This window comes from Chiroxiphia lanceolata, chromosome 2 (assembly GCF_009829145.1).
Source record: "Chiroxiphia lanceolata isolate bChiLan1 chromosome 2, bChiLan1.pri, whole genome shotgun sequence".
NCBI lineage: Eukaryota > Metazoa > Chordata > Aves > Passeriformes > Pipridae > Chiroxiphia > Chiroxiphia lanceolata.
In genome coordinates this window covers 50789291-51077648 of record NC_045638.1, presented here as the reverse complement: position 1 = coordinate 51077648, position 288358 = coordinate 50789291, and the positions used below count along the sequence as shown (strand labels likewise).

At 37.8% G+C, this 288358-nt stretch overlaps 6 protein-coding genes across 21 annotated transcripts; 2 read left to right on the top strand and 4 right to left on the bottom strand.

Moving 5' to 3' along the window:
- Nucleotides 1–1622: 1622 nt before the first annotated feature.
- On the bottom strand, nt 1623–6333 carry KCTD12 (potassium channel tetramerization domain containing 12). The gene has a single exon (XM_032680587.1). The coding sequence runs from the start codon at nt 6066–6068 to the stop codon at nt 5070–5072; it is 999 nt and encodes a 332-aa protein (XP_032536478.1). The 5' UTR covers nt 6069–6333; the 3' UTR covers nt 1623–5069.
- A 24746-nt stretch (nt 6334–31079) lies between these two features.
- On the top strand, nt 31080–38363 carry ACOD1 (aconitate decarboxylase 1). The gene is made up of 5 exons (XM_032679512.1): nt 31080–31130; nt 32513–32674; nt 33780–33869; nt 35831–36036; nt 36980–38363. Exons 1-5 carry the CDS (start codon nt 31119–31121, stop codon nt 37929–37931), a joined length of 1422 nt encoding a protein of 473 aa, XP_032535403.1. The 5' UTR covers nt 31080–31118; the 3' UTR covers nt 37932–38363.
- Nucleotides 38364–39537: 1174 nt separating this feature from the next.
- Nucleotides 39538–45446, bottom strand: LOC116781991 (glutamine amidotransferase-like class 1 domain-containing protein 3A, mitochondrial). The gene is made up of 4 exons (XM_032677926.1): nt 45240–45446; nt 42714–42885; nt 40851–41055; nt 39538–39831 (listed from the first exon to the last, which is right to left on the bottom strand). The coding sequence occupies exons 1-4, from the start codon at nt 45345–45347 to the stop codon at nt 39639–39641; spliced, it is 678 nt and encodes a 225-aa protein (XP_032533817.1). The 5' UTR covers nt 45348–45446; the 3' UTR covers nt 39538–39638.
- Nucleotides 45447–51434: 5988 nt separating this feature from the next.
- Nucleotides 51435–62431, top strand: CLN5 (CLN5 intracellular trafficking protein). 2 transcript variants are annotated; one of them, XM_032677923.1, is made up of 4 exons: nt 51435–51605; nt 53442–53607; nt 55197–55422; nt 57965–62431. In XM_032677923.1, the coding sequence occupies exons 1-4, from the start codon at nt 51475–51477 to the stop codon at nt 58474–58476; spliced, it is 1035 nt and encodes a 344-aa protein (XP_032533814.1). In that variant the 5' UTR covers nt 51435–51474; the 3' UTR covers nt 58477–62431. The 2 variants fall into 2 exon arrangements, with proteins under 2 accessions (XP_032533814.1, XP_032533815.1); XM_032677924.1 differs by lacking the exon at nt 51435–51605 and adding an exon at nt 51712–51868 and having other exon boundaries at nt 57965–59650.
- Nucleotides 62432–63018: 587 nt separating this feature from the next.
- On the bottom strand, nt 63019–78192 carry FBXL3 (F-box and leucine rich repeat protein 3). Of its 3 annotated transcripts, none has more exons than XM_032677920.1 (5): nt 77958–78191; nt 73031–73394; nt 70822–70944; nt 67498–67669; nt 63019–65400 (listed from the first exon to the last, which is right to left on the bottom strand). In XM_032677920.1, exons 2-5 carry the CDS (start codon nt 73391–73393, stop codon nt 64757–64759), a joined length of 1302 nt encoding a protein of 433 aa, XP_032533811.1. In that variant the 5' UTR covers nt 73394; nt 77958–78191; the 3' UTR covers nt 63019–64756. The 3 variants fall into 3 exon arrangements, with proteins under 3 accessions (XP_032533811.1, XP_032533812.1, XP_032533813.1); XM_032677921.1 differs by lacking the exon at nt 77958–78191 and adding an exon at nt 77249–77531; XM_032677922.1 differs by lacking the exon at nt 70822–70944 and having other exon boundaries at nt 77958–78192.
- Nucleotides 78193–85219: 7027 nt separating this feature from the next.
- Nucleotides 85220–265302, bottom strand: MYCBP2 (MYC binding protein 2). Of its 13 annotated transcripts, none has more exons than XM_032677725.1 (85): nt 264577–265302; nt 240090–240165; nt 233948–234163; nt 227578–227731; nt 225514–225710; nt 225052–225294; nt 224709–224780; nt 223418–223514; nt 219037–219110; nt 217792–217930; nt 217046–217122; nt 216203–216407; nt 215104–215268; nt 214248–214406; nt 213118–213322; nt 212283–212428; nt 211445–211546; nt 202250–202357; nt 195369–195488; nt 194559–194640; nt 188624–188741; nt 186480–186684; nt 185993–186146; nt 183475–183647; nt 182184–182309; nt 181960–182087; nt 180228–180319; nt 179060–179194; nt 178894–178977; nt 177502–177598; nt 175646–175838; nt 174755–175029; nt 173579–173800; nt 171753–171944; nt 170723–170929; nt 169871–170002; nt 169151–169329; nt 166158–166300; nt 165283–165383; nt 164153–164371; nt 162683–162908; nt 162252–162370; nt 160600–160687; nt 157579–157631; nt 156265–156437; nt 155896–156040; nt 154097–154309; nt 151652–151707; nt 151121–151236; nt 148877–148974; nt 145069–145185; nt 144156–144296; nt 138421–138495; nt 136070–136294; nt 135029–135161; nt 131526–131651; nt 128023–128184; nt 117259–118902; nt 115722–115891; nt 114685–114929; nt 113839–114006; nt 111985–112142; nt 111374–111573; nt 110942–111091; nt 109333–109493; nt 108579–108735; nt 107719–107943; nt 107021–107086; nt 105957–106196; nt 105729–105818; nt 104690–104770; nt 103173–103439; nt 100842–101125; nt 100481–100577; nt 98505–98624; nt 96662–96763; nt 95208–95336; nt 92592–92724; nt 92259–92362; nt 90976–91164; nt 90377–90484; nt 89526–89735; nt 87396–87503; nt 87025–87190; nt 85220–86042 (listed from the first exon to the last, which is right to left on the bottom strand). In XM_032677725.1, exons 1-85 carry the CDS (start codon nt 264855–264857, stop codon nt 85927–85929), a joined length of 14247 nt encoding a protein of 4748 aa, XP_032533616.1. In that variant the 5' UTR covers nt 264858–265302; the 3' UTR covers nt 85220–85926. The 13 variants fall into 13 exon arrangements, with proteins under 13 accessions (XP_032533616.1, XP_032533636.1, XP_032533623.1 ...); XM_032677745.1 differs by having other exon boundaries at nt 105720–105818; nt 136178–136294; XM_032677732.1 differs by having other exon boundaries at nt 105720–105818; nt 136070–136237.
- Between the last annotated feature and the right edge of the window lie 23056 nt (nt 265303–288358).

Below are 288358 nucleotides of genomic sequence, written 5' to 3'. Positions count from 1 at the left end.
TGGTATTACTACTTCAGCAGTCATACGTAAAAGTTTTGTTTGGCAGCAGGGGAAAAACACATGCAGCTCACTTTAATGAAAAACAAAATTAGCATTCAGTTTCATAAAACTAAATGTTAGTACTTTCTAAATAAATAACACACTAGCACTAATATTTCAGTAAAACTATACTGAAGATTTCCTACAATTAAAAAAAAAACCAAAACAACCCTGAGGCAAATCTAGTCTTCAGAAAATATTTTCCTACACATTTTGATCCATTTCTGCCAGCCAAAAGTGCAGAAATCCCAAAAGCTCCATATTCATAACAAAAAGCTTATCCAGCAAAGTTACCAACAGGTTTAAGATAAGCAGTCAAGCAGGGCTGGTATAACAAGGCTCAAAGCTGCTCTAGCTACACTTGGAAATGCTGCAGAAATTTGGAGTCTGTAAGTCTTTTTAAGACATTCTAGTGCACCCATTTCCTTGACTTGAGTGGCCACTGTCACAAAAGTGTGTGACTGCTTGCCTCCTCAGTCTACAGGGATTTAGTACAATTGGACTATATAGACAGTGCCAGGCATTAATTACAGTATTCTGTTAGCCTTGTTTCCTAAGGAAATACGGCTTATACACTCGCACTGTCCATTTGAGTGGACATCTGGCCCCCTTAACAACCTCTGACTTGATGGGTAACTTCAAATACAATCAAAAGAACCGAAAAACCTCACAGCTGTTACATTCTTACAAATTGATAAATACTGCTGGCTGGGTAAAGGAAAGAAAGGAAAAAACCTGTAGTTCACTGAAGGAGGGAACTAAAATTCAGCCATAACCTTCAGCCTAACAGAAGGTGGCTCTGTCAAGGAGTGCACCATCTTTTTCCATGTAAAAGTGCAATAAAATGGGTGGGGGTGAGCAGAGTAGTTGAAGCGGTAGTACAAAGAAAATGAGACCTAAGTCTTCAGAAAGGCAGACTCAAAGTATTGTTCCTCATGGAACAATCACCCTTCTTGTATTATTGCATGATAACAAAGCTCTCAAATATCATAAAAGAGTTAACTAAACTTCCTTCAGCTGGTTCCTCTGCATTATAACCATGCTAGCCAAGAAAAAACAGGCACTTCACACATGTGCATTATACTAACAATTCACTACTAATTTTCTATGAATCTGACCACAGGTTTGTAATAGTTTGCTAGAGATCACAGGGTAGCTAATGAGAATTTCTAGATGCATTTATCTCAAATCATGTATTATCTTAGCTATTGATGCTTCTTTCATTAAATGACCACTATATTCCATGTTATTATTCTCTGACTTCATTAAAAAAATCAACATTTTACTTCAGCATGACTCGGTGCCACTCAAATTACGCTGCTTAATCACTATGTCTTCCTGAGGACTGACTGACCAGTACCACAAGAATTTTCTGTGATGCTTAAAAGGAAATTGTGCAGTCTGAGCATTATACATTTCTGTTTTTCTTCCCCCAGTGTTACTAGAGATCCCTATTCACATAATTTTCTTTGCTTTGTGTTTCTGTGTTACGTATCAGTTTGGAGTCTTTGCTGAAGTTATGAATATGATACAGTGGAACAACATCTTTACCGAGAATAAAAAGGACAGCATAAACCACACAACTGAGTTAATATTTAAAGAACAAAATTTAATTTGGTATGTAACTTTTTCCTCGGAGGATCTTTATTTTCAATGCTATACATGGGAAAATAAGAATGAATAAGTGGCTCATTATCTACATGTATAAAAATATAGACATCCTAATCAAGCATAGGCAAAGTCACCCTTCATGATATGCATCACTGAAAAGACCTATGCCTTAACTTCTAATTAAAAGAAAGACTGCCTTTGTAGGGGGCTTAACAGCACTTATAAATGCTACTGCATTCCTCCATAAGTACGTGAACTGCGAACAACCGCTTCAAAATATATATGGGACTCCAGTATTGTGCCTTTAGATTTTTGTCCTTTTTCATGCCAACAAGTTAGCAGAGTCACTGTGTTTATCCGTTCTTTGAGCTTTCAATACAAGAGACCAGCAAAACTCAGTGACTTTGCCTTGGGCATTTTTCCTCTTAAAAAATTTACAGAGATTACTAAGTAATGTTTCAGAAAAATATCATTTTCTGTGGCAAACCACCAAATGACTATCACATTTATGGCACCATCATTTTTAGTCTACTGATGATACTGATAATGAGTCACAGTAAACAAAGGGCCCCATTTTTTAACACTAATAACACTTAAAGTTTTTAGCACAAACACAAAGATTAAAAAAAATCATCTGTTTATGTTACATCCATTTTTACTTAAAATATGAGAATTTTTGGGTCATCTGCCAGCAAATGGATAGGCAATTATAAATCAAAATACAGGCAATCTTTGTTTTAGAGATGCATTCAGCCACCTGGAAGTTTAGTTACAATTCACATTCAAGCAAGTATGTCATCAATTTCAATTCTACAAGCTGATGATACTCATATTCAGTTTTTCCATAGAAACAGGTATAAGAAACCAGTAAAACATTACCATATTATGTACATAACATAATGTGTAAATGCTAAGCTAGATATATTATGAAATCCTGTAGCGCTAAAATGATTAAAAAACTAAATGATTCATGTAAAATGTTTATATACTGTATATATATGTACATTAAATCACAAGCTATTCATAGCTTCTATGATGGATTTAGTAAGATACCAGATTCTTAAAAAAAGAAAGATATCTAGAGCGAATTTGAACACTTTACTGAAAACTGATTTTATACAAAATCTTAAAAAATGTACTTCAGAGTTACTTAACAGAAACTAGAAAAAGACAGTCGTTATTCTTGAGAATGGCACTGTAAAGACCTAGTAGTTGTGATCAATGTCCTTTCACTTGTGGTATGAGTAAGTTAAGCACAAAGAAATCATCTCAGAGTAAGGCATAGGACAAATAGGCTTCACTCCCATCTTCTGGTGTATTGGCCTCTCACTGTATCTTATTGCTCATCTAATTTGGCAGGTATACATTTCTTTGCTTTTAAAAATACTCCATAATACAACTATCTACAATTGGACAGTACCCAGTGCTTTCATATGCGCATCTTCAATTTAATCATATCAATAAACAACCTTGCTAATATTAAAAAAAAAAGCCATGGTGATGAAAATTTTTTTCAGTTTTATGCAGTTGTGCACACGCTTAATGAAAGACCAAGGGGTGAACGCAGAGACTGTGCACTGAAACTTGATAGAAATGTAGCTATCTCTTTTCAAAGGAATTAAGGTTTTAAAAAAAAAAAACCTACCATGAAATTCTTTGGTTAGAATATAAATGCTAGCAGTATTTCTAAATTTGGAGTTAGAACAATTTATTATTCAAGAGTTTTAAAAACACAACTTCAAGCCTTTAACATGTACCACTAAATTCTTCGACACTTCACATATATTTAGGCTATTTTTTCGTGATGGTCTGAACAGACAATACAAATTCTTAAATCAAGTTTAGGTTTTTAAAGGAAAGTGCTTTTGTACTCCAGATTTCAAGAATTTATTAAAAAGAGCTGGTCCATCTTCCGTACCGTAAAACCTGCTGCTCAGATGATCTGTTGCAAAGCAGACTATGACTGCTTCCTCCGGGAGAGACTGTTAGACAGCAGTAACAAAATATAGCTCAAAAGGGTAATTTCCCCTGAAGAAAGTTGGCATCATTCTTGTTTTTCTAAGGACAGGGTTCAATCCTGTCCTAAGAAGCACTAAGTTTCTCTAGGAAGAAGAACATAGCAGTGTCAGTGGTAGTACTGCCATGAAACTAAGAAACTGGTACTTCAAGAAGTGATGTTGTCATCAATTCTGTTGGCTTGAGAGTTTTACAGCACTAACATGACAAAAAATAATAAGCAGGGTGCTCTTGATTACATTTATAATGTACATCTGCACTAATTCAAGGTATGAGATTTCAGCTTCCCAGGAAGCAGGCCCTACTTTTACTCTGGCAAGCCTGGCTTCATCTCACTCCCATCATTTTGAGGATGTTTAAGGAAATATGCATTGAGACTTCTATGCATATTATAGACAGCAACTGCAAAAGAATTATAAGGATTTCAGACCACCCATGAAAGTTACAATTCACAAGCACTATAATTTTGCAAAGTGTCGTTGTTTTACCTCTCAGTGGAATAAACACGTCTCTGAGGACACTTTATAGTTCAAACGGTTGGTTATCCAGCAAACTTGTCCTTTCACATCAGCCTTACATGCTTGCTGCACAGGCCCTGGTCCAGTTTAACAGCTTGGAGAGAAGAGTTCAGAGATACAGGGGGAGCAGAGAGGGGAGATGGAAGCAATCAGTTGTGAAGGGCATGCCTCCTCCAGAATTACTCATCTCTACAGATAAAGTATGAGCCAGTGCAAACCCCTCAGAGTCAGGCATCACTTCTATGTGACAGTCCTTCACAGACATGACTTTGTTGGGGGGGGGGGTTAAAATGGACCATTTTGGGTCTGCCCAACAAGGGTCTTGGGATAAGAAGAGATAGCCATTTGTCATGCCATCTCCAACAGAAGTTGCTTTTGAGCAATTCAGATCAGTTTCTCAGCCCCTAAGTGGATGGTTTTTAAAACAGCCCACCCTGCCAGAGCTATACCTCAGCTCTGTGCATGGTGAGGGGCAGGGACTGGGCACACCTGCACGCATTCGTGAGACGGGTACTTGTCTACTCCCAGTATCTCTCTCCTTCCTCGCTACCAACACGGGTACTGGGAGATGTGGGAGGGAGGATGATGGTGGGAGCCAGGCTATGGTGACTGATTAGGGACGTGGTGGCCAAGCAGGGACATTGCAGCCGAGGCACAATACAGTGACCTCCCGCCCCTAGGGCCGTCAGGAGGTGCTGCAAGAGGGGTGAGGGCTGCGCTGGGGCTGACCCGCCTTGCGCGTGAAGGCAGACACCGGGGTGAGGAAAGCACAGGGGGACACGGGCCCCCTCCACATCCTCCTCCTTCAGGCATGGGAGGGGACCTTGGGTGCGAGGGTGTGCAGGGGCCGCTGCCTTGTCCCCCCGCCACGGGCTGGGCGGATGCTCAGTCCCGGCAGAAGACATACTCGGTGTAGCTGGTCCAGATCTTGTCATCGGCAGGACCACCCTGCTCGGGGGCGAAGGCGCAGGTGCCAGTGGAGGAGCAGGCGGCCATGCGGAAGCCGGCCTCGGAGAGTCGGTCGAAGGCTTGCTCGAGGAAGTTGAACTTGAGGTAGTAGCGGGCGGTGTAGCGCTCGGGAGGGCGGTCAGGGTCGCGGCTCTCGTTCAGCGTCTCCCCGAAGACCTCCTTGGCCAGGGCCGTCTTGCCGCAGACAGTAATGCGGGCCACCCGCCGGAACTTGGCGTCGGCCTGTGCCTCCCGCCCGATGGTGTAGGAGCCCCGGTAGCCGATGGTGATGTAGCCCGAGCGCCGCCCGCCCGCCCCGTCCAGCGACTGCGAGGGCGTGAGCAGCGGCCCGCCCGAGGGGCTGCGGCTGGCGGTAGGCGACGGAGCGGACGCCACGGCCCCGCCGCTTCCTTCCAGCGGCTCGGCCTCCAGGTAGCCGAGGAGCGGCGGCGGCGGCTCTTCGGCGCAGATGGAGCCGTCGCGGTGCAGGGCGGCGGGGCGGGCGGCGACGGCCCGAGTCTGCGCCAGGCGGCGAGCCAGGTCGGGCAGCTGGAAGTACTCGGCCTCCCGCTGGAGGCGGCTGCGCTCAGGGAAGTGCTCGGGCAGCACCAGCTGCAGGTCCCGCAGGTAGTCCAGGATGTAGCGGAAGAGGAAGCCGTCGCGGTCGAGGAAGAAGCGGCCCTTGCTGTCCCGGGGCAGCTCGCTGGGCTGCTGCTGCGAGAACATGCGCCAGAGCAGCGAGTCGCGCACCGAGACCACGGTGCACCGCCGCGTCACGTACACCTGCCCGCCCACGTTCAGCTCCACGATCTCCGGGAAGGACGACCAGCCGCCCGTGGCCGCTGCCACCGCCCCACTCCCCGGCGCCCCGCTCCCCGCAGCCGGCGAAACGCCGCCGCCGTTGGGCAGCCCGCGGGCGCTGTCCGCCAGGGCCATACCGGAGGGAGCCCGCCGCCGGCGGGGAGCCCACGCCCTTCCTCCTCCTGCTCTTCCTCCGGCCGCCTGGGCTACGGCAGGGCCGTCGCCCTCGAGGGAGCGCGCAGCCCTCCGCTGCTGCCCGCTGGAGCCTCCCGCCCCGTCTGCCGCCGGAGCCGCTCGGCCGCTGCGTTCCCCGCTGCCGGACGAGCTCCTCCGTCGGGCTGCGAACTGAGAGCCCCGGCGGCGGCGGAGCCGTGTTTATGTATCGCGGCCGCACCTCGCGGGAGGCGTGGGAGGCTGGCGGGAGGCAGAGCCGAGCGCACGGGGAGGGGAAGGGGACGGCCCTGCATTGACGCAGGGTCCCCCTTCATCGTCCTCCGCCCCCCCCATCCCCCCCCCCCCGTCCTCGCCGCACACACCACTGCCCCGGGGCTCTTTCCTCGGTTGCGGGGGGACCTTTTCCGCGCACGGTGCGCGGCCGCCGGGCTTCCCTGGCCGTGGAGGAGCACCGCGGTGCACGGCCAGCGGAGATAAAACCTTGGGTGGGCCGCCTCCCTCCCTGCCTCCCCTAACCCCTCCGAGCTCGCTCCCCGGCTTCTCCGAGGCGTCTTGTCTTTTCGCAGGCAAGAAAACCCCTCTGTTCGCCCCGGGTAGCTGGAGCGGGGAAGCGGCGGGACTGCTGCCCCGCTGAAGGAGCTGTGCTGTGCCCCTGCTAATCTTTCTAAGGCTTGTCCAAACCCTCGCCAAGTGAGACCCCCGACGAGGTAACCATGTACCCTCTGTCCTGTCGGCTTTGCAGGGGAAAACGCGAGCGTGCGTTGCTGTCCGCACTCGCCTCACCCGGGTCCCCGGCCCGTTTCTGGCTTGCAGGACACCAGCATCACTACGCAGATTTTTAATGCCCATAAGGACTCCGTGAAAACCTCCCGCCGATCCGTATTCTCGGAGGGAGACTCGGCGGGTCGCACCGTCGGATGGCAGCAAGAGCGCCGTTCTAGGGGTGCCCCACCGCCGGGAACCGGCTCCCGCCGGCCAGAGGAATCCGTGGCGCGGGGCACCCCGGAGTGGATGGGGTCCCCTGCAGCTGCCTGACAAGCAGCACTTCACCATGAGAGCCAGGCTCCTCGTGTCTGTGTAGATATGTGTATAATTGGGTGCCCTTACAGCTCAGATTTAATTTCGATTAATTAGATCTGCGTGAAGCATAAGCACCTATTTAACATGCGTTGGTAGAAAGCATTTCAATTATGTTTCAGGCTTTTGCCTGAATTTAATACATTTCTGTATCTCTTTGCAAGCAGTAGTAAAGAGCTGCTGCCTTGATGTATGCAGTTGCACTCCCCTGGGAGTTCCAGTGTGCTTTCTTCCTGGAGAGAACAGCTGAAAGGACAGGTCTGAGAAGTATGAAGACAATGGTCAATGCTTTCCTTTTGTGGGGGTGAACGAAACTCTCTATGGGTTACAGTCGTCCATGAAGTAGAAATCACAAGATGCAGAGGGAGGGGGTAGAAGTCCTTCAAAACTTGAGAAATCGGAAAGGAAGGAAAGGCAAGTTAGTTCTCAAGAAGCAAGCTAAGTTTGCCCAAGACAAGAAGAAGAGGAAGAAAAGGAATTGAGAAATATAAGTTTTGAAAAGGGAGTAGATAAAAAAGAAGAACGATGTGTTGAGGGAGAACTGACGGGGATATTGTGGTCTAAGGATGGAGACGGGTGGTCTTGGAATACTGGACGCTGAGAAGTTACAGGAGTTTCGTCTCAACAAGAAAGAATATGGTAACGGATGTATGGAACATTATGTTTTCCATGTGGGAAAGCCAGCTGCCATTACTTTGAACACCAAGATTTTCATTTGTGGGAGCAAAATGGCAAAGTAGGTTAATCTGATGTTTTGCTGACATTTTGTTACAGGAGCTTGTTTCTCTCTCATTTTTTCTTTCTTTTTTTTTTTTTTTTGAGAGGAGTAGGAGAGAGGTTAAAACAGTTCTGAAAGATCAGGGAAAAATAAAATGAGCCTCAAGGAAGTTGTTTTGCTACCTATTTAAACATCTGAGTTTATTGATGTAGGGAAAAAAAATTAAAATAGCGTGACTGATCTGCTGGCACACAGGGAATCTTTGTTTTCTTCCCGTATACTATTTTAGGGTCAATTCACCAGACTAAAAGCACATGAAATTTGCACATGGTGGTTTGCTGGTGACAGTTTTATGGAGTTACTTTTAATTCTTGGTCTCTTAATGTGGCATCTCCCTCCACATCACCCTGCTCCTGGCCATACTTAGCAAGAAACCACCTCAAGAGCCTCCCACAGATTAGTATTTTAAACTGCGCTTCCCTAGTGTGGGCTCTCTATCGAGAGCACTGTGATTAAACCGTGCACCCAGAAGATGAGATCATATAATGTGCAGGCGCTTATTCACTGCAGAATTTGCAGTGGAAGATTTTGTACCTAGCAGCAGGTGAGTCTTAACAAATGGTCCATATAAAAAAATGGGATGTTTAATTAATCTGTTAATTACATTTAATTTTTCTGGCATTCGGTGAGTGCTAAAGTAGGTTAACCAAAAAAAAAAAAAGCGCCAACATATTTATTAGACTTCAACTTTCTGTTTGCCTTGAGCTTTGTTAGATTTGAGACAAGACTTCGTAAGACCTGAGCTTAGTGGGTCTTCCAGCTCATGTTTTCAGAAGCTTCAGAGACGAGTAAGTTACACTCCTCCTTCAGACACTGGTTCTCCAGAGCTTTACCTCCACTGCCTATTATCTAGTGGCAGGCCAGGTGAGAAGGACCCACCGCGCCCCTGTGCAGCACTATATGACGTCCAAAGCCATGCACATTATAGGGGTGGGGGGAGACACAGCTGTCACAAGCACTTTGTTTGGCCCAGTGTCCCGAATCTTTCTTTAGGGGTGCAACAGTCCATCCCACTGCACTGTTCTCTGTGTCAATATGTAGCTGACTCTGGACTCCCCTTCAAAAAGGGATCAAGGAGCCTTGTCATAAGAAGATACTGTTCACAGAGCCTGTTCAACACTCCTGGACAGAGACCCAGCTTGCAGTGGTTGTCTCTGAGATGTCATTTCTTAGGCTTAAAAACATACCCAGCACTGAAATATCTGTTTTGGAGCCATGTCTCTTCAGAGGAATTATATTCCATGGGCATCTCACTGCTGTTTTATGCTTTGTCTGGCTGCAAGGCTTTGGTTATTGTAACTTCTTTCATCAACAGATTTTTTCCTCTTTTCATAAAATGTTCATCTAGTTTCTTCTCCATTTCCTACCACTTTTCATTTGACTATGTTAGCCTCGGGAGAATTGGACTTCATCTGTGGATATTACAATGGGTAAATATATCAACAATTTTTTACTTATGTGTCAGTCACTGAGTTGCATAACACAGTCATAATCTCAGTGGTTTCTTCTTACTTTGTGTGGGAGACAGTGAAATATTAGTACATGTAACATTGACGACTGCCACAGAATGCCTCCAGAGGCATACGCCCCCTGTAAAGGGCATTAAATACTAAATATGGTCTATTGGACAGGCAAGGCTTTATGACAATGTGTAGTTGAATTTCTTTGTGCAGTACTGTGACATTTCTGAGCAATAGCTCCTTCAGATAAGACAGTCACATTTCAATGTTTGTTAGCTGCCTACCAGAACTAGCTATGGGCATGCTGTCTTAATCTTTTGGGATTCAACAGCTTTTCTTTTAATATCTTGAGAAGTTTGGACTGGTTTTGGGGGGTATTGGTTTGGTTTGGGGGGGGTGGTTTGATTGGTTGGTTGGGGGTTTTTGTTTGTTTGTTGGGGGGGACGGGGAGGCTTTTCTTTTGTTGTTTCAGTGTTTACAAAGATGTTTCCTTCATGATGGGCCCCTATTTTGCATTTTGGGAAGTGCACCCACGGGTGGTCCAAGTTTATTCAGGGAGGACAGTTTCCTTCACAAACCATAGAGGAAGGGTACCACCTAGTGGGAGTAAATCCACGTTGCAATTAAGAAATGCAAAGGGCTCCTAAGTATTGGCGGAACGACCCAAGATACATGATAAAGAGAAAACTATACTTTTTTGGTTAAAAAAAAAAAAAAAGGTAGATTTAAACTATTATACTAGTATATTCAACTTCTTGAGAAACTTCACAGAGCAAGAACACATTTTACCCCGTTCTGAACTAAAGTGTTGGGGTTTTATTTCTTCTTGCCGTCTGCATTGTGTGAAATGGTATAATATCGCTTAGAAAATGCCTGGTTATGTATGACTGAGTTATCTGAATTGTAATATTGAATGCAGTGAAATATTTAGCCTTCTGCATAAAATCATCAAAAGTTGTTAGTGATCTAAACTGAACTAGAGGTTCAAATATGCTAATTTAAACTTCACAATTTTGCTTAGAGGATGCAGGAAAAAGAGTCTGGTAGTCCCACAGCACAGTTTATTGCCTAAGAGTTGGGAATCCTTCACATTTTTGGGACTTATGTTCTCTCCAAAATGTGTGAAGTTCCACAGGTTTGACTTTGACGGTCAATGGGTGGCTATTACGTGAAACCTTTCCCATTTTTGAGTCATTGTTCAGAGTGAAATTTATCAGCCTCACTGTTATACTCAAGTCATAGCAAGGAATATTTCCAAAAAATTGAATTGTGCATTATTCAACCCAAAGACAGAAGAACTCAACTACTTCAAAAGGGTGTACTCTCCTTCTGCAAACTCAGTATTGCTGTATATAGCTGGACAACACAAATGCACACACTTGTAGATTTCCATATTTCATGTGAGTTGTAATGAATGTTACCTGTGAAGTTGTATCTGATAATATCTGCTCATAGAGCTTGTTTTGTCTGTGTGTTTGCCTATACAGTTGAATATGTTTGGCTGGAACTGCATGTTCTAGGAAATCCAGCTGCTATGAAAATCCACATGCTCAAGCCTGAAAGATACAGCCTGTATTATTCTGATTTTTCAGTAAGGAACCTCAGAAGGTCATCAAGTGCTCAAGCACTTTCCTCCTGCCAGGGGGCTACAGACATTGTTTTGGATAATTTTGTGAGGGCAATGCTCTGCAGAGTCTGGAGGAGTGGGAGGGAGGAAGTAAGGGAGGGAAGGAAAGACAGCCATTAGCTGTGTATTCTATGTCCTTGGCCGATACAGAGCTACAGAATGTGACTAAGAAGCATAATCAAGTGAGCAATTAGTGAAGCTCGGAGCTGTGTTAATTTCCTTCAAGGACCTTTGCAAAAATTGGAAGACAAAAGGTACCCTCTCAATGTCATGGAGACACGCAGGTAGTTTCTGCCTCAATAAAGAGGAGCACTGAAGGGGGCACCTTCTACACACATCCCAAATTCATGGGTCACTGAATTTGGAGGAGACAAGAAAAGAGGCTATGCACCTTATGTCAGATGGAGAAATAAGTCCCAGCTTCTTCTTTTCAGGTGATATCTAGGAAAATGTGGTGCACGATCTACTGTGTTTTGGTTAATTATCAGGAAGTTACAGCTCTGTCCAATACCAAAGAAGCAGAGGACAGATATGTCATTTTATGCATGTAGTGGTGTGGTATTTTACATGCATGATGTGTGAAGTTTTTCTCCTCCTCAATTACTCATAACCCCTATGGAGCAGCTTTAAATCAGAGTTATTTTTTGTGAACCTGGGCTCTCTGAAATTAATCTTCCATATCTCTGTGAAACATTTCATTCACGTCTTCAAATCTTCCCTCAGTGATTTTCCTATCTGTGAATAAATAGCATTCTGACCTAGCTTCTACCACAGCAACGACTAGAAAGGCAATCAGACCTCTGCAAATGTGAGTGGAAACTACACTGATTTTTACATTAACCATTAGCATGGGTCAACAGCCTTAAGCTGTCTCCTGGAATTGACAGTAGGAGGATTCAGCAAAGGAGCTCTTCTAATAGGGAAAATGTAACTCATTATCTAGCTAATTAGGATATAAAAACCAACCTCTACTCCCACTTCTTACCAGCCTGCCTTCCTGTAGGGTCAGTCAGGCTTCAGGATAGGTTTTAGTGAGATAAAAGCACATTTTTGGGTGCCTTTTGGATACATTCAAAAGATGAGAGCACAGGTCTGCAGAGGAGCAACTTAAGGGTTGTCCCTAAGTCTGTTCTTCAATCGCAAGGGTGACATCATTCATTGGGAGGAATTCTATCCAGGAGAAAATGCTTTTTTCATAAAATTTTCAAAATTTACAGGTCTTACTTATACTCTTCTTTTACAAAAATGTGTTTAACAAAGGAATTCAAAATTATTGAAATAATTATTATTTAACAGAGTGATTCTTCAAAGGTAAAGTAGTTAATAATGACATTAGTGATTGTGTCCTTCAAATGTATGTATTCACTTTAGTTGTGATTATTGGAGGTATACTGTTTACTAATCTAGCATGTTTCAAAATCATAACTGTGGTCAGTGAACAGTAATTAATGCATTTACTTTTGCTTTCTGTCACTATGTAACAATGCAAGCTGTGCTTAGCCAATGTTAACTCTTTAAGATAGATGAAAATAAACAAATGACGTGCAATTATTCATTTCAACAGACTCAGAAACTGAACGTACTGCCTTGTTCTCTTTGCATCTTTTTCTATTGAAAACTATTTAAAATTTCTCTTTAATGAAAGAATTTTCTTTTTAATAAAAGAAATATCACAATCCTTACCAGGGTGCTTGCAGCATCTGCAAGAGTATTAAGAGAGTACAGATAAGCTGGCAACTGATTTTTTTACTACCTTAGTCACCTTGCTTGACTGCCTAAGAAAACCATGTTTGCACTAGTTTGTTTTTTTTTCTCTACCGAGACCTAAGTTTGTATCCTCAATGGCAGAACTGATCTTGTCGGTGTCAAATCCTACTTGTTTCACACCTCATGTAAACTAACAAGTGGTATTACACTATCAAGGAATGAATGATGTCACAAGGCTTGTTTAGTGTTTCATAGGCCCCTGCTTGCTCATGTCCCCTCGGAGTATCAGTCCTGGAGGATGCTTAGAGTACAGTAGAGGTGGTTCCAGCCTTCTAGTGTGTTCCGCAGTTAAGTATCTGTCCACCAGCCTTCATCATCTCTGGACATGGACTGAAACGAAATTAAAAAGTCTCATTAGAGACTGGCTGTTCACCTTAACACCTAGAAGATTAAAACCAATATCTCTACACAGAGAAAGAGAACCCTTATCATTAGGTTACTCAAACGTATTACTCCTTCTTTGGCCTCAGAGCACAGACTGTCCTACATGGTAAGTGCAGCTCAGCAAGCTCTGAGCTGCTCCAGATACCCTGGAAAATATCCATTCTGTCAAGACCTTGCCAAAGTACATGTTGCCAATGGCTATAACTAGAGTTCATGCCAGTGGGGACATCTGTGAGTGAAGGCTGTAATTAGGCTGTAATCTTAGCTTCTGCGGGCAGTGTATCTCAGCAGTTCGACCTGTGCCAAAAGAGATGCTGGACCTCCTATTCACTGATACCCTTCCTGAACTGCTACGTAAACTAATGTGTCATGGAGAATACATTTCAGTTACTTGGCAGGGGAAGTGATTTGCTGCTAAACTGGCAAAAACATCTGCGTAAGGAGTGAGATAGCAGACAGCCCTCTGCTAGGGCCAAAGTTGAGTTTGCCAGAACATTTTCTTCAGCCCTTATATTCACAGTGTTTCCAGAACTACTTCCACCCGTTACGCACTGCATAGCCCAACCTGATTTTCAGTTCAGACTGAGCCAAGCTTGAAGAAACTTGGAATCAACTTAATCAGGCATAGCAGATGTTTCCCAGCTTGCTGATGTGTTGTGCTAATGAGATGTTATTGCCCAAAGTAATGCAAAGCAGCTATTTCTTACCTGTAAAGAGAAACAGAGTTGCCACAGTTCATTTGGTGGTGAGTTTGGCTGGAAAGGATACTAAGCAAGTTTGCAGATGATACAAAACTTGAAGGAGCTGTTGACTTCCTGGAAGACAGAGAGACCTCAACAAATTAGAGAACTGGACAATCACCAACCATGTGAAGTTCAACAAGGGTAAGTGCTGGAGAGGGAATGGCCTGAAGTTGTAGCAGGGGAGTTTTAGGTTGGATGTTAGAAAGAGGTTCTTCACCCAGAGGGTGGTTGGCAGTGGAACAGGCTCCCCAGGGAAGTGGTCACAGCACCAAGCCTGACAGAGTTCAAGAAACATTTGAACAATACTCTCAGGCACATGATGTGACTCTGGGGAATGGTCCTGTGTAGGGCCAGGAGTTGCGCTCGATGATCCTTGTGGGTCCTTTCCAACTCAGCATATTCTGTGATTCTGTGAGAAGCCTGTCTTCCTGCTTAGAAAAGTTGACTGCATGTATTTTGCTCTTGGCCTCTTGGAGAGGCCCAAATAGGATTCAATTAATGTGTCTATAAAATTCTGAACGTGCTTTCCTGTTCCAAGTGTTTACATAGAGGGATTACTACTCTGCTTTGTAGGGATTTCCTATAAGATATCATCTGTCTACAATAGCTAGGAGTTTCAGTCATGTATGTAAATACAAATAATTATCACTAAAAGTGAATGTATCAGCAGAATAAATGTTTGAGAGACTTTGGAATATTTAAGAGATATATGGAATGAAGAGTGTTAGTGTTTAGATTTAATGAAATTTTAATGAAAAATTATTAATTGCTTATGAACTAAGCACAGGAATTATCTTTCCTGTGTCAGCAACAAGACAACAGAAGAAGTATATGCCATAAAGTTTTGCTAGTTTGGAAAGAGTTTTGCCCATGCAAAGGAAATTGTTTATTCTTTTCACCTTTTAATTTTTCATGTGTATTGTGTATGTACAGTTCTTGCCAAAGTGCCCTTCTCAGAAAATGGAAAGCTTTCTTCATTATCATTTGTATTTTTTAACTGAATGCCATGAATCTAGATTGTATCAGAACTGAGTCGCTTAAATAAAATCCTTTCAAATAAAACAAGCAGAAAAAAAATCTATTCAACTCAAGGAGGTTAAATCACATAGAAATAGGTTGAGATTATAGGATGGATCTTAGTGAAGGGGAAGCTTATCTGAGAAGCAGGAGATAAGCATAAAGCCTGCAGTCATACTGACAAAAAAAGGCTTCTGGAATAAGAAAAGATTTCTTTGTAAGTCAAGACATTGTCTGTGACTGACAATCTGAAAGAGGAAAAAAATTAAAGCTGCCAAGTATAAGGATTTTTAAGAGGGAAGAGGAGAAAGGAAGAAATGAAATACATAGTTAAGGAAAAGCAAAATAAGTACAGAATTATTATTTCTGTATTTTAGCACCCCTCAAGTCCATCTTTTCAGTGTTTTAGAGGAGTGTAATAGCTACATAGCCATGTACTTAATACTGTGTATAATACCTATATATATATATAGGTATAATAATAACAATAAATGTGGTTATTCAAACCTGTTTGATAGTGGAGTGACTTAAAAATACTCATCGGTAACCTACCCAGGTGACCTTTCTTAATCTCTCAGCCTCTGTCCCCAAGTCAAGGCTGATGTGGCTCTCCCTTTGATTTCTAGTGGACAAAGATGATGTTTGGATCACCACCAGCTGGCAACAGGAGGACATGTACTAGTAGGGGATGTTCTGATTACTTTCCCCAAGAAAAATCTACCTTCTTCTTCTTACTGTCCTGTTCTTTTTTTCCATCATCCAGGGTGAATATATTCAACACACCTCTTTGGGGTTTTTCACTTTGTAGTAGAAAGGGAATGTCTGTGTGAAGCCAGAGAAGGTACTTATGTACAACCCTAAGAGTTGGCATCTCTGCAGGTACAAGAGGCCAGATTATCAACAGTGCCAAATTAACTACAAGTCATGGATCCAGAGCAGGGGTCAAGAGTAAGATGGACTGGAGGAGCAGATGAATTGAATTGTAGCTATATGACGAAAAATGTTTGTAACTATGTTTGTATTAGTAATCATATTACCCACAGGAGCTATTCAGAAGTGAGCTGGGTACATTCCAGCAATATGTATTTGATATACAGCTTGGGAAACATCAAGATAATCTCATCTATACGTATTATAGTGACTGACATGCTGTAAACTGACTGTGTAACAATTGCCCAAGTAGTTTTCCCCTGCTTCATGTAATTTATTCTTCTGCATAAACTTTTTTTAGGTTTTTGAGGAAAAATGGTTTTGCTGATATTGTGCTTCCCCCGTGAAGAATAAAATTTTGTTTCCAAATCTCAGCTGGGTATTGTCAGTAAGCTTATTGAGCATTTAAACCTTACAGATCACACCATCTTAAGCTAGCACCTAGTTTGTTCTGTTCACTGGTCCTGCATCTTATTTTGAGTATTCTTGTAGGATTTAAACAATTCCTCTGCTATATAGTGTTCAGCTTACTCAGAGCACAAATAAGAACAATTATGACACTATAAAGATTCTTGGTTGAAGACACAAAGCTGATTAGCCATCTTAGCCACACAACTTCCACTTACATCAATTGGAGCTGTTTGGCTAAATCTTGGACTAAGTGATCATTGTAGGTCCCATCCAACTGAAATATTCTATTTTCCTCATCTTTGAGTGTCTCAAACCTTGTTATTATGCAAATCACAAATCCACCCACACTTCTTCTGGCAAATTGCTGCACAGGAAAGCATAACTAATTTAATTCATTAATCCCTGCCCCTGAAGCACAAACATCTATCACCTGAGTTAGTTAGACAGTAGATAGTTTTGTGCTATTTCAAGCTGCTGTATCAGTGAGAAACAATATATTGGTAAATGCACGGGAAGCCTGAATGTGTTTTGTCTGCTAACACTGTGTGAATAAGCAAATGTGCACAACTTTAGTCCATATAACTTTTTTCTTCTACTTTCCATTCTTGCTAAGTTTGAACTTCATAGTGGCTTACTACTCCCAGTTGTATTCAGATGATTTCTTGATTTCTTTATTATTGTAGTTAGTAGTAGTATTTTCTGTGTCATGTGTTTTAACTAGTCTGGGAGTATCATGTTCAATGTTTGTGTTAAGATTCATAGTAATTTTCCTTAGAAAGGACTGAATATGTCCACAGTGCTTTGGCTGGGTAAACCTCCTAGCCTGATGCATCCAAATGAGGACCCAGTTAAATATGCCTCAGCTAGGAATGCCAGGCACCTGGCTGTCCAGGAGGTAATGCTGTGTTACTCCTTTTCTTACAGCTGAGAATCATATCTGGCTAGGGAAATATTCTATTGCTCCACTCTTTTTCAAGCTGCAGGTGCTAGAAGCTAACCTGCTTGAATTTGCACTGCAGGAGGAAAGAAATACATTGGAATGCATTTGTTTCAGTCAGCTCTTTTTTGACATCCCAAAGAGTTTCCTGGCATAAATAAAAATTTATAAAGGCAGCAGTACAGTTGGGTTCAGGTTGAGGGCTTTGAATGATTTATGAGCAAGGACTCTAATAGGGAAGAAGAATGGGCTTACAAAACAGTGTTAATACACCTTAGGTAGTGAAGCAGTAGACAGCTTGACTTGATTAGCAAGGATGATCCTGATTCAAAGCATCCCAAAACAAAATATAAGCAGGTGTTAATGCCATACTGTGTGTCAAGTGCTGTTTTTAACATTAAAAGCAGTTGGCTTTAGAATCTAGCACAAAGAAGTGATGATGTTCCAAAAGCCAGGAAGCAAATCTTTCCCAGTGAAATCCACATGCAAATGTAAATATAGACGTTGAAATTTTGGCCTCTCTCAACTTGGTGGCAAAATTCCCTGCAGTTTTTCCCATGTAAGACTCAGGCTAATAATTTCAGCTGTATAGGACAAGTGATGCAGAAAAAGTGTAAATACATGTATTCTAACTTTTAGATCATGCATTTCATTTGAATATAGTTTTCTTGCATATTATTCTTTCCATTATCACTCTTGTCTGTTGTCCATAATGCCTTTCTTTAAGGACAGTATTATTAATATAAAGCTTTAGCCTAGTAAGAGGCTAATTACCTGTGATTTCAGTAAGTAAACTTTTTACACTGAACTATTATTAATTTATTATTTTTTTAAATATTTACTTTTACAGTAATTGTATTTTTACAGTACATACTAGCTTTTACCACCCAGACTTCAAGAGTTGGACTCAATGATCCTTGAGGGTCCCTTCCCATTCATTCTATTCTGTGATTCTAAAAGAAAGCTTTGATGCCCTTTGGTGAAGCATGAGAGCCATGTTGGGAGCAGCAGGTGGCAGTGCTGTCTCTGCTCTCTGTTTTTAAAGCACTGCAGTACCACAGCTGGAAGAAGCCATTTAATGAAGAATGTTTAATAATTCAGGTTCCTGCAAACAGAGGCACTCCTGCTTACGGGTAGTAGGCCAACTAGCCTCATCAGGGTGGTGTGAACTTGCCCTCCAGACTCTTTTTCCATGTGAAATTCCTCCAAGTCATATCTATACCATTTGCTCCAGTGCATGTAGCAAGAAGTATAGTATAGGTATATAGCAAGCAGTACAAGTGACTTTTCACTGCTTTTAACTCAAATTTATTTACGTGAAAGTGATTGAAGGGTATATCTTTACTGATTTTGTTGGCATATTCACTGGCAGGAACAATTGCCACCTAGTCCTTCTAAAGGTTCTCTGCAGTAAATAGAGTAGCAGTGTCAAAGACTGGAGCAAACACTACTATTGCAGTAAGGCTTCAGCACATAACTAGAAGTCCATCAGGAAGCCAGTAGATGGGACACCAGGCCATGCCCACGTCTGCAAACTATGCTTGCAGTCCATGAATCTGAGGTCATGTGAGACTGGCTGGCTTGTGCCAATGTGCTAGAGGCTCAGGAGTAGGCTATCTTGCCGACAGAGCCAACTGAAGTGGTCCAAGACCCAAAACACGTGATTAAAGTTTAAGCAATGTAGATAACCAGGGGTCCAAAACCAGTGCTCACTAAGTTATGCTCTGCTGTTTATCAGTACAGGTATGCCAAATAGGACATCTGCTGCCTGCAAGGAGTTGGAGCAGGACTGGAGGAGGAGCAGAGACATAGGGACAGACGCTGCCTTAGCTTATTTGAGAGTGATGGGGAAAGGAATGATGTGTTGCAAACACGTGATGAGAGTAAGGCACAAGACTTTCGTGATGAGTGCGATTAAGTGCCATTATCCTTTCTTTTATTTAATCATCTTTTCTTCCCCCCCTATTTTGAACAACCAAGACAAAAGCAGAACCAATAAAAACAAGAAATGTCATCTGTGAGGTCTCTGTTATCCCAAGAGGACTCACGTAAAGGATGAATTAGGCCTCTGGAGTTCACAGGAAATAGGATGAAAGGCACAACTATAAACTGAGAAAATAAGTGAAGTAAAGTATTTTTCTTTGAAAGAATGAGATGTGAATCGCTGAGGTCAACATATATTTGATGTACTGTCACCAAAATAAAGAAAATCCTTGGCCTTTTAATATTACACTGGAAGTTCCCCTCTGAGATTAATTCTAAAATTTATTCCTGTTAGTAAGGATGTCTTATGAAATACTTTTTTCAGAAGGGATTTGGAGAAGAAGTGGTGTTTTGGTGAATCAGCTGAGGAAGTCATTCCTTCGTGAGGACACATGGAAGTGGGAGAAGAAAATGAGCAGAAGATGTTGACCCAGGGGTCACTGCCAGGACTGAGAAAGGGGAGGTTATTTGTGCATCATCCTGCTTTGGACTCAGATGGGCTGCATCTGGTAATAGGATAAACTGACAGTATCAGCACAGATCAGCATTAAGTGAGGGAAATTAAATTAAGTGAACACGCACACACAGAGGCCTGGAGAAATTGCAGAACCATCTCCAGATTTTTTTTTTTAGTATTTTCAGAGAATGAGAGAATACTTAAGGTTGGAAAAGACCTCTAAGATCATTCAGTCCAATTGTTAACAAGATTTTATTCTTTCCTATTCCGTGTGTTAATTATTACTACCCTTATTATATTCCTTACTTGCAACCATTACACTGCTGAATCAGGATCACAATGGCTTTAAAAATGTGTGACTAACAAAAGAATTTCAGAAAAAAAATACATAAAGCTCAGCGGTGAGAAACACGGGAGAGTCCCATCTCAAGTAGAGGAACTGTTTATTTTGTGATGTGCCTGCAAACTGCAGCATTCTCACAGGCAAATGGAAAGAAGAAGCTAATGTTAAAGGGCAGACTGAGGAACAAGTTAAAAAATTAACTATGGTACATGTCACAAGAGGTTGTCAGTGCAGCCTTCTGACTAGTTAGCTTACAGAGGCAGCGAGGTCTTTTGATGCTTCCTCTCCCTCTTTAATCAGTCCCTTTAGAACAAGTAGGTCTTAGCTTCAAAGGCAGCAGGGCTTGTCAAAGAAGAAAGCTGCCCACTCCTCAAACCGTGGATGGCAGCTTTATGTCCCACAGTGGTGGTTCCCTTGGGAGACTGCACAGCATTGGCAGGGTGGGCATGATTACACAGCACCTCCTGTGCTCAGATGTCTTTGAAGGGCTTATGGGCTCTCATATTAATATCGATCCTCTCCATTTAACAGAATTTCCAAAGATGGGAAAAAATACTCTCTAAAGCATACTTGTTAGCTTGATCCCTCACCTGTAGATGAATCCACAGGCTTGCTGCATTTGAACTAGTTTTGTCTAGTTCTTTAGATAATAACGTTATCTTAATTAAAGTGATTGACATATTTTCTTAATAAATGCCTGTAATTTTTATTTTTCTATTCTACCTACAAGACTTTTCCCAGAACTTACCTGCAGTAAAGTGAGTAGAGAGTTTTGTATAGGAAAGCTAAGAAAGCTGCAATGTTTAGTTTGTCCACAAAATGCTTTGTTAGAGAACATCATTAATAATGACATTTGTTGACGGGGGAGACCGAAGGTTAGGTGAATTTCAGTATGTTCCAAATCGAATTTATTCATTCTGCAGCCTGTCATTTCTGGAAAAGTTCCCCTCCCCCCAAAAAAAAAAATCTTTAAAGCAGCACATCTTCTTTCTTCATTTTAACTCCAATTTTCCAGTTTCACATGACTGCACTTTAAATGTGAACATCACTTATATTTCAACAAAAATTTGTTGTTTGTTATACTTTTCTTCTGATATATTACAGAAATTCTATATCTCAGTGTACACACTTCCCAGTTGGTGACTCTACTGGATTTCCATCGTGCTTCAGCAACTACTTGCAAGTGCTGCAATCCCATTTACTGAACTATAAGCCTGTGAATCACCTCTGATGTATGACTTATAGGCTTATTTTCACAGTGTATTTAGAGACCAGCTATGCCAACCTAAGAAGTTTTCCAGAATGCAAATGAGTGGTGTGTCTGATAACACGTCCACGTGTTCACAGATGCTTCTCTGGTCTTCAACAAAATATGTGTCAAACAGCAGTATTAGAATCTGACACTATTCTTGTTAAAGCCATATTTCCATGCAGTATTGAGTTCAGTTAGAGCTAACTCAGGCAGGATAGGTGAACCTGGTAAATCATGAAGTCAGAAAAAAGGAGGGATGGAATTAATCCCAAGAGACCATCTTCCAATCCACATCTGCACTGAGACAGGATAAGAAATCTTGGACTAATCCTGGCAGACATCAGTGTAATACACTGGTAATGATTACAGTGAAGGAAATTCCACAATATGCTTATGTACAATATTTTAATATTTTAGTACCCTTCCTGTTACAAAGAATTTTTATCACATAAACCAAGAATTTTGGATAAATACTTACCAGATTCCCTTTTTGTTTTCTTTCTAAACAGATACAGCAAAGTTGCTCAACACCCTCTACTTCAAAAATATATAGATTTTATATCTGTATCATGTATGGAAATACACTTCCACATTAAAACTAAGCCAATCTGAAGGTCAGCTGCTGCCAAAATGAACCACCCTATAGTTTTCCATATTTTTTCCCATCCCTTATGAGATTGTGATGAACCTGATCAGAGGATAAAGTGAGAAGCATTCAAATAAATAATAAAATTAGTTTTCTGCTGATTTAGTTCATTGGACCAAGCCCTAGGGAGAGCATCAGACAAGCACCAGTGGTTGGACTGGCTTAGCTGTGATGCGAAGTGGAGTAACTTCTCTTTTCTAGGCTAAATAAACCTCCTTTCACCTCTTACCCTGGCCATACTTTCTAAGCTTGTTATTGTTCTTAGGATCCCCTGAATCCTCTCCAGTTTTTCTGTATCTTTTTCATACGTGTTATATTTAATGTGTTTCTGTATCCAAAGAATGTTAAAATGTATGATTCAGTTATGAGTGAACATTCCAACAGAAGAGTTGGAAAGATTAGTTGTTGCTCATATGCTCTTCTGCCTGTTTTTCCATGCCTAATTTGTGTGTGCCATTTCTGTGACTTTGCCTACCTATGTAATAATTATGCTTACAAGGTGGATGGACAAACACGAGTGTGTCACCCTGTACTGAGCTTTTTCAGTTTAAGGAAGGTCATCCCAAGCTGCACCCTTCCCTGCATGGTCACTGCTCATGTGGCCATCTCATCATGTTTAATTTTAACTTAAGACATCATCTAAGAACCTCAGACAAGAGTTTCTTTAGGTGGAGAAGATAACTTCCCTTAAGTTTCCTTCAGTTTTTCCGTGTGCATACACTGACCTACATTGAGAGTAGGCACATGACAGATTCTCAGTCAGTCTTTCATGTAATTGGAATTCTTTGGGGGTTAATGGCTTCATGCAATTATAATTTCATGGCACTCTAAAGGAATAAGATGTTAAGATTTGCTGTATTCTGTCTTTTATATATTTATAAATAATTTATATTTCCCAGTATGGATTAATTCCTGATTTATATTCATATATTTCTCTCCACACATGATCCAGAGTCTTGAAGCATTTGTTTTTTGCTTTTAAAGCCGTCACTACCTGAAGTCAACTGAAAATTTAAGTTTTTACTATAGTAGTTTCTCACTCTTATCATTGTAAAAACGTGGAAAATGGGAAGCCCAAGGATACAGAAACAGCAAAGCTAAAGCAATAAAAGTCCCAAATATATGCAGTCTTTTAAATCCCATCAATTGTTAACAAGTGTGAGGTTGGAGTCTGTGCTAGAGTGTCTGCTGTGGATGAAACCCATGCTGTAGAGAAGAGTGCACTAATGATGGCTCTATCATTGACTTGTCTCCCACCACAGACTGCAGTAACCTGTGTATTGCTCTGTGTAAACAGATCCTATCTGAGACAGCTTGTTCAAAAATATTCAGAAATGCCTGATCTGAAAGTAAGGATTGCTGGGCTTTCTGTTTCTTCCTGTGAAAGCTCTCATGTGGGTCTCAGAGTACAGGAACAAGAGAAGCCTATGGGCAGGCTCTGGATACTCAGAGACGATGTGGATGATGGGGACCTTTGGGCCAGGTTTCTCCACTACAGGCTTCTTTGTGGTGTAATGACATGGAGGAAGGAACCCCACCTGCCTTTGTATGCTGCCTACCCTCTCGTGAGAACCTAATGAGCTTTTGAAGCCCATCTTTCCATGTCTTTACAGGAATTTCTCAGGGACTGACCGCACTTTGACTCAGACCAGAAGCAGATTCTCCAATTCAGCTTCCTCCCTCAATATTGCACTTTTTTTCTCAAATGTGCATGCAGCTCCAGGTCCTCTGCCAGAAACACCCACCCTAATGGAGATTATTCAGGCTGATGACTAGTGGGAGAGGAGAAAGAGGAGGGCTCACTGCTTTCCAAGTGCCACTCCAACATCCAATACTAATGCCAGCCCCATCATGTTCTCATTCCAGGAAGCGCCACACACTGTGTGACCAAAGATCACCAGTTTCCAGCATCAGTGTGGCATCCGTGCTTAGGAAATAAACTGGAGTGGACTTTTTTTATAAAGTTCTGGAAAGTTGGCACCCTGCACTCTTTTCAGGCGAGATGTTTTCCTAGCTGACCTGTGAGAACACAAGAAGAAGGAAGGGTGGCCATAGACCTACCAATATTAGTCACTTGGAGTCAGTGAGCAAGCTCACCCCACGTCTGACTCTATCTGGAAGCAGCATCACATTAAATCATACTGCATTCCATACAATAGCTACAAATAGATACTTTCCTCCCTTCTTTAGCCATGGTTTCTTTCCCACCTTTCCCATGAACACATGGAGAGTATGCAGAAGTTTGACCACAAGCCCTTTCTTCTTCTTCTATGCCCTTGAATATTTCCCCTTTGCTGACATACAGTCTCAGGGAAGGCTCTACAGCACATGTCCTCCTGGGACACAGGAACGAAAGCTCAGTTTGGATGCATGATGCAAAATTGCAAATTTTGGAGCAGCTGCCTTAACAGGTGCCAATGATGGCTAGCAAAGGTATGTGTACCTATAGGAAAAGACTGGGGGTACCGTCAATGTGTGAGAACAGTCTGATCCTAGGAAGGAATTATGTACTTGGGATTGTTGGTTTAATTTAGGGTTTTTCTTCTCAGCCACGTCTTAAGAGCAGCCATCAACCTGCTCCAGATGTGCCACACATCTGGACACAGCACCCATGGGTATTTTGAGTTGCTCTCTGCTGTGCAGAGGAGCAGGAAGAAGCAAGCCAAAAGCTGCCAGACAGCTCTGTACACATTGCCTGCGCTCCAGTGTACCAGCTCCTTCTAAAACACTGAACAGCTGGAGCAGCTGCCTTTCATTTCGTGGAGGTAAGTTAGGGAGAGGGACCTCTCCTGTCCCAGCCTGCTGCTGCTGAGGGAGGCATGGAAGTTAGCACTAATTCTCCCTTCCCAGACAGAAGGGACTTCTTAGCTTCTCAGCAACACAGGAAAGTTCAGTGTTGCTGGAAAGCATGTTTCTGGGACCTGGGAAAAGGAGACCTGGGAGGAATCAGGGGACCTTAGAAGATGGGAATATATAAGGACTTTGAGTCTCTTTCTTCCCTTTCTTCTTTTCCTTTCTTTCTCTTCTGTCCTTTCCCTGTCCCACAAAAATGTGCTTTTCCAGCATCCTTGTGAGACGTCATGTTTTATTTTCATAGTCATATATCTTCTCTTTTCTCTCCTCCTTCACTGTTGCCATATACCTTCACTAATTGATTTTGACTGGAGATGTTTCCCAAATTTGCATGGAGTAGAAAAGCATGGGGAAATATGCCTGGCCCTTGTTATCACAGGAAGGAATGGGGAAAAGCAGGTCTGGCCTGGTCTGGGAAGTGTGGGGGGTGTGTCCTGTTGCCAAGGGTAGTAAGGCGAGATAGCAGGAAGCTGTGGGGAAAATCTACTTCTCAGCATCAGCCACCCTGTTCCTCCTTAGGAGCCCTTCCTCTGGGAGCAGCAGCTGCAGGGGAATGCAGAAGCACAAAGCAGAGATGGGTGGATCAATCTAAAAACCACACAGCTTTATTTTTTCTTTCATAGGCAGCACAGGCAGCAAACAGCCTCCTAAAAGTTGCCGCCCAAGGCAAGTGCCCATCTTTTCTTACGCAGTGAAACAACATTGCATTGGCCCTACTCTGTGGATCGCTGGTTGCGTGATAACTTACACCCCACTGCAATTGTGCTGGCATTTTAGGATGTGCCATAACATTTCAGTATTCTTTCATGTGAGATTCATTTAATCAGTTGGGGGAAAAAAAAATGTACCTCCTCTGTCTTTGGACTCCCCCACTCCCGCTTGAGTTAAACAAGATACCAGACCCAATCAAGGAAAGAATGAAGGAAAATAAATCCCTAAAGAAAACACAGGCTTCAAAACAAACTTCAAAACTGCCCAATTTGATAAAAAATGGAAATAGCCAGATGGCAGAAGTGGAAAAATTCTTCTAATTGTGGAAAGGAGAAATAAGAATGGTTTATTTCCTTGTTATGTAAACCCCAAAGTCATAGTGCTGGCATTGTACCATGCAAATCAGTTACCAAAGTCAGGAAGATCAGCTGCGTGAGTTGGTAGTACCACTAACACCATCTATTCTCACTGAATATAACCTTTTTAAAAAAATAATCTAAGACTCAAACATCATATTATTTTACTTACAGCTAACTCTGTTGTTCCTGCAACATCCAAGGCCACACAAGGAGGGACATCTTCCAACTACTGCAGGGAGAGAAAAGATAAAATACTGTCTACTACATCTGGAAGTAGGTTTCATTTTTAGGTGAATTGTTTTAAAGCCTGCCAATACTGAAGAGTCGACATGGGTGATCATTACTATCATTTTGTGAAAGTAGTTATTTTTCTTGATTTGTAATTCTTCCTGCATCTGGTTGAATCTTCTATGCTGAAGATGAGTAATCATAGGGAAAAATAGTGTCATTATGAATTCTAAACCACAAAATTCTTCAAATGCTACTTATGTAAAAAGGACCAATTTAAATCAAATCATTAGCTTCTGCTTAGATGTTCAATTAGAAGTGTAATAATATAAATGTTTTATGTATTCACAGCTCTTGTCTTCAAATTTAACCTTTCTTCCATTTCTGCTGTTATTTCTCCCTTTCATAAATGTTGGTGTAATTAAGCCCATTTTCTCTTTAGAGGTGAATATACAATCACAGTTAAAAATTCCTCGGTATGTTTTAAAGCCTGAAACTTGTAATACTCAATCTCACAGCTAATAGCTACCATGACATGTTTTATAATTGCTCTGTAAATCAGAGACTGCTGCATTTAAAGTGTAATTTTAGGCTGTTTTGCAATATTCCTTGGCACTTTTGAAATATATAAGGATGGAAAATGCATGATCTAGCTAGGTACAACCACAGATGAAGGAAAATAGTCTTCTCCAGTTACTGGAGTGCTCCAAAAGAGATGCTCAAGAGCAGCAACATGTGTGTCCCTGATGGGATACCTAGGCTGCCTCAGTGACCTCAATGAGGCTCATTGTCTTGAGCATGTGTTGCTATCCAGCAGTCAAGAGGAGGGGGAAAAATCAACCCATGGCACAAGCTTGCAGAATAAGCAATCCATTACTCTGTGGCTTTTGTAAAGGGATTTATTGTTGAAATCATTCCAGGGTGATTATGGCTGGGAGGGACTAAGCCCTGAGCAGGTGAGCAAACGTCTGCAGTGAAAGCGGGAGGAATGATCCTCACACAGCGTCTCCCAGTACCTTTCTCAAGTCTTCTGCAGTTGCTGACAGGTAAATGATGGAAACCAACAAAATTAGGTGATTTTTTTTCCTCCCAACACCTTCTTTTCTTTCAAGAATGTTGCTTTATTATTCATTCTGGTTTTACTGTATATGCTTTAGGTGTTACTTGAGCCCTTCCTGTGCATACAAAAGTTTGTAATGGAGTCTTTGAAAATTTCCTAGGGGTTCCAAATCCTGGAGTAATAGTTTAGATGCAGAGAGGCTCTTTTATCCCTTAGTTAATGGTTAAGCTTGTTGTCTACTATATCTTAGTACCATATCTCCACACTGGACCACCTCTGCAGCCTTGCTGGGACTGAATATGGCCTGATATCTGGGCTTGCTCTGAAATGATCAGGAGGATGATTTTTCTGGGTACCTTTCCTTGTACAATGCAGCAGACCAGCACAGTGACTAATGCCTCATTTGCACCACTGGAGTTCTACTGGTAATTAATTAAAATTTCCACATCCCTCACATGTGCTCTCACTAATTTCTTTTCCACTAATCAAAGTCTGAATTTATGCTAGTCAAGTTTTATCATCTCCCCAAATAGCACAAGTCTTATGATGACATCTGGCTACATTTTGGCCATATAATATAGACATCGTGGCTGCTCCTTGATTAAGAGAGCAATGTGTGCTACAGGCTGCCACAAGCTGCCAAAAACATCACCAAGGAGAAGTTATGGCAAAGTCTATGCACATAAAGAAAATCTGTGTGATCTCCCACACCCACTGCTATTATTCATACTGGAAGTCATGCCAAATAGGAACCTTACAGCCACCTGCTACTAGTCCAGGTAACCTTATTTCTTCAGAAAATAGAGTAGGAAGCTACAGCAAGATGAAGAAAATCTTTGGGAACATGTCTGTGAGGCATCCTAGGGAGCAGTGGTGGTACCCCGCGGTGTAGAGATGGTTTATAGGTTACTGAGGCTGTCTGTGTCACCTTCCTCTACATCTCCTCCTCCTGAACTGTGAACCTGAGGCAGCCTAGTATGGTGTAGCCCCTTCCACTGCCAGTATCTGAGTGCTGACACCAGAAAAACAGGTAAAGGCTATAATGTTGGTGAGAGCTAAAATTTGCACTGGATCAACAGGAATTTCATGGATCTGTGGTGTCTTCCTACTTTGTTATAGATCAGGCCTCTTCACACTACTCCATAAATTATGTTGAAACTGCAATAATCATTCAGCAACATGACCTTTGATTTCAAACATGCTTTTGCTACTAGTGGAGCAGCTTGAACCATGTTCATAGTATGTTTCTATGGAAATGATTAATCTTTCTTGAATGCAATCCTACGGGAATATCCCAGTTATACCTGGTATCTTTATCTTACAGATCATTTAAGCAAACAGGTATCTACATTATAAGTTTAAATGAACACTGAGGTCTTGCCTTTTGGAATAGCACTGCTAATTTAGTAAAGCAAGAAGGACAGTGTAATGTTGACCTGATGCATTGACTTGTAGCAACCTTTACCAGAATATGGCTGGGCACTTTCAAGATTTGCTGTGGGGAAATTGAAAAAAGGAAACAAGAGTGATGTTAACTTCTCAGAGATTGCACTGCCATTGTCACTAGTTGTGCAAGTAGGTGAATAAGAGAACTTCTATAGGCTAGAAATTTCTAGAATGATACATTTCATAGTGCAATCATTGATTATTACATTTGCTGTGTGTTATTGCTGTCTGGTTCAATAACTGTTGTTGGGATGAATGTGGGAAGGTAGGCTTGAGGAAAAAGAGGCATAGGAGACTATAACAATAGTGGTCCAGAATTACAGTATCCCAAGATTTATGGCTGTAGGGCTGATAACAGGTTTTTGATCAAAGCACCTATTAGAGACCATTTGCTAAGATTCTCACATTTTTACGGTACTTAAAATATCCCAATAGAGGGAAAAGGAGCAGGTCCTGCACTTAAAAGTTGTTTCCAGATCCCCAGCAACATCAGAATCTCTGTAAACAGAACATATTGGCACCTGCCTCCTGTTTTCTCATCTTAGCACAAGCCATGAACAAAGTTACTTAAAACTGGCAGAGAGAAAAGGAAGCCTGGACTCTGTATTTTGTCTTAATTTTTGTATGTCTTTAGAACAAAAGGAGCATAAGGCTAGGGCCAAAATTGCTTTCGATTGCAAACATACGGCTTGCAGGTGTGGGCAAAGTTTAGCCTAAAATAACTAGAGGAAAAAGAAGGAAAAAAGCAGTTTGAAAATGTGATGTCAGCAGGTGAAAATAGACTCTGTGGGGCACTGGTTTTCTGAAGTCTTGTTCTGTAATCAACACAGCTCATTACTGTAGATGCACACGATGTTGCAAATGGCATTTGGATGAACATATTTTGTCTTTCCACCATGCTCACTAGTTATCAAATTGTCTGCCCAAATTGCTGGACCATGCGTATTGTGTCAAAGAAGAGGAAAGCAGCAGGTTCCCTTTGTCAGGGTGGACAACCTGTACCAAAATCTCAGTCACTGATTTTCAACCTTCTTCTGTTTAGACCCCTAGGAATTCTCCTGTGGAGGTACAGGACTTTGTATAGATGCTTCTTCCCCCTGCAGTGATAATCGTATTGCTTTCTTTCCCCCCAAAGTCTACAGTGCACACCTGACTCCAAAATCTGCAGACAACAGTTTGGAAATTGGTCTCCCAAGGAATTATGCACATTTACAGTTTCACTTCATTCTTTTTTTAACCAAAAGTCACTTCTTCTAATATCTCAGTTCAGTCCTTAAATAGCATTATTATTGTAATGCATGGACAATCCATTCTGCAATCAACAAGGAGGAAGTGACTGCATATCTGAGATCAGCACAGATCACACATCACACTGCAAGGCATATCACAAGTTCTGACTCCCATCTGAATTCACTTTGGCATCTCATCATGGGATTAAAGGCAGCTGGATCTCTGTCTCACTTGAGGAAGAAACAGGCTGGACCAGCTCAGAAGGGAGTCTGCTCAGCATCCATGCTGATGTCATGGAGGAACTCTGTTTCCAGGGAGAGGTGAGGGGAGGGGACACAGCCTGAACAAGGACTTTGCAGTAGAGGTTAGAACCACTCAAATCAATGCTTAACTTCACATGTAGACCCATGCTGTTCTCTACCTGGAAGAACTCAGGAGTTATGTAAGTCTTCACAAAATTATTTGAAGCTATTCTGAGTAAAGGGCCGAGGTTCATAGCGTAAGTTTTAGGCAGCACTTAAGCACGGGAGTGCAAGGTTGCAAACCCAAGAACACTTGATACTTTGTTGCATAATCCAGGTTGTTCCCACACTTCAGACAGACATTACTTAGTTACTTCAGAATTATTCTGTGGCCCCTAGTTATACTCCTCTGGGGGTCTGCTCCATTCCTGATGGGATGGGCAGAGATTTCTCACAACCTATCGCTAACACATTCATGCTGTTAAAACACTACTTAAGTGCCAAGAGCTGCCTTAATCCAAATTATGGTCTGAAATTCTTAAGGCATACATTTCCCACGTCTGAATTGTATGTATTGTAGAGACATATAGCAAAAGAAGAAAAAAATGAAACAAACTAACAACAGGGGTTTTTTAAGCTAAAATAGCCTCTGCCATCCTGTAGTCTAGTATTGGGATAATTGCTTTCCCAACCAGTAGAGTTATCCATGGATTATTGTGGTTCCACACACCTCTCCATGCTACCAAACATAAGACACTTGAATTAATATATTAGTTTCTACCTGGTAATGAAGTATTGCATATATCAATTACACAACATGAGAACATGACTGGCTAAGTCCTATCTCTCAAGTTTATGGTACAATTAGTCAGAGGAAAGTTGAAAGTGAAGAAAAAAAAAATTCCAGGCAGAGGAGGAAATGGACAAGACAAGTTGAGCAAGAAAAAAGGCCTAATATTTCTTTCCCCACCCCAGACAGACACATATAAATAATGAGAAAGTGAGTTCCCCTGCTCACTGATCACAATTTATTTACTGGGTCTCTCTGGGACTTGCACCATCCCTACAAGATGTGGGCAAAGGTACTGTCTTATTTCTTTGCACTGTAAGATGCACTTCTCTGTTTAAGCTTTTGTATCCTCACTCTATGTATTTCAGTAGGTGTATATCACAGTACGGGATATGTGGTTCACATGCTTTAAACTACTTGTAACTGCTTCCTCAAGATAATCTTAATGCTTTAGTACAAGGCTGAGTGAGAACTTGCCTGTATTAACGGGTACAATTCTGGTCACCATTGCTAGAAAATTCCAATGTGAACAACGCAATGAAAACATATGAGCATAGTAGGGTTGAATTTGTATTATAAAGGAGAGAACAGCTGTTAGGTTGTTTAACTTAGCAAAATGAAGGTCAAAAGGAAATACCATAACTCTTTGTGGATATGTGCAGGGGAGTAAAGAAAGGGGAAGGATGAGGGGAAATGGACGGGGACAATTTCCAAAGAGAGAGAAGATATATATTCAGTAATGCCAGTATAAAAAAGAAATTGTGTGTATAGACTGGTTGTAAATAACGTATACCTCTACAGGGGGACATTTCTAATAGTCCAAGAAGGGAAGTTCTAGATTACTTTCTAACGTAGATACTAACAACAGCTCACAGCTCCAGCCAAGAAACAGGTTGAATTTGCCTAATAGGTCAATGCTCAATAGGAGAGGGAAATAAATATATATAATTCCCAGATCAGCATGATCCAGGAACAAGGAGCCACTGCTCTTCAAAGAGGCAAGATCTTGCCTTGGAGAAAAGCTTGGACTCCAGCTGAGAGTGAATTCAATGCGAGCTGGAAGCTATGAGCAACATGTGCAAGGTAGGGCTGCCAAGTCCTGCCTCCCACTGAGCTCCAAGCTCAGCAAGATTTGGGATAGTAATGCTGCTAGTCAGGGAGATGAAATCTTGCCTTCTTATGTGGTAGTGGTTGCACTGGCTTGAAATGCCGTTTTCCCACTGATTTCAGTAGCAATAAGAAGAGGCTATGGAAAGACAGATGTTTTTTACTTCTATTTGTTTTATGTGTGTGTGCATGAATAGTCGTTAGAGATAGAGATAGACAGAAAGAGATAATCTTGCAAAGTTATAGCACCTGCAGTACATACTCTCAAGGATTCAAGTCAGTGAGAAAGCAGACAAAATACAGAACAGAAAGGGATGATGATGATGAAAGGATAAACAAAGTATAAATAACACAGTGGCATTTCTGGGAATAAAAAGAGGAAGAATTCAAACCTTAGTTATGCTGGTGCAATGCATGTAAGCAGAAGCAGGGCAACAAAAATGGCCAGCATACTAAGCAGTAGCCCAAAACTGAAAGCAAAAAAAGAGGAAAGAAAAAAAAGTAAAGTTTACTTTAAATATAGATAAATATCTACTTCTTCTTTTTCTTTATTTTTTCCCTTCCTAGACAATTACGGCAAATTTTGCCAATGTGATTCATGGTTTGAATGCAAATCATTTGACAGACCAAGTAATTGAGAGAAGCAAGCGAATGATTTTGGATACTCTTGGAGTGGGGCTTCTGGGTACCAGCACTGAGGTCTGCCACAAAGTGACACAGTACAGTAAGGTAAAGTATCTGGCATTTGTAGCACACTCTAAGGTTTAGTTTAAGAAAAACAAGGGAAAATTTGGGCTATAAAAGGGAAACTTTGCCGTGGCAAAATTCTTCTGTGGATGGAAAGAGAGAGACGGTGTTCTTTCCACTGGAGACAGGGAAACTTCAGTGCTCAAGTTACTTTTCACTCTGGATGGGCAACAGTTTGTGTATCAGTCTGTATCCTAAGATCCCCCTCTGCAAACACAGTGAATTAAGAATCCCTTCCTTTCTTTCACCTATGAGATTTTATTAAAAACATCTGCAAATAAACACTACTTATCACCAGCCTTTCAAATTAAGGGGCAGTTAAAGGGATGGAGAATTAGTAGTGGGTTACTTACAGCCCATAAAACATAATTGTTGTCTAAGGTGTATTAGCCATGTTTCTCCTCTAGTCTTGCTCTCCTTAAACTAGAGGATTACCTGACCCTGAGGAAAAACCCTTCCAACACAGGAGTGCATCAATGAGGAGGAATTTAACCCACTATTTTATTGCTCAGACCTGCCTAGTTGGCCTCATGCTCCAGAGCTCTGTGTGCCGATAGGTCTCTTCCCACAGAGAGAACACTCCTTTCCAAAACATGGTAGTTTATGTCCTTTGATTCATTTTGCAGCACCAGGAGGCCATCTATTGTTTACTCAGGGTCTCACTAAAACATAGAAAACCAAAACCTTTAACTGGACATCTTGCCCGACAAGATGATGACAGTCCTGTCATTTAGGTTGGACTCGATGATCTCAGAGGTCTTTTCCAACCTAATTGATTCTGTGATTCTGAGGGAACTGTTGATGGGTGGTGAGAAGAGATATGAATGGCCAGAGGTTTTGTGAAGGTACTGAGTGGCCAAGTGGATGGTGTTAGTCTGCCCCCTGATCTCTGTTTGAGTGGAATAGGACACAAGACAACAGGAAACTGAGTTTATTGTCATACCTTCTGAAAGAACATAATTTTTCACATAAAAAGGAGCAGTTAGGTCCCAAGAGGGTATGGTCTGATCTCTGTTATATCAGAGATACAGCACACATTTGTCCTTAGGTTCAGGACTTTGAATTAATTGATGTCAATTTGTTTCAGATCTACAGCTCAGATTTATCCAGTACCATCTGGGGCCGCTTGGATTTCCGACTGCCTCCTCTGTATGCAGCTTTTGTGAATGGAGTGGCTGTAAGGGATGCTCTTTTATTTGCTCTTAAATCACACTAATTGATGCCATTCTTGCTCTAGAGAGAACAGAATGTTCTAAAAAGCTTATTCTGAAGCCTGCTACAAAACTTTCCTAGACAGTTCTCCTAATGTGCTTCAACTTCCTTCCAATGAGACTGAGCTTAAGCTGTAATATATATCTGATCCAACTCAACAGCATACCGTACCTTTAATGTGGGACCTGGGACTGCTTTCAAAGGTCAGAACTCTACAGCTTGTTACAGCCTTGCTATAGGTGCTTAGAAAGAGACACTCTAGATGTCGCTGATTTCACTGGGATCCAAATTTCATGCCAACTGGCAAAGCGTATCTACAGAAAAACACAGACAGATGCACATGTAGATACACACACATATACCATCACAAGGCAATTTAATCTTCAGTTACCCATTTTGCAAAAGCCAATTATATATTTTGGACACATACTTTGTCATTAAAGCAATAACTGACTCCCCAGACATTTGTCTAAATTCAGATTGAGGCTGAAACCATTTGAAATTGAAAGATGCATAAGAGGTGAGGTAGACAAATTTGGCAATTATGCAAAACTAGAGAAGGTGACCAACCAAGGAAATGGTACTATTAAGCCTATTTAAATTAGTGTGACAACAAAATCAGAGGTCCAATTTAAAAGCTCATTTCCAATGTAGAGAAAATTATGTTGGAAATGAGATCTGGTACCTCTCAGCTCATAGCAGCCCTTGTGATATTCAAATCTGGCCGTTAGCAGGTATATGATCATTTCAGTTTACATCTCGGTCACAGGTCAATTATAAGCACTTACTGAAGACGTCAGAAACACAGCTTACTGGATATTGGACACAACTTTCTTTATCCTGCACTGCAGGGCATCTTCCCAGATGGCATCAAAGTTTTTTGAGGCAGACTGGGTTTTCTTCTATCTGTTCAGAAACACAGTCCTCATAAGTGCATATTTCCAGTATTACAGGGCAAAACCTGAGCACTGGGGAGCCTGAGCACTTTCCCAGTTTGCTCTGAAGTAACACATAGGTGAATAGATGCGAAGGTCAATTTTTCAAGTATTATTGTGTTATTAGAAATGCTGTCCCTGAGGATCCTCTCAGGTCCTCGAGGATCCTCAAATCTTTGTGGGGGAGGAAGCATGCCTGATAAGCATACACTGACTGCACTGTATTGCTGCCTGGAGCTGTCTGCTACCAGAACAGAAGCCATATGCCATGCTGGGAATGCCCAACATCTTCATGAGCAGCTGGGCTCTGGGCAGAGTTAAGAGAAGCACCACTTTGGATACTTTCTCAGGCTAAGTAGCTCATCCCAGTATTAAGACTGTAGCTTTCTCCTACTCCTAGCAATTCAAGGGAGTCTGGTTCCTTATGTGACAAGTCTTGTTTTGATGTGGTGAAAATTCAGGCTAAAGCCTCCTGCACATTTGCAGGCTTGGAGATAGTTGCACTGGAGAAATAGTTCTGATAATAAAACTTCCGTTGAGCAGTATGGATTTGACTGCTATAGCTGTATGGTGTGAGTCCTAAAGGCAGCATCAGAATGGAACACTGGGGAAGTAACTTCATTTGTTTATATTTCATTACGTTTTGGGTGAAGTGCAAATTCACCATACACATAGTGGACCTAGAACAGCTACTTTAATTATACAGGTCTAATAAAAGCAGCAAAAACCAATTGCAGGAAAAAAGAATCACTGTCATACTGGTTTTAGGCTGGTGCAACTTGAATTAGAATTATACTCTTTGCAGACAAGATTTTTATTGCATTATCACTTCTCAGGAAGCCATATTTGGAGTAAAGGTCTAAAAGACTTTTGAAGGTTTGCTTTCTAAGGAAAATCGTGTTCTTTTTTATACCAATTACAGTAGTTTCATTTGACTGAGTCAAGTTAGACTTTATTCCTAATGACAAAACAATGCTTCTCTTTCCATTAGGTGCACTCAATGGATTTTGATGACACCTGGCATCCAGCCACACACCCATCCGGGGCTGTGCTCCCCGCTGTGATTGCACTCTCAGAGGCCTTTCCACAGAAGAAAAAAATCTCAGGTCTTGATCTGCTCTTAGCTTTCAATGTGGGAATTGAAGTGCAAGGTCGGCTGCTGCGCTTCTCCAGTGAAGCCAGGAATATTCCAAAAAGGTACATAGAAGTGTTTCAAGTAGAAAGTTGAGCGGAAGTTTTATTTCTCAATGTTAATATACTTAATTACATGTCAGTTAAAATGCAGATGGCACAGTTATTCATATATTCTATGCTGTTTGTCTGGAAATTTAGGAAGGGGTCATCTTAAATGTAAATACACTTACTTGACTCCTTATGGTTTAGTTAATTTCTCTTTGAAAGCATTGACCAATTCACAAGAAGGAGGTGATGATCTTCCTACTCATAAAAAAGAGCAGCAAAAGTGCAACATTTAACATTAGAAATCTCAGGAGTTCATGAATACATACAATCATACCTCACTTTCAAACAGCAGCTTGCTCTCAGCAGAAAGGAGTCACCAGTGTTGGGCTCAGAGCAGAGCCCAAGAATATGGGGTAAAAGCCCTGAAGTGTGGGATGGCCTAGTTGTCTTCTTGCTATTTTCTGGGTGTTCTTTCTATCAATTTTGCAAAACTAGTTCAGAATAACAAAACTTACCTCCCCCGATATGTGTAATTTAGAGATTACTATAAATTATTATAGATTTATAATAATACATGAATTTAAATTATTATAATAAATATTATATTAAATACAAATTTATATGTGAGTTTAAATTTATTTAGAATAATTTATACATGACTATAAACTGTGATGCTTTTGCCATTATTCTGTTCAGTATGCTTTGAACCATGAACAGTTCTAACATTTCAATTGTTTTCTGGGAAGGACCTATTACAAGTGGTACTATTCCAGTTTAACTTATTCCTGAAGGAAAGTGACGACTTTCCACACATGAATTAGGTCCACACATGAATTCTGAATGTATGTTTCGTTATGGTCCAATCTTTCTTCCACGGCCATGAATAGAAAGCTTGTGTATACAGTGAATTCGGGTTAATTTTTGAAATACAGCCATGAAGATATTTTTGTTTTTGCAGGTTTCACCCACCGACTGTGGTTGGTACAATGGGGAGTGCAGCAGCTTGTGCTAAACTGCTAGCTCTTGACCAGCTGGGATGTAAAAATACCTTGGCCATCGCTGCCTCCTATGCAGGTGCCCCACTGGCTAATGCAGCAACCCAAACAAAGCCCCTTCACGTTGGCAATGCTGCCAAGCATGGACTGGAAGCAGCTTGCTTAGCTTCACAGGGCCTTCAAGGAAACAAACAGATCTTGGACATGAAGTCAGGGATAGGTGCCTTTTATACAGATTATAACCCACAGACTTTGCCAACCTTGCAGTCCTATCCCTGGCTGTTGGACCAGCAAGATGTGGCCATCAAACGCTTTCCTGCTCATCTTGGAACACACTGGGTGGCTGATGCAGCATCTTCTGTTAGGCGGAAGCTTGTGGAGAGCAGTGGCAACTTGCTCCCTCTTGATAAAATTGAGAAAGTAATTCTCAAAGTCCCCGAGGTCAAATATGTGAACAGACCCAGCCCAGCCTCAGAACATGAAGCACGACACTCCTTCCAGTTTGTTGCATGCTCTGCTTTGCTGGAGGGCAGCGTGTCAGTCCAGTCCTTCACCAATGAGAATATTCACCAGCCAGCCCTGCAGGAGCTCCTCCGCAAAACAGAGCTGGAGCACCCTCCTGATAACACACCCAGCTTTGAGAGTCTTTACTGCGAAGTGAGTGTCACGCTTCGGGATGGCAACATGATCAGTGACCGCTGCGATACGTTCTACGGACACTGGAGGAAACCTCTGAAAAAGCAGGACTTGGAGAAAAAGTTTCAATCCAATGCCCTCAGCGTCCTGCCCGCAGAAGCCACAGAAGGCATTATAGAGACTGTGTACAACCTGGAAAAAGTAGAGGACTGTTCTGTGTTAGGTACCTTTCTATCAGGACAGTCAGCTAGAGAGCTTTCACAGAAGCTGCGCTTTTGAATGTTACAGCTGACAGCTAGATGCTGTTCACAAAGCAAACAAAATTCAGGGCAAACTCTTGTTTAGGGACTCAAGCACTTTTAAATAAGAGTCCTCTAACACAAGAACCTTGTTCAGTCCAGTATCATAGCTTTTCACTAAGTAAATAATTTACTGCGTATGTGCAGAGCTCAGTCAGGCTGAACAGAAGATCCTCTGCTGGCACAGCTGACTTCAGCTATCTTTGTTCCTCTAGAGGCAGAGCACTCACTGCTTGTGCACGACACAAAAATTTCCCTGCTCTTCTGCCAAAAATCTGTGTTCTGCTTCTCCTAAATAACTCCATACAGGAAATCCAAATTCTGGAGGAGTATGGAAATGCTGTGTCTGTGAAAATCATCACTGTCAGAAGGACAGGGAATAATAAAGCCTTTATATATATAATTTATTTCTGTAGATTTATCTCTACAGCCTCCTTGAAGAGGCCACCTGTTACAGCTGAGCTTTGACATTTGTGCTAAAATAAGCACAGCACAAGAGTAGTAGCACTTGATACTTTGCAACACGTCGGGCTCTGCTGTAATGATTGGCCTTGAACTGATGGGCTAAAGGCCAGTGCTCGTCCTGATCACACCAGCTGCTGAGCTACAGGGACAACTCAACACTCCTCGTCATAAAAGCGTTATTTCCCAGTTCCATCTTTTGGCTGCTCTGTGGTACAGATCTGTTCCTGTTTTATTCCCACTCCAGTTACAAGGCACTTGCCCAACATGACACGATTAGCACATGATGACAGTTTAGATTCCTTCAGGCATGGCAAAGCTGAGGCTGCAGTACACTTGGTATGAGTGACAGAGACCTGTGAGCTTCAGAACACTTTTTTTGTGAGGGAATTAAGTGTCCACAGCAAAAATCAATACACCTTGATAATGAATTCTGGGAATTTTTTGTTCCTTCAGGAGTATAAAGCCTTGACAGGTTGTGCCTCTAAGAGAAGCTGACAACCTTTGTTCACGTTTGTAAGATCAAAGCATGTGTTCTAACATATATAAAATCTTCCTCAGGGTACTAAACTATGTATGCAAAAAAATCATGAAATAAAGCTAATTCATTTTACTAATTAAATCTCAAATGGCTCCATTTATTAGAGCAAAACTTGTCTATTTTCCACATACAATGCTTTCATTTGTGCTGGATCTTGGTTTATAAAGTTGATTTACCTAGGGGCTCTGCAAAAATTTCAGAAGTCCATTTCTTATACTTGCTTAGACTTATAGGGAAGAAAAATACCCAAATAACCACATGCTTTCCCCCTTCTGATTATAAAGTAGACTTGATTTACTCATCTATACTGCAAGTAAACAGACTCATTTGCAGCTATTTCACCTGTAATTACAGCTGGGTAATGGCAAATGTGAACTACTAACGATCATTAGTGATGTGATAAAAACCCACTGCACTATCTTTTCAAGACTGAACACATTTGGATTTATGAGAAAAAAATCACCTTCAACACATGGCTTCTACTTTAGAAGAGAAATAGATAAACTTAGAAATAACCATTTGATGTATTAAAGAGTAAAAAAAAAATAAAAATAAACAACCACACCAAACAAACCAAGAATTGTGAAGTTCAGCAGTTACACTGTTTTATTAATACAATCAAAAGAAGCTAAATGCTTATGCTTAGCTACACTGATTTCCTTGCAGAAGTCTGTATGCTTCCAGTCAGGCAAGTTTCAGGACTTCTTGTACCATTGTTCCAATTCCATCAAAGATTTCATGCAGAGGAGCCTTGCACATGAAAGCACAGGTAGTAACTATTTTATTGGCTTTATCCACATGAGATTCATTTACATTTTTGCAAATGTGCTTACATCCAAGCTCTGCTATAGCAGAGGCCGTTTCAGCATCAGGAAATCTGTAAATAAAAAGACTTCAATTAACATAAAGAGATGATACAACCATAAAGTTCTGCCAATGTAACTATAATGAGAGAACTACAATAATATCTAAGTGACTTTTTATGTGATGATGACATGGGAGTTAAAGGGGCTGCTACTGTCAGGTTCTCCCACCCCTTCTGGATGCACCAAGTGATCTGATACCTTTGAAAACAAGGTCTGAAATGCAGAGCCATGGTATGTCAGAAGGTACAGTTCTGTTTTTAACCATCTTTCAGTAAGTTTATAAAATCATACCAAGTGCAACCATAACCGATCCTCAAAGGTTTGAGAGAAGCCAGGTGAACCTGCAGACATATTACATCTTTTCCAACACCTCCATGCAAAGTTATCCTCTGGGATTATGCAGAGGAATTTTGATTTTTTGTTTTCTGAGGATAAGGGAGGAACAGATACAACCACTCACTGCTGCTGCTGGCAAACTTAGTGCAGAAGTTTTATCAGGAGTTGACAGTCCTTTAAGCAGCACTGACTTCTGCCAGGCCCTGTTCTCATCTGCCTCCCCTAAACTGGCCCCAAACCACTATGACCGGAAAAACTTTTATTAAAAATCCATGAGCAGACAAAAGCCCACAGAAGCAATTTAAACAGCCACTCAAATTACCACAGGGTACTAAGTTTCTGAACGCCAGCTGGCCAAACGCCTGTCCTTCATTTGCACATTTGCAAGATAAATCACAGCCTTCAAAGGCATCGGGTAAGCAAATTCTGTATTTCGCCTAAGATGAGCTAAAATCTATCCCTCAATTGCCATGAATGGAACGAGAGAAAATAACTTGATATCCCTGGTCACCTGCATGTTTGCACAGCTATGATCCTGTAAAAGCCACTTGTTCTCTCACTTTTAAGACTGGCAGATGCTACACCCAGTGACTCATTAGCCATCACACTGCACAATAAATAAAGAGACTTTTGCACAGAAGACTGCCAATATCCTAATTCCCATGTAAATCATCTCCACCCATTTCCTTCTTACCTTCCATCTACATTTTTATCTTGGCCGACCGTAACCTCACAACCAGGAAAGACTTTAGCTGCCAGAACTGGAGATATACAGCACAAACCAATGGGTTTTTTAGCACTGTGGAAAGCTTGGAGTGTGGAGTTCACGTGCTCGTTGACAGTACAGTTCTTGCCATCTACAGCCCAGGAACACAGGTTCTTTGCTACACCAAAACCACCTAAAAAAAAGCCAGACAAAAAGCTCCAAAGTAAGGCACTGCTAAAAGCCATTAAATTCAATACCAGACAGAAGCTCTTTTTTATAACATAATATTTTACAACATAACCTAGGACTGTTAAGTTACTGTGCCGAAAGCCTAACAATGTAACTGTAACCTGTAAATGATGGGTTTACAATGTTAAAAGTTTAATGGCACACTTTTTTATACCATGTAGGTTACATATATATATGCTGGAAAGCTTAATCTTGTTTCAATAATTGGGAAACAGACAAACAGGAAACGGTCCCATTCATCTGCTAGTCACTAGAACAGCTGCACCATCTGTTATGCACCCCTCAATAAGAGAGGGATCAGAAGAAAGACCAATACTAGTTAAAAGCAGAAGTGTGCAATTCAGAGGAGTAATGCAAACAGTGATTTGACCCTATACAGTAATCAACACTCAAGTTTTAGTTTGATACTTAAGCAATTATAGGAGAGCATTTCTCCTTCCCTAGAATTATTTTTAGACTTAAAACCAAAGAGATTAACACTATAAAAATGAAGAAGATTTTACATAAAGAGGAAATTATAACATGATATTCTGAGACAAAAAACTCATGAATGATGCCAACATTTCTTATTAAAAATAGTGCTGTTTTGTCTTTCTAGAAACTAGTTATAACAAACCTTTACTTGCACTTAATCTTCATTTAATTGTACAAACAGATTGTATTTTATATCCCCTTTGTTTGCTAGATTTATAACCATCAGAATAATCCAAGTAAGGTTATTAGTAAGTTTTTACACTTGATTCTTTATGGAATGTTCATGACATCAACTTTTCTACAATAAACATACAGAGATTTTCACAAGTATTTTAATGGACAACATAAAGAAGCTTTGCATTTTTAATATTTTTTTCCTTTCCCAGTTTGCTCACTTTCAAGTGTGATCTGAAATCTCTGAGGTAAGATTTTAATTTTCAAGCTTAATAGAGTTTATATCCCTCTAACAGTTATTACAGCAACCCCCAGAGCCTGGGTTATAAGAGCATGAAATTAACGTGGAAAACATCTGTGAGCCTCTCCTCCTGCCCTGATCAGCCCTGGTATCAGACACACAGTTTTAGTGGTGGCAGAATGTTTCTCTGCGTTATACACGCGCTCCCTCTGCTGGCCTTACTTTAACATTTAGGGCCAATCACAAAGGTAGTATTTAACAGTACTATGAATATTCTCAAAAGTGATCTTCAGCAACTCATAATTTCCTCATGACACTCTGGTTTCTTCATTTCTAAAAGTGATTACAATTACCTCTGTCTGGAAGGCAATTTTGTGGTCTCTAAAAAATTATCCATAGACATGCTTAGTATAACTTGATCAGCTGCAGAGAAGATACATGATTAAAACAGAATCTACTCACATCTGAGAGGGAATATAATTTATCTGGCGACCTGCTATTCTGGCAACCATTTCAGAGGCCTTAAAATTAAGGCACTGCCACATAACACCAAGTTCTGACCCTATTTTTGTACTCTGGTCAGTGCTCCTGTTGGCAAGCAGGTAACTGAAGTTTTCACAATCTTTAGAAAGAAGGAATGGTGTGATGCTTCACTAACTTGTAAGTTAGTGAACTTAATGACTTAATAATTAATAAATATATTGAGTACCTACCAGGGAAGATGACCGCATCAAATTCAGCAGCTTTCAGTTCAGCCAAATCCTGAATGTTTCCTCTTGCCAACCTGGCACTTTCAACTAACACATTTCTCTTCTCTTCTGTTGGACTTCCTTTTAGGTGATTGACTACATCTCTTTGCTCAGTATTGGGGGCAAATATCTTCACCTAGTAAAGAGATAAAACAATTTCGTGAATGTAAACAGAACCCATACATATTGGTCACAATAAAGATCATTTAATGAAAACAGTTTCTGCCCCTGAAGTCTGTTATCCAAGTGAAGTGGATTCCATGGCATGGATCTATCACGCATTAAGTATCTAAAGTGACATATGATATATTAGGACGTGTAAACACAGCCATTCTCCTCATCCTATTCCTGCAGCATTTTGACAGGAGTGCATTCTTACACCAACATTAAGCTTACTGATTTTGCCATAGCCTGCCTCTCCTCTGCAGATAACCCCAAGGACAAACAGAACACTACAATTTATACCAGCAGCCTGACTGGACACACAGCTGACTCTGAAGAAAGGCTGCTCTTAACTGTTATGGGATGAGAGTGCTACAAAAGTTTGACATAAAAAAGTTAAAGATGCAAACTTTACAAGCATTTGTAGTGCAGACATTAGAGTTATCAGCTGCCCTAAAACACTGGTAGCAGAAAAGAAAAACAAAACATGGAAGAACCTATTTTGATTAGACACAAAAAGGGAATGCTGCATCAAAATATAAAGCTCCGTGAAAGGTGTAGGGCAGGGGCTGTCTTCTCTTGTCTGTTTTGAAGCTTCCTTTGCAGACTGCTCAGAGATGACAAACTTGTGCTAAATATGAGTGTGCTGTTGTTAACATCAGACACCTGAGTGCAGCTACATGCAGACAAACAGTGACTACCTTCTGCCATCTGAAGCCACAGACGGGACCAAAGCACACCATGTTGTGGCCCAGGCTTCTCTGACAACTCCCAGTTTACCAAAAAGAGCCCAGAAACAGTGAGAAGAAAACAAGCAAGTGAATCCCAGCGAGCGCTGCAAAAGCAACTGGAATGAAGATCAAAGACTTTAACCCATCCTCAGCTCCCTGCAGTCAGAGGAGCAGGGACAGACCTCCAGCCACTCCTCCCGCCCAGGTTCAGAGAATCACAGAATTGTTAGGGTTGGAAGGGACCTCTGGAGATCATCCAGTACAACCCCCCTGCCAAGGCAGGGTCACTTGAAGCAGGTTACATAGGAACATGTGGGTTTTGAATGTCTCCAGAAAGAGAGACTTCACGACTTCCCAGGGCACCCTATTCCATGCTCTGTCATCCTCAACATAAAGAAGTTCCTCCTCCTAAGGTGGAACTTCTTGTGTTTTAGTTTTTGACCACTGCTCCTTGTCCTGTAGCTGGGCACCACCGAAAAGAGTCTGGTACTATTGCCACAAAATTGGATTTGTTATCTGGCGTGTAACAAGCTCAAGAGAAGCACCGATTATTTGTTTCAGAGCTATGCAAGCCTGGGTGCTTGGTGGTATTCCACAAATCAAGCACACCCACTGGACTTTTCAGATTGTTATTTATGCATAGAAATTCAGAGTTAGTAACTTTCCAAGTACAGCCCCTCTATAATGATTGGTTAGTAATTGCCATACAAGTTACATAACCCCAGCTAACTTCTACATGTGCTATGGGGAAGGGTCTTCACCCGGGCAGGGATCTTTTTGACCTGTAGGCATTAATTTTTAGCATTATAATGAACGTAGTAAAGCTATAGGATACATGGACCTTGAGTATTTTGCCAAGTAAGTAATCTATACACAGACATACATCAAGGTCTTGATTTAATACATCCTTAAGACTTGTTAGTTCCAGGATGCCCTTGAGTAAGGGATGCTAACTGCTATCTGTCCTACTGATATACAATACCACCTTGATCCTTAAAGCTTGTTAGTTCCCGGATGTCCTTGACCAAGGGATTCCGGCTGCTGCCTATTTCACTGATTAGGTCTCCTTTCTTGCTAACTAGGCATGAACGTATACAAAGATCTTACATCAAGGAACATTCTGACTTAAGATAATCATGACATAGTCCACATTTTGCAACAGCACCATCCTCTTGGTACCCAGCTTTCAGATATTTATATGCACACATGAGATCCCCCTCTTGGTCTTGGTCAGCCGCCTGCGTGTGACCTCAGCTCCTGTCAGTGGGACAGGCACGTCTTTGGGCGGGAGGACGAAAAAAAAAGGCGAGGAGACAACAAAAGGAGGGAGGTTATGGCTGAGCAGGAGCGGTAGTGTGCAGTGGTGGCGTAAAGACCATCGCAAACCGGGAGGGGCTCAGATCCCACAAACAGCGAGAGCCACCGGGCGTGGGGGTACGGCCAAGGCGGGGGGCTCTCGGCTGCTGAGGGAAGCAAAGACACGAGTCAAACACGCACCCGGGAGGAGCCCGGCACACCGGGCCGTGCACATTCACACACACATTCTCACACACACCCCCTCCGCCACGCACATACTCGCGGCCCGCCCCCCTCCTACCTCGGCGCCGGCTCGGCTCAGGTGCACCAGCGCCGCCGACGCCTCGTGGATCTCACTGCCATCGAAGACGCCGCAGCCGGCGAGCACCAGAGCCACCCGCTTGCCCATGGCAGCCGCCCCCCCACTGCCCAGGCCCGGGAAGGGGCTGCTCCAGGCCGCGACTCCAGGCCCGCCGGCTCCGTCCCTCCTCCTCCTGCCGCGCCTGCGCTGCTGGGCTCCGCCGCGGCCTCCGTGTTCCGCGGCCACACGGGCGAACGGGGTGGGAAATGAATGAGGAAACCTGGAAAACAAGTGAGATGTGCCTTTAAACAAAACAGGTTCAGGCGTATGTTCGTCCTCATCTCTCTCCTGGCCTGCTCCCCGCAGCGGGGCAGTGCCGTGAAGGTGCTGCAGTGACCCTTACAGTGCTGTAAGACATCTGCATTCCTGTCGCTAGTCCCAAAGTTGCTCTGCTTCCAGCGGGACCTCGCAGAGGCTCACAGGTGTACGTGTGAGGTGTTTCTGTTTGTTTGTTCGTTTTTCATTATTTTGTTTTGTTTCGTTTTGTTTTACGCATAGGGCTATAATGGAGTAGTGAAAATTGGCTTCCAAATTGCTTTGGAAGCCAAAAAAAGTGGAGTTTGGGTAGAGGCCAGCAGTACTGCTGGGTCCTGATGCTGTTTGTTTCAGTGATACTCTTAGGTTATCAGACCCACGTACTTTTTGGCACCCTTAACCTCATACTGTCTTCTAAGGAGCTGCTCCATTTTAGAGCAGCTTTCTTCTTTCACCCACTCTCAGCTTAGTTGCTAAGGCATTGCTCAAGGCAACCAAAGGGAATGCATCCCTAGTCTCCTTGTTAGGACTGTGCACACAAATGCCACACCAGAGATGAGCTGTATTGACTTTTAGCAAGATCTCCCAGCTCTTGGTCCTTCATTTTTCATGAGCTATCTCTATTATAGTAGGAAGAAGCTTGGGCTTCATAATGAAAACTTACACTTTTACTGGACCAGAAGGCTGAAATGCTGGATCTTGTAGAAAAAATGGGAGTGTCTTCCAAAAACTTGGAGTATGGGTTTTTTGCAGAGGACACAAGAGTGCATAGGCTTGGAAGAAAAAAAATTACATATGAAGGCAAAGTCTTTTTCTGTAGCAAAACAAATTCAGTTGAATAGTGATTGGCTGGAAGTCTGTGTGGGATGATAGATAGGGAGATTCTGGAACAGGAAAGGGCCAAGATAGGGAAATTCCCTGCTGAAGGGCAGACCCCTGGGCAGTGTTTGCTCCAAATGAATGTAGGGCTTCAGTTCAGTGTCCACCACAGCCCACACTCTGCCTCTTAGGATTGAGCAGGACTGCAGTGACTCCACTGAGCGTCTCCAGACTTGCAATCCCCCTAGAGTCTTCTTTATGCTTGAGAGCTAGGAGGAAGCTGCTGCCTGGAAGGAGTTTAAACTCATTGCATGTTTGGAGATATGAGTGTAGTTCCAAACTCTGCTATGTGTTAGGGCCAGGATTAATGTTAGAGCTAGGAAACTGAGCACCTTCAGAACTGGAATACTCTGCTTCTTTCTGTCCTGACTTACTGGCTAGTCTTTCTGGATGGACCTTGGACCTGAATTGTCAGTAACCTCACCTCCATTCTTGTTTCTGGCCCTGTCTCTTAGATGGACCTCAGATTCACATTATAGGTGGCCCTTTTTCCTGGATGGGTCCTAGACTTGTTTGGGATGTGATATTCCCATCCTACTTCACGTCCTCCATGTCATGTCTCTGTGCCAGCTCCATAACTGCCCTGGCTCTGTTCTGTGATCTAACTCCAACTTGCTCTGCCATGTCCCTGCCCTAACTTCATGACCTTGTCGTGGCCCTCTGTGTGTCTGTCTTAGGTCCATGTTTTCATCCCAGCTCATGACATGTCCTTGCCCTGGCTTTGCATCATCCTGAAGTAGCCCTGTGATGACTGTTCTCTGGCCTGGGCCAACAAAAGCAAGTAGCAACAAGAGCATTTCACAAGGAGTGCACCTCTGAAGCTGTGCAGGAAGACCAGCCCTGGCTAACCTCAGCTGTGGCCCCAACCTGTGGGCTCTATGTGAACTTAGGCCTGGACATCCAGACATCACCTGGGCTATGCTGTAGCTGTGCATGTCCAGTACCGTCTTCTGTTGTCCTGACATATGGGCTGGTCTTCCTGCACAGCCAGTGAACCGATGCTATGGGTAGCCTCATCTTCAGTCCTGTCTCCTTGGATACAAGTAGTGTAATCTTGGGCTTGGCTCTACCCTGCTGTGTTCAGGACTGTTGCTGGATCCAGCCACTACAACATGGGTGTTCCCATTCAGAAACTGAATAGCAGTGGGGTTCCATGAAGAGTCCAATCACTAGAAAAGTCCTTACTGATGAGGCAGATCCAAGGTGACAGATGCATGGGTTGGGTCTGCATCAGTGGAGTACACAGCTGGGCACAGGCATGGCTGCAGTATAGCTCAGGTGGGAGGCAAGAGCCTTGGCTTAAAAGCAGCTCCCCAGGAAATGAGCAGGGAGCCCTGCTGAGGTGTCTCAGCAGAGCAGAAGCGGTTTCTGACTTTCCTCACAACAGTTTTTATCAGACCTTGAGCAGCCAGCAACACACCCTGAAGGGGAGAGAGCAGGTACTGTCCCCTTCAGGCTTCAAGGGCTTTATTACGGCTTCGTCCTGGATCCTGACCCTTTTCTTACTGCTCAGGTTTTGAGAAAGATGTTTTCTCTAGTGGAAATCCTGCTCTAATATGCATTAGTTGCCTAAGAACAGATTTTCCTGTTAGCTTAAATTTGACTTGGAAAGCTCTTTGTATTTCACTCACTGCATCCAGTTGACTCAACAGTTCACTTATCCCTACCTTGCAGCAGATTCCAATGAGTTCCTCTCAGCTTAAAACTCATGATGAACTTCATCTGCATCCTTACCTGAACCCTCATCCTATCTCTAAGGCTTCAGCAGAGCACCCCTAGAAATGCAGCTTGGAAAGAAATAATTTCCCTCACATGTCCCCTAAGATGGCAGACAAAGCAGGGGCTGCTCCACAATCCCAAATGCTCACTGAATTCCACATCTGTCCTGAGCACAGCCCTCATCCTAACTGTCAGGATCTTGGAGGACCTGAAGGGAACCCTTAGCACTACCTTATACAGTCACAATGCCCAGCCATTCTTCCTTCCTGCAGGAAATGACATAGCTTTCTCCTGCCCCAGCTGACACTTCAGGTGGCATCCAAAGCTACACAGCAGAGAGCAGGTCCATAGTAGCCCTGTTTCTGGCTCCTTTTCTCAAGATTCCTTTCATACCCCTCAAAGGCAGAGTGTGGACCTCAGATTGATGAACTCCTGTCTTTCAGAGTAGCTTCAGTATGACTTCAGGTAATGTTTTTATTTCTCAGTATGCATCCAGCTGACTCAATAGCTAACATATGCCAGTGGGAGTATAAAAAACCCTCTGTAAGCAGTACGGCTGCCAGATGTGTAGTTTTGTCTGCTGTGATCCATATATATAACCATGACTTTCCTACTGAATGGCATATTGCCAGTGCATAGTCTGGCAGATGTGTAGCTGTGGTGTAAGCACCATCCAGAGTGGCCCATTTTTGTGAGAGGCTGTTACTTCAGGTTCAACAACCTCTTTGCTGTGACTGTTACAGTGTGATGACTGTTCAAAACTAAACTATCTGTTCAAACCCACAACTTTTGGCTGCAGCAGCTGGGTTTGTTTTCCCCTCTCTCTCAGTCCCATCCATGCTGTTGCTGCCGAGAGCAGAGGCAGAGAAGTACCAGTTTATAATGGGAAATCACTGAGAATCTTCATTGTTTCAGGAAAATGCTCAGTTTTCACTAATCAAAAAAAAAAAGAAATCTGGGAAATGAGAAAAATTTAGGAATCTTGTCAACTCCAGAAGATTAGACTGTAGGCAGTCTCAATCTTTCCTCAAAGCCTGCTGTTGGACAAAGATGCAGATCAGCTGTGTGGGTTTATAATGGGGACTTTGACTTGTTTCTTCATAATAAACAAGACAGCTGCTGACTCAAATTGCTGATGTGAGCTTTTTAGCTCAAGCATATTTATTCATAAATGTATTAGTCATTTATTTTCTATGTTAATACAGTTTATGACATAAATTAGGTTGTATGAGAAGAAAAAAAATGAATACCTTGCTGCGAAAGTTTCCTGCGGGATGAAATGAAGTGAGATACAAAAATGCAATTAAAATAAAAAAAGAAAAAAAAAAACAAGAGCTTTGCCATCTTAGTCAGTCAACCTAACACCTTCAGCATGCACATCAGCAGAGACTTAATAGTCTACACTGCAAATTTACGTTGAACCAGAACTAAAAACCTGTTCATACTGCATTTCTAGTTTGGCTAATGAGCAGTTACGGCAAATTCATTATGTTGTTACACTTCCTTACCTCCCAGTTTCATAGAAGGGATAAATTATCCTTCCTTTATTTCATAAAGCACTTCCAGAGTTATGCATAAAAATCTCTAAACCCAGGAATTACGGCTATATTCCAAACAAACACATATCTTTTGAGCAGATGAAAGAGCTGGCATCTTGTACTACACTCAAGCTAGGAAGAACACATGATTACTAGCATACTTTATTTTCTAAAGAACAAAACCAGAGCTTTACCTTAAAGCAGACACAATTAACATGCATGAGATAAAAATGAAATATGGAAATACAGGTATGTATAGGTTATGTATACGTGCATTAAATTAACATATGGTTCTGAATGGCATGGATTTTAAAGACAGGCAATATAGAATCAGGCAGCAATTAAGTGAGACACAGAAACATTTCTGAAATTAAAGGCTTTAAAGTTTTCTGAACACCTTTAATAGCCCCAGCATTACTGAAACTGATATTCAACAGCCTATCCTGCATTTTTATGTAGGATGCAGAGTTTTTCACCTCTGTCTTTGTTTAAAGATATAGCCTAACATAGTGAACATAGAGGACTGATTGTTCTTTAGTTTTGTTCAGTGAGCAGGGATATTCCTCTGGCTCCTTACAGTCAACAGTCCACAGCACAGTTATTATTTACCCAGTGAATAGTGTATACCAGTGCTTTCACTTTGCTGACTACCAAACTTTAACCTCCTGGACCCTGATGCCAGTATAGTCAGTTTTGAACTCCACAGAGCTGGAAAAAGCTGTGTTTTCTGCAGGGATGCTGCCGGCAAACTTGTCCTCACAGTTTTTCTTAGTTCGTTTTAAAGAGAGTTCTCACCATTTTCATGAAAAGGAGAGAATTAATTGCTGCATGATCCCCATAACATAAGTTGTTACAACCTGAATAAATGTTCTGAAATGGGTGATATGTATATGAACATAGCTCGAAGCCCTGAAAGGCTTCAGACAAGACTTCTTGGTAGCCTGAAGAGGCTCCGGGTCACAGGGTTTATCACAGCAAAAGCCTCTCTGCCTTTTGGTGAGGCCTCACCTCATTGTTCAGGGACCAGACCCAGAGACCACCCCTCTCCATGGGTTCTGAGTGTGAGGATGGGTACTTGATGTCTTTTACAGAATCACAGAATCAACGGGGTTGGAAAAGATCTGAGAGATCATTGAGTCCAACCTGTGGCTGAACAGCACCATGTAAACTAGACCATGGCACTCAGTGCTATGGCCAGTCTTTCCTTAAACACCTCCAGGGACAGTGACTCCTCCACCTCCCTGGGCAGTCCATTCCAATGTCTAATCACCCTTTCTGTGAAGAAATTCTTTCCAGTGTCCAACCTAAACCTCCCCTGGTACAGCTTGTGTCCTGTTGTCCTGTCACTACTTCCCTGGGAGAAGAGGCCGACCCCTGCCTGGCTACAACCCTCTTTTCTTCAGGCTAAATACCCCCAGCTCCCTCAGCCGCTTCTCCTCAGATTTGTGCTCCAGACTCTTCACCAGCTTCAAAGTGTCTCCAAAGCAGTGCGTGGAACTACAGACAACAAATCCTCCGGCTAAATAAAAAGAACCCGTAGCTGCCCGCGTCTCCTGAAAACTGCAGTCGCAGTTCAGCCGGGTGGCGTTTTTAAAGGACGATCCGGCACCCGGCTGGTCTCTCGGGGAACACCACCCGGGTTGGTTCAGCACCCTGCCGGTAGGCCCTGCCCTCGGCGGGCACCTCCGGCTTCCCCGGGCCGGGGGCGGGCGCGGGGGCGGCCCCTCCCCGCCCGGCCTCCCGCCGCGCGTTGGCTTCCCCGCAGCTCCGGGCCCGGCTCCGCCATGGGTGCTGCGCGCTGCTCCCGGCTCCTGCCGCTCCTGCTGCCGCTCCTGCTGCCGCTCTTGGCGGCGTGGGGGCCCCGTGTGTCGGGGGGGCTCCGCGCCCCGCGGCGGCGCTGGCCGGTGCCCTACAGGTGAGTGACACGGGCAGGGCCCGCCAGCGCTGCGTTTGTTCTGCTGTTTATTAGGCTAAAAAGGCCGTGAAATCATCCCCTTTGTAATCACGGGGAGTTGGTCATTTGTACGATATTTGGTGTGTTTAGGTCGCTAAGTCTCGTGCCAGGCCGAAGGCGGCGCTTGCTGCCTCTGCCTCGAGAGGGATTGCTGCCCCGGGAATGACTGCCCGGCCTTTAAACGCCTTTAATTCCCGCAGAAAAGTTGCGATGAGGAAGTTAGGGTACGGTTTATTTTATTTTTTAAAAAATTAAGTCTGCGTCATACTTGTGCCCGTGGAATGAAATGGTACAAAATCCCGTTCTCTTCTCCAAAGATGCCTGAGCTCCAGGAGAAGTCCTAGTGGTGTTGGGGACAGCAGGAGAGCGCTGTGGCGTTTTACTGGCGAAAATAGCGACAGCTTTGGCTGTGCTGAGGAAATGAGCCCCTTCAGGGGAAGGGCTACGCTTGCTGTGTGTATTTTATGCGGGTTTGCTGTATTAAAGGGAGGTTTTAACTGCTGTCTAATGCACACCTGAAATTTTGAAAGTCTGTTGCGTAATTCCTAGCTGTTAAGTTTGCATCAGGTGATGCCTGAAGGAGCTGATCTTGCAGTCACGAGTTGTTCAGATTTTCAAGTAAGTTCATGAGTTGCAAGGCTGGGTCTTGGGATGGTCAAAATTGGAGTACAAGCCTGTTGGTGTGAAGTGCTCAGAAATGTGGGATTTTAATGTTTCTTTACATACTCATTAACTTGTCACATGCAAGGTGCAGTGACGGGAAGTGGAAAATTTATGGTGCAGTCTAGAAACAGGACTTAAATGTTTGGTTGGCATAAGTCTTTGTTTTCCTTGTGTTCTTTTTCCAGCCATACTCTTTAGGATTTTTTTTCTTGTCCCACCCCCCTCCCTCCCCCAGACAAAACAAAGGCAGACATGCTGAAGTTCCGAGCAAGCTTGGAGAAGAAGTCCAAAGGGAAAAGCAGCACTGTCTCAGTGCTGCTGACCTTCTTATGGTTCAGGAAGTCCTGTGTCCTTGAGTCATCTCATGGCTGGGGAATTTATGCCATTTGGTAACCCTAGGCAACTGAGTATGTTAGACTCTCAGGCAAACTTTACAAGATCTGGACAAGCTGTGTATGCCTTTTAAGTGAAATACAGTGAGTGACTCTGAAGGAAATTGGAAAAGGAAGACTTGTGAGAAAGGTTCCTTGATGTTTGTGTAGAGTATGATAAGTAAGCAGATTCAGTCTTTGGGTTTTGAGGTTTAATGGGAATGAAATGGAAACAGTGATCCTAGCTAGGCTCTTAGACCTCTTTATCTAAATTAGCATAGAGCAATGAAATTTTTTTTCTGAAATTGGCAATATTCTAGAGTAAAAATAACTTAATCTGAGGACCTTTTACAATAAAAGAGGAAGAACAAACTGGTCAATCCCTGTATAGACAAACTGTTAGGAGAATGTTTTTGAAACAGATTTCAAACTATCCTTTATCCAGCATCTATGTCTGTCTGATTTTGTGAGTATGTCACGCTTTGTAATCTGTATCATTTGCACTCCTTCATTAATCAGTACTGTGAACAACACGACTTGCATTCTTGAGCCTTAAATCTGAGGTCCTGTTTCTGCAGGTGTGCACCTCAGCAGCCTTTCAGACTTGTGTACTCCAACCGTTGCAGTGCCTGGATCTCAGAATCAGTCTTTGGGGGTGGCTGAACACTTAAGCTCTCCCACTTGGGCCCTTAGGAAGGCATGAGAGTTCCTCCAGCTGCGAAGCTGTGTTTATCATTCTGTGTGCTTCTCCTTTTCAACACAGGCGCTTTGATTACCGTCCAAAAACTGATCCTTACTGCCAAGCTCGTTACACCTTCTGTCCCACTGGCTCTGCCATTCCAGTTATGAAAGAAGAGGATGTCATTGAAGTGTATCGATTACAGGCTCCAGTATGGGAATTCAAATATGGAGACCTACTAGGACACTTGGTAAGGTGATATTTTTAACAAAGTTATAGTGGCAATTTCAGCTGAATTCAACAGCAGTTGTCAAGAATGGGAGCTGTAAGGTTGGGATATGCTTGTATAGAAGAGTGTTAGAGCACACAAGCTAGGCTAGCTGTAGGAAGGATACTCAAAGAGCACTAAGTTTCAAATAAAACTTAAAGAATTTAGTTCAGCTAAAGAAAAGAGCACAAACAGCACTGTTGGTGAGTTTGAATGTGTTCCCCCATATAGCTGCATATTGAGAGTGTTTTGTATACCCACACCATTATGTTTTGGGTATCTTATCTTTTCTTCTGTGCTAGCACTGGATCAAGAAAATACTTTTATTTATCTTCTTATATCGGATGAAGTAGTTCCTTAGTGCATTAACTTTTTTATTGTTAAAAACTTGTATTTGCTTGAACGTTGATACCTGTATGTTTTTACTATACAGCTTTTAAAAGAAATATTAACCTCATTCCTTTTATGGCTTTCATTACCAAGATCTGTTTTTGGTAACTTGGTTCTGCTCTTTATTACTCTGATGCCCCTATGAGGTTTGTACCAGGGTGAATTTATGCTGATACTTTTGGTCTGTGTTTGGCCCAGACAACTGTAAAAGTTTTGTTCTTTCCCTGCCAAGTTTTGAGAAAACAAGTACTGATAAAGAGGTACCTTGTCCTTGGAAAGGGAGCTTCTTGTATAAACTGTTTTAATTGGTGTCCTGTGATTGGCTAATTGAAGGAGAAAGTAAAGACTGTAATGATGAAGTAGCACCCCCAGACTCACTTGGAAAACACCCCCCGAGTGCAGTACGCAGGCACAGGGAAAGCCACGCGCATGCAGAAGAGATGCACTTACATAATGAAGGGAGTGGGAGAGCCAGAGAGCCTCTGGCTGGGCGGTGATGACCACTCCTGCCTAGGTTGAGGTCACTCAGTTAATTGTATAAAAGCAGACAGTGCTTTCTTGGAGGGGAGCTAACTTCACACCAAGGACAACGTTGCCTTTGGCGGGGACGCCTGCCAGTTCGTGAACTTACTGACTCTCCAAGGATGCAGCTTCTGCTATGGGTAATTATAGGCATGCTAGGTCAGTGAGATAACTTTATGGGCAACAACTGGGGAGGTCGTGCTGGGGACTCGTTTCTCTCCTCCTTCTTCCCTTTTGGGTTTGTTCGTTTTGTTGGCCACCTCTTGGTAATAAATATCTGTTTTGTTGAGCTTTCAGCGGTGTCGTGGTATTCAAGATTCAGTATGGTTCAAACCCTCCCTAATACAGAGGTTAAGGATTCAAAAGTCGGCTTCAGTTTTGATGATGAGCTCCCACTGAGAATCTGCCACTAAGTTACAGAATTTATGATGGATGGGTAGATAAGCTCTGAGACAGCATGATAAAAGTATGAGTGTGATTCAGTCTAGTGTGTTGTGCATCAGTGCAACTGAATCCAATATGTTACAGGAATTCCTTCCCCTCCTCTCACCCTGTTACAGAACAGCTCCCAACATCTTATCTTCTGTACAGACCAAGCTGAAGTTGTTATAATGTTAAAGTTTTGGGTTTTTAGTTGTTTGACTTTTATCTTTTCACAGAAAATTATGCATGATGCTGTGGGTTTCAGGAGCTCTCTAACGGGCAAAAACTACACAATGGAGTGGTATGAGCTCTTCCAACTTGGGAACTGCACATTTCCACATCTGCGGCCTGGCATAGATGCACCGTTCTGGTGTAACCAGGGAGCTGCCTGCTTTTATGAAGGAATAGATGATGCACACTGGAAGGAAAATGGAACTTTAGTTCTTGTGACTACAATATCAGGTAGATTTTAGATGCTTTGGATAATGTTAATACAAAATACAGAGTCAGCCTTGTCTTTATGTAAAGCAGTATCTTTTAATTTATGTTCTGTAGGTTATTTGCAGTGTTAGTCACTGATGCTAATTTCAAACACTCTCTTTAATGCAGAAAGTGGCATGAGGCTGCTGCCTTTTGAACAACACACTGAAGAGTTGTTAAATGAGAGTCATGTGGTGTTGCTGTACCAAAACACTTGAGTCTCTTGAGTGTAAAAATAGCAAAACAGCTTATACAGAGCCATTATGGACTCTTCACATGGCTTCACCAAAACAAAAGCTTGTACTGTGAAGTGGCAGATGACTGCTGAGATAGAAAAACTTGAAAAAATGTTCATTACTGAGCAAACAAATAAGGCATATTTAGAAACAATCTCAAAGATAAAAAAAATATTAATCTCTATTTCCGTCTCCCCATTATCTGTCATAAAAACTGTGCAAATGTCCCCAGTAATAGGTCTCTGTCATACATTGCAGAACAAACCTACGACTTACACCTGTAAATACACGGATGATCACCAGAGTAGCTTCCTGGTACATACTGAACATTGCAATCCTAAAATGAAATGGTCATTTAAATAAATCTAATTGATTGGTCAAGTAATAGAATGAATGTCTTAGAAAAAAAGTTCATTGAGGACTTGGAGAGTTGCATTTTTTGTGACCAAAACTATTTACTCTCTGAAGTTAATGTAGTGTACAAGGCACAGTGGAGAGTCAGCTTACAGGTAGTGTGATGTGGTGCTTTATGTGTGCCCACTTCCACTTTTAGCAACTTTGCTGGCCTCAGTCTCTAGGTAATCTGTCCAGTCTGTTAAGAAATTCTAGGCAGTTCTTTCAGCAGTGAAGTTTGTGGTTCATGACTGAAGTCTTTGATGCCTGATGCAATTGGATTCTTTTTTATGAATACCAAGTTAAATATTTTCATATGGTTCTAGAACTTTTAATGCTTCCTGCCCGAGTGGATTATTTGATGCCCAAGAAAGGTGAGGTTATGCTGGTTCCTTGTGGAGGCACTGTTACTTCCTTGTTTCTCTCACTTCCCATTTCCAAGAAACTTTTAGGGAAGTAGTATATCAGAGGGCCTTGAATTGTCTAGATTTGACTAGGAATCTGAATGTTACTGTGGAAGAGGGTGAGGGGATGCAAGCACAGAGGAACAGCATCATAAGCTGAACTTGCTTCCTTCAGAGAGCAAGCAAAAAGCATCCCATCTCATGGGATAGAGCTTTAATGTATGAAATGGCTGGATCCTCTTAGACTTTGTGAGATTCTGTAGAGCTGTTGTTCATCATTGTCAGACACCACAGTGAAGCCATCTCATTTCCTTTTAAAGCCCATCAGAAAGGTTAATGTTACGTAGGAGTATGTTTCTTCTGTGGAAATAGGACAGGAATATCCAAAGTCTGATTTTTGATTGTCTAGGTATCTTCTAACATACTGTCAATGCAGCCATGCATTAACCTGTAACACTTCTGGTTAATTTGCGATGTTAAGGCCAGAACTTCATATTACGTCCATCTCGGTCTTGTTAGGAGAGACTAATCCTTTTCAACAACATGCCTTACAGAATATGCAGTAGGAAGCTAATGGGGTAGGAATTAGAGAAGATAAGGGGAAACTTCAAACCCATCTACAGTGTATAAGTACCATTCTTGATACAGATTTAATGACTTGCTGTTCTATTAAACCAAGTCACAGGCAATTAAAAAATAAAGTACCTAATCCTTCCACTAAGCAGAGTGATTGTTACATTTACCATGAAGTCCAAAAGCTCTCAAGTGGGGAGTGAAGAGCAGTTATAATGGGGTAGCCTGGGAGGCGAATGTCCATAGCTTTAGTTACTCAGAGGTAGTAGCTAGCAGCGAGACAAGCTGAGTTAGGGATGTCTTCATCATTCCAGTTGTGAAATCACCATCACCTAAATACTCCAAACCCATATTCGAAATAAAAAAAATAATCTTCAAGGTCTTTAAGTTTACTGGTCCTCACATCCCACTCATCATTTGGCTCAATTCAGCTTTGCTGGCTGGGAGGAGCTGCTAAAACAGCAGGGTGTTTCAGTCTAGGGTTTCTTTTGTGAAGAGACATGAAAATTTCTGCCCTGAATTGCTGAATTTGGTTAAAACTTGAAGTGCAGAAATACCTGTTGCTCTGCTGAGTGCTTTGTCAGCATCTCTTGTATATTTTACTACCTGCCCTGTTTGTCTGCACGGATAAAGGAAAATGAGAAGTGTCATGGTTCTCTGATGTTTGGATGTTCTGCTGTAGTAGGAGGAAAAGGGTCAGAAGAAGGAATTAGTTTTAAATAACTTGCAAGTAAATGTGGTTTATTCAGTGGGGTATCACTTCTCTCTCCAACCCAAGCCTTGTGCCCATGTATGGTTAGATAATGTTGTAGGTAAACTTTTGCAGGGGAGGGAGGTGAACCTTGAAACAGATGGAAAGTATTCTGAGTCATGTGTTTGTTACCTTGTCTCTGTAATACTTATTTTCATCTCTTACAGGAACCATGTTTAATGAAATGGCACAATGGGTAAAATATGACAATGAGACTGGTATTTACTACGAGACCTGGACAGTTCAAGCAAGTCCTGACAAACAATCAACAGTATGGTTTGACTCTTATGAGTGCTCAAAGTTTATACTGAGAACCTACCAAAAGCTGGCTGACTTAGGAGCTGTATTTAAGAAGATACAAACAAACTATACAAGCATAATTTTATTCAGTGGAGAACCTATTTATTTGGGAAATGAAACATCTATTTTTGGACCACTAGGAAACAAGACATTGGCAGCAGCTATAAGAGACTTTTACAGTCCATTTAAACCTCATCAGTCAGTCAGAGAGTTTTTTGTGGATCTTGTAAGAATAATTGATCGTGTCATCTTGAATCATCAGTTTTACCTCTTCTACAACTTGGAATACTGGTTTTTACCTATGAAGTTTCCTTATCTCAAAATAATTTATGAAGAAGTCCCTTTACCTGTCAGAAGCAAAGAGTCCTTCGGTGTATAGCTGCTTACTGAAGAACCAAACTTGCCCTTCTGTCAAATTTGGAGCATTACCGTGATGGTGCTAAAGGGTCATACGTTTCACTGCTAACTGTAAAAGTTGTGTTGGGAAGGCTTTGCCAGACACCATGAAAGAGTATGCATTTTTTTTGTTATTACCTGTATAGCACATGAATGCTTCAGCATCTGTGACTTAGCTTCTGTGTAACCATGGCCACATGCTGAGGCTCCTCTGGCTGAGCTTGGCAGTGCCAGAGGGGGAGTGGGGAGGCAGCAGCCTGCTCTGGTCTCCACATGCATGGCCATGCTGTAGCAGGTACCACCTGACCACCTACAGAGGTGGGACACAGCATTACAAGGACTAAATTGGCTTATCTATGTCTTGGAGCTAAAAAACCTGAGTGTCTTCATGAGTCCAGTTCTTTCAACATGTGCCTTAGTAGTTCTGTAGTTCTTTGGTTTGTAAACTGGGGCCCATAAACTGTTCTCCAGTTTTCAGTGGCGGTGGGGGAAGGGGCAGTGAATCTACTAGAAGATGGCATGGGTGGTACCTTTTAACCACTTTGCTTCATTCACCTATACTGTAAACACAATACAGATGGCTCTTCTTTAGTTTTGTGTGTTCTGTAGCACAGAGGAAAACCGAAGTGCCTCTTTTGATGCCAGCTTTGATGCATAACTGCAGTGTTCTAGCAGTTTCCTGCCTTAAAGTCTACTTGAGGCTTCAGTTAGGTCAGTGTCATAGAACTCATGGGTATATTCCTTTCAAATTTCTTTAAAAAGCATAGAACCCTTAATATGAAAGAAGCAATGACAACTTGTAGGGTGTTAACATTGGAGTTAAAAATCTGTGCTTGTCCCAGAATTGCCCATAAAAGGACACTGCTGCTCTTGCTGGCACTGATGCTTGCAGTAGTGGTGCTGTGCCAGCTGCACAGTCCTTGAGTCCTGTTCCAGGTTCAACCTAGAGCAGCTTAGCAACTAGTTAGTTCCCTTTAAACTCAAGTGACCAAAGCCAAGGAAACACTGGCTTCCTGGAACCCACTGAGGTGCCTGCACACAAAAAAATACACCTGCAGCAGTGTAATCATTTCCAAGTATAAGCAGCTCACTTGTATTTTTTTTTTAAACTAGCTGCAGAATGAATAGCCCTCCTACAGAGGTTATTGCTGTATTAGCCAAGCTAATAGGCTGCTGCAGCCAAAGAGGGGCGTACACAGTGATTTGATTCAAAGCATAAGAATGGCAGAAAATTAACCTTGTATTTAGAAAGTCACTAAAACTGATCAGTTGAATTACATCATCGTGTAAGGGGATGAGCATGAGAGCTCGTGTGAGAGTAATGAGAGGATGAGAGCAGCTCTGTTCATGGAAAAGCTGCTAATTACTTCCACTGGTAGGTGAAACTTCATCTTCTGCCTCAGATTGAAAGACTTTGCTCTATTTAGCCAAAGTCACAAGTCCTCATGGCTGAACTGAGCTTTGGATTCTTTAGATTACTGTCATGGTTTCACCCCAGCCAGCAACCAAGCACCACACAGCACCACCAGGAAGGTAATCCAAGAGGCACTAGGAAAGTTAAAAAGGGTGCAGCAAGCCTGTCTACAGAAGTTAGATTCTTGTTGATGACTCATTTTTATGACTTTGAGACCCTCAATGTTGTTGAACGTACATTTGTCTTCCCTGGGAAAAGCCTCAACTTCAAAAACCAGTGTCTGAAGCTGTGAGGGGGAAATTGAATCACAGAACCAAGCCAGTAAAAGTCCCGAAAGCTTCTTCTCTAGTATTTTCTAAAAAGCTGGAGATCTTTGGGAGCCTGAAGGAGATGCTATGGCAGGGTACATCATGCTCCCTCATAGCAGCCTGACAGTGCTGTTCATTCACTGAGCAGTACTTCTGTGTCTCTACTCAGGACCTAAGGAGCCTACACACCAAAGTAATTCTTTTCCCCTAATAGGTGGAGTATTTTGTGGTGCATACAGGAGCCTTACAGAACTGGAAAGACTGAATTCTCAAATACACAGCTAATGGTAGCTGAATCATCCAGCTTCTAACACTCAAAAAGATGGGGATTTGTGAACCAGTAACAGAGAGCTTAGACAACAGAGCTGACTGGTTGCAGAGGTAAAAACCTCATTCTTAAGGAACTTGATAAAAAATAGTTTGTGTGAAAGATGTAATAATTTTTCATGTCCGTGGTCAAACGTAAATTCATGGTTCTGTCAGTACAGGTGTCTAATATCCTGAGCTTTTTGTACTTCAATATCAGCCCTTCTCACTTTTCCTATTTCATCTGTACAAACTGCCTAATTTAACATGTTTTACTCCTGCCCTACTACTCTGGTAGTAGGTAGTAGTGGTACTTGGAGTTGTTTCAAGAGAAAGTTACATCCTAGCATGTATTAGTTGCAAGTTAGAGGACAGTAAATTTCTGGCAACAAAGATGAAGACGACAGGACAGTTATTTGTCAAGGATACTGCATCCCTTGGTGGTAGAAGCAGCAAGAAGCAGCTGTTTGAGGCGAAATCTGTGTCCATTCAGCAATAGATCACACTGCCAATCACTTGGGGATTCTTCCACACAGCCATGTGTGTATTCCAAGTCTGTTTCACACTTTGAATTCTACCCTCAGTTGTAGGAGTTGCCCTTTATTTAACCTCCTTCTGAGGTCAGTATTTATTCCTGCTGGGCACACAGTTGGAGAGCGAGCGAGCCTCTCAACTGGGGAGGGTTTGTGAAAGTTAATTGTTCAGACTGAATGCACAGCTGGGTGGGAATAAACTCCACCAGCACAAACTGCAGTCCTGGAAGAGGTGCAGTTGTTGAACAACTAACTGCACTGGAATTAGCTGAAGTTGTTGAGTGCAGTGCTCTTTTGTAGGCAGAATCCAGAATCCTTGAGTTAGGCCTTCAGAATTAGATCCAGAATAACACAGAGCTGATGAATAGCCCACTTCTGCAAAGTTTAGACAAGCCCAGAATAGGTCCACAAAGATTACACTTTTGTCACTTAAAAAGCAAGTGTTAGATGTCACAAACAGCTTCTGTGCACCTGATGATCTGTTACTGTTTGTCACTGAAAACCACCTATTGACCTCAGGCATCTGAGATGGACAGCCTCCTCCTGAAAGTCACACAGAGGAGCAGAAATAGTAGGATCACACCTGGCATCTCACTCCCAGCCAGGTGGAACTCACAGCACTTGCCCAACAGTAGGAACTAGGGGACTGTCCTTACTGCCAGGCTCAAGGATAAGCACCTACTTTCTCCAGTGGCTGTGTCGTCGAGTCTTTACTCACGCTTTGAATACAGGACTTGTTCATCACTTTAGACTGTTTCTGCTCCCTGCTGTTATGCAAGCTGCAGTTAAGGGTACAAACACGCAGTAATTCTGCAATACAACAATTTCCAGGTCTGCACACTGGTCTTGTGCAAAAGTGCTTAACTGTTACACCACTGAGCTGTGGGGCTGTAACCCACACTTCATTCCAGGAGAGTTCCCAAGTGAAGCAGATCCTGGCTGGTCATACCTCAAGGTCTGAGTGTGCAGCTCCTGCTCCCCAAAGGGCCGTGCAATGAAAATTGCTGGTACAAATGCTTTCTGCCTTCCCCCTCACAAACCCATTCACAGATGTTCTGGATTAGGAGAGCTGCCGCCTTCAGTATTGTAACTTGTAGGCACTTGTGTTCAGAGGTAAGATTTGTCACTGCACGCATTAACAACTCCTACCCAAGACTGAACAACCAGGCCAACACTGGATTGGATTCTTCTGAAAACAAGAAATAAAAGGTGAAGTCAGGGAAAAATGATGCAGCTGTCACACCCCTGTTCACGTTTCTAGTGAATTTCATGAGTCTGTGGTAGTCATTACTACTTATGCCATGATTTTTATGTATTCATTATTCATTTGTTCCAATGTGTAGAAGGCAAAATAAAATGTAAAAAATTTGCTAAAAAGGAGCATCGTAGCAACTCTCTTGCCTAAGAAGTATTATAGCTGGACTGTTTGAGCTAAGGATGCTGTAATTGGTTTGGTGTATAAAAATTGTTGACCTTCAGCAGAAGAGACAGCTGCTTTCAAGTTATTTTCTTATCCTTGAACATATTGATAACCATTACAATACTGTGTTGCATCCAGGAAGGACTTTTTGAAGTCTGTGCAACAAAACAGAGGCTTCTCAAAACAAGTCAGTTACCTTACTGGTGAAGGAGTTCTGTTACAACCAAACACGTCAGGGTCTGACCACAGGTCCCTCTGTGAGCAGCAGAATGCTGGGTTGCAAATACACGAATTCTAGAAGTTGTATGTGGTATTTAGGTTGTACCTTTCCTTTCAGTTATTGCTGCTACCAACGTGTTGGCAACTTACCTTGCAAGTATCGGGACCTCTGTAGTCAAGGTCCAAAGAGGTTTTGGCTGTGTTACTAGTGGGATTGCCTCACTTTAATGTAGTGAAAACCCCTCCTCTTCCCCAGATTGCAAGTGTTACTCCACCTTATAATACAGGCAGTTCTGAGAGTCAGGTTACAAAAAACATGGAGCTCTTTTACTTTTATGGACTAAATATATTGACACCTTTTATACAAATAAAAGCAAATTATAGTATTACATTAATTTAACAAATTCTAATACAAAACCCGCGTATTTCATAAAATGCAATTTTTAAATCAAAGCTCTACAGAAACATCTAACTCCTCTATAAAGATGTCCAGTCCGCTGAGCATTGTTTGCTCAAAATATAGTTATGAACTTAAATACACTCGTAAGTGTATGACACTGAGCTATACATCTGGATAAACATTACTGAAATCAGAAATGAAGGAAATCTACTTACTACCAGAAGGAGCTGTACAGCTCAAGCGAGAGTTCAGCCCAGCCTGCAGCCCGAGCAGCTCTGCCTTGCTGATGGCTGACCACACCTGCCAGACATGCAGCTGTCACGTCAATGCTTTAGTGTTACCAATCAGGAACGTCAAAGAGAAAATAACATAACTGTTGGCAGCAAGAAATGAAGTCACAAGCCACATCCAGATCACAGGCAATGTCTTGCCTACACCACTTACAGACTAAAAATTTCCTTTAATAAAACTGATTTATCAAATGTTCAAAACAAATTTTTGCCTATCGCTCTACTTCACCAAGTTTACTCCTTTTGGGTTTTTAAATATTATGAACTGACAGAACTAGCTGAATTAAAGGTATACAAAATGATTATCTATCAAACATCCACTTTGTACATAAACATTTCTGAAACAGATTTACAGTATACAGTTAGTTTATACAGCTTAAGCAACTGTTACAATGTCATTTCTCTCAAATTGAAAGCAGCCAAAAGGTCTAAGGTTTTGTGAAAAGGTTCTTGGTCACCATTCAAATTTCACCTTTCTTATCTCACCTTATTCACACCCATGTCATGAGAATAACATTGCTGGGTTCATTTCATAAACTGTACATTATTCCATCTCACTGTATGCTGCCAAGCTGGTTAATGTGCAAGAAAAGCTCATTAACTACAATTTATTTTTAAATACAATGTATCTACATTTTCCCCCAGAATGCTTTCGCTTCCTGAGCTAGACATAAAGTACCTTAAAACAGGTTTAGATGCAGATCTGAGACCCCATAAGCAAACTACATTAAAATGCGTAGAGAGGGGGGAAAAAACCCCACACTGCTTTTGGTAGCTCACACTACTGTTTGAATAAGGTAGCAAACTTACTATTTGAATTGTCTAAACTGTTATTACTGTGTATTTCTCTTGCCTTTTATGATTTTTATGTAACAATGTGTATATTTCACAGGCTACTAAACACTTATAAACTTCATCTTGTCCTCTAGGTGACTGGATTAGAAATGCTACAGTCTGCAACAAAAGCATGCAATTTAGTTGGAGTTTTGGTTTTTTAAGATCAAATCTGGTTGCGTTCAATACTACTATCTAAATCAAAGAAGGACAGCATATTAAAACTGGTATTTTGCAGGTATTTCAATATTTTAGATACCTTTTTTTTTATTTCCAAAAACACTTGAGATCACTTTCAATGAAAACGATCAAATCTAAAACAAACCTCATTTTTGTTTCGATGAAAACAGGCTTTGGAACTGTCAATTCTATTTTTGGATCTGGAGTTCAAAAATAATTTTTAAAAGAAAAATTAATTTTCTAATCAAACAATGAATTAACTTGCAGTAAAATCTATATTATTAAATAAGCTTTTATCGCAGTATGGTAAGCTTGGGTTTAAGGTGCTATTCCATCTGCCCTGGAGTCTCTTAAGGACTTTACCATGTGGGCATCATGTCTGGGAACCACACTCTACCGAGATGCTTTGAAACTTCCCAATGAATCTGCTCTAAGTTGTATTTCTGATCAGGAATCAAAACTTCCTCCATGATAGAAAGCTGAGAGAGACGACCGCCACACATCTTCACAAACTCAACAAAGGCACTGCAAGAGACTTCACATTCTCCTAGGCCAACCGCCGACAGGTACTTGCACCGCTCGGCAATACAGATCAGCTCCTCATCCAGCGGCCGCAATCCATTGGCACACACCACCAGTTCAACCAGCCGAGGACACGTCATTCCAACGCGGCCAAGTACGTCTTTGCTTACTGATCTTCCGAAGTAAAGGTGAGTGACAGGTATTTCGTAACGAAAGAACGGGTCAAACTCTTCCTCGTACAAGAAAAAGTACATTACTAAATTTACTTTAGGAGAATGCTTGATGAAAGCATCCCAGCTGCTCTTCTGAATCGTGTGGAACTGAGTCTGCCCAGGATTTTCACTGACAACGTCAATGCGCAAGTGTTCTAACCTGACGTGCTTTTCAGAAGACAAAGCAAGCAGCAGCTCATCACTCAGCAGGTGGTAGTTCAGGGCCAACTCACGTAAGCCATGGCACTGGTCAGCCACGCAAAGGATACCTGGCAGAACAGAACATTATGAGAGGGGCTGCACAGATAAATGTACTAATAACTGAACAAGAAACGTAGGAGTGCATTTGTTTATGTACGTCAGGAGAGTGCAAAGACCACCTATTTTAACATGCAACCAAGACCTAACATCAAAACAAAATCATACTGGACAATGTGAAAATTAATCTTTTTCACAAGCACGACCTTGTGACCTCTTTGCACCTACACAGTTCAAGACAGACATGCACAATGCGACTACATCACTATTTTGCTCGGGAAACAAAGAAGTTAACAAATATATAAACAGAAGTGACAAATATAAAGATAGCATATTCTGACTGTTCTGCCCTGCTGTAAGACCACATATACTCAACTTCATTTTCGTAAAAAGTCCTTACTCATAGTAAAAGTATTCCCCTAGCCTGTGCTGTAAGAACTGCTGTCTCCTCTGTGGCCAACAAAGCAACTGTGAAAAAAAGTTTTGTCACCTGCAGAAAGCAAACGTAAAATCAATGCTAGATTTTAATTAAATACAGAAGCTGCTGCAGTCAGTATTTGTTCTTTCTAATGAAGTATAAATATTTAAATCTGGAAAAGCTACAGCAAAAAAAGGCGGCAAAACACTAAAAATTGGGAGCAGTAATTTCTAGAACAGCAATTTCCAGACTCTCCCTTTAATGAATTAATATAACCTGCTGCTCACAGAAGACAAAAACATTAACAAAAAGAATTCAGTTCGGTCTAAGGTTTCCACTTATCCTATTTGTACATAGAAGCGATGGTACCATACTGGTAACAGTACTGAAAAAAAATAAAAAGCACTAAAAAAAGCATCCAAGTCCTCTGCATTTCATGTGACCCAGAAACCTGTGAAATGTGGGATACGGCCTTTCCATTAATAGAGGGGCTGAGAACATAGCATTTAACATTCCTCCTGACAGACATATTATGGCTCATATACTTCTCAGACACAAAGATTCTCAAGAAACAATTTTAAGTCAGAAAAACCAATTTAAGCAATCCCCTATCTATGATTACAAAGCTTTGGACAAAATGACATTACAGTTTATGTGCTGGTGAACACTTTGCTGGACCAATCTGCTGCATAACAAACCTGCACTTTCAGGACTTTTTTTATACAAAACCAAACACGAGGTTTTGTCTGAGCGCTACACCTGCAAAAGGTATTAAGTCTGTTTTGTTTGTTATCACTACAGTAACATGCCCTCTTCTATAGTACAGTTTTCCGCACATATTAGGAATCCTGCTGGTGAATTTTACACATAATATACCTAACACTTCCAACTGCAATATATTTGCATGAACAAAGTTATGATAACTACAGTAGTTTCCACTCATCCTCAGAAGAGGAATCAAACTAAGTTGCCAGCATCTCATTTACAATTCCTCTTCCATTTCTCAGTGAAAAACTCTAAGTGTTAAGCCGACAGGCTGTGAATAAATCTTAAACTTGCTGTGCATTGTTGAAGTTCATAGAATTAACATTTGCCGAAGGTTTGTGCAATCTTGACTCATTTCATTCTGCTACAAGCAGACTTCATTCTTGCTGCTGACACAGAGTGTTAATGCTTTGGTAACAGCAGAAGTTCTGCAGAGCTCAGTCTCATCTCCACTGTGTTGATGCTGTCTGCACTTATTCTCCAGCAAGAGATCAAACTGCTTTCCTTCAGAACGACTAAAGCAGCATCTTCATAGTCCATGATATGGCAACACTCAAAACCCACACATAATAAAATGTGGAAAAGGAAGTCGCGTTCCAAAAAGCTTGACTATACTGGAATACTTAGTCATTGCAAAAGTAGTGCACTATTAAGCCAATACATACTCTTTAAGTTCCACATGAGATTAGTTGTTTGCCCACAACAGACATGCACTATTAGCTCAGTAGTCACTCTGCAAGTGGCAGGATAGTTGGCCTGACCTCCACTTGAAAGAACTTTCTTCAGTGACAGGTGCTGTAAATACCACACTCATCCTCCCTCCCCATTAAATTCAGACAGAATTTAATGCCTGCATCATAAAAAAACCCCAAGCAACAACAACAACAAAAAACCAAAACGATCCCACAAAACCACAGCAGCTTACCAGCTGGAGAAACATGAGGACAACTGCTCATTTTCAACAGTTTGAGTGTGTCACTATTATTAGCCACGAGCACTTTGAGAGATGGATCATCTACTGGTGTATCATCAATCTTGAGTGAAGAGAGGGATTTGGAGTTTACAAACACTACTGTCAGTGCAGAAATAAAGTGAGACTAGAAAAAAAAGAAAGTGTAAATGAAACAGGATCTGAAGTAAAAATCTCAGTGGTTTTATACTGTACACTGCAATCTTAGTTTTCTTGTACTTACTGACAGCATTTGCTGAAAAAGCATTCTTTTGTTATTGCATAACTAAAATTAATACTAAATCTGACATTTTTTAGTAGAGGAAGTGTAATAACTTTTTGCTATTAGTCTATGTATGGCGCAAATCAGAATGTCCAACATTAAATGCAAATCCAGAACCTGACCCTGGACAATTCACTGTACAAATTTAAATCTAGAGAAAGACCATGAGCAAAGGGAAAGTCCAGAAGCCCTAGTTTTGAGAATAATTTGCAAGTCACACTCTAAACAGAGCATCTTCTAGAAGAGGAATTCCCACATGGCAAGTTGTACTGCATTGGTGAGATGCAAATCAGGTCAGGAGTGGCAACTCTGTAATGTTGTATTTGAAGCAAACGATACTACTGCCTGCCTACCACCCACCCAGAGGATTTAGGTTTTGAATGGATTTATCTTGGAAAGCTGCTCACTGGAGTGGTCCAAACGGAGCCAAGGAGCAAGTGACCAATTAATTACTGATTAAGCAGCATAGATAATGTAGGTCCAGTGCTCAAAGTTGCTCCTCAGCATTTTTACATAACCACTGAAACCTATTAGTAAAGACAGAGCCCAAGGTACCTTTAACTTGGGAAACATAGACTAAGGAGCAGATACAGCAGTGCTTGTAGAAACCACTTGTGATATGGAGGAAGCAAATAATTAGCTTATCTTCATGATTTCTTACAAGACTGAGTGAACAAAAGACTTAAAAAAAGTATTTTCTCCTTGTCCTATATTAAGTTTCCATAAAATGACCTGCTACTTTGATTTCAATACTGTTTCACTCTGAGCCTCATGCGCAAGTCCTAAATAAAATTATATGAGAGAAGGCCTGGCAACAGTATTCATTCATTCTTACCTGATATGTTTGTGAATTTTGATGAAACTCACACACAATTAGATTTAGAAAAGGAATTAGTATTTTCATGCTAACACAAACTTTCAAAGTCTGTTCATACAAATGGAAACAAGTGCAACTCAGAACCTTTAGGCACTTTAGCTTTAGGGATCGCTCCAATTCTACTGGCAATATGCTGATTACATATGTTACGTACAAAAGAAAAGGTGCTTTAATATAATTTATATTATAAAATACGTTCATGTTTTAATTATTATATTAATATTTAATAATAATTTAATAACATTTCCACTCTGTATTCTGAAAGGATTAGCACTGTGTTTTTATTCTCTATATTTAGAAATTAATTCCCTTCACTAAGAAGGCTGTTAAATAAAAAGGCAAAGAAAGTTAACCACGTTTGTAAAAACAAGTAACTCGAAACTTCTAGTTTGAAGAGCTAACGGAAAACAGGCAATATCCCAACATGTAAAAGCCCATCTTTTCAATACTGCCACATATGTAGCCTGTAATATGACTCTTTAAAAGATTTATGTAGAATGCACTTAGTGAAAAGACTAGCAACACCGTCCTAAAAATGATTTACAAACATTTGCCCGATGTCATGTTGTTACTTGAAAACACAAGAGCACTGATAAGGATAATGCAAAGTAGTTCAGACCTCCTATACAGTGTGATAAAAATAATTTTTAAAAAACACACCATAAAAAAAACCCAAACCACTGTATAATATTACCCATTTCTCAAATCCGTTCATCTTTGTGTTCTTCTCATCTAATGGGCCTGTTACTAAGGGCTTCCCTCAAGAACTCAGCCATGGTCCAATTCAATTCTTTAGTTTCATTAGTGGTCCAGGAAAATTTTAAAATCACTGCCGGTCCCATATGCCAGTGACAGTATTATTTGAGAAGTAAACATCAAAAGGTAAATTATGCCCAGAGCTGATTTTGGTTCATTCTGAATACATTTTTTAAAGACCATGTGTAAACCTATTGGGAACAAAACCAGGAAGCCTGTATTTTAGAAGCCTTGAAGCTAAGACCATAGCATGAATAACTACAAATAATTACTCAGCAAGAAGAATAGGACCATAACATATCCCTCCAAAGACAGCTAAATAAGAGAGCTACAACAACATTCAGATCAAGAAAGAAAACAATAAGCAAGAGCTGAAAGGACAAAGTATTCTCAACTCACTGAGAATGTGGATTGTTTTCACTACATTCAGGTTTTCTTGTCATCACAACTCAAAGCACATCAAAAAAGGAAAAAATCATACCAAAACTAGTTAAATACCTGGAAAGCCTCTTTGAAAAAAATCAAGGATTAAAAATACATATTCAAGAGAACTACATGATGTGGCTGTGACCACTGGTAAGGACAGTAATTGATAATCCTTCTGTAGGTAACCTTGCTTAAGCCCTATAACCTACTTCCTTTCCCTTGGCTGTCTATAGTTCCTCCTTGTCCTTGTGCCATCACCAGCAATGACATCACTAGGATCTAGCTAATAGTCTAGTTATGTCCTGCTCTTCACAACCACTCTCCTGCTCCTTACCAATAGTATACCTCACTAGCAGGAATTCTTTAGGAGCATGCGTAATAGATTTGTTATCTTGTAGATCAGATGCCTTCTATCAAGATCTGATTTTTGGTAAACTTGTAAGGCAAAAATCTGACTGAAAATTTCAGAAATACACTGCACTTCACCTAAGAAGCTGATGCTTGACTGCATGACACGACATACTGAAAATCACGACCACGTTGTTTTCCAAAGAGAGCTCACTGATCATACAAGCCCTGTGGCAAGTCCCCAGGAATAAAACTCTACCCCTCATTTGATTATCACTGTGTCCTAAACATCCCCCACAGCACAATTACACAGACCTGAAGCAGCTAGCCTCTTGACTTGCACCACACTGTTCAGTTCTACATTGGGGTCAAAAGACAGGAGGACTTGAAAGAACAAGGTCAGGCCTAAGATCTCACATGATTCAGAGAATAAGTGGAACTTTAGATATCCTTGCAGTACATCTCAGTTCCTCCCTTTAATAGAGCCCAGTAATAAAGTTTTCTTTACCAAAGATCCATATTCCTATGATAGAACTTTTCATAAAGTTATAGAAGTACTGTATGAAACACTGCAATGCTCTGCAATAGAAAAATATTCATATTAAAATACCTTTGGTAAATCCATGAAGCTTGGCCGGGCAGTTGAAATTAGCCCAAGTGTTTTCAGAGAGCAATTCACAAGCTGGGATAAAATATCACAAGCTGCTTCTGCAGATTCCTTGCTACTGTCCACCTTAAAACAAAATGGGATTGCACGTTCAGAAAGCACTGCATCAAACATATTCTAACTTTTTATTTCATTTTACCTTCTGCAATGTGACGTCAAAAAACCCTCACAAAACACCTCACTGAGAATCAATCAACATCATTCTTTTTTTTTCCAAAAAGTATATACAAAAAATCCAAGATACTTTGCTAAAAATTTACTACTCTGCTAAACACTTTGGTAAAATATAGCATGGTGAGGGGTCAACTACACAGTTTGTTTCAAGATACTCAATCCACATCAAATAATAAGGAATTGGAGGTTCATTTGGGTCCAGAGCCTACTCCAACTCCTCTTTACATTCTTCCTTACTAAAATGCAGCAATTCTGTAAATCCTTTACTGGGTGCAAAAACTGCTTCTTTTTACAGTGACTGAGTTCATAATATTGAGTTGCTGGAGAGTTAGCTGCATTATCATATGAACCTATATGACTGGCCCTTCATCATTAATACCGCAACAGATATGCAATGGATAATCTACCAAAAAAAAAAATCAAACCAAAAACCACAAAACTAAAAAAAAAAAAAAACCACCACAAAAACACAAACCCCAAAACCTTCATTAGTCAGTTTGCTATACAACCCAGTCACTTCTTGTGTCTCCAGTGGATTTCCCCTGACACTCAGACATGCTTTCTGAATAACCCCTTACACACAGTAGGCTTTGCAAACCTATAGAACAGTATAAAGTTTGATCACAGGATCAAATTTAAGCCTACCATAAGCCACACTACCTTGTCAGCAACAGATGTAAATCCAGTGAATGTTCATTTTCTGCTCAAACACACACTGAAAAAACTTCACTGTCAACAATCCAATCCTGCTTGCCTACAAAAGACACCCCTCATGTTTTCAGCCTTTACAGAGTAACAGTCAGTCAGTGTACCTCGTGTATTCTGCAACACCGAAGGACAACTGAAGCAACAATTTCAAGAAATGATGCGAGTATTGCCCTACCAAAGAAGGGCATCTGAAATTCTTCAAAATGACTTAGTGTAAAGAAATGCAGACAGCAGAAAAGACACCGGAAGGTCATTCCACTAGAGCTGTAAGTTTTCTTTATTTGGACACTGATAAAAGCCCGGCAAACCTTGCGATAACAGCTCGCATCTGGTACTGGAATCAAGCAGTAGCAATACATGTGATCAGGCAGAGGTGCCTCAGCTACCCACATGCTGATGATTCCTACATTAGAACTGCCTGATCTCATAAACTAGTATGTTTGTCTTGCTGCAGAGGTCATTTCCTTTCCAAATTTCTCACACAGCTGATGCATACACTGCCATGAGTTTCACAGCATCCTTCCAAAACACAGTGATAGGTAAGCTACCACTAAAGGTTTTCATCTGCTGAAAACAATTCCATATGTTAAGAGAACCAATTCTCACCAAATGGTACTTCTCAGCCAGGCACAATCAGTACACACACCATCCTGTGCAAATTCCATGTACTTTTTCAGTTAACTGAAACACAGTTGTGCTGAGTAGACAATCCCATACAATTTAATATTAAAACTACTAGTTGCTGACTAATAGTACTGAAGTCACTCTGCATATTAGATGTTTTCTTACCATGAATATTAGATCCAACTCCCTACAGGATGTGAAATGGGGAAATGCTCAATTTATGCATCTTGATCAAACTTAATTCTGAGGCAGGAACCCAAACATACAGTTGTATCAGAACCGAAGTATTTCTGTCCACTCACTGAGGCAGAATTTTAAGCAGCTAAGCTGCTACAAGAAAAATGGGAAAAAAAAATAAAAATCAAAAATACCACACCACCAAACAAAGAAATTTCCATCTAACAGAATGAAGGCAGTGAAAAGGTATGTTCAGGATTTATTCCAAGTTTTGGTATTTAGGTGAAATATTTAGGTGAAAATACACCTAAAAGAGACAAATTAATTAGCAGGTAACCTCCATGTCTACATGTCCATTTAGAGAACCCATTTCTTCAGTATACTAAGCTGGAAAACAAGGCCTTTTACTACAATGTCATATTTCTTCTAAAATAAAAATGTTTTTTAAAAAGCCTATAAAATACACTACCTTGAAGCTTACATACTGCAGGTGATTGGAATGCCTTTTTATTATTTGCTTGATTAGTTCAGGATGTGTGGTCCTCAAGTTCGATGTAGCTGGTTGATTCAGTTCAAACTCAAAACACCTCCAGAGATCTGGCATATGAAACACTTGGTTCCAGCTTCGGCAGACCTGGGACGCATGAGCACGATCCAGAAGGGGCAAGTACTGAAACACCTGCAGGATAACGTCTTGAAGCAGGTTCGCCCAGTCAGGACTCTGCACAACGATGGCTTTCTTCTCTGTAACCTTGTGTCTCTTGCTTTCCTTCTCAGTTGTCTCTCCCAATGAACTGTTGTTGGCCTCATTAGTTTTCCTTCCTCGTTTCATTCTACAGAAATAATAAAAAAAGAAATTCTGAGAACAGAGCTGAGAACAATATTAATAGAAAACTATGAAGGTGAAAAAGGATGTTTTTTGCAATGACACTTTTGCAGGGTTTTTTTTCCCTGCCATATAAAAAGGGAAAAAACCCAAGTAACAATGAAACTGAAGTAGTAGTCTAGAAACAATATTATCATCTAAACTGATATGTTTAATATTACTTCTTTAATCATTAACAGTGCCAACCCATTTATAATATTCACTCTCAGTGGTTTATTTTTGTGCTTGAGAACATTTTGAACCTAATTTGTTTTACTGCTTTGTTGATTATCGCTCCACTGTTCTACTAAATCCAAAGATAATACTCTAAACAAATTTTGAACACTGACATTCATATTGCTGCCCCAGTCCTATTCATTAGAAACAACACTTGAAACTGTGGAAGAAAAAAATAGGTAAGGAAGTAAATAAAGAATGTATGCAGGCTTGCAGACACTGCATACTGCAGATGTTGTATCTGACCAAATATTTTTTTTCCCCTCAGACATTTTCTTTTTAAAATGTATTTATTTATTTAAATGACATTAATTCCATAGGCATCTGTTTTAAATCAGTATCCTTGAAAACATATTTCATCAAGAACACTGGTGTGCTTCATTTTTTCAACTAACAAAAAATAAGGATTATGAAAGATTTCCAGTAACAGCCTGGAAGTTTCAACCTACAAAAAAGGTTTACAGAAGGGTCAGAAAACTTTCTGCAAAATTATATCAAATTCAGCAAGCCTGAGGCAAAAGGTTATCTCACTCTCCACAGCATATACTTTTTCAATAATGATGTAACAAACTGAAGTTCTACCATACGTTACATTATTAAAGAGAAACCCCCCTACCACTACACATATCTGAAATAAATCTAGCATTGGGTTTTGTTCAAAATGTGTTCTTTTGTACATGGTATCTTACAACTGAACTTAGCATCTGATTTTTAAAAGCCTCAATAGGATGCACATCATGTCCTGAAGAGCTACGAATAAGACCTCACACTAAACTACAATATGCTCAATTCCAATCTCTAAAAAGATGAGAGAATCCAGGGATGGGATGGGCTTGACATGTATAAGCACCCCTAATCTTCCTGATTTCTATAAGATAAACACAGACTTCACACACAGTAAAATCATTCCGGTTTACATTCAAGTACCACCACATGTATGAGACTTTCATATGCCCAATCCTTCTGGGATCTGGAAAGTTAAGCTTCCCTGCTATGCACTGCTAGTAACTAAAAGTTTGGAGTATTTCTTTAAACTGAGTGCAACTTAAAAATTATACTGTTTATAATCCAATGCACACAGACTATTTTCTCAAAGCCAGCACCTCCTTACCTATCTTTAAAAGACTTTAATCCTAGCTACTCACATGACAGAAGCAAGCTATCACTTAAGGTGTGAAGCCACTGATAAGATGATGCAAGCAAACCTGAGCATGCTGTCACGAAAGACTGATGAACTGTATTTGTCTCAATTTTTTTCCAGTTTCATTTTTTAATCCCAGTAGCAACTAGGGGCAAGCAGAGGATGAAAACAGTAGTGGGCAAAAATGTCTACTTGCTTCCTGAGAACTATTTACTGTTATTCACAGCTCTCTACTGTGAGACTATGCAAAACATGACTCGTGTACCAGAACAAGCTTTCTGCCCAAGAGAGTTCTGCTACTGAGCCAATAACAGAAGAAAAGCAAGAAAACTGAACAGTGACTCAGAACCCTCTGCAATTAACAAAAATACAAAGAAAGTGGATTTTGCAACTGTGAAATCTGAATTAAATTTATAACTAATCAAGAATTAATTAGCAAATCCACTACAAGCCTGTCATGTTTCTGTTTGAGGTAACTACTCACCACAGGACAAGAATAATATTTATAATAAGCCAGTTTACTCACTACAGGACAAGAATAATATTTATAATAAGAAAGTTTGAAATGCAACATTCCTTTAAATTTTAGGCTAAACAGATATTCCAAACAACTAGGTTATAATAAGCATTTACCACAGGCAAGCTATTCCCTTGCCAAATTTAGGACAGTGTGTTTGATGTCTAAGTCTATCCAAAGCCATCTCTCATTAATCTGGAAAAAGCTACACAAGGTACTGCTAAGACTTGGCTCTCCGAGTCTTCCTTACAGAGAGATCCTGTCTCATCTTCTGCTAGTAAGGTAATACATGTGCATAAATTTTCTGGTTAGGTATGCTACTTTTATCACTGCATTAAGATAGGGGGGTTTTTTCTTTACTTTTTCTCTCCCTTTTAGAAAAGACCAGGAGTGAGCTGCCACTGACAAAACTGGAAAAAAGGCCTCTGAGATGTGCTGATAGGAGGGGACCAGGTCATCAACAGACAACTCAATCTGCACCTCTGAGCTAACTGGGATGAGTTCTAAGTAGATAAATATATGCTGGTTACAGATCAAAACCCACTCTTGGAAGTTGTGGGGAACTGTCCCATGTTTTCATCAATAGCGAATTTAAAAAAAAAAAAAAAGATAATAAAGCCATCACTAGAGCTATATTGATGATGAATTTCAGGTCACATTCTTCCAAGAAAATAAGATGTTACATGTTCTAAGTGCCATGGCTTGCAAAGCAGGGGACGGGAAAAAAACAATTCCAGACTTTTTTGTTACTGACGTCTTGGACGCTCTAGTAATTAAAAAGAGAGATAAGTATAACTTTTCAAAAATATTTTCTTGTTGGAACTTTTTCCAAAGAGAAAAAAAATGTCTAAGCTCAAGACTAAAAAATATGATTTTAAGAACTGCATGACTGTTTTGTCATCTAACTTTTGGCCCCTTGTTTCAGAACTTAAAGTATTGGAATAGTTTTTAAAAAATGTAACTGCTTTCAGCCTGTGTAATAATAAAACAAATACAAAATTCAAAGAATGCAGATTTGCCTACAGAAGTCTGCAGAGCCATCCAAGAAGATACTTATTAAAAAAATAAGGTCACTTAAGAAAGTAAACCTTTCTGCATATTTAATATGGAACAGGCTTAGGAATATTGCCTAGGAACAGGCACACGTGGTTCAGATCACCTTTCTTAATGTATCTGATAGTCTAAAAATCAAACTATTTTGAATCCCAGCCCAACTTTTCAACGAAGAACACATGGATGCAAAATTCCATGCTAGCATTGTACCGTATAGGTACAACCTATTTTTCAAAGGATGATTATTTATCACTTCTTACCAACGCCTGAACCATCAATCTTGCTTTTAACTCTCCCTGGCATACTCAGGACACACATATCACTGACCAGTTTTTCCAAGTTGCTGCTATAATCAACTTTGCTTTAGAATCTAAGATCAGCCTGGAGAAGAGGCAGCTCAGGGGAGACCTCATCACTCCCTACAACTACCTGAAAGGAGGTTGTAGCCAGGTGGGGGTTGGTCTCTTCTTCCAGGCAACTGGAATCAGCAAGACAAGAGGGCAAGGTCTTAAGCTGTGCCAGGGGAGGTTCAGGTCGGATATTAGAAAGAATTTCTTTACAGAGAGGGGAATCAGACATTGGAATGGGCTGCCCAGGGAACTGGTGGATTCTCCGTCCCTGGAGATTTTTAAGACAAGACTGGATGTGGCACTTAGTGCCATGGTCTAATAACCACGGCAGTAGTGGATCAAGGGTTGGACTTGATGATCTCAGAGGTCCCTTCCAACCCAGCTGATTCTATGATCTTGACAGAAAAGCCAAGATGGTAACAAGAAACCCCAAACCAACAAAAATACCCAGCTCTACCAGGGCAGAGAGATGGGTGAAATCCTGATGCCTGACTCCTTAAGACTTTCCAAGTGAGTTTCCCCACCTATTTTACCGACTTGTTTCTGAACTCCGCACTCGGGCGCAACCCACACTATCTTGTTTGCAAAAGTCACGTCCAACCCTAATCACACAGTTCAGCCACCGAGGAGGAGGAGCAAAGCACGTGCTCAACATTGTTTTTATTGCCGAGTAAGGTGCAGCCAGAACACAACGGCAGTTCAAAAAAGAAAAAAAAAAGAAAGAAAACAACAAAACCAAACCAAACAAACGACTGTGCAGAGCCGTTTACGCCCTCCTGATAACGCTTCCCCAGGAACCAGCCCAGTGAGCTCACTGCTCTCCCCTCACAGAAAGGCTGTTCTGGGAACAGCAGGGACGCGCTAAAGGGGGGCACGGGCTCTCAGTGGGGGCGGCCCAGACACGAACCCAACCCCGATCGCCGCGAACAACCCGTTCCGCTGCACACAACGGAAGGTTTCACAATTTATCACAGCTACCACAGGAAGGCTGCGAGGCAGCGAACCCCCACAAACACGGCGGACTAGGATTTCAGGCTCTCCCGCTACTCCCGGGGCAGGATCCCCACAGGGTCGGCTCCTTCCGGCCCGGCCCCGGCCCGGGGCGCGGCGCCGCGGGGCTCCCACAGCCCCCGACTTCTGCCGGCCCCGCGGCTCGGGCCCCGCTCCCCAGGTCTGGCACCCTGAGGAAGGTCCCGCTGCGCCGCCGCTGCCGCCCCTTTCCCGTCCCTTCACCTGGCGGCTCCCTGCTGCGCTTCGCATTAACCGGGGCTCGGGCCGCGCTGGCGCCTCCGCTCCGGCCACATCAGCTCTCTCCGCCGAAGTCGACCCCAGCGCCGCCTCCTCAGCCCGGCTGTCCGGTCCGTTCCGTCCCGCCCGCGTCGCTCCTTCCCTGTCTCCCTCTCTGTTTACTTCCCAGCGGCGGAAGCGACGCGTACCAGCCAAAATGGCGGCGGGCGGGCGGTGAGGCGGCGCAGCCCCTCCCCTGCTCTCCCGCCCCGCCGCCGCCGCGGCGCCTCCCGGTGAGGGACAGCGGCGGCTCCTCCTCCAGCCCCCTGCCCTCCTTCCCACCACGGCTGAGCTCCGCCTGCCTCGGGCAGGAAGGGAGGAGGGAAGAATAGAGGGGTACCGCGGGAAATCACAGAATCAGTTGGGTTGGAAAAGACCTCAGAGATCATCGAGTCCAACCTATGACTAAACACTCCCATGTCAGCTAGACCATGGCACTCAGTGACATGTCCAGTCACCTGTAGGGACGGTGACTCCATCACCTTCCTGGGCAGTCCATTACAATATCTAATCACCCCTTCTGGGAAGAAATTCCTTCTCATGTCCAACCTAAACCTCCCCCGGCGCAGCTTGAAGCTACGTTCTCTGGTCCTGTCACTTGTTACTTAGGAGAAGAGGCCGACCCCCACCAGGCTACAACCTCTTTTCAGGTAGTTGAAAGTCACTCCTGAGCCTCTGCTGCTCCAGACTAAAGAACCCCAGTTCCCTCGGCTGCTCCTTGTCAGACTTGGCATTCTCGGCCACCTGGGCACACTGGATAGCACCAGCAATAGAGCCAGGTATTCACTGGTACAGTGAATTATCTCTGTGATTTGAAAGCCCCGTGCCAGGCCAGCCTTAGGAATAGATGTAATGGAGAAAGCAAACCATGAATGCTTCCTGGAGCTGGCAGGCACGGGAAATGATGTGCTTGGGATACTGCCAGGCAGAGAAAACTAAGTGATTTGTGACATTTCCCATGGGCTGCAAATGCCTTGTTATCCTGTGTCCCCACATATGTGATGCACCCCAATACAGGTTGTTTTTCAGCACTGCACATGACCGAACTCTTTACAGTTGTTGAGATTCCCAAAACTTAATTATTCACTTATTGCAAGATACAATAAATTACTGCTTGAATTGTTATGATCTCAATTCCTGTAATTAAGTTTTTTGGAAACAACTGGATGTGATCCAGTGCTCTCCCCAGTCTTAAAATGGCTTTGAAACAGGATAATAGCTCTTCAGTGGTTGCTGAAACATCACCATACCTGAGCTCTTTGAGAAGCAATTTATATAAATAAATATATAAATTGGATACTGAAAGTCTGTTAAAAAATAAGTTTTGTTTTCTTTTCTAGTTCTTTGAAATTATTAGTGGAAAAAAAAGACTTGCATAGAAACAGGAATGTTTTTCAGTGAGAAATGTTCATTTTAATTTTGAGTTTCTATGAGGAAATAAACTCTTTTTCTCCAGTTTAAAATGTCCTGAGCTATTTTACTAAAGCTTGGCCATTATAGTTCTCTGTGTATTTATGAATCTACATGCAGCCTTCAGCTTTTCAGGACATGCAGCAAAAATCTGGAAATAAGAGGTGATCACCTCACCTTGAATGGATTAATGAGCATCTTAGACATGCTTGTAATAGCAAATATGTGACTATGTAACTTGCTCTGATGAAATTCTGGTGTCTGCAGAAAAAAAAAAGGAACATCATGTGACCAAAACAAATATTTTTGGAGTCTGTGTAGAAGTCTTGGGAGATGTAACAGTGGCAACTTCATTATTTTGAGGTAACTTCTACTGCATTATCTGAGTTTCAATGTATTGACTTAGTGGGAGGGACTTCTTACAGTACCTTGCAGTTACAATTTGCTGCCGTATCTTTGGAGTAAACAAAGTTTGGCTCAATGCCTGTGCCCTTATTTGCTTTGTTGTAACTGCTTGTGTATGTTTCAGGCACTGTATGTGTGTGCAGGAGAAGTGTAGAAAGAACATGACACTATTTGGGGACATAGCAACCAAAATCAGCTACAAAGGCATCTGCAGCTCTGTCCTTGGGTCTGAATCAGGCCCTGGACATGGCGCAAAGCACTGCCAAAAATGTCTGTGGCATCTGTTGGCAAAGCACAAGAACTGTGGAGTTAGTTTACCAGAACTGAATGCCAGAAAACCTATGGGCAGGTGGTGGTGTGGACACCCTCTCCTGGCACCCGATGAGCCCCCTCGGCTGGCTCTGCCTTAGCTGGTAGGCAAAGCCCTGCTGTTTGTAGAGCTTTTGGACTCTGGTAGCTGGTGCTAAGATAGGTGGCAGCAGGTTAAGAAGGGTCCAAGTAGCAAAGGTCCAAAGACAAGAGAAGTCTAGACTGTTCTGTGAAAGAGCTGTGTTGTTGCCAGCTGTGGCCAGGCACCTTGAAGCTTTAGTCAGCAACTTGAACACCTTTAACAAGTTATGTCTTCATTCAGGAGTTTCTCTGCCTTATTAATCACTTAAGTAAGAGTAGATGAGGTTTTGGGAGAGGAGTATTTTAAATGATAAAGGTGAAATTATTTTTATTTGTGTACACACTCAGTAGTGCCAGAAAAAGTCCAGGGCCTGTGCTGAGCCCTGGTATGCAGAAATGAGACTACTGAGGAAACCGCCTTGTAATTTTTTACTTTTACAAAACAGAAGGAGAAGCTCTATAAAGTTTCAGTCTTTCTGGTGGGAGAGTCACTCACTTATGGCAGAGATTTGAAGCAGCCCTTACTACCATAATGTGAAGATCAGGAACAGCCACAGACACTCTTCCATAAAGCCAAGAGAATGATAGCCAGTGACAGCCCAGTGCCTAATGGGAGATCTCACCAAATCAAGCTGAGGTTGTACTGGTACACCTCTTCCCATTTCAGCTGATAGATTACCTACTTGATGAAGCCTGCAAAAACGTTGCAAATGCCAGGGCTTGATTGTAAATGCCGCAGCTTTCAGCACTGAAAAGTCTCATCTGTGCTGATTTTCTGGCCCTATTCAAGTAGCTCTGAAGCAGGCCTGCAGCAAGCAGCGGTGCTCCATCCCAATAAGCCTGGCTGGCATTTGGCTAGGATAAAAATACAGAGGGGAAAATCACAGAAGCAGCTGGAAAAGAGTTAAGTAACAATAAAATAGACCAGATCCAGCTATGATGAAAGTATGTCAGGCTTGCAGGGCATGAGTAGCCTACTCTGATTTAATGAAAATACAAGCTGTGAAAAATATGGGGATACTAGTGTGATATTAGGCTGAAGGACCTGGTCTAGAATGCCTGTGACAATCTTAATCCTAAAAAGATTGTGCAGAAAAAAGCAAAGGAAAACAGAACTTTTTCTTTAACAATGCCAAAAGAAGCAATTGTTTTTCAGCAATAGATATAATTTGGGAAACTTCCTGGTTTTATTATCTTAAGATGTCTATACAGGAAGATTTTCTAGTGGGAGGAAGTTCTTACGCTGTTAGATTGTAGTATTATGGACTAATAAAATATTATCTATCACAAGCAAGACCTTATAGAAAAGGAGCTGTAACTTCCCTCCCCCCCCCCAAAATGTAGCCAGAAGTGAAATGGTCCTTAAACCAGAGGGCCTCAATTTAGGGCCTCATGGCCTTAAAAAATAAAAAGATAAATAAAAAATAATAAAAAGATAAAAGTAAGGATGAGCAACAGCAGGATACAGTGTTGACTGCCACAGGCTGATTACTTGATGTTGTTGCTCATGCTTCTGTAAAAGCTGGAGAAAATTGTTTTAAAAGTTTCCTCCAAACTCAGTGTCTAAATATTATTTCTGTCTATAGAGGCTACAGTAATTCTTCCCAGATGAATGGCTCCCATGGTTGCTTCATCAGTTAAAGCTATCATACTACTTTGTTATATTTGGTTAGGTAACACAGAAAAAATTGCCCTTTGCTGGAACTTCTGATATGGGAGTATCCTGGCATGGCTTTGGCTTGGAGTGCCACACAAACAGGTAGAGTGTGCTGAGCCATGCAAGCAGCAACATAGACACCACCTGATCTTTTCCATGGTATGGACCATGGATCACCAGCTGAGAGGAGAATAATACTGCTGGAAAGGGGCAGCACCAGTTCACTGAGAGGTTGACCCAACAACATCCTGGTAGAAGAGTTTTTTGGTTTACAATTTTCTCTGTGTTCTGTGGTTCTTCCTGCAAATCAGTTTGGCTGTCTCTGCCAGTGGCTGAGGAGTTAACATGGGTAGCAAGCCAGCAGTGGCAAAAATTCCCCAAGAGACTTGTTGCTAAGAGGGGGCTGGCATTTGTATTAGGACTGGCCTTGATACCAGGGCACAGTATAGAAAAACCCAAAGGCATAGAAGTAGAGACAGCAATCTTACGAGTAACAATGTCTTGAACTGGGATGTTGCTGCTCAAATCCTGTTTGTATTGGAGAAAATGGGGACAGAGGTGGATGCAAGTACAATGTGTCATCTTTCATACGTTACGTCTATTAGAGCAAAACCAATGAGGAGTAAACTGCATTTACACTGTAGCTCAGATTATTCCATTGCTATTACTGCTCCTTGACAGAGTCTACTGATACAACCTGCCCCCAAGCAAATGCCTTTAAGTAGTTGTTGTTCAAGTCCACCGGCCAAGTTCCTAAGCGTCGTTGTTAGGAATTGGCATTAGTATGGTGAATTACTGCTAGTGCATCAAACCCCATCATATCAAACCACCTGAATCTCTGCTTTAATTGACATAACAGTGCTGCCCATGTGGCCACAGTGGAGTATGCAGTCTTTGTGTGCCAGCATGCTTAATGACATCCTTCCTTCTTCTCATGGCTCCTCAGGAGGAGTGCATGGCAGAGGCAAGACACAGGACTGTGGCTGACTGGAGTGGGAATGTTTTCCAGGGCAGCTGACTGAGTAGAAAAGTTAAATTGCAACAGTGGATGTAGACAAAGCCGCATTCAGGAAAGGAATATTAGCGAGTGGACAGGGAAGTGGAATACTAGACTAGCTGAGACCTAACATGGGCTAAGGATGCTTGAATCACCTGGGATGAAAAAAGGAGTGAGAGTGTAGAAGCAATGCTATGGATGGTGATAGCAAACAGCACTGCACGTGCTGCTCAGTGGCTGACCCAAAGCAATGCTTCAAATACTGTGTCCACAGTTTCAAGGGGCCAAATACCCTACTAGGTACAACGCAGAAAGAAACAGTTACATCCAAAGGGATTGTATTTCAAGGAGCAGCAGACAGCCTACACGAAACCTTGCAGTAAGAGCACAGAGCACCTCCTCAATCCCAACAGACTGCAGAGGTGAACATTACCTGAGAAAACACCCCAGCCAGCTGGCAGATCATCTTTGGGTGATTATCAATGACTTGTGATGCCCCGTTGCACCTGACTGCTTTGTAATCAGTTCGTTGTTCTGTATTTGGCTGCATCTCTGCAGGTGTATCTGCTGAAGAGCCTGCTACCTGGAATGCTTGGCAGCGCAAGTTCAATACTAGGTCCTCCCAGTGAGAGCAGCGGGTGTGACAGCGCAGTCCCTCCAGGACACCATGGGCTGAGGGACAAAGAATCTGTGGTACAACCACTGTACTCTCAGTCACCTGCAATGTCTGGCATGGGTTAATCAGAGGGCTGTGGCAAAGCCCTGCAAGGTTGGAGTTATATCCCAAATGCTAGGTGGTCCTGAAGCTCCCTCGCTAGCTTCTGTTTAGGTGAAACAGCGACTTAGTATGATGTAATTAACAAAACCTGTTTAACAAGGACCAAGTGTATTTGGCCCTGATGGTGGCATGTTAATTAGCTGTGTCTTATTAACTTTTACTTTTCGCTTTGTGCTCAGTGGGTGGATACACCCATGAAAATTTAAGCTACTTGTAAACTAATGATCCAAGTGGGAGTACTGAGGCCTTACCTTAGCCAGGAGCTGAGTTTGGTGTAAATTAGCTGAGTGTGGGGGGCTGTGGCAAATAGGGTGGTGCAAGCAAGAACTGAGTATTTCCATTGCGTGAGCTATGGATCAACAGCTGACACAAAAGCATGTGAGACTGCTGGAAAGGCATACTGCAATCTTATTGTGGACTGATCTGATTAGTGGCCTGCGCTGGCATGTGGCTGTAATCACCGGCAGAGATTGGTGTGCGGGGAGGTGTGGTGACGTGAATGTCTGAGACGGCGTAGGAGCAGAGTGTCTGGGATTCAACCATTACGTGAGGGAGCTGCGGTCTACCCAGGAGCCTGAGGTTGTGCCACCCTCCTTGGAGTAGTAATTGAGGATGGTCACTTGTGTACAAGACATACACTTCCCTGACACTGCCCATCCCTCACTCCCATCCACTTAATAAACTGAACGCAGCAGTGCCATGTCTTTTCCACTCTGTAATCCTAATTTCCTAAATTAATACTCATATTAATCTAAAATGAAAGAGAAGGCTGAAAAATTAAAAAAAAAATAGAATTAATTTGTAACTATGGTGCTACACTGAGAAATTTTCAAAAAAAGACAGTGGATCAGACACCCAATACAGGGCGATCACTGCCCTGGTCCTGCTGGCCACACTATTTCTGACACAGGCCAGGATGCCAGTGACCTTCTTGGCCACCTGGGCACACTGATGGTTCACATTCAGCCGGCTGTCGACCCAGCACCCCCAGGTCCTTTTCCACTGAGCTATCTGCCCCCAGCCTGTAGCACTGCAGGGGGTTGTTGTGACCCGAGTGCAGGACCTGGCACTTTGTTGAACCTCATACTGCTGGCCTCAGTCCACCAATCCAGCCTGTCCAGATCCCTCTACAGAGCTACTGTGCTACTGTGAATAAGACAAATTGTACTTCAGAGGCTTGTGAACTACTTAGAACTATTTCGAAGTGCAGACATACGTGCTGCTCCATGTGAACTTCCTTTAGCAGGGTGGTTGGACTGGATGATCTCTGGAAGTCCCTTCCAACCCTAACCTTTCTGTAATTACAGATGTCTGAAGTTTTCTGAATGCAGTCTTCTTTTGTGATTTTAAACACTGTTGGTAATTGAAATGGAAATAAAATTCTTCATATGAATGCTAGCACATTTATCCAGCTTTTTTGTTAAAAAACAGAGCAGTGATTTTTATGGCTTAATTACTTCCATAACCACCAGTTTACCCACTAAACTTTCCTACTTTTTAAAAGAGTCTGCTGAAATAATTAAAAGACATCTCCCTCCTTCACCCGTTTCTAAAAAGCATTTCTGAAAATGGAGGCTTACACATTTATTAGACTTTCACTGTATAAAAATGTACAGTGGCTTTATTGACATGTACATTCCATTATGTTTACAGCTGCAAGATATGAGGCACACTCAGTATTGCACTTCATTAAAATTTCAGGCTCAAACATAACCCAGAAGTTTAAATGAAACTGCTGTTGTAATTTAATAATTCTTATACAGGACAAACATTGATACCTTTATATACAGTGTGATACTTGTTACATTTATGCCTTCCTAACACATTTTTTTTTATAACAGTCTAGGAAATAAACCAGAATATTCTTCTTTCCCATTCCCACTTGTGATGCGTTACAATTGTACAAGATTACAAAAAGTCAGTATACAATAATCAGTAATTTTTTCTTTCTCCTGAAAGCCAGCATCATTCATAGTCCACAGACACACAGATCCTTTAATAGCAATTGTTTATTTGTAAATGTCCAATGTTTCCTAGCCGATGACTGTAATGGCCACATGCAAACACCTCACAAATTTTGATGTCTTGGTTCAAAAAATGTCAATATCTCACAGCAAGAATTATGTACATGGTATTTGGCATCCTTCTTGCACTGTAAATTGTTCCTTTTACCTGGGTTATGAAATGGTCCCATCCTCATCCCATCTGGACTTTGTTTTCAGGACACTTGAGGGATGAGGGCACCTGTTTTTGCTCTGGTAGAAAAAAAAATGCTAGTCTAAAAAGTGTGAGCATTTCTGCAAACCCCACAACCCAGAGCAAATTCTTCACCAGTGGGTGGATGGACAACATGAAGTGGACATTCTGTTCCTTCAAGTTGTTTACCTTTGGGACCTATAGTGAATTTCAGGGTGATGGGGGGGAAAAAGAAAAGAAAAAACCCAAAAGATTAATGCTTGCAGACAATATAAACAAACATACATTCCCTCAAAAAAACATAATAACTGAAGGTAACACATCTATAATATGAATTTATAAGGCATCAAAAATTAAGGTTTAAGAAATGGCAGCTAGGAAGGTGCTTGCACACAGTCAGATGCAAGCAAGAAGCCTGAAGGCTTAATAGGCCAAGAAAAGGAAGTCAAATCTGACAAAACATGATCAAAACCTGTTAGCTCCTTAAAACAGTTATTTCAAATGCTGAACTGGTATTTTAAGAGAAAAAAATGATCAAACTGCCATGTAATTTAAAACAATCAAATTGAAAGTAAAGAAGTTTTATCTCATTCATACTGTGAAAGAAATTCACACAATCTAAGAGGAAAATTGGTAAGTACGAATAACAGTTACATTCTGCAGTAAACAAAAATTCAAAGGTTACACTGGGAATCGTAATTTTTTTTGTTAAGATATTTACATGAAATAAGTAAACAAAAAGATCTCTTTTTTTTTTCAACAGCAAGGTGAATTATATGATTTAGTGAAGTCAAATCAGTAGCACATGGATTTGGAAACTAAGGCATTGGGGTAACAGTTTGCACACGACAGCTGCATAGAGATACATTATTTAATAGTTCTACACATCATTCCACATCTGGAGTCTGAATTGGTGTAGGGAAATTGAAATGTCTTTCTGTATCCAAGTATCTAATGTTTAAAGGATCAGTGCAATGACATTGCCAGAAAAACAACAAAAATCAAAAGCGTGTATAGAACAAACCCATTCTACTATCATTCAAGTTACTAAATTTAAAGTTTGTCTGACTGACCCTGTGGTTTTCCTAGAAAAAACAAGCAAGAAAAGATAAGAAAACCAATTAAAACTAGTCACTTATCTCCAATTCAGTGGGGTAAATTTGCTTTGTAAAAATCCTACCTGCAGGACAGTGTGGGAGCTCTTCTTTAGGGATGCTTGTCATTCTTTGGAAATCATCATGGCAAGCATTGCAAAAATGTGTTGTCCCAAAACAGAAAAAAACAGCAACTGAACAGCAGTAGCGGCATTTGTATTCTAAGAAATCTGTACCGTGTTTGGGACACATCTGAGCAAAGGAAAGCAAACACCAATTAATGAAGTACCCATGCTCTAACAATCCCAATAATTCATTTCTACATTCTGTAGTATATAGTGGTATTACACAACGTTGTACAATACATATAATTACAAATGACTGTGAATTATTGTACAACTCGGGTACGCAGAGCTTTAGAGTGAAATAAGAACATGAATACAAGTTATTTACTCACCTGAGCCCTTGAAACATCAGAGCATGCACCACAGATAAGCTCTCTGGGATCATAGTCATCTCCTTGTCCAGCCTCAGCATCACAACGAGCTTCGCCACCAAAATATGCCTTAATTGTAGGTAGAAATGATTGGACATTAAATAAGAGACAACTATTCTTTTAACCAATTCAATGTGAGGGGAAAATGATGAATGACACAGCCATTACAGTAGTCTCCACTATGCTGATCTCTCTCGACTGTCTCTGGATACATGTTTTTGAGGTACTCAAACAATGTTTCAGGATAACAAGACCAAAAACTGTGCATCATACCCCGGTCTATGCAAGTGACTTAAAGGCTTTTGAAACAGTATTTGGATGCTCTATGAACTCTATGTAAAAAAGACAGGAATGAGGCTGAAGGCAGCACAGAACAATCCACCAGGAGGGCTTTTTACTAGCTGAAGGGAATATCAGTTTTTATGCTCATGTGGGATCCCTTATAATTAGAATTTTGGTATTTTCTGCAGATTCTCATCTTATTCTACTGGGACACACTGGGCACAAAAATGCACCAAAGTGAGCCTGAAACTCTGATGAATTTCCTCATATACAAAAGTGTTTTCACATGCAGCAGTGAGATGAGGTGATGAGTAACTTCCTTCGTTACCATCTTATTATCTAACTAAACAATGCACAAAATTCTTATTCTCAGCAATTCTAGCCATTTTGCAGTGTTTTTAAAAGGACGGGGAAAGTGGTCTCAAGGTAACTGTGAGGAAGGAAAAATTTAAGCACCCTACTTTCCCCCAAACTCTGCAGGCTAAAAAAAAAAAAAAAAGAAAGAGTCCTATGGAATACATGTCAGAGAATAAGGTAGTAGAGCTTGGGGTGAATAAGTGCTAGAGGAAGGAAAGAAGCTAGAAATTAGATAGCTGAATGTTGCTATTCAGACATATAAACACAGGTAATAATGAGATAAAAGGGAAAGAAAAAGAAAAAAACACTGAAATATCAAGTATTAAACACTGGAAAGAAAATGTAAGAAAAAACAGGGACAGGGCTAAAAACTGGAGAAAGATGAAAAAAGAAAGTATTTTTGTAAGGGACGAAAAAAAGGCAGTAGGCAAGTTTCTAAAGGATGAGGAATGAAAATGGATGAACTGTGGGAGGCAGGAATAGAAGTGAACTGAGTAACTGTGGAGTAGTGAGCTAGTGATGCATTACAGTCCTTCCCTAGTATATGGAAATTAATCTTTTGTTCTCTTATTTCCAAATTGTTCACTTCCATTTAACAAAAAAATTATTGGGGTTGCCCTTGAAAATTTGATCATGAAATTGCCTTATTCCATTCATTCCTAAGGGAAAAAAGAAAACGATGTGATCAAGCTGGGCACTAAAATCAGCTTCAGATGAAAGAAGCAAAGGGAGGGGGTTAGCATGATTAAGGCTGGAAAAGACCTCAGAGATCATTGAGGCTAACCTTTGACTGAACAGTTCAGTGATTATCCAGAATTTCTACAGCCATTTTCTCTAACCACAGATAAAGAATCTCTTTGCTGATGGGGAAACCCAGGGGCTGTTTGTGTATTTTTGTCTTCTGGTTAAATTTTATATTCTCTTCCTGAAGAGAACTGTACGCATATGACCTAGAGTCCATCAGGCTAGACCACACATTTCCTTTCTACTCCTTTTCCATTCTTCCTACACTTCTGCCCCAAAGTCAGTTCACCGCAGTTACAATGAACTCCCAAACCTGGGTAGAAATAATATTTACGTGGCATCTTAGTGAGGGGCTCTCCATATGGCAGAGTTAGAATGAAATATGTTTATACTATTTCAATGTTGACATAAAGTATGACTTGGAAGTGGGACAAAGGGATGGTTGGAGTTCTAACACAGTATCACCTTGCACATTCTTGTAAGGAGGCTATCGTGCTTTTGGTTTCTGAGCTGCTCTGTATATACATTTTGTACATACAACTGCTCTGTATATACATCTTTACAATGCTCAATGCTTTTTTAATTATTATCCTGTGAACAACTTCTTTTCCTGCCTTTCTACTCCATACAGAATATATTAAATATATGTTCCGTCCTAAGACATTACTTTTAAAACTACAACATACATTTAGTAATTAATCACCATACCTTTTTGCACTTGTAGCAAACATAATAAGCATATCTGTTCATAGCATAGCCAGCTGGGTCATTATAAAATCTAACACCTGGCGTCGTGATGGCCTCGCTCTTGTGCAACCCTTCATACTCCAATCTCATTAGCGCTTTTCTCCTTACATCTTCATAGAGTTCTTTGATTGGATCAAGCAAATCCTTTAATACTGTATGATTGATTTTGTTCTGAAATAAAAGAAATACTGATTAAAGTATCTTGCATCTTTATCACAACAGCTATGATAATTTGTATTATGGTCAGACAGAAATAGTATGATGGATGTCACAAAAACCTAAGAGCTTGGGCAGTGAACATTTCAAAAAATGGCTGATATAGTATATACTCTATTTGCTGCAAAAATAGTAAGTAGGAATGCTCTTTCCATGGCCTGTTTTATAAGAAATCATCAGCCCTTACAACAGACTAACAACCACAGAGGGATGGTCAAGAATACACAAAATGTTTAGCACAGCACAAGAATATGCTGATTGTATGTTTTTTTAAATTTTGGTCCTATTTGACTTACTGCTAAGCAATTAAGAATAATGACTGTCAGTCCTCTATGGCAGCTCTTTATCATTTAATGATCACCAGCTATTGCCACAAATTACCACAATGCAGCATGACAAAAGAAACATAGCATGCAGAATGGCTGACCATTCCCAAACTTCATATTCCTATGGTGCTAAGGTGCTCTCCCCTTCCAGCAGCTATGATGTGATTTTGATTACAGCAATTTAAATTTTGTTGAGTATAAAAGGAATTTCTAGTAATTTAAGCTGAAGTAAGTAGGTGTTTGACCTAGGCAGGCATGCAGCTCATTTACCTTGCAAATAGGACAGGACATAAACCCGAAAGTTATCCTTGGCCCAAGCCATCTGTTTTCTAGTACTCGTTGACAACATTGCAAATGGAAAACATGGCTGCAGTCCAGCTTTAGAAAAGAATACATATAAGTGAACATTGAAGTTACATTGACCACTAAAGTAGAAGTAGTTATTTACTTTTAAGTGGCAACATTCACAAATTCCAGTGTTACTTTATTTAAAATCCTACAAGACCCCTATTTTCTTCTTAACAAGGAGAAAGAATACAAAATGCTCATTAAAACCATAACCACTCCAAAATCACCTGGGGATATATGAAATAAATATGAAGTATATCTACTAATTACCTCAGTTGTTTTTCTCCTTTATGAAATATGTGTTTTAATAAAGTAGACAGAGCAAATTAAATTGATCCAATCTGCTTTCTTGAAATAGAAGTAATGCCAGACAAAAAGAAAGGTTTTTAAGTGACCTAAACATTGTTATGATGTCTCTGTTTAAATTTTTAAGAACATAATTTGAAAGACTTTGATTTTAGCTTCTTCCACACTACACATTACAATTATAACAGTAATCTCTTGAAAAAAATCCCAAAAACCTGGATAGCTGGTGCTGCTGAAAGTGCTTCAGTAAAGCAGATCATGCACATGTCATCAGCATCTTGTTTAAGAGTTGTAGCATTCTTATCACAGCCATGCAAGCATGGCAAACAGTGCTCTTCATTCTTAACGCCTCCACAGGGATGACCGCAGGGGTGTGTCTTGCTGCAGGCGATTTTAGCGTACTCCTATTAAAAGTAAAGAGTTAATCACCTTTTCCCCTTCACTGAGTGTTTTGACAATGTCACTTTTTGAAGGACTGCTGGTCTGTGCAATGAACTGAGATGAAAGAACCATGATTCATGCTGTCTACTGGTACAGCAGGTACTTGGGAAAACCTGCATGTTGTGTACTTGAAATAACAATGGTTACTTATGTTACTTCTGAATAGAAATGGTTTATTGAAACCATAATTTAAAAATTTCAATAGAAAAAGAACTGTTCTTTGATCCTCCATGTGTAGTTTATATATTGAGTGCTTCCTGATTACCCTGCATTAACAGCCTTTAAGATATCTGCAGCTTTTGGTCTTTCAGGAAAGGTATCAAGTAACCCACTCTTAAGAACACATTATAAGCTAATCATTAGTCAACATAAAGCACTTTTACAGGAAATGGAATTTTAACCATCTCTAATTCCTATCCCTGATAAGTAGAAAACTTAAAAAGTTGCCCAGAAGCTAACACCAAATTGAACTGAATTGATGTTACATTAATATAATGTATTCATAGGCTGAAAGAGAAAAAAGGATGGCCAACTTGCTTCATTTAAACAGAAATAAATAGGGTGGGATAAGAAACTGGTTAGGATTTGGCCCTCTGCCAATTTCACCCATACTGTAGGACACAAAACCACTTAGGATACATGGATACAATTGCCAAACCCAGCCAAGTCATGTTCTATGCTCACATAATACACAGGCTGTTAGGCAAACTAGCTTTATCAAGCTTTCCGGTACACCAGACTTTATGTTGACAGTGTGTATTTCACTTTATAATTGCAACACTATTGTGAAAACTTGAGATACTTTTGAAGATAATAATAAAACTACGCAGTAATCTGGTTGACTATTGGTGTTTGTAGTATGTAACTAAAATAAATATTTAAAAACTGTGAAGTACTTGAATGATAATATTAAATATTAAAACCTTTTCATATGAGAGGCCTGATTTAAAAATGGACCACAGGGATGAACAAGGCTTACTTAAAATAAGAAGCATATTTCATCCTGTGGTCTCTTCTATTTATGTAGTTAGTGATGACTGTACTTGTTAATACACACCTGGCAGTCTGCATCAGAACAAACACTTCCCACTGCTGATAATTCTGTTCCACTCCTACATCCACAGAAACGACAGGCTTCAGAACTGCTGGTGGTTGGTTTGCCTAGTTCCACAAGAGTAAACAAAACCAAAAAATGTTCTAATGAAACATAAGGGACTGATACTCTAACAGACATCTAAACAACAATCACAGAAAACAACTAGAAATCCAGCAATTCTTATGCAGCTAAACTATTTTATTTTTATTAACAAACAATTAAAAGCACTGCCCTAAAGGAGGTGAAAATCAAAATAATCAGGATAAAGAGCAAGTAATAACACTTGTGTTTTACCTGTCTGTTCTCTAAACTCCACCATAGCCTTCATAGTTTTAGAATCTGCTAATGCCATCAGCCAGAAAAGTTTGGTCCTACCACATCCCTCATGGAGATCAACTTTGATAGCTTCTTCTTCTTCTTTGAATACCTGTCAGGTTAACCAAACAGATACAAAATAGCATCTCTGTTATTTTTGTCACTGTCTCTTTGGATTTACACCGTATGTTTTATAGATTCTGTGGAGCTTGCCTACTGCAAGCTATTTTTCTTTTATATATTCCATAACTTTTACATATTGCAGCATGGATAAAGGCTCTGTGTTTTCAGAAGTAAAAATAAATAAAATTAACTCTTGATCTAACATGGCTGTGAAACAATAGTGCAGCAATGCTAAAAAGAGAGCTGCACAACATTTTTTTCTAGTTTAATAAGTATGGAGCTTGGCCTTCATAACTCCTATCCAACTCATCCAGTAGACAACAGATAACATCAGAAATATCTTCACATAACCATGCCAGTAGTTTATCAGAGCAACACTGATAATTATGGTCTTAAAAATATGTACTATAGAATAACAATTATACAAGTGTGTAATATTAACATTTTCGATTTTCGCATAAATACACAGTGGATACTTTTTGCTACAATGAGGAAAATATACAATTTTTGCAAAATCAAAAAACTGCATGAGATCTTTAGGGGACTTTATGCAGTCTCTTCTTTTACTCCTTTCCCAAGTTTTGAAGGCAGTTCTGTTTGCATTCATTTTACCTGCAATGCAATGAAAGCTAGAATTTTTCTGGGTATAGATTATACTCTCACTTTAATTCTTATCCAGAAGCAGAAAAAAAATCAGCCCTCTAATTGCTTCACAATGAATATTACATAAGCATGTTGTAGTAACTTACAGGTTGTTCTTTCTGGAAGGGGGAGAAAATACATTAAAGAGGAATGTATGACTGAAATTGGACAAAGAACAGGAAGCAAAGAGAAAACAGGAAAGGGGGAACATGACAGAACTTAAAATTGAAATTGAGAGGCTTAACATGAGAGATGTAAAGGTAAAGGTGGTGAATAAAGAGCAAAAGTTTAAACATGCTTTTAGAAGTAGATAGGAAAATCTGATAAGTAGCTATTTTGGACAGATTAAAGGAGAAATGTGAGGACTTCTATGAGATAAGAACTTACTTTTTATCAACTGTAATCTGAATAGGCTATATAGGAGAAATCAGAAAAATAAATGAGACTAGACTGTGCTGTGCCGTGACAGAAGAGTAGACACAAAAAATGATTTTCCTGGGATGACAAAACAGGAAAATTTCTAAGGGGATTGCAAAGATTTTAGCTAAGAAAGAGAAGATAACGGATGGTCATGGAACTGCCAGGCTGAGACTTCACTGCAATTGCAGAGGCACCAGAAAAAGTGTTCCACTGTAGAATGAAACTCAATACCAGTGGTCTGATGTTTACATCACACATGCTCTAGACTAGCTGATCCCATGCACTGAATGACCATTAGCTGTGTGTCCCTCTATCTTTTGTTCTTAGTTTCACCTGAAAATAATCCAGTTCACGCACTCCAAGGCTGCTCAATGACAGAAATCAAAGCACATTAAAGAGAGATGATCACATCTGCTTTAAAAGCCCATTCCTGATCATAATTAAAAAGTTAATATAGATGCATTCTAGGAGAGGGAGAAGAGGAATGATTTCCATTGAAATAACTTTATTAATGACATTTATTATTTTAATCTTTGTGCAAATGTAAGTAGTCAAGAGGGAAAGGGGAAAAATAAAGGACCACAAAAAACATAAGAGAGAAATAGTGTCAAGAAAGAGGAAATGTTCAATAATTCCAGAAGTAAAAGCATCTTCAACATTAATTTCAATGAGAAAAAGCAAAATTCCATGGAGAATGTTGTTTCAAGTTTAGAGATGAAAAGGATAAAAGAATAACACAAAAGAACACTAATTAACAGAGTATTCAGCGATTTGCAAAAACTCAGATCTAAGTCAAAGTTTCAATCCTAAAAACAAAACCAAAAGAAGCCAGGAAATTTTCAAGCTTATGAATATGACAACATACTTATCTGTGAAAACAGAGTGAAAGCTAGAGGAATATTGTGCAATAAAAGAAGATTGACACAGAAGAACCTGTAGGAATATTTGCTATCAAATGGTCTTCCTGGATATGAAAAAAAGATACATACCTTAGAAATGAAGCAGTTGATAAGCCCTGAGTTCATATGATAGAAGTAAAGGAGATATGATTTAACAGGAATAAAGAACCAATGTATATTTAAGAAGGTCTAGGGAGCTCCTAAATTCTCCTAAAAAAGTGTTCCGACCCAATGTTAAACAAGAGAGAAAAAAGCTGATGTAGCAAAAGAACTAGAATTAGGGACTGCTACAAGATTTTCTAACCTTCTTCCAAGATAAGTGATAAGAAAATGTAACTAAAAACAACAAAAAAGCATTAAATGGAAACTTATCTATCCCATCTCTAAAATAAAACAAAACAAAACACCCTTTTCAGATTTGATACCCGCTACTGCCTTTTGCTTATATATTATTTGGGGAAATGCACACAATATATGCAGTGCATACAACATGATGTTAAGTATACTCTACCTGTCTCTGATGAGTTTTTGTTCGACGATGGAGATGAAGGAATCGGTCACAATCTGTGCACAAATTCCCACAGACATTACATAAAATGATTGCAGCAGTTTCACCATCATCGTGGTTATCACACATTGGCTGAGAGAAAAAAGAAAAAATAGGAAATAATTCCTCTTTATCACTTCCTTTCAGCATCTGTTTTTATTCTCCCCCCAGTCACACACCCCACACTTCCTCTCCAATTTATAAAGGGGGATAAAGAGCTTGTTTTGACTATTAATGCTATTTTTAGAGTCATCAATATTTAAACAATTACTCCTGGACACAAAAAGCCTCAATTTATGGCATCAGTTTTTCTGATATTCTTCATTTCACATTTTGTGTGATGTAGCAAAAATGTGTTTTTTCAACAATGTAGTTGAGACATTGTTTTTAACTAGTGTTGAAACTAGCTGAAGAGATTTCTGTTGAAACTAGAGAAGAGCTTTATGTGGTAACAGTGGGTTACGGGCACGTTAACAGAAAACTTCAGAGATACAAGTACTCAAGCTTAGTCAGCAGGCATGATATTTACCCTTCATTACTTTGATATGGTATGTTTACTCTGTTCAAACATCTAAACAAAGCTGTAGGTCATCTATAACTCAGAGGCAATATGGTTGAAATAACAAGCTTGAAAATCCATCATAAAATTAAGTTGCTCTACTGATACAAGTTTTTTTTAAATTCAACATGGTTGTGTTTTGCAGTTCAAAATATCTGCACAAATAAGAGTTCAATCACTGATTTTGATTATGCATATGTTTAAGAATAAGTTTCCATTGTAATCACAGAACATGTGGTTTCCATGATACTGCTCATGCAACTTGGAACAGAGTTCTTCCAAAGCAGTTCTGGTAGGGAGACACACATTCACCCTCAGCATCTGAATATCATGATGTAAAACAGGATTGGGGAATTTCAGGCTGGGTTCAGCAGCTCTAAGAATTATTTGTTCTAAGTATCCTGGGTTGTTAGTGCACAATCTTTCCTTGCCTCCCATTCAGTTAGAAACAGTTTCTGTTTCTTTGGGGTAATCATTCTCTACTGAGATGGAGAAGTAGTTATTGAGGAACACAAAAGAATTGATTTTATTATGTGAGAGGGATTAAGAAAGAAGGAAAAAGCTCTGATAGAGGGTGTTGTATTAACTGAGTCAATCTACTCAAAAATCCATTCCATAGGTGTTAGGAAGGCCTTGCTTCATCCTGAACTTAACCTTACTGTTTTAAGTTGAAATTTCTGTTTTCTGAGCAGTGCTTGTCTAGAACACAAATACTTCAAATGTGTATGTACAATCTCCCCTGAGAACAAAAGGGACAAATAAGGTTAGGCCAAGTGTACCTTTCCCTACCATTATTTTAAATTCTTTGATAACTGAATAAATAAAAATAAACACAAAACCATATGATTTTCAGTCTCACCATCTGTTTCTGTTGCCCATCCTTTCCCATCCATCTTCCTGAGGATAGTCTGTCAACATGATCCTGATCAAGAACACAGAGGGATGCTAAGGCCAGCCACAGCTATTGAAAGACAAGGTAGAATTAAATGTCTTAGATACATTAAAAACAAAAAAACAAAACTCAAACAAATACTAAATAAATAAACTTTGGCAGATAAGAATGTCGCTGTTACCTGCAAACTCTATTATTGTTAGCTGAAGCCTGCTCATACAACCCAAGTTTTTTATTTTCCATAAGAAGCTGCAGATACAATAAAACTTACTGAACTTTTGGGAACTACCTTGTTTCTTTCAGGTATGTCACTTTATGATTATAAAAAGAGTAGCTACCACACAAGAAAGAAGAAGTAAAGAAAGAACAACAAGAGCACATTACAGAGAAATATGGCAAATGCAGACTTGCATATTGCTCCCAAACATTGCAGGCCTTAGGGAAGACAAAATTCAAGGACACAGACTAATAAAAATGAAAACAAAACCAAAAACAATCCCCACAAAACTTCAGCTTAATATGACTGATTTCCCTATGTTCTCTCCTCACTTCACAGGGCATTTGAAATTACCCAGGGTACCCTACTAAAAGCAGCTCTACGTTAACTATTCAGAGGAAGCTTTTCTCTTTTCTTCTCCTTTGACTAGAGTGAAATCCTGAAGAGATGAGTTACATGAAGATAATTTGTCAGTAAGCCTGAAACCCAAATTGAAACGCACTTGACAGATGCATTTTGGAATAGTTTGGTTAGAACAAAATGGTTTTTGTTGAAAAACTCTACTGGACTCTCCCCCAAAAAACACACCTCCATGACAGAGTACAGTCAGTCAAAAGAGTAGCTGGACTGATGTTCAAGGCTCTTCTAAGACCTGGTTAAACTAATATGGTGACAGCTGAAGCCAGTGGTAGTCCAAGACTGTGTCCTCCAGAAAGCAGGGAATATATGAGTAACAAAAATGACGGAAACTACATGAGTGTCAAATGCCTGTAACCATTGCAAACCTTTTTTTTTTCTACAATTACTATGCCTGAGCAGCTAAAATCTGTACTCTCTAAGATAGTAGGAATGTAATAATTTACAAATATGCTTTTCGTGGTATTTCAAGAAATCTATTAAGGTTGAAGCAGTCCCAGTTTCTATAAAAGATTCATGGAAAAAGTTAAGACCAAAAAAAGAAAAACATACCAAGTTTGTTTGTAAGGCTCAGCAAATAATTTTTTATTTTGAGACTAACACAGGTGAAGCTTAACTTAATTGTCCTAGAGAACATCTGTTACTGTTTTCATAATACCCTTGAGATGCGGCAGCTGAATACCTAGAAGTCAAACCACTTAAAATAGTTGCATGCAGCTTATGCATATTGTGCAATTTTCCACACAGATGATCTCATAAATTTAATAAAAGGGAAGTATCACAAACTTAAAGTAGAATTATTTCAAGAATAAGCCCCCAAATGTATAGGTATCACATTTATTCTTCATTATTTCTGAGATACCCAAGATGCATATTTAATTATAATTCAGTTTTCACTTGTGTATTTCTGCCACAAAGAAGACAATTAAATCTGCTGAGACATAGGGAAAGAAAAACTTTTATTAGGACATACAGTGATTGCTTTAGCATACCTGTCCATTATGAACACAGCTAGATTTGGAGAATATAAACTGTATACTGTATGCATTGTTTCCTGAAGCAACCTTTATAAGGAAGTTTGTTCTACCATAGAGGAAGGCTCCATGTGGGATCCAACAGATGGGTTCCCACTACACATTTACAATGAACTAATGCTGAATTCAGTGAAGTTCTTACTCTGGTTGTTGCAATGCACCTCACTGGTGATCTGTATTCTTCTTCCATTTTGGTCAGAGCTATGATGGTTTCAGCAATAGCATTCTTTGTCACACGTGACCACGCTTCTGACAGATGACCCTGTTAAAGAGGAAACACAATTTATTATAGCTTTTATTAATATAAGAACAACTAAAATTGTAATTAGAGCTGCTAAAAACAACATTAGATTAAGATCTCAAGTTAGAACAGAAAAAGAGACAGTCAGGGATGACTTTGACAAATCAGGTCTTTTCATAGAATATTTCGGTTGGAAGGGACCTTAAAGACCATCTATTTCTAACTTCCCTGCCAGGGGTAAGGTAACAACCTTCCACTAGACCAGGTTGCTCAAAGCCCCACCCAACCTGGCCTTGATTTTTAAATCACAGATCTAGTAAAAATTAGCCCTTAAATACTCAAGTAACTGACTGAGGCAGTCTCTGAGCAGCTACTGGAATAAGTAACTTAGAATAGGTAGAGGGCATATGATTTGAAGAATGCAAGATCATATTCCTAAAGTGTCCCTCACCCCTCCTGGAGAAAGAAAGATGCAGAGCTGGAGCACTGGTAAGTGACTGTGAACACCACACAGATCACAGTGGGTTCCTAGAGAAATCAGGTTCACTTGCCTAGCTCAGCCATCCTGAATACTCTCCACAGTTTCTCTATTTGAAAGAAATAAAGAGGAGTACACAGGAAACATCAGGACTACAAGCACATTTTCCAAACTAACCTTTAACATTCTGAGCTTATGGCACTGATTCATACTCTTAAGTTTCTGATTCAGAGACTGCTATCTCCTTCAATTTTTATTGTAATTTGTAAATTTCTAAACCTCATGCTAAAGGTGACAAATAATTGAGGCTCACTGGACTCTGAAAAGGAAGGTATAATGACTAACTCAGATGTAGGTAATTATACATGGCAAATGTTGAGAAAGTTCTATGAAAAGAATCACATTTCTAACTTTTACGAAGAACGTAGTAAGATTGATGTCACTCTAATGATAATTAGCAGCTCTAAAAAGCTTCAAAGAAGGGTTTTCAAACAGAGACACGCTGTATTTGTAACTCTTATGAATTGTGCAATTCTGAAATCTTGTGGTCAGAATCAACAGCAGCAATTGCAGAGAACTCCAATCCATCTTCATAAACTTTGAGAAGGAACCTCCTTAATCTAAGCTCAGCGAATGGTTTAGAAAACAGGACTCCAAAGCTGAAGATACTGAAACACCTTTCAAAGAGTACTCACAGAAGCAAATCTGGGTCATTTAGAGCATCTTACTAAAGCAGGTACAGAATTAAGGAAAATAAAACACCCTCTCAACTAAATTCCTTTCCCCGTAACATAAACAAAATCTTTTTTTCTTTTACCAGTATTGTTTCTGGGAAATAGCTGATTCAACTTTCATCAATATTGCTGCAAAAAAACTTGTCTGAAGAAGATACAGCTATGGAAAATTTAAGCTCAGATGATTAAAGTAATAAGCAATTATAAATGTAGATTTCAGTCAAAGAAAGAAGTCAGTTTCAACCAGAAAATCCACACATGAAGTCTACATATTGTTACATGAAAACAACACTGTTATCTTACTCCACAGATACTTTTTACTTTTCTATTAGAGTTCTGAGTGCTCAAGATTTTTAAAAATTAGGTTTCTAAGTTAATAATGTAGACAATGGCCCACTGTTGCTTACCTCCTAAATTTCTGGTACAAGTGACTTATTTAAAAGCTTATTTTAAAACTAGATTTCTGTTTAGCAGAATGAGAACTCAACTGGCTACTGCTCCTAGCCTAGACTCTGTCCTCAAAACTATACTTTTCTTTTCTTGAGACCAATTCACATTTAGCAGCTCAACCCAATAATAACTATAACAGAAGGTAATGAAAAGATGTATCTTCATTATCAGAAATATTAGAATATCCTCCACACATTTAAAGGATAGAAACTCACTGCTGCCATGTCTTTGATGAGTTTAATGATGATCTCTGAAATCTGTGTAGGTGTTGAACCCTTCATCCACCAATGACTTTCACCTCGACGAATGTAGCTGCAAAGGACATACAGTAATAGATGAAGTAAACTCAAGTAATTAGTTACTATTTGTCGAAATCCAGGACAAAGAAATAAGTGTACATATTCAGCACATAGTAGGTTGTGGTTTGTTTTTTATAAAATTGAACTCACGACTAACATGACATAGGGCCAAAATGTTATACAGTTTTTCCCATTATAAACAAAGATTATAAAGACAACAACTGACTTCAAAGAAGGTGCCTTTAGCTTGAGAATATATACAGAATTTTAAACAAACCTGGAATTGAAGATCATTGGAAGTGTGACTGTAGTAACTCCTTTGCCTGCAGTAGTGCCAGCTGTCCCTGTGATAGTAGTTCCTTTGGCTTTTAGCTGTACAGTGAGAGCTTTGGCAATGCATCCCAAAAACATGTCCAAGATACCTAGTTTATTCCAATCTCCTTTTTCTGTTGAATGAATGATATCACTTATATCTGCTGGTGGAAGAGACTTCACTCCTATAATACTAGCCAGGCGACTAGGGGTTACCTCAGGCAAAACTCGTCTCAGTAGTGATGTTACCTGGAAAAGAAAGATCAGAACACAACAATTCTTACCAAGACAGCTGGAGTTTTCAAGCAAAATCAAATAAAGTCTTTCTCCTTCACAAGCTATTTCAGTAAGAAGGACTGAATCTAATTTCTGTACTTAATTACTACTGTAAGAAATTCTGCAATGCTTTTACCTTGCAGGAACTTAGAATCCACCTAGAGAAGGAACAGCAGCTTACAACAAGATAGTGCATTACGGTAAATGTGTTTATATAGTTACATTGTATTATGTGCATATAACTATACACATGCTCAGACAGACAACACCCAAATTCAGAAAGAAACAGATATTAAAATTCTGCTTGAGGATACCAAGAGTAGAAATGAACTGCCTAGTTCCACATTACTACACTTACATGCTAAGGACACATGCTAAGGACTCATGCCAGTTCAATAACAGACACTGGTAATTAAAAACCTCTCATCTTACCTACACAGGCTATATGAGCATTATATATACAAAATATGAAATACTCAAAACCCACTGGATACTTAGATCCTGTCCATTTGACAGACATTTTTACCATCCTCTACTTATTCAAGGTCTAATCTTAGCCAGTGCAGCCTTGCTTCATCTGTTACGATGATTTAGCAAAACAGTCATTGGTCATTCCACAATTCTAGCTGTCACTGTACCTTAAGGTCAAACACAATATTAAAACTATTGCCTCCTCAAATCATGCAAATATTTACCAACATTTGGAGCGTATGAAACATATATAAAGTGGGGCAATTATGTAACTCTCTCATACCCTTTTCCCCAATGAAGTGGCATGAGATCTTACCTCACACCTTCACACCTGAAAACTTTACTGCTTTTTGTACAGAGCTCCTATTTGCAATAAATAAACACACCAGCTTTTAAACTTCATACATTTGAAAAATCAAAAATTAACAGCTCTGATATATAAAAGGAGCACCTCTGGTTCTTGCAATTATATACAATAATTGTAGACAAAGTTGTCCTTTATAAATAGATAAATGCGATACATGAACTTTAAGTCTTTTTTTTGGAATATACTACAGAAGACAGGTAAAAATTTAAGTAGTACCACAGTCATAAGACAGTGCAAACTTTAGAATCTGAACTTTCATCTTAAAAAAAAAGAATTCTTAGTCATTGCAGCAGAAAGAAAATTTCTGACAAACCAAACATACATACCTAAACATGGAAGAAACTGTTTTAAACATGATCAACTGGGCTACTGTGAAGTAAGATTCACTGAATACTGTGAAGTTCAGATTGACTGAAGAATCCTTTGCAACAGCACTCCCAAACAAAAGATGCATGCTTATGTAAAGATCCCACCCATTAGGACATACAAAATTACTAACTGCTCTTGTGCATCCTACTCAATTTCAGGAACAACCCCTGCCAAGCAAACCACATGTCCTTTTGATGTATGGTTTGAAAAAGCACTTTACCCTGCCCTATTCAAAATCCTTCAGAATAAGGACAAGAAAGGTGAAGGGCAATATTACTTCAAGACATTTCAGTTTGCTGCGTTAGGTTCATGATGACTTAATTAAGCAATTTTGGGTTCTTACACCTCAGTTCTACCTCCTGGAGACAAAGCATTACAAACTTGCTCAAAAGCGACTTTGTTTTAATTTCATAACTGTAGCCTTCATTGTCTTCAGCACTGTTTGTGCTTCCTACAAATAGTTTCATAGAGTCAAATTGTGGTGGTGCTGGAGTATATATGTATTTATATATCAAACACATAAAACTTTTTAACCCCATTCAAAAACTGGAAAACCAACCTAAAACCTGACACTTAAATTCCAAAAGGAAATTCTGTATTTATTTTTTTTACATATTCAGAAATTTTTACTAGTCCTCTCCTCATTATTGTGGTAACAAAATGAGTTGCGTTATTTTCAGTTATTCCCTATGTGGAATATTTAATAAAAAGAATAAGTTCAAGTACACATTATAATATCGCGCACACAATTTTAGGATTCTAAAGACATTTTTCCAGGAATACCAAGATAAACAAGGAGCAGTTGGCACTCACCTGTCTCTGCACTCTGGGGGAAGCAGTGTGTAGCAATGAGAAGAGATCCTGCAGCAGAGTCAGCTGCTGAGCCAGGTACTGCCGGCCCACGTTGGAGCCGCTCAGTGCCAGAACCATGGAGAGCAGCTCAAAGCAATAGGCGTCAGAAGAGGCATCTTCATCGTTGGGCTGTGAGTTGGCATTCTCCTTGCTGGAGATGGCGTGCTCCCATTCTTCACGGACACGCGTTGCTTCCATTCGGATGGCCTGGACTATATGGGCACACACCTATCCAAACAGAATCCAAAGACATAATAACTCTAAAAACTTTTAGAAAGTGAAAGTGATTGTGTTTGAGGCACCTTCACAACTATAGTTAAAATGGAAAACCTGTGAAATTTTGCCTGTGCTTAAATTACTTTTTAACATAAATTCAAATGAAGAAGAAAATTTGCATTTAAGCATAAAGCAAAGACCAGATAAAATTCTTCAGAATTAAGATTTAGATTTAATACTGAATTCGCTCATTTTCATTCTGGCAAATTTAATTGAAATTATTTTCTTTTTATTTTAGTTCCTGCCTTTTAGTTTATTTTTTACCTAGAATTCAGGCTAAAAAACCCACCAAAAAACCCACATAAAAAATTCCTATAAAATACATTTACTCAATACCCCCAAAAGAAAAGGACTTATTAAAATACTTAAGTCTCTTGATTTGTTTATTACTCAGGAAGCTTAAAAACTGTAGAAATAATGTTTTCATTTTACCACTAGCATGTTAAAAATAATTTTTAAGAGATTTTAAAGTTTGCTCAGTGACAAAAGAGTAGATTCTGCTTAACTTACTAACCTAACAAATTTCAAAATTAATTAATAGCTCTTTTATTATTGTGAAAATCTTTATGGCAATGTTTGTCTTATTATAGGTATAATAAAGATAATATAAAAGATACTTATTTGATATATTTAAAAAAATTAAGTATTCCAAAGAAAATATACTCTAACTACTGCTTTATGTTAGAAAAAAAACCAGACAAGCAAAAAATAAACCCCCAACCCCAAAATTTCACTGATTACAAAAAAGAGCAATTTAAGAATGTATGCACTGGTTATCTTTTTAGGATTAAATTTTATCAAATCTAAGTATTTTCTGATGATAGAGATGGGGAGAAAACATGTATAAACTAAGCATCTAAACTCTTGTCACTGAACCTCACCTTGTGAAGGTCTACTACTATGCTATTATTACTGGCAAATATGAGGAAGTACCATTTACAACTCAATTCTAAAACTTTTGGAATTGAGTCTAATAGGGTAAGAGGTTTTATCCAATTAAAATGAATTTTCTCAGTGTTAATTTCTGCAGATTTTACATATAGAATAAACACACATACTATTTAAAATATAACCCAAAATTTGTTCATAAAGAACAGAAGAATTGGAAGTACCAAATAAATGGTTCTATATTCCCTGAAAATGAGCATATTTATTAAAAGGCACAAATATTTAATCCTCAAATAATTTCAAAATGAACAAACCTGTTTCTGCAAATTTGTCAGCTTGCTCCGGCTGAATATGATCCCTACCATGTGCTCCTTCAGATCTGCATCTGATGTTGCCTTCATAAAAAGCATATTTAATCAGATCAAAAGTTTCAAGAACATTTCATAATTACTGTAGCAATTAACATGGAATGTATCAACAAACTGTGTTTTAAAAGTTTGAGCTTTTTGTTACAGAGAAATAAGATATGTAAGCAAGATCAATTTAACTATGATTAATAAATACCTCTTCAAGAGGAATTTGAGCATGAAATGAAAAAAATAATAAGCAAAACAAGTGGAGTATAATTATCTGAGATTCAACCCCTTCATGTAGGTTAATACAATCAGTGATTAAGTCTTTGTAAAGCACCGCACAGAATATATCTTTCAGTTTGTATGTTTCATAATAAAAGAAACAGGGAACACACAACCAAGTTATCACACAGTTAGTGTGAGAAAAATACACTTTTACAATTGTATAATCCAGTCGTAGAACTTATTGCCACAGGTACTGGGTAGATCAAAATTATCTATCTTCTGAAAAAGGAAATTACTTTCATTAAGGGCAGTCCAATTTTGGCTATTAAACAGGACAGTCCATATACAGTAACCCTTCAGGAACACTTCTTAAACTAATCCTTGCTGGAAGACAGAGAAGTATAGCAGGTGAAAGGATAGTAGTGCGGTTTCCTCATATTTTTTTTCTAAAGATCAACAGAGCCCCTCTTGAGGCACAAGATAATAGGCAAGGACTTTCAGGTTGACCACTACTACAGGTGTTAAGTACTTCTGTAATTGCAGGCAAAATTTGTGCCACCATTATTATGATGTTTGCATTAAATGCATATCCCTCAATTATAATTTATTCATGAAAAGATCCATTATAACTTTTTAAAAATAAGCAATTGTGGCATTTTACTTCTGTTTTGATCTAAAAATTACGCATGAGAAATGGGATAAAGAGTGAAAATCATCCTGGATCATTTTTTCAGCAAAGTATTATTGATAGAACACAAATAAATACATTGTGTACTTTTTCTTCTCCTTCTGGGGAAGACAATAATGCTTTTTCTTCTTGTTCTGGGGTTGGCTCAGCATCTCCGGAGATGAGTTTTCCAAATACCTGGAGGAAAGACAATGACAATTAGCATATCTCAAAGATAAACCGATGCAGCTGTGGCATTTTACATTAAAACATAAAGCATTGAAAATCTACAATATGTAGTAACTTTCACTGTATAATGCATCATTAAAATCCCACCTGGGATGTTATAAGTCGGAATACTCGCAGCGTCTCAGATTCACAGTTTCTTTGTTGAGCGACACTTGCAGAAATCTGGCCTGCTATTTTAATGCTTTCACCATCTTTCCATCCAAGAATTTTCACTTGTCGAACTCTCAGTGTGTTCTCTGGACCCTTCAATTCAATTTTGATGATGTGATTGTCACCTCCAGGAAGTTCACTTGTTACCCAGCCAATATGTCTTGAATCCAAGTCTACCTATTAAAGAGGAATATAAAGATGGGAACTGATGTTATGTCAAACAAAAAGTCACCTACCTTTAAAACAAACCCATCCTGTATCACTGCAACAAATACAATGCTTGCAATGAAATTTTCATCCTGAGCAGTAAGACTTCTAATTATAAAAATATTCAACCTTTTGAATTCAGATTAAAAAAAAAGTCTCAAACTTAAAAAAAATTATATAAAGCTAATTAGAAAGAGTGGCCAACCTATACCTTTTATCCTCAAAACAAGAGTTCACATATTAAAAAAACTCAACTCTTAGAACTAGTATTTGCTCACTACTTTAATTAAGAAAGAAAAAAAAAGCCACCATAATTTAACTGAAAATACAACACACAATTTTCAGTAGTTATTTCATCCCTATTCACACAAACCCTTGCCAGAGAAATTGTACCTCTGTGAAAGTCAATGTCTGCTATCCTTATCAAGACATGCAAGACTTAAGAATTGTAAAAAAGAGAGACGAACTGTAACAAATTAAGCTTGTTTTAAAATACATATTGTTTTAAAAAATGAACATCAATAACGCTATAAGAATCATATATTTCATATATGATGAAATATATGCAATTGTTACTACCGGAAGTCAGAGTAAAAGCTTGATCAATATTCAGTATCCATGACTGAATTCTATCATTATTAAATGCAGTATTTTCCAAGAATTATTTTGATGCCTGATATTTGTAAACTAATTGATCTACCAGAAGAAGTGGAAACTATTTGCTTAGAAAAATCTCTGCTATGTGCAGCCAAAAATGACAGCAGTTTTCCTATGCCAGCTGTTAAAATGTTTACCTGCTTTATTCTGCAGAGATCTTCTACTGCCTTGCCAGTTAGGAAGGTCATTGAAGTCACTTTGTTCTACAACAGACAACCAAAATAAGAATGAAACACTTCAACTGAGGACAGTTCTAATCAATCCTGTATTAAGAGAGTATGTAATAAAAGAGAGAAGTCGTTTCATTCCCCCACCAAAAATTTAAAAGTGATAAAAACCAAGGAGAAAGAATTGCAAAGCAGACCTCTCAAAAAAAAAAAAGAAAACCAAAAAACTACTCTTTATATTAAGAGCTGTAGTTGAAATACAGATATATTTGTAACATTACTGTACAGATCAGTAAAAAAAAATGCAGAAAGTCTAGAAAATAGTTAGGATTTTACAAAAGCTCCTTATTTCAATGCTTATTTCAATGAGCAAGAAAAGTAACTTAAAATTATTAAATGCTTGAATATGCATCTGACACTGAAGACGCCAATTAATTAAGTTTTCCAGTTTCAAGTTCACGCAACTGCAAACTCAGACAGACTGCAAAATCAGACAGATCATAACAGTTACTGCTTTAAAAATTAAAGGATTTAGAAACTACTTTGAAATGTGAGCTTATGAATTAGAATTACCAACTGAACTTGACAAAGATAACAGTGGTTCTTGATTGATGAATACATACAACTTGGACTTCAACAACAGACATTTAATTTAATTTTCCTCTTACCCCAAGATCTCTGGAATTGTCTACATGAACACAAACATAACGTGCATTGATTCCTTTTACGCAGTTAATTGTGATGTTTTTAGTTTTGTTTTTGTCCTCATCTCCTGATTCCCAGAATGTTTCTGTAGACCCATCCGTTAAACTACCAATCATGGCAGGTCGGCTTGATGTTTTAATGTCAACAATGCTGGTTAGGTCTTTTAGACAAACCACTATACACAGTTCCTGTGAAAACACATGAAAATACTTAGAACAGCTGAAAGTAAGGCCAGATACAGGCATTATTTACAATTTTTAAAACCATACAGACATTTCTGTTCTGAGGAATATGCTCTCCAAGAAATTTGTCATTTATTAGTTTAAGTTATTTAGTCCTTTAAATCAAGGGAAATATTAATAGCTAAGAGCTGAATATATTAGCAAATGCCTAAATGTATTAATAGATGGAAGAAAACAATTTAAAGATATTAACCAGATGTATTGATTTGTGCTCCTTGGAATAACAGAAGAAAAAATATATAAGCAAATACGAACTGAAAGTAGACAGCATTTAAAAAATTACCGAAATCAATGACACAAACAGACTACAAGACACTCCCCAAACACTTCACTTATAAATCAGCACTCAAAACCACTGCTCCAAAATTTAGGTTTGAGTGATACACAGGTTAAGGGTCATTATTTCAATCTCTAAAGCTAAACATGAGAACAGAAATATCAGCAACAAGATTCCAAACTGAGATACATTCAAGGAAATATGACATTGCAATAAGCAATTTTTAATTCAAACAGAATCATCACACGAAGTACATGCTCTTCATAAATGATCTCTGCTTCTGAGAGGGAGGTGTAATACTTGCCTGATTCATGACTTCAAAACCAGACTGAACGCTGATACTAAAACTCTCTTCACTATCTCCATCATCAGATTTAGACAAAATATTGTTGATATGATGAAAAACATTGCTCTGGTGCAGGAACTGGTGATCAGATTGTTTGAATTTGAGACTCCAGCACCTGCAAACACATTTAGTGGACTTTAAAATTATGAATATTGTTCAAAGACATAACCTACCAGTGAAACTATTAATTACATTTTTGCTTCTCAAAATATTTTCTATAAACCTTTAACTTCAAATTTTGCAGGACCTTAAGTTTTTCTACGCATCATTTGAGGTAGGCAGGAATAAACTTTTCTTAGAATTTTAATAGTAAATGCAACCATTACTATTCATTTTTTGTCTTTGAGACATGATAGACAGAAAAAATTTCAAACAGTTTAAAGATACTATTCAGGTGGCAGATTTTTGAGCAAAAGGCATTACGCTACCATGCACATACACACAGATACTACCATGTTATTCAGTAATATGTTTTCTTTTTCACAGTGGACACCATACAGAATTCAAGAGCAAATACATTTCTCTACATGTCTTTTATACTATTATTTATATGTATAAACACATACATGTGTCTTCTACGTATACGTTTCCTAATGGTAAGGATAGATACGCTCCTTTTTGCATAAGCTTTCTATCTACCATGCAAAATCTTTTTTTCTATAATGCTACAATATTTCCAGCCTTTTAAGAATTTTCTTGAATTTGTGCTTACCTTAAGGCCATTTGCTGTAATGCACTACCACTGGGAAGAGACATCATAAGATCAGAGATTGTCTGAAGAAGGCGATGAAAAGTGTGCGGTAAGGGGTGAGCTGCTTCGCCGGCAATCACTATATCTGACAGAGGATGCTCACATACTCTTGTGTCTTTTTCCTAAGATGTGAAGTAATTTTTTATGTTATTACCAGACTTTTCAAGAAAAAAAAAGGTGAAGTAAATAAAAACATTTATGCTATTTGGTTTAAGAGTAACTGCAACAATCCTGTAATGAAGATGAACTTAGAGCAGTTCCTGTCAGAGAATTTTTACAATAAGTTATACATGAACCTCAAACAGAGAATTTGGGAAGGATACTGTATGCTACCACTTACTTCTTATGATTTAAAGATGTGAAATATTACACTGTAATAATCTGAGAAACTAGAAAAAAATAACATATTCCAGCTGTTAAAAACAACTTTTTTGAGCAGCAAAACCCAGCCATAACAAACACTTATTCTTTTATATAAAGGTTCTTATTTTGGAGGCTGACCAGCATAAGGACCAGTGGGACCACACTTCCCTCACTCTAGCAGTGCTTTTGGTGTAGCAGTTGAAACTACTACAAGGCAGAAAACTGCTGGAGCGAAACCGAGAAACAACATTCAAAATACAATACACAGAGCTATTGCAAATCAGATATAATGTATACATACAAGAATTTGGCAGACTTGAATATAGGTAAATAGAATTATAAATCTGCATTTTGATAAGCTAACAGAGAAAAGCTGATATCCCACATGAAATTTAGGCCAAGATTATAGTTGTTTTGTAAACAATTATAGCAGTGTACCAGGTTACAATGTTGAAAAGGCTAATTTCAGAACATCTCATTTCAAAACTGGATTAGACTTGAAGTGATAAAGATAACCCTGACTTACTAATAGTACTAGCATGATTTCTTTTGAGCTATTCTTTGAGGACATGGTAATGTTTTAAATCAGAGCTAAGTTTAGAAGAGATTGTATGATACCTTTTGGAAGCGTGGTATGTTAAGACTATACTATTTTACATAACTAACTATAGATTTTCCTTAAATCACTACATTAACTATGTTCAGTGTACATAGAATTATGTATATATATAATTATTTATATATATACACACATGTATAAAGAATTATGCAAATTAACGATACATTTTCATTATTAACTACGGACTTTTCTTAGAGCACTGAAAGACAGAGTAGACCAAACCACAAAGCTTCTCTGAAAAATATTTTCTCTTTTCTTTCCTCTCATTGTGGGGCAAAGGAAAAATAAAATGCAACCTGTACATTTTTTTGTTACTGTATTAACAACATGCTTGTGCTTTTTTTTCTTTTTTATTTCCCATAACAGTAATGCATTAAGACTATGCAATTTTTTTTTTTTATCAGCACAAAAAATCTGATGATTTAGAAGAAAAATTAATTTATCTATGTCTACAAAATGAGTTTAATTACAATTTAAGCTTCTGTTTCACAGAGAGAGGATTAAGGAATTTTTTTTTCCCCACATAAAAATATTTCTAATTTGCCTACAAAATCAACAGATAGGAAAGGAATGCTGAACGTTACTTACTTGTTCTGCATTTTCTTTATTTGACTTATTTTCTTCATCCTCTTCTTCTTCTGGCTCTACAGGTGCAGGAGTCAGGGAAGCCACAAAATGCCATAAAATATCATGAAGAGAAGTAGTTTGAATGACATTACAAAGAAGCCAGTTGAAAGCCTAAAATAAATTACATACAAGGCGTTATCAATTGGTTAAGCAAACCTACTGAAGTAAAACCATTTCTTAAACCATTTCTGTATGAAGGTGCACTGATGCTTTTGGACAGGCAAATAATAATGCAAAAGTCTTCAAGTAAGACACATTGCTCTGTAGCTGTAACAGTTTACTAAAATGACAACTATATTACAGGGGACATAGCATAATCTTAAAAAAAAGTTCCAAGACAGAATTTACAACCATCTTATTTTAATCATACAAGGTCCATTAGTACATTAATACCTCCATGGCAAAGACTCGGCAAGCAGATTTCCGTAAGGCTTGTTTCATTGCTATTTCAAGTCCTTCCAGATCATGATGCTGGATTACAAATGCCAGTACTGGCCACTGGAAATTTCTCTCTCCTTTGGAAAGAGAGCTGTGGGCGGAGATTAACCGAGAAAGTTCAGGAGATGGATGTCTCAGGAGAGAGGACCCCACTTCTATTCAAAAGCATAAAAATATACACACATTAGATTCTTTGCACATTTCAATTTTATAGTCACAGTAAAAAAGAAAAGCAATAAAGCACTTTTAGAATTGATGTGTTTTTTCCATGAGAAAATTGCATTAAAAAAAGCAATGTGGAAAAATGGTGCTTCAAATGAGAAACAAAATACCACCTTCACTTTTAAATCAAGCACAAAAGATTCACCATAAATTTCAAAATCAGTAATTCCTGAGCTGATTTTAGGCTAATGCTGTGCCAACTAACAAAGAGCTAATGTTTATTAATAACTAGAAATAAAAGCCACTACATGTATTTATTTAAAAAATACATTTGTCTACAGTTTCCAAGAAGAACTGCAAATACTTGAATAATTTTTCCCTGCTTCTGATGTCTGTGCTCTTACCTGCATCTCCACTGTTGACTCGTCTCCTAGGGATTGCCTTTACACGTGCTGGCAAAATTGAGTGCTGTTTGTCATATTCTGATGCAACAACTGAATATGATCTTTGAAAGACTGTGCGCTTTGCAAGATCTGTATCTGTTATTGGACTGGTTTCCAAACTACAAAGAAATAAGTGATACACTCATTAACAAATATATAGAGTATCATCTGAATTACACATAAATATTAAATAAAGATACATGCATTTCATAATGACAATGCTATACTGCGTGAAAGTTTGTCTTATGCACCTAATAACTGTTTAAATGCTGAAAAAGAAGGAATATGTATTAGAATTACACATGGTGAAAAAGCATGCAAGTGCTTTATAAACAAATGTAATGATGTACATGGTAGATTCCAAGAATTTAGGTATTTTTTGTTAGAGAGATACAAACACACAGATCATGCCTGAATTGAAGTTTCAGACCCAACTTGTCCTGAGAATGCACATGAAAACATCTATGGAGTGAATTTTTAATATGCAAGCCAACTGAAATTTAGAACTTTATGTGAAGTATATAGTTTCTAACATCACTAGCCTTAAAGTCAATTTTCAATTGCTATGGCTATACCTCTGACATGTTTTACTCCTTACCTTCCATGGACTTCTTACAGTCTGCAGAAGAACTCCCAGCTTATGCTGTCCCTATAGGCCTCAGGAGACCATGGTGTCCACAGTTTTAATAAAGGAATATACCAATACGAAGCACTCTTAAGGAGTTTTGTTAGAAAAGTTCTATTTCTGAAAAGACTACATTGTAGATTGTAGTATTCCAATAAACTGTTTTTGCAGTCAGTATAAAATATAACAGATTGAAATAAAAACAGATTAAAAGCAAGTCTTCTCTTCATTACATCCTCACTATAATATGAGGAATCACTGACATCTGAAAACACTAAGCATCTAAGTTGATTCTAGACTATTAGTAACAGTAAGAGCCTTTTTTAGCCTAGCAAAACAAAAATTTCTGTAACTGCTTGAATTAGACCACAGTAAACTTAATGAGATAAGCAAGTGGCTTAACCTGACAGAAACCATCTAACACTCTTGGTCCTAGATAGCATTAAGTTGTAATTTTTTCAGTAACATTTTAACTTCCACACAGAATGAAGCAGCAACATTTGCTCTGAAAACTGTAAGGTAATGAAATTTCCTTCCATTAAAACTTCCCTTCAAAATGAAATTCTGAATGGAGAACAACAGCCACTTCTTTCAAAAAGTCCATTAATATACACTCAGTCAGTTCTGGTAAAGAATAGATATACAGTGAAAAAAGCTGCTACATTTTCAAGGAGTTTGCAACAGCTTTGGTCCCTGGATTATTGATCTTTAGATCACTTCTAAAGTTTTGGAGATTCTGAAAAAATTATCTCTCTAGGAGACAAGCAAGCTTAGAGTAAAGACTATGGATAAATTCCCCTGAGGTATGTTAAGAGTCCTTGTCAATTGAACAGAATTTTTTCATATTCAGGTTGTAAACCCACGATCTTTCTAGAGAGAAGCAATTGGTTTGCAGTACAGTTAAAAGTTGCAATTGTGATTTGCATATTCCTTGCATATTTGCATAATCAAACATATTCCATTGCTAATGGTTGAAAATATACCTGATAAGTTATGATTCCCTGAAGATATTTTTCTAACTACAGCTTCATATCCTTTTGGCTTTTTTGTTGCCATTTCAGAGACTGATCTGTGCTGATCTGATACTTCAGCTACTTAACTGCAGCAATGTTTTCCTTTTTTTTTTTTTAACTGGTGTTATCCTAATGCTTTAACACTTGTATGTAGTACCTAGAATTACAAGGAAATACCTTGGGGGCATAGATTTCATGTTACTCTCTGGCTCTTCAAAGACATTAGGACTTGCATCAGGAGTAACTGAGATATACGGTGCAGGTACTGAAGTTGAGCGCAAGTATCTCATCTCATCCTGGAAGAGGTTGTCATCCTGGTACCCAACAAAATTTTCATGATGATGCCTAAATCAAATTAGATTTTTAAATTAAGATTAAGGATTACAAGTTCCTGCACAAAAGTCCTTCACCAATACATTTAGTTAGCCAACACTATTCATTTACTCCTTGCGTACTAATGCTTCTAAGCTAGTTGTGACTTAAAAGTGGTACTGGAAAATACAACGGCATTTTCAAGCAAGAGGGAGTGGGGATCACTCTTTACTATCTTTTAGTATTTTTTTTAGGTATTTCCAGAATGTATTTTAGGTCCAAACATCTATTCAACATAAACACGAGACACTACAGTGAAATCTACTTAAAAGTACCAAGAAAGGCCAAGTCGTCTGGTTTCCTTCTTACTATTTTTAACTGTGAAGAGGAAAAAGTAGCACATATGTCTGCTACTAACACACCAAGTTAAACTCTGTGGGAAATTCTAAATTCTTTGGACAGAAACTAAACTTTTGTTAAAAAATATTTAGCATTGAAAAACTACTTAGGGTATATTTGACATTATGAGAAAATACAATTTACGAGATTGAAAAGGATCATGGATTAAGAGACAGAAGAATAAATATCATAAAGAATTAGGAAAATACGTATTGTTCTATATAAGTTTTCATTTAGTTTATAACACATTTTTATTCAACACTATACATAGGTGAGTAATAAAGTCAATACTCATACACTTCCTTTAATCACCTTGCTAAAGTCTGTAGATAGAGACATGGCATTTTAATGGGAAAGTCTTCAGAAATTCCTTCTTTGAGACTGGGAAGTTGAGACTGGAATGCTTTTGCAGGGTGATAGCAGAGGATACTAGGCTCAGCAGCGCTACTCAGCGACAGTAAATAGAGCGCATTTGCTTTAATCACTTGATGAGCTTCCATAGTTGGCAAGGCACGAGGTGTCTTAACTTGCATTGGTTTTCTCCTAGATTGTTTAATCTAGATAAATTTAAAAACCATATAATTAAATTATACTTCACCACAGGAAAATCTGATAACATAGCTTATACTAAATCTGTTTGATTCTTCCTGTTGTAAAATATTTTCTATGACAAAATGCACTTCTTTTATTTTTAAAACTTTGAAAACATTTAATAAAAAGCTGATAGCTTTGACAACTGCCTCAGGATTAATTTTGTCTGCACAAAGTTTCAACAAATTCAGTTAAAAAAATAAAGTTTAATTAGCATTGTTCTGCTTACATTAGAACCTCAACTTATTTGTATACTTTAAACAAGAATTTGAAATTAGTCCTGAAACACCAATATAAGAACATCACCTTTCATTCTATTCCCATTAAAAATTGCTCTAGTGGCATCTTGTATCCAATGTTCTGGATTATTAAGATCATTAAAGAAACTATAAACGCAAAGTTAAAACAGCACTCATTTCAGTAAACAAATATAACAATTCAAAGTTAAATAAACTGACAAATACTTAAAAAAATTAGGTATTACATTCAATGCTGCAGTTATAGTGGGATAAAAAAAAAAATTATAAATTTGAAAACACTATCATCTGAAGAGAAGAAATCTGATTGGAATTTTGGAAGTTGGCAAAATTTCTATCTTATCATCTTAAACCTAACAATAGCATAAGAGGATATTCCAAAACCTTTCAAAGTTATGAAATTCCAAATTTTTTAAACGGGTCCAATCTTATTTTCAAGTTGTGAACACAGCACTATTAAGGAGACAGATATCTAAACATATGAAAACCAGCTGAAAATACCTTCTCTCTTGCTGCTGCTTGCTTTTCACGGAGATATTTTTCTCTGCATCGATCGCAAACCAAATACCAAGTGCTCCCTCCAATACCACCATCGCCACAATTGCCAGCCCATCCTCCACAGAAGTGCCCAATGCTGTTGTAACCTTGGCCACCTGCGTAACGGCCACAACCTATGATGGCGAAAGAGGGAAAAACAAGTTATTTCAAAAGAAGGGTTACTATTATATCTTCTATTACTGTAGAAGAGGGATGAAGAGGAGGTAGGAAGATACCTGTCTTCTCCTGGCCTAATTTTCTACTTTTCCGTATGTCTGAATTGGTTACAAAACAACGTTTCTGTCCATGTTTTCAAGTTTTTATTATGAAATAATAAAGTTTTCAAGTTTTTATTAGGAAATTGTCCAAAGCATCAACAGCTCCCTATTCAAATAGCTGGTGGTAAGGTCAGTCTTATAAGTTAGCCAACAATATCTGTGATTTAATAAACACGAAAACCTTACCTCCTAGCTAACAAAGCTTAAGAGGGAATGGAGTGTATTCCTTTGCTGATTAGCATTTCTCAGAAAGATTCAGGGAACTGATAATTGCTGAATAGAAATTTTGCTTTAACTTTGCATACAGAGTTAAAAAAAAAACATACATACCAGAAAGTATACCAAATATTAAGTCCTTGATACCCAGTACTGACACAGTAGATAAATAAAAGTTTTCTACTATTGAGAGTAAAACAGTAACAGAAAACTTTTGGCAAAGTAGAAACTCCAAATGACCAATCTCATTTTTTATTTTATTTTCAATTTTCCCAGCACAGTTTCAAGTCCTAAAGTGTAAAAAAATGGCATGTTTCTGAAGAGCTGCTGTAAGGTCAGAACATTATTTTGACCGTGGTTCAAACAATGTTATTTGGCGTATTTGAAAGTTTAGATCCAGAACTACTTGAAATCACATACAAAGATGTGTAAATAATCTTTATGTAAGTATAAATTTTAACTTAGTGTATATAATTGTGAGAGTCTGGAAAAAAATTATTACTGGCTCAAAACAACACTCTCTCCCCCACCTCTCTCTGCCCTCTCTCTCTCTCTATCCCCTCCTCTCCCCTCTTCCCCTCTTTCTCCCTTTATTACTACTTCTCCTTATTCACTTTTCTTGTTGGGTAGAAATTTCCTAAGTCAGTCCTTTATGAAATGCTTTATGTTGACTGTATGCTTTACACTTTTTCCAAGTTTCCTTATTTTGCAAAGTTTGCCAGTACAAGTGTGTTATTTTGACCCTTTGAAAATGTTGTAGTATTTTTCTCACGTGAAGCCTTAAGGGATAAAAGAACTGAAGGCCCCCTTAATAAATCCATCAGGTGGGTTTGAGGACTTATACTTTTTTGACGTAAAACCCCTCTAATGAGCTCGTGAGGCGAGCCTGAGGTCTTACACTAATAGACAAGAGAGCCCGACTCATTTTCATAACAGAAACTAATACCAGAACAGGTGTGTGAAATACACTTTCTAGATTGACATGGAAATTAAATATGGAATCTTACCTGGATGAGCTTGTCTCATGTGGTAAGTCACTGGATATGGATGGGATTCTCCACACAACTCACAGATGGTGTCTTTTTCAGGTCCTCCCACTGCAAGCTGGGCCATTTCACCAAAAAGATTTCCCCTTGGCCTAGTTTCAACCTTTTCCTTTTTCTTTTTCTCTTTTTTAGCTTTCTTGTTATCTTTGTCACTTTCCTTCTTCTTTAACACTGCACAAGAACCAGGACTTGGAAAAATCATGTTTTGGGAAGCTGCTTTAATAGTTGCTAAAGAAATATCTTCCCAGAAAGCTACTAAGTGCTGCAGTGTTAATGGAAGAGGAGACTTGGATTTTATTGTGTGATGACTGGATGTTTCAAAGGAGGTAGTTTCAGTTTTTCCATCCTCGCACTTTTCATGCAGAGGTGGTTCTTTTAACATTGAGAGGACTTTGTTCTTATTGATGCTACCCATTTTAGATATATCTGGTCCATGGGGTGAGATGTTGAACATGTTAAGAGCAGATGATATTTCCAATGAATGTCTATTTTTCAACTTCGTTTCTTTTTCCTCTGCAGGCTGTTGAGTAAGACTGCTTCGTATGGGCGCATGCTCTTTGGACAGTTCTGGATTAAACTTCAAAAAAGAGGAGCATGCCATAGCATCATGAACTATTCCTTCATGCCAAAGAAATGCAGCAAATACAGCTCTAGCACATTCTGCAACAGAAGGTGACATTGCTTGCTTGGCAGGCTCTACGGGCTTAGAGCCATCTCCTTTGAAAAGAAAGTTGGATTTTTCCTTTTTGGGTCTTGTGTGTCTACCAGCACATTTACGGCTCACTTTTGGAGATGCTCTCATGTCTTGCTCATCCTTCAGTGGTGCTTTGCCTATGCTGAAATGAACTTTATTAGAACCATCGTCCAGACTTCTGAATTCGGTGTTGTCCTCACAGGTGGTATCTGTAATGCTGTCAGTCTTTAAAGTACTTGAAGTACATACTTCAACTACCTCACTGTGAAGATTTTCTTGTACGACATGAGGGGAAGGAGCTCTATTTTCAGTTTCTGTAACAGGTTTTCCATCTTTTGCAATAATTTTTGGTTTAGGTGAAGTGGACCTCCCCCTTAAGGGTTCTGTTAGCGGCACTTTCTTTTTGCGAAGGGTGTCTGGATCTAATGTGTAGGAATCTGATTTGGAGCGTTCTCGAGGAGGATCAAGCTTTGTTTTTACAGGGGATGAAGGTTTCTGAGGTAGAGTTTTGTCATGGGGTGATGAGGATCGTGGAGAACTAGCACCAGATCTAACAGCTGTAAGCGTCTTTGTCTTTGGAGAAGATGACCGGGTTCCTGGCCCTGGAGATTCGGCTCTCAGTCCAGTCGTTGTTCTTCCATCAGTTTTTAGTGTTTGCAAAGTGTTATGATTTGGCGACAAAGACCTGCTGTGCGAGTCTGACCGCAGCTTTGCAGCATCTGATTTCAGGATAAGACACTCACTGGCAGATAAGCCTTCTGTATTTCTGGGTTTCTTCTGGTCAGCAACAGCTCTATTCATTCGCACATCAAGTTTGGGTGACCTGCAGTCAGCTCTGTGCTTCGATGGCGTGTCTGTCTTTCCAGCTGGAGAAACTGGTCTAGCAGCTCCTGTGAAATTCATTCGGTCACCTGTGCAGTATATTTTATAATTGAAGGGTTATGTTTACAGTGATACCTTTAATAGTAAAAAACAAGGACTAAAGACCTGAACACAAGATAAAGATCAAACACATGCTTCTGTTCACATAAAAACGAAAGGAAACATGACAGGATCTTTTTTCACCCAGAATATTTTCAATACATTTCTTTTCCTAAAGATACATATAAACAAGTGTTAGGAAATATTTACAAAGAAAACACAACTATGGAGCTATCAAAAGCCACAGTTCACTGTTTCCAAAAAACACTAGTAAAGGAAGCACAATTTACACCTTTAGGTAAAATGCCAGGAGTTAACCCAATTTATGACAGTTGCAACAGAAACCAGGGATTATTTATTTATTATCTCCATGTGTGTCAGCCTGACTGCAACAAGAGACTTGCATAAAGACCAAATCTATTACCAGATTTATTTTTTTTAATGCTCAAAAGTCAGGAATTGTAGGAAGTGAACACAGTTATAAGGTAAATTGGGCAAGAGGCTTGCAAACATGCTTAAACTATTAAGACTGATAATCTGAGGCATCCACCTATTCAAGACACAAACTATCCATGTTCTGCTACCAAAACACAACCCATTTAAGAAATCCCAAAACCAACAAACCCACTTTTCTCAACCACTAAGCTAAACCAACAACTCTGCTCAATGACGTCCTCTTATTTTCATGCACTACTATATTGGTCATATGCACATTGACTCTGTACATATATTAATCTGCAGAACTATAAAAACTACAGGTAGTTTAATATAAGTCCATACAAAAATTAATACAAGCAATATTGAAATTACTGGCAAGCAATTCAACAGTTAATATAGCTGTCTCTCCACAAAGCCTTACACTGCAAAGTCTAGAACACAGATTTAAATCTTTCTGATCTGAATGGGTTTTCATTAGTTAATCATGAAAAGATTTCCCTAGTAAACCTCGTAGACACAGTACTTCGGATTATTTTACTTTTCTAGATATTAAAAGGTCATTTCCACTTGTCTGGGTGTATTTTTAGGAAGCAACTATTTGTCAAAAAATAAAGTTTCAATTAATCAGAGAAAGTCTGCTAATTTGGGCTTTGATTTCTAATGGGAACAGGGGATAGGCGGTCATCTTTTGCCTAGTACCTTCAGTATTTACTTAGGAGGTGTTCAGTTTCTTATGCATCCTGGGATTTGAGCCAACTTCATGCAGTTCTAAATCACAAAGACTTACCCCTATGGTAGAAAATATATACTACCTTTCACAATCAAAAAAAAAGTTTTTGAGCAAAATTTAGCAACCCAGATGATTCCTTGGGTTACAAACTGATTCTTACTAATTTGCTATCCCCACATTTAAGTACCTTATAATAAAATGAACAGCAACACAAAAAAGTGAAGGGAATGAATTATGTCACAATATTTAACAAAATTGAAGGTTAGGCCACTCTCCTGCCTTCCCAGGTCATGGTAGGAGTTCATACTTCTCCGGGCACAGAAGACATACTGTGTCTATATTCAAGAATAATATGCCAAATGTAGAATATAATAATATCTCAAATACCATTCTAATCAATTTTGAGAGTCTAATCTGTCTTTTTTCTTGTGAGTTCTATAATTACTTTTGACTTGGGGCAGGGAAGAGGAAGGAAAGAAATAGCATGGTACATTGTGGTTTATAAAATGATTGTTCTTGCTAAAAGAAAAAAAACAAAAAGTTTCTTAAGTATCGGTCCAAGCATTTCACACATGCCAGCTGAGTTCTACACCAGTTTTACTGATGAGCCATTTTGAGATGTTCATTTTGTGATCAATAAATTCCAAAATGCAAATTATAATTATTTTTATACACATTTTTCCCAGAAACAAATAAAAAAATTAATTCAAGGTCTGCCAGATGAGAAAATACTTTAGATAGAACTTTTTACAGAATGCCTCATAGAACAGATTAAAAAAGTGAAAATATGACAATAATCTTTTTAGAGGACATAAAAAACTTCAAACCATTCAGCAACGTATAAAAATAAAGTACACGCACAATTAGTGCATATCAATCAGGAAAACATTCTAGAACAAAACTCCTTATAAAAGGTATAAGCCTAGCAGTAGCTTCCAGTAACAAAAAAAGTCTTGTATTTTAAAAACAAAGGTTTGGTTTTGCACATATACAGGTAAATAATCCTAATTGGCATTCTAGACTATCAGCACGAAAAAGAAAAATGCCCAAATGAAAAATTGCATAATATAGCAAAAAAATCCCAGATTTCCCTCCCCTTTCCTCTTACATACTTTGTTTGCATGTTGTTTGAAAACAGGTGTTATTAAATTAGACTAACATCACTTTCCTGTTTACAAAGCAGAAAGAGGCAGCTAGATGGTGTATCATGGAGTTGTTGCAACTGAGGAAAGCAACTGAATGGTTATATCGAATGAGCTCCCAACAAATACCAGAACTGAACATTTGTTTTCAAAACGTTATTTTATTAAATGAACGAAATGAAAATGAATGGAAGGAGAAAAAAAAAAGAAAACAACATTTTGGATGTAAAAATTTGAATAACCTTGCTATGTTGGTATGCATACCCACCCTTCAGTTTGTGAGAGAGAGATGAAATAGCAGAGGCAGGCCCAGCTACATCACTAGTTTTGTAAATACGCTCACGAGAAGCAAGGCAGCAGGATGGAGTTTCTACAGTGGAAAACAGTTGCACAGAAGCAGCACAGATTCAATGGAAAAGCAGCAAAGATAAAAACAAGCATTTCAAATGATAGGTATCTCCTCTGTTAAGTGTTCTGAATTCATTGTTTAGAGTCCTCCGTCAGCTTTAAATGACAAAGAGTAGTTTGTATTAGAATGCAGTAGATCAGTTCCCCGATCTAAAAATATTGTGACTTCCATATCAGTTTCTAGGATCTAAAAATGTAATTTATGGAGAATAGCCAATGAGATCTATGGCTTATTATAAAACCCAGCAGCGTCTAGTTTGGAACTGAACCCTGGTTTGAACTGAACCCTTTTAATCTGGAAATTCAGAGATGAATTACTTAGAACTTCAATATCTCCTTCTGGATGATAAATTTACACATCCTTTAGTGAAAATTAGAGAACATCTACATATTTCTGTTGGAATGTCTTGCTAATCACTGGAAAGAATGAAGAAAAATACATTAAACCCATCTAAACCATCTGTTTTCAAAACTGACTGCACCTCAATAATGTTCTGAAAAACCTCACTTACGTAATTTGAAGTTTCTCAATACGAGAGACAACTAGCAGTATATGAGTGTCTATCAAATAGTATATACATAAAAAAAAATCTGTATCAACTCTTAAAATAATTTTGCTTTAAGAAAAATTCTGATGTAATTCAAGATAATTTCAGTAGAGTCTACTGACACCAGATCTGTTAGAAGTACAGCTCCAAATGAAACTTGGAATGAGATAATAGGGACTTTTAGTTTCAGTCTATCATTTTACTTTTCTATTTTTTTCTATTTTTAATTCTAATTCTAATGCCTACTCCTTCGTTTAGGAAAAAAAAAGTCAAATTCTTGTTGCAGTAATAATTTTAGAGAGAATGTGTATGTTAAAAAATACCCTGTTTTAGACAGACCCTTTTGTACAAATGGATTAATATAACTATTGAAAATAAGTAATTTAATTCCTAAACTGCTTAAGACTTCTTTTTGTCTGGTACTATATTTACAAATCTTCGTTCGCGAAGCCAAGCCATGACTATATTTACCAACTTGTACACAAAACATACTAACCCCCATATCTTATGCAATAACCTATAGTTCTAGAGCCTCTACAATGAGGTGTTCATATGTTTGAAGTATGAATTTCATTCTTTAAAAAAAGAAACTACTCTCTAATTTCTCAATCCACTTTCATGAATGCACATTTATACTTTATTCTTTCACTCTATGTCTAAGAATACTTACATTTTATAATGTTGTAATCTAGTGCATCTTGAACAATGTACTTCTATTCAATCATTTCAAGGGGACTGTAGGTCGAAGAGAATGACTTTCCCACATGATTTCCTTGCTGCCTTGGCAAACAATCTATATCTATCGAGGGTAACTAGTCAGCCAGAGGGACCAGTATTTTGATCAGAATTCCTTCTTTTTGAATTATCCTCAAAGACTACAAAGACTTGAAATACAAGGCAGGCAAGGTCTGTCTCATGTCATACTCAAATGTGACAGTATATCTTTAGTCACACTTTCCTTCAATGTGGAAACAGCTCCAGGTTGAAAAGCTACACAATATGGAGATATAAGAGGCACTTTAATTCCCATGGTAGGATGCAATCTTGTAACAGCTGTGCCTACTTCCTCTGAGGAAACACTGGTAGACCAAATTTGGAGGCAAGACATACCACTAGCTGGTTCATGTTACTCTTTTTTAAATAAACTCTATAACAAACTGGTAAAACGTCTCTGGAGAATGGAGATAAGTTAAAGATTCTTCTGAAATGCCACTGCTTTTATGTGTAGTGATGAAGGAAAGGCATTGACCTGCCTTTGCTGTGTTGCCTAAGCAACAGCTGCCTCTTCAGAAAGTATGTATTCCTCTTTTGCTCTCTGTTACTGGCACGGAAGCTAAAATACAACTGTGAGCTGAATGCCCTCATCACTGCAGTCAATATATCTTTTTTCACATCTTGAAAATGCCAAATGCAGTTGGACAAGGATTCTTTATTTTAATTATTTTTCCTTAAATAAAAGAATGTATTGAAGTAAAAAAAAAAAATTGGATATTAAATATTAACAATGAAGGAAAGTATTAGATACTATTAAAGCAGGAGAATGAGTGAGTTAATGAAAGCAAAAGCTGAAATGCAGTATCATCAGAAAAACATCAGCAAAGTTCTTTACCCAAAGGTAGGGTTTGGAGCACCAACACTTGAGCCACTTAAGTTTATTAACTGAAAGACTGAAATAAGCATTCCTGGGCTAGAAGGGTAGATAAAAAAATAAGTTAATCATTTTATTATTTGTCACTAAAATTTTTCAAGATGCTATAAACCAAATTTATTTCTGGGGGGGGAAAAATAAAGCTTGACACAATTTGAACTCTTCCACCAACCCTTACCATATCAGTTTTCCCAAGGACAGTTTTGGATTAACCTGGAAAAGTGTATTCTCCAGACATATCTTTGATTATAAAATCTGGAAAGCCTAGAGCATGAAACCATTTAAATTATTAGCTCAAAGTTTCAGGAATGATATTTTGGCAACATGCAGAAAAAAAGGTCAAACCAGTTGTCATTGGTTTAACTGACAGTTAAGTCACTTCAGCACAATATGGAAGAGACCAGCATACTTAGTTGAGAATATTCTCTCCATTTTACTGAAGCACTACCAGGAAAGGTTTTGTGCTCCGTATCCGTGCTGGTCTTTTGCATCCCCTCTACAGTTTAGAAAATGAGGAGAGAATCACTGCAGCCAAAGCCAGTGGTTCTAAATGCTATTTAACTAGCACCTAGATGGGAAAGGAACAAAACCAAAAAGAATGTGGTAGCACAATACTGAAGGGATGTATCAAGGAACTCCTGACATGAATGGTAGGAGCTGATATAGTGGGATGGCTGGATTGCAGCTCTGCAGCATGGATTGGCAAGGAAGTAGCCTGAAAGGACATTGTACTGAACAGCAGCTCAGCACTGCAGCTTCTGGGCAGACTGAGATGAGTTAGGAAGCAGGAGCTCAGCAAGCTGCCAGGGCTGCCATGGCAAGAGGGAGAATGTGACACTTGTCAAGGGGGTCCACAGCTTTTTCAGCCCATAAATCCATTCTTCATTCACAGTATGAACTCAGATGTGAGGAAACATGGCATGAAGGTCTAACAGTGACTGCAAAGCCTCACACTTCCCTTCCCAAGTTCAGAGCTCAAAGCCAATTGTCAAATTTTGATAACTTATGTTGGACAGCATCCAACATCCAAATCCTGATTCCCTGACTTGCGACATCTAAAGAGTTTTATAACCCAGCACATACTGCTGAAGCATGTACTCAGAATTCAATCAGAAATTTGAGTCTTCTGTGCTTTTCACAAAGTTCACAGACAAGTAAATCAAGCAAGCAGCAATAATCTTGCAGCTATGGGAGCTTGCATTCACAAGCAAATCTGTTACTGATGATTTTACAAACTTCTCAGAAGCTAGCATACGCAGGCTGGAGTAATTACAGTCTGTTTTGGTAAAATATTCAAGGAAGAAACATACATAAACTTGTGATCTTAATGGAAAAAAATCCTCGCTAAGGTTCCAAGTCAATACAGCTGTTTTTGTACTCCAGACAGGTTATGCAATCTCTTCTAGCTTTTTTGGACTTTTAGCTGCATACAAGACTGCCAAAGAATTAAAACACATGATAAGTGCACCTTAATTTTGACTGTCCCCGTGAAAAAGGAAACAATCTCTCAGTTTTTTACCTTGTGCAACCATGTGTAAAAATTAACAAAGGAATTAAGCAGGGTAGAACAATCAGCCCTTCACAAAGTTCTAGCAAATAACACAAAACTGAGAAAACAGAGTAACCCCTTCTTTTTATAATATGCCTTCTGTAAACAAATTCTTTGATATAACGCAGATGACTGTTATTAGTTTACTTATTTATGATATGAAAAAAATAGAAACACTTCCTATTTCTTCAAGCATTGTATCTGAGGAAGTGGTTATCCCAAACTATAATATTTCTGCAAAAAAATAACCAGACACTGGAGGATAAAAGGTTGTGACAAGCCTATTCTCTCTTCCTTAAATCAATTGGGAAACCAAATCAGACCCCAAGTGCAGAAACCATTCCTAAAAAAAACCAACTAGCTACAAACACTTCTAAAGGAAAACTGCAGTGACTACTGTCACTGGCACAAAGTATGTTTAATCAGATAAACATTTTTCTTCCTATTGTAAAAATCTAAAAAAAGGAAATAATTCTATATTTTAGATATTCAAAACGAATATTCAGAATGATCCTAACTTTCCTCAGAATCACACTTCTCAATCAAGTTTCTCCCCAGGGGTAGAGATATCTGAGGAAGAACAGAAAATTTAAGTGGTAGACTGAACTATTTAGGTTGACTTTCAGTCAAGACTAGTATTTCGTATATAACCTCTGTAGTCATGGAAATCTAGGCTGGCACAACTTCTTTCACCTATTATACTATCATCAGTCCATTAGATAAAGCAAAAATTCAATTGACTTAATATGGACCCTTGGGATGTGTTATTTAATGGATTTAACTTTTAATTACATGTTTCATAACAGGAGGCTATAAAGCGCTTTGGAAATAATGAAAAAATTGCATACTTAAAATGAGTTTATGTTAGAAATTTATTATAACTGCATCAGACTATTAAAGAAAAAGTATTATGGATATAGTCTTACAGGCCTCCCTGACTATATGCTGAATTTGAATGAACTTGTAAATGGAGGATTAACAGATTTTCAGAAGATTAAGGAAGTTCAAAGAGGAAATTTTGTCCCATACTATTCTTAAATTTTGATGGTGAAAACAAAAATGTTAATATTCTCTCCTTTAAGCATAATTTACATTACCTGCACCAAACCTGAAACTGGATAATAAACTGTTTGAAAGAAAATTCTTGTATCAAATCACAGTAGCACAACAGCATACCAGTTCTGGTATCATCTGGTTGATGAGTTTTGCCCTGCTGGAAGGGCAAATGACCATATCAGTTGAGACCTTATACTAAGGTCTTATACTAAGATCCCAAATCAGACAAACTTGAAAAATTTTTCCACTTTCATTGTTGCTTTATTTGATAGACTACTAGTGCTCCCCCTATCTGACAAAAAAAGGACTTCCTTTTGAATCAGGGATTCTCATTAGAACATGAAACACAGATGTAGCTAACTGAATACAGTTTATCTGAATCTGTTGGGACAGGCAAACCCACTGAGTAAGATCTTGTTGGGCAGTCAATAAAAATGCTGTCAGCTTTTCTCTTCATACAATGTAGGTCTAAATGCTAAAGGACAAATCATCTGAAATTTGAGATAAGGCAATTACGGTTATTTTTAATGCAAAGCTGAATAAGGAACTCTGACTTCACTACTCTGAACAAGACAAGAAAACTGAAAGTGATGGGGAAGAATATACAACTGGCGATCAGTTGTTTTATCTGAGTAGTTTTTGGAATATTCTGCTTTCAGGACATTGGTTTGAGTCCAGAATAACCATGGAAGATCACAGTCAGAATACTTCTGATAAGTCTTTATACAAGTGAATTAGAAATTTTAATCTAGTTCTCACACGAAGCAACTTCACTGTCACTTCAATAAGCTGAGCTGGATAGACCCAGGACTGCACAGACATAGAGAACTGACATAGTGAACTGACTTGACAGAGTCCCACAAGAAAGAACTAAGGCACTTCAGAAGGGCAGTTTATGGGACACAGGAGAAAACTAGTATTCCTGTAACCCATGCTATAACTGTTCAGTATGTAAGAAAGAACTTACTGCAATATCAGCTATCCATCACGAAAGCTGAGCTTTTAGCTTTCATTATTCATGACCAAAAAAGTTTCCTGTCCTCCCATTAGTAATCAGGTTAGTTTCACCTCAAAGTGCAAACTTTCATGCCCATGCTAATCCTATGACCACCTAACAGAAGACTACCAAAACCTTTCTGATGAGCAGTACCAAGTTGTTCCCACTGTCCAGCCACAGGCCTAAAGTTAGGAGCAATGACAAAAATAGGAGTTTAGGAGATAAGTTAACACTTATGAACTTACTGCAGTGCATTTCTGATGTTAAAAGAATTATCATCATCTTGTACTATATAAAATATTTACCTTTATAATAAACCCAAAGTTGCATACAGTATTGAAAATGCACTTTCATGACTTGTCTACAGTGAAAAACACATACAAAAGCAAAATACTGTCAATATAAAAATTCAAGTTGAGCAAGTATACTTCTTTAGGAGCATTACCTCACATGCTTCTGAATCATGGAAAACGTAAAAAAAACAAAACCAGAAAGGTGCACTGAGGGATGATCAGTAGCTGGTAAGCAACTGAGAACAGCAATGTCAAAGCTGCAGAAATGGACTGATGAGGCAGGTAAGGCTGACAAACTTACTCTGAAGCTGTGGCTGAGGCTGCTGGAAGGAAAGGGGCTGTCCGAACACAAATGGACTGTGGACTAGGGAAGAGGGAGGTTTTGCAGCTTGATCAAAGATGGAAGGAGCTGGGAGATTTGGCCGTGACTGAATGGAATTCAGTATGGCACTCAGTTGGTCACCTGTAGTGGGCAAAACAGTCAAAACTACAACCTGTTACCTGTCATTCTCCAGAAAGGCACAGTAAAATGGTGCTCAATTAAAGTTTAAATGATGATAACAGAGAAAGCTCATAAATCTTATTTAGCCACATACTACTCTGGTTGTAACTAAAAATAAAAATCTCACTCTATGCATGGCAATAAAATTACTAAAAAGTACAAGCAGGGTTTTTAGGGATCATGGATATTTTAGTGCAATTATTTAAAACATTTCAAAATAGAGATTTATATTCACCTTGCTAAAAAATGAAGGGCAGCCAAAGAAAAAAACAGGAATCCCTAGCATTTACAGTAACACACACATGCAACAGAACATGCAGAAGGAGATTTGAAAAACTGATGAGAAGGGAAAGCTAACATGTACTTAGGCTTCAGCGAATGTATTTCTGTGCCAAGGTTTTGGTAAATATTTGCTCATTTTTGTAAATATCTTTTAAGTATTCTGCTGTGCTGTTTTTCAAGATCAGATTAAAGATAATTTAAAAAACCCATCAGTATCACTTAGGAACTAGAACTGGTTTTCTGAAGAACTACATACATTTGTTGTGAGACAAAGGCCTTCAGAAAACTAGCATGTTAAAAACAGAGTTTTAATTTTGAATGCCAATTCTCAAAAACCTCTATGTGAGCATTAGAAATACATGATGCCTCAGGAAGAAGGCCACACCATGTCATAACTTGAAGTATACTTAGTAATATGAGGTGGGAGGAACCAAGATTTTGAGAGAATCTCACATTTGAACCATCTTCAGGCAAATCTTAATAATGTCACTTTATTCTGCAAATTCCTAGCATTTTGACAGCATTCAAAAAAACCTAGTAAAAAAATTTAGCAGCTACTATATAATTTACAACTCACTGAATTGAGAACATTTTTGGATGATGTTTCATTTTGTTTTCATGGAGTTAGAGAAAGACCAGTGGGTGTATGAAACCTTGTATTACCTAGGAACTCCTATAAATCAATTTTATTTGGCTATTTTGAAAGCAGCATACCTAAAAAATGTTGGAATCTGTTCTTTAGCGGCAATCATTCCTAACTTAAAAACCTATAAGTGATTGAACAACCTGGTCTAGTGGGAGGGGGGTTGGAACTAGATGATTTCTAAGGTCCCTTCCAACCCCAACCATTGTATGATTTACATGTTTGACAGACCACTATTATTAATACAACACGCTTATTTCCTAAAATGAGTAATTATTTTAAAGGGAAGAACATCTGAGAAGAGGGTGAAAATCATCTGCCCACAATAATCAAATATGGAGGTGGGTAGGGCGATTCAGGAGAAATATTAAAAACTTGCCTGCACTGCAGAGAGAAGGCATAGCTAAATCAAACAATCATTGTGGGAGTCATGTCTTTGGTCTTGCAGGTAATACTATAAACACAGACCTATTATATGGGCACCTCTACATTTGACCAGAAATTTGAAATACTCACGGATGGCAACTGAATTTTCATTGAAACTACGGTATCCCTACAGAAGGTACTTTTAATAAACAAGAAGTGTTTCATTTAGAAATTCTCCTATGAGATCGTGCTTGTGCCTTCCATGTTTTATTTTCCACAAAACTCAAAAGCTTCTTATACCTGAGAATACAAAACCCCTACATATACAGGTGAAGAATTCTATTTCTCTATTATTCTGTCAATTCTATTTTTCTGTTATTATATTATTCTGTCAATATAGTTACCAACAACTTTCTGCTCCTAGGCAATTCAGAAGAAAATACAGTACACAGAATTAATAAAGTCATCTAGCTGATTTGTTCATTCACATGAAGCATCACAGCTTGAGAAAACAATGTGTGTAAAATGGTATGGAATCCAATGCCAGGAGTAGCTTCCAAATGTTCTGTAACTGTATTATCCCAAAGAAACGCCTTTGAAACTGCTTAAGATATAGTAAAGAGAACCACAATATCTTCAAGAAATCAAGATGCCTGTTAATATAGCATATTGATTTCTAAATTTTATCTTTGGACAACACAGAAGGAAAATTTATTTTCCTAATATGCTTCTGTAGAAAAAAGAATAGATAATATTTGCACTATTACACAACTGACATTGAGAGACAGGCTGTAATACTGCCTCACATCTTAAACTCTTCTACTTTTGTGATTCAACCATTAGTTTGAAATAAGTATGGCTGAACTGGGAAAACCAGTTCTGTATAAAAGGTCTTATAAAACAAAAGGAAAACACTTCAACTTTTCAGTCCAAAAAAAGTTTCCTATATGCATGGCCAAGTATGGACTGCTCTCTACACAATAAAGCATTGGGAAATGATACAAAACTATTTCATGCTGTGACACTAACAGACGAGAATATTTAGGAATACTTTCTTTCCTAATCTCCTCTCCTTTAAAATAAGTCCTGAGTTATTTAGGAGACCACTAAGAGCATATGCTGATGTTAAAAAACACGTAGTACACCTTAGGCCCCTATTTGAAGTGTCATGGACAGAGTACTGTGATACAGGAATAGAATGGCAAAGCTCCATGTTTCAGGCATATTTCTCAAGGACATCTGTCTCAACAAAAGTCCCTTCTGTATTATTAAATTTTCTAGACCTAATCAATAAATGAACAAAAGGCATGCAGATTACGTTTACTGTGATGGCTTTCATATATGTACATATATATACATATATGTATATTTTTAGATCTTGCCAACAAAATAAACCATGATTAAAAGAAACAATTATTTTATGCCAGTAAAATTAACAGGGTTTTATTTATTTCCCAGCATTTGTAACTAGTATCTATGTGACAGAAAGATAACCTCAGTTTTACAACTTTTTTTTTTTTTGAGGGTTTTTTTTTTTTGGTTTTCTAATTTTTTTTGAGTTTTACAAGAAATCTCAAATGGTATCTTTTATCTTGTCAACCCATTAAATGCACTTAAAAAGTTGTCAAGATAGATGACAAATGTTTCTGTCCTTTTAAAAACACATGCTTTCTAAAGCAAATAATTTTCTTATTTTGTTTTAAAAGTATGTATTTTTCATTTGAGCATTACAGTTTTGTGCCTACCACTATAAAAAGCCTCAACTATAACTTACAAATCTTAGATGATCCTTTTTATACAGAGTACTTAGATTAAGTGGAATTAAAGCAGATAAAAAAGCAGTTCTAACATTAACTATATGTTTTAAAAAACACCTTGCAATTCATTGTACTACTGTTTTTGTCTTTTGAAGAACATCTGTAGTGCCTAAAAGAGTAGGAAATGAGTAATAAAAAATAAAAGCCAAGTCAAGAAAAACATAATTTTTTAAAGCATGAGTGTAAAAACATACCTTTGTTATTTCCAAGGCCATAATCAAACCCTTGTCCATTACTACAGCTTGTCCCCTTACTGAAAGCTTGTATTGAAAAAGGACTTGGGGGAGGAGTCTGCACATTTTGATCTAGGAGGACTTGCTCTGTAAAAAAAACACACCTCTTCAGAATTAGACCATCTTAGTAACTGATCTACATTGGAAAGATGAGTCACAAAGCAAAAGAGTTATATTTTTTTCCACACATAGCACTCCTCCTCTCTACTCAATTATCTTAAAAAAAAGAAAAGCACATCTCTTCTTTAGATCTCATCCTCTAAAAATATAAAGACAGAGGATTTAATACCATACAGACTGTTCTTATGTTTGACTGAGTTGCTGCCAGCTTTGCCATTATCTGCCACTTAGGAACTAGCTTGACACTTTGTTTTTTCCAGTAACATCACACCATTCAGTGTTTACCTTTTGGACAGCAATTGTTAAATTCATTTGACAAAGCAAACTGAAGAAGGGATAGTTTTCAGTCGCAAACTCTGAGCCAATACATCTTTAATCCTGGGTATGCCCCAATAGTTCACGAGACATAAGACATTTTTTCCTGACATTTATTCATATCTCTAAATGAGTACTACAGTTTTGCTTTCTGTATGACACTAAAGAAACCCCCAACCAAAACCTTTCATAATATTCCTAATAACATCCAGTCAAAATAAACGAGAGAGAATCCTCTTGACTGTTTAGACTTAGGGAGAAATTACTGACTTTATGTGGTCAGAAATATAATTCCAAGTGATAATATATAAGAAAGCATTCAGAAGAAATATCCAAAGTGCAGGTTTAAAAGCTCAAGCTGGCACCTTGAACAACTTTTTTTTTCTTGTAAATATACTAAAATTAATGTGGATTTATTAAAAAAAAAATAAAATCACAAGTCTTCTAAAAGTAATTTTTTAAAAACTGCATTTCAGGTCCAAACTACATTTCACAGTACAAACTTTTACATAACACACGTATTTAAATAAAAAAAAAATAACAGGGAGAAAGTTAGAAATTTAAAGTCAGCTTATAAAAGAAAGGATCTAGAACTTTCTCTGAAGCAACTCTATATCTTGCTGTAGTGTTTTAACTGGATACTTGCCCATGGACATAGGGATTCAGTATGACTTCTGCTTTGTCTCTGACAAAAATTCTACTTCTTTATGAGAGTTAAATTATAATTTTTCAAAATAATGAAAATATGAACATAATCTGAAAGATGGTATTATTTATGGATAAAAATATAGACAGTTGCAAATCTAGCTGGAGCTCCTCCAAATCCTAATTATTTCCCTCTGGCAAAAGCATTGAAACTGATGACAAAGTATTTCTAAATAATTTCATGAGAAATAAAAACAATCAGTTTAAAGTAACCTCCAGATATAGCTTAAGCACATTAGTTTTACCTGGTACTGAGGTGTACTAGGAACATGAAACAGGTTAAAATATCTTAGTAATTGAACTGATAACTGCTTAAACTGCTTTAGCAAGATGTATCTATCTTCACCCTACTTATAAAAACAAACTCATCTAGAAAAGAGTAAAAGATTGACATTATCAGACATAACTGTAAGCACAAAAGCTATGACTTGAAAAAAGACAGGGTTCTAAGCATTACATAAATACTTATATATTTTATGAAAAACTTTTCATTATTTCTCTTCTTTGCAGAATGTTTTATACCTTAAAGTCAAGCCACAATGTCCTACAGAAAATACATATGTATTAGCAAGGAACTATTTGCTTTAATATAGTAATGTGATGATAATTATCAGAGCATCTATGTGTGAAATAAATTTCTGCACCAAATACCCAAACCACAAAAAGGCCAAAGAGTCTGTTATAATGAAAAGTAAAAGGCTGACAATAAGCACATAAAAACACAAGCAGAATATGACTACTGTGAGGTCAAAGCTTTTCATAAAGACATCTTTTGGAAAACAGATACATTAAATCCTATAAGTGGAGTGGGAAGATTATAATTTGAAAATGCCCAGATTTATGCAGAAAACAGAGAAATATAGATTAAAAGAAAGAAAGCTTGAAGAAATTAACTCTTTGAGCAAGTAGAAACAAACCAGCCTCTAGAGAACTCTACCAAAATTACAGTATCTGTGGAAGAACCTTAAATGTTTCTAAGAACACCTGTAACAAAATCATGCTAATGAAGATTTATAGTAATTTTTACTAGACTTTGGGAAGACAAGAGGGACACGCTGAACCAGCTGGGGTGCTGCATCCAGCTTCAGGCTCCCCATCAGAAGACAGACGGAAATGAGTTCAGCAGAGACCACCAAGATATTCAGGGCAGTAGAGCACACAACATCTAAAGACAGGCTGAGATGTGGGTTTGAGAAAAAGAGAGCTAAGGTGAGATCTTATTGCTGCCTTTGACTATCTAATCAAAGAGTTCAGGGAAGATGAAGCCAGACTCATCTCAGAGGTTCACGGTGACAAGACAAGAGACAATGAACAGAAGTTGCAGCATGGGAAACTGTGATTAGGTATTAAGAATATTTTTCACCATGAAGGTGAGCCAGTATTTGTACAAGTGTTCAGAGAGGCTGGAGTTAGCTAGAAGTTGAGTACACAAGGCCCTGAGCAACCTGATCCAGCTGAATCTGCAATGTCAGGATGGTTGGATAGATGATCTTATCCAGAAGTATAAACACTGACAGATCACTCCCTCTTTCATTTTTTTAAGAAATATATGCACTGCCCACAATCTTGCACAGCAGAACTCATGCAGATGGGCTGAGTCTATCTGTTAAGGAAACAACAATTTCAGAATACCTTAAGGTATTCATATGAAGCATTTAGGGTGAATAAAAGATATTTTATAACAGTAATGACAGTCTGTTTGGAGGGAGATCAACAAGAAGGATGACTGAGGAGGAGGAAGGTAATAAAATTTTTTGTTTATTTTTTTTTAATTATTTCTAGGTCTTACCCAATCTGAACGTGAATTACCAGGAGAGAAAATATGCATTTTAAGAGAATGCAATCACACTTTGCTAACTTGAGTAATTAACTAATTTGATGTTAATTTCAAATACAGTTTTAAAAAACATATTAACAGGTTTTTAACAGGATGCCATGTGGCAAAATTAACAAACTTAACAGGATCAGAATTCATTCTGCCCTGCTTTTCAAGAGACACAAAGAAGATCAAAGAAAACTACAAAAAGAACAATTACTTATTTAAAAATTATCCCAATAGCTAAAAAGATAGTTAAACTTATGGCCCGTAACCATAAATGGTACAGAGGAAAACATGGGGAAAATATTTTTAACTGTTCCTTTAAAAAAAAATTTAAAGACTGTTTATAAACAACTTTCAAGTTCAACTCTGTAACATATAACTCAAATGAAAATGCATAAATATGATACCTGTTCAAAACTCAGATCCTACTTTATTTCTCCTATTTAGATTGCTTAATTTTTTCTAAGTTAATTTAAAAAAATAAAACAAAACAACCACTTGCCATCTTCGTGTCGGAGGTACTGGTTTCCACCTCTGTCTCTAGCTAATGACCATGCCTCGCCTTCATCACTTTCACAGAACTCTACCATGCTGTTCTTATCCATTTGCACCCAGGTACCTTCTGAATTAGTCACCTGATGCACACACATAAAAAAAGCAAAATTTATTGACTTTTCAAATAATTCAGTAGCGTGATTCAGTAACTTATTATAGCATCTGAAAAACACACTCATTCCAATAGCTGTATTACAAAGTAAATGTAAAAAAAAAAGTTTCTTAAATTAAGGCCACAGGCTGAGGCAGATTGAAGTACCAAACCTACTTATGGTAAATTTACAGTTAGGAGTTGTTCCAAAAATATTAGACCTGTTTACATTCGGAAGGAGCAAAACACCAACATTGCAATTTTAGAACATCCAAATAAGCCTGAATAAAAACTTGAGGAAATAGTCACCAAAATATACCTTCTAATTGATGGCTGCAACAGTAGAATTATAATACCAAGTCAAATATGAAAAGTTTTTATGAGTATTAATTTTGTTCCTGACATTATATTTAGGAAATAGCATGACACACTTCATCCTTAAGCCCTTCTTAACCATAAAACACCACAGCTGGACAACCGAGAACAGTAACAACAGTTCAGCAACTGAACAAATTAATACAATCAATACAGAGAAACACAGTAATTTGTTAAATGGTTAGGTCCTAGGAAAACTTTTTTTCAATGAAACAAAATTCTTTCAAAGAATATGACAAAAAGGTAGAACAAGAAACATAATTTTGTAAAGGAATACTGTAACAGAAACATATAAGCAAGCATATTTAACTGCAGTACAATTTTAACATTATTCCAATCAATGCAAAAAGGAAAAAGACATAACTGCATTAGTACTTATAATACAAACCAAGTTCAAAGGTCAGTATTTATCATGAGGATTGGAAAAGCAAACCTGTACAGAGGCAGATTCTTTTGTTGTGTTTACTACTGTTACATACTGGTATCTATGAAGACATGAACTGAAGCTACAAGGATCCATACCTCGCCCACTGCCTTGACTTTGTTTCCCAGAACTAACATTCCAATTGGGATACCTCTAAGGTTAGGGCAGCTTCTTATGTTGTGACCTGACGGGCCAGTCTTCACTACCTTGTACATTCCAGGTCCACCTCGAAGGAATGGCATATCTTGTTCCTGCATCACTGCTTCCTGTGGACAGTGCGAATTTAGGTCTTTGAAAAAATCATCAGCATTAGACCTAGATTCCTGAGAAATTTAAAAAAAGGCAAAACAGAACAAAATAAAACCTATTAATCCCACTTTTGAACTATTTAGATAAGAAATATTTCAAGACTAAAAAAGGTAAATTTCAAAGCTAAAAGAGATATTAGTTACATTGCTAATTTTACTGTGCAATGCTAAACAACTAAGTACTAGTAAATTGCACATTAATTGAAAAGTCACTATATTTCTCTTGAAGCAAAAGTGGTATAAATGTAACCATTTACATAAAAGGAATAGTTCATATCCAACCTTGGAGACAATTTTTAAATCTAACTGCTTTCACTAAACCTTATTCCACACTGACATTTATCAGGATACACATTCATTCCTCCTTCTGTATTTGTGAAATTTTGTGAAAGTCTGGGGCCAGGTAAAGGGAATTTGAATATTATCTCTCTCCATATGGAATGCTTGTTTTTTTGATTTCACATTCAGAATATATTGTTAACTTTAAGGCAAAATTATAACAAAGAGTAACTGCAATACCATAGAGTGTAAATGCTCATATAAATATTACTGCATTATTATTATTATTATTATTTTCACTACAACCATAAAAATGTCCTGCAAATTTATTTCATCTCATATTAATTACCGATGAAATATATATCCAAATCTGAAATGAGAACATGCTTTCTGAATTTCTTACCAAGAAAAGGTTGCAGTTACTAAAAGAAGAAAAAAATTAGCATTGATTTTTGAGCCAGCTACAGCTTAACAAAAAGGTTATTGTAAAGAAAAATATGAGGGATGGGAGTAAAGAAAATGCATTTATATCAGAAGAAAGCAAGTGAGAAGCAGAAGGGGGCTCTATTATGCTTACAATGAAAGTCAGAGGTGCTTTCAAAGGAACATCTGAAAGTTAAGAACTATGTAATGTCCTACTGGATAAAGCCAGTGGGTCACCTAATTTAGTATACTGAGTTCAGCAACAGCAACAGGAGACGCTCTTTATAAGCAGCATACAAGTCTTTATTAGTAGTTTGTCCTTTATGTAGCAATGGCATTTAACATCTTTATTATGAATGTTAAGAGGGCATACCCAATTTTCTTTAGTGTTTATTTATGAATCTGATTTCCATAAATTTAATTTCTTCTGAATATGCTGATACTTTCTGCCTCAACAATCTCCTGTAACACCACCGTCCAAGTTCACTTCCTGCTATGTAAAAGAATACTTTCTTTTGTCAGATTTAAACCAAACTTCTGCTCTTGTTACTTCCTTTCAAATCAATTCAATTTCCTCTTATCTCTTTAACTATCACTATTTTCCGCCTTTTTTTTTGGTATGAAGTCTGTGCACTATCTCCTGGCTAATACAGCAGTTTTTTCAAGAAGCTTTTATATAAAAATGACTCTTATGTAAATATGTAACTTACAAAGCAGGTTAATGCAAGCTGAGGTTAACTGTTTCGAGGAAAAAAAAAAAGTTTAAATATTGTTTAGATATTGGTATAATAAAGTTTGCTATTCTGGGGAAAAAGATTCAGTGGACAAACAAGTTTTAAAATCTCTAAACCAAAATGTACAACACAATGCCATCTTCATTATAAAGTTAATATGAAAAAAAAATGGATCTCAAAATCACTACAGCACTGCTATTCAGACAAACATTTCTGTAGTTAAACAGCTTAACTGTATTTAACATAACCTGTTCCTATAATTACATAATTTTAAAAAAGTTTAAGAATGGGTAGAGTATTTATTAAGTATCTGTGGCCTTACTCATTCAAATATCATCCTATTAGATGCTGCAACAGCATGTGAAGCCTTCAAAGACAGAAAAAAATTTACTAGTAAATTCTGCACTAAGAGAAAATTAAAGCCTTTCTTACGTTACTAGGCTATCTCTCTGAACTTCTAATTTGTTTTATTAAAAAAGGAGAGTGTTACTTATGAATTAATGAAAATTCAATAATCTGCCCTGGTATTTTTTTCTCATTCTAAAGGAAGAGACACAGATACAGCACCCTATGCAAATATGCTATTTCCTGTAAAAATAATTCTCAGTAAAACAGACTTCAAAGAATATTTAGTATAAAATTGAGTCATAAGGTGCATTCTGAAAACATGAGAGACAGTGTGACTGTTCCTGTAATTTAACTCACCTTAGGGGGTAAAGCTTTGGAAGTCCATGAAAAAAAGTCCAAATCCCTTACTCCTTGGCTAGCATTAAAGACATTCTGAGCAACAAAGTTTAAAAAAAAAGACATATATCAACAAAGAAATGGGAACAAAGAAATACTGGAGGAAGAAGCTCAAGGTATTATAATGCAAACTTTCTACACAAGTAAATTTACTAGTAGAATGTTTTGCAAAAGGGGAAAGTTTTGTTTTCCTAATCAAGTCACCTGAGTCCATTGCTCACCATGGCAAATCATCCATTAAACAGAAACAGTTTAGTATGTCAAAAGCTCAAAATGGATGTAGTGTGTCATGCCATTTACAGAAATTAAGAGCCAGACATTTCTTATAAAGCTTGAGACTTCATGCACAGAAAAATCCCACACTGCTGTTACAATGAAACAGTAGCTGGTCCCATCACAAAGCAGTTTTCTAGCAAGATGCTCTGCAGTTCTGAAAGATAATTTCAACTAATGCAAGACAAATGCACATGGAATTTTAGTCACCAAGTCAGACCTAAAGAGATGCAGAAGGGCTAAGCTCCCCATTGCTGAAAGCAGTTCACTTGCACAGAAAGATTTCACCAGTTTGCACATCAAAATCGTACTCCTTACCAGAGCCAAAAATTTCAGTGCTATACGGAGAACAATGGCTAAGATTTCTTTGGTTTTGTAAAAGGTACAATGCATTTACTAGTTTGTTATGAATGATTATCAACCAAATACAGTGGCCACTAATTTTAAAACCAATTGCCCACACTACAGAAATGAGCACTGCTGTTCTGTGTATTTTTCCTCCCACAGAACCGTGAGGACAGCATTTTTTGACCATGAAAACATGAAAAAGAAGCCATCTTTTCCCCGTAAGCTGGTTTCTACTCATTTCAAAGAAATTTTCACTGTTCCTGTCAAATGAAAGAAGTAATAATATATATATATATATATCAGTACAAGTAATCATATTTATGATGGAATCCCTTTGACAAAGCAACCATTTTATCTACATGAACAGAGGTATCAAAATCTAATTTCCTATCCCCATCCTGATAAGGGAACCAGGTGAAATCCCTGGACAGTAGTCACACGAAAATTTAACAGTAGTTAAGGTAGTTAATCCTTTCAAGCCAAAACAAGTACAAAACACCCTTGGCATGCCTCATCTGTATTCCTTGAAAAAACACTAATATATTAAAAGTAACTAAATTCATGGTTTTATCTCATGATAGAAGCAAATTATCTAGCTATATACTCTTTGCAAACATCAAATTTCAGTAATAAAAACGATTTGCCATTTTGACAAAAAAGGGGAATTGTCAAAACACCAGCATTTCTTCAGAATTGAGTACTTTTTGCCAAAATTGAAGGAGGTACCAATACATGAGTGGTATGTTTTGGGGAAGGCGAGGAGGGTATTAGATAGGAATATTGGCAGAGTACAGGCTCACCAATTTGACATAAAACTATGACAACTATAAAAAAGTCTGCATTTACATGAGAGTGTACTTCATAGGCATCCACCATACTTAAACTGACTGATTGTATTACTTTGCAGCATATCTCCTATTTTCTGATGTACTTCTACTGCACAGGGAAACATGGACTATCCATACCTAAATTATTTAAATAATTTCAAAGACCTATTCTTCTACATCATAAAGCTCTATGTGTAAAACATACAAGGGAAACCAACAGCAGCGAAGGGGGACCATGCCATCTAGTTTGATCTTAGCAAAAAGATCAAACTAGAAACTCTCCTTCACTCTAGGAACTTGAGAATCTTCTGGCTACTAGAACACTGTATACCAGTTTAGATGAATACATTAGAAACGACGACAGAAAAGCTTAATATTTAGTCCTCCTGCTACTATCTGTAGATTTAGTTTATTTTTCCCATTTCAAACTTTCTATTCCAAGAACTAAAACTAATTTCAGGAAGTCATACTTCTTCCAATAAACTTTAATGTTTCAGAAAAAAACAACAGAAAAAGCCCACTTAAAAAATTACTTTGTTTTGATAACAAACCCCAGACCATTAGGAAGCATTTAAAATCTCAGTATTATTTTTCAAAGCTAAGGCTTATTTTAAACAACCGTCTTGACATTTTACCCATCATAGTCTTACTCTCCAACTGCCTTCCATCGTGCTCAAAACAATAGTAGAAATCTCTTGCAAATGTCCTTCAATATTTCCACAGAACATTCGGCTCTCTGAGGTTCTGTGATCAAAAACTGTAGCCTACATACTAGTTTTGGCTCCTTCTTCCACTGCAATAACAGTTTGAAAAGCTGCCTAGGGTGGTTGGGGAATGTAATAATGTAACTGGGCATCAGCATACAGTATTCCTTCTTATGACATTTTACATTTAAAATGAAGTAACAAAAACTTCCTTAGTATATGATTTTCTAAAGTCAAGTTCCAGAGTTTAACCAAGATAAAAGTCTACTTCTGCCCAGTGTGCACCCTTTTATATCCTATGTACCTTTCCACTAAGTACCATGTGTAAGCATGAATACATAACTGTCAGCATAAGGAACTTAACAAGTATTTTTTCGAAAACAGTTAACTGAATGCCATAAGACAGCGGGAAGAATAACTACCAGAGATGGAAGCAGCTTATCCAAAATCACAATCTATTAAATTCAGTTTTATAACTGTATTACCAAAAATGGATTGGATGCACTATTTCAGATCAGAGGCTATATAGCAGTTCCTTGTGAAAGGACAAGACCAGTAAAAGAAGAGCATTGACTTTGAAGATTTTTCTAAGAAGATAAATGACCAATGCTCAAATAAACAAAACATTAGTAACTAACATGGATCTCTGTTTTCCTATAATTATTTATCTTTAAATATAATAGTTCTGAAAAAGCTGTGAAATCCACAACATCCAGTGTTTGCTTTATCATGAAATATTTAGTTCATGCCAATAAATCTACATAAAATGTAGATATAATATATATGTCAAGAAGAGGCCAAAATTAACACTGTTAAAAACCTACTGTTTTTTATTTGTTTACTGTTCAACTCAGTTATGAAACAGAATAATTAAAACTTTCTTTAAAAAATACACTTTTTCACATATTTTACAAAATGTACTGAGAGATTTTATTTACTTAAGGGATGATTATAAAAGGCCTGCATATTTAAATGTGACAGAGCAATGTAATTGGAGTTGACAAGTCTGCACACTCGTGAGTTGAATAAAAATGGAGCCTAATAAAAGTAATGTGACATCTATTTGAACAGGGAATACCATGACTAATTCAGCCAACTGATCTTCCATTTGTATTTTCAGTCACACGAGAGACTTTCTCTAGCATTATTCTTAAGCCACTACTGGTCAAACAGTTTGCATTAAAAAAAATCTTCTACATTAACATATATATTTTTTTACTACATTCTGTTCATTATGTCATTCAGTTACCCAGATCAAGAGCAGATATGGATAGTAACACAATTTTTATCTAATGAACCTTTGGCATTTATAATTTAATTGAATATCTTTTGCCACATGAGTCATTCACCTCTAGAGGACTGTACTGATGAAATCTGACAACTTACAAACACAGCCCATTTTTTGGACAATTCAGAGAAAAAAATTTTTTTTAATATTTTCAACTTTTTTAAAATTTGAAAATATGAGAGCTGTGCAAAGACACTTTCCATCTGAAACTAGCTAAAACACATCTCTTGCACATTCCTTCATTGTTAAAACAGTTGAGTAGTTGAGTTGCTGGTGTTGAGTGCTGCTTACTGATCAGAAGCTAAGAAAGCACGTGATTTGTGTTATTCAAGATGTAAGGTAACTGTTGCTTAAAAGAAACTTAAGCAAATCTAACAAGTTTTAATAGATTGAATGGTATCAAAAATAATTCATAGCAGTGTTTAAGGAAAGAGATAATATTTTATCTGAACTTTACAGAGGTAGAGAGTGAAATGTTTGAAAGTTGAATACTGTCTTTCACATTTGATTGTACCTGATCTACTTACTCAAATGAAATTTTAATCCTCAAGATTATATTATCAAGATTGAACGTTCAGTTATTTATCACATCCATTTCCTTTCAGGCTTTTCTCAGAGTAGCACAGCATATGCTCTCCTCTGGAACTAAGTGAATGCTAAAGCTATATAAAATATGCCAGCCAATAAGATCTTGCTAACCACAGACACAACTGCTGAGCTCAAAAGCGTTCCCTTCAACACGTAAAAATGTATTCAAAATAACTAAACTAAAAAAAAAACCCCAAACAACTAAAAAAAAGTCTAGCAGAATATAATACCCATCCGGACTTACAGCAATTAATTACTTAGTCAACGTGAATTCACTTTTATCATGGGTGAACTGCTAAAATTCAAATGTTGCATAAAAATATTAACATTTGATGAAAGTACACTGTAGCAATTTTTTAAAACAAAAATGCAGGTCAGATTTTAAGTAAAGTTTATTTTTTCCCCACATTCTCATACATTCTAGAGTAAACTAGATACACAGTGTGACAACAGGCATATTTGAGTGACTGACGTCCGAGCGCAAAAATAATATGCTTCCCATATGCAATAACAAAGTAATCCTCCAAACAAGAATTCTATTGAAAGAAATCTCCAAATGGAAATATATCAACAAATAATTTACAGTCAAGAAGATGAATAGGAAGAAGACCTATTCACATCATATAACAGCGTGTGTCAGAACACAAGCTGCAGCCACAGGGGTTTCTGAATTTCCAGATTTGGCTACAACAAACAGCCCAGTTTCACTGGAACTGGGAATATCTCAGTTCTTCTGCAACCAAAAAACATGAACAGGATGATATTACTGGCTGGAAGTGTTTAATTTCACAAAACATTTGTTAACTATCTTCAACTGCAACAGCAGCTACCTTATATAAGACAACAGATCAAATCTAAAAAGCAGTATTTGCAATTAGATCTGGTTCTCACACTGTGCCTAGAAGAAACCAAGGTACTACCCACTCTGGAGAATGCATGAAAACAGATGAGCCAGAAAGGCCTGCACTTTCATAAATTTTTTAATAAACACTGGTTTGGCTAATACAGTTTCTCTTTCTGTCCTTTGCATTTAAAAAAAAAAAAAAGTGTCTTGTTTCCAGAAAAGCTGTAATGTTTGAACTGTAGTGATGGTGATCACCATAAAAGTTATTCAAATAAATTACACTTACTCTTACTATAAATTCAATTTTTTACTCAGTCTTAAAGCTATGGGATTCTTTGGCTAGCTAATAAATTGATAACTTAAGGATTCAGGTGTAAATCTCACAAAAAATATACACAAACCAGAGCCTAAAGAACTTTTCAGGTTTGTTTTTTTTTAAAAAAAAGTCTCAATTATACTGATTCACTATAGGCTACAAGTCTCTTCTGAAATCGTGGCCCCAGTGGACCACTTTACAAAAAATGCAATCTAGCATTAGAAACACCTGGTGCAGACCACAATCTAATACTATTCTATTTTTATTACAGCAGTCCTTGCACTTCTGTTTCTTGTCTAGGAAGAGAGGCTTCCACATAAGCCTCGTACCTTTCTACACTCCACCCTCATTACACAACAGCCCTCAAAACTCCAAAAACATTTAAGGTTATATTTGATAACTAAAATATTGTTTACCTCAGGACTTATTTGCAGCCTTAATTAAAGAAAGTCTTGTAATGAGGATAGAGTGTACTTCTGGATATTTTTCAAAGGCACCTTTTACTTACGTCAACAGGTACCAGAAGGCTCTTGCCAAGATGTTGGTTAAAAGACAGACACCAGGCTTCAGTGTAACCATTCATGTTAGGAACATACTTCTTTATTGTCTCATCATTCAGCCTCAGCCAAACACCATCATCATTGTGGATCTATGGGAAACAAGCAACAAAAAGGAGCCATGCCCTCCTGTAACTTCTGCAGCTAGCAAGGATTAACAGACTTCAGACAGACAGATAATAGTAGCAAAGAAGCAACCACCTTTACTATGCTGATAGAACATAAGCAGAAGTAAAGAGGAATATCGACAAAATCAGAATTTCAAAGCAATGACAGGTATATCTTTTTAGAAGTAAAGCTGTGAAGATAAATTTAAATCCAATCATGCAGCAATAGGAATTTCTTTGAGAGGAAAGAAGAAAGAAAGTCAAGCCTTTATAAGCTTCATAAATACCCCACTTCCCATTTTTCCACTGCTGTTATAACTCCGTAAATTGCAAAAATATTCTTTGTATGTGAAATTATATTGTGAGAAAAATACATGCACAAGAGTCTAACACACTAGTGATCCTTCAGATCTGTAAGTTACAGATGTAATGGAAAGGACAGCTACATCTGAATTTTTGTGTAGAGTTAAAATAGTAAGTCACGAAAAGCTAAATTTTAAGAGATATTATTATAGGATGAACTCTAGGAACTTCCTTTTCTTGTATCAGAATCTCAAATGTCTGTTACATAGGTTTTGAAGTAAGTAAATTAAAAGGAAATGACAGCATGAAAAACTAAATTAGTAAATTCAGATTTTTGCAATTTATGCTCTTAGGTTGTATATGTCAACATCTAAACATGGAAAAACCCCCATTATTTGCATGAATTAACTTTACATCTTAGCCCACTTTTCAGTAGAAATGTCTTATTGATTACCTCGTCAATGAAAGTGATGGATCCATTGACTTTCACTATGCCTATTTGCTCACTCTGAAGGGAAGGGTGGCTACGGATACGAAGCCCTGCACTGTCCTTGGCCACAAATTTGCGAACCTAAGAGAAGCAAAGAAAGACAGTAAGGAAGAAAAAATTTGGAACAGAGCTCTCAGAGTAAAAAGAAATAGGTTTAACAGATTCTGAAATGCCAGTGACAAGACGGCAGTCATAAGAGTTACAGTTTGTTGCTAGTTTCCCATGGCTGCTGTGTATAACTTCACTTTTTTACTATAACCAATAAAATCATAGTGTTAAAAAAAAAAACCCTAAATGTAAACAAGCATTGATTCAGTCTTGGAAAGATTTCTGATATTCCCTACAATGATCAGTACAGGTTCCTGAGCCTTTAACACATACATTTTATTAATTCGTGCAAGTTTCAATGGATTTACCTTTTCAAACTTAATATATCTACTAACTGATCAGCCTAGGATTACCATTCTCACTTGCGCTACGTAATATTCTCTTTAGTCAACTTTTTGACCAAAATGCGGATCTTTTCCTTAGCTAAAGAGTTTAACTAGACATTTTAATATAGAAAAAGAACAGATCTATTTCTTTAATTTTCGAATAGCTATTTCAATAGTTTCTCCTTTTTCCACAGAAAGGTTAGAGCAGAGGCTCCTTATTATCAGCTTAACTTACTACAACCCCCCAAAATCTCCCAGTTGTTATGCACTTTAATTTTTTCACCATTCAGCTGTATGAATGCACCTGTCCCATAAAGAACAAATGTAAGCCATGCTTTTGGTCTCTTTTTTTAAGAGGTGCATATATTTTACGCATATGATATAAAGCATATATATTTTCTTGGAAGGTTATTTTCAAAAACTCTACAAGTAAAACTAATAAAAGTATCAATGGAAGTATGGACTTAATCCTTAACATAAAGCACAGACTTATATGTAAGGAATAAACTCAGTGAAAGATAATGAAAGATAACAGCTAAGTGCATGAATTATTTTTTTCCGTAAAGAAATTTTTTATTTTAAGAAATGGTATTTATTCTAAGGCTAATTTAAAAAAAAACCCAAACCACCAAAAAACAAAACCAACAAAACAAAAAAACCAGAAGCATGTAAAGGATTTCAAATGTAATGTACTCCAAAATGTTCAAGGTTTTGCTTATTAAAAATCCTCTTACTCAAAATATTTAGATTCTCTCAACAGACAAAACTAAGACTTCCAAGATCCTTGTAAAAGTACAAGGCTGAATCATTCTCAACATAGAGAAGCCTATAAACAAAGCCTTACAAATCGGGGGTCCTTGCATTATCAACCCAAAATGTTACTTCTGAAAATCTTATGACAGTTTGCTATAACCTGGATTAAAATCTTTAATTTAGAGGAAGAACTCACACTCAAGATTTTGAGACTGCACAGGCCTGGAAAAAACCTTTTCCCCCTTTGCAGCAGCTAACTAGTTGTCAGAAAACTGCAACCTACAACTAGAAACTGTTCAGGGATCACCTTCAAATTCAGTTAAATTAGGACTGCTTTCTTCTAGTTGGTTCCAATTACAATGAATTGCATTACATAGCTTGAAAGATAATGTCTTCCTCAGTAGGATGCAGAATAGAGTTTCCTGCAAATTAGTTAATTTAGGGTTCACAGCCAGTGAGGAGACAACAATTCGTATGGGTCACATACCCCAGGCTGAATATAGATCACTATCATAATCTTCCCTTTACTAACTCGGATGGACAGAAAAAGCAGATTTGCACCTGACTTCAAATACCAGAAAATGAAGAATACAAATATAAAATCATAATATGGTACCTCTTTTCAACTTGTTTTTCCAGTAAGGTTTGACTGAAACTTGGAACATTCCACTGCCTCAATGAAAATATTTTGGTGTTTCTAGCTGAAAACAGATCACCACTGAGAATAAACTTTGGTTATCACTGTCTGAAATTTCAGGCTGACAAAGATGATGAAGAAGCTTTTAGAACTTAACTAAGCCCCTTTTCTCAGTGAAACATGATTTGGTGTATGGGGCTGTCTTTGACTGATACACGTCTAATCTGCATTCTTGGATTGAGAAACACAGAGCACAGTGCAATTATTACCTTTCCGTATTATTTATACTACTGCTGTTCATACACAAAGAATTACCTTAATCTGGTTTGTTTCATAATTTATTACGGCACAGAAGAAAGAAGAGTGATTGTATGATTCACCATGAAAGGTCTAGTTTAATTTTGCAGCAGGCTCTACAGACACTATATACAGGATAAGGATGGTTCTTTTTTCAAAGAGATTACAATTTGAAACAAGAAACAAGACATACAAGCAGAACAACATAGGGAAAGAATTAAACACTGGATAACGTCTCAGAACACCAGATGACTAACTTTGGTCAAGTTCTTTTAAGTCTCACGAAGACTGTTACTTGACAACATGGAGTTATTATGTGTGAACCAGTCACCGCAATTTCCACTATAATAATTGAAAAGAACAACAGAACTTCCATCCAGCAGTTTATCTCATCTCAAACCAGATGTCCCTCAACTTGGTAACAGCAAACGACACATGATGATCTGCTTGGATAGAGGTATCATTAAGTTGTGTGAGATAAATCTCCCTTGATAGGAATTGGGAGTTTTAATGAAGACAATGAACTAACCAGGAAGTCTTCCTTCCAAGAGAAGAGAGAAAGTCTAAAAGTAGCTTCTTGTGGAGAAAATAAAAATAGTTGCAGTGAGGGATAAAACATTGCAAGGAAACTAAAAGTACGTTTATTTTTTTTATTTTGAGATGTAGCTGCAAGGAAAAAGAATCTTGTTAGCAGCAGAATCAGATGCTGGATGCATTTATGGACTGGGGAACCATACAACAAAGTTACTGCCTTTAGATTACTCTAAAAGCTGGAAAAAAAAAAAAATCAGGATGTGCTGTATAGGTAAGAATTTGTCAAACACCTGATCCTTTTGGTAACCATGTATTCCTTAACCCCTTTCCCAATTGTAATACGACAGGGAAGGACAACCTTCTGGTATTTCAGAATTCCACATCTTTTTCATACAAGTTTATTCCATGAAAAAAACATTCAGCACCTCATTTAATATCCCTTCCTTTGCATCTAAAGGAAGTGCAAGGTGGTTCCCTCACCTGGGCATTTTCCTTATAGCCCTGCCACACATTTTGGTGTGTTTTCTTTACTTTTGTCTATTTTAGTCCTTCAGAATGGAATGATAAGGTGCAATGATAAGGTGAAATGGGGAAGTCAAAAGCTACAGAAAGCATACCTTTTAAAAACAAAATCTCACCATTCTAAGAAAGGGAAATATCACTAAAGAAACTCCTTATGGATTTAATATTGACTGAAGATCCTTATGACAAAACAAGCAAAATCTTTGTAAAGCCTTTGTGCAATTAATTTCATCATAAAATATAAATGAAAAATAGTGCAGAATTCAGTCTGTGGCTTTAATAATAGCTGTTCAATGTTTGTGTGATAAGCCAGGATGAAGGCAGTTTCTGTAGAGCTTTTAACCATTGCATTCATGGATAGACAGAAAGAAAACGGAATGAATATGTTTCCTTTTATCCAGGATGTTAATTTCATTCCATTCAGCATATTAAAGTGATCTGCAAATATCCTTAAGTCCTGCACCATTAATACATGATAAAGTATATATTAAAAGATAGTAAAACCGCACCCAATTCCACCCAAATATAACTATCTGGCTTTGTGGGTTTTTTGTGTTTTGTTTTGTTTTGTTTTGTTTTTTTCAGTTCTCCAAACCTTGTTCGGTTGAGGCTCTGCTTTTGGTTTAATAAGTTGAGTTCCAGGCGGTATCATTCCCTTCGGAGGATCTTTTACTTTCACTTCTAGTCCAGCATCTATAATCAAACAAAGACTAAGTTTTAAAATAAGAAATATAAGGGCATATATCAGTTAAACAGTAACTACAGTTTATCTGTGCTACAACTCAGAGTAGACAAAATCACCACTCATCTCTCTGCCATAAACAACACTTGCAGTTGCTTCATGGTGCAAGGTATTACTTTCTGAACATTTGTATTTTCATTTGCGGAAATTTATAGAGTTGTAGTGTCATGTTGTTACAAAGCACTACTTAATTTTGTATCCTAATACTGTCTGTGGTGTTATCTTTCAAGGAGTGGTGACCAGAGAGTTTAACGTTTGAGGAGTGCAAGTGAAAGCTTCTGCTTATGCATGCTGTACTGCTGCAGATGCTAACTGCAACACGTGAGAAACTTAAGAGCCTGAAAAGCCAAGCCAGACAAGGCCTATAAACAGTCAGCACCTTTAATTACCAACACTGTTATAAAACCAGAAGGTACTGGAAAATATCTCAACACAGTAACATTCTGGTGAAGACACATGAATGAAACACTTAAATTAATAGATGGATATACCCTTGAGTAATAACCTTAAAAAAAAATTGTCTCAGCAATCACTGTTAAGGCCCAACTACAACATAATAACCTCAGGAATATATTCAGGTTTTTTGTTTCATTTTACAAAATGAAGATCAACATGTTGAAAGGAAGCATCCAGACCTATCGATAAAATGGTTGGCTTCAGTAAAATCCTTTCAAACAAGCACGGAAGTAAGAGAAGGAATCTAGAAGCATCAAGAACATAGAAGGTTTCAAACAAAAAGAAACTGTTAACAGTACTTAAGCAGTTAAAAATTGACAGAATTATGGGTCAATCATGGGTGAAAGCAGAATCACAGAATATTCTGAATTGGAAGGGACCCACAAGGTTCACTGAGTCCAACTCTCAAGGGAACAGCCCGTACTGGGATTGATCCCGTACAGGGATTAGCACCATGTTCCAACCAACTCAGCTGATGGACAGGAGACAGTCAGACATTATGACTGAACCAGAACAGAAGTTCCATTGCAGAGAAAGAGTACAGGTAAGTATTAGAGTATACTCATACCTGTTTTATAATGAAAGTTAACAGCTGTATTCTAGCATTTCTAAACTTAACCCTACACAATGATTGAGGATGGTAGAATATGTGTAAAATTTAACAGCAGCTGATTTAAACTAAAGTGTAAAGTTTGCTTCAGGGATGACACAGTGGAAAAAATACAACTGAGTACACTGGAGGCTCCTATGAAGGCAAATGTTCCTGTTTGAGGTATAAAATATAATTATTAATGGTTATCTTTGTTCATCTTATCTTCTGTAGTTAACATATTAAATAGTATCTCACTCCAATTCTATGTGAATTATATGTATTTGTATTTATGAGTATCATTACGTGTTTACAAAAGGTACTGTACAGTATTGAAAAAGAGGACTTGCTGATGAACTCACTCAAACCCTCCCATCAGATCGGGGCCTACAATGCTTTCAATGTTTCTACTACCATCTTCACCATCCCACCAGTATAACTAACATGAGAGTTTCAACATATAGTGTTTTTTGGAGGTACACTCTTTCCACATAATATCTCACAGTGTAGTCTAGTGTAGTCTAGGACTAGCAAGATAACTAAAAAATTTTCAGCAAGGAAGGAACCAAAATAATTTAAAAATTAGTACAAATAATTAGGACTTCAAGTAGAGTCTCAGTTAAGACTGCATTTTCTCAATTTTCCCCAGAAGAAATGAAAATATTTATTCCTGCATTGTCATGAACAGTTTCCCCTTTCCTCAGGTTCTTCAAGGTTGGGCTAGCTTTTTTTCCCCTTTAACTATACATCTCTGTCACTTTCAGCTGAAGCAAGACATTTTTTTTTTTTAACACTGAGGGTTAAGAATAAGAGAATGTCAATCTGGTAGTCTAACCACATTATAAATACGTGATTTGTGAGCATAACTGTGTTCTTTTTTCCTTTTGTCAAAGAAGAGGGATTTACATAGAAGGCTTTGGAACCAAAACCTGGTTGCTAAGTTTTGCTATGAACTATAATACTAAACCTTATGAGGACCAGGACATAAATTTATCAGTATACAAAGTGGATATTATATAAATCTATGCTTAAATATAGTGAAAATCAAGTACCTATTTCAATGCCATCTATAGTAACATGAATGGTATAGAGACCAACAGCTCCAGGAGTCCAGTTCGCACAGTATGTACCATCATTGTTGACTCTGATCAACATGTTTTCACTGGGTCTAGGCACAAACAAAACAACTAAAATCATTAAACAGTTACTGTTTTCTTGGAGATCATCTGTAATGTTGAGTTGGGAAACTTAACTTTTTTTTTTCCTATCAGATCATCCAAATACAATTTTTTCCTTTTCAACGTACTAACTTCCTATTATTTCATATGAAAATATAATCCTCCATGCCACATTAATTTCCAGTAAATAATGCAAGAACACATTCAGAGAGTAAATAATACAAATAAGAAAGCAACATTAGAACAATTAAGAAATAATAAACCACTAAATGTAAGAAAATATATAATAATACTTGACTTTTTTGTTTCTACCTGTCAGTCACAGCTTGTGGGGGGGGGTGTAAACAGAAGTGACAGGACACGGTAATTTAAGTCCCTATCAAAAAGAAATTCTTGAATGTTTACCTCTTTGGTGTTGGTGAAGCAAAGCGTAGCTCTTCAAAGGAATAATTTTCATATGCCTATAAACAGATTGAATTCAAACATAAAATCAGTTATACTACTGTCTTGAACAAAAAAAAGCAGAGCATTTTCTCAAAGAATACATTAATCTAACTTTACACTCACCAGAAGCATTTATAAGGGAATCAGAAACAAATTCCAAAACACAGAAATACATACACATACATGAAAAGAGTATACTTTCTCTTTAAAGAGTCATTATCTAGATACTAAAGACGGTTACTGCTAACAAAATGCCTCTGCTCACAGTCAGGTCTTTGAATCTCTTCTAATCTCACTTGTACAAAAAGCTTTTGAATCCACGCAGTACATTGAAGACCATGTGAAGGTAAGAAAGCAAATATGCTGCGGGTCAAAAACTGCAAAACAGCCCAGTTTATTAGTGGAATTTCAGATACTCTTTCTTTCAAGTGAAAAAGAAATCCCCTCTATATTGAGATGATCCTTCCATTGATTTCCACTACAAAAAAGACATGGTTCACTTCCACAGTTTCTTGTGAAATCACTGCTCCGAAAAGCCCCATAATTAAATAATAGCAGTCCTAGAAGTGCAAAAAGTCCCTCAGCAAGAATCTCTCCGGGGTGCAACAGTTGCTGAGTTACTAGATTCCCGTGTTAAACCAAAACCAACAAAAAGTGCGATAAGAACATTTGAACATACATGCAGATGAGCCACTTTGGGTGTCTATACAAGGACGTAGTTTTGGGTATCAGTCCCCCAAAAATGTCATAGTTTATTGTCATGAAGTGAAAAACTACATTTTATAATCATATTCAGATGTATCAAGTACTTATACAACATGTAGGCTGGTATAAAGATCAGGGGACATCTGCATTTTACACTCAAATGAGTGTGGTTAGTTAAGAGGAGGGGGGAGTAGAAGAGAACCTGAAAGGAATCTTGGGAAGATTCCCTGAAAAGGCATTTAACACGGAAATCAAGCATGTCTCAACAAGAAGAGAGACACTTTTTGTATTTTACCCTGGTGTAGTCCTTTACTTTTTACTTTTAGCTTTATGAAGATGCATACTGTTATTATCTACTAAGAGGACTTTAAAGGAATACTTGCATTTTCATTTTAACTTGGCCCAAATCAATTAAAAAACATTACACACTAATGACCTAATATGAAGCATTTATCACTCAAAGGATCCATCAAATCTAAAAAAGAATTTTTGAACACCCTGCACTTGCACCACCATCATTTATTCCACAGTATCCAACTGCATTACAAGATATACCACCCTCAGAGTTGCATGAACAGATTTGACACCTCTTACTGGAAAAGAAGCAGAAGGTACCTGTGGACAATGGTTGTCAGAAATCTCAGTCATAACTTAGAATAAATAATGTATTTCTGCCCTGCCTCAAGTTACTTTTTAAAGTGGCAAGTAGCATCAAGGCAAGAAGTGATCTTTGCAGTAGTCCAAATAAAAAAACCCAAACCAACAAAGTCACCTTTATATACACTCCCTGGTTGTAAATACATTTTCAGGTATGTGATTTAATGACTTTTTAAACCATCTGTTGTGCACTACGTTGATTCAGTAGTTTTTTCATTGATCCATTAGGACAAGCTGCACTGCTTACAAAGAGGTACTGCAGCACTATCCTTTGCCAAAAAGTGATCCTGTACCCTCTAAAAGATGTTACTTTGGTGGTTCCGCCCCCCCATAAATCCATACTGCTTATACTAAGTATTACTCTTCTCTAACTTGTGATTAATCACGTCTCATTAAGCTGTTCAACTACTAGTTGTACACATTATGTCACATCTCTTAACTGGGTCAATACCTGTTACATATATGTAAATTTATTGCATGTGCTATAATATACTCAATCAAATCAACACTAGCTGTCATCTCTTTAAAAACTGTTCTGGAAACATCTCTGAGCTGATCTCTTTGACACTGGCTCATTTCATCAGACGTTGCTTAATATTTATGTATTGATATACAAATCATTTGTATGACCTTTTTACTATGCTGAGCTCCGATATTTTCCTACGTTTACCAGTTCTAGTTTTTAATATGGATTCACTGCAACACTCCAACTCTATGGACACACTGGTTTGACTTCCTCTCCACCATTTCAACAGCTAATTTATTTCTCCTGAGTGACTCAGTCTAATTTGTTAATCAGTCGAATCAAAATCAACTTTTATTTTGAATGCTAATTCAGCCTAACTGCATTAGAGTTTAGGCAACTGGTTCTTTTGATGTACCTAATTTTATGTTGAACTTAAATATAATCAGAATAATTTGTAACCAATGTATTTTCAGATTGTGACCAAAATTAAATATAATTCTTTCTTTCTATGTCACATACCTTTACACACTTTGACTGCTGAATTTTATAGTTATATTGCTAAAATGACAGTAATTTACCTTCATCATTGTAATAGCAATATATCGAGCTTCTTTTACTATCATTGGCTCGTAGGAAGAATCAAGTTTTGGTGAAGGGAGTCCTCCAAAGGTCATATCACTGCTAGGGGAAGCAGCTGTTGCAGGACTCCCTGGTATCCGTTGTACCTTTTTAACTTGTTCTTGTTGTAAGGATGTTTTTTTCTGCGAAACGGGAATAGCTTTGACTTCTACCTGCAATATGATGTGGAATAGAGAACATGATTTAGAGAGAAAACACATTATTTTATAGTTGATACAGTACAGTGCTTATAGTACTCACTGTAAATCCAGTTGTGTCAAAACCCAATGTATCTATTCTTAACAATCTGCAAAGTCAAGTATAGCATCTCTGAAAAATGTCAATGTACAGGAGAGAAGCACCCAACTGATATGGCACACCATCAGTAAGGGCTGGAGTTCTGCCAGTCCCACAGTACTCCCTGGGAAGTAGCACATAGCCTGGTATGCATGGTGAAGTTTTCCCACAACAGAAGATGCTACAAAGCAGAAAGAGAGCCTTCCGAATGAGTGCACGGGTTTCGGAGGGAATCATCAGGGACTGACAGATCTGGATCACCAGTGGCCAGAATGGATTTTGCCTTGCTCTGCTGTCCTACTGCATCAGCACTGTACATTTACACTGTGCTCCTCAATGCATATTTTAACTAATTTTTTTACCCAGAGGTACCACAGACCTCCATTACTGAAGGTAATGTAGTACTGTACACAGCTTTCTGAGGAAAAACAGGCAGACTACCTGGAAAATAAGTTTGTAAGTTTATGTGTTACTCACCCTACATTTGATAACATTTTGACATATCCTTTTCCTGATCGATATGATAAAATCACTACTTAAGAGTTTTCCACTTCCTCTGTCACAAATTTAAGTCAGTAACCACATATACAAGTTTCACTCAAGCTGTTTTTGTGACTAAGATGATTCTTGTGCTACTGTTGTAGAACCCCTGTTTTATTATTAAGTTTACAGCTCACTGGAAGGTAACTCAGTTATAACATCATATGCGAAGAATAAATTTGAGAGCTTTTATCAAAAGAATCATGCTTTTGTAAATGGTACTTCATCTACTTTAGGGCTTGAACTACCTCACAGTAACAGTTTTAAAACACAGAAATAGCCTAATTTATTAGAACTACAAACCCCCCATTTTGTGTTTAATTTGTTTTGTTTGCATTGCTTTGCTACTTTAAATCAAGCAGCCTATACACAGGTTTTACTCCAAAATGTCCGAAGTTCTTCTAACTCTACCTAAGGTTGTCTTTCCTGTATTAAAAGACAGTGATTAACTGAACAGCATGAAGGCAAATCCAAGAACCCTACTTTTTGTTAGTTATTTTTACTAATTGCAAACACTACAGGAACTTCCAAATATTAGAAACAGAAAAGGGAAAAGTACTGTTCTAGTCTAAAATAAATAAGATGGTCCATCAATGTGCTTCTGGTTCCTTTTTTTTCATCATAAAGTCTATGGATTCTTGTCACCTTAACATGTCATCACCAGCAAACACCACTTATGACTGATTATTTCCCCAATTACACATGTGTAGCTCTTTACAGACAAGGTATAAATTGCATGAAATGGTGTTGGCATAAAACAGAATATGATAATTTTGTGGATTTAGTGGTAAGAAAGTCTGACTACACTGAATTTACAAATGCCACTTTCTGCTCTATACAAGATTGTTCTGTGGAATACCTACAATAAAAACTAATATTCAGTACAATCAAGCAGATGAACAGCCAAGATTACAATAATTACCTTCATATTGGGAACATGAACAACATCCCCATACTGGTCTTTTGTTTGTACTGTAATCACAGTTGGCCAACCACATCGAATGTCATCCTTATTCAAAATCAATGATGTCTTTTGAGGATCAGCGTATGAATCTGGCTGAAGCCACCTATGGCAAATAAAACCACCTAAGATTAAAATCTCTTATAGTTCCCCGAAAAGAAATTCTTACTCTGTACAAATATGACTTCCAGCTAAGACAGGATGCAGAAAGTCTGAATACATACATGTTTTATGGAAACAATACAGCCATGCAGTTTTATTTACCAAATTTTAAAATAGCTATTACAGTTCTATAGCTAGTCATATACACAATCAACAGCGTAGTTTTACCTTGCAAGTCGTCCACCACTTGATCCTGGTACACAAGCAATGAAATCCTCCAGAAACGACTGTTCATTGCTTTGCACCTGCAGTGGAAGACTTCCTTCAAGAGCTTCCAAAATGGTTGGAGAGTGAGATAGTGCCAAGCCTTTCCCAAGAATGCCCGAGTGAGATTTGCACACCTGGTTTTTTTGGTAGAGGTTGGGGGGTGAAAGGATGGAGACATAAGCCAGCTTTTTAGTAACTTACATGTTGACACTTTCCCATAACAACACTGATATTGGTACAGACATTTTGGGCATTGAAAACCATTCAAGGAGGAGAAGAATACACTTTACTCTGATAAAGTTTAAAAAAAAGTTATAGCCCAGTTCATTAACCAATAATTTATGCCAAAAGAGATTAAATGACCTTGAGTTGAGGGAGAATTTCTGGAGAACAGAATAAAGTAACATGTTAAAAATATCCTTAACTGTTGATTTGTAAGCAGAAGACTGAAGAAAGCTGTTCTGAAAATGTGACTAATGAGCATGTTTCAAAAGAAAATAAAAGGCTAGGAATACAGCATAGAGAAAGGCAGATCTCTTACTGCATGCACACTCCTAGTTCACATTTTGAACTAGAATATGGTGTGCCCAAGAACAGGCTGATGACAAAAATATTTCTTCCAAGTCAATTTCTATTACTAGTCTGTTATCTGAGGCCTATGCAATGGTGTCAGACTGTAGCACTGATACGTTTTTCCACCAAGTACTGTGATAACCGAATTTCAAAACAGTTGCTGTGAAAATAACTAGGAAGGAGAGAGAACACAAAAACTCCTTTTTTCGTAGTTCATCATCTGCTGAGGCTATACATGGGGAGCTACTGACCAGCGTTAGCTACCATCAAAACCAACAAAATGCCATCAACAAACCAGAACAACTGCAATCACATTATGTGGGACTTGATTAATGTTACCACTCAACTGAAAAAGTTATTTTATTTCTCCAATTACAAAGATATGTGATGGATTAATTTTGGTAACATTTAAAATTTGCTAAATAGTGCAACTTATGCCAAATACCTAGATATTTTGAAATATTTTGTCATCTAACTTTCTATATGATATTTTATCATTTTTTTTCCTACACAGATTTATTATAAAAAAAGATTTAATGGAAATACTAAACTTCTGTAAGACTTTCATAAACTGTTTCATTACAAGTTAGATTCTATTCTATTATAAAAACCTTATAAATTATTTTCTTCTACAGCAGTCAAAGAGTTTCAGTGCAACTATGTGATTAAGTATGCAGCAAGGGATAAAAAGTCGCAGTTTACCTGTAAGGCAGCCTCTTCAACTATCTCAAGATCCTCTTCAAATTCATTACCTGCTGTAAAAATATAACAGTAATATTGACAGTTATCTACATATAATAAAATATGAAATTCGATTCTGGTTTGTAAAGCTTTTTACATGATAAAATTTAGGTTTGCATAATGCTATGTCACAATGTTCAACCAGTAGCTGAAATATTAATGTTTTCAAGTAACATAGTAAACATGCAGTACTGTGTAGTTCAGTGCACACGCAAATGAACAGTAGACACCACGTACAACAAAAATTTGGTGCTTGTCTTCTTATCTCCAAGACAGTATGTATGGCAAATCTTTGGATGCAAATAGATACTTACAGAAAAAGATTTTGGAAAGTAAAAATAGTTTCCAGGAAGCGGTACCAAGGAGGACCAACTGCTCCCTTTTAGGAGCTTACCCAAGTAAAATTATTTAAAAACTTGAGAAAATTAAATTTACAAAAATTTGTAAATTATGATTTCTCCTATAAGATAAAACCCAAATACATACTATTACACCATATTTCTTTCTCACAAATACAACTTGAAAGTCTGATTCCATGTTGACCAGAATTGCCAAACACAGCCTTTTAACAGAATAGTAAAACAGATAAGGTTACCATATTTCTACTCTTTCTCAAAAACACGTCAGGCAATTCTACTAGTCAGAAGAGAGAAAGAAAAATAAGAAGAACCAAGTCCCAAGGTATTTTTAAAATTCAAAGAAATAAGGATGTATAAAAATTCTGCCCTCAGAAACAATTTCTACTAAATTTGAAACAAGAAATAATAATGTTAAATACACCAGTCAATTCCACGCTGCTGTTTAAGTTAGAGCTTGATCATAGACCAGATCTGTCTCTTAAATTTAAGAAGTATCTTAAATTTAAGTCTTGGACAACTGGCAAGGAGAAAGAGTGACCTTTTGAACATGGTAACTCAAACAATATTTGAGTGTACTCTCAGAGATAGTTTTCCTAATATATGAAGAAATCACTTCTCTGGTCTATCTTCCTTTGGAGAAAAAAAGGTTAAAAGCTTCCTGGTCTTCTTCAAAACACTTTTTTTCCTAATGGTTCTAGAGTAATACTGAGACAAATATTTGACTACTTGCACACTGAACATACCCACTACGACAACTACTAAAAAGTAAGGTACCTCTTTGCAAAGGACAAACTCTCAAAACTCAATACATCAAGATAAATCACGCAAATAAAGCTGAAGATAGAAGGATCCTACAAGGATGCCAGTAACAAGCCATAAAAATCAGTTCAATCACCCTATTTGCCTTGACAGAAGGTTCATGAAGTTTCTTATTGTCTTCATTAAAATTGCCAGGTTTTATGAGTACTTAATTGGATCCAGAGGTCTAAAGAGGAGCTGGGAAATGGAGCAGGATTTACCTCACCTGCTCTTGGGCAAAGCAGAATGAGACAATGAGCTCTGACTTAGGTATTACAAGATAGCTTTACAGCAAATGAAGGAAAACAGGTGCATCCTTTGAGTGATGACTTTCATTTTTCTTACATCTTCATCTTAGGACAAGATGAACCATCCTCTGAAGATGTCTAAATTAAAAGAAGGTTAGAGCTACTAGCTTAGCTACAGATACCTAAGTTCCAAATGCCGAAGTTGAGGCAATACAAGTTAAGTTGCTACTTATTTCATGGAGTGAGCCTTTTTCTTAGGTTACTTTCTTTAGCTTGCATACATCCACACACAGAAAAAAAAAAGGTAAAGCTGTAGAAATTACAAAATAAACTATGAAAAGTCTACTAAAAAGGGCCTTCCTGTGTGTATGCATTACAAGAAAGTCTTTTATGTGATTATTGATTGTATGACTCTATATAGGCTTTTCTTAAAGGACATTATTCCACAAAAAAGACGACAGGGCTCTGCAGATTATGAATGGGGGCTCTGCAGATTAGGAATGGCAGTAATACAGTATATTTGAGAACCATTTCAATTGCAGCAAAAGGGTACTGGAGAAGTCAACAAAACTAAGGAGTTTGGAGGCTGAGGGCACTATTTCAACTATAGAATTGCCTGTACTTTTGAGAGTGAAATACAGATCTACCAGTGCAATTGAAGTGCCTACTTGCAACATAAAGTAAGAAATTTGTGCATTCAAATACACAAGCAAAATATTGGGACAAAAAATTCAAAGCAGGTTTAGTGATTATAACTGTACACTGACCAATGCTTTCCTGGCTCATTAATACACACTTCCAGTCTCATTAACTGTGTCTGAGCTCTTGTTTGCACTCCTAAATTAAAATTACTGAAAAGATATCCTATTATATATTATGAACCTGTTTTTCCTATATATGGATGCTATTTAGGAGAAATTATATTACACCGACTATGGCTGCATCATTAGAAGTTCTAATTCAATCTTCATATGCAATACTGTTCATAAACTCTTACTTTTCCTTACATTTTAAATTGCATTTGGGTTACTGTGAACCTTTATTTGCTGCATCTGCTGTAAAAGTATGTAATTTCTTTTTTAACTGTAAAAAAGCTATGATTTAGAAATATTTCTAGCTATAAGGTTTATAGATGCAATGGTCATTTTCAGTTTTAAGCAGTAATTTTAACTTTTGCAATTCAATGCTGCAGGTATTTCTTTCATTCAGAAAGGTATGGAGTGTGGGGAGAAAAGATGGTGAAAGAGAAACACAAAGATGATACCTGCACATTTGTGAAGTACCACGAGGAAACTGTGAGACACATTTCATACACTGATACACTACCTGTGGATTTAAATCATTCAGATTTAAATGACCAGGTTTCCCCTCCTCCCCATATGCTCATGAAGGGAAAGGTGTAAGAAGAAAACATCCTCACTTTATTATCTTTTTTGATTAATTTAGTTTTAAGAACCAGTTTTGTATTATTATCTCTAACTAAAAGCAACAATATTATTTAAACGTAGTATAAATTCAGAAAACATTGACATGGACAATGATGAAGTAAGGAAGTATGTCCTCTGAGTAGGACTTACCAATAGGAAGTGCTAGATCTTTCTTCATCAAAGCTGCTGCACATGATCCTCCTAAATTTGCCAGTTCTTTCTCCAGCTGAATAATACCCTTCAAATTAAAACAATTCTCAAAATTAGTGTCCCAGAAAATAGGACAATGAATACATTTCCCTAACTATGCTTTATATTAAGAAATATTTTTGTCCCAGCTTGAAGTTTGTCAGCAATAAATTTCTTGTCATACAGATACTGTCATGTTTTGCTGTGACATAGGACAGTGTACCAAAACTTTTAGAATAATTTCCACTTGGTAAAACCATTAATAAATGGGTTACCATGCTTCTGGTAGCCTAGTAAGAATATCTGAATATGATAATTGGTAACACTTCAGGAAAATGTTCAGAAAATTTCACCACAAAGTTGCAAAAAGAATGAGAACCTTGCACTGTCTGTCCAATCACTTTAAGTTACTTATGGTGTTTTTAGTCCTGAGATGCAAGGTAGTTTTTACATTATAAAAGTTGCTTTTCTATTTATAAAACTTTAGAGTGTTAGCGCTATAAAAAGGTATGTTTGAAAATAATTACTTAAGGCTTTTCTTTAGGGGATAGAGATAATATATTGGCTAGCATGTTTTAGCACTGAGAGGTCAAAACATGCCAGCAGCTTTGTTCATAAATGCTTTAAAGAAAATGAATGATGCAAACATCTGCATGTTTTTTTCTGCGTAAGCAAAAATTATTATTATTCAAACACACACTAGTTAGATAATCTGTACAATTTATAGATCTGATTTTGCTGAAAGCAAATGAGACCACCATAGCTAATAATCTTACAGTATGTTTTCTTATCTGATAAGTTATGAGATTCCAAAGAACTTCACGTTTTGAAAACCTGAAGACATGATTTAGCTTGAACAAAATCCAGGAATAAGATGACATAAATCTTCTGTGAGGGTTGTAGTGTAAGCAAGATGCAGACCTTGTGAAGTTCATGTGAAGCAACAGGCCCAGTGACTCCCAAGACAAGAGAAGAGTTATTTTTCTTATTATAGAACATATTAAGCATTTTCACTAGTGTCTTAAAGTAAGCCAAAAGAAAGCACTGGGTCAAGGACATGAAGAAATTTCATCTTCCCTTTGCAATAAACAGTGGTGGAAACAATTTGTCCTTAAAGGTAAGATGAGGAGACCACCAGTTAAAAATCTCAGGTAGTCTAAATGTACACAGTATTTCTAGGGAGTCTGAGAGTTCTGATATAACCGAGCACTGGAAAAATAATGCAAATTTGTCATTGAATTGGCAGTGACAGTAAAATACTGATCACTTTGTATCTGAAAGCCCCAAAACTTTAGATTTCTGATGCAACAGTAGGTCGGAATTTTAGGAAATCTTACATCCCACTGACATACAAGATAAAACCACACTAGGTATTTGCAGACTGCCACAAACCAAAGAAAAAGTCATTCCAAATAATATCCTGATTGAAGAATTCCAAATCAATAATATCTATAACAAAAAATGTTAAAACCTTTTTAAAATTAATCTAAAAACACTTTGCTAATGTTATTTTAGTCAGAAGTGGAAATACAAATATTTTTACCCTCAAAAAATAGCCTTATAGCAGAAATTAATTAGGTGCAGCAATTGTAACCATCTCACTTTTTCCTTACCTCATCAGATCCTGGACTAAATTCATATCCAATTGCGTAACATTTGAAACCATAAAAACAAGCTTTTTCATCTTTCACATAGTCTGATGCAGTCTCCAGGGAAAAAAGAGCTTCATTTCCTTAAAAAAGTAAAAGCATAAACAAAATAAATAAATAAATAAATACAGTATTCCTCCTCTTTTGGCATGTTTTTTCTACGTGCATATATATGAAACCCAAGCTTTATATGTAACATGCGAATTAAAACCATGGGAAAAAAAGCAGACTAACACTTCAAGCAAGAAACCTACCATAAACATAATCAGATTGCCAGCTTGGATAAAGACACTTCAACTTTGATTTTTCTGCAAAATTATCTTAGCAAACAACCTTTTTTTTCATTATTTCAGTAACTCACATTACTACTAATTATTGCAATATCTATTTATTACCTGGCAATACTAATACCATGGTAGGCCATCCTGAAGATCCAGAGAATTTTTTCAATTCTATCCATGAATTAAGGTTTTCATGAACAGAAGCATGCTTTGGTCCAAATCCCAGGCTCTGTGCAATTCTGACAGGAATTAGTAAACGAAGAACATCCTCTGACTGAGCAGTGCCACACTGAGTGTCAAACTCTATTGTTATCCACCTGACACATTCAGGAAAAGTCACCTAAAACAAAGCAACAGTTTAATTATGTCCAAGTTTTGGGTGTTGTTGGGGGGTTTTGTAATATTCATTTAGTTTCCTTTTGGTTTTAACTCTTTAGTCTACAAAGTGATTTAATCAACTAATTCTGTTACAATTGTTTTGATATGCTTTAAATTAACATTAACCTAACTTATTCTTTGAACTGCATATACACCTGAAATGTTTTATCACCTTACTGAATTATAATCCTGTATTATAACTTAATATTCGGATTAAGTATTTGTGCCAACACCACTAGTGATTGTTTTCAAGAACTCTGCACAGGTTCATTAAACAAAACAACCACAGACTACTATGAACATTGAACTCTCATATACCTTTTTAAACTCAAACTTCAACATACTGAATATCTGCAATCCTAGGAAAGTACAGAGCAGCTGAATCACATTTGGCAATGTGGCCTGCAGTACAACAGCATATAGCCACACAAAGTCAAACACAGTAACCACTAAACCCAAGGCTTCCGATGAGCTCCATAAACTTTCAGGACAACAATAAGCACTATTGCATCAGGATGATCAGACGGAAACTATATTTTCTGCAGTGGATGTCTTGCTATCTCACAGTACAAGCAAGTGGAACAGTGGAATAGTAATCAATGACCTCTTCAGGTTCTTGATTACAAGTTTGCTACCTCTGGATTTAGAGTTGTAGTATCAATGTGACTGCAGAGTTCATTATTTCAATAACTGAAATAAGGGATTTATCTCTCAGACATGTAATTTATGCCTGAGAGCTTTACTCAACTAGAAAAAAACACCCCTTCTATATTGATGTTTATTAATATTAATTCAACTACAATTGACATAAAATATTTTTACAAAACACTGTTTTAGCACTAGGTAAGAAAGTCTGATATTTGATTATATAATGTATACATAAAGACTTTGAACTTCTACAATCTGTACAGTTAGAGGAAAAAAAAAAGTGCATGACAGTAGGAAAATCTAAGACTAACCAAATTTAGGGACTTAAAGTATATATCTGAGTTAGGAAGTTAAAACTTCACTAGTTTCCACTATACTTAATGGAGAAAGAGTTTTGTCCAGGAAGTAGTACAGCAATAACATAGGAAACTGTCTCCTATATCAGAAATATCAATTATCATCCATGGCAACAATTTTTCAGATAGTAAATGCTGACTCAAGAAAACCCATGTATCAAGTTTTTAAGAAACTGCCCATGCACTTAGAAATTGTGCTCACCTTATAGTGTGTAACAGAGGCAGGTTTATAGGGGTGCTCACTTTCTACAACAGCATAGTGATTGGAGGTAGTACAAGCTGAAAGCCCTTGCTCTGGTTGGTTTCCAGTGGTGCTGTCTGTAGATTGATTTGGGTTAAAAGCTGGAGGGGCATATTTCTGATTCAGAACTGCCACAGAAGGAAGTAGCTGTTGTACTAGGCCAAAGACCTCAACAGCAACCTGTAACATAAGACCACATGCAATAAAGTATTATAACTTGGTGAAAACAATTCCCTCAAACCTCCATTTCCCTACAACAGTTGTTTGGATATTCTCAGAATATCATTAGCTACAATTCATTTATTCATTTTTCAATTCTGCATCTACACAATCTCGACAGAAGAAACATCGCTACACTGATCTCAAATACTCCTCACGGAGACTCGCCAAAGCTGACACAAAAATGTGTATACAGCTGAGGGATATTTTCACTAAAATAGCTTCTACTAAAAAACCTGGACAGTAACAACAAGTAAGTATGAGTTGATGGAAAGCAAATACCATACTAAAGTCATAGTTCAGTTATACTTTGTAATGACATAGTTATTTTAATACACGTAATGTTATGCTTCGCATTGTTCCCTGTAATCTTTAAGACATTTTCAAAGGAATGGAACACTTCCAAAGCAAAACACTTGCCACTGGAAAATAAGATTCTTTTACTTAGAGCTGACGTCTTCCCATCTCTAAATTTGATAGAAATAATATTAATTTATGAGCAAACGCTTTTGCGCTTTACTATAAAAACAGAATTCATATAACATAAAAGAACATTTTATACCATCTGTGTTCATCAATGACCTGTAAATGACATCCTTCTAATGCCTTGTCTTTCACTACTGGTAAAGCCTGTCATATTTCTTTCTGTTTCCTTAGTATTTTTTTTGTAATATTTTCAATTCAAGTTAAAAAAAAGTCATTACATGTTTTTAAAATTCTTGACTCTTAGAAAATTCACAATGATTCATGTGGTCAATTAAACCATTAATTCATAAAATCGTAAGACATCAAGACGTTTGGAATCTCAGAGTAAACATTTTCACTGCATAGCATTCACACATTTCTTCAGCAATTTCTGTTGAGGGGCATACCTTGGGAATAGCTGCTGCTACTGGTCCTATGTAGGCTATTATGAGGGGAAGCAGCATCGAAAACAGACTGGAAGAGCTGAGCAATTCTGGAATGTCTTCAGCTAAATAAAGATAATTAAGACACAGGTATTATGAATAAATGTACCATTGTTCAAAACACATCTTATTTTTCCAGTTTGCTTCTTGCAAGTTAAAACTTTTATTTTCACTTTGAATTGTTTTCCTTATCTAGGCATTGTCAAATTCTGAATCTGCCAAGTTAACCCAAGATAAACATATCATTATATACAGTTCTGTGTTCAAAAATTTCCTCCTATTAGAGCACTATTTTATTGCATTCTCTGATGTTTTGTGAAGCCATGTTCGTATTTTCTATGGTATAAAAGTTAGCACAACGAAGTCCTCCCAGCTCTTCACGTCAATTTTTATAGCACTACGTAATATTCTGGACATTTTTACTACAATGGCTAATGTCTACATTTTTCAAAAATGGATGTTTAAGTGCTTACAAATTCTTTACATTCACCAGTCCTGCTAACTACCACTACTGTGCAAAACATGCATAAAATTTGCAAATAACCCAACATGGAAGACCTCTTGGAAACAAAGAATCTTACCAGCTTTAATACAATACTTGCTAAATTGATGAGCAAATTTATACGAGGTATCTGTCTATGATATCTCAAGTGCAACTCAATGACATAAAGTTACACAGTTTGATACCTATAGGAATGAAAGTCTAGAAAAATATTTGGAAAGAAATATTCTTTGGAAAGCAAAAGAAACATCACAACTCTGGGATGAAGTTGTATTCTACTATTACTGGTTGCTAGCAAACTGAAAAGTTTTGAAAGGTAAATTTTCTCAAGCCTTACCATCTACAGCAAGAGCCCTGTGTAACAAGTCTTTGGCTGCTCGTACAACAGCACTCACGACAGAAAGAGCCCTGCTACAATTTTTGTCTTCTTCATTAGCTTTGTTCAACAGCTGTGATTGTAGATCTCCATCATACTCACTCCTAGATGGTAGATTAAGTCAAAGTAAGTTCACAAAATACAAAATGACACTAAAACAAATGACTGACTGATTTTTGGTATAGAATAAGCACAACAGTTTGTGATAAAGCAATAAAGGAAACATTACTTTTGCTATTATGATAAAGCAATAAAGAAACCATGGAGGATATTTTGGAGGCAATGTCTCAGTGTTAGTCCTTTAGAATAACTTTATTTTTATTTCGCAAAAAGTATTAAAAGCATTTTTCTGGAATGTTTCTTTTGACTAGATGCCTTTTAAATGACAGAAAGGTAATAATTGCTATGTTCTTCCAAGGCCAACCACATATCTTGATAAAAACAGAGCAATGTTAAATGCATCACACAAACAAGTAAAACTGTTCCAACAGATACTTTTGCATTAGCATAACAGAGAAAAAGACACTCCCTCCCTATTTCAAAGATTAATTTTGGTTTTGAAATACAGTCCTGGGCTTAACAAACAGTTTTAACAAATAGTTTTTTCTTTTAAATCCACTCTGTAAAGTTAGGCTCTCCTAAACACCACTATGCACAAAATATTTAAATATACATTTAAAAACAGTATATAACAGTTCTTCAAAGCAGTCAAATGACAATTATAAACTAATTAAAGCCCTCAATATGATAGTGATAAAGCCTTGGCATAGAGAAACAAAATCACTTAGTCAACACGTAAAGCAAAATTTCCTATTGTCTTTTGGATATCTTATGTTTGTCCAGAAAGATCTGATCTTTCAAAATGTCATTCCAGAATATTAAAAATTCAGAACTCGCACCTCAGAATGCTCAAAAATTTTACTCTGAGCAGTTAAGTGAATAAAAAGGATACCCGTCCTTCTCTATGACCTAAATTATTCATTATTTTAAAAAGATTATTTTGTTTTGTCAATGTGTCCTAGAACTGTAATTTTGCTGTCAGCCTCAAGCCTTTTTAATTTAGATTTATTAATGAATGACAGCAGGTGAAATTCAACTGAGTACTTTTCCAACAAAACCGTCCAAAACTTTTCTGCCCTTATGGGAAGTGTGTTAACACACTTCTTTCCATATGGTCTTTCTTTGCATATGCATAAGTAACAATTTGATTTGTATTTGAGTATCCTTCAAACAAAACAGTCTGACTCTTACAATCTCTGTTCTATAGGAGTTGACTGAACATTTGTTCCTTTGCTTTAGTCAAATCAAAACCTCAAGTCATTATATACATCAAACTGCGAACACTCAAATTAGGTCCGTAAATATAGTCATGAATCAGGTAACACTAACTTCTGTTGTCCATGTGATCTTCAAAAGACAGTGATCACAGGCAGCAGCTGCAAATTTCTCCAGCATACTTAATTTATTCTGTAACAGTTCTGAGTTGTGCCACTACAAAATTTCAAAAGCTTTTTAGAATTTTATCAGTTGAAACACAAAAACCTGACACTGTTCTGATCTGAAGACAAGACTTTGGTGTGGGTTTTTTCCATATATTATTTTATTATTAAGTTAGAATGCCTTGAAGCTTCCATTACTGAAATTATGTCCTTCGCTTTTCTGAAATCAAAGATATCATTATTTCTCTTTATTTTCATCTTTCGCTTGTATAAAAGTAGACAATCTAGGAGTGAAAATAAAAATTTTCCTTGCCTTCTTTCCTCCTTCTTACATAACGATACTTCCTAATTATGATACTTCCCATTAAATTCCTCTAAATGCTGGAGGAATACCCTAAACACAGATGTCCAAGATTCCAGGATAACAAATCAATGAAAGTATCATTCACCACTACAACTTCATTCTTTAATAAGCAATTACTGTTTTTACTGTAAAACTGGATCTTTGTCCACCTTCCTCCCAATATGTTGCACAATTTTCCCACAGAAACACCGGCTGTCGATTTATGTTTTGCTTTCTTGATAAATCATTATTTAATTAGAAGGAGGTCTGTTGATTCTTTAAGCACAGACAATCTCATGTTTTGACATAGATTAGGGCTATCCTGTATCTTCGAATATACCGTTACTATAATTTTGCTGTTCACTTTTCTTCATACTTTAGCTCTTTAAAATTTTCTTAAGAGCAACATGTTCTTGCGCCTGTTAGTCCAAAATACGTCATCTGTTGTAGCACTACTTATTTTATTCTCTTCATCTTTTATTAGGTAGGTACATCTCACACATAATCAAACATAAAAGTAAATTATTATTCCTTGCATCTTCTATTGATCAGCCTTGCACTGACAGTTTGAAAATTGTGTCTTTATATCAGGGCAAGCACCTCAAACATGAGAGCAATGTTTTCTGTAAAAGCATTACCATAAGTGAATTCCTACTGCCATCCTGAAAGGCTAAAGTAAAGCTTCCCTTCAGGACAGTCAGATGTTTCAGTTGATTTTCTTCAGGCAGCTACAATTCCTTTTTTTATACCTTTAAGCTCTTAAGTCAGAGAGGAGGCAGTTCCCATATAAACAGAGCTTGCTTCACTACATGATACAATTGTTTTTGGAAACTGAGGAAATAGCTGAGTAAATCAGACAGATAAACATTCCAGTGAGTAGTCTCTCAAAAATCTCTTAGGATATAGAAAAAACAGAAATTGAAGTAGTCTATCTTATCAGTTCCCTGTATTACAGCTTTAAAGCAGCAAACAATGAATCTTCTAAGAGAGGTCAACCATCAAATAATTTGCCAAATCGAAAAGACAAAGAACCTAAAACAAGGCTGGAAGCGGCACCACAAACACACTCGGATACATTTATTTCTGTTACTTCTTAAAAATAGCTGTGGTATAATAGCACTATGATGGTTTTATTCACTTTTCTTAGCAATGGATCATGACAACACACAGACCTGTAATATAGAATCTGCGGAATTTGTCCTCGCGTCTGGTTAGTGCCATTACTGCTCAGACTGCATGTACTAAATGTAAATGTTACACCGTCTGGACACTGGACTGTGGTCATTCCACCATCTCCATTGGCAGTCCGGCTTCCATAGTTCCTCAAACGAACTGCGTATTTCACATTTTCCTTAAAAAGGAGAACCAAAAATAATATGCAATATAAAACAAATATCCATGGCTTCACGGTACTAGGAAACCTACTATTTTACATGAATAGTGGAGAGTCTGAAAAGTTTTTCAAAGCACTTTACAAATGAAATTAACCAAAAAAGATCTAGCATTTAACAAAAATCAAAGCTGTTCCATGTTCCCAAACTATGGGTCATAACTTAAATTACTACTAATTACTTTAAGAGTAACCAAGTACCCAAGAAAGTTAGCTACCAAGTTGCACAAAAAAAAAAGTTACATATTCAAAAGTATTCTAAAATTATTAAACAACTATGATCTACCTTATGTTATTATAAAAATTGGAATTTAATTTCTTTTAGTTGACAGCATTTGAACTTTTCAGTTACAGGGTGAAACTGAGACTTTACAAAGCAAACATGTCAAGATCAACTTGTGAATATATACACAAAACCCCAAACAATTCACATCAAACATTCTGATTTTTGTTATCTAAAGAAGTTGTATGAAACCTACAGATGCATGCTTATTTTATTTACCTTCAGTGGCACCACTTTGTCGAGTCTGATTTCAGCTATGTCACTAGGAGAATCATCTGTGGTGTAAGTTCCTTTAACCAATTCTAAAGACGTCCATCTATGAGAATGAGTTGCATCTCCAGTATGATCACTCTGATTCAAAGAAACCGAGTCATTAATACATTTATAACGTAAATACATGACACATGCAAGCAACAGTGCAAGTTATGTTTTGTTGAATACATTTTTACACATGGCATTACAAACAAAACAAACAGGTTTTTCAATAGTAAAGCCTTTCTCCCAAGAAGGAGAGGTTAATTTCCCATAGCAACCTATGCTTGCCCTTTGGAAGATATTAGAACCGTTAGTTATAGTGTAAAAAACCAGAGGTTTGTCTTCATTACAAGAACCCACAGTACAGTTTTGTGCTGCTTCTAAGAGAGTACATCAACAGTACATGAAACATCTGCAGGTATAGCCTGACCATGCCAGTAGGCTACTACCCTTTTTTTTCAATTTTTGGTTTTAACTTGGTCTCCTTCACTTACTTTCATTCACAGTTTGCAGAGAGTTAACTGCTACTAATTTACAGTTATCTGCAGAAAGTGAAAAGCCCACTATACTGCAAATATTATTTATAATAAAGAGTTCACGACAATAACCAAGATAAGGACCCGACTAGATATAGTATGTAGCTTGCAATAAAACAGAAATCTCCACCACGAGCAAACCAAAAAACTGTACTACCAGTGCACCGTTTTACTGGTAGTCTAGATTGTACAAGAATATTACAATATTACATTGTAAAACATATTATAAATAACTCTGAGGTTACTTTTCTTCAAATATTTTCTCAAATGCAGTACTTACATCATCAACTAAAACCTCCAACTCATATTCATGAATTCCTCCTCCACCATAAACAGAAAATCCTACAACAACTATACCAGCTTTGTCAACAGAGAAACATATTGCATCAGGGGATCCATTCCCAGTATTCCAGCTTCTTCCCTGACTTGTTTTAGTGAATCGGTTTGGAGTGGATTTGACCGAATGGAGAGAGTTCAGCCCATCAACCTGTAGAAAGTTAAATACAGGTGTCCGAAAACATTAACTGCTACATGTTAGAAACCTTTAATAAAGCAAAGTTAAGTGAATTAAATGACCACATTTTCAACTGGGTAAATTTTAAAACTCAACTCATAAACATTAGAATATGCCACTACTGAGCCTTCTAGTCAATACTGACTAAAAAGAAAAAAGAAAATATTTCTGGTAATTAGAAATTAAATAGGAATAATTGGGAAACTGATTAATTTTTTAAAGTATTTAAATACATATTTTACAAGATAAAATAGCACAAAATATTGATTAACTGTACTAAAAGAAGAGTTAGGTATTTCTGTCTTAGGTGCAGTCAAGAAGAGGACAGATAAAGATAATAACATAATGGTAAAAACAATTTCAGTCAAGATGTTATCAAAAGTTTGGTTCTTTCTGGGAGAAAAACCTGTTGATAGTCCAGAGGCAGTGATACTCCTTTAAGAAAATCATATAATTTTCCACCATGTAACGAAGTCACAGCCTCACAAAAGGATATTTGATTGGATACATGCACAGATACGCAGGCAAAAAGATAAGCACTCAAAAAAACTTGCCACGTTGTAAACAATCTGCAGTATTCTGTAGCCTTAATTAAATAGTTATTTATCAACAATACTTGCCTAATACAATGAATACATGCTTTTAATTTACGCAAAATATCTGAGCTACTGAGAACTGAGAATTCCAGCATCTCTGAAAGATCTGCACACCTACAAAATACCTGTAACAGCCTATATCAAATCCATAATATATCTGTCCCGAAAGATTTCTAGCAATGATTTTACAGCAGTTTTACCTCAGATCCTAATGCTGATGCTGTAAGCTCACTCACAATACTAGCAAGCAACCCACAGGTATTAGAAACCAGATGTGAAGAGAAAAGTTCATTTTCTCTTCTAAGGCTGTTCCGTACTGGTAGAACAACAATGACTAACATCTTTTCCAGCACTTCGCGAAAGCTTGTCATCCCTGAAACATTTTCTTCACTCTGCAGTATGAAAAAAAACAATGACAAATGACATTGTTATTAAAAAAGAAAAACCCAAGACACAGACTTTCACATATTACAAGCATCAGGTAATTGAAAAATCTGTGACTTCATGACGATAAAAAATGTCTATAGAGGGTGAAAAAACAAAATTAAAAATTCTCAAAGCTATGATAGTATGTATCCCCTTGTCAAAAGAACTGATATTTTTAATTTCCTGAATGAGGTAGTGACCACTTTGTTTATTGAATTGGAAAGATATTCTATATAGGTATCCTTCTCAAGAGAGAGAAATTTGCTTTATAGACTATAAAGCCTAATGGCTTTGTAAGCATACATAAGAACACAGTAGATATATAGCTATCTATGGAACTATTCATATAATTTTCTTCTACGTTTTCTAAAAAAGAATCTCAAAAGCTTTTTAGTTTTGGTGTTAGCAAAAAGAATCTTCTATGCAAGCAGGTAAGTGAAAACCAGTGGCGGGATGCTTATAAAAACAGTTGTTCTTTATATGAAACAAATCTAAGCTTAGGAATCTACTGTGCCTTCTAACTAGCAGTGACATCCACTGTTTTCCAGAACAGTTATCCATACTGAAAATAATTTCTGATGAGGAAAGATAAAAGCAGCTCTACTGATGAAAATTTAAGGTCTGTTTTCCTTGCCATTTTGTCTCTCAAAATTATCCAAGTAGTGAACAGATATGGAAGACAATTAGGTAAAGTAAACCTGCACAGACACCTGCACACAACACTTTCCATCTTTAGCAGTTAAGAGGCAGCTGTATCCAAGACATAAATATTATACTTGCATTTAACAGCCTTTGGTGATTTTTTTCTTCATTAATTTATGCAGATGCTTTCCAAATCCATGAAACTTTTAGCATAATAATGGCCTACAGGAGATTGCTCTCCAGCTAAACCACATACTTAATAAAAGAGCAGTAAACTTCTGAATTTACCTTTTGCTAAGGTCTCTGTTTGCTCAAAACTTTTGGTATTGGTAGGCTCAACAACTATCATTTATTTATCTTTCCTGCATCATTCATCATTTCATACAATCTTACCCCTTTTGTCTTCTCAAGTGAATAATAATATTTAGTAGCCCAATATCCTTGATTATCATCTTAACCCTTTCCATTCCTGTAAATCAATTCTAGAATAAAAGAACTGCAAAAATACAAGTATTCAAGAGCCTTGATTAAGAAACTGTTTAATAACCTTTGCTAGAACTATACAAACTAGGCTTCCTTTGTTGACTTCTTTAGAAACTCCAGTTTGAGACATGATTTTTTATTACCAAAGCTGTGTTAACTCTTCCTCAAAACACCAAATCTATCAACATGTTCCTCCTTGTGACAACGTGAAAAAGTTGAAAAACTGTTGCACAAAACACTATGCAACAGGATACAACTCCAAAGTATATTTCTTCCAATTTAATATTCCAAAATAACAACAGACATTCTTCAAAAAAAGAATTGGAATATTTCAGATAAAAAGATGAAAATTGGAAAAGATAAGTTTCTGAAAAAGCCTTTTAGAAAGAAAATGGGCAAATTTGTCTTCAACTTGTATAACTGCTTTTTGTTGCAAAGTAGAAGTTGTCATTAAATTTTTAGAATACATCCTGACCTGACTGAGTTTTTCCATGTGTGCAACCAAAAGAGGAAAACGATGGGCCAGAGCAGAGTCATTCTCAGTGCTGACTTGTTTAACCATTGATCGCAGCAACGCCTCTCCATCATAAGCAATGGGAAAGATAGAGGTCAGCTTTACTGAAGTATGGCAGAGAGCAGACATAACTGCAGCAAGAAGGCGACTGCTGGAGGTTTTGAAGTTTGCTTCCTGAATGTCCTAAAAACACAAACAGATAGGAACAGAATGGCACCATTGCACTGAAAGTAAACAAGAGAGAAACTACTTTTGAAAGGAACTTTTCAGTTTTATCGTAATTATAGAAATAATTTAGAGAAAGCTTTCCTACGAATTTTACATTATCTTCTCTCATAAGTTTGCATTTAGATTTTCAAAACTGGACTAATTAATATTTCTTGGTTGGTATATTTTAAAATAATAAACCATTTAATATTACTTTTCAAATTATGGTATCCTTTGAAGACAAAGCATTTCTTACAATTAACCAAACAATTTAATTAGACTAATACATTAAAGAAAAGATTCTTCCTTGAAATTGTATATGATAAATGAATTTTCATGCAAAGCAGCAAACTGTTTGCATCTTACTACAAGCAATGCAAGCAAGCAACTACACCATTTAGATGTGGAATGCTCATTCACATTAAGCAAGATACTTGGAAAGTTGTTGATTACAAAATAATATTGTCAGCTGCTTCTCATGTACTTGGCTGGGTCAGAGTACTGTTGTAATATTTAATAACAAGGAATTACTCAAGTATTCATGAAAAAAATGCTACACTTATGCTCTTAAGCAACATGCACCAAGAATAAGCCTATATAAGGCATGGTCTCAACACTGAAAAAGCAGGTACTGACAGTTACCAGTACCAAAAATTTTCTTTGCTGTCCCAGAGAGAATCTTAAAGCCAAGGGAGACAAAGTTCCTAGGCTCTTGTTGAACTTGGACACTCAAAAAGCACCAAACAACAAAGAAAACAAATAACTGATTATTAAAAAAAACCCCACCAAATAACAACAAACCACAGCAGAACTCAAGTCGCAAACGAGAATAAAAGAAAAAATCGAATAAAAGTTTTAAATACTGCTTAGCTTCAATTTCAGCAAAGGTCAAGCTAAGCTGTAATATTTACTTGAGTCATTTTAATGTACCTGGTCCAAACAGTTCAGCAAGTCACAAAGACATGCCCACTGGAGAGCTGGTGTTGGATAAAATGAATGAAAGCAAGCTGTGAATGTATTATGGCATTCCTGAAGAACAGCTTCTAAAAGACTGAGCGGCTGACTGAGATATCCTTGTGGATCATTGTCCAACTTCACCATGCAATGATCAACTCCTTCAGATAAAATTTTTCTCAATAAGGTCCTAGTTTTTCCAATGCAATCTGCTAGTTTGCTCGTTTCTTCTACAACTGCCTTAGCTGAAGCTAGAAGGTTACACAAAGAAAAGAATTAAGTTCCGAGTAACTGAAACATTTTCATATTAAAATGCACATTTTACATGCAAATGAAACAACTGGAATTTAGCAACAATAATGTATCTACATTCAGAGAAGTTAATTTCAAAAGTGACACAGGGAAGGGTGTTAAATTATATAAAAAACTCTGAACATCAGAAACTCCTACTTTTCTGGTCTGTCATAATATATGCTGTGTTTTAGTAAGAGTATTATCAAACTACAGGCACAAAAACCAGATACATCTTTCAAATTTAAATTGTGCTCACCACCAAAGCAGACACTATGTAAAGAGATGAGAAAAAAAGGAAGGTACAAGTAGTCCAAAAGAACTCAACTGACAAGTCAAACAAGAAATTAACTTTAAAATACATATAAGTTATAGTGTAAAAGTGGTATTGGACATTTGGTTATGCAGATAATTGAAAATATCCCATGTCTGACAGCAAGTCTCTTAATTGATCCAATAAAACCATCTGTATTTCATCTTATAGTATATCCTACATTAATACTTAGATCAAATTTTAGGTGTCCTGTAGAATAATGATTGCTGATAAATATGAATCAAATTAACCAAGAAAAATACCTGATATTGGATATATTTCACAGGTGTAGACCCTCAGCAATCTCAGGCAGCATGTGCCCACAAAACGCAACCTTTCTAAATCCAAAAGAGTAGCAGTGTACTGGAAACCCTTGAGTCCACGAAGTTCCTCAACTCCCAGCACCAGTGTTGTCCAACTCCAGTGAAGAATGCTCAGTAAAGACTCAAAGCATTCCTATTTCAGAGTATGAAGGATACCAAAGACAGATTTTGTGTTAAAAAACAAGAAATGACCTTTCAGCATCAGTTTCAGATGAAAAGAAAATAGCATCTATATGCATGTTTATTATGAAAACATATTTATATCTATATATATCTACCATGCAACACACAAATCCTATTTTGCTTGAGAAAAAAAAAAGCACTGAGAATGTAGGGGGCGCTTCACTGTAATACCTGATAAAAGCTATTTATAACATATGCTATAATATGTGTGGAAGTCTCTCAGTTATTTAAGAACTGACAACTGTTTGTATTCATCTGCAATAGAGATTTTTCAGTAAATTTTACTTGTTTCATCTGCATAATAGTGTAATACCTACTTTTGACATAAAACATTCTTGTTATAAAGTGAAGACTTATCAGGGCTGTCTTCATTTTAAACAATTATGATCTGCAGGATCATGGCAACTATATAACATTTACAGCACTTGAAAGCTAAACAGAAGTACATGATAGTCCACAAGAAATTTGAGGATTAAAGAAGTTTTGTTTCTACCATTAGATGTGGTTGATAATTTCACGAAGTCGTACCCCAGAAAGCAAAATACAAGTATTTGCTATTGAACACCTTCAAGTTGTAACAATCAAACTGATTGTTCAAAGTTAGATATAAAACACCTAGTGCTCCAGAAAGTCAAAACTCTCCTCTTATACTAGTTTGTATCTATGGTGAGGGATAACAGTAGCAAGATAATGAAGAGAGAGGATACAATGTGAAGTATTAAAAGCCACAGGAGTTCATATCTCAATGCAAATATTTTTAAGCAAACATATTTTAAGAGTAGCTATTAACATGCTGATAATATGATTACTAAAAATGCAAATTATGCAGATAATACATTTCCAGAAGAAACCTGAACAGGAGGAGATCATCCTGATCAACAGAGAACACTGAACAGATGGAGAATACATAAATGAAAAAAAGCAGCCTGATTTAGAAAATTGGACTGTGACTGTCCAATAACTTTAATGCAAGGTGAAGCAACACAGACACACATAAAGGCAATAACTTCAGTGTAACATGAAAAATACTGACAGTATGTGTAACACAGTATAGAATATAAACCAAGATGAAAATGAAAATAAAATAATCGTTGCTTGTAACAGATAAGGAAGGGATTGTATTTCAAAAATACAGAGACAGAATTGGCCTTACCCTGAATAATATTGTATCTCAACTTAATACAGTATTTCTCAAAGTTAGACTAACCTCCCTGTATGAGAAGAGCTGCAGACTACCTTCTATTAATAGTTGCAGTTCACTGTGCCTATGAATACTCCTTACCTCAGTTTATCAAAGTTCAATTAAATGCTATCTGATCCTCAATGTATATTGGAATGAATCCAAGACGGAGATAAATCCAACCAGCGACTAATTAATGCCAGTAGTCTAAAAGCCATTTAAGAGAGCAGTAAAGCAAACTCAAATTCTAAAAAGCCTGATAATATTTATTTTTAGTAGGAAGTAAGGCTTGTACTTTGAATACAACCAGTAAGAATGAACTCCACCCGAATTGCCCCCCACCAGAAAAACACAAAATTAAGTAGAACATCTCTCAGTTTTCTAAGCATGACTGAACTTGCCGGAACCACAGAAGATTCTTAATAGTACTCACCACTGAGACAGTTCTGGCAAAAGATCTCTTTAAAATATGTACAGGTTCACTGGTTTGCTGTTTTCCTTTGGATGCACTGCCATCACTTGTTGGCAATCTGGAAGAACAATTTTAGAACTGACTTGAAATCTTCAGTTTTCTCTTTTAGTAGACTTTTGGTTTGGTTTTGGTTTTGTTTGGTTTTTTTTACTTTTTCTAGTTTTTACTGTTTGTATTGTTCAAGTGGAACAAAAACAAATGACAAAACAAGTTTAACGTAACTATCCAAAAATGTTCAATTTCAGCGTAACTTCCTCCAGTTCCTAATCATCCGAGACCAATAACCTAATATCGTGAATTCTGTTCAACTGGAAGCACTGTGACAACTGAAAAAAGATTGAGATTTAATTGCATGAAATTATTACAAGTATTTACTGTATTTCTTCATATGAAATCAAAACTAAAAATGTTACTCGTTAAAGAACACTAGTTTTGTGGAAGTAAAATATACGTGGAGGTTAAAAATGCAGGCAGTATATCTATTACTGCAGCACCTTCCCTTCTGTGCCACTCATTGCTCTTAAGCCATATCCTTCCTTCAGAGGCCTCAAGGCTACAGCCACCTCTCCACAGAAATCACCCAAATTATTAATATGTCATCCCAGGACTTCATGTGCATCAGTCAAAATGAAACCTTCACCTGGAGAGACAGGGGTCTACGGACAAAAAGCTTACAGGCAAAAGTGAGCTGTTCTGAGAAGGGATCCTGAAAAGGACATGCTTAGAAAGGACACAGCAAGAGAACCAGTATGAAGAAATTCCAAGTTTCACAGTCAAGGTGGGGGCGAGAGGAGGAGAGGAAATATATATAAACATACTCATAAAATATAAGAATTAGGTCTTGTATTTATCAGAGGAAATCTATAAAATATACTATCAATCCAGTGAAAGAGTTCTTGCTTTTTAAAAAAGAGTTAAATAGCATTTATCATGCGAATCATAAGTCTGTAGTAACTTATTGTAAAGTACAGTTGATTGTTGGGTTTGGCTTCTTTTTCTTTAAAATCATCTGTTGATAGTACACTGTTCCTTAACTGAGGCCTACTGAATAGAGTACTTTCCAACTAGTTAAAAATACTAATCATGTTGTATGAAATCACAAGGTTCTATAGATGTAAATTAAAAGTCTTGTAACTCATGCAGAATGACTGCAAAAGTACCAAAGAAGTAAATGTTGGCATAATGGATTTATTATTCTTAAAGACACTAAGTTTTTGCCTAATTTTTTCAGACACTGATTTCCTTAGCTTAATACAATAATGTTTTCATGAAACATGGTTACTTCAACAACTTCTGTGTTTCCATTTAAAAAACACGCGAATAAATTGTTCCAAATAGAAGTCAAATTATTACCTGTATAGTAACTGTGGAATCTGCCCTGCATTAACATCTGTACCATTATTTGATTTCTTGGAACTTTTAAACTGAAATACAACACTGAAAGAGAAATAATCCAATTATTATTCAAGTCATATTAGAGCTCTTCCTTTGCATTAAAAAATATAGAAAAAAAATATACCCATCATCTGTAGTTATAGAGGCCTGTCCATGAGATCCACAATCACTGCTAGGTCCTGACACTCTTGCCCAGGCTACATACCACCAGCCAGCTTGCAGAAGTACTGGTTCATCAAACATCATTGCATATTTCTCTCTGGGAGAAGTAAATTTTGAAAAAAAATATATTTGAATTATTTTCTAGATTAATTTTTAAAAGTTACACTCTGCTCATAAAAGAAAATTGGAAAGTAAGGGAATTAGGTTATTAATATCACATCTGTTTATATTCAAAACTTAAAAATATTTCATTGAAAAATATTGTAGAAGTTAAAAAACAGTAATTCAGAAGGACCAACAAATGCCTAAGTCTAGCTTGATCTTCCATAGTTAAACAATCGGATATCAAATAGAGCAAGGAGAAATTAAGTTAAACTAATACACAAAACCAATTCATTTACTATAAAATACTGCAAGTAAAGTATTACTTATAAGGTATTAATTACATAGTATTAATTCAATTTCAGAAAATTTCTGTAAATTGCAAGACCTTATACAAAAATTCTTAGTAATTACAATGAATATTATGGAAAGTAATAGAACATATAGTTAGGGGATTGATATATAAGATTAAACCTGACAAATACAATCACATATTGTTTGAATTTTAAATTATTTTATAACAGGGAATGAAAAAGCAACATAGCTAATCCCATCCATACGCACAAAATCTTTCAAGCAATAGCTGCTTGTATTCTAATGAGCTGAAGCACAGTAACCTTTCTTTTGGTTATGATAATTCCTTACTAAGTAAGCTTAATCATGAGTTGTTTAATGCAAATACCCATTTGCATTTGAAAGCATCCTTTTAATAGAACTGTGCAAAAGAGCTGCTGCAACATTTTGTCTTATCATCTCATCAAAGGAATATGGGATTTGACTTGTATTTATACAAGAGCAAGAATTAGATTATTTTTCTTCTTTTAATTTAAATAACATAATGGTTTGGTGAGTATTTGGTTTTACCACTTTCCCCAACACACTTTTGAGTGTAAGTTTTACGTCACTTGCTACAAAATTCTAATGATGTAGATCATCTCTTATAATATTAAAGTGATACTAAAATGTGTATGAAGAAAGCAAAAATAAAGATCAAGAAATAGGTAGAGTAGGTAAGCTAAACATCTTACCTAGCAGCACAATCATATGCTAAGACATCTGTCTCAGCAAGAAGGTCTCCATCAGTCTCATGGTCTCCCCCATCTGGACCCAATTCAAACAACTGGTGAAGTAAGAGAAAACAGTCAAATTATGTCTTAGGTGTTAGAAACCTTGTAATGTCACTTCTTCTTGTCTGGCATTCTGGAAACTGTATACTACTCTTCTTTCCCCTTCCCAAAAATCACTGCTATTTACTATCACTGACAGGCAAATTCCGATTTGGAAGTCAGGCATTAACTGTTAAGAAATCACAGTTGACATCGACCTCCCAGCCTTATGTCCAAATATATTTTTAAGTAGAGAAACTCCCTAAATCTTGCAAGCAAGTAAAATGCAGAGCATCCAAAAAAGGCAAGGTGGTGCAGAAGGTGTAGGCTTTCCATCACAGACTGAAATGCACTTATATATCTTATATAGATATAAGATATACTCAGCTTCTCTGGAAAGGGACTGCTTGATGGTTTAGCAGAGCTAGTCAATAGTACTGCAACCAGTTGGTGACTAGGACAAAAGATGAACTTGGTTTTCTTTCTCAAAAATATTTTCTACAGTTAGATGAGTTTGAAAAGGGACCACAGTACATATCTATGACTTCTCTTGCAAATACCTATTTAATACACAGTTTGTGGCAGGACTGGCAAATCTTATCTTGGCAATGAGCTAATCCTAAACAATCAGAAACAAACCGAACAGATAATATTAGAGTGCTTTCATACAGTTACTGTTTTTAGTATTAAAAACAAAAAAAAGGGCAGGACTAACATTAAGTTTCTTGGCTGCCCTTAATCATTTGCAATTCTCAGTCATTATGTTAAACTAGAACAAAGTACAACTACTTATTCTGGATTTCCTGTTGTCTTATGCAAGTGTTACTGCTAAACATATGCCATCCATTTCCCTAATACAAACCTATTTATCCAAAAATAGAGAAAGAAAATTCAGTAACCCACTAAATAACAATAACATATTCTGAACATACACATCTAATACAAATCTCAGACAGATACTAGATCTTCCTTTACAATTGTTCTTCATGCAGTCACCAAAACCCTTATTAAATACAGGACCAGAAGACACTTATTAGAAACCAGAGCTCTGTTATCACATTGTGTGTTTACGTGAGTTTTTTTAATCCAAAACCAGGTTTATTTATTTTAAATCAGCACACGTGCTCCACCTGTAATCATCCTTACATTTGGCACAAAGCAGAGTCAATTGCATTTGGTGCCATTCACACTCAGCTGAAGCTGAGAGATAGCTTCTTCCAGTCTGAGAAAGAAGTGGTAGGGACAATGGGAAGCAATGGCTACTGATAAGGACTATTTTTTTCCTTTTGAGAAACAGTTCCTTGTCAGTCACACAGGATGTGATTTTAACCTAAAGCCCGTAACACCGATTTTCTGCAGGTGGACCTCTGAGCTTTGTGTAAACAGATTACAGAACATCAGGCTCACTAACATACCCACTCAAGACACCTCTAAGATGGCATAGCATTTAGTGAAGGTGAGAAAGGGCCAAATCATGACAATTAATAATGGTAATTCTCAGATCTCTACTTCACCCACTGTATCTGCATAATGCTTTTCATAAATAGTAAACCACTCATTCATCAAGAAATAAAATCAATCATGGTTTTCGATGACATTTCTTAAAGTTCCGATTTTGAGATATAACATTGTTTAAAATAATCAAAAACCCTACCTTTATTTTAGCAGTGTATTCACCTCTACCACCAAAAAGACCAAGACCACCTAACAGAATATCCGTATCAGCACAGAAACGGATAGCTTCTACTGAGTGGGCTGAATAACCCCAGCCTCCTCCATGACCTGCAGAAAAAAATCCCCCCAAAAATATAGTTAATCTTGGTCTTTCACTCTGCAAGCCTGATTGGCTTGTGCTATAAAATTTTAGTGTGTACATACTTTCAAATCTGTTAACAACACTATAGTCTTCTTTAGAATAAACCTTCATTACTGCTTGAGTTTCTTCTTCTGTATTTGCTACACCCATTTTTAAGTCCTGCATAGCAGCCAAAGTATCAAGACAACCTATAAGAAGGCAAGAGAAAAAAAGAACTCAAAAATTCTCCCTGTTGATTATAATCAGTGAAATGGAAATGAATATTAATTAAGAAGATCAAAGAAAGCTAACTGTTTTGTCTCTAAATCACACAAGGCTACTGAATATCTTTATAGTTTTGATTAGGCCAAGGGTCATTGTTGCCGAGCCTCAAGGTTTGGTACTGAAGATAAATTTAATTTAATTTATTTATTCTCCAGAATAACAAACAAATATGATTAAACCTACTTTGCAGCTTTTACAATGGCAGATGAGTTGCCAGCAACATTTTTTTTTTCCTTTTTACACTTATTGTATTACCCAAAAAGAGTTGAAGTAGTAACTGAATTATGGACAGATTTTAAAGTCTTCATAAAATTTGTTGCATACACAGGGGTACCTAAAATGCCTTACTCTGATTCAGACACAAAAAAGTACTGTTCAAGTTAAAAGTTATCACATCTCTAACACATAATGAAGGGAGAAGGTCAACAAACTGACGACTCATCACAACCAGGGAACAAGTGAGCTAAAATCACTTCTAAAGCTGTGCTTTGAAGCATTGCATATGCTGCATATGGCCAGTTTATACACTAACACAGTAGAATTATTTTTATTTTGGTAGGCTTTTTAGACTACAAAAGGAAATCATATTACTCTTAGTGACTCATTATACAAAACTGCAAGGAGTATATTTTAATATTAGATAATGTATTTACTTTAAAATAAAAGTAACTTATTGAAGAGCACTTTTTTATGGTGGAGTTGTTTGGGGTTTTTTTTGAGACTCCAAGTTAAGAGTACCAACTTCATTCTGCAGACTTTCCAAAAAGACCATCTAGGAAGGTTTCTTACTTTTTTTATGTTGACCTCTAATAGCAGGTTCCACCAGAACTCTAAAACCCTCTAACATATTAAGATGGCAGAAGATAACTATTTTGATGAAATGAATGCTTACCAGCCAGTTTGTAAGAGTTAAGAGCAATGGTGAGAACTACAATGTATATTTTCAATTACAAAGTAGAATTTTAACTGAAAAAAAGTCAGAAAGTTGTTAAGACTACAATTCATTTATTACATTTATAACATTTATAACATTAAGTTACATTACTTTATTTCATCTAAGCTTCTGACTCATCAACTGTAAATGTATACCTAGAATGTGCAAAGCTGCATGAGATCTGGTTGTTAGAGCTTTGGAACCTGTTGGTAGAGCAAGTTCTGGACTCAAAATACTACACCGGGATTGAATGTCTGGAGCTGACGGAAGTCTGGAATCAGCAACTACTGCATTGTAACTCCAGAGTTCCCTAGCATTTGGTCGAAACCTAGAGTAAGAAAAAACAGAATGAAAAAAACCTTTCACCTACTGAAAAAATACAAAGCCTAACCAATAATTAAATTTTATAAGCTATTTAATGTAAAATGTAGATCTGCTGGTACAATCTCTTGAAATTGAACATCATTACACTAAATATATAAAGTTTAAGAGCTTAACACTCCAGCAAATGGAAAGACGCAAAAACATTCTTACTCTACTTCAATTCAAACAGTCATATTATGGGTTTACAAATTTCAGAAAATGTTAGACACTTCTCAAAGCTAATAAATGTTAAAACAGTATTATCTAGTAAAAAATATGAAGTAACTAGCAAAGTACTAAATGTAATGGTAGATGTGCAAAAAAATTATAAAGATGCCAAGTTAAAGTAAAAGGCTTACCTTCAAATAAGAGTAAAAAAATCTTGACAAATCCAACATATTTTGTTTGGGCTTTTTTAAATGGGTAACATCGCCTCATGAGTTTTTAAGGGATTATAGAAAAGGGCAGCATAAACAAGGGAATACAAAGACTTTCTATACTATAAATTAACACGGAGAAAAAGAAAATGAAGAAAATGAAATCTTTGAAACTATTATGTAAAAGGAAGAAACAGTTAAAAGACATAGGTCTATGTGAGTGTTCTGAATAAGCACAAAAGGAATTTTCACTTGGTACATGGTTCTAAAAATCTAATGGAGAAACAAATAGTTTTAACTAAAAGCATTATAGGACATCATAGGTATTCAGGATATCAACAAGTTAGCAATGTTTAAGTTTAGACACACACACAAAATCATGTAACCACTTGAATTTCACTGGAAGAATAAGTCACAAAGCTGTGAAGAAAATCTTTAAAATCTCTGTCATCAGAATGCTTTCTCTGTACGAGAAACTGGACCCTCACTTAAACAGGCATGAATAAAAATGTCCAGGAATAATAATATACCAAATATTTAACTACTAATAGGCATATTCATTAACATGTCTCTTCTTTTTAGACTATTTTAATATTTTCTATTGAACAAGAATAGGAGAAGAGAGAAATAAATCTGCAGTCTCCCACAATCCACTCTTCAGTTTCTAAGCTCCAAAATATTGCAAGACAATAAAACATCTCAATTCATGTTCACCCATATTAACATGTGACTTTGAACTTTCTTAAACTGAATTACCATTTCTTGTGCTAGATCAAGCTGAGTATCATCACCTTTTCTCCTCTGAAACTTTCTGCATTCCCACGGCCATTGATAACTGAATTTTTCACAAACTGAGTCTTTTGGTGACTCTTTTTGAGTCTTTCAGTGAGAGCTAAACATGCTGAAAATATAGAGCTTTAAGGGATGTGAGTGCTACTCTTATTTCTAATCTCAGCATAATTTCAATAGGAATTGGTACCTAGCCAATGAGATTCAAACAATTCTGGGGATGTGCATAATGCAGAACTACAACCATCCAAGGAACTTCACACGTCATAAAGAAACATGCCTAGAAAATATGCATGCTTCAACGTTAATTGGCTATTACGTTCTTGAATCTCAATTTTGGACGAAGACAGCTGTGATACTACCTTTTCCAGCTGAATGCAGACTAGTTGGCTTCCTGCTTTATTCTAACTGATCATTCTTGTTTTGTCTACAAAAAATTTAAATATCATCCATTACTGGAACTTAGATGACAGTTCAAATTTCTCTCCTAAATCCTGGCTAACGCAGCTTTTAAATCATTACAGAAGAATTGGATCTTATGACTCTGTAAGCACTGGAACAAGTGCTTACAACCTATACCTGCTCAAAGACTCTACCCCAATGACTGTAAAATAAATACAATTAATTTGTCTGTCTGTGTCATCTAAATAAGTACTTTTTTTTGACCTCCCAAAATGTCAGAACTGAAAAGAACACCATTGCTCCACCCTATTTCTCCTATTCAAGTTTTAACCACTAATGCCTGAGAAAATGATGACAATTTAAGACATAGACATGTGGCAGCTGAGTATGGCAAGAAAATTTTTCAGTCAAGTGTTAAGTAGATGGAGAAAAGGGAATAAAAGGAGTAAATAAAGAGAACAGATTGGGATTCTGTAAATACGATGAGACTGGCATGAGAATGATGCAAAAAAGAAAATAAAAGAAATTTTAAAAATTTGGGCAAGTGAAGATGTTTGTTTTGGGCTTACTTAAGCAAATTATCCAAAAAGTGTGAAAAATATATATGGAAGATTAAAAATTGTTTTTCATTTACTAGGGAAATAAGCATAAACACAACTAGTATAATCAAGTCGCCAGCCTCCCAAAGTATTTTAAAAAGGATTTCTATACTGCTACTTTAATAGCTATAATCCACACTTGCCTCCAAATAACATCATAGACAGGATCCAGACACACACCAGAACCTTGAAGGTCTTCCTGCTCAGAATCATTGAATGTTTTGCAACTGCCATCTACTTTGTTTATCAGAAGACATTTAAAAGGAGGAGGTTCTGATATTGAAGCTGGTACCAAACCTAGATCATGGAGCAAAAAGAGCAAACAAACATGAAGACTCAAGTCATTAATGCTTTTTACATATAAAATGCATGTAATGTAATAGGGAAGAACAGATATACTGCTACAGCAAAAGAAAAAAAGGTAGTAAGATTTAAATGCAAGCAATTTTTAGGCTTTTACATTATTATTTCTAATAAAACTGATTTCTAAAGAAGTTAGGATCATCATGTGCAGTAAAACTAGAAAGCCAAAATATTTTCATTCCCTCCATTAACATTTTTGACTTGTTGCTCCTCTATTATTCTCCAACACTTCTATAAGTATTTAAAATGTTATAGAAGAGTTCTTGCCTATTATATGCCTGCTTGCAAATATCTCTGATGTAGCAAGCACATGAGAATTAATAAGAGCTTCATCGATCCGGAGAAAAGTCTGGTCTCCACTCGCTCCAATCCATGTAGCTTTGCGTCCGTATTTGGAGCCTATATTAGGCATAGGTGCTGGCTTTGCATTCCAGTAGGGCATATCCAGAATTGGTCTACCAAGCTGACCTTTCTATAGAAAGAATGCAAGAATTAGTAAGAGACAGTAACAATAAGTCTCAAAGATGACTAAGTTACTTCGATAGTTTCATCAGATAAAACTGGTCATCTGGAAGAAAGTTTACCACAAAACTACCTTCAAAAAGCAATGGCTAATCTAAGCGAAGCATTACACATTTAAATACAAGAAACAAGTTTTACTGACTCCTCTAATTCAGTTAGGTTTTTGAGTAAATTTTTTTTAAATGCAACTCAAACTCTCCATGATGGATAATCCTCTTTTCCATCTTCAGAGTCAAATATAAAAGCCTTGTTCTCCTACAGTGTTCAGTATCTGAATAACTTCAAGGTTAAAAAAGGAATGGTTTAATAAGAAAAAAAATTATATTCAGATATAGACAGTCGATTCTGAACTTATATGGACTGTAAGTTTCATAGAGCAAATATCTCTTACAAGTACCTAAAAATTGATTAGCATGTCAAACTTAAGCTAAAAAAAGCATAAAATGCCTCAGCAAGCACCTCTGCACATAACATTAACAACCTGATCTGGACATCTGGGGCCTTATCTCCATGTACAACTAGTTATTGAGATGGACCAACAGTTCTTTTACTGTACCTAAGTACATAGAAAGAACTGCTACAATAAACCTGCTCAGACTCCATTTACCCCATTTAGCCACAAGCAATGCATTGCATGCTAAAGTTAAAATGGTTAGGGACAAGAAACATGCATATACAGCAAATATCCTGTCCAGCATGTTATTCATCTCTCTTTCTTCATAACACTGTAATAAGTAAACTTAGCAAAGACATTTTCAATAATATATTTACTTTTAATTTTGTCTTGACTTCATGAAGCTTTCAGTAAACTTTCAAGCATTACAATTTTAAAACCAGACACAAAGTACAAGTAGTCTAAATACGGCCTAAATTTAATTTTATTTTAGAGAAAGGAAAAAGACCCACAGTCAACAAACAGGCTTTTATATCCTGTTCCTGAGAGTGAATTTGGTTTTTCAGAGGCCAAGCTTCACCTTTAACTTTTACGGGCCCATGTAAGTTTTGACATGAACATGTCAATTTTGACACCACAACTCTTGCTTAAAGTCTGCAAAACAACAAAATACTGCCTAATTGCAGAGCTGTCTTATGGTTCACTTTAATTCAAAACATGACTTTCTGTTTCTAAAATTTCAGTCCTCACCTTTTTTTAATTATTTTTTTTTTGTAAAAAGAGAGATTTCAAAAGGCAAAATTTCTCTTGTGTTGTGTTTGGCAATACCTAGTTTTAAAAACATATAAAAATAACTCAATATGTATATTCTAGCTTTTGCAAAAAAAACCAAAACAGCAAAAACATTAGCAGGAAAGTAAAAACAACAGATGACTCTGTGGAGATTGCAATGAAGGGCATATTTACAAAGACAAGGAGGCACAAAGGGAAGTAAATGTTTAAATGCTTATTTAGTGAATATAAGAATGGAGTCCACATGGACATGGGAAAATAAGAACACTAGAGTTAAGAAGTGTTATACTGAACAACAATCTCTCCCCTCAAATGTTAGTGTAACTTCTGCAACTCACTGCTGTTTCTGTGAAAGAAACAAGGGCAATTTTTTCTACCAAATGGAGACAGGCAACAGAATAGGCAACACAAGTAAGTTTGCAACAGTAAGAGTTTGAGAAAACTGTCGCACCTTATAAAACAATCCAGTTTTAAATCACCGTCTTCATTAAAATGTATAAAAACCACAAAGAATTCCTGGCATCATGCTTTTCTAACTACAAAAACATTAGAGGTTACGTTTCATAACATAACAAGCACAAAAGACATGGAGAAGTCATGCACAGTTCTGTAAGAGCAACTATAAGCAGTCTTGAAAGGTCTTTGAACAATACATTAACTATTAGCTTATTCTCATAAGTAAATAATAATAATATTTCCTTACTGAGAAACTTCCAAATGTGAAAACTTGGCCATCCATTAAGAGAATAGCTGTATGGTTGCTCCCAGCAGTAACTTGTGTACTAGGACCTGGTAATGCTTGCACCAAAGTGGGACATCCCCTATATAAAAATAAATTAACTCTGTATCACTACATGCTTATGCAACATTTAAAATGTACATTAGCACTATAAGTATTTCAATCCCTCTGAAATATATTCACTAGATTCACATACCATAGCGAATTAGAGTCAAGAGACATCTTACATTTTAAATGAACAGAGATTTGAAAGGCTGTGCCAAATAGTTACGTTTATGTTCTTCTGATAGAAAGAAGACTGAGGACAATCTCTTCAGTTAAACTCAGAAATTACCACAGAACAAAAATTATTAATTTAATATATAACTGTAGGATTACATGTGAGTGTCTATTTTTGTATGTATACAAAACACATTGGAACAAAACACAGCAGTGAAAAAATCATGTTGTGACAACACCAGTTAAGCACTTAAAAAACCCCTTTTCACATTATGAAGCAATCAAAGCCTTATGTGGGTGGTACACTACTACTATTACCAGAAACAATATTGATGCAGGCCTCCCAGGATCACTGTGTAGGGAATTACAGAAGAAATAAAGGTCTACCCCCTCCATTAGCCCCTCTCCCATCCAAGTCAGACTCAATAAAGAACAAACCTCTTCAAACTATTTTCCAGAGAAATATGAAAAAGACTAATCCATTTGTCTCCCAAATATGGATAAGCATAAGAAAATAAATTTTCCGTTCCAATAAAAATGAAGGGAAAAAACCAACAGGAAGTTCAAGAAGCAAAGAAAGAAAACTTGAACTGATGACAGAAGAGAAAGAGCACAAAAGATAAAAAGAAATATGAGATATCAAAATAAAGTTTTTATCTCAAACTCAACAAAATGAACAGGAGCCTACAAGCCTTAGAATCCCATGATGAATGTCTACATAGACTTCAAATTTACTGTGGAGTTAGAAAGACTGTGAATTTGAAGAACAAGTTATTCCCAAATAATTCTATGTTTGGAAACTCTAACCTCAGAGAATAACAACACTATTTAAACTTACTTTCAAACACAGCCTTTCAAAAGTAGGCTAATCTAAATTAAGAACAGGTTGCCTTGTGCTGGAATAAAAAAGTGTCAGCTCAGAGTTACCTAGCAATTGTTTAGCAGTTGATGTGCAAAAAGATGGGTCATCTGAATGCTCTAATTTTGGCTGAATTGCAGGTAAAACAGAAGTCAAGAAAGTATGAGGAAGCATCATGAGTTCAGCAGGAAAAGGGTAGATGGGAAAATGTGAACATATGGAAATGTGGAATGTAGCATGAAGACAGGTTGATGACCTGCAGGAGGAACACAGGTATACAGGAAGAAATTATTCCTTGGCAGTGAATGTAGCTTTCCGTGCATGACTAGGGGAGATGGAGAGACTGAAGGACAGAATAAAATTAAGTAGAGGATACACAACATGACATTCATAAATTTAGAAGCCTTTGTTGGTCTATAGACACATTGATTTGGACATCAGTTTAATTATACACAGACAGAGCAAAGTTTAGCAACATCAATGATGAAACATTTTAAAAACAAAAGAAAATTTATATTTGTCTCTCATTAACTTTAAAGAAGCTCAAAAAGGCACCAAAACAGAAACAAAACATAACTAGCAACTTATCCAAAAGCATTCCTGCTAAAAGGAAATGTTTTTATTAAAGTTTTTTTTTTTCCTCCCTCCCTCAAAATTATGGTAACTACAGGCATGGAATTATCAATCTTATGTTTGTGAAAAAAAAAAAGAAAGAAAAGTAGTGAACATTTCAGCTATTTGATGCTTAAAAACTAAGCTATTATCACCAAAACTATTTACCTGTTTTTCCAATCAAATCTATCAGTAATGTTATCTGAATGTTGTGTATGATAGCCCCTTGGCAGCAGCAGTGCAAAATCAAATAAGCAACTAATGTCGAGAGATGAAATACATTATCCTCTTAAACAGTTCTTTCATTAAGACCACCCAGCTTTTGGAATGGTCAACTACAGTGTATTAACTTAAGAAAAGAACAAGAGAAAAAAAAGCTTAAGATACTTAACTACACAATAAAATAAACTTGAATTACAGAAAACTAGTTTTGACTTCATAAAAGGAGAAGAGATTTGGAAAAATACAGTAAGCCAGTTTGATTGATGCATATGGAATTTAAAACCTGTGATATTATTATTTCCCTATCCCTCTGAAATTCAACACAGGAAAGCTCAGAACAGACACTGAAGAGTCTGAGAAACTCTTCGGACAAAGTTTTAATACCCAAGGTTTCTCCATTTGAATGAAAGAAAGCAAGGACCATTCCTCTGGGATGGAGTGAAAGGACACATCAAACTCACAGAATCCTTGACTTCTGGATATGACACAGGTCAACACAAAACACCAATCTCAGCGTTACAGAAAGTAACCAGAGATCTCTTGGGAAAACGTAACATTGCTGAATGATTAGCAGCAGATGTAACATCAGGTAACTCAGAATCCTGAAGACGGTCCAGATGCATTTTGGTTGTCTACATGAAAACCCTCTCCCATTCCAAAGGGTAAACATTTCTGGGACCAGATGCAGTCTTTGAAAATTCATCCTGCACAAACAACCGCTATTTGTGGTACTTATGCAGCCAACAGCTGGCTGCCAGGTCCCATGAAGTGTCACTTGGGGCAGCTGACCGTGGTGCTGGAAATACAGGTTCACTGTGGGCTGTTAGGAGGTAGTGGGTAAAAGGAAACCAGTAGTAACAAGCAGAGTTGGACAGTATAGAGTTACGAAGAAAATGGAGATTTTTATATTTTAGATGGAACTGCAAATGTGGTGAAAATATGTAAACAGGACCTACACTCCACCACTGGAATAAAATAATCAGAAACTGCACCTAGAAACACGGTCCTAGCAAACACAGATGATGGAACACTTTTTTCCCCTAGTTATTAATAGGATATAGTCTCTACTCTTTGTCTTCAAGTGGAAGATAGGTTGACCACCTATGGAAGGTCTGATCAGTTTTCTTTTATGTTATTGTTGATCTTTCAGAAGCAAAACTCTATAGATCATCTTACTTCAGCCATCTCATTTCTGGAGCTTGACTGTCAGGTCATGTGCTTGCTACTGTAGTACTGAAGTAAAGAGTTTGTACCAAAAAATGCAGGCAAATTTTGAACAATAACAAAAGGGAAGCATCAGCAAAAAACAGGCCTTTGCTTACCTGAATACAAGACATGTTATTTTTCACCAAGACTAGATACTGCAAAGCATTTCTTGATTCCACTGAGTTTCTATTCACCAGCAGCTAATTTGAGGAGAATATAAGCACAGACTGACAAATCTTTCATTTAGTGAATAGCTCATCAACATCTGCCACTGTGGATTTCACAATAAAGAGTCTACACAGACTAATTAAAGGGTTCCAGCATACTAATATGGCATGTAATCTACCTCATTCCTACTGAAGTAGGAGGAAGAACTTGTGGTGTTTACCATACTCTAATAGAGCAGTCTAGCCCTTAATTAACAGAAAGGCATGTCTGGACAGCTGTTCAGAATTCAAAATACTTAAGCATTTTCAAGGTTTTTAAAAATATAGTCTTACTACTAAATCTTTACACTGCAAGACAAAAGTCTCTGAAAGAATGAGTCATGAATGGTTGCCCAGAAACTTACATCACTGCTTTATCTGGCAATGAAGATGGCTCCCTCAGATGAAAATAAGAGTTCCTGTGTTTTCCCTACGAGTTCTTGTTTTCAGGACCCCCTTATTTAGATATACGAGCTAGGCTGCCTAAATATTACTTCCCCTTTTTTCCTCCCTTCTCTCTCTCTCCCAGAAACACAGTAGGGTATTAGTTCCTGGATTCAGAAGATGATGCTCTTCCTGAGGTCAATACAGGCAATGTGACACACTGCATGACTGACATACCACTGACCTGGCAGGAGTTGGCCATCTGAGCACCACTGCGTCCCAACTGAGGTGGAACTCTGCATAAGGATTCCCTGTTTCCTTCTCTGAATCCCTTACTGTGAGGACAGAGGAGAGATCTCTACTTAAAGCTGGAAAAAGAAGTACATCAATGAAGAAATTATAATTTGAATGATGGTGCTAAACAGCAATATAGTACTATAGCCAGTTCTCATGCATAGGACATACTCCAAATTTCTCCAAGGCTTTTTTTCAGACACTCTTTAGGGTCTGATGTAGAATGATATGAAGGTCAGTGCCAAGTCAGTTGTACCTCCTCAGCTTCTAGTTCTGGTCAAGCACTATCCTTCAGCACAAGATTTGTCATATTCTCTTCTACGATCTCACTGGAAACTACATTTGGTCTTCATCCAGTTTCTGTCTAAATAAGCAATGTGGGGTTTACTACCTGAAATACTGAAAAATACAGCAAATAGCTCTGAAGCCTTCCAAAAAACCAAGTGATTTCATCAAAGTTGGAAACAGGTGACAGTAAGCCACCAGTACAAATGCCACTGCTGTTTATATCTCTTCAGTCTTTAAGACAGAAAATGGCCTTATTCTAACAGCGACTTGAACTGCCTGCTAAAGATGTTGTTGCTTGGAACAAGTATCCAAGAACTTCCAAGAAGGAAAATCATAGTATTTGTCTGTAATATAACCCTACCACAGGAAGAAACACAGACTGCATTCACCAGTCTAACGCAAACTGGGTAGGGGTAAACAGTTTAGAGACTATTATCAGGCACAGTAGTCAATACAAGATAACATTTCCAGTGTAATTCCTTTCTTTCTTTCTTTCCTCTCCACCTTTGGCTTAGTGAATCCAATGAAAGTTTTAAGATGATGAAGATTTCTTCAGAAACTCGACAAAAGAAATGGTTTGGAAGTCTCCAAAGAGATTAGGAGGACAGATGTTCAGTAATTTTTACCTCGCTGCTACAAGAGAAACAACAGAACTGAAGATAGGTCATGGATGCACCACTCCGTATGCCTTTTACATAAGGATACGGAGCATTACTGGACATACACAAAGTCTCAAAGATTCCTACTACACAAAACCACCATTGTATGCATTATATGGTATATGTACACGTCCAAAGACCTTAATCACTTTTCCTTTTAGTGAAGGACGCTGATTTTTTTTACTTTAATGAACAGATGAGATTCTAATGATGAGATACCAAGGGTGAAATTGAGCTGCACATTAAAGACATCTGTATTTAATTACCTATGCTCTCACTGTAGTCAATGGAAATCAAGCCCATAAAGTCTACAGAGCTACTGAGCATACCTAAGGCAGATAATAGTGGGTAGTTAGTCAAATAGCTCTCCATGCTCTGTTGACTTCTCTATTTCCATTGACTACAAAGATAATACACATCACTCTCCTGCAACCCAAAATAAGTGACTACAAAATCCAGCTGAGACCAAAGTTTCATGACTTAATTTTGGACATTAATGATGAACAAAATTAGACTTTATCATAACTGAACTGTTATCAATGATTTAACAGAAACAGGGTAATCTAGGTTTACGATACCATACTATTTGCATTATTGCATATGTACTATTTTACAAAAATAATGAAATCTCAATGAGACTTCAATGTCATTCTCATATAGGTAGGGAGAATTGAAGACAGAAGCATTTCAAACTCAATTATCACAGCTATGCTAATACTTAGGCACAGAAGCCTTCATATATCAAACAAATTACTTACATAGTACAAAAGTACTGTTATAGTATTTATATTCAGGGGATTATGGGGAGTAAATTCAGAACGAGAGCTTATCAACTTTATTTGATCTATATTTGAATTTTCACACTTGCCAGCTACAGAGAACCAGAAATTTAGCCATTTCTTATGCAGCAGTACAGAATACACAATCTCATCCTTTAATTACCAGCTCACCTGGAATTAACATCACCGTGTCCAAGCTGCCCATGCTGCCCATATCCAAACGTGTAAACATCACCATTCTCCATCAAAACCACTGGAAAACAACAAAATATTTTTCTGACATATGCACATGACATGGTACTGCACCAGAGCTGACTAGCCTTTCTGAGTAGCACAGTTAATGATCCCTACTGAAACAGTCAGAGATCTACAGTAAGAGATTCCACAACCCATTACAGCTAGCACCTCTATGCAGGACTAGAGGTCTGCTATGACTCAAAAATCGCTTACAAGCTCTGATGTAACTCAATATATGATACTTAGAGTCCTTTTCACTGTTGAAGGACAGTGAGTTGCCCTTCATGGTTGGAGGTGATGTGGTGATCTTACTTTACCCTAAATGTGATTAAACAGCATGAAGTTGTGTCAGGGGAGGTTCAGGGTAGATATCAGGAAAAAGTTCTTCATTCAGAGGGTCGTTGGGCACTGGAACAGGTTCCCCAGAGAAGTAGTCATAGCATCAAGCCTGACAGAGTTCAAGAAGCATTTGGACAATGCTCTCAGGCACGTGGTGTGACTCGTGGGATGTGTTGCGCAGGGTCAGGAGTTGGACTTGGTCCTTGTGGGTCCCTTCCAACTCAGAATGTTCTACAATTCTATGACAGTGTAGCAGGCTACAAAATGATACTGTCAACATTTTCAATTTTTAACACTCCTGTGTACATACTTATTGAAAATTAAACAAAAAAACAGTGAAAACATGCATAACAACATTAAAAAAAAAATCTATGCTATAATTAACATAGAATTATTTGTTTTTACCTGAGTGGTGAAATCCACAACTGACTTGTACAGCTCGCAGTTCACAGTCAAAGCGGACAGCCCCTGGTGGATAGGTTGTGATTTTGCTGGCATCCTTCTCACCTCTTTCTCCACTTCCATCTATAACAAAACTTATAATTATATCTCCATGTATTCTAAAAAAGTTATTCTAGAATAATGAACAGAACAAGAACAGTAAATAACTCCCCACCCCTCCACTTGTAAGGTAGCAGAGAGAATTCACACAGTAGTAAGAGAGACAAGCTTGAAATGTAGCATCCAAGTAGATGTGGAAGATGACAGAAACTCTACTTTGAAACAATGTAATACAAAGGTACAAATAGGAAAATATCTCATCCTCTAAAGCAGAAACTTCCCAAAGAGAAGACAAAAGGAACCAGCAAAACAGAAAATTCAAACTTCAGCAGCTTTGCTTGATAATCATTACTTTCATTCTTCAATAAAACAGCATTATTAAGTAGACAGCACTGCAGTTAAACTCAACAGGCATAGCCTAGTCTACTTTTATCAATTACTACTTGTGAAGGATTTTACTTGACTCCAACTTGGCCACAGAGGTATTATTTTAAGTAACTAACAACTATTGACACAGCTCATTTCCAACAATGCAGTCATACTCACTAAGAGTGTGTCTGCTTCCTGTCTGTTTCAGTACATTTTTAGAAGTGCATTATTGGTTCCTAAAGTCAAACTGCTCCCACATTAGACAAAAGCACTGAAGTGAAGCGTATTACTCCTAAACTTCTCGCAAGTCAACATCTTCTCTAGAAATCAGAATGTTTACATCATCTATTAGACTTTAATTACACTGTGTCTAGCATAGAGAGAGAGAAAGATACACGAAGCAAAAAATAAATGCGTAAAGGAGATTCCACCTTCTGTGATAATTCTGACTGTGTACTGCTTTATTAACAAAACATTCAAGGTATTGTTAATTTAGATCTATACTTAGAATTTCTACATGTTTTCCTGAATAATCATCAGTGGAAGTCTGAACTCCAAGACTTTATTGTGTGAAGCACTGCAATTACAGACTTACAAATATCTTTAAAATATAATTCTGCTTTTATACATATTGCTCAAACTTTTCTTCTTACTGCAAGGAAACTGTTGATACAGTAATTTCACCAATTTTTTTACAAACCAGTTTTAAAAAAATCTTACTGTTTTAGAAATAAAGCTATTTTCTAGTGATGGCCGAGTACAGAAATTACATGAATCACCATGTAGTTCACATCTGTAAAGGAACAGTGCATATAAGTATTAATGTTTTTGAAGAATTAGGTTTAATAGCATAGGTAAAGTATCCCTTTGAAAATGTGGGTGCTCTTCATCAAAAAGAATTATACTTGCACTTCATGCTGGCTATGTGTGAAATGGACTTGTAAAAGAACTGTCAGTCTCTCAGAACTGCCATGGGATTTTTGAGGTTTATCTCAGTATTTTTGAAGGTCTGCCTGCAGCTTTTTGTGTATTAACAACAAAAGCAAATACAAAGAAACAGAACTATTACTTAACAACAAACCATCCCCCCCGCCCCCCAAAAATACGGTTATCCTCCTAGTCCTGTAATTCTGCCTTAACAAGCTCCCATTATTTTATTTAACAATTTGACTATTTCTCAAATACAGCACCTTTGAACTTTTTATGCCTACTTTTGCATTAAACTCTACATGTCAAAGATGCTTCCAGCTGCTAATACTACCACCAGAATTATTTGGTCAGCAAGAAGCCTACTTACTGCTTCCCTATTTCACACAAGATTTTTGGACAGGAGCTGAAAAAAGCTAATTATTCTGAAAGTCTACGTGTGGTCCCTGTCTCCTCTCCTCCCTCAGACACTGATGACTAATGAAAAAGTGTAAACGCACTTCAATAACCATCTGCCAGGAATGCACATGTCCAATAAAAATGTGTCATGGTTGCAGGTACTTCCTACAATGAAACAAACTGGACACAGTAACCATGTCACCTATGCACAGTCATATTAACAAAATTTAGCAGCAGTTGTACTCTGGTCACATAACAGTGGCACATCAAGTGATTCACAGCCATTTAAACAGTTACATATGCATTTTCTGTCTCACTGTAAGAAAAACGTACTGCTCTAAAGAGCTTCAACAACTGCTAATAAAAAGCTGAGGATTGCTGTTTTCTCAATTGATAAATACGTGATACTACCTTTAAATAAAACATGATTCTAAATATATTCCCATTTTCTCCGAACTTGTAAATGAAAGTATAACACAATACCGCCCTTGAGGAAACACTAAATGCCAATGTGCAAGATGTAGAGACAAGTACCTTCACATGAAACAAGTTTTTCAATTCCTTATCTGAGAAATAAATTTATTTTAAAGGATAAAGTTTTTCAAAGTTGGCATTTTCAAATTTCAAAGCTAACTTCTCAAACCCTATAAGAACACAGGAATGGAAGTAACTGTCTTCAACACATATTTTACTTTGCTTAAGTGTGAAATCTGCAAACTGAAGAGGGAACTCCTCTCAGCCTTCTTTGTGTGGTTAGTAACTGTCTCAAGAGTTTTGAATTGTTTGGATTTTCAAAACTTGATAAGCACTTTATGTATCTCAAGGAACAGCTCTTAACTATGGAGATACACACTTGCTTTTCTTCAAACAACTGTGCTCATATTCATTTCATAAAAAGTAATATCAAACCCACTGTTTCTGAAATGGAAGCATAAAAAGACTACCAAAGCAGAGACTCTTCTGGTTGAACAACTGGAGCTGTTAAACAGAGCAAGTTAGTATGTCCAGTGTTATCCAACTGGGCTACCACTGAACAGAAACTTGGATGACTCCACCTCTCAGAGAGAAGCAAGCACCAAGGAAAAGCTCTGAGGAGCTTCCTGCTGTCAGCACCAAGGGGTAGGCTCCATGAACAACTTCACAATGATGGGTTTCCATCTTTGATATCTCATACAGGTGGGGAAGGAAAGCAAGATAACTGGAAATACAACCAACCAATACCCACTACCACTCCATTTTCCTTAGAAAACTCTGAACTCCTGAAGGTAATTTTTCCCCTATGTGAAACATACTTTAAAAGTCCTCTTGGCCAACATGGCTGCCACAAAAAACCCTACTGCTTTCCAGGAACAAAGGAAAAAGCTCATTCAGCTCCAACAGCAAGGTAAATAACAAGCTATAAATGAGAGTTCTTCTAGAAAAAAAAAACAAAACAACCTCAACATCATTACAGAATGCCATTTTGGACTCTTGGTCCAGGTCAGAGGAAAACCATTTTATTAGGGTTCCTCAGCAGCAGTAAAGGTCGCATTTCATTTCTCACTGATCGCCCACCTTTGGAGGAGGGAAAAAGCACTTCTAAAGATGTTAAATACATGTCTTCACCCCACAGATGAAAAGCTTTAATACAATATGACTGTACATAAAAAATTTTTATAACTGTCTCTCTTCAGACCATTTGCCAAAAAAATCTTTGTTCTGTTTATACAACTAAAACATATTGGTCAAGACTGGTTAGTCTCTGCGATGTTCCACCTTCACAGAATGTTTTGAATGTCTTAATATAATTTACACACTTTATATACATGTTTATAGATGTTCAAGTATTTTGAACAAATCAGCCTGTGCCTGCAGATTCTTGGTTGTCCACCACAGGCTTCAGCTGAAATATCTGTAACCAACTTTATAGTTACAGTGCTATAAAGTGATAATAAACTTGCATTCTAATTATAAACTCAGTCTTCTTAGACGTAGGTTTTCATTGTCAGCTCTCTCACTCCAACAAGTGCTTCACACAGTAAAAAAGTTAAAACGTAAATCACAAGTAATTTTTCTTGAACATCTGATAATTTTGTATTAGCATTTGCAAAATGGTTGACATATATCTTGTTCCATCTGTGCAGGTTCAGCTTCATCTATTCTTTGTCCTTTTGAGGCTATTTGTTTCACATTTTTTAGAACATTTGCCACTACTTTAAAATACAGAAAAAAGGTGGCATTCACTTGCAGAATCTTTACTGACACAATGAACTTACTTTTTAATTGTTACTCAGTTAATTTCTGCAGTTTAGAAAATTTTACAGACTTTCATTATTCTGTTTTACTCAGATCTCCAGTGATGAAGTCCATGGGGACTGGAGATGGAGACTGACAACTCATCACCTCATTAAAGAATGAGGATGAAGCACAAGCTCATTTTTCTTTCTAGCGTCAAAGCACTCCATGAATGCCAAGAAGGCGGTATCTAATCCCTTCTATTTATTCTTGTGATGGTGACACAGACACAGATCAGAAAGACTATGATTATACTTAATATGCATTTTTTTGTAATAACAGGGATCTTGATGTGCAGACCCTATAAATGTACAAAGAGAAAATGACAATAGCAAGAATTCTAGAAAATGGTTGTTTTAATGAAGTTGAAGGAGTTTTCAACTGGACAATCCAACAAAAGAATCTGACAAGTGATAGACATGTAGATTCTTAGGAAAAAATTCTTTACCGTGAGGGTGGTGAGACACTGGAACAGGCTGCCCAGAGAAACTGTAGATGTCCCATCCCTTGAAGTGTTCAAGGCCAGGCTGGGTGGAGCTCTGAGCAACCTGGTCTGGCAGAAGGTGTTCCTGTCCACAGCAGGGGGCTTGGAACTAGACGATCTTTAAAGTCCCTTCCAACCCAATCTATTCTATGATTTGATAATATGTACAAATATATATCAAATATACTTTTTATATTAGACCATAACTGTCAGTCCTAAAGAAGCTGTCCACATTCAAGTTAAAATGTCATTATCAAGAGAAGTTCTGCAGCTGTAAGTGTTGAAGTGGGAACAGGTCAGTACCAGCATGTTTGGTACTGGCCTCATCAGTACTACCAGTCGAACTAAATTTTCATTGCCCAAAGATCTTGAAGGTCTGGTTGGTGTAAAGACTAACAAGACTACTATAGCAGAAATATGTGAAGTAAGGATGATGGTTTGGAAAGCATTACATTCAAAAATAAACAAAGAACTTGCTGATTTCAATGTTAAAGTGTTCTTTTACTGAAGTCAACATCTCTGCCTCATGGCTCTATTATTGATTTTACATTCTGTGTCCAGAAAAGAGGCATGCCTTCTAAGATAAAAGATATAACTCATCTTTTGCACAATTCTCACCTTGCCCATTACTTTGTAAAAACCCACTTCACCAGTTTTCCTTTTTCCCTTGAAACCTCTTCCAGAAGTGAAGGGGCATTTCTAGTTTCTAGTGGAATTTATGGCTGTCTTTTGAGAGGATATCTTCTGAAGCATATAGCCTTCCTCAAGGAAAAATAAATGTTCAGTTCTATAGAGCACATCTGAAAAAAATCTTTGCACAATACAGACCTTTGCACTGCTCATACAAGTCCAAGAAGCAACATAAACCTCAAACTGACACCAATGAACATACTTCCTGTAAGGAAATAAGTGAGTTGAAGTGAACTCTAACAACTAACACGAGCTGAAAAAATACAGATGTAGGCAGGATGAGCATACTCCTTATACACCTGCCTGGAGTCAAGGGTTTGCAAGCAGTACAACTGGCAGTAACACCCAGTTCAAGAACATTGGTCATCAGCAAACTGTCACTCAAATGACAGCACTCAGGTTCAGTATGTTTTGTCTTTCAGTACCCAGTCTCTCTCAGTGAGATCATGGTAGGTTATTCTACTTAATCCATCAAGGCTTAAAGCTCACACTATATGCCTTCCAAATAAGTGGAATATGTGTTATACAGATACAAAGGACCAGATCTTGCTTTCATTTCCATAAAATAAACTTAAGATGATTTCATGATCCAGTATGTTCATAACTAGGTAGGCCTATCACCCACCTACATTGAAAATATATTCCCAAAAGGCTTCAAACTGTCATACAATTTGTTTGCATACATGCCAAATACTATCAGCAACTTCCATTAATTCAACTGAAATGCCATACTAATAATTCTTTTAATATTTAGCTATTCTCTAGAAAATACCTGAAGCGTGATGGTCTCTGACCATTTTAGGAGCTTTCAACTTATCAGGACTGTAGTCTCCATTTTACATATTTATCCAGCTCAACTTGAATAAATTCAGTTGACATTTTTAGTAATACACATAATTTAAGTAATCACATATTTCTAAAAATATATATAAATAATTTATATTTGAAGAAATTACATATTTAGAAATCCAAGATAAAATGAACTGGTTTGGCAGACATACAAAAATGTCTGACATATCAGACACCTTCTTACTTAGACTCTGCAAAAGCCTTTTTACTCAGGAATATTTCAGGGTAAAACCTGTACTTTGACTTGTATTTTCCCCACTCAAAACTAGCAAAAAATAGTGTTTACATTATTTTAAATATTTTATTTCTGCAAAACGCCTGTTGAAAGACAACCTACCTATGAAAAAAATTTATGCCAGAATTAACAAGTCTGGAATTGACATGCTGAAGTAATCACCCTGTATATACAACATGAAGGCTCAAAAAAACCCAACACAAATGCAATGCAGCAGTCTGAGTCACACTAAGGCACTAAAGTCCCTACAGTAAAATTAAAGAATGTTAGGAATGAGACAGCGTTAAAATGAGAAAAGACACACAGAAAGACAATGCATATTTCATTAAAAAAAAAGGAAGAAAAACAAAGATAATACAGACTAACAAACATGCACACCTTTTAAAAAAAGGTCAACATTTAAATGCATTTTCTTTCTCCTCAGGTAACAAGATACTAACAGAAAGAAAGGCAGAACTCATTTTGTGCAGTTCTCTGAAAAGACAGATGCAGCGCATGGTAGGAGTGACTGGGAGGATGGGCTTATTTCCACCCTAGCCAATAAGGAAGACCAAATACCTTTATGCTTGTCCCGTTTATGCTTTAGCTGTGCTGGATGGGGTCTGATTCTGGCTAGAGCCTGTTCTCGATGGTTCATAAAAATAGGACCAGGAAATACAAGGGGGCCTGAGGAGAAACATTTTGCACATGCATAGGAAAGCTCACAAAATGGAAACAGTGTGTTAAACAAAATTCAAATTAAAAGCAATGAAAAAAACATAAAGAATAATTATTATATAGTAATCTTCTTTTCTTAAATTCAAAATGTCTTAAAAGAAAGTTGCCATTTCTTGATAATAGGACCAAATATTACACAAAGAAATAATAAATATCCCACAGTGACAGTTTTACCTGAACCTCTAAAGTATGCAATTATACTCCAAGCAATGGAAATACAGACTCACACTAGAGTAAAATTTGATAGCAAATATCCATTATTGTCTTTATTAGATAAAAAGAATATTATTATGCCTTACATCATACAATATTACATTCAAAATACTGATTTGGAATAATACCATCAGATCAATGTTACATTTAAAAAACGTAATCATAAAACTGTTCACAATTACTATATTTAAAATGCAGAGGAATCAATTATAAAGAAAACAACTACCCAAACCCAACTCTGCCATTAGGAAAATTTTTCAATTCATATGACTATTTTCTTATCTATTTACTAATTTTGAAATCTATTTATTTTTAAAATATTTTTCCATCTATGTAAAGGTCTTAAAGAGAAGATCTGATTTGAAGACAGCAATAGTACCTGTATTTAATATTTTTCCAAACCACTCTTTAAAAATCTAGGCTTAGGTAGTGATGTACTATGTTTAACTGAGGCTGAGTATACGTAGAACATGAAAAAGTGGTTTGTTTGTTTAATCTGTATTTCTCCTCTGTTTTATAAGTTAAATATGAAACCAAGAATTCTTCGGAGGTTTCTCCTTCTTTCAGAAGCCTCACATTTAATCAAAACCATGAATCAAGTGCAACCAATTCTGCCAAGTGACACTCTGTCCATTCCATGGGTTGCCAAATCCAGTCACTATATGGACTGTAAACAAAGGCCCCCCATATCAGGCTTCAAGTCATGCTATAAACAGATTATGTGAAACTTCAAAAACAAGTATTCCTCCTTCCGCTACAAATTCACTGATATTCTCATTCCTCAGCTGACCTGTATTAACAAGACCATGTAGACTAACTTTTCATAAATGCCCACTATGTCAGGTTTCCTGCTATCACCTTTAGACCATCAGTTCCTTCATGCTAGACAGTATGGACAGAGATTTAAAGTTAGGTCAGATCTCTGTAGCTTTAGAACCTTCAAATGAAGAAACTTGTCTTCACACAGTGAAGTTCCCAAATTTTAGCATTAACTTCAAAACCAAAATGAAAAATGTTTTAAAAACAGAGTACTGTCTTGTCCCCCTAGCTCTGAGATTCATACATGTGATAGATAATATAATGGCCCAAAACCTCTTTAATTGTGTTTGTTTCTACACACAACCTACAGTTTTTATTTTGGTTCTGCTGTATTCATCTGGACTCTTTATCCCAGAATAAATACCCTTGTTATTTAAGAACTCCTTCTGATAAACCAAGATCATAATTTGCTTTACCTTCATCTTGCAGATTCTTCCTTCAGTTCTCTTGCTATTGCTCCCTCTTTTTAGTCCCCTCTCAATTGGAGTTTCCATTTAATATATATATATATTTTTTTTTTTGGCAAAAATTACTTTCTACCAGGCCACCAGTGTTTAATAATCTACTTTCCACAGTTTAGACTTAGACAATAAATTACACTTTGCTTCTTACCAAGCTGGAGGAGAAATACTGAGAAGTACACTGAGGCACGCTAGAAAAAGGCAAGAAAGGGGAAAGAGACAACTGACAAGAAGATTATGAAAGCTAAAAATGTTTGAAGGACAAATGATACAGAGGAAAGGTGAATGAACAGAAGAAAATAAGAAAAAAGTAATGGGACTTACTGAGAAGTTCCTAATGAAATTAAAAGCCCAAGAAATATAGAACAGACAGGACAATATGACAAAAGCAAAACTTGTATGAAAAAGGTTGCAAAAAGAGATGCAGGGATTGGAAGGAGTGTGGCTTTAAGTGTGTGGATCTAAGATACTTGTGGGTGACTGAACAGAAGAAGTGATCTCTAGACAACTTAGGCAAAGATTCTGAGGTTTCAGAAAAGGCCTGCACAAGAAACAATGCAGGGAACAAGACACAGCCCTGAAAGCAGCCTTTGGCATTTTAGTGCTAAGAGCAAAGAGCAGAAAAGAGTATTTCCAGACAGAAGGTAGTGAAGTACATTAGGATGAGTAACAGAACTACAGGAGATTTGGGGGAGACAGAAAATGTTTAGGAAGTATAAGAGGCTGTCAGCTTCAGCATGGTGCTAGCACACAGTTGCCATTAGTTTCCAAGCTACTCATCTGAATTGCATGTCCCTAGCCAAGATGACAATTCTGTACCAATAAAACCTGACTGGGTAAGATTTATCTGTGTTTCTGAATATTCCCATGTACTCTACATTTACCATTATTATGTAATGAACTTGAATCCAAAATAAAGTTCAATGCAATGTATCTTCATCTCATAATAATTTGTATCCAAATCCATGTAATGCAAATCCGTCATCCTGCTTGGTGTTTTGTGCATGCCAAATCCATAACACCATCATAATATAATAGGAAATATCTACATTTTGATCACTTTGTGATGCCTGCCTCCTTGGTCACGTGCTGGCAAGATGTAAAGTACCTCCCTGTCCCTCCAAAATAACAACACGGGAAACAGAACACTAGAATAATTCATACAGAGCATATCTGCCCTCTGCTCACAGCTGAAGTTGTCTGTACAATGGGAGCAGAGTTCACGTACTATGAATTATCCAGCCATGCATTAGACACTTTGTTTATTTTGTTAGAAAATGCCTGCAGAGTATTATTTGGAAAAATATTCTAAAAGCTTCTAACATAGATCTGCATGGGGGAAAATGATCTATCACTATTCTCAATTATTTTAGAAGCTCAAGTGACAGATCAGCAAAGGGGAGTCACTGGTAGACTACAGACCCACTATTTTAAATCAGTTGCTATATGATGGAAAATAACATTCACGCTCTCCCTTGGTTTTGTCATTGACTGTTTTCCCATAGTTAAGCTGCAAGGTTAAATAGCCCCAGCCAAGGAAATGTCAAGATTAGCTTTTTTTTTTTTTGCTCCTACAAGATTCAGGCCTTTCAAAAAAGACACTGTTTGGCAGTGAATTGAAAGAGTAAAGGAGAAAAATACTTAACCACAGAAGTAATTTCATTTTCTAGCAAATAGAATGCATTCATTAAGTCATACAGTGGACTACAGGAAAATGTACACAATTGATTTCATCTTACATGCACTTGCATGCTTTTGCAATTTTGGTCATCTAAGTACTTATGCACTACTATCAAAGAGATTAATGTTTGATTTTATCTTACACATATTTTGATTTCTTCTACTACCTTACCCTAAACAAATGCTATTTGGTAAGCTGTGATTACAGAAGACTGAAATTAATTATCTCAAATGCTGACTTCCACATCAGTGCACAGAACATAACAGCTACCTAGAAGATAGTACATGATCACATGTGTCATGAGGTACAAAGACAAGTAGTATAAATCAAGGTTGCAGAAGAAAGTCCTAGGTGTTCAATCTTCTGTTGTAAAAAATTTTTGGCTTCTTGAATCCTTGTAAGAGATAAAGTATATTTCTTTTTTGTGGTGGCGGTGTTTAGTTTTTTTCAATAATAAAATAGGAAAGCAAAACCTTAATATAGAAAAATAGTTATCTAATATGTCAACAGGTGACAAATTTTAAAGAAAAATGTTTCAGAAAATAGAACTGGAGACAAATGCTGGGTTTCAGTTCCACTAGAAGTGGAAAACATTATACTGAGATAATGTCCCACCTCTACAGCCTTAAAGAAAACAAAATTTAATATTCCTATGAGGCACAGATAATAGTTATGAAGCATGTTCTTTAAAACTGTATTTTTCAGACTATGAGTAGCAATTTATTTTTAAGTCAGAAATATGCATAGAGAATATCATTGTGTTGCATAAGCACTAAAGTTAATTGCACTTTGCTACTTTTGCTCAAAAAATTGAAAATAAAGACAGGATACGTCTCTTCCTGTAGTCTGAAAGTTCTTTTCTACTGATGATTAAACTGTACAAATCAGATGTGGAAGAAAAATTATTAAGGCCTTTCAAAGGGGAAGAAGAGGTGCACGTTAGCCAAAACAAGCATGAAAGGCAATATGGGAGTAATAGAGAATGAGACGGAAGTAGAATGCATGATAATCTTAATTTTTGCACTTTCTAGCTTTGGAATACTTGACTTTGTATATATTGTTAAATAAATGTGAAAGATGTATCTCTGTATATAAATACATAAAGTAAATTAAATCAGCAAATATTAACCAGAACTGTTCTCACTGAGTCTACTGGAAATCTGAATTCCAAAACTATAATAGAAATACAAACATTTCTACTTTAAACATCAGTTTTACCAACAATAATCAGCTCTTGCAGAAAGGAACCACAGACTCAAATACAACAACATAATTTCATAGAATCATACCTGCTGGTTATTAGGGACAAAAACCTACGGCTTTGTCTTGAAAGTATTCTTAGAAAGAAAGTCATGTATGTAAAAAAGCAGGGAATTTTTTGACTGGTTTTTGTTTGTTTAGAGAACTTTGAAACAAATGTAACCTTCAAGTGTTGAAAGCATCAAAATAAATATTTAAGTAAAACTACAGAAAGAAGCTGCACCATTATTTAATACAGAATATTGCATTTGAATAGATATTTCTGCTGTGCATTTAGGTACATGTTCAGCAATGAACAGAGTATAGTGTTACTGACAAATTGATTCCAAGCTCTGAGCGGCTTGTGCAGATCTTAAACAGGTTCACAGGATATTTGGCCTACCATGGTAAAACTAATTACTGAATTAACTGAATCAGTTACACTTCAGAAAAATGAAAAAATGCCCATATATAGGGAGTCTCAGATAATTTTGTCTCAAAACACAGCAGCTTTGACTAAAATTAATAAATTTCCTGTGGGTTCTTTTGTTGTTGCAAGTAGAATAAGACTGATGAAAAAAATTTTTCTTTTTCTATCAGGGTATCAAAAGTCAAATCTTGATTAATAACACACCAAATCTGCATCTCAGTAATGATCACCTAAAGGTTTTTACATCATAGGCTGAGAAAGAGTAGTAGTGAAGTACCAGTGAAACATGAGAACACTTATTATCACCATACTAAGAACCCTTTCTGTATTTTTTAGCTTATTAGTTAAATACAGTTTAAAAAGCTGTTCTCACAGCCTTCTGAAAAAAAAACAAAACCCTGGAATTATCTTCAAGTGATAAATTGAAATCTTTGGCTATTTCTAAATTCTATTACTTCAAATACCTCCCCCAGTAAATGCTAATCTTAGGTTCATTACACTAATTGTACAGTGATGCCCACAGATTTCTATAATCCATTAAGGTTTAATTTAATGCCCCCACGGGTAAAAACACTGGTGTTTCATAGGAAAGGAAACATAATCTAACCATATTCTGAACATTCTAACATACAAAAATTCCTCATTACCACAGAAAACAATGAAGTGCAACTACTAGTGCAACTACTTCCATACTCATCTCTCACATCATGCTCCAAACCAGCCTGAAAAAACAAAAAATTTCATCATATGGTATATCATCTCCTTGACTAATTATCAAAATGACAGTGAAAAGCTGAGATAATTCCATGAATAACTATGTTGAGATATTACATTTTAGTATAGAAGCTGTGACGAATACAGTTGGCTTTATTTCTGAAAAGGTGATACACCCAACTCAAAAATGTGGAATTGATTTTGAACCCTCTTCACTGCTCCTGTCACAGCCATTAAGCCAGAAGCAGAAAAGTAGTGAATGAAGTAGCTCGTTACTACTGTCAAAGGAAGGAGTAAAACTGGTCACCTGAACACACTGTACATAGTTGTTGCACTGAAAAGAGCAAAGAAATATAATCCATATTAAGCAACTTTCAAGTTTTTTGAAAAAATTAATTTATTATCTCACATTGAAACACTTCCACTGTTATTTTAAGGATCTCTTTTTTCACTAAAACAAAACTTCTTTCTTGAGTGAAGCAATACGAATAGCTGATTCTAAATATAAAAATTATTTATTGGTTACAATTCTGTGATAGCAAATCTAATCTAATCTGCTGTGACTCATTTCAAGATAAAAACCAGAGAAATCTTCAGGATAAGCACCTAAAATTTCTGAAGTTATTTACCACTCATTGTGGTGCTGCTGAACAGCATATATACAGGTGCCTTACAAAAGTGCCAGGCTACCTGAACAATATTTGAGAAGTAAGTCAACTGGTTGTAATAGTAGCATTGAACTAGGTCACTGACATTGCAGCTGTTAATGACAACTACTTTTACCCAGAATATCTAAATTCATAGTTCATATTTTCAGACAAATGCAAATAAAGATGAGCATTCTCATCTTCCACACAAGAGACCATAACTGACTTCAGGAAGGAGTTAAATGAATGTCATACCTGTAGACATAACCATCACTTTCTCCCTTAATTCAAGTGGATTGCTAGAACATATTTTTAAACCAGAGGTCACCATAACAGGAGTAAATATGGAGTTTTGGTTAAGAAGCACAAACAACTAGACCACTTAAAAAATCTGCAGTGTGGAAACCAGTAGACTTCCAGTACTTGTGCTCTTACACCTCTGTCCTAAACTTTACTCCTATTACAACAATAATAGGACAAATGCACAAGAGGTTTCTTTGTGATTTTTTGACTGTTTTATTTGCATGACTGTTTTAGGAATGAAATATTCCTATTTACTTGAAAAGCTTTCCTATGTTGAAATGCTTACAAAACATTCAATATCTAATGAAAATATTTGTACTGAATGAAGGTCATCGCCTGTAACTCAAGAGTGAGCAGCAACATTCAGTGATGGTTCCTATTCTCGACTATGATAAACTACACACACTTTGCTTCTAATAAAAAGAACAAAAGACATGCATTAACACACTACAACCCAGAAATCAGAATCCTGACAAACTAAATGCTGTGTACATTAAGGAAAGGCCCTAACAGAGCTAATCTGGTCTTTAACTGACTAAGCAATGTTTTCAGAAAACTGAAAGGTTATAACTTTCTTTGGATCTCTAAACAGCTATTTCTCTAGCAAGGATTTCTTCCTTTACATATGCACAAATACTAGAACTTCTTGGAAGAACTAAGCAGCCTGCCTATTCTTTTAAAATTAGTATAACCAAGTTTTTTCAGACCACAGAACTTTTTGCACACAAAATCTAGTATGCTATTTAAATGTTCTTGTTTTCTCTTATGAAAAGAGCAGCACCATAACAGTTGTCAAGAATGGTGCTATTCTTTGTACCAGTTCATGGAAAACTGCAACATTTGGACGGAGAAGCAAAAAAACCGCCAACTTGTTAACCTGGTGATGCAAATCAAGATTAATTATCAAATCAAATACTCATAAATCAAGATGTCTAAGTATTTGTGAAACACTATTCCCAGCTTTATCACATCAGTAATTCTGAAGCAAAACAGGAGACTAACCTCCAAGTCTTCAAGCTAGGCATACCCACTACCTCCTGCAACCACACAGGTATAGAATTTCCATGTTCTTTTGATAGAGAATATAATATGAACATGTGCAACAAGCTGGCCAGCAATATCTTTTTATCTACAGTCACTATACACTCATCAAACCAACAGTAAAAATACATCCCTGATACTGTTAACCTGACTTGTATTTTCGTTTGAGACAGATGGCATACAGAAGGGATAAGCTGCTCTAGTTCTACTTCTAACCACAGAAATAGAAGCAAATTTAAATGTTTCTCTGCTACTCTTCTTTTTCTTTTAACTGAAATTTACCTCCCAGATCTGTCATCACTGATGGGCTGAACAGCAGCACCTTTCAATAATGTCCAGGCATTCAATGACGAATTAAGAAAAAATTATTGTTAGCTCCACCTAACATTTGCCAGCAGTATGAAATGGGGCTCCAACATGGGGCTAAACAAAGACCTTCCCTCTCCCCCTCACAGCTAAATTTAGCCATTAAGATTCAAAGAAAAATAAATATTCCATCCTTTTCCATATGCATAGACAACTACAAGCTTTCTCTTCTTTGTTGCTCTTTATTTGTGGTGAAACCAGTAATTTCTTAATGCAAGTGAAATAAAGATATGATTTGCACCAAAAGATTCAGTGGCATAGAGTCTAGGAACTAAGTTGGATCACAAGGCACATTTTGTGTTTGAATCAAACCAGTATCTAATTCGTTAAAGAAGAATCAAAATGGTATTTACTAACACAGCAGGAACTTGAAGATCATAATGTCCCAATAAGTAATTCTTCTTCTCAACACACAATAATTTTACCAACCACATCATCATTCTTCACAAAAATATTATAGTTTCTATCAGTCTAGATCTCTCAACTTTTGCCAGATAAAGACACAGAGCTATTTTAAAACAAGAAGAGTACTGAAAACCTGATAAGGTATGTACTGTTTGTGTGGAAAATCAACACCAAAGTAGATAATACGTAAGAAAGTTTTGAAAAGTGGCAGCACTTTGTTTTTTGATTCAGTTTGTGTCAAATTTTTCATGCTATACAAATACAGAAAAGGTAATTTTATAAAAAGAAATTCTGCTTACTATAATACAACAGAAATTGAATAATTTATTATAGTAATTAAATAATTCATATTATAGGTAAATTGCACTGAACAAGCCTGCAGTCTTTTCATCTCTTCATATAAAAATGTTTTAGCATCTACATATTAAAAAACTATTATTCAACTAGAAAACAGCAAAAAAATATAAATTGACTTGTGAAAGCGATATAAAATCCTCTTCACGATTAAAATTCTGGTTCTTATGCACAGACTTTGTTAAATATACAGATTTTTCCCAATTTTCTAAAAGCATGTTAGGTAACATAAGCTAGTTATTTAGAATCTGATTTTAGTTTGATTACTGTACTGCCTCACTGAAGGAAGACTATTTTCATTCCTAGAAAACAGACTAAGCAGTTTCTTAAGCTACTCAAGCCTCTTCTCAAGAAGTCACTTACCTCTTCCCTCTTCCAATCTATGTCTCCTATTGACCCGTTGCCGCTTTTCTTCCTGTCGTAACTGAAGGTGTTCTTCAATATTAACTCCAGGAACAGGGACAGCTAAATAGATTAAGAAAATAAAATATGTAAAATTATGTTTAAGATTGTTATGATGGCAAAAAACCCTGTAAGTTGTTAAGTAAATGAAAACTGAAACCTACTTACTAGCTGCTCTTTACATGTCTCTGACAACAATGAAAGGACTTAAGAAAATTTGTAGAAGTTTTAGGCTTTATTTCCTAATTTCCTGGTTTTCATGAATCTGGCAATTCCAACGTCACTGAGCAGTACTTAGTACTTAGGTATATACATATCTATATTAAGTTATGTGTTGCCATGGTTATCTCAATTCTCCCCTAAAAAGTTTCAGAAAGTGTTATTATTAAACCAAGCCCAAAATTGTTTATATTCTTAAAACGTTTCATATGAATTAGCCTTTTTTTGGTTTAAGAATGCTCAAGTCCTGATATAAGCATTATAGAAAAATTTTCACATACCAAAAAGGACAAGAACAACTTTGTAGTATCAATATTAGTATCATAAGAGCCCAGGTCACAAAATGGCACAGATATCTATAATAAGGGTAAGCTTAAAACATTTCATGTAACAGAATGATCCCCCTTTGCTACATAACCAACAAATAAATCTGACTGATAAACTCCATTTAATCCATTTTAACAATATTATACTGAAACTGTCCTGTAATAATAAAGTATGTAAATAAATGTACTGAGGAGAAAAAAGGTGCAGTAAGAAACAGAATTAAAAGCCATCTTGCTAATTTTGTACCACTTACCCAGCAAGAGATCTAAAGGTATCATCTCTTTTACAGCATCAAGGATTCCTCTTTGCCTTGCTTCCTGGCCATCCAGTTCTCTAGCACATGCCTTGCAGCACCCACATACGGCACAGCCTGACTCACCTGAGCCACAGCCACAGATTCTGCAGCAAACAGAGTTTTATTACTGTCTTTTATTTTCATGCATGCACTGATGCCTTGGTAATTAAAACATACGTTATTAGTTTGCTCTATCTGTGGACATGTAAGTTTTCCTGAGATAAACAGAAAGGACTGCTGTTGGCATGTCCTGGCATAATGCCGGACCATATGCTGACCATACACTGAATTGACTTCTCAGCATTAACTTCTCTTCATTTAATTTGATGTATAACACGTGAAAACATGAACAAGGAAACAAGGAGCACATGAAATGCTGAAGAAGTAGCAATGTTGTTATGTAAAGCAGTGGCCCTTTATGCAGCTCAACTCAGAAGTAACACCTAAAAGCAACTGGAACAGCAAGATAAACTTCCATCAAAGGACAAAGAAAGGTTATCCTGAGCCAGCAGCTCTGTCAAGAGACAGATTTATATTGGTGCTCATATCCAACAGTTCCTAGTAGAGAACTCTATGCTAAAGTAAAAAAACATATTTAAAACTAAATCATCTACAGCCATCACAAGCTATTGACAAAAAAATTGAATCTATTTCTGATTTTAAAAGAGCATACTCTTTTAGTTATAATGTTACTTTAGATTTAAGTTTAAAATACATCAGCTCAGTTTACACTCAATACATGCTTTAGCCACTCAACACACTGCATCACGCACATTTCCACACATTTGCTTACCCTCCGGGTACTCTATCAGGACGCCCACTACTAACACAGCTAGCTCCATAGCCTGTGCAATCTCCACATACAGTGCACACCATACACTGCTCCAGCTTCCATTTATGCATGCCTGGAGGACACATCATGGACTTCTCATCTTTTTCATCCAGTTCCTCTTCCAGATCTTCATCCATTGCTGTAGCCATGTTCTCAACTCCAAAACCTAATTAGGATATTGAAAACAGAAACAGTTGTTTTCCAAGGCCAGCAAAGAGAGTTCTGGTTACACAGAGAGGTGAAGTCAGGTTGGACAGGGCTCTGAGCAACCTGATCTGGTTGAAGGTGTCCCTGCTCATTGCAGGGGGGTTGGACTACATGACCTTTAAAAGGTCCCTTCCAACCCAAACTATTAAATGTTTCTATGAGTAGTGGCTCCTGTGGAAGCTCTGAAGAACACTCTCAAATCAGGTTTTAAAAGGAATGACTAGGTATGCCTGATTTGCATGCTCAGCCAGCACAATGACAATTTTGAAACCTCCCTGCACCTGGGCTAGGGTATATAGGTAGGTTTCAAAACTAAAAGGGAAATGAAGCACTTCTATTCAGTATAGAAGTAACAGGTCATTTACTTGTCACATAAAATATTCCATTAGGCAAAGGTGAATAGGTATGACTTTTTCAGACCTCTATTTAGGAGTAACTCAAACATTCAGTTCTGTGGAGAAAGATGTAGACTTGCATTCACATCCTGTTTGAGCAAATGACAACCTCAAGACTGAATGCAAACAAGGAAAGGTAGAAAATGTTTTCTTTTTAAGACAATGGCACATAGCAAGACAAAGAGGATGTGGTTTGGTTTTACTCATTTGTTTTACAGAAAAGTTTTTCTACTGACAGAAAGTAATTAAGTTCTTTTCTTCGTGGGGTTTTTTTGATTTTTTTTAAACATTAATATGTTTATTAGTATGTGCACAACACCAAATACCTGAGAGTTGAAGTGAAAGCATTCATGCCTGTTTGTTTTTTTAAGCACGTTGTATTTACTTAATTAGTACTGGAATTGCATTTTATAATAAAATGTTTAGCTTTGTTTTCACATGGGATATTTTGCAACACACAAAACAAAAGGAAAAATCTAGGTCCCACACCTTTTCCTCCCTGGCTCATAGAGCCTGTGTCTCGTCCACACTGTCCTTTATTATTTACACCAAATGTCCAAACTTCCCCGTTCTTCATTAACACACAGGTGTGAGCTTTGCCCATGGCTACTTGAGTCACAAAATGGCCTTTCAAATCTGTTACTAAACCTGGAAGACATAAAATACTTGAGTGACAAATTCAACTTTCTAGCTGAGAAGGAAACTCAATGATATAACAAAACTGCTAGTGGATACAGACAATTTTAAAATTAATGGCAAAGGAGAAAAACAATGGATTTAAAAAACCAAGTGCTGGAATTAAAAGGAGAATTAGGCCTAGGCCACTTGTGCTGCAAAGAAAGAAAAGCCAAAAAAGTCAACCTAATCCTGCTGCAAATCACTTGTTCTGAAAAACAATTTTAAAGGAGCCATAAGGCCACTGGAGTTTATTTCATTACTATTTTATTTAAACTGACATGTACTTGATCACCTGCTGCCTTACAAGCAAGAAACATATAAGGCCTGGTTTCTGGCAGACTTTGTAGCAAAACATGTCTCATTTCTATGACTTTCCCTGTGTGGCCTTCTAGTGTCAGATAATTAAAACAAGAGATTTTATTTCTTTTTCTCCATAGTGGAAGCATTAATTTGGGTATTTGTCACCACTGCTGCTAAGTATTTTTACAGAAGTTATGGAAACTTGTCTTCTCTTTCTACCCTTCTGTCATATTTGCCTCAATCAGTAGAATGTCAGAAATCTATCAAAACAGTAAGAAACAAACAACATTTTCGCAGGCTAAAAACTACCAAGCTAATTTCAACTAGCCTAGTTGGGAAGTAATTTAAAAGACAAATATTAACTTACTTGTACTATCAGAGTAAATAGCATCTTTTCCAAACATGTAGAGTTCTCCATCTTTTGAAATTACAGAACTGCTTCCATTATTGCACGCTGTAGATATGACAATCTTTCCTTCCATTTTAATAATTTTTTTAGGTTTATATGGTTTTGACTGCCGTCTGCTTTTAGCTTTAAATAAATAAATAAATAAGTTACAAGTCATTCTACCAAAAAAACCAACCCCAACAACAAAAACATCAAAGGCACAATAACATCATTCATATAATCAGGAGTTAGTTTTCAGACTGCTACTGAAAAAGAAAAAAAACAAACAAAACCAACCAAATAAAAACCCACAAACAAACACCCCCCCCCCCCAACTATATGTACCATCTCTTGGTTTAATTTTTATTGGATTATATGGGTTCCTCTAAAAAATTCAATGGCAAGCAAAGTCATGATTAGATCAATATCTTTCAGGAATGATTCTCTAAGTATTTCAAAACACTTACTATTATTAATTAATCTACCACAACATAACAGAACAGCCTGTTTCCTAAAAGGAAGTATTTAATTTAATATCACAGCAGATCACAGCTTTGAGGCACCTAAAGCTATCTTTGTCTTAAAATTGAACCTGAACATACAACTTCAGAGACCAGAATTAGGAAATCTGTTAATTTTATACTGAAGAGGTATTTGTTAGTCTGAAGATCAAATTTATGTCTTCTCTTATGTCTAAAGAATTCTCCCTGATCAAGGCACAGAAGATCATGCTTCTACAATTTCTAATCCATGTACCTCTCCATTAGTTGGCAAAAAAAAAAAAATAATTCCAAAGTTCAATAAAACAACAATGGCCTCTTGACCAAACTTATGACTGCCTTTGCTCAGAACAACTGTAAAATAGTACTCCCACCACACAATCCAAACTGTGGTAAAACAGAGATCAACTTCTGTAGCTGGGAGAGGCAGTGGCACTGGTTGTCAGGAGCTGTGGCTGGCATAAAATTCAGCCCAAATGGCATGTTTATATATTCTTGGAAAATGTTAAAACTCTTCAAACTAAAAAGTGGTTAAGAGGCTTTTATCAACCATTGGTCAAGTAAGCAATGATACATACTCGATTCACCATCCTCTCCTTTACTAGCAGAACCTGTGAAGAATATGCTTCCATCCTCAGCAACAAGTAAGGCATGTGAGCCATCATGTCCAACAGAAAACTGAATAATCTTTGGAGATTTTGTGATTGGAAGTTCAACCCATTTGCCAGCTGAAGGGCCACCTTGTTTGATTCCAAGGCTCTGATATTTGCCAGTATAATAAATCTAGGAGAAAACAGTTTATCATTTTTAGTTACGTCACAGCATTTCAAGCTCATATAATTTTTAAAGTTGCATTTTTTTTTAAATCCTGTCATTTCAAACCATACGGAACTTTTCCTAACTTTATTTACACCATTTCAATAGCTTTATCCTAAACCCATCAATTTTTACTTAATGGGGAAAACATTCTGATTAGAACCTGCTTGTTTTGAAATATGCTTTCTACTGAGCCACAGAGTCAGTTTTCATATATAATTGTTTGGTTAGATGAGTTGAACACTGTTTGTAGGAAGTTAAGAGAAGGCAAAATTTACAGAGGTGCTAATACAACATTTCTAGACAAAGGTTAATTTTCACCCCCAAGTCTAAAACAAAGCCCTTCACTCTAAGACTGACAGTAGAAATTTCTGTAAATTCAAGCCATGGATTTCTTAATGGTTCCAACCATCTATTTATGTTTTCAAATAACTATTTGCCTTTTAGACTTTAAAGTGGGCTCTGAAAAATGTATTTAAATACAGTCATAGACATTCATTCTAACATACTAAAAAGGTAAAAATAAATTATGGAAAATAATAATCGAAAACCACATAAAAATCTACCGGTGCAATTTGCTATTTACTACAGAACATTTTCAGTACCTTTCCACTAGCAGTTTTCATCAGTGCAAACTCTCTTCCAGCACCAAGGACAGCTGATTCCTCATCAAACCCTGTACCTGGGCAAGTAAGATTGCGTTAACTGGACGGTTTAATCAGGCAGTTTCTCAGACCAGTTACCTACCCAACTCTGCTAGGGAGAGTTTGTCATAACAAGTGATCTAAGAAAGCTACAAGAAGGCTTACTGAACTAGACTTCGTAGAGTTGCTCAAAGAGGAAAAAAGTAGACACCTAACAGAGCAAAAATACCCCAAAGCAAAGGCCAAGTGATATTCAACATACTTTCACAGATACTAACAGTTCTTCATCTCAAATTCTGATGCAAGTGTTTTTCAATCCATTTCCTTCCCATTAACCCAGTCAGTGGTCTTTTTAACTTGTTGACTTTGACCCACAGCAAGGAGTTTCCCAGCTTAACTACATGTTATACAAGCACTATTATAAAGTCCAAGTTTCAAACAACTACATATTTATTATACAACTAAAGGAAAATACTGGAAAACCGTGGATAGTGCTACAGAGAGAAAGGTAGTTCAAAATGCATGTATGGATTTGACTATGAGTCAAATAACACTTAAGCAGTTTCACACCCCTTGTACCTCTCCATGTGTTTATAATGGAGCTATTACCTTCCTGTATGTAATAAGAAACAAAGGGAAGAGTAGCCTTTCAGCTCTATTGTTTGAATTACCAGGTTTGTTATTAACCTTCAAAGAAGAGGACTTACTGATAATGTGCAAATCTTTCTCCAGATCAAACAATGAGATGCCACAGGCATGTAAGCATTTTCTTGCAAGCTTCAGCTGCAGTTCTTGTTGCAGTACCGGCTCAGTACTTGTGGCAAATATTCGCACTACAAAGCCATCCTGCAATAAATATAAAAATCTACTTTATACTATATAATAAACACATTAATTTACTTTTCAAATCATAAGTGCACCAGTATAATACTATTTCAGAGTAAACTGTCAGAGGACACATTGATAAAATAACATTTATTATAAAACAACATTACAGAGGAGAAAAAAAGAAAGCGGCAAACAGGACAAGGTGAAATAAGTACCTGAGATACCTTAAGCATATATTGAGTTCTGTGAAAATGCTATGAACACTATGAAAATAGTAAATTGCTATAGAAATAATTAACTCTGAAATTCACTATAGTAATCGTATTTTCATAAATATTTACATCTATATTTTAAGTCCTTAACTGCTCCTGATTTGGAACCCAAAATTCTGCATGTTGAGTGACTCCTGTAGAGAGTAGCTAAAACAGTTTTCTGTTTAAAAATGCAGATGGAGTTGTTCCATTAGGAGGGAAACGCATTAATCCCACTTTTCTCTTAGTTATATGTCTGGTATCTTTTGACAACCTGATCATATCCCATCCCTGTTTTACAGCTTTCTCAGTATCAAAAACCAATTCAGAACTAAGAATGTAGTAGTAACTGTATGCTGAAAAGAACACACAACAACCACAACAGTTTTGACCCTAGTAGAAGCCCTTATTAGGGTTTCCACAGCTTTGGCCAACAGGTAATTTTCATACAAAACTCTATTGGAATGTAGTATATTTCATCTGTCTTCTACTAAAACTAGCTGAAATTCCCCAACAAGTTCCAAAGCAATTACATAAAATTAAATTTGGAAAAAAATTATAATTAAGCTCTATGAAGCTTATCCCACAGAGATCCTCTAACATGTTAAAAAGATATTATTCCATCTATAACTTATCTGAAAAATAAAAAAATCTGAAAAATCCATCACAAATCAAAATCGTGGGAATAAATACCAAAATACTGCTTTTTTATGCACAAATATGGCAGTTTCTCATTATTTCTAGTTACATGGATTTCTTCCTTAGTTGTGTTAGCAAAGAACAAGCCAAACATTAAGCAAAAAGGAAGCTATAAATATTGTAAAACAATTCAGCTGAGAGAAAAATAGTCAAGCCATCATATGCAAAACTTACATCTCTAGATGCTGCTATTTGATTAATATATTCTCCATCAGTGAAAAGGATATTCTGCCCTTCAGTATGACAATCTGTGAGAGAAAGATGAAGTGCACTGCATCAGTTTATGTTAACATACACACACACATGTCTCTGCTTTTGTCTAATTAACTTTTACTACAATCAGATTGTGAGAGTTCTAGTTTGTCTGAAGCGAGATCACACTGTTCTGGTAATGTATTATTTTACACTAGGATCTCCTGCCTCACCGAAAGCATATAGTACTCCTTAGTTACTATAAGAGTTATTACAGAACTCTCCATTGTATGAAATGTAAGTGGTTACACCCCCATATTTAACTGCAAAAAAAAAAAAAAAAAAAAGCATTTACTATTCACTTGTGAGTTACAACAGAACTAAATTCTAATTTTCCAAGACTGTTAAGTCCTTTCACATAGACCTTTTCTTACATAAGGACCATTATCTCTAAAGAAACATTTCCTTGGTCCAGCATATAAAACCTATAGAAATAAATAAAACTTTCCATAATTCATTTAATTTTTTCATCACTTAATAATTTCACCAAACTATGGACTGAAAATCTAGGGGGGGCATTGAAAACTATAAAGCATATACTTGAATACATCACACATTTATTGAAAATAGGTCAGCCAACTCCTAGAAAAAAAGGTAGGAAAAGAATTCTACCCAAATTAAGAGAAAAAAGATCACTTTGTAAGTTTAAACACATCTCCCTGTACCATTTCTTCTTCCCTTCCCGATCTGTGGATGGAGCTATGAACAAAGAGATTGATATTACATGGTTTCTAAGGTGCTTCTCTCATTGATTACACACAGGAAAGAGACCTCTTCCAAAAATACTACAGGACAGTTACTTCACACTCCAAGTATTTGCTTCATAACCTGAACAAAGATCCAGTCTCAGTTATTTTAACTACTAAATTTAATGTTAAATGAAGCACATCTTTCTAGCATAACTAGCAAGTTTGCTATTTTTTTTGCTACCTATAAGCATTAAAAATAATGTACAGCTGAAACCCCTCCGCAGTATTTAGAAACCCATAAACTTGTTTACTTTTTCCTGCTATACTGCCCTGTCCAACACAGTGTATTACCAGAAATCGAATATACATTAGATAGTGTTCTGTGATTCTCACATCTTTAAGCAAAGTACCTAAAGCAGACAACCTTCCCCTTAGAGCAGACCCAGGTATGAATCACAGAGGGTATGCAGCAAGCAGGATGGACAACAGCAAATACACTGAAGTTTGCTCTCTCAAAAACAATCTCAGATTGTACAACCAAAGCCAATTCATATTACTAATTCTCTATGCTGCAAAATTATATCAGTGATAAAACAAAAGGAATTTCAATAACTTGACATGAAGTCCCAAAAATAATCTAAATGACATTTCTCAAAAGTTACAGGAAGTTCATAAGTATTTAGATTCCTTGAATGACTGAAAATTACATGCTCACACAAGTAGAACAGTCAAGGAAATAGAATATTCTGACCACCAGTTGGTCCATATTATACTGTTTAACCTATTGCTTGAGTCATTTCAAGAAGAGGCGAGTCTCCCAGTAAACATTTTTGGGGGTTGGTCATATGTTTGTTAGATGTGTTCAAAGAGAAAAACTGGAACAGGGATGCTTTTTTATTTTAAATACATGTTCTCCAGAAGACTTCCTAAAAATTAGCACTTTATTAGGTAACATCCAAGCCCAACATTAAATATCAAATTAATGGAGAGAGTACAAAATGCAAGGCAAATGGAGTATCTGCAAAAACTAGGACAATACAGTGTTCTCACTTAAGATGGAACTCTTACGATAATTACTAAGTCTTATTCAACCTGACTTTGGAACTCCTTAGATGCTTCAAGAGAATATGACTGTCAAGCATCACCTTCCACATTTATATAGTGCATATATAGTGCATTCTCTGCCTGCTAATGAAGTGAATAGTCCTGAGCTCCAAAATATTAATTTGTAGTTTCAAATAACAACGAAACCATATAGCATGTGACTTCAACTTCTTCGGCTCAATACAGCAACTGCTCTAAGGTATGCAGTAAGCATTACTGCTAAAAGAAATGTTCAAGATGAAAACCTCTGTAAATTCAGGAATTCAGGTCCAATCATCTAGGAAAGCCTCACAGAATTCAGACAGTTTTTAATGATATATGGACTGAGAAAACAGATGCACAGCTCAGTATACTCAGTACAGTATATGAAGCTTGGCAAAGGCATTAGATACAAGATGTTGACACACATTCTGGTAGTTCCAGATACAATGCCAGATTTGCTAGATCATCTATCAGAGTGAAAAGACTGCTCTTTAAAAATAGAAGTTTATGGTTTCAAGAAGCTGGTCGATCCTACTGTCTGGGAAAGGAGAAGATAATGTTCCACAGATCTCTGACTTCTAGGGTCACAAGACTTCTAGCTACTCCTAGCTGTTAGGATCAACACCTAATCACATCTCCTAATGAGCTCCTAATCTCCTATGCATCCCCTGTATGAATAAATTCCAATACCTTATTTAAATGCACTATCATCAGCCAAGGCATTTGAAAGAGACCAATTCCAGGCAGAGCCATGGTTGAATACCATACCAACCAGGAACAAATATTTGCTCTGTTCAGCTGTTAGCAAGGTTACTGCCCTCTAGTTCTATCCAGCACAGCTCTTCAGAACTACAACTTGCAAGTCACTGTAAGATTTCAGTGGGGCAGCTACTACTTCAGAGTAAAGTACCTACTCAGTTTTCCTCAGGTCACACACCCTACCCCCCACCTTCATTTCTTTCCTTCTAACAGGAAACTGAAATAACCAGAAATGGACCCCTTGGAATTTGTCCTAGCCAAAAGAACAAGGTCATATCTGCTCACAACATAACACTGAGATAAATGTGTAGAAATGCAGAAGGCAAAACAGCAAAATTCAAGGACCGAAATAAAAATGGCTGGGGTTACAAATAACATCTAGCACCCACTTTGATGTCATCACAAACCATACAAAACACAACTGTGCAAAAGAGTTTGAGGAATTTCTAAATGGTATTGCCACCGTTACAAGATTTGCTTTTGTATTGGATAATTAATATATTTTTGTTTAGAAGGTATACTGTCATTTAATTTGTGCCTTTTTTTAGTATAAATACAAGGCAGTCTTGCAGAATGACGTTTGTCACTGAGATTTGCAAAAGCAAGCTAACAGCTTAGAGGGGTAGACTTTAAATGTGTTCAAGTCTCTCTCAAGACTTGTATGAAGAACACTGATTTGTTTACAAATGGTAACATTATTAAGGACCTCAAAGGACCCTACTGGTTGAAGAAACTGCCCTGACGTGAAGAAAGTTGAAAAACCACCCTAAAAGTCATTTTGTCAGATCCTTGAATGTGCTCTCACCTAAATTTCTAATACGCCCCACAAAGAGCAAGAACAGCTTAAACAGACATTCATGCTTCAAGGATGTGCAGAAAGCTGCCTGGACTAGATTCTACATTCATAATTTGTTTCAAAAATTACTGTTTGCATTTCAAAGACAAAAATCCTAGAGAATTTTTCTGAGGTTTCAGTCAGTGGTTTCTTATTTATGTCAGGATGAAACACAAAATCTTTCTTCTGATTATAGAATAAGCCTGTCATTGTTTGACCAAATTTTCTTGTGTCCTTCTACTGTTCATGTGAGTGGCTAAGAACAGATGTGTTTCACTAGGAGGCCATTAAAGCATGTTTCAGGAACATTCTCATTTTCTAAACAGAGACTGAAGTTATGAGGTTCCTCTGAAAAAAGTCAACAAAATGAAACAAAAAAACCCAATACAATAATAACAAAACAAAACAAAAAACCCCACCCGAACAAAAATAAACCTAAAAGAAATCCCCAAACAAATAAAGTAAAACCCACCACCAATACAAACATCAGAAGTATGGTCCATCAGCTTTCATTAACTGCCTTGGCTTTTTGGATACATTTTTACTTATATTAAAAACCACATGGTTTTGTTCACAGTTTATAACTACCTACCTGTAAGAGATCCTGGAAACAAAGACATATGTGAGCCAAATGCTCAAAGTTCAAATGAGGAAGAAATAAAAATTTTTAAGAAGGAATTTAAGCTCATCTTTAAATTAAGATGAACACACATTCTAAAATGCTGCAATGTTTTCCCAAAAGTTGGATTAAGATGCAAGGCCTCTAAATGAAATACTGCAGCTGGTCCAATGCACTAAAGTAATAAATAAACAAATATCTGATCTCAAAATCTCTGTCATCTCTACATCTCTCACTTTTTCTTCTGCTTGCCTGAAAATACATAGCATGTAGAGAGTAAACTATAACCAACTTCTCATATCTGCAAGGTCTTACCTGGCAAAGCAACTGTACCATCTTGTTCCAAAGTTTCAGGGTTTATTCTTATGGCTGTCATACTGTGATTATTCACATCTCTATATAATAAATAACCCTGGTAAGAGTAAAAATATATATATATTGGTATGAAAATATTCTTAAATACATCAACAGGTATTGTTAAAAGGGAAAAAATTGCAACCATTACTTTAGGTATTGTTTTAAAATTCTGGAAGCCTCTTACATCATATTTGCTTCATTTTGATAATCTTTTGGGTCACTGTGTGGGTTCAAACACCTGTACAAGCACTCAAAAAACATCACATACATTTTAGCTATATACAGAGCATCCAAACGTGTGAAACCACATGAATTCTATTCCTTTCCAAACTGATAAAACAGTCTCCAGAATGAATGTATCCACACACATTTGTATTGTGCCAGTATACTTCTTGGTGATCTGTTTTAACACTAAATAAAACCAGATTTCATGTATGTGTACATACATATATATATACATATGATAACTGTAATGATAGAATATGTATTTGTAATTAACAATTTCACTTCAGTGTGGCAAGGAGTATACTTCAAATCACACTGGGACAATGAGACCACTCAGTTAATAGTAAATATATACAAAAAAAACTTCTCACTAGTTAAAAACTTAAGGAAATTCTCTGGTCTCTGAAATGTAATTTTTTTTAATGTTTTGAGGACTTTTTATAATGAATAACAAAGGTATAAGAAAAGGTGGTTGATATTCTGGAAACTGACTAACTCTAAAAAACATAAACCATCCAAATATAGTTAACTCTGCAGCAGCAACATCAACAATTATCTCTAGTCATTGGTTACACAAGCTCAATCCTCCCCCAACCAGAACAGCATTTCCTTATTTTACTACAAATGTTTTAAAGTCAATTTATTTCCCTAACAGGTATTTCAAATATTTTTTACACTAGTTTGTTGCAATAGCACATTTTTACATCTACTGACACCCACTCAAAAAGCAGACATCAAGTGACTGTACAATTCATAAACTGATGAGTTAAACCATCATATTTTGAGAGTCTTTACAATGACAACACAAAACAAGGACACTTCATTATTCCTTTCTGTATGCCACTATAATCAGATGTTCATCTTCCACAGTTTAAAAATCATTCAAAAAAGTCATGTTTTTTATAACTAAAGCCAAAGGAATGACAAAAATATCCATGTAACCTCACTCTAAGCCAAAGTCTACCTAAATTACTCATGAGGGATGGGGAGGGTCACACGTTTTATATTTTAAGTATTCACCTACCTGAGCATAACCTAACCAAGACTTTTTTTCTTTTCTGTTTTTGATGCGGGATGTAGAATTGTATATATGGCCCTGAAAAGCAAAAAACTCCAATCATTTAACAAATATCAGAGTGAAAACTTAACACATAATCATTTACCATCTAAATAACAGTCTTCAACATATTGTGAAAATTCTAAAAAAATGCTGTCAAATTCTCAAAGAAATCATCAGAAAACTTCACACAAACTGTAAAAGAACTGATCATTAGTAAGCTACTTAAGATTCTCCATGGAAACAGGACATCATAAAGTTAAATTAAAATATTAATTGTCACTCATCAAATGAGAAGTAATCACATTACCCTCACTGTCCCACTATATCCAGAGCCAATTTTGTAAAGTCCATCTTTACATAAGAGATAGAGGAAAAAACCATCACTCTGAAGTAGGCACTGGTCGTCATCATCTACAGATATTTCTTTCAACGGCCACTTGTGCATCAAGGCTGCCTTCTTTATCCCATTACTGAACCAGTCCTGGATTTGGATTTTGCCCACCAAAACTGCCTGTACACTCCTCTGAAGAGAGTTTAAAATGGTTGGCACCTAAAGAGTAAAAGAAATAGTGAGTGAAAAACATTACTATTTTTTGAATGTTGTATTTTCTGTTCTATCTCCAACTCAAGAGAGACAAAGAAATACCTACTCATCTCAAAAACAGTGAGGGGGAAAAAAGCTAACAATTAAACAACAGATCTTCTCAGAACTCATGAGAAGTACTCATTTATATAAATTCCCAGAAACAGAGAAGTTTTAGTGCAATACCTGAATGGTCTGACAAGCGTGGCTGCCATTATTGGTGAGGATTGCAGAGATTGCTTGCAACGTTCTTCCTGTCTCTCCCCATGCAGCTACCAAACTGAAGAGGCAAGCGCAGGAAAGTGCTGTCAAGGACTGTCCTGTACTGTCATTCATTCCTGTGCTACGGACAGTTATTTCCAGAAGCAGCTGGAACAGGGATTCTGCAAACAAAATACAGCCATTAAACAGACAAGTCATAAAATCATACAAAACAATTTGACAGTCAATGGGCAATTCAACTTAGAAAATACATGACACATCTTTCTTCAGTCATTACGTTTAGCCGTAATTTTGGACAGAAAATAAAGCATCACAATCAAATAGACCTAAAATATCTTTAACTTTTCATTCTTTTTCAGTCGGAAAATGTCAAGTCTTGATAATCACCACGGTCAAAGAAGAAAAACTACAAGTTCTCTGTTACAGTAGAACAAATTAACAAGAAAAGAGCCAGAAGGAGTTATCTGACCTGCCTATTCAGTCTACCTCATCACTGAGATGATGATGTGTAGGTCTTGACCAAACTTCTCTACTCTTTCTGACCATTACCCATGATGAAGCACAACCCCTTTCACGGAAATGAGCATTTCAAATCAAAGCTTGAAAATTATTTTGATTGTATGCCTCTTTTCAAGCATGCATGTTTAGTGACTGAACATCTGTAGCAATCAAGGTGTGAACAGAAATCCACCTCAATTTTGTTGACAGCAGACACAAATAATCACGAAGGCAGATATCAGAAAGTGTTCTTTGAAGTTTTTTAATACTCTGTGCATCAGTACAAAAATAAAAGCTTTCTGTAGCAAATTATGATCAGTCTTTGGAAATGGAATACTGTTAAGACATAAAATATGGAAAAAATACATAAAGTCTGCAGACGTTTTTAAAATTATTTTTAAACAACACATGCTACAGCCTAGCCTTCCCTACAGTTCTACAAACCAGTAAAAACTATGAATCAACAAAAGATAATTGGATTTTAACTTAAAGGACATAATCAATCATGCATGCAAAGGCATGAGGAGTTCAACTTGTATTTTCAATATCAATAAAAACAAAATTAATTTTCAGTGAAGTTTTTGGATGGCCAGAGGAAATACGAAGAAAAATTCTTACACTCTGCTTAGCACATAAATTACAATGTTAAATATCTAAGCTACAGATTAGCTCTCTACACCGGTGCAGTGTGCTGAATATTGTGTGCAGTTTTGGTCACCTGAACATAAGAAAGATATTAAGTCATTAGAGATTGTCCAAAGGAGGGCAACAAAGATGGTGAAGGGTCTTGAGGGGAAGCCGTATGAGGAGCAGCTGAGGTCACTTGGTCTGTTCAGCCTGGAGACGAAGAGACTAAGGGGAGATCTCATTGCAGTCTACAACTTCCTTGTGAGGGGAAGAGGAGGGACAGGCACTGATCTCTTCTCGGTGGTGACCAGTGACAAGACTCAAAGGAATAGCCTGAAATTGTGTCAGGGGAGGTTAAGTTTGGATATCAGGAAGAGGTTCACCCAGAGGGTGGCTGGATGCTGGAACAGGCTCCCCAAAGAAGTGGTCACAGCACCAAGCTGACAGAGTTTGAGAAGTGTTTGGACAATATTCTAAGGCACATTGTGTGACTTCTGGGGATAGTCTGTGCAGGGCCAGGAGTGGGACTCAATGATTCTGTAGGTCCCTTCCAGCTCGGCATATTCTGTGATTCTGTGATTACAACAGCAGATTGCAAGAGAAGCCCACTTTAGAACTATATTCTGTCTAATAAGACCAACTATTTTATGTTTCAGTAAGATAACTGAATCACATGATTCAGTGCAACTCTGCACATACACCTTTACACACTAATTTAGAAAAGATTAACGCTGTGGAACTACTCGGTACATGCACCATAGGGAGTTTATATTCCAGAATCAAGTCAGTCAATCAAGAACAAGCACGTTACTATCTCACAAATACTTGCTAAAAACCATTTTCTTCTGTCCAAGACAGTAATTGATGTATGTTAATAAAAATACAGTAACAGACAGATATTACCTAGGACTTCAGGAGGCTCTGATTGCAGGCCTTCTGGTTGCTGACCTTGGAGCACATTAAGTAGGGCTTGTAGGCTCCTGAGACACAAGGATGGATGAGAAAATCTTGTCTCCTTTATAAGTTCAAAGACTTCACATAGTCCAACTTCGATGATCTAAAGAAGTACAGATTTTTCAGAATAGCTGTTAATATAATATTTTTACATCTTCATCAATAAAGGTATATTCCAATGTTCACTGAACAAGACAGTTACTCAAATAAAAAAAAAAGTAATACAGAATGCAGTGGTAATTCAAATGAGAATCAAAATCAACTGTACCAGCAAATATTACACAGAAGTCAGCCATTATATGAAAGAGCATATCTAAGCGGAATAATAGTTTCCTGAAAAAATGAGGAAACTTAAAATTTTTTTCACAATATAAGACGAACTGTGTCTCTGAGCCCTTCTAATTTCTATCCAGTTTACACTTTATTTGACAGACCTCTTTTTCCTTGCTCATTAATGTGAACCAGCAAGCTAGAATTGGCTTGCAACCTAGCCTCAAAACTTGAATAACAATACATTTGACAGCTGATACTGGCAGCTCTAGTACTTTCCCCTCCAAAGTCTCACAGATTAGTTTTTATATTGTGACAAAAACAAAGATTAATTGCTTGTCACTAAAACTCCATATGTACTCATCACAGACATGCATTAAGTAAACTAATAGAACATGTGTAAAAGTGCTGTTATAGCCACTCCTAACTTTCTCTTTTAGAATTCCTTAATATTCTGAGATTACAATTATGCTTCCCTCTACTGACTGTTTCCTTTCATTTCCTTCTCAAATTCCGTGTGTAATAACAATGAGGATGAATGAAAAGAGAGCAGAGATAGCTCATTTGTATAAGCAACCATATCTTCAAAACTTCACTATCTGTTTTGGTCAGGAGCAGAGCCCCAATGTTTAGAGTACTTAATATAGATTCACTCTTGAGTAAAATCTAAGAAAAAGACTGAAATGTGAAAATAAATAACACTGTTAATGGAACTGCCACTAATGCTTAAAACACATCTATTCTGACAGTCAGCTACAAGTTCTACCGGATGCCTTGGAATTTTGCTACCATTCAATTTATTTTGATTCTGGTCTTTCAGAAATTATTTTACCACCTGTTTTATTTTTGGAGGAAGAATAAAAACATAATCAAATCAAGTCTTCAAAGTGCAACACCAATTTTACTGCAAATTACACCTTACATTTCACATCTTCAATGGAGTGGGGGGAAACACATGCATGGGAAAAAACCCCTGTCAACAAAATAATGACACAGATGTTTTTTCCAGGATCCAAAACTCACCATCATCTAGCAGGTTAAAAAATAAAATAACCTGTAGTACATTTTTAGAAATTCACTTTCTTTTCAGTTATATTATCTTTGAGAGAAACTGAGAAGTTTATTTTATTCTTCCCAATCATCAGACAGAAGACCTCATCTAGGAGCTGACAGAGGCAGTTGGAGAAGCAGAGAACATAATGCAGTGGAGAAAATAATTTGGTGAACTTCCATTACAGCAGGAATCAACAAGGATAGTTCTGCTGGGATGTTGTCAAGTCTGCCCAGGTTTTGAGTTGGATTTTAAATATCTAAGATCAAGAGACTGGGTAGGCTTCATAAAACACACCTGTTAACCTTAAAATCTCATGTAGCTATATTTTATATATATATTCATATATATATATATATACGAATATATGTATGTACAATGTTTGTATCTCTCTACCTCTCTCCTCCAAACTGTGCACTCAAGGACAGAATGAGCGAAAAGTTCTTTTCAAGACATCTTATGCTTGTTCTCACTGCTCTCTGAAGGGTCTCTGAGCCAAAACAAGCACTGCTGCCTCAGTCTCTATGTCACAGCCTGACTGCTTCTACTGATGCTCTCCATGCAGCCACCCTCCTGTTCCCTTTGCAACATCTTTGAGATTTCAGATCTAAAGTGTAAGCCCACTTAACAAAGGGTATACAAAATTCTAGCCTGGATGCAGACTATATCTAATTCCTAAAAACCCTCCTATTTCTTCAAGAAGTCTTTTCTACTCCATTATTTTCTCTATCTTCACTGTCATAGCATAATAAGCATTGTGTCCAATGCTCACATTTATTTATTTAAAAATATTCAATACTCTGCATTTTAACCCTTAGAATTACAAATCATATAATTAGATCTCAATCTCCCATATTTTTAGTAGAGAGAATTCCTCGTCATTAGCTAAGGTACTAAGTAAAAAAAAGGTACAAAATAAGTATGTCAGGCAACACAAATATTTCCTGTGAATCCAAAAATATAAAGCTATCAAAGCAAGTTACTAAACTGTCTGAACAAAACCAAAACACAATTTTTTTATTGTGCTAATATCTAACGAGCAGCAAATTGTGTCTTTAGATCTCTTTTAACAATGGTAAAAACAATTGTTCTCAATCTAATTACAGAAATTGCATAGGAGAACTTTTACTTCTGAAATACACTCTAAATAAAAGCTCTAACAAACCTCACTTCCTCAAGTTTAGGATGTAAAATAAAACACTTCAATAGAACACTTGAAATCAAGCTAAGTTGCATAAAAAGTAGAATGTTTTCAACTTATTCTCAGTTATATGAAGTATTTTTATAAACAAAAATCCCAACACACAATGGACTAACTTCACCAGTTTAATTCTAGAGAATCTGGAAAATTAAAAATTCTGGCTACATTTTTTAATTTGACTTTCACCTCACTGTCAAACTCAAAATACAGTATTCTTTTAAATAAGCTAACGATTACTATCAGAAATTGATCTTGTAAATACTGTAAACCTTAGAAACTTCAATAACTTTATTCTTTACATTTAATGAACTAAGCCCTACCCAATATTGTTCATTACACACAAAAATCAGACCATAATATACTCAAAGTATGAGACAGACACGTATATCCAAGATACCAAGACATTTACCTAGTCTCTGTAAGTTTTACTACATGAGGCAGCTCCAAGTAGATGTCTTTTTCAAAAGCATGGATACAAGTCAGACTGTTACCTCCAAGTAACCTAAACAACCTAATATTAGCCATACAGTTATGAAAAATACTGAGGATGTACCAAGCATATAAGCCATTATTGAATCAAAAATTCTAGAATTCTTTGAAATTTTGTAGATTCTTTGCTAAAAACGAATAGTTTGAAAGCATATTCATTTTCATCAATTTTATATTTGCTGTACTAAATACAACAAAATATCTCACCAATTTTCTGTTTTGAGAGGTTTCCTACCTACCTAAGACAGGTTGTCCTGAGGACAGCTGGCTTCTGGAGCTTGTAGACAGAGATAAGAAGCTAAATAGCCCCCCTGTAATCCAGGAGGAAACAGTTAGCCACCTGCTGAGCCGCTTGGATCCCCACAAGGGATAGGACCAGATGGGATTCACCCAAGGGTGATGAGGGAGCTGGCAGAAGAGCTCGCCAAGCCTCTCTCCATCATCTACCAACAGTCCTGGTTCACTGGGGAGGTCCCAGATGATTGGAAGTTGGTGAATGTCACGCCCATTCACAAAAAGGGCTGGAAGGAAGACCTGGGAAACTACAGGCCTGTCAGCCTGACCTCAGTGCCTGGAAAGGTTATGGAGCAGATCATCCTAAGTGCAATCACACAACACCTACAGCATGGACAAGGGATCAGACCCAGTCAACATGGGTTTAAGGAACGGCAGGTCCTGTCTGACCAACCTGATCTCCTTTTATGAACTGGTGACCTGCCTGGTGGATGAGGGGAAGGCTGTGGATGTGGTCTATCTGGACTTCAGCAAAGCCTTTGACACTGTCTCCCATAGCATACTCCTGAAAAAGCTGGCAGCCCACAGCTTGGACAGGGGCACTCTCTGCTGGGTTAGGAACTGGTTGGAGGGCCGGGCCCAGAGAGTGCTGGTGAACAGTGCTGCATCCAGTTGGTGACCGGTCACTAGTGGTGTCCCCCCAGGGACCAGTGTTGGGCCCAGTTCTATTTAATATCTTTACTGATGATTTAGATGAGGGGATTGAGTCCACCATCAGCAAATTTGCAGATGACACTAAGTTGAAGGGGGAGTGTCGATCAGCTGGAAGGCAGGAGGGCTCTACAGAGGGACTGGGACAGACTGAAGAGTTGAGCTGATTCCAGCGGGATGAGGTTCAACAAGGCCAAGTGCCGGGTCCTGCACTTTGGCCACAACAACCCCATGCAGCGCTACAGGCTGGGGACAGAGTGGCTGGAGAGCAGCCAGGCAGAGAGGCACCTGGGAGTTTGGATTGACAGGAAGCTGAACATGAGCCAGCAGTGTGCCCAGGTGGCCAAGGATGCCAACGGCATCCTGGTCTGTATCAGGAACAGTGTGGCCAACAGGTCCAGGGAAGTAATTCTTCCCCTGTACTCAACGCTGGTGAGGCCACACCTTGAGTACTGTGTCCAGTTCTGGGTCCCTCAGTTCAGGAAGGATATTGAGGTGCTGGAGCAGGTCCAGAGAAGAGCAAGAAGTCTGGTGAAGGGACTCGAACACAAGTCCTATGAGGAGACGCTGAGGGAGCTGGATTTGTTCAGCCTGGAGAAGAGGAAGCTCAGGGGAAACCTCATCACTCTGTATAACTACCTGAAAGGGGGTTGTAGCCAGGTGGGGGTTGGTCTCTTCTCCCAGGCAACTGTCAGCAAGACAAGAGGGCAAGGTCTTAAGCTGTGCCAGGGGAGGTTTAGGTTGGATATCAGGAAGAAATTCTTTATAGAGAGGGTAATCAGGCATTGGAATGGGTTGCCCTGGGAAGTGGTGGATTCTCTGTCCCTGGAGGTTTTTAAGAAGAGACTGGATGTGGCACTCAGTGCCATGGTCTACTACAACACTCGCTGTGGTGGTGGATCAAGGGCTGGATTTGATGATCTCAGAGGTCCCTTCCAACCCAGCTGATTCTATGATTCTATGATACAGTTTCCCTACCATTTTTTCTAAGTCACCACCTTTTTAAAACTGTGCTACTTATCCAAGTCTCTTTTTGATAAACTATCCACCACCTTTAATAATACCAATATTTTAGTTTCCAAATGTAAGTGTTCTGTCCATACCACTGATAAATCTCATCCTTAGAATCTCTCTTAATTTCAAAATCTCCTTAAAATTGCATTTCATTCTTTAAAAATGCTAATAACTACACTACCTTTTACTTTAAGTAAATTAAACATCTAGAAGCACTTGCTGATTCATTTAATATAATCCACAAGGAGTCAGATGCAGTTCATAAACAATGAACTTTATTTCTACTTATCACACATTATTTTTTATTTATCAATCATGAAATTTCAGTTACCTGACTTGGTTATGTTCCTCTGCAATTCACCACCACTATTTTGCAGAGTGCAAACTTTGCTCTTCAGATAACACTACCTAAACACAGTCATCTATAAAACCCTAATTTTCTAAGTGACTTGAACACTCTACATAGTCATGGCTGCAATAACTTTTTTTAATTCAGCATTTGTATTTGTTTTAGAGCAAATACAAACAAGGAAAGTTAATCTGAATATGTTTTTTGGACTCAGAAGGATAACAAACTAAGCAGGATTCACAGCACTGGTAAGCTAGCAATGAACAAAACTAAATGCACAGAAGTCAAACAGTACAAAACACGTGAATCAGCAAATTGAAAATAATTAAGAAAGAAATCAGTAAGTCCAATACAGATTATTGCTGACTTTCCACCATTAATCCTACTATAAGCTCAGAAGTGGTAAAGAGTAAAAAACTCACCCTAACTGTTGAACTATAGCATCAAAATCTTAACGTGCAATACTATCTGGAGTTATCAGTGCCATTAAGGACACTAAAGCCAAAAAAGAGGAAGATTAAACAACTCTGTTAACAAGAATAATTGACAGTTACTGCAGTTACATGCATACCTGGCAAAACATCTTAGAAAACACTCCACTGAGTGATTTCCAATAGCAGAAAGACTTATTCTTTTTGGAGAATAAAGCAAGAGGAAGCACCCTTTACCATTATGAGCTAGTAGCCTCTGACAGATGTAAGAGCTGCCTTATTTGCACCATTTTTGTGTAGTCTTTTGAGGCTGTAGGTCTTCAATTACCAACACTTAAAAAGGAGTGCAAGTAGAATGTTTATCTGACATTTAACTGACTGTGATTTGGGCAGGAACACAGATCATCCTAATTCATCAAATCAGATGATTCTGGACTAGATGGACTGCAAATAAAACTAGAGCGATTTTCTGAGCAATTGGCTTACAACATGGTTCTTTATTCCCCACAAAGCACATACCAACCTTAGATTACATACGTGGCACGCTTTAAACAGTATTGGTTACTTGCCTTTGGAAGTTTAATAGGTGGCTCTTTGGATTCCTCTTCTTCATCACTGTCCGAATCTCCACTTTGTACACTGTTCTTTGAAGCCAAAGATACAGATGCTTCCTTCTTCTGCCATTCCAACACACAATGGCGGACATTGCAGTAAACATTAAATGCTGAAGGATTGCTATGTAATCTGATATCTGGTATGGTTATTGTACTCTCTAGGTTTTCAGTCTGAAAGACAAGATTAAAATTAATTTTAGTTTATTAGAAGTTTCAAGCTTTGCTAAATATAAATTATTTCAACAGTCTCAATAACTTTGACAGACAAAATTATTTTTGAACTGGAGACAACTTTCCTGTTGAAGTACTAATTTATATTTCAGGCAGGGAAGAAAGGAGGAAGAGGAAGAAATGTCAATATATTCCATCTAGCTTTAGGTCTCTACCTCTCATAACTTGACAAGGACATTGGGACTGAAAATGAAAGCAGCTCAGGCCACAAAACGGTCCAAATCTGTGACACAGTCAGAAGAGTAGCAGAATTCGGGATTTATCTTCTCAATCAAGGTCAGTTGTTGTTTTTTTTAATTATTATTATTATTACTGATTTTTAAAATGCATTCTTTGTTATTCCAGTTGAAAATTTTAACCCATTGGTAAACACTAAATATTTAACCTGTTTGCTGAGTATACATTAGAAACTAAAAACACCACTGCCTGTTTTGTCATTAAATGAAAACTGATGGCAAGTTCAAAAACTGCTGTCAGGATGCTGCGGATAATATTTTTGAGGGCAGTGAATACCTAACAGACAAACTACTAAATACTAAAATCTATCAAGGCCTAGACTTAAGAGGACACGATCCTGCTTTCAGAAGCTCTGAGCCACAAAATAAGAGTATGGAAACTGTTCTGAGAAACTACCACTACCCTGCCCCACCCTTTCCTTGATATCTACTACTGGTGTATTATTGTCAGCCCCTGCCAAGACACAAAAGAGCCCTTCACGAGGCTGTCATCAGACTTAGAAAAATAATAAGAAAAAACTTTCAAAAAAGGTGGGTTTTCTTAAATTCTGCTCTGTGCTCTCCCATTCTGCCACAGTAAGATGGGACAGGAGGTATGACTGACTTGAAAAAACAAAACCCTGCAACAATAAAAAAATTAGTGCCCTGGCAGGGTTATTCTTTCCATTTGGTTGTGTACTACCAACAACTAGGCCGGTTAGAGAAGAGGCTATGAAAAACCAGATTTCAGGCATATAAGAGGAAGTAATTCTCTGTAATGCATAGGTGTAGACAGAGGGCACAAAGAATATATAAGGACGTGAGGCCTAGGTTAAGAGGGCAGGACAAATTTGTTTGAATGCACAAAGTAAAATTTGGAGGAGTGTTAGACAGTCAGGGTCATGACTAACTTCACAAGGTTATTTTGGTTTCTTTTCTGTAGTCCTGGAAGGCGGGAGGAGGGCAGGGTTTGTTGTTTATTTTTAATTACAGGGGATATTGTGCATGGCCATGTTCATCTCACAGGAGTTTAATTATACTACAATGACTTGGAACAGATCAGTGAGAGCAGTGATGGCAAAGAACAGAGAAGAGTGAAAAAGAAATATGAGAACCAGTGAACTGGATTATATTTTAATGGAGTGATTTATTTTTCTACAATATGGTTGCCATAATTTTACACATCTAGCCTCTAAGCTAGACCTTTTAACACGTTTCAAAACACAACAAAAAATTCAACATTACTACAAAATATTTCATAGTTTACTTATTTCCTTTTATTTTTGACTACGCTATTATTCTAACTGTATTGGTATATATTTGCCTATGCCTCCTTTGTATTATTACTACAAAGTTACTGCAAACGAAAACAAAGAAGCAATGCTTTACTTGGCAGCCTATTTTACCCAACACAGTGTGTTATTTTTTCTTACCTGTGTCAGTATCAGCAGTAAGCACAAAAATATAAAGATAATGAAGGAGAAAAAAAAAAGCTGGAAAAAGTTCCCTACATACATACTGGAAGTCTGGAAGGGTTTTTATCCTTTTTTTTTTTTTTTTTTTTAGCACAACAGAACTTCTGCCATTAGGGATTAAAGACAGCATAACTTTAGTCCTTGTTCAACATTAATATCTTTGAAATAATAAAGCTCCTGTTAGAAATCCAGCAGTATTAATCAGTGCAAGAACTCAAGATACACTTTGATAATGGAACAACATCGAAGGTTGTATCAAAATAGATTTGGACTAACACCAATGATAATGAGCTACTACATACTTTAGAATTTATTTGGCACCAGAAAACTAAACGGTTATAACATATGACTCTTCTGTATGCCAAGTATCCATATACATTACCCCAAGAGTTTTTGCAGCTGCTGTTAAGGCAAATACACAGTCTAAGCTTTCAGCTTTAAAGCTAACTCAGTTGAACTCCACAGGTTAAAAAAATCCTTCAGTAAATTTACTATGCGCTTCCTAGTTTACTGTCGGTTACAGGAAGAGAAAAATATCTGGAGCCTCTGAAATATCTCTATCTGAAGTTCACTTATCTAGTTAGTATCGTGTATTGTAATTATCACTTCTGTGAAGGGTTTTCATTCCGATTTTTTCTTGTCAGTTCAGCTTAGTTTTTGTTCCAGAACAGCCTAAGTTCTGTAGCTCGTGTAACCACTTTTGAAATAGGTTGTCCAAACTGTTTAAACAGCACAGACAATTTTAGACGTTACAGTGTTAGGAAAAAAAAAAATAAATCAGTGTATCTTTCCTGGCCTAAAAATAACGAGCTGACTAATTTTCAGAAATAAACTTCATATTCTCTATACTTTACACGTATTTACAAGTATTTTACTGTAACTATTAACAAATCCCTTACCCAATGCTTTAGCTTTTAAACAAAAGCATTTTAATCATTCAATCTTTGTGCTTAGTGTTTCAGTCTTCTACAACAGTACATGAACTACAGTTATATACACTAATCTCCTACTCAGACTTCAATACAGCACAACATTACCTTGAAACTTCACCATAAGGTAAAAATCACTGATGATTTATTCATGATGGAGTCTGAGAGGCTTTAACTATAATACCTATAGTTACCAGGTCTTCAAAACAAACATCTGTTCAAAATTGGGGAAATATAAGCAGGTTGCATAAACATCACTTGCTTAGATATCTTTTACAAAAGGCAAAGATGGAGCTGATTAAAAAAAAAAAAAACCAGGAAAACTTTGTCCCTCTAATGCAAATGTTCATTCAGTGAACAGCTTTTTCTTTTTTTCTTTTGTTATTTTACCAGTGGTAGAGCAAAGTATTCAAAACAGACATCAGAAGTTTTTTCTGCATGAAGCAAGTTTTTTTCCTTTCCAGATTACAACAGATTCCTAACTTCACTGAGGTCAGATACACTAAACAAGTTAGAAAACTGGAATTTAAGTTCATTCCATCATCAACTGCAAATTTCCTTTTCTGCAAAAATTGAGAGCCTTCTACACACTCATACAAACCTCAGCCTGGAGAAGAGGAGACTGAGGGTGGGCAGGTAGGGACTGGAATTCAGGGTGCTACACACCCATGTCTAATAATCAGGTATTTGTTCTCTATGTAAGACACTTTCATTAGCACTGAATTTCTAAAGCCAAAACACACTGTACCACATGGAAAACTTTTAGACCTCTATTTAAAAAAATAGATACTAAACCACAAAACCAAAAGTTAACAGTAGTTTAAATAGCAGCGATCACAGAATGACACCAGCTTAGAAACAGAACGAGGTTCAAACTACTGGACTGCATTAAACACCAATTAATGTTTTATATCTAAAATGTTCTAACATTTAATGCTTAAATGGTGAAAGTAATTGTCTTCCAGTTGTTCAACAATATTTTTTTAAAGTTCTCTCCTCTTTAATTACTCAATTATCATTTTTAGTAGGCACAGGATATAAATAACAAATTTTGGGGTTCCTTCAGCTTGTTCTTGATTTAAGGGCCCCCCCTGCCTCTACTAAGCTTATTAAGAGAAAGCTCTCATCTCTGTTCAGACTTAAAGTCCCTGTTTGATGAAAAAATAAACTGATGCACACAAACTCTCCTGCTCAGAATATCCAATATTGATAGGCTTTTCAATCTGCTCTACTAGAAAGCTTCCAAAAGGAAGTTCACATTTTCCTGACAATACATATATCCATTTTCAGACATTCTAGTGCAAAAATGATCATTGTGCTTATTCTGCTATGATAAACATTGGGGTGCATTGAAAAGTATATGAGGAAAAAAACCTCAGAAAACCCTATAACAAAAAAAAAAAGGGATCAACAACAAACAAAACCAAAAAACATGTCACTGTGTCAGTTAATAAAGTTTCATAAGCTAAAGAGATGAAGCTGGTTTTATCTTTCCCTTTTCAGCTACGTTTTTCAGGAAATACATAATTTTCTGCTATCATGCAGGAATAAGCTGGAGTGCCTTTCTGCACCTCAGTGATTCAGAATGAAGACCAACGTGCTGCTGGTCAATCCTGGTCTGCCTCAGAGACTGTCTAGAATAAAAGCATCAGTAAAAGACATGCAAAAGCCCATTATGCCTTTCAAAGATAGGTACATCTCAATGCTTCAAGTGAAAATAGTTTTAAATCCAAGAAAAATGTTGAGAACAACCGTCCATAAGGATGAGTGCAGAGATTATCAGTTAGTACCAAATCTATAACTACTGACAAGAACTAGCCTTTAACACATTCACATATTCTTTGGCCATTCAGAAGGGATTCTGCCACTCCACTTATCCAATGCAACTAAATCCAAGAACTGCATTTGACTGTTAAGCTTGTGACCAGCCATTCTGGATTTAGCTTCCTACTTTGGCAGTAAACCAGGGCACCAACACCCAGAAAGACAGGGGTCCCTTTATATAGTAAGAATAATCAAAGCTGAAGAGTTACCTTATTTTAAAAGCACAAATTTCTGTCATCAGATAGAACACACAAAGACTAACTACATTCTGTAAAATTCTTCAAATTTCTAACTTGGTTTTCTTTGTTGACACTGACTGATAAAATCATGAAGGGAACAGGACTAAAACTTCTAATATCACAGCAACTGTAGAAAGGGCTGAGAAATTCAGTTTGGACCACAAATATTTCACTGTACAGTGCTGAAAACAGAAATGAAGATAAGCCCTTTCTACACCATAGTCTGAAGCTGCACTACTTGAGATAAGTAGAATAATCTGGTAAGTATCCAAAAAGTCAATACCAAATGAATAGATAGAGGGTTTGCTTCACCCTCCCAAAGTCATCTGTCTTGAGATAGAGTAACTACATGAGGTGTGGCAAATAGGGATAAGATGGCCAAGTTGTTCTACAGTGAATTTGTATTATAAGGGCATTCAGCTGACTGGAAAGTGTTTTCACTGGATATTTCGGTGGTTCTGTCCTTCAGAACCATTCCAGAAACGAGCTACTTTCTCTTTACTGGCTACAAGGAAGAAGTCTTCATGCCTGCAGCAAGCCTTCATGAAAATCCCTCCAAGACTCTGGCTTAAATAGAGAAATAACAGCTCTCTAGTAGAGAAAGAACACAGCAGAGCTGTATTTTAAAATACTGTTACTTCTGCATAAATTTAGTCTCTGCAACAAGTAAATATTTTTATGAAGTTCACTGTACCGTTCCCATGCATTTAAAGTGTTGAAGGCAGGGGCTACACAGGGAGAATAGAAACAAATATAATCTATTTCATTTTCCACTATGGAGGAATTTTCAGAAGTAACTTTAGAGTCCTTAGACATTCAATGTTCCCTTTCTCCTTTAGCCATTATGGATGAATCTTTGCAGCAGTAGTCTCTAACTGTTGGCTAGACACAAATCTCAAAATTTGACTTTAACACCAACATGTTTAGCAACACAGAGTTTAGGAACTGGAGAACCAAAAATGCTGTTCATATTACTTCATACAGAACATTAGTAACAAAAGCAGTTAAATAAGGTTAACATTGGTATCACAGTCATGTAGAACACAGTAAACAGACAATAGTGGCCTATTATTAACTCCTCTAAACAAACAAATTATGAGTTACACTTATGTTTTCTTGTATTTTTCTCAATTGAAGTTACTGTCACTTGAGTCAGAACTTTGTCAATTTAGTTACAGACTCACCTTGTTGCGTGTTTTTACTTTCAATTTAGTCTTCTGTTTTCTTTTCAATTTTTTCTTGCTAAAAAGTTTCTTACTTCTGAAAAAGAATGGAAAAGCGATGAGAACAAAAGAATTAAATTCTCTTCTGTACCCCATGGTAAACAGCACAAACAGAGAGGAAAGAAAGTCTGAAGTACTCTAAAATTTTTTGTCCTAAGCAAGGGGAACAATCACTGGCAGAAATTCAGAGTATAAATCAGCACATAAAACACTCAAAATTATGCTTTCCTAATGTTCCACTGAATTATGGGCCTTTATTCTCATCAATTTAAGTAGAATATATGCTAGGACAGAAAAAAGTCCCTATAGTTTCTACAGGTTTACCCTACTGTTTCTATTTCAAGTCCATTAGCGCTACATCAATACTTGAAGCAAGAGTTACTGACAAATCTCAGTAACATAACCTGTTAATATAGAACATTTATGCTTTGTGAAGTCTTTGCCACATGAAGATTTAAGCCTTCCAAGACAGAAACAAAACTTTAGAAATGTATCATTTGGCAGAAAATTCACTTGATGGAAGGAACTGCAACTTTTTTATTTTTTGTCTAGACTTTTCCCACCCTCAGTATATAGACTTCATTTCCATCCCTTTACATTACAGATCTAGTAACACACATTCCTCTAAGATCCTCTAATCCTCTCCTGCCCACATCTCATTCCTACCACATTCTTCTTCTCCTCCATTTTACTACCCAGAAAAAAAAGACATAAAAAAAAGACACTATACACACAATACAATTCTTTGTCACCATCATTGAGATCACTGTGTTTGAGATGCACGCTTTTTAACCTTTTTTCTTCTCTGGTCTGTTCAGATTATAAGCCCTCCAAACACAAAAAAAGAGGTATGTATTATCTGTGCAGCATACAGTTCATCCTATATAGGACTACAAGCAACAGCTACTAACATTCCTCTGTGCCACTTAAACATTACTCAAATAGCTTATAGTTCAGATTAGTTGGAAAAATAAAACTATGAAATCTGAAAGTCACAGGAGAATTTGCATCTTCAGGTAACAGACTGAGAATCAGAAGAATCTTAATATTCTATTCAAACAACTTTGTTCTAAATAAAAAATGTTAGGTACTAAAAGCATAATACTTGCTCTCCTGTACAGCATTCAGACTGCAAGAGTATACAAGTCTCATGGTCCATAAGTTAAAAGCTGGAAAAGTTGAAGCCTGACCAACAGCCACCAGTCAGAAAACAGGGTCAAACAAACAACTCCTGCAGAGAATTACAAGAAAGCTGCCTGCTAGAAATTTCACAATTTTTCCCCTCTTCACCAATAAAGAGGAAGGTATGTTCCTCAAGACACTTCCTGCAGAAGCAAACTAGCTCACCACTTTTCTTATAAGGAACGAACACCATTATCCTCGAGTTAAGAGAAGTGATTCAGTGAGGGGGAATTCCTCCACGCTCCCCAGTAAATTAAAAGCTTATAAAAAGAACCTAGGTGACTGCTCAAGGTTCCTTCAACAGTAAAGTTTCAATATATAACAGTATACAACCTATTTAACAACCACGGGAAAGAAATTTCATACAAACTTTACTGTCCAAATTTCTATAATGAAACTTCATAGTCTGATTCACTATTTAGTTTTTCTTTCATTGGACAAGTTTTTCTTCTTTATTAGAGTTTAATGAAGCTAATTCTTCTTCTGCTGTCAAACATGAAGAACAGTTCATGTTCTGTTCTGCAGCCACTCAGTTTTCGCCTGTAGACCAAATTACCGTTTACGGACTTTCACCCTAACTTTACAAGTCCCGATAAAAGTATCTTCTGGGCTCTCTCAATCCATACCACGAGCAAACCACATTGACCCAAACTGAAAACAGTACTCGTTATCTGCTGCTAGGAAGAGAAAGAAAAAATATCTCATACACCTGCAAGGTCAGACTTTTAACTGCATTCCAGGTATTATTTGGCAGCTTCACAGCATTATGGCACAGCAGATCTATGTAACCCAGAATAACATGAAAACAGTTTACTGCAAACTTCCAAACTGAGTTTCCAATACTTTTTATCTAGCTGTGCTGTTAATTATGCCTTTTAAACATAGTGCAATTTGCATTTACCACAGACAACTTGATAAGCATTGCTTTTCTCTCTTTTTTGTTTGTTTCAAGGGATACTAACTCCATTTGCCAAGACTTAATACTCCCTGTCAAATCCCTTGAAAACTCTCCAAATTTGTTTTAGTCTGCCAACATCATAAACACCTTTTCATCTTGTAAATATTTCACTGGATCAGTACCTGCATTTTTGCAAGTATTTCTTCATGTTTATGCACACATCTAAAATTCCCACAAATTAAGCCTTCGTCCCCTTCACCTCCATCCCCCCAAAGACTGGGCTCATTTCTTCAAAGTAACAAAACCCCCACCATTTGGCAGACTACCTTCATTTGTCAATGATACCTAGAAAATGCTTTTTCCAATTAGCAAATAGGAAAGATCAGCAAAGGGTTTACTGGTGGTGCTAAGATCTCCCTCATTCATACAACAATCATTAAAGATGCTGCCAGTAGCAGCACTGTCTGAGTGCTCCACTACGGCAGTCATTATCTTCAGCAAGTTCTAGGCTTCAACAATTCTTTACACGGAAAAAACTTGGGTACAGAAATGCCCTGTTAACAATCCACATTTATCTCCTTATATTTTCTTAAAACAAAACCTCAAGGATACTAAAATTCCAAAGTTTTTGCTGAGAAGTACATTTTCCCCCACATCCAAACAAAACTTCAGAACAAGTAAGCAATTAATTAAGAAATAAAAAATACCTCATCCCACTAATTTTATAAATAGTTCTGAACAACCTACCATTACTATGCATTACAGTAATATATTCATAATGTGTCTGTATGTAACAAAGACTATACATATGACTGTTCACAGTTCTACTGTTATATACCATTATGCCAAGGTGTTCTAATATTCAGAAAGAAAATATAAAACATGGGCAAGTATATTCATGATAAACAATGTTAAGCAGATGATGAGTAATTTCCTGTTGGAAACCACATGTGTTAATTATAAGCCTGACTCTTCTACTGCCTGGAGATTAACAAGTCCTGATATGGCTCAGATGAACTTTTTAGCTAAATTATTAGTTATATTTTTGGTTAACAACTGCACATTGCTATTAACTGTCATTTGTAAAGGTCTTGGAACTCTGTGCTGACAATCTGCTTCTGCTGGCAGAAGGCCTTTAGCCTTCAACTTCTAACTCAACCGTGGATACCATCTAGTTCATACAAACCAAACACTCATTATCAGCAAATCTTAGGCAGGTTTTCTGCAAACTGCTTCAAGACATTGTAACACTGGAAACTGAGATGGCAGTTTAGAATTGGACCACAAAGGAAGTGTGAGTCAAACGAGCGCAGAACATGAAGATACAAAAAATATTTGTGGCAAATGGACACAAAGAAAGACTGAATGGTGCTATTACAGCCTTTACAGAAAAATCTGTTGAGAATAAAAGCAAATACCTAAAATGTTCAACTCCAGAATATGGAATAATTGCCTCAAACCAAAGGGAAAGAAAAAAGGGGGAAAGGTGAGGGTGGGAAACCACCAGTGGCTTGACAATTTGAAATAGATAAGATAGTCATGTTAAATGACATGATTGCAACTTTTATTCAGATTTGTGGCAGATTCGTAAGAGGAACTTATTATTTGTTCTCAAACCAGAAGTAGCATTAGCTAGTACTTGCAATAATTGCTGCATTATTAGAGGGACACTATTCAGTTGTCTGCTTCCATCAACGCTGCTTCCATTCAATCCTAAACATCCACTGGTCAGATTATGTGACCAATACATCTGTTCTAGAACAAGCAGCAGTTACAAGTATTGAGGCCATGTTGCTGAGAACACAGCTGGGCTGGGCAGGGCACATCTCAAGGATGAAGGACCACCGCCTCCCTAAGATCTTGCTCTATGGTGAACTTGCCACCAGCTGCCGCAAGAGAGGAGCCCCGAAGAGAAGATACAAGAACTCCCTGAAACAACATCTCAGCCTTGGCCATATTGATCAACATAACTGGTCTACTCCGGCCTCAAATCGGGAGGCCTGGAGACACACCATCTATAACGCTGCTGATGCTTTTGAGAAAGCACACAGGATCACTCTTGAGGAGAAAAGACAACGCAGAAAGAATCGTGCCTTGCAGAATATACCACCTAAGGAGTCTTTCTGCTGTGCCTTTTGCAACCGGACGTGCCTGTCTCGTATTGGCCTTTTTAGCCACCAACACGCTCGCAACAAACGTGGGTAGAGCCCTTCCCAAATCTTCGTTCGCGAAGTCCAGCCACGATGATTCAGCTGTCTCAACAGTACTGCTCTTATTCTGTTCAAAAGAGCTGAGGAAATGCAAACAGAGCATATTCCCTCAAAGTCATAACAGTTCTGAACTGCAATTCATAAGCTTAAATTTGAGAAGGAAGCTTTATATGTTGAGTGTGTGTTCCCCATCACAATGCTGTTACTGAATTACTCAATATGGATTAACCATAACCACACCTACCTAAGCTCTTCTAGATTGTATGTTAAAATAAAGGTATCACTGATGAGTGGAAAAAATACTATTCTGTCTCTGCTGCTGAGGGGAAATAGGAACAACAAAAGTGTTATTTGACTACTGTCTGACCTAAAACCTTTGCTTCTATCTGAAATGTGTTACTAAAGATCGTGGTAGCTAGTGTAGCATTAGACACAGCCATTCTGCTGTTAATTAAACCTTTGAGTACACTTCTGGAAAACAAATGAACTTAGTAAACTACATGGCAACACATGGTAAAATCTTTAAAACTTCTAAATTACTTTGAGTTGTGTATCTGTCTACACTTGCTTGCTCTGGTTTGAGGGTTAATCATCTTTGTAAAGAAGTATACTGTTGACAGAAGAGGCCTAGCAAAGTCATGCTGCGTCCAGACAAATGACAAATATACTGTATTATTTCATTTCCATAGGCACTTACTTGACACAGTTAGCTTAAGCATTCAAGGGTGAGTAGAAATTCTCTTAAGAAGCAGCAATCACTCAGTAACTCTGAGATGAAACACTTGTGGTATCAATTATTTTTTTAACTCCGCTAGAAGAATTATTATCAACTTGGTTGGACAAGAAGCAGGAAGCATTTGCTTCTAAACAGTCCGAAGTGAAAGCTCAAACTGTCAACTAGACCACAACAGGAAGTTATTATCACTCATGATGTCACCATCAAGTTTCAGGGTCTTTCATCACAGCATCACGTCACTGCACCACGGATGCAATGACAATGCAGGTTAAGGTCAGTAACCTGAAAGCAGGGAGCAAGACAAGAGCAGAATCACAACCATAGACTTCATAAGAACAGACTTTAGCCTGTTCAGTCTATTTTGAAGAGTCTTTGGGCTACAGTTCCCTGGAGAGAAAGGGGTGCAGAAGACCTGGTTGATGCAGCTTGAGCGAGTTGGCTCTTACGCTCTACACAACTTGCAACAGCATATCTGGAATACCAAGACCAGCTCTGGGCTCCTGAGTACAACAGAGACTCACTTACTGAAGCAAGTCCTGAGAAGGGCCGCTAAGATGCTTAAAGGACTGGAGCGTCTGTCATATGAGGAGAAACCAAGCAAGTAGAGACTGTTTAGCTGGGAAAAGAGAAAACGTGGGAGGGCGGGGGTGGAATTTCATCAATGTGCATATATACCTGACAGGAGAGAGTAAAGATGATGGAGACACATTTTTCTAAGCAATATCCAGCGACAAGTCAAGAGACAATGGGGAAAAAAGATAAATACAGGAAGTTCCATTTAAACATAAGAACCGTAAGAATGGTTAAACACTGGAACATTAGAGGACCCAAAGAAAGAGAAAGGCTCTAGATTCTCCATCCTTGAAGATACTGAAAATCCTGCTGGACAATGTGCAGAGCAACCTGCTCTGGTTGATCCTACTTCAAGCAAGAATGCTGCACTAGACAGTCTCCAGAGGTCTCTTCTAATCTCAACTATTGTGTTGTCTTCACTGTTTACATACTAAAGTAAATTTTGACTGTACAATAAACATGCTTCTGCATTATGGAAAGTGTGGATTTTTTCCTCATTCTGAGTTTTGCATTTCTCCTGGTGTCATGCCATGTTTCTGATTACACTTTCAAGGAGAGACATACTGAGCTTTTCATCTGTTCACCATCTGCATCAGCAAACAGACAGCAAATTCAGGCATAGGGCAGACTTCTATGGGAATTAGTCAGCATAATCAAACCTACAATATTACGCAAAGCTAACAAGAGAACAAGGGATGAAAACTGCTCTACCACACTCAAAATATATGCCTGCATTAAGCCAAACCAGTCACTTGAACAGATCCACACTTCCTTGGATATAACCAACACCCAGAGGTATACTAAGAAGTGCACAACAGAGAACATGCCTACTGTTGCCGTGGGATTTAGGTGCTGAAAAAATCTCCCGGAGCAGTTAATTAGGGGTGAGATAAGAAAAGGTTTATTTTGCCAAGGCAGAAGATGTTACAAGACGCGCATGCCCCTGTGCCCCAGATGTTACATTTTATAATACCATCCATCCAATCCCAAATGTGTCCACCATGTGGCCTTTGCTCTGGACCGCCCTGGGTCCACTCCCTGAAAATGGGTCTGGGGTGTATTTTGGGACCCTCTGTTCATCCCATCTTCATCTCCCTCAGAGCACAAAGGGTACACAGTCACCCAGTTTTTGACCGTGTTCTGCGGTTTAGGCCCTGATATGCTGTTCTGCCAACAACCTAAGCCTTGCCTTGACAAAAGACTAAACATTTCTGCTGTAGGCAGGGGTAGGAGTGATATAGGGAGCACTGAATGGGGTAAGAGGGTTAAGGAATGTGTAAACTAAGGGTGCTAGAGGGAAAGGGACAATGGAGGGAGGGTTGCTGCTTTTAAAATCTACTTATAAAACTTATAAGGCTTAGAAAAATAAAAACCATTAGGGGCTTAAGGCATCACTACATGCAATAATCAAGAATTTCTCTGTGCAGATGGATCAACATGGACACCGTGTACAGGATCTTTAAGACTTTTCCAAACTTCAGTTGTACAGAAAGCCTATGCACGTCCCCAGAAAAACTAAAATATTATTTGTCAAATGGAAAATACTCTAGAATAATTGAGAACAGCGTCTGGAAAAGAACTACAAAGGGTCAGTCTCTCCATTCCTTGGTCCAGCATAAAACTGGGGTTGTCCTGGTTGATGGAAAGTTAAATAGGAGTCAGCAGCGCCCTGGCAGCCAGAAGGGTCAACTGTGCCCTGGGGGACATCAGGCACAGCATTGCCAGCGGGCTGAGGGAGGGGATTGTCCTGCTTTGCTCTGGTGCGGCCTCACCTTGAGTATTGTGTGCAGTTTTGGGCACCACAACATAAGAAAGATATTAAGCTATTAGAGAGCGTTCAAAGGAGGGCAATGAAGATGGTGAAGGGCTTTGAGAGGAAGCCGTATGAGGAGCAGCTGAGGTCACTTGGTCTGTTCAGCCTGGAGGAGACTGAGGGCAGATTTCATTGCAGTCTACAACTTCCTTGTGAGGGGAAGCAGAGGGGCAGGCACTGATCTCACCTCTGTGGTGACCAGTGACAAGACTCAAGGGAATGGCCTGAAGCCATGTCAGGGGAAGTTTAGGTTGGATTTTAGAAACAGGGTCTTCACCCAGAGGGTGGATGGGCACTGCAAGAGGTTCCCCAGGGAAGTGGTCACAGCACGAAGCTTGACAGAGTTCAAGAAGCATTTGGACAAAGCCCCAAGAATCACATGGTGTGATCCTTGGAGCATCCTGCGCAGGGTCAGGAGTTGGACTCAATGATCCTGGTGGGTCCCTTCCAACTCAGAATATTCAATGATTCTAGTCAAATTCCACTGCATTCCCAACAGATGTTTTCTTTGTGGGGATATTAGACACTGTCAGTGATCGCACTTCCACCATGCCCTAAATAATCCTACTAGAAAATTCTTTTTGGGGTCTTTTCTAAATTGACTTTAAGGCAATTAAATGCTATTTGAGTATGTCTTTATTACAGAAAAATCAGTTTATTTTCCTCTTTTTCCGTAGGTAGTTTGAATTTTTTTTCCAAGTCTGAGAAAAAATGACTCTTCTTTCAATTAAGCTGTTCCTTCAGCCTAAACCATAACTCATTTACATCACTGACATCTAGTCATTATTCTCTCATAGTAACTAGCCTTTTTCATCGAAAAAAACCAAGCAAAAAAAAAAGCAAGAAAAAAAAAAAAGTCCCACAATCCTGAAATTCAAAGGTCAAGAATTACTTCTGATTTTCTACACAAAAGTATTTCTCTCGATTAAATTAAAAAAAAAAACAACAAAAAACGTAAACACTCCAACAGCATGGCACTTCTGAATCATAACACTTTATAATTCTATGCAATGTGTAGAAATTGTCATGAGGTACCTTTTATTTACTGTTGCTTTTACATTGTGCTTACTGGTTGGGTTGTGGGGTTTTTTGAAGCTAAGTATTTGCTGAGGTTACAGTCAGTATATATGCCATCTTTCACAGTTTTGCATCCCCTATTAACTTTTTAATCTACAATCTCATTTCCAACTCCTTGTCAATGAGAGACTATACAATTCAGGACCTAGGACAGATCCAGATGCAGAGCAACAGCTACTACCTGTTCTTGCAGGCTTCCCCCTTGACAGCAAGCCATTCTGCAGCACCTCTCCAGAGTGGGTTTCTGTGCAGTTTTAAATCCACTTTACAGTAGTTCTATCTAGTACAGAAGTAGTCAAGTTGATAGGCAGAGAGCAACAGACCTAAAATTTCCAGGAAGGATGCAGTCCAGACAATGAGACGAGGGGTAACAGCTGCTTTTCTCATTTCCATCCGCCTGATGATCATAGAATGGTTTGGACTGGAAGGGACCTTAAAGATCATCTAGATCCAATCCCCTTGCCAAGGGCGGGAATACCTTCCACTAGACCAGGCTGCTCAGAGCCCCATCCAACCTGGTCTTGAACACTTGCAGAGATAGGGCATCCAAAACTTCAATGGGCAAACTGTTCCAGTGCCTCACCACCCTCTCAGTAAAGAATTGTTTCCTAATACCAAATCTAAATATCTCCTCTTTCAGTTTGATACCATTCCCCTATCCAGCTTTCCTGTAGGCTCATTTCAGGTTCTGGAATTAGGTCATCCTGAAGTCTTCTCTTCTCTAAGCTGAACAAGCCCAATTCTCTTAGCATTTCCTCATAGCAGACGTGCTCCATCTCTCTAATCATCTTTTTGGCTCTCCTCTGGATTCACTCCAACAGGTCAATGTCCTTCCTATGCTGGGGACCCCAGAGCTGGATGCAGTGCTCCAGGTGGAGTCTCACCAGAGCAGGCAGAGCAGAGCGGCAGAATCACCTCCCTCGTCCTGCTCGCAGCACAGCTCTTGATGCAGCCTAGGATACAAGTGGCTTTCTGGGCTGTAAGTGCACATTGCTGGATCATGTCCAGCCTCTCGTCCACCAGCACCCCCAAGTCATTCTCAGCAGGACTCCTCTCAATCTGTTCATTCCCCAGCCTGTGTTGATACTGGGGGCTGCTCCAATGCAGGTGCAGCACCTTGCACTTGGCCTTGTTAAACCACATGAGATTCCCATGGGCCCACTTCTCAAGCCTATGCATACAGAATATGTCGCTTTAGGCTAGGTGCTTTAGCCTTAAATCTATAATTGTAGAATCAGAGATGCTCAGAAAAATGGTTCAAGTATTAGGTCCAGTCTATACCAAACACCTAATTCTGTTCTTAGTTCTTATTTGGGTTTCTCCATATAACTCCCTACCACACAAATCTACCACTTAGTGTCAAGGTGGTTCAAGTCAAGTGGACCAGTAAACGTTTCATGACATTTAGAGGTTGCTGAAGTACCCTGTAACTGAACTTTCCTAAGGTTTTTCATGTTTAACTTTTTGTCTTTGCAGATATCCTCCTTTGATAACTAAGTAGTTACCATTCCTTCTAGTGGTGAAACATTCAGCATACTTTCAACCATAAGGACAACGTCAGTAGGCTGCAAGACTCAAGAAACACAATAAATATCACTCAAAATCCCCAATCTGCTCTTGTCTTGATAAAAAAAAAGTCTGCTTACAAACTATAGTTCCAAGACCTTTTTAATGCTTTCTTTTTCATATCACCTATGATAATACCTATCAAGTTTCCAAAAAGACGTGCCAGAAAATAGTTAACAAGAAACAAAGTATATACATATGAACTGAAACCTGGCACATATCAAACGCATATCATACAAATACACAAATTCTCTCAGTGTAATGCAAAACTAAGTATTGGCAAGCTTTATGAAATAAACATGCACAGAGTATACAACACCTACTTACATCGCAAACTGACTCAAAATTTAACCTTACAAATCACAAATAGAAAAAAACCCCATAATGTTCATCTATGAAGAAATAAATACACTAAATCTACACAACACTTGAGGAAAAAAAATGCTTTCTGCTAACACAGGTTAGTATCCCTGCATTTTAGATTATCTCTGATAAGGGAACAATTGCTCTGCAAAGTACTTCATGAAAAATATGTCCATGAAGCAGTTGCTTGACCTTCCCTTCCTCTTTGCACAGTTGCAGGCAGGGTAGGAAAAATAACAGATACTGCTTCTGCCAAAGTCACAGCCAAAATAGCTCAGTTGCATGACGGTTGGCTCTCAAACCATATTTTTGCCTGTTGTGATACATTAGAAGCTTGAATAGTGTATTTACTAGCAAAACAAACCAAAAAAAAGGTGGAAGACAGGTTGCAGAAGAGGAAAGTTAGGATTTTTGCACTAATATCCCCAAACTGGGGACTAATTACCACTAGACACTCCCAACTACTCCAGCAAGACTCTAATATACAAAACACCTTCAAACAGCTCAGAAGTACTCTAAATAATAAATGAGTACTAAATAATAAAATCCAACTACATTTGGATTTCGTTACCATGCAGTTCTTCTTCCACAGATGTTTAAACAAGTATGTTGCTTTGTCTTATCTAAAACTGTAACTGTTGCTACCTTTCCAGTTCTCCTCATATTCCCTTTTCTTCTCTCAAGCTGTAGCATGGAAGTCCAATACATGTTCCTAAAAATATATTTACAACAAAAGGAGAGGCAAGGAGAATCTCCATCCTTTAATGGATGGGGGGAAAACACAGGTACAAAGGATGAGTAAAAGGTTGAGGTACTTAATGCCTTCTTTGCCTCAATTTTTAATAGTGACCAGTTGTTCTCAAAGTATTCAGCCCCCCGAGCTAAAAGACAGGGATGGGGAGCAGAATGAAGCCTCCATAATTCAAGGGGAAATGGTCGGCAATCTGCTATACCCCTTGGGGACACACAAGTCTGTGGGGTTGGATGGGATTCACCAAAGGGTATTTCAGGGAGCTGGCAGAAGTGCTCACCAAGCCACTTTTCATTATTTATCAGCAGTTCTGGATAACCAGGGGGGGTCCACTTGACTGGAAGTTAGTGAACGTGCTGCTCAACTACAAGAAAGGCCGAAAAAAGGATTCAGGGAACTACAGCCTTTTGAGTCTGACCTCACTGCTGGGCAAGGTCATAAAGCAGATCATCCCAAGTGCCATCACATGGCACATACAGGACAATCAGGTGATCAGGGCCAGCCAACTTAGCTTTATGAAAGGCAGGTCCTGCTTGACCAACCTGATCTCCTATGACCAGGTGTCCCACTTAGTGGATGAGGGAAAGGCTGTGGATCTTGTCTACCTAGACTTTAGTAAAGCCCTTAGACACTTTCCCACAGCATTTCCTTAGAGAAACTGGCTGTTCCTGGCTTGGGAGGGTGTACTCTATGCTGGGTGGAAAAGCGGTAGGATGGCCAGGCCCAGAAAGTGGTGGGGAATGGTGAATCCAGTTGATGTCCAGTCACTGTCCAGTCAGTATTGGGCCTGTTTATTATCTCTATCAATATTCTGTTTAATAATTTTATAAATTATCTGGACGAGGGGATAGAGAGCAGTCTCAGTTGACTTTGCAGAAGGCTCCAAGTTGGGCAGGAGTGTTGATCTGCTGGAGAGTAGGAAGGCTCTGCAGGGGAATCTGGACAGGCTGGATTGATGGGCTGAGACCAACAGTATGAGATTCAACAAGTGAAGTGCTGGGTCCTGCCCTTGGGTCCCGCCCTTGGGTCCCAACAACCCCCTGAAAAGCTACAACAGGCTGTAGGCAGAGGGACTGGAAAGCTGTCTGGCAGAAAGGACCTGGGGTTGCTGGTTGAAAGCCAAATGAACATGAGCCAGCAGTGCCCAGGAGGCCAGAAGACCAATGGCATTCTGGCTTGTGTCAGAAATAGTGTGGCCAGCAGGACTAGGACAAGTGATCACCCTCTGTAATCAGCACACCTCGAACCCTGCTTTCAGTTTTGGACCCCTCACTACAAGACAGACATTCTCTGGCATGACCAGAGAAGGTGAAGTGTCTGGAGCACAAGTCTTATAAGCAGCAGCTGAGGGAGCTGGGATTGTTCAGCCCGGAGAAAAGGAGGCTCAAGGGAGACCTTATTTCTCCCTGCAACTCTCTGAAAGAAGGTTCTAGCCAGCTGGGGGTCAATCTCTTTTCTCAAGTAACAAGCAATAGGACAAGAGGAAGTGGCCACAGGCAGCACTAAGGAAGGTTTAGATTGGATATTAGCAGAATATTATTCACCAAAAAGGTTGTCAAGCATTGGAATAGGCTGCCCAGGGAAGTCACAAGAGTCACCACTCCTGAAGTTATTTAAAAGGTGTGTAGGTGTGGCACTTGGGGACATGGTTTAGGGGAGGACCTGGCAGTGTTGGACTTACAGTTGGATCCTGTGATCTTAAAGGTCTTTTCCAACCTAAACAATCCAACAATTCTGTTTCCAGTAACAAGACAACTGCATCTTGCAACAGAGCTCTGCTGCAAGATCTGTTTGTTCAACACCATGTTTGTTCCCTGTGACCTCAGAAGACAAATTTCATGTAGATCCTTTCTCTTTCTGGTCTATTTTCCTAAGAATCACAGAATCATTTAGGTTAGAAAGGACCTCTTAAGGTAACACTTTTTACTGTGATGGTGACTGAGCGCTGGCACAGGTTGCCCAACAAGGTTGTGGAATCTCCATACTCAAAGCTGTATGGACATAGTCCTGGGCAACTATGGTGGCCCTGCTTGAGCAGAGGAGTGGACCAAATGAACTTGGAAGGTCCCTTCCAACCTCAGCCATTCTGTGATTCTGTGACATTGTACAAAATTTCCTGCTCAAGCAGGGTCAGGGAGAGTATGTTGCCCAGTACCACATGCAGCTGAATTTTTAATACCTCCAAGGAGATATTAAACTTCTCTGGACAACACGTGCCAGGGCTTGACCTCTGAGAGTGAAGAATTCTTTATTGGAATGCACTGGAATTTAAAAATTTTTAATTTGTGCCCACCAGCCCTAGTCTTGTCAGGGGGGACTACTGAGAACCATCTGGTTCCTTCTTCCTTCCCTCCCTACATTGATTAAAAAAAACCAAACATCTGAGCCTTCTCCTTTCCAGACTAACAGTCCCAGTCCTCTTAGCCTTTCCTTAGAGGAGAAAAGCTCTAAACCCTTAATCACCTATGCGGCCCTGCACTGGACTCTCTCCAGTATGTCTCTCTCTCCTCTACTGGGAAGACCAGAACTGAACATTCCAGATGCAGCTTCACCAGTGCTCAGCAGAGAGCACTTCCTTCAACCTGCTGGCAACACTCTTCCAAACCCATCCCAGAAGGCTGTCTCCTTCTTTGCCATGCCAGTGCATTACCGGGATACAGACTGTTGCCCACTAATTTGCCAAGCTACTTCTCTTCAGAGCTGTCTTCCAGCTGGTCAGCCCCCCTGCAGTTATTCTCCCTAATGAAAGATTTTGCAACTCCCCTTTTTGCACATCATGAGATTCCACTCAGCCCAAATCTCCAGCCTGTCCAGATTTCTCTGAATGGAAACACAACCATGTGGTGTCTGAGCAATTCCTCTCTGTTTTGCACCATCTGTGAACCTGCTGGGGGCACACTCTTGCAGCATTCAGGCCACTAATGAAGATGTTAAACAGCATTTGCCCCAGTATCAGCACACAACTGGTAACCTGACCCCAGCTGGACTTTGTGTCACTGATCACAAACCTCTAGGCCAAGTCCTTCAGCCAGTTCTCAACCTACTTCACTGTTCACTTATTTAACCTGTACTTTGTCAGCCTGTCCATGCTATGGAAGACAGTGTCAAAAGCCTTACTCAAGTTGAGGTAAAGCACATCCACTGCTCTCCCCACTCAGAAGATATCTATACATTACCTACTACTAGTTTTCATCAAGGGCTACGGATTTTTAAGGCACTCAGCAGTGACAATCATTGGAGTGGAAAACTGCACAACTTGATAGGCAGATCTCAAAGAACATACTAAAGAGAACAATTGCTTTTTTCTTCAAATAATAAAAGCTTGGTATTTTTTGATTACTGACAATATTATCCTCAGATGACCTCAGATATTTAAAATTATTGGTATTTTCTTTCAGTAAGCCTGAAATTTAACATTTAAGGAACTCCAATGTTCAGTGAAGTGGGCAATAACTCAACTGTCATTCAACCAGCCATGTGTACGCCCTCCAAACCATTACCAGCTTATACACTGTCTTCTTTGAATTATTAATCAACCATTCTGACGTGAATTTTCATCCAAGCCATAAAAGGAAAAATCAGGGCTCAAGCAGCATATCTTCAAATGGAAATATCACCAAAATCCTGTCCCCTAAATCCATAAATCAGGGTAAGGAACATCAGCTGCAATCCAATTACCACAGGCTTAGAGGAAAACACAGGCAGACTACTAGGACAGGTTACACTGGGCTTCTAAGGCATCTGAAAAGAAAATGTTAAGAAAACTCAAAACAGAGACTGATGGATTTGAGAGAATCCATATACTTCCCCACTGGCTGGGGAAGTATACAGATATAGATATATGTATAGTTAAGACATCAAACATCTGGAAGACAGGTAAGACTAACAGCCACATTCCTATGGTCTGGAACGCCTCCCTGCATGCTCTGATCCAGAAGAAAAAGGTCACCTTACTACTTGATTGTTCAGTTGGGACTTTATTGTGCTATTGTTGGTGAGCTGAAATTGCACAACTTTTTAATTACTAACTTCATAACTCAGAAATATTATACTATCACAATAACTTTTTTAACAACTAACTTCTTCTAGAAAGCCAAAATTTTGGAGGCCTAAGATAGGAAGGGGTTATTCCAGCTGCCAGAATACCTTTTGTAAGGCCTCTCCAATACAGTCAGAAACACAAATGCTACAAGTTCTATGAATTAAATTAAAACCCAACTGCACAAGTACAATGGATCTCATTTTCATTTAACCATGACAAAAGAGCAAAAGTAAAAAACAGTATCTAATCCCTTTTGTAACTGAAAGGGTTTCTGAAAGAGCATAAAACCTATCTCAAATAAACAATGACAACTCAAAAGAAAGCACTGCTTCAAAGTATTCTCCACACAAAGAGAATGGTCTCCCAGTGCAACCACTGACAGCTGGAGTTTTTCTGTAATTATATGATTTTTCATTATTTGCTTCAATGTTATCTACAAAATTAGATCTGTAAGAACACATGCAAGGAAAATCTACTTCAAGTTGTTCAGTGTGGAGTGAAGTATTTACCCTTAAACATTTTTAGGACTCTTTTTTTTTTTAACATTAAAAAAGCCATTCAACCACAGCAAAGGTGACAAGATCTGTGCTTTTGGCCACTTTCCTATCTAAATACAGCCACCAAACTCAAAGTGTATACAAGGCTATCATACATAGAATCACATCAGCAGAATTTTAATTTTGGAAACATCCTAGATGAAGTCAAGAAAAATCTGTACTTATTAAGAACAAGCACATTACCAGTGGTTAATGACAGTATAGCATCCTAAGACTGATCAGTATCGAAAGTAAACCAAACAAATTCTCCATTGTCTTCACTGAATCACAGAAGCAGCAACTCACCGGTTTATAGCTGTCAATGGTCTACCCTGTATAACAGTATATTCTAGGAATAAAATGGGATAGAGAATTGACTGGTTTGAAGAGAGATGGAATAGCGACATGACTATTCTGAAAACATACAAGCATAATGAAGAGGTATGAGCACATCTGTTGGAAAGACATGCACTGGCTAGTGGGAAAGAAAGGAAAAGCAACACCAGGTAAGATGCAAGTCACAAGCGACTACATATAATTTAGGGTGAAACAAAACAACCAGAAAAAAGAGGCTTAAACAAAAACAGAATAAGGCATTTATCTAACAACAAGCTCATCTCAATGTAATGTAAATGACTGGCTGCAGACCTGTACAGAGCAGTTGTTGGCTTAAAGGCTCAGCAACAAAAAAGATGAGTGGTGTTATCAACTGCAACAAGAACAGTGGAGAAGTAAGATGAAGAGTTCAGGGTTTGACCCTGTTGAGGTTAAAATTCTTAGCTAGACATTTTTCTAGACTGACAGAGATCATGGTCAAAACAATCTAAATACCATGGCTTTGATTAATTTAAACTGCAAACAACAGACTTATACTTTTTGACCTTATCTGGCTTTGGCTATAATGAAGTTAATAGCTTGTACCATGCTTGCGCGTTTTGGATTCATGATGAAAACAGTACTGATAGCACACCTATGCTTTATCCGTCGCTGAACAATTCTTACACAGCATCAAGGTCTTTTAAGTTTCTCACACTGCCCCGCCAGCAAGTAGGCTGGGGGTGCACAAGAAGTTGGGAGGGGACATAGCCGGGACAGGTGAATCCAACTGGGATATTCCAGACCATATGACATCATGTGCAATATATAAAGCAGGGAGAAGAAGGAGCAGGGGGAAATGACATGTTCAGAGTTATGGTACTGGCCTTCCCAAATCACCTTTATGCACGATGAAGCCCTGCTTTCCTGGAGATGGCTGAACATTGATTGGCCTGTTGATAGGAAGTAGTGAATTAATTCCTTGTTTTGCTTTGCTTGTGCATGGAGCTTTTGTTTTAGCTATTTAAGTGTCTTTATCTCAACCCGTGAGTTTTCACATTTTTATCTCCAACTGTCTCCCTCATCCCACTGTAAGTGGAAATGACCAAGCAATAGAGTGATGCTTCGCTGCTCACTGAGGTTAAACTGTAACACCTTTTCAGAGGATCTATAAAGTATTTCCCAACAGTTCAAAAAACTCAGTTCAAAACTCATTACCTGAGACAATAATGCTTGGGAACACAAGTCACAAAAAGTTAAGGGAAGAAAATTAAAATAAGGAATGGCACTAATCTAACCACAATTCTCCAATTTTTTGAGGGGAAAAGGAAACTCAATTTTTGATTCTTTTCTAGTGTGTACAACTGGCATTAGATTTATTAAACTAAAAACAAAAAAATAAAAATCATAACAGTATTCTCAGGCCAAAGTACTCACAAAGACACAAAGAAAGAACTATCAGTCAGTTATAACAATAAAACCTAATCAAGTTCATCAACACATTTGTCAGTCTGAAGGGAGGTAGTGAGCTATAACATGCTATTTAGTATGACATACTTGCTACTAAGAAAAAAGCATATCTAGCACATTAATATGCTTCAAAATATATGAAACATTAAATCTAAACGTACCAATACCATATGCCTTAACGCATTAACTTACAGCACAAGGAGCCCCTTCTCCTGTGCTAATTTCTAATATTCATTCTTTGGAGGGGCACAGTGATAGGAAGTCGCTGTGAAAAACCACTGGGATGGATCTGCTGTGAAATGTACTTACAATATAAAAACTTAAGTTAATTATATGAGTGCTATTCCAATCAGCACCTCAGCACAAAGCAGCGTTTATGGCTAGCAAGGTAAGAAAGAAAAGACAAAAATGCAACCATGTGTCCAAGTACTGCTGCAAAGGATCAAGTTTTCAAAGTAAGCTAAGGTTTAGGGAAACAGTTTGCACTAAGTACTTCAGTACCAAAAACTGTGTTATGGATATGTCACATGTGCTTTACAGAAAGACATAAATAGTCTTTAAATCACGGGTTTGGCAAAACATACGTTGTCATGTGTCAGGAGAAGAATTTACTAAAGAAACATCTTCAAAATATTTTGGCCAGGCGGAAGACAATAATATGAGAGGAAAACCCAAACTAACACAGCAGAAACACAAATTCAACATCAAGTTTTTAAGCATGCAAAACTGCATTTACTACATTTAACACAGCTGTCTGAGGAATAGTAACTTATTAAATCCCTCCAGCTGAATTTTAACTGCTTAAATTTGCCACCTAACAGACCATCGGTGTCCAGAGCAGACAGTGTAACTGAAACTTTAACTGGCATGTCCTCTCAGTTTAAAATAAAAAATACAACCCTGAAACACCCACCACAAAACAACAAAATAAAAGAAAAAAATCCCAGAACATATACACAGATGGTTTCAAATCACTAACTAAAAATCCCCAAAAAATCCCAAAAATCTACTTTACTAAAAAAGACATTTTCTGAGACAATTACCATTTGAACACTAAAAAGGTTTTAACCAATAGGGATGGAAATATTACAGCTAAATAGTCAGGTACCTGATATAAATGATTCAGTAACAAACCCATTTTATGGAGAACATGTCACGTCTCCACAGGTGATCATTTAGAATGTCACAGTATAAACACTGTAGCTGCTGCTATTTGACACACTCCCATAGTTTAAAAAGGAAATAGCTTAACAGTTTTTTATCACTTCTGTTCAGTTAGTTTAAGTTTGGCCTATAATTGAACTTCTACCTGAAAAGCAAGAGGTTCCACACGGTATTATTTTGTAACCCAACACAAATAACGGGGAGGGGAATTACAAAATATGATTCATCACATGCTCGAATTCCTTTCCAAACTACACACTTTCCTTATGAATGAAAAAGTAGAAGAATGCATGACCACAAAAGACAAAAGTGTCTTCTAGCATCATTAGACTTCTAAGGTTGCTTTGGCCTCCATTGTTGTAAAAACAAAATGCACCTCGAGGAGTTCACAAAACCTGAATATTCTCATGGATTCCCATTTTTTTTAAATTTTTTTCAAATTAGTTTTCAAATTTTAGTTCAAATTATTACAATTTTTTCATATATATATACACAAAATGCACATTTTAAGCCTCTCAACATAGTATTATTAGGTTCTTTCCAGCTTCTATTATGTTTTCTACACCAATACTGCACAAATATAAACCACACTAGACTAAGAGACTACTAGAGTTTTTTAAAATAACTCCTATGTAAAACTGTTTCCCTTAAGAGAACAGAAGGTACAAAAGAAAGTAAAAATACACAATTTTAGTAATTTGCTAATCCCTATTAACCAATAGCATGATACAGTATTAAAACTGCTATACTGCAGCTAAAAAGCAGACAGCAACTCTCATCAGCTTTTCTAACAGGTAGGTTAGCTTAATGTAAGACTCAACAGCAAGTCAATTTTCCAGTTAAATAGAGGTTTTAGTTTACATAAGGACTCAAAACTTTTTTTTGTAAAATGACATTTACAAAACATAAGAATTGAAAAACAGAGGAGAACATATTAAACTGGACTGGGTTAGAATATTTCAGATGGAAAGGTCCTACAGAGCAAACCTTTGCACTGGAATTAACAGGAGAATGTAGTACATAATGTGCAGTATTTTGCAAGAAACAGTGCTATCGCTTCACTAGTCTTTATGTACAGAACCTTTATTTTTTTCAGTCAAATGAACGCTTCCAAACTTCTGCAATTATAGTTCTATTTTAAAAGAGCAACAAGTCCCAAACCAAAAACAGCTAACAGCTTTTGTAAAGGCTTTAGATCTGAAGAAATAAAGGCTTTGCAACAATCAAATTAACCAACAATCAAATGAACACAAATCTCATACATCTAAATTTACTAAACAAAGTTTTCACAAATTTTTAATCTTGGCAGGGCAAATGTTTCAGTAGCATTTTTCCAATAAACTTTCAAGTGTGTATACATATACATACATATGTATGCATACATATGTGTATATACATATATATATATGTGTGTGTATATATATATATATATATATATATATATATATATGTGTGTGTGTATATATGAGATCCTTAGTCCAAATAAGCACTGAATTACTGAGCATAAGCAAGGGTATAAGGAAAGACTTTGTGTCAATTGTGAAAAGCTTAAAGACTAACCTAATGATCCTTTTTTTCCAGAAGATGTATCATTTACAACTGTAAGTGTTCTTTAATCATCCAGCTGAAACAATCAATATAAAATGAAATAAAGTTGGCTGGCTCTTCCTCAGCCAAAATGGCTGGGAAAAACAGCCATCTAATTTCTGCTTAATAGCAGAAATCTGACATTCCAGTCATCATGGAAATTTTCTTTGATCTCAGTCAAGCCACTTCACAACATTAGGGTCCACAATACAAACAGAAGATTTTCTCCTCTGAAGGATCTAAGTTAAGAGAGGTAACTTTAGCAACAAAGTAATGGTCACTTTGACATGAGTATGAACTTACTGTCACTTTAGACTATATTGCCATTGTAACAGTCCAGTTTGAAGCTGGTTAAAATTATGTAGTGAGGATTTCCATTATAAAACAGGACACACTAAAGCCATTACAAATTTATACACTTATCTGTATTTGACAAAAAGTCTCAAAGAACATATGGAGTCCAACTCATCCTTCTGGTGGTATATACTACCAGGTAAAAGAAGAGTAAAGGTACTAGCAGTTCAGGGAAACCCCCAAGATGCACACACAATAATAGCAGCAATTACAGATAGGGATGCTTGTTAGGATTAAGTTATACAACAGAAAAACTGTATATTTAAAGACAGGAAAAATGAGAAAATCAGAAATACCTTACTTTTCAAACACAAAGCTTTGATACGGAAAGTAGCACAGACTTCCAGTTTCGTCCACTCAAAACCTGGAATGTACGAGACAACATTCCAACAACAGGAATTTTTTTACTTGCTCTCTGAAGAGGCCTATACTTCCTATTAGTCTTTTACAGCTACACCACCAGTTATTATTTTCAGATATTTCAGTGGCCACAAAGCAGAGACTATGAACTAGGCACAAAGTAGATTTTTCTTCCAAACCAAATCTTGAATTGGCAAGTCTATTTCTCACTGCTCGTAGTACTGTAACAGATTCTCAGCATTGTTATCTGAGCAAAGACAGTTGTATGGTAAATTGCAGAATTAGGTACTTTTTTCTGTTTCCTTTCAAAAAATTATTAGGCTGGCACTGGTGACAAAAACAAGTTTCTCTGCTCCCGCCTCTCAGTACACAAATCTTTGTGCAACCCTTCACCTCACGCTGTCACAAGCACAATCACAAGGTGAGCCAGATCAGGGAATTAGTCCGGATTACAACAAACCAGTTTTGCCAAGTTAATTTTAACCCAGAGTGAGTCTCTAATCTGTTACTGCAAGAGACTATATAAATATTATGTCAATGTGGCAGGGACAACAAGCACACCAACAGAACGGTCTCCTTCAGAGACCAGCATTCACAACATTGCAGCCAGTATCACATGAGGAAATGCAAAGCACTGCTAGTTCTTTTTCAGAGCCAATTACTGCATCCTACTCAACACGTGACATTCATCCTTTCAGACAACAGCCAGCACAAACACCTTCCAAATGTGATACTAATCTTACTTGTGACTTTCAGATAATCTCCATAATGTTTGATTACCTTGTCTACACAGAAGCATTTTCATACTGCTTGCAAGTTCTTCATAAATATTTAAGTTAGGCCTTGAAATAAAAACATTCACTGAGGCAAGCATTGGTCATAGCCCATGAAGTGCAGAGTACAATTTTGCAGACTTGAAGCAAAAAAATTCTGCATTAACTATAGCAAATACGTTGCACTATCACTCTTCAAATTAGTCTTCTTGACATTTTATTACTGTTCATAAGCCAATTTGTTTAGGGTTCTTTTAAGTTACTCCCAAGATATTTTTCTAGTCACAAACACTCTTATTGACCAATTAGGGGCTTCAGATTTTCCATATATATAAAAATCAAGTTAAGACTCCTGTCATAAACTGTATTATCCTAACCTCCAATTAATGTATCTGGCAATGTTATCTACCCTAGCAACTAGACTGCATCCACAAGTAACTTTAAAGCATCTCTTCAGGAAATGTTTGGGATTTTTACTATTTTTGTAAAAAAGCATTTTTCACCATTTCTGTTTAAGTCTACCAGCTGGTTGAAGTTCTCAAACTGCAATATTTTCACACCAATATGGAGAAAGGGTGGAGATCACAAGCAGTACCTTGGCTGCCATCAGTCTGACACAAGATATTGCAGATGAGTAACAAGTGATAGTGGGCAACTAGATGATTACTAAATATTCGTCCTCTTGAAAGTCCTACAATGCACATTGGCTGTATTCACCAGTATTAAATATCTGTCATTTACTTCCCAATAGCTTAATAGAACCTATCTGCTCTGTACAAGGAGCCTGGTTTCTTTGCTTTGACCTCAAAAACATCAATTAAGAGAAGCATTAAAATTTACACACACCTAAAGCTAGCATTTTCTACAACTGTAAGAGATACCAGTTGAATTATCCTGAAACCAAAAAAACAGGGCACATGACAAAATCAAAACTACAGCTTTAAAAAATACAGAACCCTTAAGGTAAAATTCAGACAAGTATCTGAACACCGTGGAGCAATTGCACAGCTGATTTCCTTGCATTTAGGAGTATCCTTACACTTAGGACTTGTAGTCCCAGGTTTAAATGATACAAAGCTCAAAAGCAGGAAGATTAAAGGAAAAAGCATTAGCACCAGACTGAGGAATACATGGGGTAAGAAAACACAGGCCTACAAAAGGGAAGAAAGAACTATAGTTTCCTTGTCATACACTCTCAAAACAACTTGGTAATTGTAAATATTTCAAATACCAATAACAGCCCACGTTTCCAGCATTTGCCATAAGCAAATCGTGAAAATGATGTTATTCTTTCAGTTTCTTATGTTAATTTCACACCCAGACACAGTCTTTCCGAGGGGTGGGGGTGCGAAGACAGATAAGCCCTGCTGTAAAGTCAGGGAAAAAAAAAAAAGAAGACCCGAAGAAGCCACCCAAGCCAACCTCCTCGTGCTTTGCAAACCGAAACAACGGTGACTCCAAGCTCCCCTTGCGATCCGGCCACCCACATTACAGCTTGTGGGCCAGCAGGGGCTGAGAGCACAGGAAGGTGCCGGTTTCGCGTCACCCGCATCCTCAGCGACCTCCGAAGGGAAACAATGGGCAGCGCCCGGGCACAACGAGAGAGCTCCTCGCGCAGAACCGCCAGATCGGGCACCGGCCGGTCTCCCCGCCCTGGCCTCCGCGGCCGGGAGGGTCCCCCCGGGCCGGGGTGGAGGTTGCGGGTTAAGGGCGGCCGCCTCTCCCTCCCTGTCCCCAGCGGCCCCGCACCGCCACAACCCGCACCTCCGCCCCGCCTGACATTCGAGCATGTGCGCGCCCTGGGGCAAGGCAGGGCAGGGCGGCGCGACATCCCCGGCCAGAGGAGCAACAGGAACCCGCTGCGGCCCCAGGGCCGGCCGGCAGCACCGGGAAAGGGAGCCCCGTGGGACTCTATCCGCCGGGGGAGGGCTGGGGAACCGGGTGGGGCGGCACCATATCCCCCAACCTCCCGGCTCCCCCGGGAAGGTGCTGCCTCCCTCCTGATACGGAGGCCGCCTACACCGCGATGGCAGAGAAGATGACCGAAAGAAGAGGAGAAAAAATAAGGCAGGGCAGCTAGAGACGGCCACAGCACATGGGGAGGCGCCGAGGGCCCTCGCTCGGGCGACCCTGGCAGCGGGATCCGCAGGTGCCCTGCGCAGCCTGTCTGGAGAGACCGCCCGTTCCGGGACACGACAGGCCCGGCCGGAGCAAGGTCTGGCCGGGATCTCTGCATGGACACGCTCCATCACACGCTCCATCCCCCTTGGCGGATGGAGCTGGGCCGCACACTGGGACGGGACGGAGGCCACGGCCCCCGCGGGAGGGGAGGGCAGCGGGAACAGGTAATTCCCCCCCGAGGGCCCCGGGAAAAGGGGCGGCAGCGCCATCTGCGCGGCAGCGCCGGCCAACTGAGCGGCGGGGCCCGGGCGGCACCTGGGCAGCCTCCGGGTTACATCACCGCCCCTTCCCCTCCGTCCGTCCCCCGGGGCGCGGCGGCCGCGGCCACATGGCAGTGGCAGCACCCGCGCTGCCCGACTCAGGGGCGGGGAGGAGGCTGAGGAGGGCGGCTGCCGGCAGGGAGGAAGGTGCACGCACCGGGCCGCTCCCAGCCGGCGGTGGGAGGGGTGGCGGCCGGGGCTGCGCGTCTGGGCCGGGGGGAGCGCGGCGCGCGTTACCTGCCCGGGTGGCTCCCCAGCTCCCTGTCGCTCAGCGCCGCCGTGTAAATCCGCCGGTATCTGTCGGCCAGGGCCTTCCCGGAGAGCAGCAGCTGGTAGCGGCTCCTGCAGCCCAGCGGCGGCGCGGGCAGGGCTCCCAGCCCGCCGGGCGAGCCCTCCTCGGGCCCCATGGGCCCCATGGCCGGAGCGGCGCCGCCGGAGGAGGAGGAGAAGCCCCGCTCGGCCCCGGCGCAGGCGGCGGCAGCTCCCGCAGAGGCGGCGGCGGCTGCGGCGCTGCTCATCCCCCTCCCCGCCCGCCCCCTGCTTGCGGCGGCGCCGCCTCCTGGCGCGGCGCGGACACAGGCGGCTCCCGCTGCCTTCACCGTCGGGGCACAGCCATGGGGAGGCCGCAGGAGCCGCCGCAGGAGCCGCCCTCCGGGCTGCGCATCCACCCGCGCCGCGGGAACACCCCGCTCTTCCCCTCCTGCAGCGACGGCTCCAGGCCCCAGCTGCCCGCCGCTCGCCTTCCGCCACGGGCGCACCGCCCGCCGCCGCCAAGCCCCCGGGCAGGACCGTGCACCGCCGGGATCGGGCGGGGGGGGGGGGGGGGGGGGCGGGCCGCTCGCTTCCCCCTTCCCGCTACGGGGTGTGTGTGGAAGGCGGGGGGCGGAGACCGGCAGCGCCGCTTCCCCTCCGGAGTTTGTGCTCAGCGCTGCCGCCGCCCTCTCGGCGCACGGGCGCCCCGGCACCGCCTCCCACCCGCGCGCAGCAACGCCGACGGCGCATGCGCCGCCCCGCCCCGCCCCGCCCGCGCGGCCCCCGGGAAAGCCGGGATAGTGGGAGCGCTGTCTCCCTCGGCCCGGGGGCGCTGGGCTGCTCCCGGGGTTTGCGGGGTACCTCGGTGTCACGGCTGCGCGGGGTCGGGCTGCAGGGCCCTGCAGGGACCTGTTGCGAGTGCGTGTCACAGAATCCATTGGATTGGAAAAGATCATCGAGTCCAACCTGTGGTCGAACACCACCATGTAAACTAGACCATGGCACTCAGTGCCACGTCCAGTCTCTCCCTGCGCGTGTGCATGGACGATGACTCCATCACCTCCCTGAGCGGTCCATTCCAATATCTAATCACCCCTTCTGTGAATAATTTCTTCCTAACATCTTCCTAACATCTAACCCTGCACAACTTAATACCGTCGTCTTGTCCTGTCGCTAGTTGCCTGGGAGAAGAGGCCGACCCCCAGATAGCTACAACCTTCTTTCTGGGAGTTGGAGGGAATGTCTGTGCATCATATTTTATTGGGGTGTCTGGCTATGTTGGGACGGCGTGAGCAAGGACAGCCTTTGCAGCCGCATTCCATCACCCTAAAGCTCCGCATTGGAGCATCAGCGGCGTGGCTTGGGTGCGGCGTGGCTTGGGTGCGAGAAGCCTGGTGCGACCAACTGCAGCAGCTGAGCCCTTATGCACCAATGCCCCACACCTTGTGTCTGTGCTATGTAATGCTACCTAGGCAGGATGTGTTTCAGGAGCAATATCCCCTCTTACTTAAGGCAGAGTTCACTAAATTGAGTGACATTTTCCTTAAGTTGCCTTCACTGTCTCCAGGACAACTTACCTGCTTTTAGAGCATAAGGAAGGCATGGCAGTAGGCAGTCTCTTATCTTCAGATTTCTTACATTATTGCTTTTTATCTGTTGGAATTGTAGCCCTGCAGTTTTGCCACACTTTCTAGTGCTTTACACAGCTGAAAACTTCAAGTGTCCAGGCCAGAATACACATAATAAATAATAATAAAAAATAATTTAAAAAGTCTTCATGCCAAATGTGACTTGGATTGCAGACTGCAGAAGACTCTCATCCAAAGGACGATCATGCTGTCATATTTTCTTCTTTTTAATTCTACCCTCCAAAAAAGGGCCTTAGTAAAGCCTGGAATTCTCCTAATTATAGATAAATATTTTTTCAAACAATTTCTACACAACCATAGAATCACAGAATATAATCACAGAATACCTGAGATGGGTGGGACCCACCAGGATCATCAGATCTCCTGGCCTGCACAGGACAACCACGACAACAGAATTACACCATATACCTGAAAGCAAGTAACAGCAAATATAAGAGAACTATTCAACTGTCATCTTTCTTAAGCTTGTGTATCACCCACTGACGCTTAATCTTTCAAGCTGAATTTCAAATACTTCTTTTACAGAAAACTAGGAATTTTAAAACCGGTGAATTCTTACAGGTTTTCAAAAAGGTAGCTGTCCAGGTAGCAGAAAGACAGCCAGAGTAATGCCACTACTGAAGAAAAAGCTACTTTCTGATGCAGTTAGAGGCACTAGAGACCATCCAAGAAATATTTAAAGCACCAACTACATAAAAAGCTTTCAATTATAATTCCTATACTCTGGTGGGTGAGGAAAAAAAAGAAAAGAAAAAGAAAATAGTAATACAGCAGTGATCAAAAGGAACCATGAGAAAACAAGTGCCATGTCTTATGGTGTTAACCACCACCAAATCGCATTCCCTCTGAGAATCAGAGTAATAAGTCTTTGTAGCTCCTCTTCTAGGAATTACCTAAAATCATACCTACAGGCAAGAACCAGAAAAACAAATAAAAAACCAAATAAATAAACAAACTTAACCCCCAAAACAAACAAACACAAAACCCACAAAAAAAAAGCAAAACCAGAACCCCCCCACATTTTAGCACACCTTTGAGTTTTGTTGAAAACTGTTACTTTATATCCAAATAGTAATTTTTCCTTCACCAAACACACACTGTTTGAGAAACAGACTATCTTCTGGTGTAACCTTGTCTGTCTCATCTCAAAATTATTCTTCTGCACTAATGCTGCTATACCACCCTACTGCATGTGCCATGAAAGCTAGGTGCTGGCAAACTTTTATGAAAGTGATGCAATTTATTGCAATTCTTGCGTATTACTGCAAACTCTAGAATTTGTCTGGGCTTGTGTTGTACCAAGCCACACACAGTGTGCTGACCATTGTTCTTTGCAAGCTACAACTGCTACTCCACATTTATTTTTATCTCCAGTGTTTTTGCTTTTGGGTGAAACTTGCAAAGTGCCCACAGTCAGAGTCCACCTTCCATAAGCTTCAATCTGTGATGAGCAGTAGAGTTTGACAATGTAACTAAGATTTGCCAAGCCAGAATAATGCTGTGCCTTCTTGTAGTCCACTTCCAAGCTCTTTTCCTCTTCGTTCGAAATACAAAGTGGTGTCTAACTTGTCAGGCTGTTAATGGCACCAAGTGGGAGCTGGATGTTCCATCCTCATTCACAGCCATCTTTTCTCTTCTTACTTGGTCCTCCAAAGAAGCCACCTGTTCTTTTTCCTCTATTTATGTATGTATGTATGTATTTATTTATTTATTTAACAGGACCGTGGTACTCATATTTCATATTCTGACTCTGATCCTGAGCAACAATACCAGTGTTGTGCCATGTAAGAACATTCAGGAGCACATATTTCATCTGGACCAACCTTATGTTAGATTTGATATTGACTATGCTCCTGTGGTTAACATAAAATTATTACCAGTTCAAATCTATTTCTTTGCTTGCTGGTTGTTGGTGTTTTCTGTTTGTTTGGGGTTTTTGTTTGGGTTTTGTTTGGTTGTTGATTGGTTGGGTTGGGTTTTTTAAGTGGTAGTATAGTTTTGGAGGCTGCACCCGATTAGCCCTTTACTTTCTGTAGCTGCAGAGGTCTAGTGGTACATATTTGAAAGATGGATTTATTATACCACCAAAACAAACTCAGTCAGCTGAGCAAAGCTGCTTTGTGCTTTGAAAGCAGAATATGTCTTATTTCTGACAATACTCAACTCCTTTCCTGCTTGCAAACATCTTCCTGCTGATATAGAATGAAGTGCTTTGTCCATCAGCCTCTCCCTTTTACTTTGAGGTGGGGCAGTCAGCAGTTGTATTCATTCACTTGGCACCTTTGTAAATAAATTTTAGCAGAACTTGTTCACTGTCACAACCCCCATGGATCAGCATTGTACAAATGTGAGTTTCAACACAACAGAACAATTGCCACCGGGTAATTCCCATATCCTGCATGACAGAATGTAAAGTAGAAGGTTCCATGATTTCATAACCTAATCCTTATAACTTTTCAATTATATTTCCAGGTCTTGCTTTTTTAAGCTTTCAAAATGTTATACGAAACAACATAATAATTCTTCACAAGCAAGCAGGGAATATGGAATATGATAACTTCAAAATACGTAAGCTAAACAGTTGACATATCCAATTGAAGCTGGGTTGTTATGAACCATAGAATTCAATACTTCTGCAGTAAAACATGCAATTTACTGCAATTGGTGATGCTAGAGTTCTTTGTTTGCCTGAAGCAACTAGCTTTTACCATCACATTTTCTCCACAAATAGCACTTAAACCAGTAATAGTGGCAAAAAAAATAATAATCTTTTGGTCATTAAGCTTATATCACTGACAAGACGTTGTGAGGCAGGTCATATGTTTAATTAAAAGGACCATTTTTCAACACATAGTTCCAGCAAAGCTGAAGTCCATTTCGGCATTTTTACTCTGTAGTGTAAATATTTTTTTTTTAAGTTGTCAGCACTTATTTTGAGAATTCATTATTTTGGAGGACATACACACAGAAACACCAAACCCACAAAACTTTACAGCACAATTCTTGTCCTGTGTTTTTCTTTTATAAAGAGTTCTTTAATGATAGAAGGCACAGGACAGGCACTATACTGCCTCCATATTAGGGACAAGACCTTCTTTTCCATGCTACTATGAAGGTTCTTGTTCCTCCTTATCCAATTGTTTTCCAGGTCAGATAGTGGCACTAACTTCTGCTTACCCAGGTTTAGTTATGATATACAGCATAAATGAAGAAAATAAAAGCTCACATATTTAAAAAATAGAAATAATTTTAAAAATGCAACTCTCCGAATTAATTTGCTTTGTTATTTTTTTTTAAGTCAACATTTCCCATTCTAAATTGTAGAGACATGCTAAAGGAAAACAAACGAACAAGGAAAGCCCACTTCATTTTTAATCCCCCAAAAATCTGTCACAAATACCAAAGAGTTTGCTGGTCAAAAGGTCCCTCTATGCACACCTTCACACACTTTTGGCTTTATACTATTTATTCTGCTAATGCTTAGGCTTTAATTCTACTTTAACCAAACTCTGTTGTCTTCTCATTTAAATGCTTTCTTTAAAATTCATTTAGTACACACGAAACAAAAGTTGTGTGGAATAAAAGCTTACAGCTTAATGCTGAACGATATATATAAGCTCTTCAGTTAAGATAATGACTTCTTTTAGGTGGGGAGATCAACAAAGAAAACCCAACAACTTACTTCTGCCATAGTAATATGACTGGCATTAGACTAAATAAAAATAGGTACACATGGAAGTAAAGATGGTATTTTTGAGTAACTTTTTCCTTTCAAAATTGCAGCAATTATTATTTAAAGTATTCCACAAGATTTCCTCACGCTAAGAAATTCAGACTTTATATGTGTATATATCTAATTGTCTAAACCACCTATGCATTACATGAAGACAAACACAGTTGAAGAAATATTATCAGGGCATAATCTGAAATCACCCTGAAGAGCAAGAAGATCTGTGCAGAACATTTTAACCAGCAGTGCTGAAGTGTGGGAATGAAGCAGCAAAAACTCAAGGAATAATAATAATAAAAAAATTAGAAACCCACAAAAAACATAAGCAATGTTTTATAACATATTATTGCTTTGAAAATAGTATATAGTTTAAAGGGAAGATCCAGTGTGTCTTGACATTCAAATCTACATATGTCAGAATGCTTTGAAACTGGACCTTGGGCTGAAACTGGACTGAAATGCGGAAACTTCAAGTCCTTTCCAGTATAACATATGGAATAACGGATGAAGAAACATAGGATGAAGAAACAAAGACTAGGATGTAAACCCAATTAAAAGTCCTACCACAGAAACACAGGACTGCAAAAATCCACTTGGGTCCTCAAGACTAGTCTTCTACCAAATTTGCAATGTACATGAGAAACTATAAATCCTGCATCCTTTACAAGAACAACTGAACTCTACTAGAAACTAAATCGGCTTGTCAGAGAAAAAAAACCCTAGCAGTTAAAACATTTTAATCTGCAAGCAGTAATCTTGAGTATCCCAAAAACAAAAATAGGATGAGATTATATTTACATTTTTTTCCCATTTTCGTATTTCCACACAGGACTGAAACCACTTTAGTGAGACTTCTCAAGTGAATAAAACAGGTCAATTTTAAATTCAAATTCCAAACTCAGAGTCAAATGCCAGGGAAATATTTAGAACAATCACGTTGTCAGTGAAATCTTTGGAAGTCTAGCTAGGAAACTAAGCGGATGGTGCTGTGATCACAGGGAAACAAAAGCAGTCTAGGGTGCAACTGCTTAAAACCTCACATAGTTATCTATGGAGATATTTTTAGTAACTGTTTTCTTGAGCAACTGTAAATTAAATTAAGGCCTTTCAGGCTTTGTGTTGTTTATAAAATGCAGAGTCCCGGGATTCAGTAAAATCAATAGCTCAGCAAACTTTCTCAACTGTAAGTTCAAACACCCAGAAACTTTCTACACATGAATCTTCACACTGCATTTACTGAACACTGAGGTATGTGTATATACCTGTTGCTGCACTAGCCACATTAATTCCCTGTGGGATTTTTTTTTCCTGTAATCTTATAATTACTAAGGGCTGCTATATTAGTCATCTAACAGGTGATTTTCTTATGAATATGTACCAAATGGAACCTTCCATTTCAACTGGTCCTGAGAACAAGCACTGTTCCCAATATTTCCAGGAGGATATAATAAGCAGTTAAACCAAGAGGCAAGCTCCCAACACACAGTTTATTATTCTATTTAAATATTAAGGTTTTTAGATTTTCAAAGCATTTAGGCAAAGCATACTTGGCCATTATTCATGGGAGATTCTACATCTCTACTGTTTTCCATGCTAAACTCTGCATCTGAAGTTATGGATTTTGCTAGTTCTGCTATGATGTACTGCAGTTTATCATACAGTTTAGTAACGTGCTTATAGTACTTTGGGAATTGGCCCTTTGTTCTGGAGGCTTGTGATTGATCTGGTAAGACTGGGAATGGATCTCACTCAACTGGCTTCCTCAATTACTGCTCTGCCTTCCGCTCACATTCCTCTAATTCAGAATTAGGAGTCCATTTAATTAACCAAATTCTTGTGCTACAAGTGGTTTTGCTCATGTCTATTTAGAAGCATCAGATGCTGTGCCTACAACAGTTTTGAAGGCTTTGTTTTGAAGAATTTCCCTCAGATCACCATCTGCTATGAATTAATCCACATTATATGTTGTTGTATGTTTTGCCTTCTTTCCTTCTGTTTGCTTTTTCTTAAAGCTTTAGCATGATTTATGTTGAGGTCTCATTTCTGGAGTCTGAAATCTCAGCTCTCATTTTTTAGTGGATAATGTAATTTGACATCTACAGGTGCAGGATCCATGAACTGTTTATAGCATGTACACATGTCAGAGCTGCAAGAAATTTAAGATAAAGAATAATTATGAAAGCGAAGAGGTAACATGATCAGTCTTTGGAAATATTCATCCTAATTTGTATGTCTGAGAACTAAGCAAAACTTCCTGAGAAAGTACCCTAACACCAGTTCCAGTCTACTTAATGGTCCTCAATTTTGGTCCTTTTGAAGTTGCTTCCATTTTACAGGGAGGAAAAAAAGTAAGCCACACCAGAGTACAGTGGTATACTGTCGTGGTTTCAGCTGGGATAGAGTTCCTTTTCTTCTTGGTAGCTGCTACATTGCTGTGTTTGAATTCAGTATGAGAATAATGTTGATAAGACACTGATGTTTGAGTTGTTGCTGAGCAGTGCTTACCCAAAGTCAAGGACTTTTCAGTGTCTAGTGTTTTGCCAGTGAGCAGGTGCACAAGAAGCTGTGAGTAAGTACAGTCAGTTCAGCTGCCCTAAACTGTGCAAAGGAATATTCCATACTGTAGGACATCATGCTCAGTATACGAACTGGGGCAGCTGGTCAGGAACCACCAAACACTGCTCAAGGATTGGCTGAACATCAGTCAGCAGGTGATGAACAATTGTATAGCTTATCAGTTGTTTCTCTAGGGATTTATTTCTCTCTCCTTTTCATTACTATTATTATTATTATTATTATTATTGTTATTATTGTTATTATTGTAGTTACTATTATGTTTTAGTATATGTATTACTATTATTATTATGTTTGGCATTGTTTCAGTTATTAAACTGTCCTTATCTCAACCTGTTGCAGTCCGATATTTGGATACCAACAGAAAAGGAACTGCTAGGATAAAACAGGAAACCTTGGGCCAGAGGGGCTGGGGAAAAATCCACCATCTAAAAGACCAGACAAGATCCATTGACCTGCCTCCCCCAGCAGGATGTAGAGAGACTTTGCATGATGCTATCAGATATCCCGTTGTTTTCTCCCTCCCTGTGTAAATCCTTCTTTCAGGTAAAGCTGATCACTCTTCCCCAATGTAACCCTGCTTTCTGGAAATATCAAACCTTTTTTTCGCCCAAATGTAAATACTGGCTCCGAGAAATGTAAAATCATTTTTCCTCTTCTGTCACCCCTGTTACTGGAAATGCTAATAGATTGTGGAAACCCCTGTTTGGAATAACCCTACCTCCTCATTAGCATGTAAGCCCCCGAGACCCTTAAATAGCACTTGTGTGTTCAATAAATCATTCCAGTTTTTGCCTCTATATCTGGGATCGTATTAGCTTTATTGGACCGTTACATCAACCCATGAGTTTTACTGTTTTTTCCTGATTCTCTTCCCCTGCAGGGCAGGTCAGGGAAGTGAATGGCTGTGTGATACTTAATTGCTGGCCAGGGTTAAACCATGACATATACATGCACTCAAAAAAATGTCTGCATACATCAACATTTCTTACTTATTACTCAAATGCTGCTGACCCACTTACATAAAGTTTTCTTCTTGTAGTACTTGAGTACTTGCATTACCTTGAAGCACTCAGGCACTTTTCATTCCATTAGCACTTAAGACAGATATTAGGAAAATCTACAGGACTAGGTTTTTTTAAAATAAACTGATCATAGAGATGAGCCACATCAAGAAGTCTAAAATCCCTGACTCAAGATTCAAAGATTATTTTTTAAATTTTTTCCACTTTAATTGTTCTGGTACTTAAAGATCTTTTAAAAGGAGAGGACTAGAACACTGAATCTGTGCTATTATCAGAAGTACAAACAGAATGACAACAATAATTACTCTGTAATTATTTTAATATCACTCCTTAGGTAACAGAAAGGACTGCAGTGCTAGACAGCCAAAGATGAAACAGCATTAGTTGTGCCCTTACACAAAAATAGATCTCATTAAGTAAATCTTTCTCTCTTTGGCAGAAATACAGGTGGAGGTTTCCAGGTTAGTACTACAGTACTGAGTATTCCAACTCAGACGTCAATACCAATGTATCAGGGCTTAATTAGATGTTGATACTTTTGGTCTGTGTTTGGCCCAGCCACCTGTGAGAGTCTATATTTTTCCTGCAAAGTTATGAGAAAACAAGCACTGATAAACGGGAACTTTGTCCTGGAAGGAAGGGTTTTGTACAAACTACAATTAATTGGTGTCTTATTATTGGCTGATCGCCTTCCAAGGGCATTTGAAGAAGAAAGTGAAGAGGAGGGTGATGAAGTACGCCCCAGACTCATTTGGAAAAGACCCCCTGAGGTAGGGACTGAAGGCCTCTAGCTGGGTGGTGCTGGCCACACCTGCCCGGGTAGACGTCACCAATTAATTGGATAAATAGCAGATGGCTCATGCTTAGTAGGGACTCTTGGTTCACACAAAGGACCATGTTGCCTTTTGTGGGGACGCCTACTACGTATGAGCCTGCTGACCCTTTCGAGAACGCAGCTGCTACGGAGGATTCTTGGCATTCAGAGTTGGTAAGATAACCTTGTAAGTGCCACCTGAGTGAGTAGGGTGTTTTATTCAGGGCTTATTTCCCTCATTTTTCTCTTTCTCCTGGGTTCCCGTTTACTTGGCCACTTCTTTGTAATAAATATTGGTTTTTAAGCTTTCAACAATGTTTTGGTTTCAATCTCAGCATCCTTCCAAACTCTCCCTGGAACAACCATATAGAACATAAAATCAATAGATAATTAACTAGCTGATGAACAAATAATTCTTGATATGTATCAGTTTATGTGCTTTATCCTTATTTATAGAATTTACTTCTATGACAAAGAATGCTCTTGCAATTGACCAGATTCCTATTCCACTCTTACACTACAGAACAACTGAAAAATTAGTGCTGTACAAGAAAAAAAAAGTAAAAAAAAAACACAAAAAACAACCCAGAAAGCTACTTAATGTTTTCATTTTTACAATCAAGTTACTCAGTATTCTATAGGTAGAATATACTTTCTAGTATCACTATTAAGAAAAATAATAATTACCTCTGTTACTTTTTTTTTTGTAAAAGAGAAACAGACCACAAAAGTAGTATAGTTGTGATAGCTTCCAGCTCTGTACAACTACTGCAATTAAACAGACAGGCTTTATTTTACAAACTAAAAAACCCCAAAACTTTTTATTCAGTTTATCAAGGAGACAAAAGCATCCTGTTAGCCTTCAGTTCACACACCACCTCTCACCTTCCTTTCCTTCATTTTCTCACCCCCAATAGCATTGTTCTCTCTGGGCTTGGACTGTCTGTAAGATGGGACTACCTTAAACTGGGAATTGTATACCTTAGTGGATTCACAGCTGTGTACTACTTTTTCTCAAAGTGAGGCAGGCAAATTTCCTAAGTGTGGAACATCTAAGCACAGTGTTATCTCAGAAAGGACTTAAAGTAATCCTTGATTACAGAATGGAGAAGTGAGGAGAAGTGATTCTATCTTTTTACAACATGTTGGTGAGTTATACCTATTCCTACTGTCATTGCATTTAATAGAAGTACTCCTAATTGAGTTTAGATTGCCATATAAAAGTTTGGATAGAAACATCCTTCAGATTGCAATACGAAGGTGTTTAGCTGGAACCAGGATTATATCTGCCCCTATCCATTGTCCGTGCCCCAAAGGTCAGTGAAGACATGCAGTTTCTTATGATGTTATGTATTGTTGGTATATCAAAACCACTGTTCATGTCTATATTTTATATGTTTCATGAAGACATTAAAGAAGTATTTAGAAACAAATGACTCACCAGCAAGCATTGATATGGGCATCTATAAGCTCTGGCCACAAAATTTAAAGTTATAAAAATAGCAACTTTAAAAGTAGTAACTGTGTGAACGACATTACAATGCTTGTTGCAATAGCGCGATTAGGAACCAAAGATGATGTCTTCTAAATATTCTGTTAAAAAGAGTGTTCAGCAAATTGCATTCTTGTTATGTGACTTTAATGCCAAGCTAATATTCTCTATTGTAGAAATCATTAGATATCAGGTGAAGAAGCAGTCATGCTTTTTAAGTAGAGACTTATGTCTTTGGATTACATCTGTGTCTGTTTACACACCCTACATTTTTATAGTCTGCAGAGCAAAAAATAGAATTAATTTATATATTAAACAAACTTCTTTTTTTATGATTGATTGACTACTGAGTAGCTATAGATCAGATGGATTTTTAGCCAATTTGTTTAATTTTGAATTTTGAACATTCCCTTTTTTTTTTAAAACCGGTGTAGTAAATTTCCTAACTGAAAAAAAAACCCCACACCCAAGGAACAGAAATACAAGAATGATATTCAGTGAGTTTTTACCCAGAAATGAATCATCAGATTTGTGACTGCTGTATCTGTATAAATCCATATAGATAGAATCCAGCTGGAGCAGCATACAAAATAAGTAGTCATATACAGGTGTACTATCCCCACTCCTTTCTTCCAGAGCCACTTACAGGTGATGTGTGACTAGGACTGCTTGCAACGTAGTGCTCAGAAGTAATATGAAAGCATGATGTGTAACTGTTGAATTTAGGATAACCTGAAAACCTTCTTAAAACCTTACTCCATTCAAAACAGTTATTAGAATAATGATTTTAAAGGAACAAACTATAATATAGATTTAGTTAGTTATAATTTGATGACAGTTCCAATTATTTCCTACTCACAACAGTCACACTTGGAATAAACTGAATGATGACCTATAATCCCTTCTTTAGAGCAGCCGTTCTTGTCAAAGAAAGGAAAGACTTATTTTATCTAATTTTATTCATCTAAAGTTTAGGCATCTCAGACTAATCTGGCTTAAAATTTAAGGAAGTACATATCTTAGTCTGTCACTAGTAGCTAATAATCAGTATCTTCCATGCAGGATTCCCTCATTTTGGCCACCTATGTGTGTGTTAGCTGTGTTGCCTACAACACAGCTCTTTCCATAGTAAGTGAAAAGACACAAGTATCTCCAAAGAGCAATTCATCCTGCTTCTTTTTATGGTGGAGTGAATTGCCCTCTGGATGCACCCACCATATTTTAATTAAAGCTTGAAACAGATAAATAGCACATAAAAACTTTAGACATCTTTTAATCAGGCAGTTATGATGCATTTTCCAGTTTCTTTACTTATCTTGATGCAATGCCAAGTAGCAAAATATGGAAGCAGATGTGACTTACGGTGCTAGTCTTTCTAGAATGTGTTAGAAGGCCATTTGCTTTGGTAACAGGTGAGAACTGAATGCAATTTTCCTTTGATTAGACCTCTGTTCTATTGTAAGAGCAAGTAAATTCAAAATATATTTATCTTCTTTAGCCCTTATACTCTCAGTCATTTGCACCCAAGTTCTTACAGGAAGCCTTACTAATCTCATTCCTTGACCTCCTCAACAGAAAAAGTTGTATTTCAGAGAACAAGAATTTTGCTAGTCAGCTACTGCAATTTTGTTTTCCACGCCAGGACACCTTTAGCTAAAGCTATATTCCAGTGTTCCAGTGTAGTACTCAGACTTTAATTATTAGAAAGCTACTGACTGCAGCTCATCTTATTAATTTTTCTATTGCAAACTAGATATGGTTTGGGTTTGGGGTTTGTTTTTTTGTGTCATTGGGTTTGGTTTTGTTTGGGGGTTTTTGTTTGGTTGGTTTGTTTGCAGGTTTTTGGGTGGATTTTATTTGCTTCTGTTTTGTTTTGGTTTTTTGTTTGTTTGGTTGGTTGGTTTTTTTGTTTTGTTTTGGGGTTTTTTGGGATTTTTGTTGTTGTTTTGGGGTTTTTTTGTTGTTGTTTTCTTGTGGTTTTTTTTTGTTTTGTTGTTGACGTTTTTTTCTTGGATTTGGAGGTTTTGTGTTTGTTTGTTTTATTGTTGTGGTTGTTGGTTTGTTTTTATTTTTTTATATAGGATCTGCTCTTGACTGGTGCCTTAAGTTGCTGGGTCAGCCAGTCCCTTAACTTGTCAAAGTTTTAGGAGTTCTGCATCAAGTTTTCTCTACTTCTAAAATTTATAATTTTGTTTTTGCAAGATCTTTTTTATGTCATGAATTTCCAGAATTTTACTTCTGCTGTGTTTTGAGAAAAATAGAAAAGCTGGGATTTAATTTATTCTTGTCTGAATTTGAACCTCAGTTATCACGTTTATGCTCAGGCTGTAGGCTAGATAGCCCCTGCAATTTTTAGAGATATGCAAAGATAAGGTGATCCTTGTCATAGTGTAAATTTTTCCCTAATATTAAAGAACAGTCCAGAAATAGCTCTTAAAAATTCAAGGCCTTCTGAATTTTTTTCCTTAGCAACAGCTCTGTATAAAAATTGTGAGGAAGCTGCCAAGGCTATCTGGCTTTGCAGAAGTGCAGTGAACCAAAAAGTAAGTTTAAGAAGTTGGCTTTATTTGGATAAAATTAACTGAATTATGCGCATGCTGATAAATAGCGAGTTAGTTCACTAGCAAAAGGACTCTCATTATTATTTAAAAATCTTACGTGATGTTAAGTAAGAAAAGGAAAGCTACATCTTTACGAAGTTGGAATGTCTTGGACGCTTAGTAATTTGTGTTTGAAAGCACCCAAGTTCAAAGTTAAGTTGTATTAGTAACTTAGCTATGGTGACTTGATCATAAAAGCCAATTTAAATTCAGTTTAAATGAGTGTAGCTAATAGCAGATAATCTAATGTTTTATAAATGCTTTGGAAATTAATATGTTGGGTAGTTTAATAAGTCTAAAAAGAATGAAGAGGAAAGAAATGTATTTCTTTTAAGAAATATGTTTTCCTATAATATGTTTATTAATGTGAAGCTATGCTTTTTGCCAGATCATTTTAGAGGTAAACAAGCAACTAGGATGAAACTTTGATTCTAGTAATTAAATAAATTAAAAATTGCTCCTTGATTTCTAACTGAACAAAACCTGTAACATCCTTAATAATGCTAAAGTCAGTAGTCCAGACCAAACGCAGCAAAGAAACAAGTGTTGACTGAGTCCTAACCAATGGACATCTGAACTGATAGCCAAAATTTTAGAGCTTTAAGCATTGCTTTTGGAAAGAGGTGAATCAGCTATCACTACACTTTGGAAAGGTAGCCTCATAAGAAAAACAAATTTCTACTCTTTATTTTCTCGTTTGACTTCCTTTCTGCTATACCAATAGCACATAAGGCAATCTAAACTGTGGAATGTGGGGGCATGTCCCAATGTCTGGATCCAGCTACAAACTCCAGCTACATTCCAGCTTCATATGAGGTAGAGAGCAAACCTTCATCCCTTTCCTTCTCTTATTTAGGAGAGCATAGGGAACAAGAGGTGACTTATTTGTGTATCAACCATACAGCTAGTGCTCAGGAATATTGACATGCAGGAATTTTTTTGGCAACTATGAAAACATGCCTTGCAAATTAATTTGTTAGGTGATTACAAGAAACAAGGACACTCAATAAGAAACAATGATTAAGAACAGAGAGAGAAATGGATTAGTAAAATGTTAAGAATATTAGCAAATTAATGAGAGATCAGCCAGTCAGCCTGATAAAATTAACAAAAGAAATATAGTTGCAAACTAGATTAACTAACTGCTTTGGGCAAAACTGAAAACAGTTATGTACTCCTTTTAAGACTGATGGTGATGACAAGAATAGAAGACTCTAAGGACTGCTGAACTTGAAGCTGTGCTTCATCTGATTATTTGGTTTATTTATATGGAAGAAATAGAGATATTTCTGCTTTTTCCAACTCTGCTCTCTGCTCTGCAGATTGCACTTCATTCTGTGAGAGTCACCCATAGTTTAACCAGCCAGTGTGTTGAAACATTTTACAGTCCAAATTTTTCCAAACTGATTTTAGGCAAATAACCAGAGATCCAGTACTGGGAATGTAATTGCCTTGACTCCTAACAGTGGGTGACTCAGATGCTAGGTGGGCTAGTTTGCCATCTGGAGGTGCTATGGAGAGTACATGAGTCTTCCGTCTCTTCTTCCATATCTTTAAAAGGAAGCTATGATGGCATAAATTGCGAGTCTGGTAACAGATAAGGAAAATCCAAAGACTTTTTCTGGTGTCATTCAAGCTAGAGGACTTTCTGAAAATATATTTTCCTGGTTTCAACACTAGATTGATAAAATCTTAGTCTGGTGAGAGAGGCCTTTCAATTAGTATCACAACAAAAATCTTCTTGCTGCAATATTTCCTATGAAAGAAGGTTTTTTTCTGTCTTTCCAGTCAGTTTTTGAGTTGATGAGGAAATGTGCGTGATGAATCTGTTTTTCAAAACAAGTAATATACATGGGGAATTCTTGCTAAAACACACAATAATTGTTGCAAATGTGTCCAGCTTTCAACACCTTATATAAAATATATTCAACCATGTCACTAAAGAATCTTGTAATCTGGACTGTGTAGTCCCATACAGAGGTGTAAAGACCAGGTTCTCCTCAGCACTATTTTTTGTGACTGTTACTCCGTTTGGACAAGAGGGATGAGTTCATCTAACTATGTCCTCTCTGTAAGAAGCATTAGAGGAAACAGCAAAATCATAAAACAATATTTTTGGTTGCATATATTCTCCTGTATTGTGGTCATAACATATTCTCTGGGATTTTTTTTCATGCTTTCAGCTCTAATATTAATTTAGATGCTTTAAGTGATAGCCTGAGATGTTACTGGCCCAAGATCTGACTGGACACAAGCCTCTCTGTTGCAAAAGTACTGAAAGAACTGATGGTCTTTGCTAGGAGTGAGTGTTCTCATGGCAGAAACACTGAGTCATTACCCAAACATAACTGATGAGCATCATTTGAGATACCCTAAAGAATGTAGGATGTCTTTGATGTTCTATACAGAGGACCTGCAGGTACGACACAAGTTCTGTGAGAGAGGTGGACCTTTCTTCAGTGGCAACTGAAGTCAGGGAGGTACCCTTGGGGCCTTTGTAAAGGCCACTTAATCAGACCTTTTATGACTATTGAAATGAATACATGTTCAGGAAAGATCTCAAGTCGGTGGACTGACAAGGCAGAATTCTGTCATAAACAGAAACAATCTCTGGAAATTCTTTCTGGAGCCAACACATCATTCAGCATACACCAGAGATAGGGAAGCTGAAGTCTGCCTGAGTGGCTGGCATTGAGATAAGTATGCTTGATGTGATTCTTTCTGCAACTCTTATCCCAAAGATGATAGTAGACCGTGAGATAAGAGGCCTAAATAATGTAACTAGATCTATAAACTGGTTACTGTGCAGGTTGCTCCACAGTGGAGAGAAAACTGCAAGTTGCCTATGAAGCCCCAGAGCAGACTGCTTTAATGGATTTGGGACAGTTAAAAATTGAAAGATTTGACTTTTTGAGTACTAATGATCTCATAATAGTCATTTGTGGGGAATCCCCTTCTCTAATCCCATGAAAGTTTAACACAGACTTTCTGAGACTGCCTGTGGCTGTCTGAAACTAATCACCTCAGCACTGCTCCATCGTGGGATTCAGTAGTCCAAAAGCAGTTTGCTCAAGACCTTTATTCCATTTACCGGGATGAAAAGGTCAGTCATAATTTCACCACATCTCCAATTGTGCAACAGTTCTACAGGAATGCAAAGAAGAGAGGAAACCACTGACTTTTCACTCCATATCCCCATAAAACCTAAGATTGAATTCGGTCGTGGGGATGTACGTGCCATGTCTACTTTGCCTGCTGAGTCAGGAAGCTCGGTGCAAGCCATGCATCTTGCAGCTGCTGCAAGCCAACCCTTTCCTGGCTTGGCAATCATCTGCATTGCTCTTTAACCCAGACAAACAGCATGGAACTCAGCTAAGGGATAAAGTTCAAACCATCCCACTGGACTTTTTAAATCTACCCATATCTTAAGGGAGATCCTCCCGAAAGAGTTGAAAAGTACGTAACTAACCTCTCCATAAAAGAATTTATTTTACTTACATTCTTGTTGCTTCTTTGACTGCCCTTGATGGGTTCAGGAAAGTAATACAGAGGGAAGTCTGCAACAAAGCCTTAGAAACCTTTGAAATGCTGTTCTGTCTGCAGCTACATAGAGCTTTCCAAATGAGTTTGCCTTACAGACACTACAGATATAGGAAACAGCACGTTATCCCAGAAAGTTAATGGAGAAGGGCGCTTGATCTATTTGTGAGTCAGAGGCTGTTCACATGGGAGAATGGTTGCTGAAGGAGTATTTAGACATTAAATGGGAACAAAATTGATAAAATATTGTTACTGAAGATGAAAACTCTTGTCCAAAATAATCTTTCCCTTTCCTGAAATTACCAAATGCAATTAGGACATTAATGATCAGATTAATAGGTGGTACTAAATCTGGTAATAGAAGCATGCCAACTATTGGACATAAAATTATACATACAGTTAGAGATAGCTGTCAGACTATGTAGGCATTTCAAACAGGAGGGCAAGGAATGCTTTGGGCTCTACATGTAATTTTAAGAACAAAGAGACTATAGAAAACTACTGAAACTACTGTTGTGCAATGCACTTATTCTGTGTGCCCCACTTGGAAAGCAGAATTAACACAAGATAACTGGAATACAGCTGGGAGCAAATAGCCATTTCTTCATAAGAATATAAATGGAAAACAACAGGATGGCTGCTGTCAATGTCTGTTAAAGTAAGCACCTTTTGAGTCCAGTTGTTGTAGTTCTAGTTCAGCCTCAGCTTTGTTCAGAAGCTCATCCTAGACTTCGGCATTTAATTTAGAGGGTATGTGTAGATTATGAGTTGAAGCCTGGTAGGTGGCTTTTCTTTCTGTAGTGAAGAATCAAATGTTGACCCTGTTCATCTGATTTGGTCTAGACTCCAGAAATCAAATAACATTTCGGCTTTTTTAAAAAGTCTGTCCGTAATAAAAAGGACACTAAAAATGTCCTACATGTACAGGCTAAGAAGAATTCCTAAAAAAAAAATGTTTCCCTTGGTTGTTTGAAGATAAACTTATTTAGGACAAGTTTTTCAGGGTGGTAGGTTCTTTGGTGTTTGTCCTTTTCCTGTTTCCCTTTGGAATTCATTAATTCACTGCTGCTCAGTGTATCTTCCTCATGACTGTATTCCTGGGTAATACCTCCAAGAAATACAAATAAACAACCATTGTCATTTCTTTTATGAAGAACAGCTCATATTTCTAACATTTCTCTACAACTTTGTTCCCTGAGAGAGCTGTCAGGTAGATTTCATCTTCTATTATGCCTATTACTTTTTTTCCTGTGAAACTGAACATCCCTAAGCCATAGAAAAATCTCAACTTTTGCTTTTAAAAGATGACTGGGGAGAGATTGTTATGCTGAGGAATACATTAGATTTAAAATGAGTAAAAATGATGGAATAAATTTCTTGGAGTAGTTCAGTGTAGTTAGCATTGATTCAGTTGCTTTTCAGAATAAATGTAATTGTATTTTTATGTTATCTTGAGAGTAAATCACATGCAAGCCGGAATATTTTTAAGGCAAAGCAAACCTAGGTGACTATACATTCTAGTATAATTTTAATTTTCTATGTTTGTACACAGATCTATCAGTTGGCTTTCTTGTTACAAACTTTAGGAAAGTATTTGCTCTGACAAGGAAAGACAAATTCAGCCACTATCTGGAAAAAAGCTGTGCAGAATCACCTTCTCCATAAAAAAATAATAATTAGGATGCAGGATGTCAACTGATCCCAAAAAGCACATCAAGATCTCTCACTTAAATCAAAAAGAAAGGCAAGTGAAAATTTTGCATGAGAGAGGACTGTAGAATAAGATGTAGAGATGCTTGTCCAGCACAATGAGTTTTAACCTGTGAAGTGCCAGAGCCTGAGACAGGCCAGAATTGGCTTACAGATGAATCCTGTACTGTCCCTACTTGATATAGGAAAATATATACAGCCTTATATATAGCTTTATATAAGCTTTTATATAGCTTATTTAGATTGCATGTGCTAGGTATGAACCTTATACATAGATTAGCTAAACTGTTTATGCTAAGCATTATTATGTAAAACCAAATATTTGAGACATTTTTTGCAAAATCTTGTCTGTTAGACTGGATGCTTAAGAAATTGTTGTGTACTCTGGTGACTGTCTGCAAGATATTTTAGGGACCTTTAGGAACCTCACCCAACCTAAACCTGGGCTCTGACTGAGCCCTGGTCTCAGGTGGTCAAGAAGACTGTCACCAGATGTTTCTGCACGACAAAATATGCAAGTCATTCTGACTTGCCAGTTTGGTCCTATAAAGCTGGCCCCTCTCACAGCAAAGGTGGAGACTCCACCTATGAGTGGATGCGCTGCGTAGTATTTCCCAGTTACCAGGAGTGGTTCTCCGATACTTTGTGTGACCCGGGACTCCCCAGCGAATGAAGGGGCCTGGATGACAGTAATGTATTAGTGGGGTAACTGTTGATGTATCTTTCTTAATCCCTATTCTTTGCTTGTATAGTAGTGGTTAGATGCATTACCTTGCTCATTTGTTTGTTGCCAAATGGTGTGCGCTAAGCTTAATGTCATATTAAATGCGTTATTTTGGAGTTTGTGTTGCCTTAATTTTGCTAGCAGAGTAAGACCATTCCCTCCCTTTATTGGTGTCTGTCCTCTCTATTGCCTGTCAATTGGCAAAACAACCTGTGACAGCCAGACTTCTGGGGAATATAAATTCCTTCTAAATAATAAAAAACCCCACATAATTAAGAAATTCTGGATGATTATTTCTCAGTGAGCCTAAATTCTTCTCTATGTTACTGAAAAATGTCTAAGCTTCCAAAAGTAGAAGAACTTGAAAACAGCATGTCTAGTACATTGTGGGAACATTTAAACTGATCCTGTCTTTGGCATAGCTGTTTTCAATTACAAGGTCATCCTTTGACTGTGAAACACTTTAATGAGCTATAAGGCTCTGCGTTTGTTCCAGGTAGGACTGCCGGTTTTACAATAGAATTACAAAAAAAAAAAAAAAAAAGAGAGTATTATAGTAAAATTTAAGAAGTTTCTAGCACTAACTCTTGACCAAATATTTTGAAGCTTTTATAAGATTTTGAGAAAACAAAACCAGTAACTTGTCTGTGTTCTGTACATCTGTGGTGAAATAAAAGAGGGCTGCAGAGTGATCCTGAGCACAGTACTTAAATGTTAGCTCAATTACTGTCTCTGTGTTGTATTACCTTCATCTCAGATGCATCTGTTCATCAAGGGGCCAGCACTAAGCAGTGCAGATTTGGAGGTTAGTGCCATTTGCCCTTGTCTTCCTGTCCCTTTATGTAGATTAACAGTATGGGCCAAGTTATTGTTTAAATATATTTATTTAAATGCTGTTAACAGCAGTATTAAATGCTCTTCTGTTAGTGACAAGGCCAAATACATCGTATATATATTGTGGTTTCTTTTATGGTTTCCATTATCATCTTATCCACTTTCAGCAAAATGTATTTAGCAGGCTGAAAGCTTACAGAGCAGCACAGAGTGCCTGAAAAAGCTTTTACTTGAAAGTAAGCACCAACAGTCTCTTCCTTAGAGAACTCCACTGGGCTCACGCTTTTCTTTCATAGAATAACCTAATGACTAGCACAGTTGCCAAGGAAATGAGAGACATATATCCTGTTACCTCCTCTAGCTGAAAGAGCTGTAAACCAAAACTTCCTGGGAGAATATGTCAGAAGACTGGATATGGAAATAGTCTTCAAAACAACAGAGAAACAGCTCCCTTTTCCTTAAGAGCCATGTAAAAATAGCAGAAGCATATTTAATTTTGAATTCTAAGGTGTAAGGCACCCACTGGTGTGGCAGAATACCACAGGTGTAGTCATAGGATAGTTTCTGTATTTTCTTTAATGAGTGTTTCGCTGTAACTGTGTGTCGCTCAATAGAAATGCCACTTTTTGGAATTTTTTTCCAAATTATTCCTAGAATGTATTAAACCTACTGAAAGAGTTTAGCTAACTAAAAATTTATTCTTTGAGTTTTGCACATATTGCTTAAGCCTCAAAATCCCATAATATGTCATTTACTTTCCTGTGATAGTTTCTTGGTTTCTTCTGCTTTGTCTCATGTCTTGGGGGGAAAATGAGAACTTTGGTGGATCTCAGTCCTTTTGGAAAGAGTTCTGGGCTTCCTGCACATAAAATTTATTATTACAGTGAAGATATAATAATGTCACAAAATATCACAACATTTCAACCTTTGTCTTAGTTTTGAAGCTGTAGACTTGTGTCTGGAACTCAGTAACCTGGGTCCAAAACAGCTAAGAGACTGGGTGAATAATATCTCTCCTATATTACTTGTCAGTAGTTATGAAAAAAATTGCTGTCTGATAACTCAAAAAGACAACGCGGATGATGCTGCATTATTACCAGTTAATAGAAAGATGTTTTCAGAGTGTTTTCATAATCCATATTATTTGGAACAACAGGAGTGGAGTGTTTGTTGTAGACATTACTTACAGTCCACTTTTACTGGCATGCACAATATGTCCTAGATTTTAGTGGGTTTTAATTAAACAGAACATCTAAAGATTACCATAAGTGTTTGGGGGTTTTTTTGGATTTTGTTTGTTTGTTTGTTTTTGTTTGTTTTTGTTTTGTTTTGTTTTGTTTTTTGTGGTTTTTAAAAATTCATTAAGAAATGCTGCTTTTGAGAAGGCTTTTCCCTTTCCATAGTTTCAAGAGCACAAAATGCAAACTTGTTCTTCAGTAAAATGGCATATCTTTGCCTTCTTGAAACCAGAAAATAGTAGTGGAATGAAGAAAATCCCTGTCTTTGCTAAAATAAGTGGTGTGTCATTCCCATTTAGTACAAAAGAACACAAAAATTCCTAAAGAATAGGTTCTTCAGTGAATTCATTGTCTGGGGAATATTTTTTCCTCCATGTTAAAGAAGAAACTAAACACATGAAGAGAGAAAGAAAAAGTTATTAAAGGTAGTATTAATATATTTCAATAGTGCACAGGATTTCAGTGAATTTTGGTACCCTGGAAAGTTCCAACAATCTGTGATTCTCTTGTTAATATCGTAAAGAACGGGGAATGATTGGTAGTATTGGGTGCTATATTTCTTAGGGGACCCATTTGGAGTAATTTTTTGTTCACAAAAAAGCACTGCATGCATTTCCTTTCCCACAGAAACTTTAGGCTCAGAGCGAACATTGCTATGGTGATAACGTCTTGACTTTTTCTCACAGATCAAAGAAATGGAATCCCTCCTATGTCTGAAAAAGATGCATTTTTTTTTTTACTGCATACCTGTGACTAGTGCCTTCAATCCCTTCCAGGAAAGGCTTCCAGAAATATAGTTATATTTTTGTTTTCCATCCAGCAAAAGTTACATTAAAATCAAAGAAACAATTTTAAATATTAAGGCCAAGAATAGCTGTGAATAATGAAGTGGCAGAAAACAGCACTTAATTTTCCAGGTTCCACTGTGAATCATTGTTTAGCAATTAAAAAAACAAACAAACAAACCCAACAGTGAATAAATCAGTTTATGATAAAGATAGTTCATTTTGAGCTGAGAACAAAAATTACTTTAAAAACCCCCCAATGTAGTGGGGCAGAGGCATCCATTGTGTAAATGGGAACTCAGCTGCTCTCTGCTTTCCTCATCAGACATGTTTCCATCTTGTTTCAAAGTAATGAAAAAATGCTACAATACAGAGAGGACTAGGGTATGTATTGTCAACTCAGCGGCTACAGAGGTGGATGTTTCTGCTCCTGAATCTTCCCACTGTAAACTTATGGCTGAAAAATTATTTACTATAATGGAGGAATACCCTGAAAAAAAAAAAAAAGAAAAAAAGGTAAAGTCTTTTAAAGTTTAGCTATTTTAATCTTTTTAAATTGCCTCAGAAACTGATCTAACTGTAGTTTGGACATTCCAGTCTTATGCTATGGATAAGTGAAAGGATTTGCCAATTTGCTGTTGAGTAGTGAGTGAAATAAGTGTTCTGGCTAACTTCTAGTAAAATGATACTAGAGGTTTTTTGATGTTATTGAAGACAGATACAATAGTGTATAATTGGAAAGACTGTTTAGAATTAAAGTTTGACATTTTTCAAAGTCTTCTAACCATTTTGAAGATTCTAGACAGGCTTTTATATGATTAGAGAGGATATGGATCCAGGATGTTCCAAATATGCAGACAATCCTTCAAATGGCAGCTCTTTATCAATTTTATCACCCTCTCAAATGGGACACTAGATAAAAAGTGATCTCATGTCAGTCTATTTCAATATAATACAGAATATGATTCAGAATATTTCTCATATGACTTCCTTAGAAACTGTATGAGAGTAGAAGGTTAGGGGAATATAGAGTTGGAACACTGTAGAGTTTG

Excerpts from the sequence above, each read along its gene's own strand:
- KCTD12 (XM_032680587.1), bottom strand. The coding sequence starts at position 6,068 with ATGGCCCTGGCGGACAGCGCCCGCGGGCTGCCCAACGGCGGCGGCGTT.
- ACOD1 (XM_032679512.1), top strand. Across the intron at positions 32,675-33,779 it reads AAGTGACACAGTACAGTAAG|ATCTACAGCTCAGATTTATC; the intron begins GTAAAGTATCTG and ends AATTTGTTTCAG. Across the intron at positions 33,870-35,830 it reads CTTTTGTGAATGGAGTGGCT|GTGCACTCAATGGATTTTGA; the intron begins GTAAGGGATGCT and ends TCTTTCCATTAG.
- LOC116781991 (XM_032677926.1), bottom strand. The coding sequence starts at position 45,347 with ATGGGCAAGCGGGTGGCTCTGGTGCTCGCCGGCTGCGGCGTCTTCGAT. Across the intron at positions 42,886-45,239 it reads TGAGCCGAGCCGGCGCCGAG|GTGAAGATATTTGCCCCCAA; the intron begins GTAGGAGGGGGG and ends TCTCTTTACTAG. Across the intron at positions 39,832-40,850 it reads GATAAAAATGTAGATGGAAG|ATTTCCTGATGCTGAAACGG; the intron begins GTAAGAAGGAAA and ends TTTTATTTACAG.
- CLN5 (XM_032677923.1), top strand. The coding sequence starts at position 51,475 with ATGGGTGCTGCGCGCTGCTCCCGGCTCCTGCCGCTCCTGCTGCCGCTC. Across the intron at positions 51,606-53,441 it reads CGCTGGCCGGTGCCCTACAG|GCGCTTTGATTACCGTCCAA; the intron begins GTGAGTGACACG and ends TTTTCAACACAG. Across the intron at positions 53,608-55,196 it reads GAGACCTACTAGGACACTTG|AAAATTATGCATGATGCTGT; the intron begins GTAAGGTGATAT and ends ATCTTTTCACAG.
- FBXL3 (XM_032677920.1), bottom strand. The coding sequence starts at position 73,393 with ATGAAACGAGGAAGGAAAACTAATGAGGCCAACAACAGTTCATTGGGA. Across the intron at positions 70,945-73,030 it reads TGCAGTATGTAAGCTTCAAG|GTGGACAGTAGCAAGGAATC; the intron begins GTAGTGTATTTT and ends TTTTGTTTTAAG. Across the intron at positions 67,670-70,821 it reads GCTTCATGGATTTACCAAAG|TCTCACTTTATTTCTGCACT; the intron begins GTATTTTAATAT and ends TTTTTTTTCTAG.
- MYCBP2 (XM_032677716.1), bottom strand. The coding sequence starts at position 264,857 with ATGAGCAGCGCCGCAGCCGCCGCCGCCTCTGCGGGAGCTGCCGCCGCC. Across the intron at positions 112,143-113,838 it reads ATGAAATCTATGCCCCCAAG|TTTGGAAACCAGTCCAATAA; the intron begins GTATTTCCTTGT and ends ATTTCTTTGTAG. Across the intron at positions 106,197-107,020 it reads ATCTCTGCAGAATAAAGCAG|GTAGACTTGGATTCAAGACA; the intron begins GTAAACATTTTA and ends CCTCTTTAATAG.